This window comes from Numenius arquata, chromosome 8, assembly GCF_964106895.1.
Source record: "Numenius arquata chromosome 8, bNumArq3.hap1.1, whole genome shotgun sequence".
NCBI lineage: Eukaryota > Metazoa > Chordata > Aves > Charadriiformes > Scolopacidae > Numenius > Numenius arquata.
This window is the reverse complement of record NC_133583.1, coordinates 26,831,130-27,115,140: the sequence shown is the minus strand read 5'-3', so window position 1 is coordinate 27,115,140 and position 284,011 is coordinate 26,831,130. Positions and strand designations below refer to the sequence as shown.

Below are 284,011 nucleotides of genomic sequence, written 5' to 3'. Positions count from 1 at the left end.
CAAGGGGCTCCAGGAAAGCTGGTGAGGGACTCTGGATGAGGGAGGGGAGCCATAGGAGGAGGGGGAAGGGTTTGACACTGAAAGAGGGGAGACTGAGATGAGATCTCAGGAGGAAACTCTTTGCTGTGAGGGTGGTGAGAGCCTGGCCCAGGTTGCCCAGAGAAGCTGTGGCTGCCCCATCCCTGGAGGGGTTCAAGGCCAGGTTGGATGGGGCTTGGAGCAACTTGGTCTGTTGGGAGGTGTCCCTGCCCAGGGCAGGCGGTGGCACTGGATGGTCTTTAAGGTCCCTTCCAACCCAAACCATTCTGGGATTCACAGCCTGAGCTGTCTTAGGGACTGGCTGCTGGGGATCATCTCCTGCAGAGCAGGGGCTGAGATGGGAGCTGCCACCCTCCATGCGGGCAGAGAATTGCTACCTCCAAAGATTGTCCAGCCTGTTCCCAAGCCCATACGATGAGACGCCCAACCATGCACCTGCATCATAGCATCCGCACATGCCAGACCTCTGGAAACCCGGAGCAACTCTCCCAAACGGTGTAAAGCCCCCTGGTGCTTTCCCAGCCACCCTGAGGTAATTCAGACTAACGCTGTGCTCTGACTAATGTATGGATCCCCGTACGCTACCGGAAAACAGATATGCAAGAACACATAAATTTAAATGTGGAAAGGGGTTGTGAATCTTTTAGTTTAAACAAAGAATTGAATCATGTGCAATAATTACAGCCTTTGCTGCAGTCGAGTTGATACTCCTTTAATTAAAAGGGCTATATCTCCTTCCACCTTAAACATCCTCATCTAAATAATGAACTTCCAATACACACGGCCCAATAAATACTGCCTCCGGATTGCATATTTTAGCATCTTCAACAAATAAGGCTGTAATTTCATAACTACTAACTAGTTATGAATAGCAGTTTCAAACAACAAAGCAGCCATTCAAATGCAAAGTTAAAACAGCGTTTTAAGTTCAAAAAATCGTTTGAAATTGTTCCTAACGGGAGCCATTCTGCTCCAGTCATCAGCCTGTTGTCACGGAGCTGGAGGCCCCAGAGGCTCCTACCTCTCGGTCGAGCTGAGCTCAGCTCGGCCCTTGGGTTCAAGCTAATTGGAGCCGGCGATGGACGGCCGGAGCACGACCTCCTCGGCTTTGTTTACAGAGGAAGCTCTTCTCATTAGATAGCTGGACGGCTCTGCGCATTGCTGGGAGAGACAAATATACCCACTTTCACTTGCAGGTCAGCAGTTCAGATCTGAGGGGGATGAGTAACGACAAGCTAATTGATCTCAGATGGCCGTTCGGTGGTCTCCGCGAAATGAATTTGGTGGTCTGGGTTCGTGTCTCGGGGGACCACCGTCCATGCTGTAGGACAAAAACCACCAGCCCTCTATTTTTTTTTTTATTCTCTATTTTTTTTATTATTCTCTTTTTTTTTATTTATTCTCTCTTTTTTAAATTATCTATTTTTTTTATTATTCTCTTTTTTTTTTTAATTTATTCTCTTTTTTTTAATTCTCTCTCTTTTTTTTTTTTTTTTTAATTCTTGGAGGGGGTCCCTTCGCGGCAGGGCTGGAGCCCGCTGACAGCCGGAGCTGAAGAGCCGGCTCTTGCCGAGAAGCTTCCCGACGGCTCTGGAGAGATGGGCTGCGTGTCCTCAGCCCGCCGCCGGCAGAGGAGACGAAGGTTTGCTAACAGCCCCTTTGCGTGCTGGGGAACTTGATGCCCAGGCCTAATTGGAGAAGCGCTGACGATTGTTCTCTTCTAATCAGAAACTACTGTTTGCGTTACGGCTCTCTAATAATATATCCCCTGTCCTTCCAGCGTATGAGGGAAAACATGACCCTTTGCAACTCATCTGCTGGCTGAAATTAGTGATTTTTAGTGGTAATGCTTTTCTTAAATTATGTCCAGCGGGGCAGAAAGAGCCTCAAAAACTCCTTCTCTCAGGAGGGTCATTTATTCCGACAGAAATGCTAAAGCATATATCTTTCTGTCACGGCTCTGGCCCTCAGAAGAATTTCTAGATACAGCATTGCTGCTTTTTTTTTTTTTATTTCTTTCGTTTAAACATTATTAATTGCCTCCCCAGCCCTCGCCGCTGAAAACAATTGTCTGGGGTCAGGCTGGAGGGCTGTTGTTTCCATTCCTGCTATGCACAAAGGACCACTTCATTACAGAGCCCTTCTGGAGGAGCTGCAGATGGACTGATCCTGCTCTCCCGCGGCTTAATCCTCACCTTGCTGCTTTAATCCCAAAGTTGCTCGGCAGGTTTGCTCCTGATTTGCAGGGACAGGCAAACCTCAGCCTCTCCAACAGGATCGACCTAAAGCCAGAGGTACCCAAGCTGAGGTGCGCCTCCCAAAAGGGAGTAAAGATGGGGTCGGCATCCTCAGAGGCACCAGCTCCACCAGGTAAATGAGGAGGACACCTCCTCCTCAGCGCCCACGGGTGTTTCTGCTTGGCTTGTCCCCATGGGAAGCCACCTTGGAAAAAAAAAAAAAAAAAAGGAATATAAAATGGTAAATACTCCAAGGAGGAAGTCTGCTTGGGTCGGCGCTTCACTCTGGCTTTGTTCTCTGTCCCAGACATAGCTCCTGGCCTTGGGCGAGCCCCGGGGTGCCCCGACGGCAGGCGTGGGGATGGAGACACCCAGCACCGCTGGCACGGGGTGGCACCACCTGCCCTTCTCCCCACCGACCCCTCTGCAGCCCGAAATCTGCGGAATAACGACCGGTTCGTCAGGGGTGGGAAAATAGATGGGGGCGCTCCCAGGGAAAGCGCTGGAGAGCCAGAAAGTGCTGTATTTGCATGTATAATGGCCACCTTGGCTGCTCGCTCCCCTGCTCCTCCTCACCTTCCCCTCCCTGCCTCTGCTGCCATGGATTAGGGAGCAGGCAGGAGGTGCGCCCGTGCCCATCTGCTGGTAATTTGGTTGCGGCAGGGTGTAGCCGCCGCATGCAAATACTCTCCCCTGCTTCCTCCTTCTGCCTTCCCTCCCAGCTCGGCCGGCAGCAGGGAACTCCATGCCCAGCGCCGGACCCCGCGTCCCGGCCACCGCCGTCCCTCCTGGCAGAGCCCCAGCCACGGCGACGCTGGCCAAGGGTGTGCGCTCCGGCGGCGTGGAGCCAACGTCCCAGCTCCTGGCTTGGGAGTGCACCGGGGCTTCCCAACAGCTCCTGGCAGGTTTTCACGTAATTTTGGCTTGCTTGAAATTAGGAGGAAGGGGACAGCACGGGAGCGCTGAGGCCGTTCCTCCCGGCACTTCCCAAACCTGCTTTGGGGGCACACAGGGACGAAGGGGAAGGCAGCCCTCCACTCGAGTCACGAGCTGTCCAGCTCTCAGCCCACTTCCCCCAGGTGCTGACGGCCACCACGCTTCCTCTGTGCACGCCTGGTTCCAGCTCTGGGCAGGATTTACACTGGAAACAGCTTATTGCAAGTGAGAAAACCTCATGCTTTCTAGGAGGGTGCCAGCACGGCTCTTGGCGGGTGGAGGACTAACCAAGCCCGGCGTCAGCACCTAGCCATGCAGATCTCATCACACTGGCCGGGCCTGGATGGGACCGGGACCCTTTTTGGGGGTGCGGTGGTCTGGAAGGAGCAGGCAGAGGAGCCTGGAGACCCCGATGGGCCGCAGGCACGAGGAACGGCCATCGCTCTCCAGATCTACTACCACACCTCCTCGCCTTCCTGCTGCTGCGGTTGTTGTTGTATTCAAATCAAGGCCTGACGTCAAAAATAACCACGGCTGATGGCACTCGCTCCTCCTCAGCCCTTCTGGGGGATTTCTTTCAGCCGGCAGCGACCGCGTCCCCCCCGGCTGCCCGTGGGCTGGGGTCCAAGTGAGGACCCTCCTCCTGGCTCACATCAGCCTTGTGCAGCCGGCGCCTTTCCAGCGCGCAAGGGGCCGGTTGGACTAACTCCCCAGCAGCCTGGCAAGGAAATATTCAATTTGTTTGCCACCAGCCACCCCAAACAAGCCCTCCTGTAGCCGTGGCTGCTCAACACCGCCTTCCCAAAGCAGCCAGGAGGCCACCTGCAAGGTCTGGGATGTTTAGCAGGCGAGAGCGTAGAGGTGTGTGTGTGCTCTTTACCCTCCCACCTGGCTGTAAAACCCACAGCCTTCCTGCGAGGCCACCCTCCCTCCTCTCGGCGCTGCCGGCAAGCTTGCGGCACGGCGGCACACGTGGCTCACCACATGAAGAGGAAGAAGCGCGCCCGGTCCTCCTCCATGGCGGGGAGGGGGGAGTTTGAAGAGGTGCTTGATAACCCACAGGGTTTTGCCACTCTCAAAACCCCCACAAGTCCCAGCTGAGAGTCTGCCGGCGCATTTGCTCTGGTGTTGGGTTCAGGAGCCAAAGAGTTTCCCTCGTCCCTTTCATGCAGCATCCTGTACTCTTTCCACCAAAGCTTCTCTTGCAGAGCCCCTGGTTCAAACCCAGTTTACACCAGTCTGGGAAGAGCCGCCCTCTGGTTTCAAAAGCTCTCTATACACACACACACGCATGCACTCCTGCATTTGTGCTCCCAGGCCCTGGTCACCCCCTGCAATCAAACTCCACAGGGCAAAGGTACGTTTAATTCATAGAATCATAGAATCATTCAGGTTGGAAAAGACCCTTGGGATCATCGAGTCCAACCATCAACCCTACTCTACAAAGTTCTTCCCTACACCATATCCCCCAACACCACATCTAAGAGACTCTTAAACTCATCCAAGGATGCTGACTCAACCACCTCCCTGGGCAGCCTGTTCCAGTGTCTGAATTCCTAGCAAAAAAAAATTCCTAGCAAAGTCTCCACACACAGGGGTTCCTTAGACTGCCCTGTTGCTACTTCCAGGCTTCTGGACTAGAAAGAAAATCCCTCCTCCAAGATCCATAAATGACTCCTGAAGTTGCTGAGAGCCCCAACTTTTTTTTTTATTTTTCCAGGGGTGACTCCTGTTTTAACACCCAGCCCCACAGCATTGACCCACAGAACAGAAGACCCCCCAAGAAGCAGCACCGCCCCACTGCTCCACATTGCTGTTTTGAAGCATTGCTTCCTTTTCTCCAGGGAGCAGAGGCTCAAGCAGCTCCTCAGCCTGAAATCAGGCGCACAAGCCCTTTCCCTTCACAGGAGCATCCCCAGTGCCTCTATAGGCACTCACCCAGCCTGGCTGCAGCCTTTTATAGCCCTGGGGGGCAACTGCCTGGTGTTCCTCAGGTGTAGGGCTCCCTGGGTGCCTGGGACCAGCCCTTCCCACACCTCCCCTTCTGACACCAGCCCCATGGACTGCCCTCCTGCTGCCCGCATCCCTGCTCCCAAGGGGACCCTGTGCCCAAGCCCACTGTGCTGCTGGCCGGGAGGGAAGAGCCCCCGAGGGGGCTGAGAGGATTCAAGGGTTGATTTCCCCCCCCAGTAAGGGAAGATCCAGGTTTGGTATAAGAGGAGGTGCCTGAATGAGCAGGGTTAGCTTCCTGCTTGAAAGGAAGCCATTGTCTGGAACAATAAGCAGGTTTAATATTTTTTATACTGTACGTTTTTCATATAATAAGTCCAGGGCTACGTTTTCCATGCCTTGCAGAACGGCAGATTTTGAGAGCTGATGTTTGGAGACATCGCAAACTTCTCAAGGGTAAGAGGGAGTTTCTGTAGCACAAGAGCTCAAGCCCATGGCAGGGTGAGGGAGGGGGCTCACAAGGTCCCCTCCACACTTAGAATCACAGAATGGTTTGGGTTGGAAGGGACCTTCAAGACCTTCCAGTCCCACCCCCTGCCATGGGCAGGGACACCTCCCACCAGACCAGGTTGCTCCAAGCCCCCTCCAACCTGGCCTTGAACCCCTCCAGGGATGGGGCAGCCACAGCTTCTCTGGGCAACCTGGGCCAGGCTCTCACCACCCTCACAGCAAAGAAGTTCTTCCCCACATCTCATCTCCATCTCCCCTCTTTCAGTGTCAAACCCTTCCCCATCCTCCTATGGCTCCCCTCCCTCATCCAGAGTCCCTCCCCAGCTTTCCTGGAGCCCCTTGAGGGACTGGAAGGGGCTCTAAGGTCTCCCCGGAGCCTTCTCTTCTCCAGGCTGAACCCCCCCAACTCTCTCAGCCTGTCCTCACAGCAGAGGGGCTCCAGCCTGCTTCCCAGCAGGTTTGGAGCTGGTGCCCGCTGGAGATAACTGGGCAGCTCATGATGCTTTTGGGCCACCAGTGCCAGATCTCTGAAGGCTCACGGGCTGGATCTGGGCTCTCTGACATTACGGAGGAGCCCACATTATCCGAGTGCCCTGTTTCCCCCAGGGGACATGGGGTGCGGGACAGGAGGGAACAGGCTCTGCGGGTCACTCCTGCCTGCGATGTTTCCCCACCGCTTTTCCTGCTTGGCCAAACGAAGAGAGCTCCTTTCTAAATGATAACATGTGGCAAACGATCCCGACAACAGATGAGAAGAGCCCAGCACGATTTTCCGCGGGACGCCAGCTTTCTCCGGGTGTTTCCCAGTGATGGAAATATCACCTTCAGATCAAAAAACCAACCTCGCAGCAGAAGGCAACCCAACGGCTGATTTATATTGTGGAGAAGCCAGGGGTGCTCGTCGAAAAAAAAAAAAAACCAAAAACCAAACTTAAAAAATAACATTGTGGTTGATGTTCCCTCTCAGTTCATAAATACACCCACTCGCTCCACAATTTAGAAGGGGGGCATTTTTTTGGAGGGGAGGGGGAAAAAAAATGCAGCAGACCGGGACTGTGAGCTCTTTTTTTTTGCATTGAATGCAAGGGGGTGGGAAAAAAAAAAACCAACCCTAATAATCTAACTCTGCATACGGCGCTGCCTGGGCTTAGCTGCTGCGGAGAAAACAGCTCTGCCCTTTGCTCCGGGTTCCTCACGTGCTTCTGCAGGCTCAGCAGCAAGCCCCGGAGCCCATCCGTCCTGCCTTTCTCACCTGAGCACCCCAGAGCAGGCAAATAAATGGTGCTGGCTCTGCCCACAGCGTGCCCTGGTTTCTGGCTGGGTTTTAGTCCCGTCCCCCCACCCCCCCACCCCGGGATAAAGATGGATTGTTATTTTTTATATCAGAAATCCCCTGGGCAGCAGCTCGCCGCCTTCCCACGGGCCAAATGAATCACACCTTCGCCTTCCCCGCACGGGGATGGGGGCATTTGCACGGTGGAGACTAAGGCAGAGGAGAAGACATTTGCCAACCCGACACAAGCAGCCACGGTGGCTCCTAAACCGCTGGGCGCTTTGGCTGCCGATGCCCAGCAGTACCGTGACCTCCCCGGGCGGCCGATGGCAAGGGCTTAAATGCTTTAAATAAGAAGAGCGACCGCCTTGCTCCATCATGCTGGAGGGGAAAGAAATAAGGGAAGAAGTCCTGCTTATCGGGTGGTTATGATAGGTGGCTCCCAGACATAAGGGTCCGGGGCTGGGGGGGAGTCTGGGGGTGCACGTGGAGCAGCTTTGTCAGCCTGGTAGAGGATCTCAGAAGAAAGATTAAAATACGCGTGTGTGACTTGGAAGAAGAGACCCGGTTGCATCACAGCCCAGACCAGCTATGTCTTGTGAAACCGAGCCGTGATTAAAACAACAGACGTGTTTTGGTTTGTCGTTTTTTTTTTTTCTTTTTTTTTTTTTTTTTCAAAGTGCTTTAGATCTCTCATTGAGGAAAGCTGGGAGATGACTCACCCTCGGCTTGCAGACCCAGGGGGAAAAAAAAAAAAAAAGAAAAAAAGAAAAAAAAAAACAACACAAAACCCCCGAACCCATTTTCTAACCAAATGTTTCAATGCGTTTGTTTTCGGCGTGCCCGTGGGCAGGCTGCGAGACCAGCCCTGCGAAGCCTGCCCGCCCGCCCGCCCGCCGCCGCACGCAGCCTGACTCGAATTTTGAGTAATCCCCAGGGGCTGTTTGATGTGGTTGAGCCTGGCAAGAGCCGGGGTCGATACAGGTGAGCGGCTGCGCTCTCTCTTTCTTCCCCGGCTACACGCACACACGCTTGCCACCATCTGATGGGCAAGACCCGGGCATCCCGCTGCCACGGACCAGGGTAACGTGGCCATCCCTGCCACGAGCCTCGGGGAGGTCAGGATCAGCTCCACGAGGTCTCTGTAGAGGAGAGATGGATCCCGGTGCTGTTTACTGGGAGCTCCGGGAGGCACCTTTGGCGAATACATGAGTAAACATGTCTAGCTGTTGGTTGCAAAGTCCCCCGAGCACCATTTAGGCTTAGACGGCGTGGACCCCAGGCTCCACCTCTGCATGGGCACATTGGGCACATCCCCCCCATCTCCCCCGTGCACTGGGGGGCCGGGGGGACACAGGGTACCCCCTGAAAAGAGCGGCCGTGGGTGGACTGCGTGAGAGTTAACGTTGGAAAGGAGAGCAGAAAAAAAGCTCAGACATTTCAAAAGCCTCTGGAAGGCTTCTGAGCATCTCATACCAGTAATCTAATAGAAAATTATAGGAATTACCTCCAGTAATGGGTTGATCTTGGCTTTGACATTGCTTTTAGCCCCAAGCTCCGTGTTAAGTAGGCCAAAGCCCACAGCAGCGCTCTTAATAGATTATTGCTTAATAAAGCAACCCAATGTATTTTCTCTGTAGATTTCGGTGTCCTCGGCTTCAGCCCATCTTCCTGGGTTGTGTGGGGGGCTGTGAGCCCTTCCGCGGGCGGCCGGGGAGCCCAGTTCTGCTCAAACACCCCCCTTCCCGCAGTGGAAGTTGGGGTTGTTTTTGGGTGGGTAGTACAAGGTGGGGGAAGGGGAGGGTTGGAGGGAAACCAAAGCTCTGGGAGGGATGGGAGTGGACTCCGCGTCTCGCACCGGGAGCGGTGTTTGATCCGCCACCCTTCATTAGAAAGCCACTTTGGAGGAGAAAGGCGAGGGCGATGCTCAAGGGTTGCTGAGGGCTTGAGGAGGGGAGGGGGAAAAATCATCTTACAAACCCCTCAACACCCCCCCATGGGTTTTGCGGAAGGAGGAGGTGCCGTGCAGGGCCAGAAATGGGGGATGAGCAGGAACCCCAGCAAGCCGGCGCATGGCGGGAGCTACCAGCAAGCGAGTGGGACGCTTCGTGAGCCAAAACCATCTTTCTTTTCCAGACACAAAAAAACCACCAACACCAACACCAACAAAAAAAAAAAAAACCAAACCAAAAAAAACCCCAACAAAACCCACCTCAGAAGCTCTACCCTGCTCCTGAGCCCAGTGCCTTTGTGTGCTGGATCTATATCAGAAAAATATAGCATTCACCCAGGGGTTTTTATTTAGCGTCCCTGCCTTTGTGCCAGCAGACCTTGCATGGCAGGTTCAGTGACTTTCCACAGGGCCTTAAGAATTCAATTTTGCTTTCAAATTTGCTGCCTCGAGGCAAGATGTAGCAAGTTTTTATGCGCATGGTGCCTCTTTGTCTGTGTAGTGGGTCTCATGCATAACAAGGAGGAGAAAAACAAAACAAAACCAAAATCTATCTATATAAAAGATGCTATTGTGTGAACTTATTGAGTTCACAGGGGAGCTGTGATTTGCCCACACCCAGGGGCTGCCAGTGAGTGGGGCTGACCGGAGCGGAGCTGGGGTGGGCTGCACCGGGAGATTTCATCCCCCTTTTCCAGCAACATCGCTTGCCAGGCCCAGCTTTTACGAGAGTTTATTTTCAGAGCTGCTCCCTCCGAGCAGAGAGGAGCGGGAACGCTCCGGCCCCGCATCCCGCTCCCGGCACCATCCACCTTCCCCGCGGGGAGGTTTTGGCATGAGCTACCCGACTCGTTTCTCTCTTTACTGCTGCCAGAGACTCAGCCAGCGATAAACAGCAGCGGGTGCCTTTTAATTAACATCCTCGTTCAAGGCAACATATTATTTTCATTAAAATCAATAAATAGTTGTCTGCTTGGACTTTTTCGTATGCCTTATATTTAAAGCAAACCAAACCCTGCTCCTGGCATCTGGGTCCCATACTTCCTCGGCAGGATGCTCCGCTGCCAAGGCTGCACCTGAACGGGCTCCGCTTGCGGGACAAGGATTTTCTGGTAGGAAAGGTCTGATGCCTTTGGGGATGCTTCTCCCTGGGTGAGGAAGTTGTTATTTCAGATAGAACAGAAGGCAGAGCCGGTGAGTGACGGAGCGCAGCATCTCTGGCAGCATCCCGCCCTGGATTGCATCTCTTCCTGCCCCATGTGGACTTTCCTGCCCAGGGTGGGCAGACTGGGGCAGCTCCGGGCTCATATGGAACCCACCCTTTCCTTCTAAAAATGGGTGCTGTTAAGGTCCTGCACGTGAGTCAGGGCAATCCAAAGCACAACTACAGGCTGGGTGGAGAACAGATGGAGAGCAGCCCTGAGGAGGACTTGGGGGTGTTGGTGGGTGAGAAGCTCAACAGGAGCCTGCAACGTGTGCTGGCGTCCCAGAAAGCCAACTGCATCCAGGGTTGCATCCCCAGCAGCGTGGCCAGCAGGGCGAGGGGGGGGATTCTGCCCCTCTGCTCCACTCTGGGGACACCCCCCCTCAGTGCTGCCTCCAGCTCTGGGGCCACCAACAGCAGAAGGACATGGACCTGTTGGAGCGGGGCCAGAGGAGGCCACGGAGACGCTGGGAGGGCTGGAGCCCCTCTGCTGTGAGGACAGGCTGAGAGAGTTGGGGGGGTTCAGCCTGGAGAAGAGAAGGCTCCAGGGAGACCTTAGAGCCCCTTCCAGTCCCTCAAGGGGCTCCAGGAAAGCTGGGGAGGGACTCTGGATCAGGGAGGGGAGCCATAGGAGGAGGGGGAAGGGTTTGACACTGAAAGAGGGGAGACTGAGATGAGATGTGGGGAAGAACTTCTTTGCTGTGAGGGTGGTGAGAGCCTGGCCCAGGTTGCCCAGAGAAGCTGTGGCTGCCCCATCCCTGGAGGGGTTCAAGGCCAGGTTGGATGGGGCTTGGAGCAACGTGGTCTGTTGGGAGGTGTCCCTGCCCAGGGCAGGGGGTGGGACTGGAAGGTCTTTAAGGTCCCTTCCAACCCAAACTATTCCATGATTCTATGACATTAGGTGGGCTGAGCCAAGCCAGGTGAGGCCGGACCTGGATCTGCACTGGTTTGGGATCTGGGCTGAATAAGTGGTTTAAGAAGAAAATCACCCCGCAGATAGTGGGCCCGGGGTCACTGTGCTGGTGAGAGGTGGATGCCGGCGTGCTGGGCTGGGTGCAGGGGTGTCCGTGGGCGCAGGGGTGGGTGCACGGCGGGGAACTCCTCTTTGCAAAGCAGGAGCGGCGCTGAGCAGGGTTTTCTCCCACAACAAACCAGCCAGAACAACTCCTCTCTCCCCAACGCGCTTGCAATATGTTCCCAGCTTTACGTCCACAGTGCCTGGGCACAAAGTGGCTTCAGTCCCCTCTCTCTTTCCCACCAGCAATTCTTTGTCCCCTTATCTCCCCGTGCCAAAGTTGGCTTTTCCGGACAAAGCCTCGGTTTGTCCTCGAAACTCCCCGGGTGCAGAAACGCTGCTGTCCTTTCCTACAGGCACGGGGCCAAAGCACCACGCTGAGACGTTTCCCTGCCCCCCGTCCCCACCTTGAGATTTGCAACGCGCCAAGAGGTTTCCCACGGCCGAGCAGCAAAACCCACAGCCCCACTGAGCCCCATCCCTCCCATCCCACCACCCACGGCCCCCGGGCTCATCCTTGCCCGCTCCCGCGTGCCGGAGAGAGATGCCTTTGTTGCAGTGGCTTTGGCAACAGCTTTTATCCTGACGGCTTTTCCAGGAGAGCTGCTGAATGGGATGCTTGTCTCCCGGTTCCTCACAGTTTATCCAGCCAGATTTATTCTCAGGGAGTGGCCGGGGTTGGTGCTGCCCCGGACCAGGAGCCAGCTTGAAGGGATCCAGTTCCTGGGGACAAAATAAATCCATTAGTTGGACATGATCCGTGTGCAACGCGGCACCCTTGGACTCTACCCAGCACAGAATTTTCCTCCAGTTTGGGGCTTTATTGGAAATCTGTGACAAAGCTGGGATTTGCTGGACAATCAGTTTTGACTCCGGTATCAAAAAAACACCCGAACACAGAACCCACCCCTGAGAGGATCTACCGGGCGGTCTGGAAGCCCTGCCACACCGGGGCAGATGTTGATTTAATGATGGGGCCGCAGTGGTTTGGCACGAGTTGCTCGGACATCTTCTGGAAGGGGGATAAATAAATGCAGGGCACCCGCCAGCTGTCCCCAGGTGACCACTGCAGGACCTCCGGGTGAAGGCATCCTTCCAGACCTTCCCAAAGTCCCTGGAGCTGCTCTGTTTAATGGCTGGTAAATGGGAAAAGCCTCCATCCCTTGTCCCTTGGTGCTGGTGGGGACACATCCTCCTGCACCTTTTGGCCGGCACAGTCCCAGGAGCGCTGATGGCCTTAGTTGCCCTCAACAGGTCTGATGTCTTAGAAACAGAAGGTTTCCCAGAGCCTGCCTTGGGTTGCAACCCAAACTTGAGCACGTGGGAGCTCATCCTGCCTTTGGTTTCGTATTTTGACCAAACCAAAGCTTCAGAAACTTCCAGACCCCGGTAGTTGTAGATGGCAGCTCACCACGATGCTCCAAAACCCAACTGGCCACCAAGCCCAGCAAGCTGCTGCAGGGTCTTGTCCTCCCACAGCCACTCCTGTGCCCACACCCTGGGCTGCTGTCAGTGATGGGGAGCAGAAAAATCCAGGTTTTTGTCACTGAGCAGCCTAAAAAAACCCAGGTTTTTATGAAGCGCGTCCACTCCGTTGACAGCGTCGGTCAGCAGCGAGATGATGTGCTGCGACAGATGCGTTTGCTAGCTCGGATTTAAAACAAATTACTACCTGCACGTAGGAAAAACAATGATCCCGGGACGATCTGGCGTCCCTTAAAAAACTCCCAGCTAAAATCAGAAGCTGGCAGAAGCGACCCGAGGGGTGGCCACTGCTGCCGGAGGCTGAGTGCTGACCCCGCGGCTGTAAAACACGCCTCGCTGTCGGCTACTTGGCCAGGCTCCTCGGCAAGTAGCCCTTGGAGCAAGGAGTGCTCAAAGTGGGATTTCTCACCGTGCTATCATCCCCTGAAAGCTTTAAGTCTGGGGATGCCGCTCGCCTGGGCGGGTAGCCCTTGTGTCCCGTCCCCCCCCCGGGCCCTGCCCCTGCTACAACCAGGGATCTCCAAGCCCTGCCAGCTCCATCCCTTCCTGCCGACACGCTCCCCGCTCGGGGCTGGGGAGAGGGACGTCTCCGGGAGCCGCCAACTGAAACGTATCTGATGTTCAAAACAAAGTCTGGAGCTCGTTAGGAGCGGCAATCCGCAGATTGGGAAGCGGGCACTTCTGAGGGATCACACAAAGGCGCTTCACGGGGGTGTCAGCTCGCCCCGGCGCGTTTTTCTTCGCGGCCCAAGTTATTAGAGGATCCAGATGTGCTCAAAGGCGCGTGGGGAGCCCCAGGGCGGGCTGGGCGCCCGCAGAGGCTGCCGGCCCCGTTTGTAACCCCGCTGATGCAATTCACGCCTGCTGCGGCATCTGAGCCTGCGTCCGAGGGACGAGCGGCAGGACCCGGGGACGCCGCACCTCGGGAGAAAATGCTTTTTTTTTTTTGAGGGGAGGTGGTCTTCAACTCCGGCTTAAAGTTAAGCCGGTGCTTGAATGCGTTGCGGCCACGTACCGGCCCTTGGCTGGCGGCGGAAGGGGCTGATTCGTTGCCCGGCTGCGCCCCGTCGCAGGGCTTAATTGAATTATGGCAATTAAGGGACATTAGTGCTGCTGCTCCCCGAAGTCCCAAACTCAATCCTTGGGCTGGGCGATGGAAAAGCCAGTTCCTCCCCAGAAAAAAAAAAAAATCCCAATTTATGGGCAAGATGGTTTGCAGAAGCAAAGCTGGGCAGCCCTGGAGTTCCCTCCGAAAGAAAGGGGGACCTTCCCCTCCAAAGCAGGGCTCTGCTTCTCCTCCCACCCCCAGCAAAAATCCCTGGCCACCCCATCTGCTTGCAGGGCTGCAGGGTCTTTGTGTGCCTAATGATGCTTGTCTAACGAGGGCCGAACACGTCCCGTCCTTGTCAGCAGGTTAAGCCCTGAGAAATTTAGTGATGTTGGAAAAGAGCTGCTGGTGAGCGGAGCCCCGTTGGATTAGTCCAAACAAAACACATGTGATGGATTAAAAATAAAAATGCTATTAAATTCTTTCAGGATGTGAAATTTAACAAAAGGCCTGTTGTGCGTGGAACCGGAGGGGAAACGCCGGAGTCAGGACCGGGAACTCACTTAGCCAGGCAGTTTTGGAAGGACCACCTCGGATTTATTTTATCCTCACTATTTTTTTAGGCCTTTGCGCGCGGGTTTCGTTCGCGGGGTGATCTGTTAATGCCTCCGCTCATCTTTTCTGCCCCACGGCGGGTGATCCGGGGCAGCCAGGCTCCCAAATGACAGGGCAGGCCGGGAGCGAAGGGCTGTGTCGGAAAGCAGAGCTCTCCCTCCCTCCCTCCCTCCCTGCCTGGGAAGCCGTGACCTTTCCCAGCAAGCAGAAACAAAACCCGACAAATTCCAGAAAGTTTCAAAATCACGACGGCAAAACCCCAGAGCATCGCCTGGGAGCGGAAAAGCCCTTTTCAGATCGGCGCTGGGAGCTTTTCGGCTTTGATTCCCGAATGCTTGGGTCCAAAAAATCACTTTATTTTTCCTTTTTTGTTTTTTTTTTCCGTCCCCCCCCCCCCCCACCACTACCACCACCAAGAGGAAAATTTTGAACTCTGCCGAAGCCGCGTGTTGCACAAGGGTTTCGTCAACCGTCACGGCTTAGAAAGCAGGATGGAGATAAGCCATTGCTGCTCGGTGATGGTGTTTCTCGCCCACCCCCCCCACCCCCCACCAACACCACCTCTGGGGCTGCTTTTTGCCCTTTGCTGCTCTGTGCCCGGCTCAAATAATCCTTATTTCTTCTGCCGGCCGGCCGAGAGGAGCCTGCCAAGCTGGAGGAGGGCCCGGAGCCCTGGCCCACCGCAGCTAATGCAATATTTACTGCTGCAGAGCGGGGCTGGAAGCTGCCGAGAATGAGCTGCTTTGTGCGGGGGCGGCTGCAGGAGCGATGCGGGGGGCACGGGGGGACACGGAGATCCCCCCCCCCCTTCCCCCCTCCCAAACCTCCCTGCCTGCTCGTGGCGTCTGGGGTGAAACCAAAGCTTCCCTGGGCACGGCGGAGTTCAGACGTGAGCTGGGCACGGTCTGAAGGTCGGGCAGGGTGGATGTGCACATTGGCGTGTCCCAAGGACACCACCACCCCCCCACCCCCCCCGCCTTGCCGTCATGCGGGGCCGTTTGGGGACACAGGGACAGTCCTCGCCACTGTGGGGCAGTCGGGGTACTGCTCCTGCCAAGATGGCTGGTCAAACCCTTTCTTTTTGGAAAAACAGTAATAAAAAGTAGAAAAGTGACCCGAGTGTGCAGGACCTTCCAGAGAAGCTGTGGCTGCCCCATCCCTGGAGGGGTTCAAGGCCAGGTTGGAGGGGGCTTGGAGCAACCTGGTCTGGTGGGAGGTGTCTCTCAGGGTGGAACCGAATGGTCGTTAAGGTCCCTTCCAACCCAAACCATTCTGTGATTCTATGATTCTATGGCCTGGCTCTGCAGGAAGGAGCAGCCATGGAGCGTGCCCTGCTGCAGGTGGGGCTGGCAGGGAGCCCCAACGTGAGGGCCGGTTTAATGAATGAAGTTCAGGTTCTCTGCAACCTCCTGCTTTTTCATCAAGCAACCTCCACACTTTCCAGGTAGATTTATTTTATTAATCCGTTTTACTGAGGATTTACCCACAGGACCAAATGTGACCTCCATGGGAGAGCCACTGAGGATGTCTTTGGCCCCAAGAGCAAAAGCATGGCATTTTTCACTGAGGACTCAGCTGCCAATGAGGCTTTGAGCCGGGAAAGTTGCCGGGCTGAGCTCCCAGGAAAAACCAGGCTGGCGGAACCAAGGTACCTTGGAAAAACCTGGCTGGGATATGGAATTAGAATCATAGAATTGTCTGGGTTGGGGATCATCGAGTCCAACCATCAACCTAACACTGCCCAAACCACCACTAACCCATGTCCCTCAGCACCACGTCTACCCATCTTTTACGTATCTCCAGGGATGGTGACTCCACCACTTCCCTGGGCAGCCTGTTCCAATAACCCTTTTGGTGAAGAAATTTTTTCTTATGTCCAGTCTAAACCTCTTCTGGCACAACTTGTGAGGCCGTTTCCTCTTGTCCTATCGCCTGTTACTTGAGAGAAGAGACTGACCCCCATATGCACTGCTCTTTGCAAACTTGGCATGGTGCTCCTCTGAAAATCTCGCTCCACGTGTCCCAGATCAGCCAGGAATTATGGAATAGGAAAGGCCACCCCTCCACAGCATCTCTGAGGTGGGAGGTGTGTGGGGCAGGAGATGCTCGTGTGAGAACTTCAGAGGCAGCAGGACCACCTGCATCCTGGCTGTGGGATGGCTGCACTGGTTGGGCTTCCCATACCCAGTGCTTAACCAGCTGGTTAGTGCCAAACGGTTAAACCTAGGTGAGAAATAAAGGTGGGTGGTACGGGCAGCCAAGCCTCCATCCACATTCTTCTGCGGTCAATGGCTATTATTCCTCATACAATAGCCGCCCCGCTCTGCCCGGAGTAAGAGGGCAGTTAAGCGCAGGCAGGGTATTCATTTGCAAAATGATAAACAGTGTGTTAATAATTTAATTCTGCCTCCGAGTCCCCGATTCTCAGCCGGGTTGGCCAGCGGGGCAGGTTGGCTGCTTTAGCCTGTCCTGTTACTGCTGCCAGGGGCGGAGGGGAACAACTTCTCCAGCGCGAGTCCATTTGGTGTTAAAAACGGGAAATCAGTTTTCTATCGATTGGCGTTTCTCTTAACGTATTCTCGCAAGTGCTCATTAAATTTTCATTCAATTATCCCGGGCCACGTTGTATTTTTTTGCTCCCCCTCCCCCGCCCCGATCCTTTTCAGAGGGAACAGGCGATAATGGACGCATCCATCCCTCCCGCGGAAGCCAGGCGTTCAGCGTGCGGCTAATTTAATCGAGGAGAGGCAAATCTTAATAAAGGAGGAGGGAAGAGCAGTGCTCGTAGCGGGATGGCTGATGGTATAATGACCCGGCTTCTGAAGAAGCAGAGCAGCCGAAGCTCTCCCGGTGCCATTAACGTTCGATATGTCAGAGCTGAAGGTACCAGTGAGAGGAAAACAACATCATTAAGCAGGACACTCTCACTCTGGAAGGGGAGGCGCATTTATATTCTGACAGGGGATTATCTAGGCAGCAGTAATAATAGCAAGAGTAATAATAATAATAATAAATCATTACCACTTGGCATTGCTGGCTGTAGTGGGACCCAAGGGTGTGAAATGGCTCTGGTAGAGTTAAAAGGGTGAGCTGTAGACATAAGCATCAGCAGGAGAAGATGGGTTTGCAGGGTCCCTGCCTGCTCCTGCCTCAGTTTCCCCATCTGCAAGGCCGGGCAGTGATACCTGGTTCTGCAGAGAGCGCTGCAGCTGCTCAACTGTGTACCCCTATTTAATCTTAACGAATTGCCATCTGTTCTTCTCTACCAAGGCTAAAATGGTACATTGTCCACCCAACATCATCATAGTTTTGGGGTGGAGAGATGCAGCCTGAGCTCACCTCTTGCTGTCGTGACCATCCCCAAGTCCCCCTACCTCCCCCATCTCCCAACAGGGGATATTAATCATAGCATCACGTAGGTTGGAAAAGACCTTTTAGATCATTGAATCCAACCATTAACCTAACGCTGCCAAGTCCACTATTAAACCACGTCCCTTAGTGCCACCTCTATACGTCTTTTAAATACCTCCAGGGATGGGGACTAAGTCTGGATTTGCCTCTGCTCTGCCTGGAAGAGCTTTTCCCCAGGGGAGTATCCTGCTTGGTGCAGAGCCCCCAAGGACAGCCTGCCTCTCGCTCAGCCCTTTACAGGGGAACAGGAGGGATGAGGCCAAATCCTCATCCAAGCTTGAAGTCAGGCTGCTTCTGGATCCTTTTCAGACTTTCACATTCAGGCTCACGTGAGCATTGGCCATAAGGCTTGTGACAACAGTTCATCCGTCTGCAACGCTGACAAGCCCAGCCACTAGCCAAAATACATTCCAGATTTCGGCTCCAAATCCTGTGTGCTTGTCCCGTCCCTGAGGACCACACGTCTCAGATAGACGCGTTGTTCCTAGGTGCAGGGATAACATCTGCGTGGCACGGCCGCGCGCGTCCTTCGCTAGCGCGTGAGCAAGCGTGCAGTCTTGGGGAGACACTCGCTGCTATCACTACCTGAGGTGGGCAAGGCTCTTGGCAGAGCTGGGCAAGCAGAGGAGAGCTGGGCTAATCTCCCCAGCCTGTCTGAGCGGTTACGTGCAAGGCAGAGAGCCTCGCTGCATGCGCCACCCTTTATCTGGGTTTCAAGACAGCCTTTGATAAAGAACCACAAGGCAGACGGCGGCGGCAGCTGAAAGGGATCAGGGATCAAGGTAGTGAAGAAAGACCTGGCTCTGAATCAAAAAGATCTCGTCGGGGGCGGGGGGCGGAGGGGTGCAGCTCCTGCTCAGGGTGGGATGGGGATGCTCCATCCTCTTCAGCGGAGGGGAATGGGAGAGGGGGACCGAGGCAGTCATATTGCTGTGCACCCTTCCTGCTGCGCTTATTCCCTTCCCTCTGCCTCCTGAGAAGACCTGGTTTTGTCCCCAGCCTTGCGGTGGTTTGTACTGCCTGGAATTTAAACCCCATGCCGCGCATCCTGCCGGGTGTGGGATGGCCGCGTGTCCCACGCCCGTGCAGCAACACCCGTTGCCCCACGCCATACAAACGTGGGCCTCGGAAAGGAGGGGCAGAGATTCAGGAACTGGGGACGCGCTCGAGGCAAATAAGCGTACGAGCTGAAGGGACGAGAGCTCTTTTCCCGAGTGCTTGCGGCGAGCTCCATTACCGCCGCGCACCGGGGCTGGGTGCCGTCGGCGCTCCGCAGTTAGGGAGAAGCGCTCCTTAATGCCCGATCAGAGCTCTCTTTCCGTAATGCAATTATTCCGCAATAATCTTGAAATGGAATATAATTAGGAAAGGAAGGGGCGGGGGGAGCGGGAAGAGCGTGTGGTCGTGGTCGGGAGCTGTAATGCGCGGGTCCTGCCGGCGCTGCGGGGAGGCTGGATGCAGCCCCTGGCCAGGACCATGGGCTGTGGGCATCCTCTCCCCAGGGAGCCGGCTGAAGCCTTTACCCTCAAAATAAGGCGTAAAGAGGAGGGTTTGGGTTTGGTTGGGTTTTTTTTCCCCTTTATCTTGAAAAATAATTAGGCTGAAAAGTGTTTCGGAAGAGGCTCGCCAGCTTTAAATCAAGCTTCTGAAGAGCTTCTGAAGAGTCTCCATCTGCGGAACCCCCCCCCTTGGGTGACGGGGCTGTCCTGTCGTCCCCAAATAACCCTCCCCCAGCCCAGGGGATGTGGGTCCAGGACACAGGGATGGAGAGGGATGCTCATGGCAGACAGCCCACACGCAGCTGGAAGTATCCTAATACCCAAAGGAGAATTTCCTTCCCGGCACCAACTCTGAAGCCCCTGATGGTCCCTGGGGTCCCTCTCTCACACCCCTGCGGGCAAAAGGTTTATTTAAACCAATGGTTAAATGCAACTGGTGTCGAGGGCTGAAGGATGAAGGGGTGTCTGTGGGGCTTGGGGCGGGCTCCAGATCCCTGGGGATGGGTGCAGGGAATACGCCCAGACACCCTCTGCCTTTATAGCTTTAGGGCTTTTCCTGGCTGGGGGGGGCCATGGAGCCCCTGGGCCATGGCTGGCGCTGCTTCACTCGTCCCTGGACAGACAGACACCCCCCAGACAGATGGTTCACCCGTTTCTGGGAACTCTTAGCCATGGGAAAAAAAAAAATCCCAGCCTTCCGAGTGACTCACGGGGGAGATAATTGGCTACACCACTTATTTTTCTTCCTCCTCCTGCCTAAAGAAACCATCATCTCCAGTGCCCGGCACTGGGACACCACGACTTTCGCCATTCCGCTTTGTTTTGTCTGAGTTATTCACTCCTGGGGGCTGTTTCTCCTGCTGCCAAAGCCCCCAACAGCAGAGCAGGGCCGGGGTTGTGCCTGGTTCCTGGAGGAGCCACCCCCCCCTTGGGGATTCTCTGGTGGCTAGAAAGGGTTGTGCTCACTGCGAAAGTCTCTCCCTTCACCCCAACCAGCTGCAGGGGCACAGTCACCCCTGGGGCCTGATCCTGAACCCCACTGGGCTGATACCTCGTGCAGAACTTGGGGTGAGACCCAGAAACGCTGCATACATCCCCCCCCATGAAGACATTGGCCTCATTTCCTGCAGAAAAAGAAAAATAAAGCTTTTACGAGCAGCCACACGCCAACCTCTCCTATTTACCAGCTTGCCACGGAGAGCCTGGCCCGGCCAGGGGCTGTCGCACCCCGGCAGGTCCCACGGCCCCGGCTCCACCGCACACCCCACCCCATTATAAACGCTTTGCTGAATCAGATCTAAACCAGGCCTGGAAATTCCTTTGGCATGAGCTGAGCCGGGGATTTCAAACCACATATAGCTTTTTCATTACAACGCCTGTGCTTTTTTATTTTATATATATATATATATATTTATATATTTTGATTTTCGGAGGGCGGGGGTTTTGCTGCTTTCCCAGCCTGTGGGTTTGGTCTGGTCCCTGTCCCTGCCTGGCATCCCGGGGCCACCCTGCTCCCACGCTAAAAGCTTTTGCCTTCCGGCTGCCGGCTCATTAATACAGCTCAATTAATGCTTACTCCCCTGTTGTCCGAAGGTATTGGATTTCCAGTTCCTTCTCTCCAGGCTTGAGCTGCCAGAGCCCTGCTCTGCTGCATGCACAGTCCTACCCAGATAGTCACCACTCTTTGGGGTTAAATGTGATTTTATGGGGATTTTCCCCTTTCAGCCCTGGGGAAGGGGGGTTTCTTGTGGGTCACTGGAGCAACACTGCTGCAGAAGGACGGGACGGGGAAATAGAGACAGAAAACCTTCATCTGGGCTTTATCTCATTACCTATGGAGTGCATTTAAACATATATCCTGGTTAAGTGAATGACGCAGGATGGGTCACCCCGCAACCACCACCCCATTTTGCAGAGTGAGACCCTCCCCGTGCTCCCCCCGGGGCACGAACCCACTCTGAAACCACGAGAGATGGAAACTGGGTGGGCGGCAGAGTTTTTCCAGGGTGGGATGAAGATAAACCGATTTTCATCCCAGCCCCTGCCTACCGCAGCTGAGCAGGGCTCCCGTCCCGCAACCCCCCCTGTCCCCCCCTTCCCCTCCCCACCTCCCTGGAAAACACCTTCACGGGGAGATGCTGGGAGCTTTTAACAGAAAATCAGAAGTTTAAATTGGCACAGCAGCAGCTGAAGCGGTGCTTGGAGCCTCGCTGTGCTGAGTTTATTTAACAAAAAAAATAAAATAATAATAATGATATTAGAGACGCACAACGGAGCGAGGGGGAAGGGGACTGTTCTAGAGATGTTTTGCTTCTCTGTTTGGGGACACTAAGGAAACGTTGCCCCTGGGCTTGGTGTAAGCAGCACATTCAATGCTTAAATTGCATTTCTTTGTTGTTTGGCTGGCAGAGGTGATTTGGTTTTGGGGACTGGGCATTGCTGGCTGAGCTGGGGGCCTGGAGAAAACCCAGTGAGAGACCCCAAACCCGGGGGGCTCCTCCTGGGATGCTCTGCCATGGCTCCCCGGGGTCATTATTTGAGATATTTCCCTTCCTCCCTGGGGGAAGGCAGCAGGGAGCCCCCAGCAGCCTCACACGGGCAGGATTTATCCCCTTCCCTCGTTTCCCAGACTGCCCAGGCAGATTTCTGATAGCAGAGAGTTTCTTCCAAACAATTTCTCATGGCAACAACAGCAAAAAAGCAGCGAGGGGGAAAGAAAGGGGATGAACCCCATCATTTGCTTCGCCAGCATCCGTTCTTCCTGGTCGGGGCAGGTTGGAGGCTGGAGAGGTGACAGGGATGGGGTTGGGTAACCCCTTCTCCGTGGCGATGCTGGGGACTTTCCTCTGGGAGCCAGGGAGGTCCCGGGGGGGGGCCGAGCAGGGCAGCAAGCGGCTGTGCTCCCCGTGCAGGGAAAAGAGCCTTCAAAGGGATTTCTTTCAGAAAGGGGGCTATAATTACCTGTTTATGGTTATAATTATTTCCTACCGTCCCTTGCAGCCCTGCCTCAGCTCAGCACTAAAGAAAGTATCCCCTCTCCACCAGGCATGGGCTACAAAGTGCCTGGAGGTCTCCATCCCAAATATTTAACATCCAGCCTAAGACCGCTTTCCTGGTAGCGAATTCCTTTCCAAATCTCCCCTGCAATTTGCGGCGGGCAAACCTTGTTTGAGTTTGAGGATTTAGCACATTTTTGCCGCCCCGTTTTTCACAGGGAGGGCTCGGGGGGGGCCGTCCAGGCTGCGTTTTGTGTGGTCTGGCCACCCCCGAGCATGGGCATCCCGCGTCCCGCCTCGCCGGAGGCACCCCCGGCACCCATCCTCCTGCCCGGCACCCAGCAGCGGGAGGGCACCAGACTCCCCCCACTAAGGGACAGTCCCCACATCCCTGTCCCCTCCACCCGCTGCCCCTGCACATCTGGGGCCGCTGCTGAGGCTCAAGGTCGTCGGGCTTTTTTGTTGTTCTTTCTTTTTCCATTTTATGTGGTTTGTGGGCACATAATGGAAGGTGGATTCTGGAGGGTTTTGTTCTGTTGCCAGCCTGAATTATTAATCCAGCCGGGCTTCTTTCTTTCTGTTTTGCCTTTTTTTTTTTTTTTTTCACCTCTGGATTTTATTTTAGGCAATGGCAAAGTCACTGGCTGGCATCGCCAGCCCTCACACCAGCCGCCCACGGCACCTCTCACCAAAGCGCAGCCAGGATCTGGCCCATGGCAGCGATGAGCTGCTGGCTCTGGGGTCTCCCCATACCCTGGGGCTTATCCACTGGTGCTCGCCGGGTGGGCACGGCCAGCGGGGAGGACCCACAGTTGCCCACGTACGGGCGTGCAGCACCCTGCGCCTCTGCCCTGGTGTAATCTGTAGGGTTCTGCTGGACGATGGGGTTGAAGGAACACGCCAGTCGTACCCTCTCACCCTCAACATCTGCACAGCGGGGGCTGTGGGCGAGCTGAAGCCTCCTCCTGCGAGGGGAGACACTGCCTGTGCTGAAGGAGATGGGCACGCAGGGCTGGGCTACCATCCTCACCGAACGGGACGGTGCTGGGGTGGTAAGAAATTAAGAGCCCCAGCCGTGGCGGTGCGGGACCAGAGCTGGTCCAGCTCCCTGCAGCCTCCATCGGCATCCTCAGCCACCCACCCGCTCCCCCAGGCAGGTCCCTAAGGGGCTGCAGACCCCCAGCATTGCAGCCCTGCTCCCCGGGGCACCGGCAGCCTTGGCACCTGTTTGCCAATGGCTTTGGGTGGCCCTGGCACACCCAGCTGCACCCGGGGCTGCCGCCCACCCGCCAGACACCCACGCTCCGCTTTAATTAGCTGGGTGGTTTAATGAGCGGCAGCTCGGCTGTGACCGCGCAGCCTTCCTGGCAGAGCGGCCGCGGTTTGTAATGGCCACGCGCCGCTTGTCCCCCTTTGCACCCCGTCTGCCTCCTCCTCTTCCTCACAGGGAGCCGGGCACTGGGGAGGGGGCTGCAGCAGGGACCCAAACCCTATCGTACACCAGAGAATCCACACCAGAGAGCAGGTGGGAACACCCTGGCACGCGGGAGCAACGCAAGGGTGCTGGGGATGCCTGGCTTTGCCAGCTCTGCTTTGGAGGCTGCCTGGGTTGCAGCTGCCCCCAAAAGATGCTGCTGGCACCAGCCCAAGGGTGGTGGAGGCTGCTTTGCCCCATCCACGGGCGGACAACGAGCCATCAAGCTGCTGGCTCTGGGCTGGGTATATTTATTTACACTGGGAAGACTGGGACAATGTTGTTAAGTCAAGCATCACCACACGGCTGCTGCGGAGGGCACGATGCCCCCAGCCATCACCGGGGCCGATATTGCTATTCCCATCACACAGTGCTGGGCGAGCAGCCTTTGGAGGGGGGGGGAAATGTGCTTTACCATGCTCACGGCGCTAACGAAGCCCCCAGGAGCCGGGCCAGCGGGCGTGCAAGCGTGTGAGCCACCGGCAAAGGGACAAAAGCACTTGTTGTTTGTTGGTTGAAAGAGCCTGGCCAGGTGGGAGCATCCCTGGGCACCTCATCGTCGCATCACGGCACGGCAGCGGGGCGCTCGGCCCCACGGCACCTCGCCACCTAATTGGTGACCCCCGGCCGGCAGCAGCAATTAGAGTCCCAGCCCTCCCCTCCACCAGGGAGGCTCATTAACCACCTCCGGCATCGCCCCGCGGGGAGTCGGGGCGCGGGAGGCTGGGGGTGCGGGTGAGCCTGCTGCCCGCCCGGCACGCTCCGATTCAGCTGCCCACCCTCGCGGCGGGGGGGGAGGAACGGGATGACAATTTATATCCGCGCTAATTGGCCTCGAGGCTGCAGAGCGGGGAGCCAGGAGGTCAGTGGATATGGGGTCATCACCATCCTCCTCCTCCTCTTCCTCCCTCAGAGTGGGCTCCCTGCTCAGAGCAGGGGGTACCCGTCCCCAGGGGCTTCTCCCTCGCTTTTAATTCCCTTCCCCAAAGCAGGTTTTGAGGCCAGATACTCACGTTTTTGTTTAAACTGAAGGCTATTTTGCCCCCTCCCCCCGTCTGGCTTAAGGTTATTTTCCATACCTTACAGCTAAGCAGAATGGGGATGCATCAAAATCACCTCCAACCCTGCCGTTTCGTGAGACCTGAAAAAGGGGAAAATCAGTAAAAACCACAGGTGTGGAGACAGTCTCTGTGCATCAGGTTGGGCAGCTGGAAACAGCCTCATCCGCTGCCGGGAGAGAGCTGTGGCTTTGCTGAAAACCAGGGATTTTGGGGTGGAAACGTGGGTCTGTGCAGGTGACCAGCAAGGGCCCGGTCCCCAAATTCCGGCACTGGAAAGCACGGTGAAACGCAGCGTCCGTCTGTCCCCTGCCTCCAGACACGGAGTGGCTCCTCTCACCCAGAGGAGATGCCCAGCTCACTGTGGGGAGCCAGCGGCTGCCAAAGATGCGTCCTGGCGGCAAATTCAGCATCTTTGATCTCTCGGTGGCCGGCGCTGGCGAGGCTGCCCCGCGGGGTCAGCTGCGAACACGGCGCAGCAGGCTCCCCGCTCCCAGCCTCAAATATCTGTCTGCTCCGCTCCGGCCACAAACCCTCCCCCGGACTAGAAAGAAGGGGAAAATTACATGCTCGGATTTGCAGATTTGGCAGAGATAAATCCCCCACCACCACCACTGCCACCCTGCCGGAAGGCATGGCTGGAGATGCCGGGGCCGATAGCGCCAGGTTGTGGGAGCTGCTCCGGCACCAGGGCTGCCCCGCTCCCAGGGAGAAGCTGGGAAACTCCCTCCCACCCTGCTCGGGGTGGCAAAGGGCCAGGCTGATCCCAAAAAAACCCACAGGGTGGATCACTCCACGAGCAAAATCACCTCGGATTAAGAGAGGGATGGAAAAGTGGAGCGTTGATGCACGTGGGGTGGCCACTCATGTAGTGAGAGGGTTTGGCCTCAGCTGCTGGGGAGGGCAGTCAGGCTCAGTGGCATCCCTTCACTCTGGAAGGGGCAGAGGGGACTTAAGGGACAGCCAGCTCCCAGGAGACCATCAGTGGGGAGCGACGTGGTGGGTACCAGCCCCTCCAGGATGATGTTGGGAGGGATGCTGAATGGAAAGGCTGAAAGCTGAGAGAAGCCCAGAAAGAGGGGAAAAAAAAAAACCCAAACCCCTGACGTGTGCCATATTTCATAACATGAGATGTGAGACTTTAATGGGCTCTGAGATATCAGAGAGGACAGGAAGCCCAAACCTGTCCGCGGCACGTCAAACCCGACAGCAACACGCGATACCATCACCACGCTCCTCCGCCTGCGGCCCCCGAGGACAGACCCCGCTCACCCGCAGAGCCCTTCTCGCCCGGCTCAAAGACATATTGCCGCAAGGGACCCTGACCTGGAGCACAGGGATAAGGCGGTAAACAAGGTTTTAAATAAAAAGCGGTGCTGCCCGCATCCTGGAGGAGAGGCGAGCTGGGAAAGCATCCCGGTGGCGCGGGGCCGGCAGGTACATCCCTGTGAGTTGTGGCCAGCGCTGTATTTCTCCGTTGCGAAGCTGAGCGGTAAATCTCAGCCTGGGGATCTCTCGGAGGCACCGAGGGACAGACGCGGCCAAAATTTATGGCTCGGAGGCGAGGGAGCCGTGCCATAAATAGAAGAGGTGCGCAGGAAAGCTGGCTGGTCCCTGCGCGTCCCCGATGGGAAGCTCGTCCCCTTGCCCGTCCTCTCCCCCAGCCCAGTTTTCTCTCATTTTGGTTTCACAGCCAGCGCTGTTCATTGCTGTTAAAACATCCCCGTCTCCAGAAGGAGCTGGTACATGTCCGTGACAGTGCTGGGGGTGGATCTCATGGATAACAACCGCCCAGACCCACACCAGCAGCACTGGGAATAAGAGGGAGATGAGATTTGGGGTGGTCATGCCTGCAAACCCTCTGCTCTGCAGCCCCAACCTCTCCCCATCACCACCATCCCGGCTTTGCTGATGGTGGCTGGCCTCTCCTGGGGTTTAACTTCCCGCCCCAGCTGCATCCACACTTATTCCAACTAATAAATCCGTGGCAGTCACAACTTCTCAACCAAGTGACGCTGATGGTGGCTGGCCGGGCTGCGCTAGAGGTTAATGAGGGTTAATGAGTGTGCCAGCCCAGGATGGGTGGCACTGGGATGCGGGCTGGTGGGCTGCGAGCACGCTGGGGTTTCATGGCGGGTTGGGGAAAGTAAGCATCTGTACTTCGGAACAGCAGCTGAGGAATTGGAAAAACATTATCAATGGGCTGGAGAAGGGAAGGGAAAGGCCTCCCGGGAGGATTAACCTGGCATAGGATCCCAGGGTGATGATTATACCCCAGGTGTGCTGAGTCTGCCAGCACAGGAGGAGAGCCTGAAAACAGATTCAAGGCAGCAAATCCCATCAGAAATGTGAAAGAATAGAAGCAACCAAGGGGGCAGCTAATAAAAATGTATACAGGAATTAAAAATAATAATAATGAAATAAACTGAGGCTCTCCTGTTGACTTCACTCTGGGATTTCCCCCCGATGGGGGAATTATAAGCCACGTATCCTTCTCATTTGGAGAAGGATTTGTGAACCTGTACCCTTACCCATCACATAGGGCAGCGTGGGTGGGTACCAGGCACCTGGTTTTCCTGGGCACGGCTGATGCTTCTGCCCAGGAGCGAAATCTGTGCCCAGGAAGAGAGGTGATCCCACCTGGTGGGGACAGCCACCGCAATGCGATGGGGCGGCTACAGCCCCGACCTCAAGCCGACAGCACGTTGACCGGGAGAGCAGTATTTCAGGCAGGACGGCACTCCTCCAACCCGGCCGAGGACAACAGGCAGCTGAGCCCTATTAAGCTCATCACAGCAAACCCATTTCTGCCCAAAGGCGGAGGTTCCTTTTAAAGGTCTGCACGTTAGGAAGTCCTGGCAAGGAAGTCAATAAAGAGATGGAAGAGTTTCAAAGACAGACTGCAAGGCAGGGCTGCCTGCTTTTACTGCTGGGACCTGGAGAAATGCTCTTTGGGCATTCCCAGGCGGTTGTTTACCTCCAGATTATACTCTGCTGGAGGTGGAAGAGCAGCAGAACTCAAGTTTCCAAAAATCACAAGTATCAGCGCTTGTCTGGCAATGTGTGCAAGACACACTGGAGGGAAGGGATGCCATCCGGAGGGATCTGAATAGGCAGGAGAGCTGGTGCCATGCCAACCTCATGAAGTTCAACAAGGCCAAGTGCGAGGTCCTGCAGGTGGGTCAGGGCAATCCCCTGCAAAAATCCAGGCTGGGTGGGAAATGGATGGAGGGCAGCCCTGAGGAGAAGGACTTGGTGTTGGTCGATGAGAAGCTCAACATGTGCCAGCAACGTGCGCTGGCAGCCCAGAAACCCCCTGCATCCTGGGCTGCATAAAAAAAAGCATGGTGAGCAGGGCGGGGGGGGGGATTCTGCCCCTCTGATCTGCTCTGGGGAGACCCCCCCCCCAGGGCTGCCTCCAGCTCTGGGGCCACCAACAGCAGAAGCACATGGACCTGTTGGAGCGGGGCCAGAGGAGGCCATGGAGATGCTGGGAGGGCTGGAGCCCCTCTGCTGGGAGGACGGGCTGAGAGAGTTGCGGGGGTTCAGCCTGGAGAAGAGAAGGCTCCGGGGAGACCTTAGAGCCCCTTCCAGTCCCTCAAGGGGCTCCAGGAAAGCTGGGGAGGGACTCTGGATGAGGGAGGGGAGCCATAGGAGGAGGGGGAAGGGTTTGACACTGGAAGAGGGGAGATGGAGATGAGATGTGGGGAAGAACTTCTTTGCTGTGAGGGTGGTGAGAGCCTGGCCCAGGTTGCCCAGAGAAGCTGTGGCTGCCCCATCCCTGGAGGGGTTCAAGGCCAGGTTGGATGGGGCTTGGAGCAACGTGGTCTGTTGGGAGGTGTCCCTGCCCAGGGCAGGGGGTGGCACTGGGTGGTCTTGAAGGTCCCTTCCAACCCAAACCACTCTATGGGTCTGTGACTCTATGATCCCCCAGGGGGCCAGAGCCCCATGGCGCCCCCACTGTGCCCGAGGCCGCCGGGCACCGTACAGCCTTCTGGTGGGTCCGGGGGGCGATTAATTAGACAAACAAAACCAAATACAGACGCAATTACGAACCCTCTACCCGCCCCCCCCCCCCGGCAGGCCTCACGGACAGGCGCGGCGTGGGCTGCACCACGGCGCCCCCTGGCGGCCGCACCGGGCGGTACCGGACGGGGCTTGGGTGGGGGGGCGCGCTGCGTTCCCCCCCCGCCCGGGGCTAGGGGGAAAGCCAAGCTAGTGGTCCAAGGGGGCTCGTACAGCATCGGACCCCGAGGATGCCGGGGACATCCGCGGCACCCCGACCTCGGGGGAAAGGGAGGGGGGTTTGCAGGCTGACAGCCACCCCGGGAACAGCGCCTGAAATAATGGGGGAAAAATGCTGGCTCAGTGTCCTGGTTTGGGTGACACGGATTAATTTCTCTTCTAACGCCTGGGAAAACTGCACTTTTAGACGGCTCCAGTGTGTGAACTGGTGACAACATTCCCATTACAGCCAGCTCCGGGGTGCGGGTTTCAAGGTCTCAGTGATTTCGAGCTCCCCAGGAGCGGGGACGAGGAGGAGCGAGACCCGGGCACTTGCCCCAAGCTGCCAACAGGGTTATTTCATACCATGGACGGCACATTCAGTATAAATTAGAAACTTTGCTGAGGAGTCCTCTCTCTCTCTCTCCCTTGATGGCTGGGATCCTGAGAACTCCTTGCCCCGGTGCCGGAGCCCTGAGCCCTTCCCTTCCTCCCGAAGCCGCAGCGCTCGCAGTGTCCCACATTGGCTGTCCCTGCGGGGAGGGCACGGCTCCCTGGGATGGGATGGGATGGGGACAGTCATAGAATCATAGAATGGTTTCAGTTGGAAGGGACCTTAAAGATCATCGAGTTCCAACCCCCCTGCCATGGGCAGGGACACCTCCCACCAGACCAGGTTGCTCCAAGCCCCATCCAGCCTGGCCTTGAACCCCTCCAGGGATGGGGCAGCCACAGCTTCTCTGGGCAACCTGTTCCAGTGCCTCACCACCCTCACAGTAAAGAATTTCTTCCTAATATCTAATCTAAGTCTCCCCTCTTCCAATTTAAAACCATTACCCCTTGTCCTGTCACTACATCTCCTGACAAAGAGTCCCTCTCCGGCTCTCCTGTAGGCTCCCTTCAGATATTGGAAGGCTGCTATGAGGTCTTCCCGGAGCCTTCTCTTCTCCAGGCTGAACAACCCCAGCTCCCTCAGCCTGTCTCCATAGGGGAGGTGCTCCATCCCTCTGATCATCTTCGTGTCCACAGTCCTCGTGTGTTTTATATTGGTATTGGGATCAATACCGGATCTTCATTGTTACTAATGTTAATTATCTAGTCTTATTCTATTAAATCTATTTCTATTTCAGCCCTCGGGTTTCCTTGTTTTTTCCCAGATCCACTTCCCATGTGGGGAATAATTGTCTAAACGACAACAAATCGTGAGTGCTTCAACCCGTAACACCCAGCTATAACCCTGTGCTGCAGGAGGCGATGTCCCACATCCCCCAGCAAGGTGTCCTCTCCAAATGGCTGTCAGCAGCAGCTTCGCTCCCTGCAGCCTGGAGCCTTCGAACCAGCGGTTCCAAATCCTACTGGGCTTTTAGAAGGTGCCATTTTTTTTCTGTTAAATCCCACAGCATTTAGAAGCTATTTAATGTCTGGGCTACTCCCCGCTGAGCTGTAAATAATTTTTTCCAGCACTGAAAATTGTTTACTAACATTTTATTGAGGCCTTATTTTCCGAGGAGGGGATGCGGCTTGGAACCGAACGGCGAATCGCTCGGTCGGGGCTGTGGGCTGGGCGCAATGGGCCTGATCAAAACACTCTTTGACGCTTATTTGCAAAATTCAGAGTGAAACCTTATGCAGCTCGGAAACAAAACGCTCTCTCCCCTCTATCTCAATGTGTTATTCACCCTTTTTCCTGTATTCTATCCTAATTCCATGTACCTATCTCTAATCTGACCGGGGTTTTGAACCTGGATTTAATGCACACACTGCAATGGCTCAATGTTGGCAGTATTACACATCAGCATGTCTGCTGGGATGTCTCCAGCCACCTCAGGAGAGCGGTAACAGCAGAGGGCTTGGCTGGCTGATCCTGGTTGGAAACTGGTGACTTATGTAAGCTTCCTCAGCCAGCCCCCTCCAGAGAAGGACCCGGCGCCAGGCTCAGGTTCTCCAGCCCAAACCTCTTCCTCCCACGGGTGATTTCTGCACGGGGCCTGGGCTCTGCTATTGAAACCATCCTGCTGGTGCCGACCCTGGGGCCAGGAATGGCAAATTCCACTCTTGGTTCCCTCTTTTCTGTGCCTTTTCTGTCTGACCACAAGTGGTGCCTGGGTGTTGGATGCCTTTGCAGCACCAAGTGGCTCCGGCAACACCGACGGATGCTCTTTTGCGTGGAAAGCAAAGGTGGACAGGGCAGGTGCTGCCGTGGGGTGGAGTTGGAGCAGCTAGAGAGAGGCATCGCCCTGGGGTAGGGGGTAGACCCCACTTCACCACCTCTAAATCCCTGCCCTCACTCTTTGAAAGCATCGCTGGGGTGGCTCGGTGCGTGGGGCAGGTAACAGGGCAGCCAGGGGGTCGATGATGCTCGTGGTCCACCAAAGGACCAGCCTATCCAGGACACCAGGATGAGGGGATTGAGTGCACCCTCAGTAAGTTCGCAGATGACACCAAGTTGGGTGGGAGTGTTGACCTGCTGGAGGGCAGAAAGGCTTTGCGGAGGGATCTGGACAAGCTGGATCAATGGGCTGAGACCAACGGGATGAGGTTCAACAGGGCCAAGTGCTGGGTCCTGCATGTGGGTCACACCAGCCCCAGGCAACACTACAGGCTTGGGGCAGAGTGGCTGGAGCTGCCTGGTGGAAAAGGACCTGGGGGTGTTGGTCGACTGTGGGCTGAACATGAGCCAGCAGTGTGCCCAGGTGGCCAAGAAGGCCAACAGCATCCTGGCCTGTATCAGGAACAGCATGGTGAGTAGGACTTGGGAGGTGATCGTCCCCCTGTACTGGGCACTGGTAAGGCCCCACCTCGAGTGCTGTGTCCAGTTTTGGGCCCCTCCCCACAAAAAAGACGTTGAGGGGCTGGAGCGAGTCCAGAGAAGGGCAACGGAGCTGGTGAGGGGTCTGGAGCACCAGTCTTGTGAGGAGAGGCTGAGGGAACTGGGGGTGTTCAGCCTGGAGAAAAGGAGGCTGAGGGGAGACCTTATTGCTCTCTACAACTCCCTGAAAGGAGGGTGTAGCCAGGGGGGGTCAGTCTCTTCTCCCAAGTCACAGGCGATGGGACAAGAGGAAATGGCCTCAAGTTGCGCCAGGGGAGGTTCAGGTTGGATATCAGGAAAATTTTTTACACTGAAAGTGTTATTAAGCCTTGGAATGGGCTGCCCAGGGAAGTGGTTGAGGCACCATCCTGGGAGGTATTCAAAAGACGAGTTGACATGGTGCTGGGGGACATGGTTTAGTGATGGGTGTTTTTTTATCAGAGGTAGGTTGATGGTTGGACTAGATGATCTTGAAGGTCCCTTCCAACCTAGAAGATTCTATGAAAAGCCTGGAGATACTGCTTTCCAGGAGAGGGTGACCTGAACACACACCAGTAAATCATAGAATCATCTAGGTTGGAAAAGACCCTTGGGATCATCGAGTCCAACCATCAACCCTACTCTACAAAGTTCTTCCCTACACCATATCCCCCAACACCACATCTAAGAGACTCTTAAACACATTCAGGGATGGTGACTCAACCACCTCCCTGGGCAGCCTGTTCCAGTGTCTGATCACTCTTCCTGTGAAGAATTTCTTCCTAATGTCCAGTCTAAACCTACCCTGTTGCAGCTTGAAGCCATTCCCTCTCGTTCTATCGCTATTTGCTTGTGAGAAAAGACTGATTTGGTCTGAGTGCGTTGCACAACATACGTATAAAATTATCACCTGATGAAAAAGCCCGTGCTAGAGGCAGGGCAGAAGCTGGTGGACACCATTGCATACATTGCAAATGCACAGCGTGGTGGAGACAAGGGAGATGGGGCTTGGGGATGGACCCCACTGGGTGGCTGCTGCGTGACAGAACCTACACTTGTGTCCCACCGAGGTGTGACAACCAAGGGACGAGCAGAGCCCGCAGCCGAGCCGGGGCTTGGGGGGGCACTGGGTGCAGCGCAGTCCCTAAAGCAGACCCTTCGACGAGCAAGCCCTGACGCATGCAGCAGCCGCACGGTCTCCTGGAATCCAGAAAACCCCCCAGGAGGGAAATTGGGTATTTTTCCCCTGTGGGAAGCGGAGCCCCGATGCTCAGAGACACAGATCCCAGCTGCCGGGGCGGTGCTGGAGAAGCAGCAGGGCTGCAACGTGACGCTGGGAAATGATACAGTCAACGGACCTGCGCTAATGGGAACACGAACCAGCCGTCATATGGTGTTGATTTAGTGCTCGAATATGAAGAATAGGGGAAAGGGAGGGAAATAACACCAAACAAACCTCAAACCCCCACAAGTTTATAAAGGAGTTTTGTGCGAGCGCTCCGCTTTTACCCCAAGAAGCGAGCAGCTCCGCCGGCTGCCCCTTCGCCCCTGCAATTAATCTCGTTTTGGCAAACCAGAAACAAAGTCCCCGACTCCATTAAGAGTCTGGTGGAGTCTTAAAAGTCTGAGCAACTTGGCGCTGCTTTGTAAAATACTGGCAAAGACCAAGAAGATTAAGACATCGTTCAGGATGACACTATTGAGCTTTTTCCCACAGAAGTTTTAATAATGTTTTTTAATCATTTGAGGCACCTGATCAGCCTCCAGAAGTGTGGGACAGCATCACCGTCAGAAACTTTTGAAGCCTTCCTGCTGCTCCCTAAAAAGTTGTGTGTTTGGGATGCTATGAGAGGTGCTTGTGCTGGGGGAATGCTACAGGCTGCGACCGCCTTTCATGTCCTGCGGCTACAAAAACGAAACACCCCTTGTAAGCAGTCGCAGGGCTGTTGTCTAAAGAAAAAAAAATGAAGCCTATATTTGGCTTTCTTTTAGAGACCTTAATGCCAGCTGTTGGCAAAGCAAGCACACCACACAGCCAAGCTCTGGGCTCTTAAACCAAAGTAGGTTTCCTGAGGGATGCAGACCCAAATCTTCCTTGCATCAGGGTGGCTCCGTGCTCCCCGGGGCCACGGCTACAAGGAGCTGTGCAGGGCTCTGGATTTTAATCCCATACCCAAGACTGGACGGATTTATTGTTTGCAAAACACCCTATTAAATATTTGACACAAATATAAGTCTCCCTTGAAATGCTCTGTGACTAAGGGTGTCTCCTGCTGCCCGGTCATCCTGCCTGGGGGAAACACGGGAATTCATCTAAAACCATCCATTAAAACAAAGCCAATTTAGAAATCTGAGCCACCGGTAGTGCGTGGAATTTAAATCCCCCACACTGAGTCCCCTTGGCAAAGGCACAGGCAGACCTGTGTTTGGGGAAGACGTAATTAGAAGAGATCCCAGACCATTAACTTCATTAGTGCAGCCGTGATTAATAGCAGCAGCGGCGACAGCAGCATGGAGCATCACCAGGGAGGATGGATGCGGGATCCCAGCCTGTCGGCGATTTCCCACCTCCAGGAGCTGCTCTCAGGGGCTGAAAAGGGAATTGAAATTAATCTCCAGCCACTACCTGCTGGAAAGCAGGTATCTCCAAAGCAGGTACCTCCAAAAGCAGATAGTTCAAGCCTGCACTGGGAAAAGGAGCCGCAGAGCCCCCTGGCTTGGTCCCAGGGTTGTAGAGTCAATGGAGTGATGCTGGGGGTACGGCAGCTTCGGGTCTGGGGATGGTGGGTGTACAGATGCTGCATGTCTGCACCCACCACCACCTGTGCTCTCCTACTACAAACGCCACCTGATTTACTCCAGAGGTGGACATTAGCCCAGAGAGGTGGTGGATGCCCCAACCCTGGAAACATTCCAGGCCAGGCTGGATGGGGCTCTGAGCAACCTGGTCTAGTTGAAGATGTCCCTGCTCATCACAGAGGGGTTGGACTAGGTGGCCTTTAAAGGTCCCTTCCAACCCAAACCGTTCTATGATTCTATGATTACGATTCATAGATTCATAGGTTGGTCCAGGCCGGAAGGGACCTCCAAAGGTCATCTAGTCCGACCTCCCCACAGTCAGCAGGGACACCCCCAACCAGACAAGGTTGCCCAGGGCCTCGTCGAGCTTCACCTTGAATATCTCAAGGGAAGGGGCCTCAACCACCTCCCTGGGCAACCTGGTCCAGTGTTCCACCACCCTCAGAGTAAAGAACTTGTTCCTAATATCCAATCTAAATCTCCCCTTCTCCAACGTAAAACCATTGCCCCTCGTCCTGTCACTGCAGGCCTTTGTAAACAGACCCTCCCCAGCCTTCCTGTAGCCCCCCTCAGGTGCTGGAAGGCCGCTATGAGGTCTCCCCGGAGCCTCCTCTTCTCCAGGCTGAACAACCCCAGCTCCCTCAGCCTGTCCTCGTAGCAGAGGTGCTCCAGCCCCCTGATCATTTTGGTGGCCCTCCTTTGGACCCGCTCCATCAGGTCCATGTCCTTCCTATATTGAGGGCTCCAGACCTGCACACAGTGCTCCAGGTGAGGTCTCACCAGAGCAGAGCAAAGTGGCAGAATCCCCTCTCTGGATCTGCTGGCAACACTTCTTTTGATGCAGCCCAGGATGGGATTGGCCTTCTGGGCTGCGAGTGCACATTGCCTGCTCATGTCCAGCTTCTCGTCCATCAGCACCCCCAAGTCCCTTTCCTCAGGGCTGCTTTCTAATACCTCATCCCCCAGTCTGTTTTGATAACGAGGATTGTTCCGGCCCAGGTGCAGAATCCTGCACTTGCTTTTGTTGAACCTCATGAGGTTCATCTGGGCCCACCTCTCCAGCCTGTCCAGGTCCCTCTGAATGACATCCCGTCCCTCTGGTGTATCGACAGCACCACACAGCTTGGTGTCATCTGCAAACTTGCTGATGGTGCTCTCAATCCCTCTATGTCATTGATAAAAATGTTAAACAAACAGTACCGGTCCCAGCATGGACCCTTGAGGGACATCACTTGTCACTGTTCTCCATCTAGACTTCAAGCCATTGAGTACCACCATGATGCTTGGTTAGTGTATGAAATGCTCCATCTAATATATAATATTCCAGCAGTGTCACATTAACCTGCTGGGGATTTTTTTTTTTTTTTAGCTGGTTACACAGCTGTGCTGTGTTTGTCACCCCCCCCAGCTCTCAGCTGGGCCACCGGCGAGTGGCCGCCATCACAGAGCTCCTGCTAGCCCTGCTCCCCCTCCCCTGGCTGAGTGGACATCCTGATGGGATTTCGTCTTTAATAACTGAATTAACGTGCCAGTGGCTAATGCTACGGAGTAACGGGTGGAAGAAGCCGGAGAGCGGGTTCCTGCAGCTGGAGGAGACAGGCTCTACAGGCAGAGCTGGCTCCTCCTGCGCGATGCTGAAGATGGCAGCATGTACCGACAAAAGCAAACTGGCCGGCAGCAAACCTCCCTGCAAAAAAAAAAAAAAAAAAAAAAAAAAAATCATGAGTTTATAAGCTTGTCTTGCCATAGGCCAGGAGCAAAAAATAAATAAACCCCAAAGCTCGCGAACTCTGGTCTTAATCAGCCCTGAGAAAAGCCGTGCACGTGCATGTACACACGCTGGTGCCATCAGGGGGGCAATTAGGCACATAACGAGTGGCATTTGTGTCACACCTGTGAGGCCAGCGCGGGAAATGGCTGTGCTGCAAAAATTTATGGAGAATAATGTTTGGTCTTCGAATTGGCTTTTTTTCTTTTCTTTTTTTTTTTTTCTTTTTTTTTTTCTTTTCACCGCTTTAAGTTCAGAGCCGGGAGATTTGCTTTGTCAGATGGGAAATGCTTCATTTTGGAAGGAATTGGTTTCAATTCTGAGCTGTTTAAAGCCATGTTTGGAGTTTTAAAAGGGGGGGGCGGGGGAAGGGGGGAATAGAAATGAAGGCATCTTGGAGAGCAGAAACGAAGAAAACAACAACAACAAAAAAGTCACTTCAGAGGCTTATTTCTAAATGAATAATGCACCAGAGCTGACACGTTCCTTTTTCTTTCTGTTGTTCCCAGAACAAAGTGCTCTCCCTGTTGATAAAGTCCTCCAGGACACGGGAATAGGAACCACCCCGCACCCCAATGGAAGCAGCAGCAAAGCTGTGTAGAAGCATGGAGAGCTTGGAGAAAATCAAACGGGCATCGCTCCGAAGGTGCAAGGGAGGCAGCGTGTCGCACTGGAAGGCGGGCGGGCACCTTCCCAAATCCCAGCTCTTCCCAGTGCTGCAAAATCCCCCAGTGTCCCAACCACGGCAGCCTTGGGGCTCCCAGGACTCAGAAGACCTTGCGCCCACCACGTATGGAGGATGCTCATGGAGTTTGAGCTCCGAGAGATTAAACCCCAGCCAAAAAACCTCCCCCTAAAATCTAGGTGTAATCCAGAGAGGAAGGGTTCAGGAGAAGGAATCAAACTGGTGCAAAAGCTGTCTCTAACCAGCGAAACCATAGTTTCAACGTGATCCCAAATGGATCACTTCATGAGGTCATTAAAGATGTTCAGCCTGGCTTTTTCCAGGACCCCGGATGGGGCAGCCAGCAAAGCTGTCCCCTGCCACCCACAGCAAGTGCCAGAGGCCAACACGCAGGGCAGGCTCAGTCCTTAGCAGTGATTTGGTGGCAGTGGGACACAGGGCTGCTGCAGAGGGTTGGGGATTTTCCCTAAGGAAATTGCCTGTTCGGCAAATCATGCCGCTAATTTTCTTGCCAGTCGTCGCAGGTGAGGATGCTTCCTCCTGCCTGAGGATGCAAAACCGGGCTTCTGTAAAACCAGGGCTCTGCGGTAGGGAGAGCCATCGCCTAACGAGAGCTGAGGGACAAAACGGCTCTTAATTACCAAAAAATTCCATTAGAGGTGATGACCACCTTCACCCCCTACCTGGGGGCTGGTGCGCAGGGGATGGCCACGGCCCAGGCTGGGGAAGGTGTGTCCCATCTGTGCCTCTGCATTTGACTTAGCAGAACTAGAGATAGTTTTACTATTTTTTTTTTGTTTATCCATCTGCTTGTAACTTTGCCAGGGCTGGGGCGGGGGGGAAGTTTTACCTGGGAAGGCACAGCTCTTCCATGGGGTGCGCAGCCCCCAGTGTGGTCCTGCAGCCCACCCCCTGCTGCAGAAGTCCCCAGGACTTTGCCAGAGGAGGGGGACACACAACAGAAAACAGAACCACACTCACCCCAAAATCTTCTGGTTCATGTGGAAAATGACATTGGAGCTGTCACTTCCCAGCCTGGCCCTTCATCAAGAAATGTTCCTTTTTACTACTTCCAGGGCAGGTATCGGTGCCCTGGATACCTGGTAGGGTAGGGTGCTGCACCTGGGGAGAAATAACCCCCTGCACCAGGACAGGTTGGGGGCTGACCTGCTGGAGGGCACCTCTCAGGAGAAAGACCTAGGAGTCCTGGTGGACAATAGGATGACCATGAGCCAGCAATGGGCCCTTGTGGCCAAGAAGGCCAATGGCATCCTGGGGGGCATCAGGAAGAGTGTGACCAGCAGGTCGAGAGAGGTCATCCTGCCCCTCTGCTCTGCCCTGGTGAGGCCCCATCTGGAGCACTGTGTCCAGTTCTGGGCTCCCCAGTTCAGGAAGGACAGGGAACTGCTGGAGAGGGTGTAGCAGAGGGCTACAAAGATGATGAGGGGCCTGGAGCATCTCTCTGATGAGGAGAGGCTGAGGGACTTGGGTCTTTTTAGTCTGGAGAAGAAAAGGCTGAGGGGGGAGCTGATCAATGCCTATAAATACTTAAAGGGTGGGTGTCAAGAGGATGGGGCCAGTCTTTTTTCAGTGGTGCCCAGGGACAGGACAAGAGGAAATGGGCACAAACTTGAATATAAGAAGTTCCACCTAAACATGTAGAGGATCTTCTTTCCTGTGAGGGTGTCAGAGCCCTGGAAGAGGCTGCCCAGGGAGGTGGTGGAGTCTCCTTCTCTGGAGACATTCCAAACCCTCCTGGACACGTTCCTGTGGGACCTGCTCTGGGTGGACCTGCTTTGGCAGGGGGGTTGGACTAGATGATCTCCAGAGGTCCCTTCCAACCCCATATCATTCTGTGATTCTGTGATTTATTTGGAGCTATAAAAGCCCTCGGTGGTGTTGTGGCACGTGGGGATGGAGAAAGCGGGGAGGCTGGGCTAAATAAACTGGAAGCAGACCAGTGGTTTCCTGCTGGGAGGGAGGGAGAAGGATGGCCTGAGGGTATGACAGGGACACCCTGGAGCATCCCCCCACAGCCCTGGGCTCTTCAGCCCCTGCCAGCTCATGACAAACTAGGAAAACAGGAGAAAAAAATGAAACGCAGCCGCTAATTTCCCTGACATTGAGTGGTGGAGGATGAAGGCGTCCTCCTAATTAATTGCGATTGGTTTTTCTTGACAAAGCAGGAGGGAGGAGAGCTGCTTCTGCCCACTGAAGCGGGAAGGAAAAGGCTCTGGATGGAGATGTGGGTGCTGAAGGAGCTGCAGCTGCGGCTGGGGCTCAGGTGCCGCCAGACCCTGGGGTAGGGGCCGGAGACGAGGGGTATGAGATGGGAAGGAACCATCTGGGCACCTCTCACCCCGGCCGGACACGGGGGTGGCCGGGGAATGCCCCTCACATTGTTCCCCAGATCCGGCCGGGGCCGCAGGATATCCTGGAGGAGCTGCCAGACCTGGGAGTGATGTGGGGGGGGGAGTGGGGAGGGTCTGGACTGGGCCCTCCACCAACAGGACGCTTGCTTTTATTTCACCTTGTCCCCGAGAGAAGTCGTGCGTAGAGGATGCCGGGGTGGCGAGGACATCCTAGCAATTTGGAGTGAGGCAGGAAAACAGGCTTAATTTGATCTCACCTGTTGAAAAGTTAAACCCGAGGGGTTATGGTGACCTATTATCACGGAATCACAGAATCTTCATGGTTGGAAGGGACCTTTGAGATCATCGAGTCCAACCATACACACAGAAAAAAACCCAACCCCAAAACAACAACAAAAAAAAACCAAAAACCCCCAAAAAAACCAACCCCAAAACACACAAACACAAAACAAAACACCCAAGCCAGCAATCTCGGGCACTAGAGCATGCCCTGAAGTGCCACGTCTACACGTTTCTTAAACACCTGCAGGGATGGTGACTCCACATTATGCTGTGACACGTTATGTTATGCGGGTGCTGGGTGAAGGGGATGGGCAGAAGAACCGCAGCCAGCCAGCAGCCGGCTGGAGGGAGGGGAAGATCCCCAAGGTCTGATAAGCCCCAGGGACGCTGGCGGTCCCGCTCTATCTGCCCCACCGATAAACAGGGGCCAGCCGGCGCCTGCTGCACCCCGGCAAGGTCACCCGCCCCCACCAGCACCCAGGGGGGTCTTCTGCAGCACCCATGGGTGCCCGGCAACCCTCGGGCTGGAGACGGACCCAGCCTCGTGGCAAAGAGAAGGCGAAGAGTACCCGAGCATTCACGGCTTTGCTTCACCTTCACCCTTCATTTGGGCAGATGGGGCTGACGTGGCCACGCTCTCGTCCCAAGGGGCCCTGGGAGCTGGGGGGGTTGGGGAAAGTGCCCTTCCTCAGCTGCCCCCCAGTTAGGGCTAGAAAAGCTCCCCCGAGGTGCCAGCCCCAGTTTGGTTTCCTCCCATCTGCTTTCCCGGCAATGGGAGACTGCTCAGAGGGATGGCGCTGATCCTGCCACCGACTCCCCCCATGGCCTTGGTCACATCCCTGCTGCTCCCCCGCAAGCCAGGAGACGCATGGGCAGGTGGGGAGCCCTGTGAGCTCTGCCGCCGCTGCCTGCATGGGTTCCTTTGGGGCTTTTTTTGTGGGGTTTTTTGGCTTTTTATCAGGGCTCGGGGAAGGGGACGGCGACCCCACACTCGCACCTTCATATGAGCTCCCCACCAGCTCCTGCTCCAGGAGGTGTCCCAGCTCTGCTGAAATGCCGAGATGGTATTCCTCGGGTTTTCCTCTGTAACTGGCTGATTGGTGCTGCTGAGAGGTCTCGAATATTCAAAAAGTCCCAGCGAGCACCAGAAATAGGTATTTTTGTCCTATTTGGGTGAGAGAGATGATGAGGGGCCTGGAGCATCTCTGCTATGAGGAGAGGCTGAGGGACTTGGGTCTTTTTAGTCTGGAGAAGAGAAGGCTGAGGGGGGAGCTGATCAATGCCTATAAATACTTAAGGGGAGGGTGTCAGGAGGATGGGGCCGGTCTTTTTTCAGTGGTGCCCAGGGACAGGACAAGAGGAAATGGGCACAAACTTGAATATAAGAAGTTCCACCTAAACATGGGGAGGAACTTCTTTCCTGTGAGGGTGGCAGAGCCCTGGAACAGGCTGCCCAGGGAGGTGGTGGAGTCTCCTTCTCTGGAGACATTCCAAACCCACCTGGACACGTTCCTGTGGGACCTGCTCTGGGCGGACCTGCTTTGGCAGGGGGGTTGGACGAGATGATCTCCAGAGGTCTCTTCCAACCCCATATCATTCTGTGGTTACTCGCTTGCTCACGTATTATATTTGCACCCCAAATATATGCACGGTGGAATAGCAACCGGAACAGGTTTCTCCAGATCACAAGCCAAGAAAAACATGTGGGAAAGAGTTTCTTTTTGGGGGGAAATGGAAATATAAAAAGTTCAGTTGGGATTGGTACGAGAAAAGGACAACTGAATCAGGTGAAATGTTTCATTTTGCAGCCTGAATTACTTCTTTAAATTGATTCGGGGTACATTTGGTGAGGAAATGTCAGTACAGAAAAAGTGTAAAATCCTTCTGAGACAACTGGTGTGAAAGAGTTGGGGGAAAAAAAAAAGGATTTTTTTTTTTTTTCCCTTCCTAAAAAAAGCGACGAACAAAACAGGAATCCATGAAACGTCCAACTTGACGTGACTCTGCCTATTTCTGTGCGAGAAAAAAAAAAAAAAAAAAAAAGAAAAAGAAAAACCCACGATGCTGTGACTCAAAAACGCTTGCCTGGTGCCAGCAGCAGCTCCCAGTGCGCCCAGCATCGCCAGCGGCCGTCAGTCAGGCCGGGATGTCTGTCCTGCCGCTGGTCCGGCTCAGCATCACTCGGCGACGTGGCATCAGCCCCCGGTTCCCGCCGGCCGTAATGGGGATAATACCCAGCTTTTAAGGGATGAAGCGCGTTGGGCAGAGGAGCCGGTCCCGGCTGCCGGAGCGATTCCTCGTCAGCATCTGTCAGGGAAGATTAATGCCTAAGTAGGCTGCGGGCTGGCCGCCAGCAGCGTTTTTAATAATCAGATGCCGTGCGCTGTTCGAGCAACCCGCAGAAATGAAGTTGCCTCGTTACAACACCAGAAAAAAAAGGAAAAAAAAAAAAAAAAAAAGTGAATATGTTGAGATGAAGCAGCTCATTTGCTGGGGGTGTTAAAGCTGGTGACAACCCCCGATTCACGCTCCGTGGGGGCTGACACCCCTCAAACTCTCTGCCGGGCTGCAGCAGCACCCAGGCCCGTCCTGGGGACCACGGCTGGGCCAGCCGGCTGAGGAGGGCTGTGCAACCAGCACAGCTTCTGGAAAAATGTAAATAATGCCCCGAGCTGGCACTGCCAAGGTCTTGCAGATAAAAAAAAAAAAGGGCAAATTCCTGCCTTGCAGGGAAAGGGCCAGGCTGGGGTTGGGTTTCAGGGCCGGGAGCCCACGCGCCAGGGTCGCATCATGGGGCATGGTCATGGCTGCGGTGGCATCCCTGGCGGAAGCATCACCCTGCGCCTCATCAGCGATGTCACCGAACCCCAACATTTGGGATTAGATGGAAAACAGCTCTTTTCCACCTGCTGGCACTCAGCACCTGATGCTGCCACAAAATCCAGGTCGCTTTGGAGTTCGCACTTCATTGTCCTCTACCTGCCGGGAAAAGTAGCTGCTTTAGGAAGACATTACAGGTATATTAAGGTGCAGTCCTCTTGCACCAGATCTTCAATCCGAATCCCACGGGATGCTGTACCGCTGGCGGTGAGACCCAGAGGGAGCAGAGGGCAGGACCTCATGCACCCAGCCTGCGGGGACCACAGGGGCTCGGACACCTCCTGAAGCTTCATCGGGGCTGGTGAACCCTGACCAGCCACCTAACCATCCTCATCCTCATCTTCATTTTCATCCTCCCGGAGGCTCGCTTGGCGCCAGCCCAGCATTAAACGGGAGCTTAACTGCCCGGAGAGGCTGGGAAGGATCGTGACATTATTAATAGAGCCGAGGCGGAGCATGCTGCTTACGGGTCCCAAAATAGGCTGTTGAGGCAAGAGGATGCTCGAACGGGGGCTGCCCTTGCGAGAGAGCTCCCCGAAAGGGCAGCATGGGCAGGAGCCGGGGTGCACCGGAGCTGCCATGAGCACAGGGAATGTCAGTCCCTGTCCTGTCCCCGTCCCGGGGCAGCGGCAGCCGGCAAGCACTGGAGTTTCACCACCGCAGTGAAAACACGTTTCTCCTCCCTGGCATTACACAAAGGCTCCTACGGGTGACCCAGGCTGACCCCTGTAAGAGGATTACTGGGCTATTAGCAGATTGGGACCATGGGGAGGATGTTTGGAGAAATTTGCTCTCCCATCCCTCGGGAAGGGATGCTGACGGTCCCCAGCGGGAGCCAAGGGCGATGCTGGGGCTGCGCTCCCCATCCCTGTCCCCATCCCTGTCCCCATCCCTCTCAGCCAAAGGCCACCGGCAGAGATGAGGACAACCGCAGGGTGAGGACACCCGGCCAGGGTTCAGCCGGCAGTCAGAATCCTGGAGAGGCTCAGGGAGATGATTCGCTGGGGTCAGGATTTGCACCGGGCAACCCCGAGCTCACACACGCCTGCGACATGGTCAGCACCGGCCACCAACCCACGGGACACGGCCGGCTCAGCAGGGCAAGCTCCTTCCCCCGGAGCTGGAGGGATCCCAAAGACTTAACATTTATTTAACCTGAAAACGTAGCAGGGTGGAAAGAAATCCGGGAAAACGGTATCGACAGCGAAATCCCATTATTGGCCATGAAATATGCATATGCACTGTAACCGGGTGGGAAGGGCACGGCTGCCTCCCCAGTGGCCGCCGACCCCCGGCCGAGCATCTTCCCCCCCAACACTGCGGGCAGGGAGAGAGGGGGGCAGCCCAGCAGGTCCCCATTTTACGTGAGAGGGAGCAGAACAAGTCCCTCTTCCCGCTCCCGGGCAGCAGCCCCACGCCAACACGCCGTGCTGCAGCGCTTATCAGGCTGGCAGAAGCCGTGTGCCTAAATATACTTCCGAGTATTTATAATTCAGGGAACAAGCTGGAGCTGCTCTGCCTCTGCGCTTGCCGTGTGCAATGCCCTTTGCATTTTTTTTTTTCCCCTCCTGCTGCTCCCACCCAGCCCCTTAAATCCCCGTGTTGGCTTGATATTTGGGTCGTTTGGGGATATTTTCCTGTCAGCTCCAGGGGGAAAATTCCAGGTTAATTAATTTTCACTTGCTGCTGCTCCTGCCACCCGTTCCCATCGCGTTCCGCTCCTCTCAGGAGGGCAAAATCGGAGCCGCAAAGCTGCAAAACCTGGTGAAAATTGCCCGCTGGTGGAAAGCCCTTGGGAAGGGCAGGGATGCCCCAGAGTGGGCCTTAATTGTGGCTCCAATTAATTGTTGGTGGCTGCTGGGGCCGGTGAGGGCTCCGCGGGAGTGAGACCCCGGCTGTGAGGCTGCAGAAATGGGGTTACCCCCGTGGCCCAGCCGGCTCCTGCCCCGAACGCGGGGTGCTGCGGGGGCTCCTGCCCCAAAAAGCGGGGTGCTGCGGGGTTTGTGGCTGGGCTTCTTGCCAGGAGATGGTGCTGCCTGTTCTGCAGGCGGAGCTGCCTGCAGGAGAAGCAGGGGTCTGGGGAGCATCCTGCCACACTGCTGCTCAGCGCCAGCTCCGGAGCATCCCGCCCGCCCCAGCGAAGCCGAGCCTGTATCATTTATCATGCCATTTCTCACCAAGCTGCGCCCTGGCACCAGGCTCAGGCACGTCTCCCCCCCTCTTTTCCAGCCCCTCTGGCGAGACTCTGCGCTGCCACAACACCCTTTGGGGTACAACAGCCCCAATCCAAGCCCAAAGAGGGGAGGTTTCACCCCAAAAAGCCTCTCTGTCAGCTCAGCGCATCCCAGGAGCTACTCCACACTCACAGTCACATTTTAAATCAGCACCCAGCTAATTACCTCCAGCAATAAGGAAACCCCGTGTTTGTAGTGAGTGCCTGCTTTAAAATGATGTTTTACACAACATAAAAGGATTATTTTATAAATAGCTGTCTTCTAAACCCTGGCCTATTGAAATTATGATATTAAGCCATACACCGTTCTCTGCTTTTTAAATATCATCTGGAAGTTGATTAGTTTTGCATTACTAAAGAGCAACCCATTGAAATATTTAATCATCGTGAGATCTTTTTTCATATAAATGTTAAGATTTAATTTTTTTTAATTATTTTTTTTTCCCCCGGTAATTACTCTAGCTTTGCTTGCATCAAAAAAAAAAAAAAAAATCATCGAAGCAATTTTCCCACAAGGAAGGGATCAAAATAGTCCTGTGATTAACACCTGGAGCATCCTTCGGTGTTCGCTGCCTGGCACAGCTCCAGGCGGGGGTTAGTGCTGCTGCTGCAAGCCCAGCCAGCACCCTTAGGACCAGAATAAACGCCCTGCGACGCCCCAGAGGGGAATTTTCCATTCCCAAGGGGTTTGATCCTGGCTCCGGGAGGAGGAGTAGGTGGGAACACGTGGGTGAGACCGGGCTCAGGGGTTGTATGGTTTTATGCAGGGTGAGGAGAGGTTTTAGGACAGACAGGGAAAAGAACTGGGAACTGTGACACTGGGATGCTCAGAGCCCAAGGCAGGGACCCGTAAGCTGCTGAGCATCACCTGGGGACACCAAAACAGCCTGGGGATGTGGGGCCATGCAGGCAGAGACGCCCCCGCTCACAAAAAGGGATGATGAGAGCTCCTGGTATGCTAAATCTAAAAGGAGAAGCTTTTGCGGGGGGCTTATTGCCTTTAAAACCACGTAGAAAAGCACGTGGGCATCTAGGGCTGAACCTGGACTTGGGGACAGGCCAAACTGTGCCGGGGATGGGCGTAGGGGATGAAGGACCAGACGTCCTCATCCCTTCTGCTATCAAATCCAAAGCAAAGGAGCAGATCCAGAGCCAGGAGTCGCTGGGAGAAGCAGGATCCGTCCCACGGCTGGGCTCTGCCCCGGGCACGAGGAGCAGCCGGCTCCGCTCAGCTTTCCCGGCCAGGGAATAAACCATCTGCTTTTAGAGACACTTGAAATTCAGCTCCTGCTCTACGCCAGTCATCGGAAATGATGCGTTTGTTGTGAAATGAAGCCAAGAGAGTAGTATAGAGGGCTTTTTTTTTTTTTCTCCAAGATGCCTTAAATAGCCAGAACGTTTATTCTATAGGCAGTGAAATTCTTACACGTTTCGGTCAAATAATGAGGATAATGTTTCCTGGCTTAAGGAAAGCACTCCTAAAATCAGCAAAGGGGAAATGCACATTTAAATTTATAATTTTAAGTTACAAATTTGCATGCAAGTGTATATTTAGAAATTTGAAAGAGCTAAATCATACATCTTTTTTGGCAGGCTTTCACTTGCAAAAGAAATTTCCAGCATGGATATGGCATTGTATTAAATGTTGCTTAGAAAAGAAAAAAAAAAAAAGAATAAAAGCTATAGAAAAGCGAAGAAGTTCTGCAAAACACAGCCAGGCTTTTCCCTGCAGCCTGGGCCATCACGCAGCTCCGCTGGTGGCACCTGGGAGCCTTCGGTCCCTGCCAGAAAAATGGTCCCAAATTGACATTTATGGATTGGTTTTAGCAGCCTGTGCCTGATGCATTTGCCCCCGACTTTGGGGTTTATTTTACCTTTCAGACAGCTTAGCGACAGAGTGGAACTGGGGGATGCAGTGGGGTCGGGGACCCCCAAAACCTCTTGGCAGAAAGTGGGCAGAGGTGGGTCCATCTCTCCCTGCCCGGCAAGTGGGGCGCGCCCCTGGGGTTTTGGGTGGAAAAGTCCTGAAATATTTGTTTTTCCTGCAATTTTCCCCTTCTAAACAATATTGGGAGAGTTTTCCTAATGTTTCACCTAAGGGACCCCAAAACCATTTGTCCTCATCTGCACTTTATTTATTTTCCCCATGGAAAGCATTCACCCGGCATGACCCAAGCCCACAAAGCCTGAAACCACCATTTCCAGCAAAGAGCCTCCCCAACCAGTAACAACACATATTTTTTTCACCACCCCTGTGAGGAAAGCTCTCCTCTGAGTGGTGGCATGCTTTTAAACAACTTTAAATATGCCTTTAAAATTCTTCGCCTCCTTGTTTAACTACGTAATTGTTTTTCACTTGTGGTAGTCTCTGAGATGCTCATGGCTGACTTATTGAATAAATCCTCCTGTGCCCATCAAAAAATCACCCGTTAATTGTGGAGAGCTCTGTTAAGCATCATCATTTTGCCTACGTTTTGACTCGACACCGTCACCCAGCACCTGTAGGACTGGGAGGGCACCGGCATCTGTTTCCCTGGGGTTACACACTCTCACAAGTGTCATTTGCTTTGAAAAACATGCATTTTGGGTGGCAAAAGGAGGGCTGTGTGTCGCAGTACCTATCGCACTGATATTTGTCTCTGAGCCTGGCCGTGCCATGGACGCACCGGCTGCTCGCCCGGGTTTGCTGTCGCTCTGGGTACAGTGCGTTTCTGTGGCTCACAGCACAACACGTGAAGGATCCCCCCAAAAGAAAAAAAGTAATCAGGAATTAGAAACAGCAGTGTTGCTAGGGAACCAGAAATGAGCACTCAGCTCCTTTTCCCCTAAAGGACTCCAAGAGAAATCCCTGAATTTCAGGTCATGTGCAAAGAGGCACTTGGCTGGTGGCTCCTGAGCCTCCACACGGCTCCTCCGGGATGTTGGCATTTGGCAGAACCAAGGGCTTCTCCTGTGGCCAGGGTGCAACGATGCTGCCATCCCCTACAGCCGCCAAGCACATGGACAGGGCAGCAATGGAGGATGGAGAGGGCAATGATGGAGGATGGAGAAGGCAGCGATGGAAGGTGGAGAAGGAGATGATGGAGGATGGAGAGGGCAGCAATGGAAGATGGAGAGGGCAGCAATGGAAGATAGAGAAGGAGACGATGGAGGATGGAGGGGAGAACAATAGAGGATGGGGAGGGCAACAATGGAAGATGGGGAGGGCAACAATGAAAGGTGGAGAAGGAGATGATGGAGGATGGGAAGGATGATGATGGAGGATGGAGAAGGCAGCGATGGAAGGTGGAGAAGGAGGTGATGGAGGATGGGAAGGACAGTGATGGAAGATAGAGGGCAACTCACTGGAGAGGGTGGAGTTGAGTCAGGAATGACTGAGGTCTGCGGTTATGGCCACTTGCTTGACTCAGAAGAAAGTTGAGTTTTAATGCAGTCTCGCACCAGCAGATGTTATTTATGAGCCTCCAGCATTCCTGTATCACTCGGCTTGAAAAAGGTATAAAATATGAATGATGCTAATGAGAAACACAGGGCTAAGGGCCCTCCAGGCCACCAGAGAGAAGTGCACTTCTTTGCCTAGGCTGGTGATTACCCACGTTTTGCCTGCCTGTCTCAGGGTTGCTGCCGGGGCCAGGAGCACCACATGTCCCCACCGCGGCCACCCCTGCCCCAAACTCAGTCGATCTGCAAAGCAGGGATCCCCTGTCCCTGCAGGGTGCTCTTCCATGTGCCCTTCCTTGCGGAGCTTGAACCCAAATCCTGGTGAGTGGCCACGTGCGATTTTGGAGCACTGAAAATGACTCTTACCCATGTTGTCTTCCAGCTCGGGAGCCGACTGTCTTCTGTAACTAAACAGAACTCTAGCTTTCCTATTTTTTTTTTTCATTTAAATATTCCAAATATTTTCCAAAGCAAAGCCCCAGAGGGTGCTATTTTCATCTCCCCAGTGGGCTGAGGACCTAGCTTGTTTTCCACCCACCAAAATAGCCACGATTTTACATGGATTCATCACTCCTTTTTAGGTTGCTTCCCATCGGAATCCCCAAGCCACCAGGGAAAGGAGACTCCCTGGTGGTGCCCTGTGCCTGGGTTAACACATCTCAGACCTTACGGAGTTGCCAGGGCACTGGTTTTTTTTTTGTTCTTTCCTGCAAAGATTTTGATTTTCTAAAACTTCCTATTTCTTTAACACCGACAGTTCCCGAGCTGCCGATCTCATCTCTTTGAGGGATATTGCACTGAAGGGGGTTTAAAACACGCAGCCGGGATAACGGGATTGTTGCTGGCGCTGCAAAATGCCACCTGGATCTCTCTCCGTGCAAAGTCAGCCGTGGGATTGCAGTATTTCCTAGATTAAGCCATTTTAAAGAATTTGACAGTGTGGGGGGTGGGGAGGGAGGCTGGCAACAGGCAGCACTGAGATTCAGCTCGCTGTCACCTGGGGTTGCCCGCAACGGCTGAAATTTTGGGTGCTCTGGTTTAATTCAGAGCAAAGACATTTATTGACGGTCCCCATGGGGTTATTGACTCCGGAGAAGGCACGGAAGGCATCAGTTCCAGGCGACGGGCAGAGAAAGGGGATGGCCATGCAAGCGGGAGGCTGAGTGGGTTGATTTTGGAAGAAGAGCCCTGCTAAAGCAGGGCCGACCTCCCCCCTGCTCCACGACTCTGCCCTTGCAGCGTTGGGGAGATGAAGGATGCTCTTTGCTATGAAACCGGAGCGACAGCGCGCCGAGCCCAGCTCCCAGCTGCTGCATTAAACATGAGCGGAGAAATCCCCAGGAGTAGCCCAGCAGCTGCTGCTCATCCTTCAGCAACTTTTAACAATTTAGGGGCCAAATTCCAACCCTTCAGACTGGAGGATTTAATGGGTGGACTGGAATAGGCTGCTGATAACTGGGAGCTGAATCCCTCTGCTCTGAGAGCTCTCAGGCAGAGTCATGGGCTACACGGAGCCACTGTCTTTTATATTTCTATGGCATTCAGGGCTTGACTTTGTTTGCCTTTTTTTTTTTTTTTTTTTTTTTTTTTTGAGAGGTGCCTTATTGCAGCTGAGCCCCATCGGGTGGATGCTCAGAGGGGAATCTGACATCTGGCTAAGACCCAAGGACTTTAAAGAAGATTTTCATCTAAAACTCTACATAATCCTACGATAACATAACCTGAACTTGTTCTCTGAGTCACCCTTTTGCTACCAAACCAACCCAAACTTCAGTAATGACCTGTAAGCCCCCTAGACCAGCTGAGTGCTGGGAAAAACAAGGGGATGTTTGTACATACCCAGAGCTGCAATTTAATCCCGCTTGGCTGGGGGAGAGTGCAAGGGACTGGCTTTTCCTGGAAAAATATAAACAAGCTCCTTCTTCCTTCAGAATCCCTTTTCTAAACTTCCCTGGAAGTGCTCAAGGCCGGGTTGGAGGGGGCTTGGAGCAACCTGGTCTGGTGGGAGGTGTCCCTGCCCAGGGCAGGGGGTGGGACTGGATGGGCTTTAAGGTCCTTTCCAACCCAAACCATTCTGTGATTCTATGAAGTTCAGCGTTTGGGGAGGATGATGCTGGGGAGTACCTCGTGGCCAGGTCCCAGCCAGAGACCTGCTACCCTTAGCATCCTCTAGCCCTCTCCACCTGCCTTCAGCTCACCATGGTCTTCCTCTGAACCAGACCTGAGCTGTCCCACATCACAGCCTCTGCCCCAAAATTCGTGCTCCGTGGCTAGCCTTTGGCCTTGGCGGGGTGAGGGACTCAGATCCCTCTTAGTTACCCTAACTCTTCCTCTCCTTCTCCTGCAACAGCCACCTCGTTTAATGTCTCCAGCCCTTCTCCAGCCCCAGTGCCCCTCTGGACCCTGCCTCCCTCCCCGTGCCAGGCACCTGCCCGCTCAGAGGATGGCTTAGCCCTGCTGAGGGATTAGGATTACACACACTGTCAGGCCTGGGGAAGAAAGCACTTAGTGTTGTATTATTTTTTTTCCTAAGTAGGTAAATATCCCTGTTGAGTGAAATATGAATATCCATCTTCAGGGTCAGGATGGGATTTGGTGCTGTAAATCTCTCTCCGGGCCAGTTCGCTCCATGAGGTTTAACCTGGGGTGACCCAGGCTGGAGCATGAGATCCGTGTCTCAGGTGTCGGCGAGGCCATCCCATCTATCCCATCCATCCCAAAAAGCAAAGGGACTGAAGGGAAGGGAAAAACCTTCTGTGAAGCCCGGCTGCTGAACACCAACAAGGTACCGGGCTGGCAGCTGCGCCGGGAATGGGCTGGGCTATTGCAGAGAGTAATTAGTGGAAATGTTTCCTATCAGCTCAACAGGAAGGTCAGTAGCCACTTCAAATGCCACTTTGTTCAAGGGTATTTAAATATGCTGATTTTTCAGCATCCCAAAGGGAAATTCAACAAAGCAGCGATGTAGAATAAATAATACAATAAAACAATAGATGTGCCAATGTAGGCAAAGAGCAGAGAACAGCAAGGATGGGGTTCCGGACCTTGCAGTGGCCACGGGGCCGTCGCAGATGCTACCAACCTTTCTCTGTCCCAGGCTTACCAGGCACAAAAAGCAACCGAGCACGCAAATAATGACCCATGCAATGTGCTGGGGTGCTTAAACATCGCACTAGCATTTTCCCCAAGTGGAAATGCTTAATTCTCAGGCAGGGGAAGGTGTGAAAGTCACCCCAAGGCTCACAGAGCACAGAGGATGGAGCCCGCAGGGGGGGGCACAGCACTTTTTAAGGTCCCAAGCGGTGGGATTAGTGCTGGGCACACCAATGTTGCTGCCAGAGCTGGCGGAGAGGGGCAGGACCCGAGCAACGATGCTGCCGGCAGCAGCCCGGGCAAGGACCAGGGGATGATGGAGCCAGAGGTGCTGCTCCACGCTGCTCACGTTCACAAGGTGGTTTGGGGCAGGGAGACGCAACACATCACTAGACAAAAATCTCTTGCGAGTCTCTTCCTTCGTTTCATTTCTGGGGCTGTGCATCGGCATCTCAGCTTTAACACTCGTTAACTTTTCCGTTTGCTTGCTGATCTTAATGGTATTTCTTCTTTGATTTTTAGTTTCTGTCCTTTTAAGCTTGACTGCCAAATGACAAAAGTTAAAAACATTCAGAAAAGAAGATGATGATCTTACAAATCACCGGACTCCGGGAGCAAAGGCTTAAGGGAAAAACAACACCAACCACAACCTCATGAGGATCTCAGCTCCCACCACCAAGAGACTGGCACCTGTGGGGACCCGGCCACAGGCTCTCTACAGGCTGGGAGACCCCAGCACATCAGCCCAGCCAGGTCTGTAGGTCCAACTACCCTCCAGCACCATGCTCTGGTCTTCCCTAGTCCCAGCAAAAAGAAATAGTCACCTAAATCCCAGCAGAGGTGGCGACGGGGAGATGCATTGTCATGTCATAAAAGTGCTCTTCAAATAATTGCTTTTCTTCTTTTGCTGACATTTAATGATGGGAAGCCAGAATAAAAATTCATTTCAGGGTGAGCTAATGTGACACTGGGTTTTCAGTTTTCCACTGAAGTAAATAAAAAATAAAAAAAAAAACCCATAGGTGGAGCAAAACAATTAATTCCACACTCAGGACTTCTTGTTTGTTTTTAATATTTAATTGAGGCGAGGTAATTTTGTGACCAAAGGCCAGTTCAAGGCCAACATTTGCAGTGTTTCACTTAGAAAACAGTGAAACGAAAGGCTTTGACATTTTGGGCAGGCACGTTGTTGGTTCTCCTGCTGCTCTGTGCTAAAGCATCGGGGCAAGAGCCCCACCGTGCCGGGGTCTGCCTCCTCCCGCTCTTCCCGATTGCAGGAATGGCCGAGGCAGCTCCCAGTGGAGGTTCCAGCCTCGCCTAGAACCGGCTGGCACATTAGCCCTCCCACAGAAGTGATTCTATCCCAAATTAAGCCCCCCTAAAAAATACAGCTTTGATCCCCAGAGCCCAGTCGGGGGCATCTGAGCCTTGCAGCAACATCCATCGCTCCAAGCCACAGGAAAAAAAGATCTCGAGCCTTATTTTCAGTGTATCCCACCCAAATATCTTCCTCGGTGACTCCTGTATTTAAGTTTCACAGGCTGATGATGTGATGGACATCTCCACTTACACTGTGGTGGCTATTCCCAGCAGCATCCTGCCATCCAGCCTCTGCCCCTTGTCCCGGGATGGATCGTGCCCCTTCCCCAGTTCAGAACAGACCACGATGCTGCATGGCACTTTTTTTGGACCTATGCTTGTTTAAACCTAAGGGTTTCCAAGCTTGCTGGGGGGTTCCATCTGAGCTAAGCTCTCAAACTTGGTGTGCCCAGCGAGGGACCAGTCCCAAGCCCAGGTGGGAAGGGGCTTGTGCAGGACCCTCAGCAGTACTGTTTTATGGAAAGCTCAGAATAAAGCCTGCTTATTCTTCAAGAGAGGAGGGAGCCACACTGTGCACCCTCTTTTTCACTTTAATCACAGAATTGTTGGAGTTGGAAGGGACCTTCTAGAGATCATCTAGTCCAACTCCCCTGGCAAAGCAGGACTGCCCAGAGCACATCACTCAGGACTGCATCCAGGCGGGTCTTGAAGATCTCCAGAGAAGGGGACTCCACACCCTCCCTGGGCAGCCTCTTCCAGGGCTCTGGCACCCTCACTGGAAAGAAGTTTCTCCTCATATTTAAGTGGAACTTCCCATGTTCCAGCTTGTGCCCGTTGCCCCTTGTCCTGTCACTGGGAACCACTGAAAAGAGTCCAGCTCCATCCTCCTTCAACCCACCCTCTAGGTACTTGTAAGCATTAATAAGGTCTCCCCTCAGCCTTCTCTTCTCCAGGCTAAAGAGTCGCAGCTCTTTAGCCTTTCCTCATCGGGGAGATGCTCCAATCCCTCAATCACCTTTGTTGCCCTGCACCGGACTCTCTCCAGTAGTTCCCTGTCTCTCTTGAACTGGGGAGCCCAGAACTGGACGCAGTATTCCAGTTGTGGCCTCACCAGTGCAGAGCAGAGGGGGAGAATGACTTCCCTCGACCTACTGGCCACACTCTTCCCCATGCAGCCCAGGATCCCATTGGCCCTCTTGGCCACAAGGGCACATTGCTGGCTCATGGATAGTTTACTATCCACCAGGACCCCCAGATCCTTCTCCTCAGAAGTGCAGGATACCATGGCGATGAGAGCGAGCAGGAGAAGCAGCGTACTCCCAAAGAAATCAGAACCCAGGTATACATCGAGTCACAGCCCCCTGTAAAAAAGAAACCAGCCGGGTATTTGTGCCGGAGACGGGGTCCTCACAACCACAGCAGAGGGCAGTGTCTGCGGGCAGTGTCCCCGTGGGGCACAGGGTCGGTGACAAGCACGTCTAAGTGCCATCGGGATGCTCCGGCGATGGGCTGGCCCCCAGCCACCCGCGGCCCCCAGCCCTTCGGTGGTGTCCGGCCGCCTCTCGCTGTGTCCGTCCTCCCACCGCCTGACACAGTCTCCTTCCCACCGTGTATCCAGTTGCCTGAAGTACCCGCTCACCGGAAAAAGGACTACGTTTTAGAGGCAATTAATATCCAGGGAATATATATCTCTGCTTCCGATGCTTGTACATTTGTAACCCGAGTCTCTCCGCTCGCTCCTTCCCCTCCTCTGCAATGCCCTCTGGGGACAGCTGAGGCTGCGGGGGGATGCAGGGGGTGCCCGTTCCACTACCCAGCACCACGGCTCGGACCCCACGGGCCCCACTGGGTCCATGGTGGGGAAGGGCCCACCCCAAAACCTGCCAAAGGCCATGGGCAAGCATCCCGGGGAGAGCTGCCTTTCTCCTCCCCACGGCTCGGCCTTACCTGGGGAGCTGTGCCCTTGCCTTAAATCTGAAAGGCATTACGAGGGCTGAATCGGGATTAAGCTGAGAAACCCAAAAAAGGTCAGGAGATTATGTTTCCATTTAATTAGCCACACGGCTCTGCTTTACCTCCAAAGACAAAACCTGCAAGTGATGCCGAGGAGACACCCGGGCACCACGTGTCACTCACGCTCATCTGAACTAAGTGCGTCTCCCACAGCCCATCTCATTACTCCTCGCCTGCTCGAGCAGGGTGATTAATGAGTGTGGGGGTCTCATTGGAGGTCGCCAGTGTTGCACCCTGGGCTGTACACAGCCTTGAGTGATTTTCCATCCTGAATTCAAAGAAACCCACCAGAAGCAAGGACAAGCAGAGCCAGCCATCGCCTGCATTCACCTATCTCAATGCTATTTTCCTCAAAACCCTCCCTTGTCCAGCTGTCACCCTATCCTACCAACCCCTGTCCTATCAGCCTGTGATCACAGCTGATGGAAACCTGGGCACTGAAACTAATGCCCACAAGCAGCAGTGTTCTGGGAGTTATGCCAGTGAAAGCTGAGAGATGGCTGAAACCCCCACAGCATCCTCAGGTGGAGAGCAGGAGGAATGAAGAAGTTCTGCTGAAGCTGGGAAAAAGATCCCGTCCCACCCAGAAATTGCTTAGAAAAACATTTCCGTAGAATATGACAGCAACATTGTGGTCATTTTTTGCAGAACAAGGAAAGCCCTTTCCAGCCAGTAACAGCCTTGCAACTAGGGCACTCAGCTGGGGGAGAGAGAAAGGGCGTTGAGGAGCTTCTGAGGGCCCACAACAGAGCTGGAGAGGGACTTTTTACAAGGGCATGTGGTGATAGGACGAGGGGTAATGGCTTCAAACTGAAAGAGGGGAGATGGAGATGAGATCTGGGGAAGAACTTCTTTGCTGTGAGGGTGGTGAGAGCCTGGCCCAGGTTGCCCAGAGAAGCTGTGGCTACCCCATCCCTGGAGGGGTTCAAGGCCAGGTTGGATGGGGCTTAGAGCAACGTGGTCTGTTGGGAGGTGTCCCTGCCCAGGGCAGGGGGTGGGACTGGGTGGCCTTGAAGGTCCCTTCCAACTCAAACCATTCTATGATTCTATGATTCTATGATTCTATGATTCTATGATTCTATGAATCATGGAGCAGAGGGCGAAGATGAGCCCCATCCTGCAGCCGAGGCTCTCGGTGGTGGAATGCATTGCCAAGCTGGTTCTGGTTCCTGGAACTGGCACAGGACTGGAGGAGACCCTGGGAAAGGCAGCACCACTGACCCAAGAGCGCAGGCATGGCTTCTCCGTCCCCACACCCCAGCTGGCCCCATGGTGTGTGACACCAGTGCTCCCAGCCCTCACCCGCTGGAAGTGCTGCCTCTGCACCAACACGTAATTTAAGACAGGCACAGAGCATCTACTGTGTATTACGACCTTGAAGAGCATCCTCGTCAGGCGGTCTCCTTCCTCATGGACACTGGCGGGTGTCAGAGCGGGTACTGCTCCCTGCAGACAGGTTTTCCACTGGGAACCAGCAATCCTGGGGAAAGGGAGGATCAAGCCCAGGAAAACAGAGAGAGGGGGGCCAGGAGGAGCCTGGATTTGTAAGGAAGGGTGGGGAAGCAGCGAGGTCCCTGGGCTGGGTGTCACAACACCTGGGTTCTCCTCCTGGCAGTTCGCTTTCTGGTTTTAGGACATTATGCACCCATTTGCAGTCCGAGTGGGTGCTGCGCTCCGGCCATGCAGGATGGTCATAGGCTCAGCTTGGCTAACTCTCAGTGCCTAAAAGTCCGATTTCTACCCCCAAACCTCATGGTGCCTTGTAAAGCACGTAGCTAGAAGAGAACCCCAGGCAGCCACTCTAACACACCTCTGCACTCAGATGCTGTGCTTCACGCCGCCTTCCTCCTGGGACAGAAAAATAACCCTGGAGTGACTGATGCCAGCCGTGTCCATCCATGTCCGTGGGGGAACATGGTCACTGTGGGCCGAATCCTGCCTCTCTCCCTCCTCCACCAACACAAGCTGCCCCCTACCAGAGCAGTTCAGCCACAATTTTCCACGACTTTCTGCCTTGCAGCAGAAATGAGGCAGGAGAAATCCCCTCCACCCTTTTTTTTTAGTACATGTCCTGGACCATGAGGAGTTCCTCCTAGAACATGAGGAGGAACTTCTTTCCTGTGAGGGTGGCAGAGCCCTGGAACAGGCTGCCCAGGGAGGTGGTGGAGTCTCCTTCTCTGGAGACATTCAAAACCCACCCGGACACGTTCCTGTGCAACCTGCTCTGGCAGGGGGTTGGACTAGATGATCTCCAGATGTCCCTTCCAACCCCATAGCATTCTGTGATTCTGTGACCACGCTGTCACAGGCGGCTCAAAGCCATCAGGCTCAGGGTGTTGCATCTCCAAGAGGTGGATGTCTCACCTGTATCGGGGCTAATGGAGACATCCAGCATGTGGCTCTCACTACCAGCCTCCAGACTGGATGAATTGCCACCTGCAGATGCTGTGCTCTCTCTGTTGGCCACGGAGAAAAAACTGAAATGCAATTTAATGACACATTAAAATCTGAGCAGCCCTTAGAGGAAGGAAGAACAGAGACACACCAAAAACCTCAAGAAGCAGCCTGGCTTCTCCTTCTTAATAGCCCAGGGAGCCTGTCTGGGGCCCTCTCCAATCTCAGCCAGGGCCTGAGCATCCCAGGGATGTGTCAGGGCTTCCCTCTGCATCCCTAGGGTGCCCCCTCTGAAACCCCATGGGACACCCCTGCAATTCCCCAGGTGGGGGGGGTAAATCACAGCAACACCCCCCTCCCTCCAGGGTTACCCCCCTAAAGGCAGCATGGCACACATGCTCCGGGGTGGCTCATCCCAAAGGTGGCTCCACGTCCTCCCCATGCCGCTGAAGTGAGGACTAGAGGCCACCCTGTGGTCCACTGCCAGCGGCTCCTCTGTGGAAGCACATCTTTTGCTGGGTTTCCATGGAAACCAGCATCCTACACGTGCCAGCCAGGCCAGGCAGCTCCCACCCCTGGGAGATGCCCCACATCAAAACCCGCATCTCCGTGGGCACCTCTCCCTCCCGCCCCAGCTCTCGCATTGCCCCGAGCCCGTGGCTCCTCGTGGTATTTTCTGGCCGGTGGCAGTGGTGAAGAGTGGTGGGGCAGGGAGCAAACCCATCTGCCTGGTAATTCAGAGGGTCCTGTGGGCACATACCCATTGGCATGTCTTGCTCTCTGCATGATGCACTTGCAGGTGGCACATGGAAATGCCCGGCTCCAGGCTAGGGGTGATGCAGAGCAATGCAAGAGATGCGTTCCCAACAGAAGAATAAGGTTTAGGTGAGGAAAGATCCACACACGAGGCTTTTTCTTATTATAACTTGCTGCCCCCGGGTCTCAAACAGATTTCTGGCAAAGAATCCCAGCCCTGCTATCCTCGCCCCCGACCCTTCTCTCTCCTACCGACATTTCCCTGCAGCTCAGCTCCCTGCTTCTCCCAGGCTGTCATTTAACAGCATCACGCCGGCGTCTTGGCTGCGTGAGGAGGGATGCACGCTCCGAGCAGCTCGGGGGAGATGCTGCAGCGGCGCTCCTCTGAGAAGGGATTGAATTGCTCTGTGGACCCAGGCTGGTGAAGGAGCCAGAGCTGGTTCCCCACTGTGCCGAGCTCTTCTCGCTGCTGTCCAACTTCTCTCCTCCGGGATCTGCAAGTCCTGTAGTTCCTCTACGCTATTAAACCCTTTATGAAACAGGAATTCTGACAATCATCCAGTTTATCAAACTAATTGCTCTCCCTCACGTCTCAGGACATATCGCTCTGGTCCCTTTTCTCCGCCTCTTCTCCACTATTAAATCACAAATACTCCTGCAAATGCAGGCGAAGCATCCACGACATTCCCTGGGTTACGACACCTGCCAGAAAAAAAAGGAAAAAAAAATTACCACTGAAAAGCAAATTCTTGCCCTTTGCCCCTCACTGGCAGCGATGCAAACCCTCCTCGCAGGTAGCAGGAGATGCTTATCCGGTTCCCACCACGGGAGCGAGAAGACAAGCGCTCTGCCGGGAAATGGAGCCTCAGGAAAAGGAAAAAAAGAGAACAACAGCCCGTAGCCCAGCCGCCACGCGGAGCGGCAGCGAACCCCGGCAGTGGTGTGGGGCAGCCTTAGCAGCCCCATCAACGCCGATAAGGAGGATTTTAAAACCCTCTTACAAATCCTGTGGGTATCCCCTGGGTAAGCATTATCTCTAAGGAAAAGAAATTCAAGAAAAGGCGTGAAAAAAAAAAAGGCCCTAAAACTTTCCAAAAGTTTTTGTTTCCAGCTGTGTGTAGCTGTGGGACTGGTTCCATCCTGAACTGAAATCATGAAGTTATGGGGGGGGGGGTGGGGACGGTGCAGAAAAGTGATGCTCTTAGCTGAAGTACAAACACATTTACTCGTTATATATAAAAGGCTGGTTGTTTTTATCTGGTTTGCCAGTTTCTTGGCTGGTGAAGGAATTGGGAGCCAATCTCTGCTCCTGACACCCAACATCAGAGAACAAGTCACATGAGGAGAGGCTGAGGGAACTGGGCATGTTTAGTTTGGAGAAGAGGAGGCTGAGGGGAGACCTCATTGCCCTCTACAACTACCTGAAAGGAGGGTGTAGAGAGGTGGGTGTTGGCCTCTTCTCCCAAGGGAATAATGACAGCACCAGAGGAAATGGTCTGAAGTTGGGGCAGGGGAGGTTTAGATTAGATATTAGGAAGAATTGCTTTACTGAGACGGTGGTCAGGCACTGGAACAGCCTGCCCAGGGAGGTGGTGGAGTCGCCATCCCTGGAGGTACTTAAGAAATGTGTAGATGTGGCACTTCAGGGCATGCTCTAGTGCCCGAGATTGTTGGTTTGCGTCTGTTTGTGGGTGGGTGTGGGGTGTGGTTGTGGGTGTTTGTTTTGCATGGGTTTTGTTTTTTGTTCTGGTTTTGGTGGGTTTTTTTTTTTTCTTTTTTTTTGTGGTTGGACTTGATGATCTCAAAGGTCCCTTCCAACCAAGAAGATTCTGTGATTCTGTGATTCGGTTTCGTAGCCCTGTGTGTTCCCACATCCCGTCCTGACCGATGGCCAGCGTCACCCGAAACTAGCCCTGTTTGGGTACGGCTGCTCCGCAAATCCCCAGCACCCCATGATTTAAGCAGGTACTTATCCCGAGACATGTGGCTAATACTATTGACTGGAACAAAACTCAGGCAAGTCTCCTTGCTAAGCACGCAGCCAAGCGCTCACTTCCTCCGACAGGATCTCGAAAACACTCTGTTTACTAAGGCAAAAAGTAGATTTTAATATTTTTAATGCTGCCTTGAACTTGCAAGCTCCTGAAACCCGGCCTCTCCGTGCTGCTTCACTGCTGTCTTTGCTTTCTGGTTGCATACTCTGCAGTAAGGATGCCACGTCCTTGTCCCCACAAGCACTGAACCTTGTATTTATCTCCCGAAAATTGCTATGCGATGCAAATTATTCCATTTCCAAGAGTGCCGGCCGACCGGAGCACATTTTCAATGCCCAGGGCAGAGGATTAGGAACAGCCTCCATCATTTGCAACTGCTCTGCGCCAAGCGGGAATAAAAGTTTCAGACCGAATTAGAAACACGGCTCCCACTCCTGCGTGCAGATTTGTGTTCTGTGAATACAGCCAGAAAGAATGAAAAAAAAAAAAAAAAAAAAAAAAAGGAAAGAAAATTGGCATGCACTCATTTGCTTTGAATGAATTTGCTTTGACCGACCGCAGGAGGTTTCCACATTTGCAGCCTCACCAAAAAAATGCTCCGTGCTGGGTCAGCAAGGAGAAGTCCTGGGGGGCAGCGGGGAAGCCACAGTCCCACGGGGGGAGACTCAGCCCCCGGAGAAAAAATGGGTGCCCTGATATTCCGGGATGTGCACAATGCCTGGGGATGCTCAGCTGGCCGGGGCGCTGGGGGTGGTGCCACACACCTCTGTTTTCTGGTGTTCCCCACTTCTCCATCACGAGTCCAGCTGTATCCGTCGGCTCTCCTGGCTTACACAGGGACTGCCGGCTCCGTTTCTGAAGGAGTGGGATGCTAATCTATAATCAATGCTCCCGAAACCCAATGCTCCGGGATCTTATCTTAATGCACTGATTGCAATATACTCCTGAGTGATTCCTCTATTTGAACAGCACTAGTCAAAACACTTCACGTCTTGAATTTCATCTGGTGGATATCGCTAATGAACTTACTCCTGCATTTTCCGTAGTTCACAAATTGTGTGCTGAAGGGTGAGGGGAATCATAACGTCTTCCCTGCAACCTGCAGAGGGAGGAAAGGGAAGAGCTCTGTCAAATAAATGATTCATTACACAAGCCTTCTCCCCGGCTCGGTGCTCCTGTTAGCATCTTAAGAAGCCGTCTCCACACGTGGCTTCTCTAATGGCACGGCGAGAGCGGTCAGTGATGCCCTGCCAGGGCGAGCGATGCTGGTGGAGAAGGCAAGGTGTCCCCTGCTGCTGGGGTCACCCTCAGTGCCACCGGCTTTGAGGTGAGAAGCACCTCTCCTGAACCTTAAGTAAAAAGCCCTGTTTCTACAAGACACCCTGAAAGCCAGACACCCCCAAACTCACGCCAAGTTAAAGGGATGGGAAAGAGAAACGAATAAACATTATATCTCTTCACAGGGCAAATATACGTATTATTGACACCAGCAAGATGCCAAAGTCTACTGATGGGCTGCTGTACCCGTGTTCCTGAAAGAGTAATTATCCCATCGAGTTTCCAGCTCTTGATGACGCAGAGGATAAACAGAAGTTTCCTGTTCAGGGCTTCATAAACACCCTGAGCAGATAAACGCTCATAAGCAAGGGGCTTGGGACGGGGAGGCAACGGGCAGCAATCCTCTTTTATGAGAAATGAGATTGGAAAAATGGTAATCTCCTAAATGGGCATGGCTGGTGGGCTGATAAACAGAGCTCCTGGTTATTACGGTGATGAGCTCAATAGAGAAAGTGTAATCCCAGCCCAACTGTTCGGGACATCGCTGCCCGGCCTCTTCCTCCCTCTCCCAAATCATCACATTAGGCTGATGGGAGAAAATAAATGAGATCTCTTTGCGCCAGGTTGTGTAACGTCATTGAACAGAAGCATCGGGCTTTGCACTTTTATCTGGGGACATCCGTGGTTTCCCACCCAGGATCAGGGCAAAGAGTCTCAATCTCCCTGCGGGCTACTGGGGGACCTCTGGTCCCCTCCTTTCACGGAGCATCTCTGATGGGTCTGGATCCATCTTCTCCACCGAGCAGCAGTGACCACGGCTCTCTTTCCTGGACCTGTTTTTTTCCTAGATGATCTTAAAGGTCCCTTCCAACCTAGATGATTCTATGATTCTGTGACCTGTTTTCTGGGGTCCTTTTCCACCCCAGGGCTGAGCACCAGGGCTGCCTGGCCACCCAGGGCAGGCTGGTGGCCACCAGTACCTTCCTGCCTGCCAGCAAGCCTGGCCGAGAGAACCAACACCTACACGTACTGCTACGTGCAGAGGGAGAGGTGTCAGGGAAAGTCCGAAACACAGCTCAAGGATGTCAATCCACAGGTTTTGGGGTGGGTTTTTTTCACAGCTCCCTCGGTAGGACCGCAGAAGGCTTTGCATCCCAGTGCATACAGAAAGCCTCTCCCGAGTGCCGAAACTGCAGGCTGGGGCCAAATTAAAGACAACAGACAAAATGCCATTTGATGTATTTTTGTTTAGTCTTAAAATACATAAAAAGCTGTGGGCGGCATGACAATTAGCGACTGGATAATGACTAGCCAGCAGCACCGAAAAGCCGTACGAACATCGCAGACCCCCAGCAGCAGCCACATCAAAGAAACCTAAACAGCCTAGCAAGTTAAATCAGCAAGTTCAGAGCAAAAGGGACAAGCTCCCCGTTTCTGGGAAGGCACCCTCAGCCGTTCCTCCAAGCCTTTGCAAACAGTTTTCTGCAGTTTGCTTGGAAGGGTCGTAAGGTTTGCGCTAATGCAAGTGGAGTCAGAGGGACGGGAAGCGAAGGACAAACACAGGCAGTTTTGAAGGCAACAGTCTTTAAGGAATAGCTTTGAACCCAGAGAATAACAAACAGACCTCAAGCATTCGTGGCATTATTTTTTTTTTTGATGTATTTTGCATGAAATGGGAAACTAAAACAACAAGCGTATAACAATAAACAGCGCGAGAATACAACAAAAAAAGAGGATTAGAATTTCAAATCGGTGTGCCCTGCACCCACAGCGCTTCAAGTGCTGGGGAGCAGATCTGCCCTTATTTCTGCTGCCTGCAAGGCCGGGTATAAAAGATGTCAAACTGCAGATAAAACTGAGTGTGCCGGGAAAACGATAAGGTAAAAAGATGAAAAGGAGGTTTCGTATGGCTAAACCTGTGATTCATACTCAAGCGTTAGGCTCTATAAATAATTCCAAAAATCGTGTCTGAAAAAAAATGTTGCTTTTCCCCCCTCCCCCCCCCCTGCTTTTCCCCACCTGAACAACTCCCCACTCCGGAGTTGGCTGTGGGATGGACGTGGGTATTTAAGTTCATGATTTAGAGCCAAGCAGCAGAAAGACGGGATGGTTTTGAGTTCCCCAATGCCAGGACTGGGTCTGGCTGAGCTGGGGCTACCAGCTGGGAGAGACTGTGCGATGCAGGGCCAGCATCTGCTCAGGAGGTAGCCAAAGACTGGGGAAAGGGGAAGGAGTGGCCATGTTTCACTCTGGACTGCAGAGAAGCTTTTGATGCCTCAGCACATGAAAGCTTTGCTTTGGAAACCAGCAGGCAGAATGGCAATAAAATCAGCTGCGCGGATTTGTAACTACAGGAAAACCTCATCAGGGCTCTGAGCCCTGAACTGCAGGGTCTGAGGGCTTTAAGGACCTTGAAGCCACGCAAAAAGCCTCCTCAGCACACGTTTTTTTCCCCTCTCCTGCTTCCCCTGGGAATATCCATCCCTCCTGGCAGAGTTCCCAAGGGGGAGTGCGAGGTGTCCCTTGCTGGGGGTCAGGGAGGGATCCCCATGGAGCCTTATTCCCCAAAGGAGTGCAAGACGTCTTATTAAGAAAGATCAAGAAATTTCCACCCACCAGGTTGATATAACTCAAATTTTTGGGATGTTTTTTGGGGGGGTGGGAGAGGAGTGGGTTTAGAGAAAAAAAAATATCTCATTCTCCATGCATTTAATTGGTTGAGAAAAAGGAAAATTTCGCATTTTCCCCACTAGAAGTCAGACCCTTTTCTGCAAACATTTTCAGCCCACCGCAAGCTCAACGCAACACCCAACACCGATGACCACTGCCAGAGCTGGGAAGAGCAGCCACAGCTCCTAAAATAAACCCCCTGCATCCCGCCCCTCCCCGAGGCTTGGAAAAGGTCCCGAGGGCTCTGGTTTGCTCTCTCCCACCCCTGCTCCTCCTGGCTCTGGGTCCATCTGAGGCAGCAGGGAGGCGATGCTCCTGGTTGCTCCAAGAGCCAGCCAAGGCTTCTCCCCCAGGCTTGGGATGCTCTGCCGCTCCGCACCGCTCCCCTCCTGCTCCCACAAAGCTTTTACAAAGCATCTACTCTGGGAAATGGTGTATTTCAAGGACACTTCGTGCAAAAAAAACCACCCCAAGAAAACCCTTGAAAGCCTGCTCAGTACATGGGGTTGCGCTGGAAGCTTTTACACAGATGCTGAATCCTTTTCTCCTTATTTTTTGTGGGGATGAAATGCTGCAAGGACAGCCGAGGAGCCCGAGATGGGTCTGTGTGCCTGCACCCTGCCGGCACACAGGGTGGTCTTATCACTGTTCTGCCAAACGAGACGTGGGAATCATTCCCTCTTCCACTGAAATGCAACCTGTTCTGGGGAAAAAAAAACCCCACATTAATTTTTAAATATTCTGATTTGGGGCTGATTCTGGATTAAGCCCTGGCTGTGCTCAGTCCTGTTCAAAAATTTAAGTAAGAAGGTGAGTTTTCTTTTTGCAATTGAAATACAAGACAGGAGCCGGGGGGTGGTGGTGGGGGATGAAGATGAAGACAGGGGCAGCATGGGGCCAAATATCCTAATTGAGGACAAGAAACATAGTTTTTGCTCCAGCTGGAATGAGGCAGATGGCAAGCCAGGGCTCACATCCCCTCATAACCCCCTCTTGTCGTGCAGGACCTCGCAGTGTTGAGGGCTGTACAAACCCCAGAGCAAGCACCAGTCCTTCCTCCGCAGGGTGTACCAACAGTGATACCCAGTGCTTCCTTCCCGAGGGAGCTGGGAAGCTTCATTAATCGAGAATTTCAAGGATCTTTGAAATCAGCAGCTGAAAGATGCTCCAGAAATACAGAGCAGTTTTATTTTTAGAATGGATGTGCAGTAAAATCTCTCCCCTTATTTTTTGAAAAGGGCTTTCTCCCAGTCTGGAAAGTCCAGCTGGGCTATCTGAGCAGGGCGAGGAGAGGGAAGGGAAAAAGAGAAAGCACAGAAATATAACCCCAAGGCAAGATGGACATAGGTGGTTTTTTTCTTCTTTTTATTAGGAAGGATGATACTAAAATGCTGAAAAATGCTGCCAGGGTACCCTAAACCAGAAGGCCATTAGAAAACCTGGATTACGGGATCATTTTCTGCCAGGAGAGCACCAGCAGCACCTCCCCGAGCATCCCTGTGCCATGGTCCCCGTGCACGGGCATCGCTGCGGCGGGTACAGCCACGGTGAGCCACGGCCAAGCAATTTGCCAGCCCTGGGGGGAGCCCGGGCGCTGGCTGGGAACAGCCGAATTAGGAGGGTTTTGCTGGAGACAGGCCTTGAAATGAGACAGGCAACCTGGTCAGACCAGGCATCTTCTGGGGATAAGACCAGGCATCTTCCGGGGATAAGACCAGGCTCCAAGCACACCCGGAGCAGGAGGGAGGGAGCTCTGGATGGGTTTATCCCAAGCCTTGCCATCCATCCATCCATCCATCCATCCAGTCAGCCAGCCAGCCATCGCCCCATCCTCCACGAGGCCGTGCGTTTCCCACCTGTTACATCCAAAAGCCTCTGGAAATGAATATTTACCCCAATAATCTACTTCTGCTCATCATTTCCATTGACCTACTGCCTTCTCTTTCCGGGTTGTAATTTAGCTCTGGTTCAGCTCAGAGGGCTGAAAGGAAGCGGCACAAAAAAGAAAGACAAAATGGGCTGAACAGAGCACCAATGAGATCCATTTGGCCTCAAGGAAGGTACAATTCCTGTTACAGATGGGACTGAGTCATGGTTTAGACATATTGGAAAGGGACTAACACTATTTTCTGTAAACCTGAAGTTAAGCAAAGCTTAGGTGCCAAATGACGAGTCAGACTGAGTCCTGGATAAAACCTCTACCAGTTGGACACAGACGGGTTTCATCCATCATTCATTCAGCACTTTTCAACCAGTTTGTGTTTATCTCTCATTTTTCCGTGAGACACAACAGCCTTTGAAGAACACCTTCTCCAAAACACCCATTTCTACATAACCAGAGCGTAAAATTAGGGAGCGATCAAAGTGAGACGCTTTGGTCAGGGCATCCAAGCCCGCTTTGCCCCGAGGTTGCCACAACTTAGCTCGTCACCTGGGGATTAGATCAGAAGGCAGTGGTGGATTTTGGTTGCCCAATGGATCTAAGGGCAGGTAGAGGAGTGAGCAGGATGGAGCATCTCTCCCCTTCTCTGCAGCCTTCCCGCTCCATGGAAACGGCCGTGTCATGGTTTTGACCAGATTGACCAAGCAGAACGACAGATGGTCCCTCCCTCCCCCCTCGAAGGAAAAGAGAGGAGAGGAAGAGATAAAAGAGATTTATGAGTTTAGAAGAAACTAAACTACTTTAATGAAAATATTAATAAACAATGAAATAATAAATAATAAGAAGGGAAAAAAAAAAAAAAGGAAAAAAAGTATATAGTATATACAAAACCGTATCAAGCTCCCAGGATGATGTTCACATCACCAGCAGGCACAGGGGAAAGTCCCAGGCTGGACTCAGTGATGGACAGGAGCTGGATTCCGGATCTGGAGTCAGGAACACACGGATCGGGATCAAAGGCAGACGAACAGACAGGGTCCTCCTCGGACGTCGGCCATTGAGGGAAGAGAGTTGACCCTTTGATCCCTCAGCTTTTATACTGAGCATGATGCAGATGGGATGGAATACCCTGTTGGTCAGGTTTGGGTCACCTCTCCTGTCCCCTCCTCCCCACAGGTGGGACCCCTCTACGCTTTTCCACTTCTGACCCTCCAACGGGGCAAATAACAAATTTACCTGCCCTTGGTTGTTACAGCAGTAAGTATAAGCAAGAGCCTCTCTGCTCACCATTCCTTGCTATAATCAGGTCTTATCACTGTGAGAGTGAACAGTTTCTGAACAATACGCCGTTAATTTCAGAGTTTAGTTAGTTAGAAGAGGCCCAGCTAAAAAAGTAAAATTACTGAACAGAAAATTAGTTCTGTTTGACCTCAAACCAGGACAGGCCGCCACGGCAGGATGGAGAGAGGGGTGTGTCGAAAACGGGGCAAAGCATCACCTGGGAGCTGAACCCTCCATGCCACAGCCGCCGGATCCCACCGGCGCAGGACCGGGGTGGAAGGAAGCGTGGCCGAACAATGAGCTGCAGGAAGCGGTGGTGGCCGCCCCCGACCAACAGCGAGGACCTGACTCAGCAAACACCAACTGGAGACGAAGGTCCCACCTCGGGGAGCTGCAGCCCCTGATTCCCCCCCTCTGGTGATGCCCAGGGCTGAACTGGGGGCTGGGGGGGGGAGGGTAGGACTCGGCCATGATGCACCCGGGCCATCTTCCTCGTGGGAGATGTGCCCGCACACCCAGCATGTGAGCAAAACAGTGCCCCCCCCTCAGCCATGGAGCAAGTGAACACGATGGCCCAGATGCTGGGCTTTTAGCTCTGAGACAGAGGGGGAGAGAGGTCTGTCCCGCACGACATCCTGGTCTCAAAATTGGAAAGTCATGGGTTCAATGGATGGGCCACTGACAGGACAAGGGGTAATGGTTTTAAATTGGAAGAGGGGAGATTTAGACTAGATATTAGGAGGAAATTCTTTACTGTGAGGGTGGTGAAGCGCTGGAACAGGTTGCCCAGGGAAGCTGTGGATGCCCCATCCCTGGAAGTGTTCAAGGCCAGGCTGGATGGGGCTTTGAGCAACCTGCTCTAGTGGGAGGTGTCCCTGCCCATGGCAGGGGAGTTGGAACTCAATGATCCTTAAGGTCCCTTCCAACTCTAACCATTCCATGATTCTATGATTCTACAATGGCTTTTTAAAACACCTGAAGGCTGAGGTGGGTGGTGCAGAAATAGGTGCCTTGTCGGCCCTCACCCGGGGGGTGTTTTCCTCCCATCCTGGTTTTTCCAGCTTTCCGTGGCTCATTGGGCTGCACAAACGCCATCTCCCCTATGGGGAACTTTGGGAAAGTTCTCTTTTGTTCACTTGCCGTGAAAATTTGGTTTCTGGCTCCCAGAGCGTGCAGGAGAGCCCTGCCTTGGGGCACACAGCCGGCAACTGGCCCTCAGCCAAACACAACATGCAGTCCCCACACTGACCCACGCACTGACACAGGAACCAACCGGAATTATACATAAATAATAAGTTATTACAAAATTATTACTAAAGAATGCCTTTTTCCTCTCTTCTTGTGCTTGCTCCATGCTCAATTGCTAAGAGACCTGGTGGTCCTCAGATCATAGGTGGCCTCATGTAACAACCTGGCGATCATCCAGGTTTTTATTGACTATCTAAAATGTTATTCCATCGTGCCAGTCACCTGCAGTGTCCCTGGGGTTACAGCGCCCCCTCCTCAGGAGCTGCAGGGTGGCCGGAGCACCCCTGGGTGCTGCTGGAGTGGGAGTCGGGGGATGATGGAGGGGGCTTGGGGGGGTTGGAGGAGGAGAGGAGATGGTGGGAAAGCTCAGCTGCTGCCGTGGAGCTGCCGACAGCTTGCCTGGGAGGGGAAAAAAGCCGAGCTCGCGTGCTGCCACCCTCTCTCCTCTCTAAGGCAGCTTACAAAGCCATTTGCTATATTAATGCTGATAACCCTGCTGTACTAATGCTGATGACAGGAAAGATGGGGACAGACTTTTTAGCAGCACCTGTTGCCATAGGACAAGGGGTAATGGCTCTAAACTAAAAGAGGGAAGATTTAGACTAGATACACGGAAGAAATTTTTTACAATGAGGGTGGTGAGACGCTGGCCCAGTTGCCCAGAGAGGTGGTGGATGCCCCATCCCTGGAAACATTCCAGGTCAGGTTGGACAGGGCTCTGAGCAGCCTGATCTGGTTGAAGATGTCCCTGCTCACTGCAGGGGGTTGGACTAGATGGCCTTTAAAGGTCCTTTCCAATCCAAACTATTCTATGATTCTATGAACCCTGTCTCCCCACCCACGCACCTTTTCCACTCCTCTGCCCCAAAATGAGATTAAAGCTCCTTCAGGGAGCTCCACCTCCCCGGCTGGACCCAGCACCCAGGGCTGCAGTTTACAGGGCAGAGCCCATCCTGCTAAGCCCCTTCAGACACCCACCGCTGGGCCCCTGAAATGTTTAGCCCCAAAAGGCAAAACCAGCATTTTTCTATTCTGTGCATTTTTTCCATTCTGTGCATTTTTCCCAGCAGATTCATCTAACCGATTACTTCTCTTTCCCAGCCCGATACCAGGATTTCCAGGAGGAAGGAAGTCTCATTCCCAGCGAGAGTAATTAAGCATCTCACCCGCAAAGGCGGGCAGCGGCCGTTCACACACCCAGAGCATCGCGCCAGCTCCACGTGAGCAGAGGAGCCCCCCCCCCTGCTCCCTCCGGCCACGCACCCATCACCCCACCTTCAGGGCTTGGGCACAACCCATCAGGCCCTCACGCAGACACAACAGCCCTGATTTTACAGGGATTTACTGCAAAGCCAGGAAGGACCGTGCCTGTTCCCGCGCTGATAGGCGAAGCCGCAGGCTGGCCTGTATCTTGAGAACTCATCCCGAGTTTTTGGGGAAACACGGACAGAAAAGCAGCATGTGAAAAGCAGCCAGGGGATTAACTCAGGACCAGGAAGGGCAGGAATTTGCATTTCAGTCACTAATGCCAAAACCATCCTGTGCCCAATGCCAGGTTTCTGTTCGGGGCAGGACAGTGTCTCAAGCCAATGCCTTCCCCACAGAGAACTTAATTCTCCACCTTCCAACATGAAATCTGTCCCCAGCGAGCCCCCAGTACTGGCAGATCCATGGCTCAAGTACAGCGTCGATTAAAGTGGTGGGTGACAAGGTGGGTGACAAAGCTGCTTCTTTACAGTGGATCTGAAAGAGTCAGCGGCAGAAGAGGCTGGAGGAGGACAGCGCTAAGGAGATGTGGATTCAGGTGATCTGCAAGCAAAATCCAGCTGCAGCTTAGAGGCTGCAACAGAAAATGTAGGGCAATAAATTTACAGAGTGAAAAGAACTTGAACATTGATCAAAAGTACAGAGAAAGCATCAGGGAGATGGGGAAATAACTGAAACTTTAGTTCAGGATCCTACCTGGCAGTGCAATAAATATTGATGGAATAAGCTGGAGAAAAGGGGAGGCTTCCTTGGAAAAGCAATAGCAAAAACACTGAGATTGATTTCCCATCAAACAATATTTGACAAAGTAAAGCAGTTAAGGGCTGAGAAACAAAACCTAATTCTAGGGGGGTGATAGGCAGGATAAATGGGTTCCCAAAGAACCAGTAATCAAGGCTTTTGAGTTCACTTCAGGCCCACATTAAAGTGCCCAGCACTTCACCTTTGAGCACCCTCTGTCCAGAGCGACTCTTCTGCCCTTCAAGAACCAGCAAAACATGTTTCTAACCTCAAAGCTCTCTTGTCCCATAAAACTCCTACCCATCCAAGAGGCAACTTGCAGTCCATATAATGAGCCACGTCCGCACATTGAGCACCTCCATCAAGATCCCGTCCCACAGCCACAAGCTCCAGAGCCAAAAGCAGTGAGGAAATAAAATTGCCCTCTTCTTTTTGCCCTCATGGGCCACTGGAAACTATTCCTGTCCCCACCAGTTCCTCTGGCAGGAGAGGTACCTATGAATCTTGCTTCTTAGCCTGGGCATATATCCATCCACATACTCCCAAGAAAATAATTGCCCCCATCATATAAGCCTGAGGACAGCTGCTCTTCCAGTTACCTTGGCCAGTTTTTGTCCAATTTACACTAGGAGATATGCACAATTTGGTCTGAAGGCACCATTGAAAACGGCCCTGGATCTTTCTCTTTCAGAGAAGCTCATTGTTGCCTGTGAAAAATCTCCTCCTGTTGATTCCCAGTGAGCCCATCTGAGTGGGGAAACCGGGAGGTCTCTGCCAAGTTGGACGATTGATGATGCATCCCGTGAGGGTCTCCCTGGGACTCCCACTGGCATCAATAACGTTGCAAGTAATGGAGTTCATGCAGAGCCCCAGGCCATCTTTTCACTCCGACAGAAAACAGCTATTGCTTGTTATCTTCAGTTTCCCAAGCGCGGGTAGATCACCAGCGTACAAATTTGTGGGGGGTCTTCCACCGCTGGGGTGAGGCCCCTCCTCTCCCCACCCTTGATGGTCCCTCAATGAGCCAGAAAGCACAGCTCCTGCATCAATTCACCACCCACCCCCTCCAAACCTTGCTGAGCAGGCTCCGCTGCGCCACGCAATGCAAGAGGAGCTCATCAAAGCAGCCTTTTAATTGCTAGAGTAACGACTTAGATGCTCAAAAATTCCAGCGAAATTCGCATGACTAATTAAATAATTAAACACAGCCTGACAACTGAGGAACACGATCGCGCATCCGAAAATCAAAAACACCTCCTAAGCATCAGCAGCAAGAAATAGGAAGGGATTCACCACCACCCCGTGTCCCCTCAGCGAGACTTGCTGATGGGCAGTGTCATTCTGATTAGAGACCAAGCGTAAGCAACAGCACCACCGTTCTCTGATGAAGCCTTTGATCTCTACCCCAAATTGTTGCTGAATCATCAGCTCTAGCAAGGAACCGCACTGGAAGAGCAGGGATAAATCTGGCCGCGCTGCTGATGCTGGTGGAGCAAGGAACTGGATATGGCATGCAGCTCCATGAAGACCTCTGTGTGGGGTCTGCTAACCCGGCCTTCAATGGAAGACATTCAAGACTGCAAATTACCAAGCTGGTCAGCCTTGGTGTGCTGACCCACCACCCCACTGTGAACCTGCTATGGGGAAGCTCAGTCTTGGGTCTCATCTTCTGCCCCTCTGCTCCGCTCTGGGGAGACCCCCTGCAGTGCTGCCTCCAGCTCTGGGGCCACCAACAGCAGAAGGACATGGACTGGGTGGTGTGGGGCCAGAAGAGGCCACGGAGATGCTGGGAGGGCTGGAGCCCCTCTGCTGGGAGGACAGGCTGAGAGAGTTGGGAGGGTTCAGCCTGGAGAAGAGAAGGCTCCGGGGAGACCTTAGAGCCCCTTCCAGTCCCTCAAGGGGCTCCAGGAAAGCTGGGGAGGGACTCTGGATGAGGGAGGGGAGCCATAGGAGGAGGGGGAAGGGTTTGACACTGAAAGAGGGGAGATGGAGATGAGATGTGGGGAAGAACTTCTTTGCTGTGAGGGTGGTGAGAGCCTGGCCCAGGTTGCCCAGAGAAGCTGTGGCTGCCCCATCCCTGGAGGGGTTCAAGGCCAGGTTGGAGGGGGCTTGGAGCAACCTGGTCTGGTGGGAGGTGTCCCTGCCCAGGGCAGGGGGTGGCACTGGATGGGCTTTAAGGTCCCTTCCAACCCAAACCATTCTATGATTCTATGATCTCCCAGAGGCCTCCAAAATTGAACCTCAGTCTTTAGCACAAAGCAAACCCCACCCCCTCCAGCCACGTGTACGGGATCCAAAGGGTTAAACAGTGCAATTTTCCAGCAAGGAGAAGATGATCTATCCCACCTCCTTCAGCCTTGCTTTTTCAAGCAAGCTTATAAAACCCACTTAAATATTAATATGGAGATGGTCAGAACCGTGCGGGCTAAAGGGGAATTTGAAAAGATTAATTCTCCATTACAATCCGAGCCTTGATTTCATAACCTTAGAAAGCAAATTCCCTGAGACTCTCTTGGGCTGCGGCACAGCATCTCACCAGGTTTGACAACAGCAAGACCTGACAGAAGCCAGAATCTGACATACTTTTAATTCCTAAAAAAAAAAAGGAGCAGCAACAACACGGGCTTGAGGAAGGAGGGAGAGGAGACGGGAAACCCAGCCCTAACGGAAAGGCCTGGGACACTGCCAATATTTTACATTCTCCGTGACACACTTTGCTGCTGGCTCCAGTGTCTGATGTGATTAATCCCAGAAAAGAATTGGCCGGAGCCTTCCCAGGCCAGTGCTGTCAAGGTGGCTCTTGCCTTTCGCTCTGCCTACAGCCAGAATTCCTGCCACCACCAGGAGCCCTGCAAGTTCCCCCAGTACCCATGGGGGAAGTTCATTATTTCTTTCCTCTGCCTTTGGTGAAATTATCTGGAAGAGCACCAGCCCACTTTCAATCCAGATCTTACCAACACACAGACACAGAGGGGAAAAAAGTCTCCCTAGAGGAGCAGAGAAAGTCTACCATGCATTTTAGCTCCAGAACAGCTCTGCTAGATGGTTGCCCCTCGCAGCACTGGACAAGAGAAGAGCAAAGTTCTTCCTCCCCATTGCCAGCTTCTCACAAACCTGGCACCGGGTTAATAGAAACTCTTTTCTGAGTCCACATGGCTAAACTAGTGCAAAACCTCTCGATGCCCAACCTTGCATATGTTTCCACCATGCTTATATAAAGTGATTAGTGATAAACCGATAAAAATCCGGTGTGTGGATGCAGAGAAATAGCTGGATGAACCCATCACAGGGCTCCCGTGGAGCAGCTGCATCGCGCACGCCAAATGGAGAGCAGCTCCTTCCCGCTGAAAGCTGAGAATCAAACCAGAGAAACCCACTGATTTCCCTTTGGATCCAGTACACGTGGCTGGAGGGAGTGGGGTTTGCTTTGTGCTAAAGACTGAGGTTCAATTTTGGAGGCCTCTGGGAGATCATAGAATCATAGAATGGTTTGGGTTGGAAGGGACCTTAAAGCCCATCCAGTGCCACCCCCTGCCCTGGGCAGGGACACCTCCCACCAGACCAGGTTGCTCCAAGCCCCCTCCAACCTGGCCTTGAACCCCTCCAGGGATGGGACAGCCACAGCTTCTCTGGGCAACCTGGGCCAGGCTCTCACCACCCTCACAGCAAAGAAGTTCTTCCCCACATCTCATCTCCATCTCCCCTCTTTCAGTGTCAAACCCTTCCCCCTCCTCCTATGGCTCCCCTCCCTCATCCAGAGTCCCTCCCCAGCTTTCCTGGAGCCCCTTGAGGGACTGGAAGGGGCTCTAAGGTCTCCCCGGAGCCTTCTCTTCTCCAGGCTGAACCCTCCCAACTCTCTCAGCCTGTCCTCCCAGCAGAGGGGCTCCAGCCCTCCCAGCATCTCCGTGGCCTCCTCTGGCCCCGCTCCAAGAGGTCCGTGTCCTTCTGATGCTGGGGGCTCCAGAGCTGGAGACACTACTCCAGCTGGGTAGCTGCATTTATTTCTACCTGTATTTACAAATCCGGGTAAGAGACTATTTAGAAAAGCAGATCCATTTAGCCTCTTTAGCAGAAGTGTATTGGGGACTCAGAGCATGAGTGGGGGCCCAGAAGAACCACTCTACCTCCCAAGTTTGCCATAATTCAGAGCTTCCCCAGGTGTCCAAGCCACATGTCTGGAAATGTAAAAAAGCATCCAAAATCAGGCCCAGAGAAACAGGTTTCCTTCATCTGCAGTATCCTGTTTGCTGAATACTTGTATAAAACACTGCTCATTTTTCACGTCTCTGAGCAATTTCATACCTTTGACGCCAGGAGATGGTATTGGAAAAACCGGGACCCTTTGAACCAAGCAGAAACCTGGGCTCAGTTTTTCTGCTGAAAGCTCAAGGGATGCCCTGGCTCCAGCCTCTGTTTCCTCAGCACCTCGGCTTGTTGATGTGTAAAGCGGGTAAATACTGACCCGCCTCCAGGCTCCTGCGTGGCTTCACCATTTGTCACATCAGCGCCGTCTGGGATGGGCTAAAGGTACAAGAGAGACCGGTAGAGGAGAGTTACAGCCGCAAAGGCGACGATTACCATGTTAATAATTAGCATCTGTGGCCATCAGAGCCTGTAAGGCAGATCCAAGCAGGGATGGGAATGCTGTGCGCTGAGCCAGCATCTCCAGTGGGTTTGTGTCCGGCCACCGAGACTCTCCAGCTTCCCAGCGCCCGCAGGGACTGGTGGAGCCTCTTTGGAGACAGTGACAATGGCGTGTTTAAAGCAGTGCCGGTACGTCTGGCAACAGGAGCTGATCCTCCCTCTTGTCAAATGAAGCCCAGGGACTTTGTTTAGTTCGTTTTGGAAAAGAGAGAAAAAGACCACCCGGCAATGAAACCTCACGCTCCTGGCACCGAAACGCACGCACTTTGTTCCCAAAGCACAGAGCCAGACACAGCCTTCACCGGCTCCCGAGGGAGCCCGAACGAAGGAGTCACCGGGCGAGGGTTTCCTGGTTTCCAGGACTGATTTCTCTTCTAATACTTGGGAAAACTGCACTTTTAGAAGGCTCCAGTGTGTGAACTGGTGACAACATTCCCATTACAGCCAGCTCCGGGGTGCGGGTTTCAAGGTCTCAGTGATTTCGAACTCCTCAGGAGCGGGGACGAGGAGGAGCGAGACCCGGGCACTTGCCCCAAGCTGCCAACAGGGTTATTTCATACCATGAACGCCACATTCAGTATAAATTAGAAACTTTGCTGAGGAGTCCTCTCTCTCTCTCTCCCTTGATGGCTGGGATCCTGAGCCCTTCCCTTCCTCCCAAAGCCACAGCGCTCGCAGTGTCCCACACTGGCTGTCCCTGCGGGGAGGGCATGGCTCCCTGGGATGGGACGGGCTGGGGACAGTCCTCGTGTGGTTTATATTGGTATTGGGATCAATGCTGGATCTTCAGTGTTATTAATGTTAATTATTTAGTGTTATTCTATTAAACCTATTTATATTTCAACCCTCGGGTTTCCTTATTTTCCCTCATTCCCCTTCCCGGGTGGGGAGGCACCATCAGGTGAGAAAATAATTGTCTGAACGACAATAAATTGTTGTGGGTTCCTCAAACTATAACCGATGGGCACAGGTGCTGCCCGAGGGATTTCCAGCCCTGGAAGATGCTCGCACCTGCCTGAGCAACGGGCTCCGGGACGTGGTTACACTCTTGCTGCTTCAGGGGCTGCTGTTTTCCGCCCGTGCCTTGAAAAGTCATCACCCTGCCATCACTTCTCCCAGCTCAGGAGCTGAGCTGGGCAGAGGCTTTCGTGGGGGCCCCAGCAAACGCCTTCTAAATCACCCTGATGACTGCCTCCAGAGTGCAGAAGAAGGACAGCAAAACTCCCGTTCTGGTCCTCTTACCGTTTAACAAACACGTCACATGGCGGTGAACCTCAGAAAACATGCTCTGGAGTCACCATAGCTCCCAGGAACCTTTTTCCCATCTCAGTGCCCCTGTCTGTCCCCCCGGTTCCTCCCTCCCCCCCACCCCCCACCCCCAGCAGCCCATCCAGCCCTGCAGATCCAGCCGCAGAGGTGCCCCCCCCACAGGCAGTCCCTTCCCCACCGCCCCGTCCCCCCGGCAGACGGAGCAGCGCCGGGCGGGAGGTTTGCAGAGAAACCAGGAGTTCCCAAGCGTAATCCCGAACAGATGGCAGCTCGAGCCGTGCAGCCTCAGAAGGGCACTTTTAAAAGTAAATAGCAACAAATGTTTTGGTGTGTAATGCGTTGAAATCTTGATCTCACACAGAGCTTATTTTCTTTTTTCTTTTCTTTTTTTTTTTTTTTTTTTTCCCTTTCTCCCAGCAGTGGCAAATGGCTGAGGACAAATGCTGCCAAAAAGAGAGAAGGAGGAAAAAAAACTCAATCAATTAAATGTTTTAGAAACAATTGTGTTTCAAAATCAACAAGAAGAATTCATGAAAATCAATCCTAATTCAAGAGGGCTGTACTGATTTGTTCGTCTTTCCCTTTCCCTGCCTAAGCAACCAAAGCAATAAAAATGATAGCTCCATCTCAGGCAAGGAAGCAATTGAAACTTCAAAAACGTTCAACATCAGCTGATGAAGCTTGATGCAGTCTCCATGGCCTGAAAGCTAAATATTCTGCAAGAGAAGCAATGTACCAGGCGGATGAGTGGGAGTTTCAGATAACTCCTACCCCTTCAGCTTCCTCCTCTCAACGCAGCCGAGCGAACCAAGGTAAGATTGTCCTGCCACAGGGGAAAAGCAAAACTGTTTGTATCAGCAAAGGCACGGCGCGGACGGGAGCTGCCTCCCTTGCTCCTGGCTGGAAGGAAATGGCCGCTTGGCTCTTGCACCCTGCCCGCCCAGGGCCACCACCACAGGGACAGCAACAGGGCAAATCTCCTGGCAAGGAAGCCTAGGACGCAGATCATGATGCACCTTGCTGAAACGCCATGGTCATAGGTTAGTGTGACACAAACCAGCACAGAATCACAGAATCACATGGGGTTGGAAGGGACCTCTGGAGATCATCTAGTCCAACCCCCCTGCCAAAGCAGGTCCACCCAGAGCAGGTTGCACAGGAACGTGTCCAGGAGGGTTTTGAATGTCTCCAGAGAAGGAGACTCCACCACCTCTGACACCCTCAAAGTAAAGAAGTTCCTCCTCATGTTTAGGTGGAACTTCTTATATTCAAGTTTGTGCCCATTTCCTCTTGTCCTATCAGCACCTCTTCAGTCATCCCAGAGGACAGGCTTCTCGGGAAACCCAAAGCAAGGGGGTTTGAGAACCTGCTGCTCCCCAGACCTGGTCCCAACTCAGCACCACACAAGGAGAAAGGCACTTTACAGGCTGTCGTGTTCGTGGGGGAACATGACCGGGTGTCTTGATGTTGCCCCAGAATAAACGACGTTTCCACCAGAATTCCCCCCTCGCACAGGGAGGGCGGGGGGACACGTCCCCTCTGCTGGGGTTTGGCCCTGCTCTCAGCTGATCTGCAGCCGTGTGCGTGCCATTCCCACAGCGCCCAGCCTTGTGCAAATAAAACCTGTCTAACCATCGCCAGACGGCTTCCCGGCAGCCAGCAGGACTGGCGCGGGGACCCGCAGACTCATGTCATCTCACCTTGGCACCCCTGCCAACACCACCCCACCACCCCCCCACCCTCCCCCAAGTTGTGTCTCGAGGCAAGCAAACGCCGACTCCAGTGTGGGTTTGGAGGTTTGGAGGTTTTGGGGAGATAAAAGCTTCCTAGACGGCAAGGACGCGCTCCAAGAGGAGGGTTTGTGTTTCACAGGACGACCACAGCACCCCGTGTCACGGCGTGGCGAGAGCTGAAATAGTCACTCGCAGCGGAGATATTCCTTATCGGTGGGTCGTGGACATCTCCCCAGCTATCCCCAATGCTCTCTGACAGGGATCGGGAACTGGAGCCAGAAAACAAACCTGGGAATAACAGCATGGAATGAAATGAGGAAAGGTTAAGAGTTAAGAGAGAAGGAGAAAAGAAACCTGGAGACAAAACACAGCAGGAAGAAAAGAGGAAGTGTGAAACACGGTCTGGAGAAGGATCTCAGGCACCTGAGATTTGCACAGGTTGAGATTTTCTTCAGACACGGCTCTTCCACTTCTCTCTATAAAGTAATGAATTTCGTTAGGCTTCCATCCCAATCACAACAGTTATTCGGAGACACTCCATCCTTCTCCCTGTGTGTCCAGTGGAACCAGAGGGATTTTAGGAGGGGGCCAGCAGGGATGTACATGTCCTGCTACGGTTGGGACCCAAGGGATTTGGATACCTCTTGATAAGTCTGTATATATTTAAGGATTCCGTGCCCCGTTCTGCTGTTTCCTGCAATGTATTCCTATTACTGTGTCCTGAGCAAATGCCTGGGGACTTGGTATGTATTTCTCCACAGCACTGCAACAGAAATTATAAAGAATATTTTTAGAGAACAGAGCCCCCCCTTTCAAGATGGCACCCAGGATTTGGGGTTCTCTTCGTGACCCCTCCTGTACAGCCGAATTTCCTTCTTGTTTTGTATTCCACGGGAAAAACCACTGCAGTTTCAGCGTGAGGCTCAGCCCCAGGCCAGGATCTGACAATTGGACGTGGGGCTGAAGTTCTCTCCAGGAAAGAGAAAAACAGGCAGGGATTCACGCCCTGCCAGCCCCGCCGGGGCCAGCCCAGCGACGCGGGCATGTGTTTGTACTGCCCTTTGGCGCTGGCATCACCCAGCAACCGGCGATGCCCTGCGCTTGCCGGAGAAGGTAGGAGGTGATGACCGACCGCCCCCGGGCAGGACGGTGTCCCGGGGCTGTTCCTGGCGACGTACCATGGGGTGACTGCCACGGTCAGGTCCGGACAGACGGACACGGTCCTGTCTGTCTGACTGAGCCTTGTCCTGGCTCAGAGGGGGAGCGGAGCAACCCCTTTGCCCAGCAGCAAAGCCACGCTTACAAGCAGGTTTTTTCTTTTCTCAAATATATCCATTATCTCTGCTCATGTAGCTGGGATTCACTGGGAATGATTTGCTGTAGGCTCTGGTAAGAGATTAAAACTGTGTTTATTCCTGAGCCAGCCAGTCATATGACCGATTTTCTACAATGGCTAGAGGAATTACATGACCTCACTATTTTTTGCGTGTCAAAACTGCACAGAATATATCCTCGGTTGTTTGTTGGGCTTTGGCTTTATTATTTAGTACTCAGATGCTAAGGTACGCACGGCTGATGTGAGGGCAAGGCACGCTTTATTTGCCTGGCACCACTTCTGGAGCTGAGCAGGCGGAGATCCCCCTGTGCCACCATCCTCTTGCTGGGAGTACAGGTGACAATTGCGACCTGGCTCCTGAGATATACGTGCCCCGGGGGGTAAATTCATGCAGGTCAAGGCTGCCCTGGGACGGAGATCTATGGTTGCCACATTAATCTCCAAACCCTCCACAGTCACAGATTATTATCAAGAAGAATAAATGGCTGCTAAGACCCTTAGTCTCTGCCTTAGAGAAAGCACATTTTAATTCTATCTTGGCATCAGCCTGGTGAAGGCAGGGAACATACATCCAGCCTGACTTTTCTCTCAGCACCTTCATCCAAACAACTCCCAGCTTTGCACCCGGAGGTTAAATCCTACCACATTTATGGTCGGTACTTAAAAAACCCTCTCACTGACCTATTTTGTTCTTCATAACAAGCAAAGCAAAGGAGAGAGGGTAGAAAGAAACACTGCTCTTGTGTATACGCTGAGGGATCCATCGACCTTTTTCCAAAGGTGGCCTACTCAAAAAATCAAGAAGTTATTAATATCTTACATTTACACAATGCTGTTCATCCCAAATATGAACACCAAGCTATTGGACTATCTATGTCTCATGTCACCTCCTGCTGAAAGGTGGAATAGGGCAGGTGTTTAATAACTCAGTCTAATTGTCCCAAACAGTGTAGGAGGTGAAGAAATTAATATGATCTCCCACAAAGAATTCACAGAGAGAGAGAGCAAGAGGCAGCCAGCTTAATACTCATGTGAAATATTGATGCATGTTGCCAGCGATCCCACCCCAGCTCCTGGACACAACTCTGTTGGGAGATCAGGGAATTCATGCAGTACACTTGAAAAACACTTCTTCAGCCACGGAATAAGCATTTTCAGCCAAACCTAGGATCTTCTGGTCCGGGCAGCAGTCAAATATCTCTCAGATAAACTGGGCTACTACAGAAGTCTGGATTCTTCATGCTGTGATGATGCACTTTCATAAAATCAGAGAATGGTTTGGGTTGGAAGGGACCTTCAAGACCATCCAGTCCCACCCCCTGCCCTGGGCAGGGACACCTCCCACCAGACCACGTTGCTCCAAGCCCCATCCAACCTGGCCTTGAACCCCTCCAGGGATGGGGCAGCCACAGCTTCTCTGGGCAACCTGGGCCAGGCTCTCACCACCCTCACAGCAAAGAAGTTCTTCCCCACATCTCATCTCCATCTCCCCTCTTTCAGTGTAAAACCTTTCTCCCTTGTCCTATGGCTCCCCTCCCTGATCAAGAGTCCCCCCCCCAAGCTTTTCCGTAGGCCCCCTTTAAGTACTGGAAGGCTGATATATTTTTCAACATCTTAATCATTAACGCAGAACTCTCTTGAGCTGGTCAGATGCTAAGTTTCTGACACCACTGAAATCAAGGTGGGTTTCGCTGCTGCCTGGTGAAGCCATGAGGAACAGCCACCAGCAGCCCTCTGGGGAAATGTGCTGTTCTTGCTAAGATCTACAACGTTTCCTGGCCATGGTTGAACTCGGATGGTAGGGATGGTGACACCAGGCTGGACCGTGGGGCTGCCCAGCAGTAGGAGGGTAGATATATGAACAAGGCACATGTACAACAGCCCTCTCCTCTGGCACTCGCAGCTCCTCACACAGCCTGTCACCTGGGGACATCGTCAAACAGAGGCAGTCATTTTGTGTATTTAATAACCTTTGAGGCATCTTCTCTCCATGACTTTTTTCTTCCTGCTTTTTAAACCTGGATCGGGTTTAGCATCCTGCCAATATTTGGATATGAACAGAGTGCACTGATACTCCACATACAGAGTCTGCTTCAGGTACTGTTTCATCCTTGGTTGGAATGTCTTTTCTCCCAGTATGACCTTCTCAGAATAACACCGCCCGCTTCACATGTGCAGAATTTGTTCTCCCCCATCCCTTCCCAGCGAAAGCGAGTCCTTGGCTTAGAGCACCGTAAGGGATGCTCGCGAAGGTGAACTTGAGCCAAGGACAGCCAGTCTCTGTAGGCTCCCTTCAAAATCAAAGGTGAGAGATGATTCCCATTATTCACCCTGTGTTGGAGGAGTGTCTCTTTTCCTACCTTGATTATAGCCTCTGTCAGCTAAAGCTTAGCCTTCGTGAATCACATCGGTACTTATAATCAGGAAGCGCTGCATGACACTGAAATAACACTTTCTAAAGCTGAGGTTTATTTTAAATATTGTAACACGTATTTCTAATGGCAGAACAATGTGATAATTCCGTACGAAAAAAACACCAAAAGGTTTTTGCAGAGAAGATGGGCAGGAGTTGTATGTAACTAACGGTGTATTTGAGTTGGCTTCTGAGAGCTGTGAAGTAAGTACACGCTCATATTTTCAGGGGCTGAATTAGCATTCCTCAGCAAGATCACTCATCAGGACTACTTGTGTGAATGAGAGCTGCAAGGTTGCTGGATAGCATTTATATAAAAACAGGAATGTTCCTGAAGTGCTGTAAATGGAGCCGCTCAAATTGTCTATCCAAATCTTGCATCCGATGACAGCGACTGAATGAAATGACACTCGTGTGCAATCAGTGGCATGTTTGAGCCTGAATGCTTAATGCAGAAGGTTAAGCCTGGTTTGATCAAGACCACAACTGATTTTCCTGCACAGAGGAATCAAGACCGTGTCTCTAACCAGCGCTCCTGGATCACGGCAGGAATTATTTCATTCCTACTAAAATCATCAGCCTTGGTATTGCGGAAATAGGAACGGTAAAGGGCTGGTGGGGTCCTTGTCCTCCTCAAGCCCCAAGCCAAGGTCACCCACCCGGTCTCATTTTTGGCACTATCTCCCCCTTGTCTGAAGGACGACGTTGTACAGCTTCAGTTCCACGGCTTTTCAAGGTTACTAGTGCACCTGCTGAATCATTCACGCTATTATATGTTTCTTACTGCAGAAAGCGGATAGAAGTAAGCCTCTTCCCCACTCCTCGTTCCATTCCATTTAGGTTCTCACATCACCACCGAAGTATGGATATCCGCAGTGCCGTACAAGCAGAAATTGGATCGGATAAAGGGACAGAAAATGACGCATCTTTATGTAAACCTGTCCCTGACAATGAAAATACTCACGAGGGAATCTGTACTGATTTCCTCTCAACGATCAGCAGCAAAATAGTTAATCATTTAGCTTCTGATTTTAATTTTTTTTTTTTTAGGCCTACAAACCTTTCTCTTTATCTGCCATGTGTCCCTGAACCACTAGAAAATGGAAAACATTGACACTGAAAAGTCTCCTTAAGCTGGACAGAATGCAGAATGCATTTTCAATGCAGAAAAGGGAGAGGAGTTCATACCTCGTTAAGGGTTATTGATGAGTTCTTTCTCACTTTGAGAAACCATAACTTGGGGCCCTCTGCAGACTGAGGTGGTGTCCTCTTTCAGACCACACGATAAATTTATTTTCACAAAAAGTAGTAGAAACGTTTAATTTCATATAAGAAAAACCCTTTATTGTGCAGAAACTGCTGTGGATCCTTGGGATATCGTTGGTGTGAGCCACAGCACTGAGCAATGCTTTCATTCAGCTGCATCTTCTGGGGCTGGCAGACAGACCAGCTCCAGGAGCTCCTCCAGCCCTGGTACATGCAGTTCTCCTCTGCTTCCCCGGCAGATCTTCTATCTGGAATTTGTTACTTTCCCCTGAATACCTCCCAGTCTCTCTCTGTTCTCCTCTCCCCGGCACAAGAGATTTGAACACAAAACTTTCCAAGGTTAGTTCTAAGTACTTTGAAGACAAGCTGTTGTGTCTCTCTGTCACACAAATGTGTTAACTGCTGCCACTCCAGACCGCAAACATTTCTAGCCCCATAAGCCCTAGCCCCAAAATTTCACCTAATTCCAAGAGAGCAGCTGTCAGTGACTTCCAGGCCCCGTAGTTATCATCATCCAGCAAGATAGGCATGAAAAACTAACAACAAAAGTAGGATTTTCAGCATTGCTCTAAACTTGGTCAGGCTGTCCAACATTCTTGATGCCGTTGCAGGTCATATTCTTTCCCACAGGTTATTTTTTTGTTGTTTTTTTTTTTTTTTTGAAAAACATCTCCTTTTTGTTTTGAAGTCAGTTTTCCATACAATAAACCCACCCCAACACCCTGTATTCCCATAATACTGGTTTCTACTTCTCCAAGTCACTAGTCAAATTCTAAGGTGCTTCCTCATTTGATTTGCTGGAGTAGAACATATTTGTGGGGTACGGGGTGACTAAGAGTGAAGTAAGGATATTTGCAATTTGACCTAGTATCTGTGCATTTCATTAAACCTTCCGCCATCAACCACTTAACCTTTATGGGCGTTCTTATTGCCTCTCATTGTATTGATTTCTGTCCATTTCTCCAATTTAGTGAGATCATTCAGTATTTTAAACCTGTCTTCCACTGCATAACTAGGTTTAGCTGGGGGGTAATTGACATCAATTTAAAGAATGAAAAATTAGGCTGAATATCCGGGGAAAACTTCCTAATGGCGAGATCTGCTAGAATGCATCGCTGCCTCTCCGTGGGGTTGGTGGCCCTTCCATTAGCATGTGCATTAAAGCCGTGCTGAAGGAATATGAGATTATAGGTTGGGTGGAACAATCCTGGAGTAGGAGGGGAAAGACAAGCTGTAAAGCACTGCAGTTTGCCTCCTGTGGTTGTCTCACCCTGGTCGCTCTTCATACCACCGGCCGGGACACGGGGGGTACGCTGAACCAGTAACATCAACTAATTACGGGGAGGGGATCTGACTTGCTGCTCCTTCTGCTATTACTGAGGTTTTGGTGGGGGCGGTGGGAGTGTTGTGGTACCTGTGGGACTTTAAAGCAAAGATGCTTCTTTCCTGGGGCCCACTGCATAGTTTCCCCCCCGCATCGTTTTGCCACGTCCTGGCAAGCTGGGAGGCACGCACTGGTGGCATCCAAGGACACATGCGATGGCAGGGGTTGGGCCATGTCTGGACCGTGAGACCCAGAAAGGCTCCCTAAGTCCTGGGTCCAGATGTGCTCCCTGGCTAACACCTCATCACACCACCTCCTCCGTTTCCATGGGAGAGAAAACAAGATGCCTGGGCTGGAAGAAAGGCAGAGCACCCTACAAAGCCCTGACCTAGGGAGAGTTGAGGTGTGCTGGAGGGAACATCTCTGCCCGGTCTGGAAGCAGCCAGGAGAATCAGTGGAGACACTCGTCACCTGCAGGAAGACAACACACCTGAGATCACCAAGATCTGTCCCACAACAGCACTTTGGCCAAAACCATGACACATGGTCTTCCAAAGGCATCTGCTGGGTCTGTTCCCATCCTTCACCTCTTAACCAAAAGACTCTCAGATTAATTTTTCTAGCAGAATGGTTGAAAACTGATTGCAGAAAGAAGCCTGTTTGTGTCAAGGCCCAGATACAGCAGAACAAGGACTTTGGTTTAAAATACACCGCTGACTCTTAGGTTTGTAAAGGTAACAGTCCAAGCAGAAAGAAGAGTGTTCTTTATGCACCTGGAGTGAAATCGTTTCATTAGAGGAATAGCCAGAGAAAAGGTTCTCCTCCCCACCTTTTATGGAGAGGTTCTGTCATATTTAAGAGAAAAAAAAAGAATCCTATTTTCATCTGAAGTTGTTACTGCCAGCAACCACTTTTTATTAAGAGAGGACTTCTGTCAGCTCCTGAAAAAATGGAAACATCATTTTCAGCAATAAACCTAACATATTTATCTCAAAAGCCAAGTAGGCTGGGACGTATTTTGATTGTTTGGTGGGGGAGGCAGGCTTTTTTCTTTCAAGTTGTTGAAGTTTGTCTGCCATGAATAAGCAGATTTTTCAAAAAATGAAATTTCCCTCGAAGAAAATTTCAAAGGAAACATTTCTATCATCCCCGCTCAATTAGCAACAGCATAAAAATGGCTCAATTTCACAGCTGCTCCCCTGAATCTCTCCGAGAGCTGAGAGAGCAAGGAGAAGACTTGCCCGTTTCTGATTTTCCCTTAAGAAAGAAATTAGCAGATATTCATGCAGTGACGGGGATGTGCGTGGGACAAAGAGCTGAGTGCAGACTCCGCACTGGTCAAGCAGAAGACCATTTTCTGCCATTTTCTCCATGGCAGGAGGTGCAGGCTACAAATTTGTCAGATAACGAGTAGCCAGAGGCTGACACAAAAGACTAATTCTCTAAGTAAAACCCTTGGAGAGTATCCCAATACGACTCCAAGGCTGGCAAGCTGCTGGAGAAGATGGGAAGTAAGTGCAGCCATCTCATGAGGACACTGCCTCTGGATTTCTTGATTGTGCTTTTCCTATACGGCACTTTCCATAATGCCCTCTGGCTGGAACCATTGAAATGAAACGTATTGATTGAAATTCTGATCCTATTGATTTTACACAAGAGATTTGCGCGAATATGAAAGAGCAGGAACTGCTCTGTAACCGCTCCCATCTCCACTCATTCCCTGCTGAACACATGCGGTAGGCTTGCTTGTCCATCTCGCTCCCCCGGGCTTCCAGAAATAAATTACCCAAAATTCAAATATACGGTACCTATTAGCTCACAAATGTGCAGTAAATATTACTGTTCCCTGAATACACTAACATTATTTATGAGTTCCCTTTTGCTTTCTTTTGTTTGCTTCTGTCTCACGTCCCCTCTTTACCTTGCTAATCACATGCCATGTTTCTCCTTTTCATTTCAGAGGTGTGGAGGGAAAATGGGAAGAACGTGTTCTTGGAGGAAGGCAGGATGGGAAACGACGCTGCGAGGAGGTGATGTTTGCCTGGAAGGAAAGCACCAGGCAAGTCGTGCTTAAAATAGTGTAAGTGCAATTAGAAATCATATTTCTACCCCTAATGGAAAGGTCCTGAATATGGGAACTGCAAAACTCGGGACTGAAGGGCAGAAGGTCCCAGAGGAGGCAGCGCACAGAGGTCCAAAGCGACGAACACAGTGTGAGCCTATGTTCCCCCACACCATGCACTAGCCCACTGCCTTCCCCGAGCCCTGCGAGGCAGCCCTGACCCCGCATTTCCTTCCCACAACACAGAGATGCTCCTGCCCCGCCTCCTGTAGCCATTTTCTCTTTGGCGGGGAGGTGGAGTGGGCTTTAGAGGCCAAATCGGCTGCCTCACCGTTCACATTTGCCTCCCACCAACCAAACCCCCCCCTTTGCAGGCTTCTTCTTTATTGAAGTGGTGGGTGTCCTCTCCATATACCAGTCCTTGATTTTGCTCATTTTAGTTTGATGCATTTTAGCTTGCTGCGCTCAACGCTTCACTCTTTCCTCTCTAGATCTTTTTATAGTCAGACTGTCACATATCAATCAATGTTACGGATTAAAGTTGAATATATTGTGACCTGCCTGGGCCAGTAGGAAAGCGTTTTAAACAAAGTCCAATTTATTTTATTTTCCCCGTTGACATTCGTTTTCTCCCCTATTTCCAATCTTGTGAAAAGGCAAAATGTGCCAGGAAAATTGTAGGACATTCACTCGCTAGAATTCCTAAATAATTGTTAGATGTCGTGGAATGGTTATGACAAGACGGCAGGCCATCTGGTGAGAAGAGATCTGTGATTGCACTGCAACATGAAAAAAAAAAAAAAAAAGAAAAAAACCCTGTTAATTACAGTGATGGAAAACATAATCCAAAATGGTGGTGAAACTTGATGCCTTACATCCAGCATGTAAACGATTCGCATTGCAAGCGCTGATCAAAATGATTTAACTGCGAGGAGCTGGAGAAGGGCTCCTTGCAGGCTACACACGCCGCACTGCGGGGCGGATGCAGGTGCAGAGGGTGGGCATGGGAGCCACGCAGGACGTGCACAGTGTGAGGGGATCCTGGGCCTCCGTGCTGGGGTACAGCAGACCCTGGTCTATGGGGAGCTCGGGCTTCTGGGGACCCCAAGCCTCCGTGCTGGGGTACGGCAGCCCCTGGTCTTTGGGGAGCTTGGGCTTCTGGGGACCCCAAGCCTCCGTGCTGGGGTACGGCAGCCCCTGGTTTTTGGGGAGCCCTAGGCCTTTGGAGAACCTGGGCCTCCACACTGAGGTATGGCAGCCCCCGGCTTTTGGGGTGCGTGGGCCTCTGGGGAGCCCAGGTCTCTGAGCTGGAGTATGGCAGCACCAGGCTTTTGGGGAGCTCATGACTCCATGCTGGGGTAGGGCAGCCCCTGGCCTTTGGGAAGCCCGGGCCTTTGGGGAGCCCAGGCCTCCATGGCAGGGTACAGCAGGCTTGGGCCTTTGGGGAGCCCAGGCCTCTAAGCCGGGGTACAGCAACCCTGGTTCTTTGGGGAGCCTGGGCCACACAGCTGGGGTACGGCAGCCCCGGGCCTTTGGGGTGCTGGGGTACATCAGCCCCCAGCCTTAGGGGTGCCTGGGCCTCCACACTGAGGTATGGCAGCCCCAGGCCTTCGGAGAGCCCCGGCCTTCAGGGAGCCCAGGCTTCCATGCCAGGGTACAGCAGGCCTGGGCCTTTGGGGAGCCTGGGCCTCCACACTGAGGTAGGGCGGCCCCCGGCTTTTGGGGTGCATGGGCCTTGGGGAACCCAGGTCTCTGAGCTGGAGTATGGCAGCACCAGGCTTTTGGGGAGCTCATGACTCCGTGCTGGGGTAGGGCAGCCCCTGGTCCTTGGGAAGCCTGGGCCTTTGGGGAGCCCGGGCCTCCATGGCAGGGTACAGCAGGCTTGGGCCTTTGGGGAGCCCGGGCCTCCGCACTGGGGTACAGCAGCCCAGGGTCTTTGGGGAGCTCGGGCTTCTAGGGACCCCAAGCCTCCGTGCTGGGGTACAGCTGCCCCTGGCCTTTGGGGAGCCCTAGGCCTTTGGAGAACCGGGGCCTCCACACTGATGTATGGCAGCCCCGGGCCTTTGGGGTACCTGGGCCTTTGGGGAGCCCAGACCTCTAAGCCGGGGTACGGCAACCCTGGTTCTTTGGGGAGCCTGGGCCACACAGCTGGGGTACGGCAGCCCTGAGCCTTTGGGGTGCCTGGGCCTTTGGGGAGCCCAGGCCTCTAACCCGGGGTACAGCAGCCCCGGGCCTTTGGGGTGCCTGGGCCTCCACATTGGCGTACAGCAGCCCCCTGCCTTTGTGGAGGCCAAGGCGCACGTGAACCCCCCGCCCCCGCCTCACGCCCCACCCCGTCCCCCAGCACTGGGCGGCTCGGCCCTGCGCTGCTGCGCCGAGGCAGACCCCAGCCCCGGGCCACCGGGAAGCGGGAGGAAGCATCCCGCCTGACGGCTTCCCTCCGAACCGGGGCGAGGCGGGGGGGGGGGTGTGGTGTGGTGTGGGGTGGGGTGGTGGTGGTGGAACTGGGGTGCACCCGTGCCGCCACCCTTCTCCGGGGCCTGGCGCGCCCGAGGCGAGCGGCGGCGGCGGGGCAGGGAGCGGAGCGGGGCCGGGCCCCGCCGGAGCATGCGCGGGCCGCGCGCGTCACGGGAGCGGGCGAGGCCGGCGGGAGCGCGGAGCCCCGGTGCCCCCCCTCCCCTACCCCCCTCCAACCCGGTCCCTCCTTCCCTCCCTCTCGCCGCCGTCTCCCGCGCCTCCATTCGGCCCCGCCGCCCGTTGACAGACCCGCCGCGGAGGGGAGAGCCGGGAGCACGGGAGAGGGAAGGACCCTCCCCTCGGCGCCAACCCTCCTCCTCCTCCTCCTTCTTCTCCTCCTCCTCCTCCTCCGCCTCCCGGCCGGGAAGAGCTCGCCCTGCCCGCAGCAGCCCCGCTGGATGCACTGAGCGCTCGGCCGCGGGGAGAGGGGCAGGAGCCGGCAGCCCCGCCGCGGAGGCGCTGAGCTGCCCGGAGCCCCCAGGGCCAGCTGCTTTAATTCTTTTGATTTCACCCAAATTTTCCTTTTCCCCCCCCCCCCCTTCCCCTTCCCCTCCCCGCCCGCCGGTGGCTGGCTTTGCCCCCCCCCGTCCCCTGCCTCCTCCTCTCAGCCCAGGCGGCGGCGGCGGCGGGGGCTGCTCGCTTTTTTTTTTTTTTTTTTTTTTGATTTTTTAAATTTTTTTTTTTTTAAATTTTTCATCGCCGCCATGGGATGTACCCTGAGCGCCGAGGAAAGAGCCGCCCTGGAGCGGAGCAAGGCCATCGAGAAGAACCTGAAGGAGGACGGGATCAGCGCCGCCAAAGACGTGAAACTCCTCCTGCTCGGTGAGCAGCCGGGGGGGGGTGGTGGTGGTGGGGGGGGGTGTCGTGTGTCCCCCCGTGTCCCCCTCCCGAACCCCCTTCTCTTCCTCTGAGCTGACACACACATCCCAACCCCCCACCCCTCCTTTTCGTTTCTTCTTCCAACAGGGGCCGGAGAGTCGGGGAAAAGCACCATCGTGAAGCAAATGAAGTAAGTCCCCGCCGCGGGGAAAAGGGGGAGAGGCCGGGGGTGGGGGGGTTCGCTGAGGTGAGTGAGGGCCGCGGGCGCCATGTTTACCTGAGGGGACCGGGGGGGGGAGGACACCCCCCCGCCGCCGCCGCCGTTCCCGTTGCTGTTCGGTGCCGGTGTGGTGCTGAAGCGTCTCCCGGTGGCCTCGCCCCGCGGCTGGGGGGGGGGGGTGGTGGTGGAGAAGGTGGGCTGCGAGCGGCCATGGCCGCTCGCAGCCCACCTTCTCCACCACCCCCCCCCCCCCAGCCGCGGGGCGAGGCCGCGTTTAATGTCGGGGTGTTATCAGCCGGCTCTGCGGATTGAAAATCAAGCCTCCCCCCCCCCCCTTTTTTTATTTTTTGTTTACCCTCTCCTCCTTTTAATTAACGAAAGGCCGCCCATCGCCGATTAAATTCTGCGGGTTGCAGAGGGGGGGGGGGATACATGGCAGCACCCCCCATCCCCTCCCTCCTTGGGGACCTCCTGGGGTTGCTCGGCGAGGTGGAGAAGTGGGTGTGGATGAGGAGGGGGGCGGGGGGGGGTGATGTCCGGGCTGCTCCCCGCAATCCCAGGAGTCGGGGGTGTTTTTGCGGGGGGGTGTCGAGGGGACCGGGCCGGGCCGAGGTTGCGGCTTTTCAGGCGGTTGGCGTGGTGGACAGCGCCCAGCGGGGACTCGAACCGCCGGCAGCGCTGTTCGGTCGGGCTCGGCTCCTCCCGGTTCCGCGTTCGGGTGCCTTCGGGGAAGGCTCGGGAGAGAAGCCGAACGGGCTCGGAAATAGCCGAAGGGGCTCGTCGCCGCTCGGCGAGCTGTTGCCCTGCTCTCCCGTTGCGAGTGTGAGTGTGCCCCGGGGGTGAGCGTGAGTCTCTGTGCGCCACGGGGCCAGATCCGGGCCTTCATCCCGGCTCCTCTCCATCCAGAGTGGCTTAGCGGGTGACCCGGATATTTCTCTCGTCAACTCTTGTGGCCGCTGTGCCCAGCCCTCGGGGGTTGGCAGGGGACTTCAGCCATCATCCCCGCCCGAGGCGGTGCTATTCCCGAGGCACTGCGGGGCTGGGAGGAGGTCTGGCTGCGAGGAGGCTGGCCTCCAGCGCACGGCGGCCTCCGCGGCTTTTTCCCACCGACATTTGTGTACCCGACTTCTTTGTAAAGGCTCCGAGCTTCCCCCTTTGACGCGTTGAAAAGGGAGCCTTTCCACCCCGGGCAGTTTGATTCGGGGCTGGGGCGGGGTGGGTTTGGTTTGCACTTGTTTGCGTGCGGAAAGGTGGATCAGGGGAGATGCTACTGCAGATGAAGACCAATAAATTATTTAATCTCTGGGAACCGCTTCTGCAGAAGCATGCTGGAATGGCGGGCGATGGGTTTCGGTGGAAGGGAGAGGTTGTAGGTACCACAATAGCGGTGCAGCAGCGCAGACACCCGGAGCCCATGGGCGGGAGGGCGGGCAGGCGGTGACCACGCCGGCTGACACAATTAGTGTACAGTCACTCTTGTTTCCCAGAGAGCAGAGCTCTTGTTTTCCTGAAGCAAATTGCATCAACATAATAACCTGTTTGCTGGACTCGATGGGGATATTCGAGGACTGAAATATATGCCATTTTATATATATACATATAGAAATTTTATATATATACAGATATAATTTTTTTTAATATATATACATATATATATATATTTTCCACCTAACAGTCTTAAAGTAACGCTTGCTAGGCTTGCAGCGTTGTGCCTGACTTGAAGATGCCGAGAAGGCTGCTGCTCTGGTGAAAGGGCTGGTGGTGCCGGCAACTGGGAGGCGTCTGTCAGTATGGAAACTCCAGCGAACTGTGCGGAGGCCGGGGTGGGGACGGCGGTGTTGCTATGAGCACGGCAGCAGGCATCTGGAGAGAGCCGCGCAGCCGCGGGCACCGGGCAGAGCCACGGGCAGGGAACAACTCGGGGAAATGAGGATTTCTGAAAATTAATTTAAACATAATGTAGGCATTAGCATTTCACCTGGGCAAGCTCCGTTAGACAGGCTTGCTGAGAACCTAATGAATTCTTAATAAAGATTAAATCGCATGTTCATTAGATTTTGATGAAAGAGGCTGCTGTTTTATTTTTTTAATACTGTGTTATTGGTGTGCTTTTAGATAATAAATCTCATCCTCATGAATAGCTAAAAGAGCTTCACACTTGGGTACTGCCTTGAAAAGAAGCGCAGGAATCTGTAGACAGATGAGAAAAAGCTAAGACAAAGGAACAGAGAGCAGACATTGTTACAGAGGTCTAAGAAGAGGTTACACACTGTCCAGTTAATCCTTGAAATATTAGGTAGCGGGAGAAGAAACGACAGGTAGGAATTACAATAATTTGAGAGTTTTCAGGCCAGGATGGGGATTAGGATTTGTAAAATTAGTTAAGGACGTTCTAGTGAAATATTTGGAGATACCTTTCGGCTGGTGAGCGGGGGGATATCCAGCAAAGAAGGAGGTACTGGTGGATGGCAGAGGGGTGGAACTGGAGGCTCTCCTCAAACAGGGGCAACTCAGGGGCTAGGAATGGCATTTTTCTTGGCAACCAAGGTCCTTTTTTGACACCCTTAACCCTCGCGTTTTGACTACACCCATTGTGGCTGATCAGTTTTGCTTTGTTATTTTTTCACTACCAGTCATGCAGTCCGGATGCTCTCACCCATGCCCCAAAATGCAGGGTCAGGGCCAAGCTGGTCAGTGCCCGAAAGGCACGGTTGTGCCAGCCAAGCCAGCGAGACTCCAGTGTGTGCCACGGTGTTCAGAACCAGGCCGTAACCAGGTTCTGGTTTTGCTCAGCTTAAATTAAAAACCAGCTTTAAGCAAGCGAATCTGGGGCCTCCTTTGAAGATCCAAGCCAGAGGGTGAGAGTTACCGCACAAGAGAAATTCATCTTCCACTCCCACCGCCCCATCTCAGAAAATTCACTTTGATGTAGGACTGCAATGGATGTCAACATTTTTTAGATCTTACATCTTGAAATAAATGTTAAGCATGTGCAGAACTTGGAATACATGATCTTCTTTTCTGGAATACCTGGACTGTAGCATGGAATCGAGACTGCTGTTATTCTAGGATATTTTTGTGGGGACGTATAACTGTACTCAATGTGTTTGTTCATCAAAAGCCCCAGCCTGGGAAAACACCAAGCATATCTCCGCCTGCTACTGCTCAGCAGAATACTTAAATATGTGCTACGGTCCAGTGGTGAGCAGGGGTGGACTACTCGGATGGGGACACCATCCGCTGCCATCAGCGTGAAGCTTCTAGGGAATTCAGTGTTTAATTGCGCAAACGCAGAAAGGCTGAGTTAGCTGGCGTGGCTTCAAAAGCAAGGTCCTGCCACCTTCTCAGCAGCAGCCGTTCTGGATGGTGAGCCGGGGCAATACTTCACTTTCTACCAAACCAGGGGTTAGTGATGGCTGTGGCGTTCGGGAGACGTGGCTTCACCTGCCCACAGGAAAAAATCTTGGTTTTGGGCGTTTGCTTTTGGATTTTGCCTCTGCAGAAGCAGCGGTTTCGGTCCCCTGCTGAGCTGGGAGCAGAGAGCTGGATCTGGCTCCCTTTCACAAGATGCCGGAGCTTCCAGCCCTGCGTGTCCTCCAGCACAGCCGTGTCTCACTTCGCCAGCAATGCTGGCAGCACCTCCGTTGGTAGGCTTCTTTGCTGTGCCTTTTTTTTATTTATTTATTATTTTTTTTTTGGCAAAGTGGTTTTATGTTGTGTGTGAGAACATGCAATCAGAATATGCAATCAGGAGAAAAACACGCTAGAGTACAATGCTTATCTTTAAATATCTACTATCTTCTCCCCAACAGCCATCGGCCCCAATAGCTGTCTGATATATTGTTTTGACCTTTTTCAAAAAGCCCCTCAAAGCAGCCCTGGGCTCCACTTGCTCCCTGTGTAACTGAATTACTTATAATCTAATGAACTTGTTCGGAAAGAGGAGCAGCCCCCGCCCACCGGTTTTACAGCCCATCTCAGCAATTTGATGGTAAATGCCATTGAAACGAAATGACGATGTTGTGAACACCCACTCGAGCGCTCTTTGCCACCTGTCCCTGTCTCCGAGCCGTTAGTGAATTCACACTTGCAGCCCCTTCCCCCCCCCGGGAATAGCTCACCCCACAGGGGCTTGTAGCGTGGGGCTGCTTCGCCTCTGCCGTGGGGAGAGGGCTTCAAACTGCGTCTTCGGGGTCTGTCCCACTCCCCAGCGCGTCAGGTCAGGCAGAGCCCTCTTTTTTCCTTCTCTCCTGCTCTGTTTCCCAGGATTTCTGTGACTAACGGCCCAAAGTAGGGCAGCCACGGGCAGTATTTGGGCTGGGTTTCGATGAGCACAGGAAGGAGCTGTAGCCATTCTGATGGAGTTGTGTCGTTCTCCCAAGAGCTGCTGCGGTGCTGCTGCGGGATTTGGCACAGGACCTACGGCACGCTGTTGCTCTTCAGACCCCCGTGGAGAGGTGGCTCTGGTGGGGCTGTTTTGGCAGCGAAACCTGTATCTGGTAGTAGACCGCCTGCTGTGGCAGTTGTGCGGTGTAGGGGTGGCAACGAATCAATCATTGCCTGCCTGGAAGAAGGCAGAGTCTCCGGCCGGGGCAGGAGGGATCGTCCCACCTCCATCCCAGATGCTTTGGCGCATCCCTGGATGCGGTGGGTGCCGTGTTCCATGTCCTGCGATGGCACCGCGCAGGGACATGGCCTCTCAACCAAGGCAGGAACATGAGCCGGGAACGGAGGAAAGCGAGGCTGTTCATTTTGGCTTGTAGTTACAAAGGGAAATCGTGTTTTCAGCACTTATTTCCTTCCTTTTGGATTATTAATTGTGCTTATAAGCCAAAACATTAACAACCATAGCTCATTCTTTTATACTCAAGGTTCTTGTTATTAGACTGTGAGAAATTTCAGAGAAAAGCAGTAACAATATCAGCAGGCAAGACGGAATTGCATTTTGGGTTTGGGTTTTTTCTTTTTCCTTGGCAGTTCTTAATTTGCTTCTTGTTTTAGGGACTCATACAAGTAAAAATATCTTTCAGTGACAACAGTGAACTGCATGGCTTCTCCTCTTTCAGCCTAGTTTTAAAACCTTAAAAGAAATTTGCCTGTCATCTTCTGACATGACACATCTAGTCCTGTTGGAAATGTTTTAGCAATCTAATGAGATGAAAGCAGCTCTTTTAATGAGTTCTGAAGAAAGAGACAAATCTGCCGCACAAATGTAACCAGGGATCTGTTTTGTTTTATGTTTGGCTTGGCTAACCCAGAAGTTGTAAGAGACGTTAGACTGAGTCATGACAATTGAAAAAAAGGTTGTGGTTTTCCTCTTCTGTCTGTCCTTTCCCATCCGTCCGGGGTACAACTTGGTATCTGGCGTGAGTTCTCCAGTGTGCTTACCTGGGGAATACGGGGAAGATAGTCAAAATGGGGGAGCAATGAAAAAGAATATGTCTTGTATGTCCATAATGTCTTACAGACTCATAATTAACTACCTGTGGTAGAGCTGGTTTTCTTCAGCTGCTTTGCAGGGTTACAGGCTGCTCCTCTAAGTATCCAGCTCCCCGCGATTCTCCCCAGGCTTGCAGGATACGAAATCCCAAATGAGGGTTGAAGCTGGTGGATTTGCAGCCAGAAAGCCTGATGCCACTGCAGGGTCTAAGAACTCCATTTTGCAAACTTCTGAGTTCGTTCACCTCCCGCTCAAGCCGCGAGGAAGGTAAAGAGCTTTTCTTATGAGCCAGTAGCAGTTCAGAGCGCACAGAAGGACCTGTCCTCTATCCAAGTCTGTGGTTAAACCCTGAGTGCAGAAGACAGGATTTGGTCCTTTATTCATTGCGACAGGGTGAAAGGAAGAGAAGCTCTGGCAGAAGGGAACCGGCAAAACCTTCTCAGATTCAGGTGGCCAGGGTATTTAAGAGTCTTGTCACTCTTCCTGGTGCAATTGCAGATCTTAAGAGATGTGCGGTTTTCTGTAGAGCCTGAAATTGCTTCTGTGGAGCCTGGACTCACATGGTGACTGGGCGACCTCCCTTTCCAGGGGTTCTTTGCTTAGTTCTCTGGTTTGCTTTTGAAGGGAAACTTCCAGCCCTCCTCACTTTAGAGAAAAGTTATAAAGTAAATGTCCTTATTTGAGCTTAAGAATTGGGAGCAAAATAAACAACAGCCCAAACAAGGACATGGAAACCATCTCAATTGCTTGGTTATTTTCGAAGCCTGATTCCTGTATTTTATTTTACATTAGCAAGATTGAAACCACCAACCTCACTTATTTTGAGTCAATTTGAATGTTACTGAGCCCCGGTCCTCTCTTTGACCTCACTGGACTTTGGACCACATTCTTCCTACGCTGAAGATGATGTCTGTTCAGTCTGCAATTTTTATGAGATCCGATTAATTTCAAATGTTTGCGTGGCATTTGCTGGGATACTGGAAATGGCTAAATTTCATTCACAAAAACAAACCCAGGAAACAAAGAGGTCTGGAAATCACATTTCAAAAAGCATGGGCACATTAAACCTAAGGCCATTTTTCTTGCCTCAAAATTCCTTTATTTCATTCTTAGAAGGAAATACTAATGATTTTTGCCACGATTTTCCTAATGCTGAAGAAATGCTCAGCCTAATATAAACCCCCTCCCTAAACTGTTAATTGAATCATTCTCTTTTTATATTTAAGGCCATTCATGCAAGTGGCAGATGTGGGGAGGTTGGAGGATTACAGTCTTGATTATAAGATGCTGTTAGGATTCTGCCTAAAATCAGAAAATGCAAAAGCCTGAAAAATGCTACTGGGTAAAGCAAAGCAAAGGAACCGATGGTTTTCTAGTGCTGAGCAAAATGGGAGGAAAAAAGCCCTTTAATCCGAAGCTCAGTCATTATTGTGATAATAAAATAAAACTCTTGACGGAGGCATTTCTTAGCTTACCAATAAAAATGCTTACCCTCCCCAGCTTTCAAGTTAATTGAGGAAAAGCTGAGGAGCGTGCTCTCAGAAGGGAGCCCAGGGAACTGGAGTAAGCTGACATCACGCCCGTTTTCAAATTGCTAATCAATAACATTTTTTGACATTGAAAGAGAAGGGTTAGGGGACCTGAAGTTGCTTTGTTTTTCTTTATTCTTGGGCATGTCCTGCTCTGCTTGGTCACCAAAAATTCTATCGGTTCATCAGCAGACCTTTCATCCGAGTATAAAACCTATAAGGTTAAAACAGAGGAGCTGAAGTCAACCAGCTTGAGAGAGAAAAAAAAATGGTGTGGGTAACACGGGGTCCTCCCACGACTTAACGAGTTCGGGCCATGGCTATTAGTAAACTCCTTCTCCCCCATCAGGACATCCTGTGAGATTTTCGTGTCCTCAGGAGCCAAAGACAGCTTATCGTATGTTCTATTTGATACGGGGTAACTTGTGCAATCTCTCCACGGAGGTTCTGCGTGGTTAACGTTGCAGGAGTTGCTTTTGGGGGAAGGTTGAGGGATGCCGTTGGGGGTGCTAGTGGCCATTCTCTGGGAAAACCTAAGGGTCTTGGCTGACTCAAGGATTGCGGTGTCCAGGAAAAACTGGGAATGGGTTTCCGCAGAAGCAGGATCCAATGCTGGTGGGAAATAACAGGGTTTAATAACGAGGAAAGGGATTTTCTTCTCTGAGCAGCGAGGGCTCAGCAGGCTTTCCCTGGTCCAGAAGAACACCCTACTCCAGAAATATCCTATTTGGAGAATTCATCGCCCCAGTGTTAGCACTGGAGTGTTGGGAATGGAGGTTTCACCTCTGTTTGTGTCCCTCCTCTAAAATATCACACCCCCCCCAGTGTTTAAAGCAGCCTGAGGGTCAGAGCAGTGACTCAAGATGCTTTGAGGTTCTCTAGCAACTTCAGACTTGTGTTAAATGCTCCTGTCTACAAGAACATCATCAACAGCAACTTGGACGCACCGGAACGGTCTGGGACAAGACTGGGAGCATTTCTGCATCAGCTGGGAATCGTTACAGAAGGGGATGAGATAAGAACGGGCCTGTATTGAGGAAAATACCACTTCAGTGATAAAAATGTATACTACCTCCTAGCAGAATTTGGTGTTTTATCTTCTCCCCGTAGTTAGTATCTCTGACTTTAAAGCATTAAGCAAAAGCGCATAGGAAAGGTCGAGCGCACAAAATGGATGTTAGGCAGAATAATCCAGGTAACAAATGAGAGGATTTATGGCTAGATTTCTGGAGCTGTGGTATGTGGTAGCTTGCAGTGATGTTTCCTCACTGCCAGTGCAGTGCTCCTTATTCATTACAGCCCTGTTCTTAGCGCAGAATGGAGTCGTTGATTCAGTATATTTTGGGAATCTGTTCTTATTTACCCCCAGCCTCTTTACATCTATAAGGGGTGCAGAAGGGTGTTACAGGAGGGGGTGGGTTATAGCTTGCTGCAGCTGAAAGAGCTCTTTCCACTGGCCATTTCAGTCTGTGCGGCCCTTGTGATTAGGAGGAATTCATCACTTGGTGGCAGGTTGGTGAGGTGCACTCGTGCCCATGGGGTAGATGCTCCTTTCCAGGGTTAGGTGGGGGCCCCGTCTCATCACCTACAAATTCTGAAATGGGCAGATATTCATCACCCTCATGTGCATCCCCCCACTCCAGGCATTGCAGAGCCTTTATTATCACACTTCATTGGTAACACAAGCACAATTCACTGAGATGAGAGAAAATTGCCGTGATGAACACACACCTCAGAACGTCATCATACTGTTCATTAATCACCAGTCACCCTTTGGTGATTAATTATTTAGCCAAATTGGACAAATTTTTCCACATGAATGAGAAGGTGTCTACTTAATAAAGCAGAAAGCTCCTAGTAGCATGCCCTTGTTTTCCTCAATTTAGCTGTACGATAAATTTACATCCTCCTGATTAACAGCTCAGCAAAAAAACCCACTGCGCACTATCAACTGGTTACTTTCAAGGTGGTTGCTGCCCAGCCAATTCTTCAGCAGGAGCCCGATGCTGCTCAATGTGTGCATTTAAGATGTTTAAATTGGACGGTAGGTCCATGAGCTGGTGGTCCTTGGTTTGTTATCCCCGTCTCTCTGCCTGCGCTGAGCCCTCGTGAAACCCTGGTGAGGAGGAAGAGGAGAGTGCTTTGCCAAATCCCGGCTCGAGGGTCGGCGTTGATCCAGCTGATGCCATCAGGGATGCGTTAGAAAAGAGGAAAGGTCCCCAAGACCCCCTTGCCCTGCCAGCAGCCTCGTGCTCGATAGGAATTCCCCTGCAAGCATGTTGCTGCGTTGCTGGGACCAGCCAGGTCACCATCATCATCCCACCTCACCTCTGCAGCAGAAATACCAAGAGAGAGCCCATAAATTATAAAGAATTAGAAATTACTAATTTTCACGTGCTTCGGTAAATAATACAGAATTTAGGCTTCATGTATCTACTTTTTTATTTATCTACTACTTCTGTTTACCAGTCCTTTCAAGAAATAAGTTTATTTTTAATTCATACTTGGCTAAACAAATTGTAAAGTTTTCCCTACATGACAGGGCATGAAAATTGCATTATTGCTCTGGTACTTCTAGTTCTGATCGGCAAGATCAAATTGTACAATTTTTTCCCATTGGTGATCAAACAAATAGATGAGGCCTTCTGGCATAAATAAGATACTCAGGATTGCATTTACATTCTGATTTTTTTAAAAATCAGTCCTATCCTCCCGCATAGGACTTTGAAATAACTTTTTGGAGTTTCCAGTGAAAAGTAGAAAAATAATCTAATAGGACAAAGTGTCCATAGCAGGAATACAAACCCAGCCAAAGTGGTGTATTTAAATTCCATGGTAACTGGATATACTGAGATACTGAGATTTTTAAAATAACCGGGATCATAACGTTTTTATTGGCTCCCTCGGACAGGGGCAGCGCAGAGCCTGTCCGAAGCTCTCTTGACACCTCCTGCTCCTTCTGTTCTCCAGGAGAATCCTCCACCTTCAGCAGAACCGTTGTCTTCATCCTCCCGGAGACTTTCTGGGTGCTCAGCCCTCGGCTGTGGGTTTCCAGCAGCACGGAGGCCCCACAGCTGGCTGATTTCAGGACGGTAACGACAGCTCAGCGCTGCTGGCAGCGAGGCCACGGGGCTCGCGGTGCTGCCAAATTAGAGACGCGACTAATCTGTATGTAGTGAAGTCCCAGCGTCAGGCACAGCTCATGTTTCATTCACGCTCAGGTCCCAAACCCCAGAACAATCGAGTTTTCTAATAATGTGCACATCAGCATCAATGGGCTTGAACAGAACTGGGTTATTGCACACAAATAGGCTTGCAGGCACCTAAGCTTTGTGGAAGACCACGGCATCTCTGCTTCTGCTGGTTGCCACCCACTTCTAGGCTCACTTGGTGTGTCCAACCTTTGCCCAAATCCTCATTCTGTTTCTTATGCCTCTTGCAAAACAGAGATCAGGAAATAAAAGATTATTTTGTCGCGACCTTTTTCATGCCACCCTCGTTTCCTTTTTGCCTCGGGTGCTCTCAGGTACCAGCTCTCAAATTTATTTCATTTGCAGTTCTTTGCCATGTTCCTTGTATCAGGAGAGGAAAAAGTACTGCCTGGTTTTAGGAAGCGCAGGTTTAACTGTAGCATTTTATACATTTATTTAATGACTGCCAAGAAATGAGGTTGTGTGAAATAATTTGGGACTAAATCTTGCCTGTTCCCCCCCGAATCTGAAATGCGGTGTTCAGGTTTGGATCTCCTAAAACAAGGGGTAAACCAGTGGTAAACTGGGGCCACCGAGGTGCTTGGAGCTGGTGCACAGGTTGAGCGCAGGGAAGCTGAGGGAGATCTCACTGCTCTCTCCCACCACCCAAAGAGGGCTAGAGAGAAGGTAGAGCCAGGCTCTTCTTAGAGATGATACCCAGTGAAAGGATGAGAGGCGAGAGACACATTTCATGGAAATTAAGGTGGAATATAAGGAGAAAATGCTTCACGGGGAGGTTGATGCAAAAGTGGAACTGGGGCCAGGGAAGGGGAGAACCATCCTCCCTGGGGCTTTGAAAACTCAACAGGACAAGGACCTGTGCAGCCTGACCTACCTGAGACAGTAGCTCTGCTCTGGGCAGTGACCTCTAGCCCAAGTTACTCAATGATTCCCCGACAAGAAAATTCAAATTACTCTCTTTATTCATTGTTCCTAACTTCTGTTTTAACTAAAGAACTACCGCTCCAGTTGGAAACCAGTTGAGGGACAATGTTGTACGGCCTTACCAGAGTTTTCCCTTAGGGTGCATAAAAAGCCAGGCTTAGCTGGGAACATTTGGTTACTGTTTTTAATTCCCCTTCACACCACTTTGCTTTGTTCCTTTGCTTCTGGGTGGTGTTTTCTTGCATTTATCCCGTGCAGCGTTTTGCAGGCGGCCTTCTGAAAGCCGAAGCTGGGCTTTGATTAACATCTCCTTGGTGGTGGTGTGGGTTTAAGTCACCTCTGTCTGTCCCTGCTCGGCTCTGGCAGTATGGCGATGCCTGTGTGGTGATGTACAGCGACGCAGTGAACCAGGCTCTGGCACTGATCTGGGTTAAAATAACTAAAAAAAATATATATATATATCATAAAAGCAGAAAGAAATGTCCATCAACTGCTCCCGTAAGGTTGAGATGTGAGCTTGTTTTGAAAGATTCAGTCACTCCTGCCTAGTTTTGTGTGTTCAGGCTTAATTTTTGAGGGTAAATCAGTCACATTCAAAGACTTTGAAAAGTGGTTTTCAAAAGTCTTCCTGGACCTTTAGGCATTTTTTTTCCAAACCAGCCTTATTTTCTCCTATTAGTTCCTGTAAAAGAAATGCAAATCTTTCACAGGCTTGAAATTGCTGCTTTGTTTTAAATAAAGTTCCTGTGATCCATAACGCAGTGAAAAAGGGAAGTGCAGCCGTTTGTTGCTGTTTCAGTGTATTTAGAGCATCTTTTATGCTTGTGGAGGTCAAATCCATTTAATCTGGTTATGCTACTTCAATCACATTTACATTTTTAATGCAAAGCTCAGGTTTGCTTCACACTAGAATGATTTCTCTGGTTTTGTAACAAGCTTTAGTTGTCCTGGGCTTTGGAGGCTTCTCTTTTATTTCCCCTCAGCCTTAGACACAGTCTTGTGTCTTGTTCGACTCCCCTTGCCTCACGAGGGCTCACCAGTTCACAGCTTCAGTAACACACCTTTTGTGCCCTTTTTGTGTAAGTAAACCAGGCTGGAAAGTCCTTCTTGTGAAAGGTATTTCTCACATTAGTAGGCTCACAAAACCTCTAGAAGGACCCTGCCCTGTCTCTCTTTCCTCCATAGAATCACAGAATCACATGAGGTTGGAAGGGACCTCTGGAGATCATCCAGTCCAACCCCCCTGCCAAAGCAGGTCCACCCAGAGCAGGTTGCACAGGAACGTGTCCAGGTGGGTTTTGAATGTCTCCAGAGAAGGAGACTCCACCACCGCCCTCAGCAGCCTCTTCCAGGGCTCTGCCACCCTCACAGGAAAGAAGATCCTCCTTGTGTTGAGGTGGAACTTCTTATATTCAAGTTTAGGCCCATTTCCTCTTGTCCTGTCCCTGGGCACCACTGAAAAAAGACTGGCCCCATCCTCTTGACACCCTCCCTTTAAGTATTTATAGGCGTTGATCAGATCGCCCCTCAGCCTTTTCTTCTCCAGACTAAAAAGACCCAAGTCCCTCAGCCTCTCCTCATAAGGGAGATGCTCCAGGCCCCGCATCATCTTTGTAGCCCTCTGCTGTCCCCTCTCCAGCAGTTGCCTGTCCTTCTTGAACTGGGGAGCCCAGAACTGGTCCCATTGCTCCAGATGGGACCTCCCCAGGGCAGAGTAGAGGGGGAGGATGACCTCTCTCGACCTTCTGGTCACACTCTTCCTGATGCCCCCCAGGATGCCATTGGCCTTCTTGGCCACAAGGGCACATTGTTGGCTCATGGTCATCCTATTGTCCACCAGCACTCCTAGGTCTTTCTCCTGAGAGCTGCTCTCCATCAGGTCAGCCCCCAACCTGTACTGGTGCGTGGTACAAGACATGTCTTGTGTTTCCTCTTTTCCTTAAAAGAAGCTTTCACACAATAAGCTTTTTTCCCAAAAAGAAGATGCTATGTGTTAGGTAACTTAGGGAAATAAGAAGAAAACGCACCAGACAGTGTAGTGTTTTCCGAAGCCCCGCTTGCTTCTGAATTTGAGCCACCACTGTTGCTTTTTGCACCGGTGACCTTCAGGCTTCAACTGAGTTCCTGCCTTGTCCCCTGGGGGGATGGCCATCAAGGCCCCAAATACTTATTTTGTTGACTTGTAACATCACTTACTAACGAGCAGGAAGAGAACTGGCCAGCCTGGCAGAGGTTTGGCACCACCAGCCCGGACAAGAACTGCGTGCAGTCGGGGAAATGCGGATGAGAGGCAGGAAGAGGCAGGGCTTGGTCTTTAAAAGCAGGAGTCAGATGAGGAATGATGCTGGAGCTCAGGCCGTGGGTAACAAACCGAGGTTATTTCCTAAGCAGCTATCCAGGAGGCTGGCAGCAGCGTGATACAGCAGCGCACGGGCTGGACACTGATACCTTTGTGCGAACCTTGCCCGAAGCGAGTGCCAGGAAGCAGTGGATCAGAGCTGTCAGGGCTGTTAAGAAGGGCAAGGGCTGGCAGGAGAAACGGCAACCCCCCTTCCGCAGTGCTAGATGCGCCTGGTGGGATGTGACAATAAGAGGATGCCAGCAACAAGAGAGAGCCTAGCAAGCCCCCTTTTCATGGTCAGCCTTGAAGACTAAATGAGGTTGCAGAGGCAGGACCCAAACCTCTTCAGGCTAGAAGACAAAATGATACCATGTGCTTTTCTCTTCTTAAAATATATTCTTCCATAACCAGTACAGCAGCAGAGGGCTACAAAGATGATGAGGTGCCTGGAGCATCTCCCTTACAAGGAGAGGCTGAGGGACTTGGGTCTTTTTAGTCTGGAGAAGAAAAGGCTGAGGGGGGATCTGATCAATGCCTATAAATACTTAAAGGGAGGGTGTCAGGAGGATGGGGCCAGTCTTTTTTCAGTGGTGCCCAGGGATAGGACAAGAGGAAATGGGCCCAAACTTGAATATAAGAAGTTCCACCTCAACACAAGGAGGATCTTCTTTCCTGTGAGGGTGGCAGAGCCCTGGAAGAGGCTGCTGAGGGCGGTGGTGGAGTCTCCTTCTCTGGAGACATTCAAAACCCTCCTGGACACGTTCCTGTGCAACCTGCTCTGGGTGGACCTGCTTTGGCAGGGGGGTTGGACTGGATGATCTCCAGAGGTCCCTTCCAACCCCATGTGATTCTGTGATACTAAGGCACGGGGGAAAGGGAAAGAAACGGTTTCAATTCAGCTTCAGTTGCAAGCGAGCCTTCTGTAATCTGATTTATTCTCTCCTAGGAGACCTCTTTAATGTGAGTTATCATGAGCAGTGGTCCTGACTGCAAGTGGAGAGACACTGGACCCTGTGCCCCCAGCTCATGCAGTATATATCCTACAGCAGTGTGATGAGTGTAAAAATAAATGCAAACGTACGTAGAAACAGAAGCAGATCTTATATCCAATAGCAAAGTCATGCTTAATTATTAATGACTGAAGTGCTGTAGTCTTTCACTCGGCAGCAAAACATACCCTGAGCGTCTCTCAGGTTATGTCAGATTGACAGAGCATCACTGTCAAAGACAACATCAACTTTTCAGTGATGGATCAAGTGCTGTGTATAAGAGCAAGAAAGGTGAATGTTCAAATGCGAATCTTGGTTTCCGCTGAATGCTATTTGGATTAAAGAGCCAGGAATTCCAGGTTCAAGAACTGATTGATGGAAGTTGCCCTTGTCATGGATAAAACATAAACAACTTCAGAATAATGAATTACAAGCAGAAATTGTGCTAGTCAGTGATGCAGCAGATCATGGAAAGGTCATTCTGTCCTAACGCAGAACTCTTCTTGATCACATATTCCTCAGCGAGTTGTGTGATTTACTTGTAAATGACCTAAAGACAGCAAGATTTTCACAATTGTACATCACTCCTAACTGCAGATTGATTTCGCATTAAAGAGCTTTCTCCAATAGCCTGAGATTTTTGTCTGAAATTTCCTGTCGCTTCTCCTAATCGCTTCTCAGCACAGAACAGCTCTTCACGACATCAGCTGTGGGAGCAGAAATACGAGCTGCTCAATCTCTGGTCTTTTTTACCAAAGTTTGGATGGAGAAGTTGGTGGGGCTTTTCTTTTCCCGTACTGAAGATTTCCAGTACGAGGGAGGCTGTCCTCAACCACCCACAGGAACTGCTCCGTCCCCGCAATGGAAGGAAGTGGTTGGAGGAAGCGATACCAGTTGAAGGTTTCGGTGGTTACATCTCAGATCCCTCTTAGGGAATTTGTAATAGGCTGCGTCAAAGAAAGCAAACTCAAAGCTGAAAGAAAGATTTCGCTGATGGCAAACGAATTGTAAGTAGAGTGCATTTTGAGTGCTGGCCTGCCAGGAGCTCCAGGCAGCTTTTGGGGAACGTGGAGGGGAAATCTAGAAGTGGTTCTTTTTAATGCGGTCTCAAAGTCCTGGCTGGCTGGGCTGACCCAGCACAACAGCGGCTGTAAACCCACACATGGCGTTTCGTATCGACGAAGGCGTAGTTCTGCAGTCCTCCACCTCTCGGACGTGTTCCAGAGAGAGCAGCAGAGTTAATGAAGAGACTGGTCTCTCTGAAAAGCAGGCTTCAAGCTTCACAGAACAAGCACGGGTGTTATTTGCCCTCTTGGTGGTTTTCTAAAAGTAGAAGATGCCCAAGAACTCGCTGTGTCTGCAGCTGGTGCTTGCCAGAAACGCTTGTGTGATCTATATGGATGAGTGAAGAAAAGGGGGGCAGGAGGGGGAAAGGACTCGGAGGGGAAACAGCTGAGGAGATGCAAATGAAAATTCAATTAAACAGAAGACAAGGGAAATTCAAACTAGCACTGACGCCCTGCTCAAGGCTGCTGACGAGTCTTGATTTCATCTCTAAATCTAGTGAACGAAGAAGGCAACAGTGAAGAAAATAAATGACCTCCCTGGAAGGAGCTAAATTAGATGACCGGGAAGATAAAAACATTAAAATAAGGATCTTCTTTTATGATATGCCTAGGGCTTGTAACAAATTCAACCAGAACAATGGATCTTGGCTTGTAACCATTCCAAAGCTTGTGCAATTCAGGAGAATTTTTTTTTTCCTAAAGGACTGAGTTTATTTGTCAATTGGAAGACTTGAAATGGATGATGAACGTCATCCCCTGCTGCTTTCCACCCTGTGTAGCCATCAGAATGATACTAAGTGGATATATTAAAATCAGAATGGTGGCGTTTTGTACTCATTTTGTGATGTGCCCTCAGTTGCACTGGTATGGGATATAGAAAGTGATCTGGTGTGGTTGTTCTGGTTGCTACTGGCTTGCTGTTTTGTGGGAGAGGTGAGTAAATGTGTGGAGTCATAAGCAGAGAAGCCGAATGGGCTTTTCTCTCTTAAGATAAACTGTCATTTCTCCAGAAAGTGGTTGCCATCAATTTATTGCAGCCTTATTTTGCTCTTCGCTAGCTGTGTGAGGAGCATGTTCAATATAACCGGTCATTCCCATAGCTTAATTTCTTCCCATAAGTATTTTGCTTCTTTTGGGGTGTCACCACAATCCCATTTAAAAGCCTGCTAATAGTAATTGGAAGCCATTTTAAGCTTGCACATAGTATCAGGGTTTGAGCTGTGTTTTATTTATGTAAAACAGAAATAATAGCTAGCTATGACAGATACTAGGAATCTACACAACAGCCAGGGCTACCACGCTTTTGGAAACCTACAGTATATAGGCTTGATCCAGAACCCAGAGGAATTAATGTGAATCTTCCCAAGGACATCGGGTTCTGAATACCAAGTGTGATCCGCAGTGGCCAGAAACAGGTTGGACATGGAATAGTCAGGAGCTTTGCCTTTGCAGAGGGGGTCTTCAGCCTGTGTTTAAGTGGGATGTGGTTGGTCCTTTCTACAGAAAGCAAAGGGGAACAGAAGTGAAAGGTGATGGCTGGGTTGGACCATCTTGTGTTTAGACCAAGTGGTCTTTTAGACCACCAGCTTTGTTGGGAAAGAGAAGTGGGCTGATGCTATCTGCTCAGTTCCTTGTTCTTAATAATTTTAGGTGATATCGTCTATATGTCAATCCAATCCCAATGAACGGCATTTGAAACATTCAGACCAAAGTCATCACATTATCACGTTCAGGCCAGGCTTTAAGCAAAAGAGATTTGGCTTGTTCTTTACGCTGCTTGGCCCCCGTCCCGAATGTACTACCGTTATAAGGGAGGATTATCTGCGCTGGAGGTTTTCTTCATTTCCATTAGGAAAAGAAATTCCATTCAGCGCAGGGAGGGCAGCCGGAGATGGCAGGAGGAGATGGGCTGTACGCAGACGCCTTTGTTATCTGCCGGGCAGAGCCTGACACCCCCTGACACTGCCGGGGGCTTGGCGAGGGGCCGTTATTTATTTCAGCGTGTGGAACACATTGTTTTCCCAAAGGGAGGAGAATCGGCCCTTTATGGAAGAGGAGTCACTGGGCAGTGCAGTCACCGAGCCCTGGTAGCTGGGGCTTGTTGATATAGGTGGCTTTTCAGCAAGCGCCTTTGTTGGGCTTATCTTTTCTTTGAGCCTGCATCTCTTTGGTGGTGTTTAAGGTGGATCCTTGTCTTTTCCCAACCCCTCTGCCTTTTCTAACTTAAAAACCAGAGGGATTCCTATTTGTCGAGCTCAGGGATCTCCATAAGGCCCCTTCCCTGAGACACACAACAAACTTTGCATCTAGAGACACCATCTGTCCTGCCGGGGGGTGCCTTAGTTCAGTGGGTTTCTCCAGTCAACGCAAATGGCCCGTGCTGGTTTCACGATTGCACTACACCCACGCAAAGAAGGCTGCTGCTTGCTGGTTGACACCAAAGCTGCGGCAACGCGCCGTGGCCTCTTCTCCATCACCTCACCCCTTGTGACAAGCCCCGTGACAACATTCGCGTCGAAGGGGAAGCCACCCGGTGTCGTAGCCTCACGTCTTCCTGGAGCCTCAACACATGGTTTCCCCCCACCTCCACCCCCGAGAGACACCATATGAGCACAGGACAAACTACGGGAACGCTTTGGAGCCAAGATCGGTCTACACTGAATTCACCTAAATGTTGAGAAAAATCAGGATTTTGGTTTTGCCCTTAAGCGCTGAACCAGCGGCAGCATGGCTGTGGAAGGCAGGAGGAGTTTCTCTCTCCGTTGTCAGGGAAGCATTAACCTGGCCTCTGTGTGACAGATTCATCGCACAATCGTCCCAGTGTGGCCCAAGGGAAGCATTTTTCAGGGGCTTCATCGCCCCAGAAAAGTCTTCAGTTTGGAAATACAAACATGGAGGTGAATGAAGAGACACCAGTCTCAGACTCTGCTCTGGACCAGTGACTTACAGGGCCCTTCCTCCACGACACAAACCCAAAAAGGGAAGAACAACTGTTTTTCTCTGCCAAATAAATGCAAACCTGGCTACCAGAGCCCCCCAGCGACCCTACGCTCGCAGCCGCCCGCCCTTCCTTCCCCGCGCTTGCTCGTCTCATTGCCGCAGTGCAGACAGCCAGCCCATCAGCCCTGGGGACCCAGTGTGCTCCGCAAGCCTCCGCCACGCTTCAGGGTAGGGTTCGGCACGTGCGTTCTTCACGCTCAAGACGAAATTCAGGTCGCTGTCTTGTGAGGATGGCTGCTAAGGTAAAGATCCAGAGGGCCAGGTGACTCACCAGCCCGTTCACCAAGCGTTCCGAGTCCTTCAGCGAAGAGGTTCTGCTATAAATAAATTTCTGCATGGAGGGGAGAAAACATAAGCATGCCCATTGCATTTACTTTTTTTTTTTTTTTTTTTTTTAATCCTAGAAACATGCCAGCAGTAAAGCAGAAGGGGCAGAGGATTTTGTCGTGTGGCTATAAGGAATGGCAGTAAAATGCTGTTTGCTGACCAGGATGGAAGTGTGACATCAAACCCAAAATGAGAGAACTTAGGGTCTGTAGATTTGTGCTGAGATAACGGATTCAGTGCTTGAAGTCTCAGGGAGTTAGTAGATAAATACGCTGTCTCATGGATACCCAAACCGATTTCATCTGATATTGAATTTTCCATTTCCAGTTGATTTCTTGCTTTATGAATCTTTTAAGTAAATCTACCTGTGGGTACTGCAAAACATGGGAAAACGGGGCTCTTATCACAGCTGAGGGAGGAGAATAATCAGTTTTTTCAATGCCTGCACGGAACAGACTGAAAGCATCCTTGGCCTCTCCAGCCTAGCTGAGGTGTGGAGGGCTCCTTTGGTCACCCCAGAGATGGGAAGGGGAGCCTGTCCCAAGGACCAGAAGTCCTGCACGCAGGAGTCGGCTCCAGATGGGGAGATGTGGTCAGGCTCCGGGATTCCCAGGTATCCCACACGCCCGGAAAGCCAGGTTGGGGTCCAGGAACTCAGCAAATCCATGAAGAATCAAGGGGAAGATTTTATCCAGAGGTGCTGTCGGATCATTTGTTGGCGTTGCTCTGATCAAATTTGCTTTGCTGCCGTAATAGTAAACATGGTACTTGTGGAACTCGGGGCCATGAGCCAGTATAAAGGGATAAGATAATGGATGTTGCTTGAGCCTTTTACTGTCTTTGTAGTTAGAGCAGTTATTGGGAGGCACTAATCCCTCTCTGCTGATTATCGACTTCTGAATGAATCCTCATGCACTCTCCGGCAGCAAAACCTGTGGGTTTTCAGGCTCAGTAAAGCTCAATAGAACCAAGACCTTGTCATTTATTTTCACTGTTACTATTATTTTTCTATTTCAAAGCCGAGTTTTCTGCTGCGAATTCCCCGCTGTTTGATCACAAAAGCAAGCCAGGGAAATTGTTATTTTTCATCTTGAACCTTTTGTCCTTTTTATTTTGATAATCCACGTGAGGCGACTTTGCTGGTCATTAGCCGAGTTAGTAAAGCGAGCTTTCTTTGTTGGGCAATAGCAGGGAAACATCAAATGTCTGGTTCCATGGTAGCAATTTGCTCTTGAAATAAAGCAAGCGTTGATAAGTTGCTACCCTCAGCTATATTTGTCCTAGTAAATAAACATCATCAGGGTTTGAGCACAAATACACGCTGTTTCGCCCTGTTTAGCTATGCTGAGATTGTGTCAGGCTAACAAAATTTCCACCGCCCCGGACAGACACACAATCTCAGCAAGATAAAGCAACCTCAGACGAGGTGTGTTTCCGCACACCTAGGAAATTAATTTATTTACACCTGCATCAATGTATTTATTTATTTTTTTTGTTTTAAGGCATCCATCAGCACGGCAAACCCCCCCGGAAACGCATCCCATTAATGCAGGGCGGCGCGTGCTTGTGGTAGGTTTGCTTTTACGAGGGCCAAGGTTTCCGTCGGTGGGAGGATTTGCCTCTGCCGTGCCCTTGGGACGGCGGATTTGCTTAGAGGGGAGCGATGGTTTGCCAGCCTGGGGCACGCTGCGGGGACATCACACCCTCGGTGCCCGCGCTGCCTCGCCAAGTTAAGGACAGGAATTGATACGTGCTGGCTTGAGCAGGCCAGAAAAAGCCCTGGAGATCTGTCTTGGAGAGAAAGATCCAGTTTTCCAGTAAAAAAAAAAAAAAAAAAAAAAAGATGGTCATTATCCGTTTGGCGATGGGCCGTTCAAGCTTAAAAAGCGAAATCCCTCGTTTGAACCTCATGAAATCAGGATGGTGCTTCTTCCCTGGACCCAAAATAAAACCAAGGGGCAGCAGGAGGCCACGCGAAACGCGGCGGTGACCTTTGTTCCGTGAATTTGGGCTGGAGGATGGGAGCACAGGGCAAGGGGGTGGTTTGATGGCTTCAGTAGCCGAACACATCGGGTCAGCCCCGAGCTGCAGGTGCCGCGTGCTTTGCAGGGAGGCAAATCGCGGCAGGCACAGGCAAATTCCGCCCCTTGTCCATCACTAAATTTCCCGTGGCCCTTCCTGGAAAATTCAAAGGGATTGCCCAGCTTCCAGGCTGAGTCCTAGTGTTTAATGGGGGGTTCGGCTGTTTTGCCACGCTGCGGGATTTGCAGTGCGCATCCCTCTCCCCGCTTGCTTAAACACCTGAGACCCAGAGAAAATGCTTTTCTTCACACTTCCGATGAGCAGTAATTAGATCAGGGATGGTCACAGTGACGGAGGAAGCCTCTCCTCCGTGGAGGACCATCCTGTGGAAGTTGGTTAAGGGAGCAGGACAGCTCTATTACTGTGATTAACTCGGGGGTTTTGCCGGAGGTTTTTACGTGGAGGTTTTGACATTTTACAGAATCACAGAATCACCTAGGTTGGAAGGGGCCTTTAAGATCATCTAGTCCAACCTTGAAAAAAAAAAAAAAAACAGACCCAAAACAAAACAAAAAACCCAAAAAAACCCACCAACACTAAACCATATTCCCTGAGAAAAATCCCATTGTGCTTGGAACTGTGCGTCCAGCTGGGGAAGGTGGTCCCTGCTGCAGAGAGGCTGATGCTCCCCTCTCCTTTTAAACCTCAATCGGATTAATCAAATCACACCCCGAGCAGTGGAAACGGGGAGTTCTAGCTTCAGGGAGTTTTGTCTCAAGAGTGAGCACCGCTCCGCTTCCTCGGGGGTACCAACCTGTCCTGGAGTGAGGGAACAGGGAAAGTTTCTCTCCCCTACTGGGCTTTGAATTTTCATGGCACTTCTAAGAGCTCAGCACCTTCACCAGATTTGGCAAAATTTGGCCAAGAAACTGAAATATTTCCAGAAGAGGGGCAGGCGGATCCCGCGGGAGCGCAGGGGCGGACCCGCAGCAGTGATGCTCTAACCCGGGGACCAGACTGAGAGATGCGTCGGGGGAACCTGTCGCCCGGGTTTCCGAAACCGCTGGACAAATATGAAACCTAATGACTTGCAGGCAAGTCGGCATACTTCAAGCCACCTCTGAAAACGTTCTCCACCGAAACAGGTTTTTTGACAAGGAAAGACTAATTCTGGGCTTATTAACCAGCTTTAGTAAATAGAATCACACTGATGAACAGGCACTGCTTAATTGCCTTCTATACCATCACCGAGGAAGTAGAAAACAGGAGCTGAAACTCCAGGCTCGCAGCCCCCTCCTTAGCGCCTCCCCCCTCCGTTTTCCCTGAAAAACAAGAAAAAAAAGCTCAGATCCACCTTCTGGCAGAGACCAATTACGTACTGCTTTTGAGCAGAGTTTCAGTACGTTATTCTCCAATTCAGGCCAGATTCCGAAGTGGATGTGAAGATGGTTAAGATGCGTGTCAGAAGGAAATTGGTCAGAAAATGGATTTCGGGTGGGCGTGAGTAGCACGGCGCAGGGTACCTCACAAGGCTTCGGCACTCGGTGGGAGAGCAAAATGGGTTTAAGTGAGAATAACTTACAGGGATTTGGGGCGGGGGTGGATGTAGAAGTACAAATTCTGAAAGCGGCCTTTTTTCTGGGAGGAGAAGAAAGGAGAGGCCGGGGAAGGGACGTGTTTGTGGCAAGAAGCCGGGTACCAGCCCCCAGCCACAAAGGGTCCTGTTGGCAGGATGTGCCCTGAGGAGATCTGCGGATCCCTTCCAACCTCCCAGAGCTCCCCCTCCTTCTCCTCCGCGTCCTGGGAGCCGCCAGCCCCGCAACCCAGAGCGGAGGGCGGAAGGATTCATTTAGGCTTCGTTAATTAAAGCAAAGCCGCGGCAGAGCGCTGCCAAAGCTGGAGGTGACGGGCAGCTCCCAGCCCATGCGGCTTCGGCTCGGAGTTTCCTGAGAAAGGGAATAATGCTGGGCGCTGGGTTCCTTGGGGGTACCGAAAAAAAAAAAAACCAAAAGAAAACCAAAAAGCAGTGCTGCAGGAACAGCAAAACGCGGAGCTCAGATTTTGCGTAGACGGCTCATTAGGTCAGAGCGGGAACAGGCTTTGATTTGTATTCCTGGTGATTGCGCACGGGCACTAATTGGCCAAAGGAGCAAAGGATCTTTGTTGCTTTTGCAGTTTAATGAGGAAAATATTGTGTAGCGCGAGGATTATTTTCTAATCAAAAAGCAGAGGGACGGAATGGGAAAGCAAACCTGAGTGAATAAAGACTGTGATTTTAATTAATATTTCTGTGCGCCAGTCAGTTTCTCTGTTCTGTAGCCAGTTGTTAGCCCTAAATAGGCCCTAATGTTATATAAATATTGTATAAATTAATATTTAATATATTGTGCCTGATACTATAGCAACGTTTCCCTTAATATGCCCAGCATTTTGGCTGTACACACTTCTGCTCGCGTGTACGGGCTCATTTAAGCCAAAGGGGCCGCTCGGGGACAAGAACGAGGCATTTGTGTTTGCGGGACCGGGGGGGTTCGTGTCCTGCGCTTGAATACGGGCCAATCATGGCTTATCTCTGTACATTGTAAAAGCAATATATAGCCTCTCTGTGGGAGAGCCCTGAGTTCTGGACAGCGAGACAGACGTTCGCTACAGCAATTTGGAGCCGGATTCTGTCCTCGCTTATGTCCAGCGGTGCAATTCCCCACGATCCAGTGGGATTACCCCACTACCCAGAGGGAGGATATTGAGTTTAACGAGGGGATTTGCTTTGATGCGGCAAGACTAGGTGGGTAGATGGGAATATAATACCTGTCCAGAGGATTTTTATTAGCGCATCTCAAAGCACTTCACAAGGTGAGGCCAGTATCATTGCTCCATTTTACAGGTGGGGAAGCTGAGGTGGGAAGAGGTTGAGGGTCTGTCCTGTGCATCTGGCAGCCTGTTGGCCAAGCCTGGGGTTGAACCCAGGGGGTCTCCCATCCCTTTCCTCCTCCGCAGCCCAACCACTGGTCCTCACGTCCCAAAACGTGTCCCCTTTCAGCAGGCTCCAGTCTTCACACTCAGTGCCTCTCGGAAAGGGCCTTCGTGGATCTCAGCAACTGGCCTTTTTGTCCCATGGAAAAGCAGGGCTGTTTGGAAAGCTGACCTAAGGAAGGCAGAGAGCAGGATGCCCGACACCCCACTGGGTTAGAAACAGAGGAGTGTGAAGGATCAGAAGCAATAAAATGCCTGTGATCCCTGCAGCGTTTGGAAGAACAGGTTGGTGTCTCACTGGGCTGGGGGGACTGTTTGTCATGGCCACTTATGTTCTCAGGAAATATTCAGTGTGACTCTTTGCTACCTTTGAGCCTTGGAGGAAATGAGTCTGATTCAGGGAGCTTTCACATTACATACCACTGTGGAGCTGTGGCTCTACTGCATTCCGTGAGACCCCCCTGCAGGGCTGCGTCCAGCTCTGGGGCCACCAACAGCAGAAGGACATGGACCTGTTGGAGCGGGGCCAGAGGAGGCCACGGAGATGCTGGGAGGGCTGGAGCCCCTCTGCTGTGAGGACAGGCTGAGAGAGTTGCGGGGGTTCAGCCTGGAGAAGAGAAGGCTCCGGGGAGACCTTAGAGCCCCTTCCAGTCCCTCAAGGGGCTCCAGGAAAGCTGGGGAGGGACTCTGGATGAGGGAGGGGAGCCATAGGAGGAGGGGGAAGGGTTTGACACTGAAAGAGGGGAGATGGAGATGAGATGTGGGGAAGAACTTCTTTGCTGTGAGGGTGGTGAGAGCCTGGCCCAGGTTGCCCAGAGAAGCTGTGGCTGCCCCATCCCTAGAGGGGTTCAAGGCCAGGTTGGAGGGGGCTTGGAGCAAGCTGGTCTGTTGGGAGGTGTCCCTGCCCAGGGCAGGGGGTGGGACTGGATGGTCTTGAAGGTCCCTTCCAACCCAAACCATTCTATGATTCTATGAAAGTGCATCATCACAGCATGAAGAATCCAGACTTCTGTAGTAGCCCAGTTTATCTGAGAGATATTTGACTGCTGCTTGGACCAGAAGATTATTTGAAATGAGGAAGAGGCAGGGTTGGTTATCTTTAAAACAGGCATAAGGGATTATGCAGTTTGAGAGACAAAATTTTAGAGCAGGTCAGTGAACATAACTGGACCTTCACTTCAGTAAAGTAATTGTGTCTAATAATCAATTTGATCTTGATGGTTTGTTTCTTTGAAAATAAATTTGTAATGTTAAGATTGTGTGTCTCTACTCTCATAATTCCCATGCTCACTATGCTCAGAAGCCACTGCAATGTTCCCTCTCCTGCTCTTGCAAGCGTTGTGATACCTCCAGGATTTTCCTTAAAACCCCCTGAAGTCACGTGAATTTGAGAGACCTCAGTTCCAGGGCTTTTTAGGGCAAAAAAATACCTTATCCTCTGTAGCAGCATAGAAGTTGATGGTGGACCCGTAAACCTTAAAAATCCAAATATAACTAGAAAGACGTATGTGTGTACATTATACTTTAAAATAGGAGATTCGAAAAATGCAGGTCTTATATGCTTTGGAGTAGCAGTTTCTTCTCAATCGTCTCTTTAAACACTTGAATATCTGCAAAACATCTAATAATTAAGTCTTTTTTCCCAACCTGTGTACAAACCATTGCCAGTGGCCATGGCTGCGTGGTCGTTATGGTCTTCATCCCTCCCTGAAAGCCTCGTGCCTTTAACCCTCAAGGAATGTCCTGCGGAAAGGGGCTCTGGTAATCCTACTCGAGATCCCTCTTTCTGGCTCTTTGCTCTCTTGGTCTTGAAGTAGCAAAATTTATTTTTTGGCCCAAAAAATCAGGAGAGCAGAGCCTGCATACCCCCCAGAGCGGAGCCGGTGCTTGGACGTGCACCATTTGCCGACAGACCTTTTTTTGAAATTGCTCTTTCAGAGTATGATTTTTTCCCTGTCGCCCTTAAATCGCCGAAGCGGGAGCGGTGCCTGCCAAAAAAAAAAAAAACCAACCCTGTTTTAAAAAAGAATGGAGGGGAAGGAAAAGGAACATCATCCCCTTTGGTGGCGTTTCATAGAGGGATGCCCCCCGAAGAGGCAGAGCCAGGGCCAACACTGCGGGAATGGGGAGCGCTGCCCCCCCGCGTTCTGCGCAACAACGCAGTGTTTTCCTTAGAAAATTGCAGAAGTGTTAATTAATCCAGATTCGGTCACAGCAACAGCTCTTTACCGAGGCTTGCTGCCTTCCCGCATGAGCGGGGGTCTGGATCCCCAGTGATGAGCATCCTCAGTTCATTTTGGGGGGGGGGGGGTGACAATGACAGCGCGCTGCGGGGCTTTCGGGGCACCCGACAAGGGTCTCTTCACAGCCCCGAGCTCGGCTGTAGCCTGGGGCACTCCCTGACAATAATAAATAATAATAAATAAATCAATAATAATAAAAGTAAATAAGAAATAAGTTTATTTCTTTCTCCCTACTTCCCGTAGAAGGTGACTTGTACAAACTTTTCTGGCTGGTGACTGTCAGGAGAAGGAGCGGGAGCGCTGCCCAAACCCGTGCCTCCATCCAGCTGTGGTGAAAGCTGCTCTGTTTCCCTGCGCTCGAGCTGCCGGTTACAGGCAGAGGGGGAAATACAGAGGGGGGATGCAAAGTTTTATACCCCTTGTTTCAGCCTCTACTTTCTTCCTCCTTCACTACATCATTTATTTTACCGACCGGCTGCACACACGCCGGTAGAGCATACTTTGAGCCCCATGCATATTCCTACCAACCGGGCTCCGGTTCCACTTCGCACAGGCTATTCTCAAAGCAATTTCTGCTGTTGTCGTTGTCGTCGTCGCGAAACATTTTAATTAATCAGGAATTTTAATTAATTGTAACCCTGCTGAAAACTCCAAGGCAGAAGGACAAACAGAAGGGAGATGGTTGCTCAGGTCAGAGCAGCCCATCTCCAGCTGGATGTGCTCACCCTGGGATCCTACGGTGTCGTTACGGATGTGGGCACAGGGAAAACACAGGATTCTGAGGGGCGTTTTAGTGTTGGGGAGAAAGATGGTGGTGCTTTTATCCAGTCGGGAGGTCTGTTTTGAAGCTCTGCTGGTGGTGCTGGGTTGGCGTACTGCTAACTGGAACGCCGCATCCCAAAAGGATTACAGTGACGTTTGTTCTTGCTCTTCCAGCTGCTTCAAACAATCAGTTTCGACAAAGAACTTAAAATGTCGTGTGTTTTTATGAAGCTGGAAATCGGGTCGTTTCTAGACCGATTCCCTTTTCAGTGACTGAATTGCCCTGGCTGCGTTTTTCCACTTTTGCCCGAGCCACTTCCCAGGGACACGTTGGACACCTTGGGACGTTAATGGCTGGCAGAGATCCCCTTCTTGATCGCATCTCGTTCCGGCCGTGTTACTTGCCGTGTGGCCACCATGCCCAGCAAACCGGGGCTCTTCTGCCAGTGACATACCTGAGGTTCCTCTGTCCAGTGGTGGGGACGCCTGGACGGACTCTCAGCTCTCCAACTTACTCAACTTTCTAAGCCTGAATTTCCTACCCTCTTAGAGTGGTTCCGTGCCTTTGTGCACGGTCTGGACAACCCCCAGCACATCATGAATAATAGATTCCGAAACCCTGTAAAAGCTTTATTTATTTAAACACCTAAATATTTAGAGTTTGTTGGTATCATTGACATGTTTACCCCACTTTCCCTGCAGTGAGAGGTCTCCGAAGGGTTTCCACCTTGTCAACCTGCTGCGAGCAGTATTTACAGTCTGATGGCTGATGGGTGTTCAAGGTCCACAAGTGAAGCAGAAGGGGTTTCGCCCTGGGTGAGGGTGCAGCCCTGCCCCTTCGCTTTCCGGAGAGCGAGTTGGATGGGTTGCATTTCCCAACAGAGAAACTCTTCCTTAGAAAAGTAATGAGAAAGCCACGAGGGTTTTCAGGGTCTTTGCTCACAAAAGTGTGTTTTTGTTTTTGTTTTGTTTTGTTTTGTTTTTTCCCTGGTTTTCTTCCAAATGCTGCCGTGGGGCTCGTCTGAACGGGTGCGGAGCCTGGAGACCTGGGCTCAGCTCACACCTTTTCCACTAACGCTCTGCTGCCTCTCACCATTTCCCCTCCCACCACGGCCCGTGCTGTGTCCCATTGGCGAGCGAGCTCCTCTGCGCAGGGAGAGCCCCTCACCGTGTCCTTGGGTCCTGCTCTCTTGGTGGTGGCTGTCTTTGCCAGACTCGGCTTGGATCTAGCAATAAGCAATTTGGAGGCTTAGCGAAGAGCAGGGTCAAGATTCCAGTGACTTGCTGAAGAGCAGAGGGGACGGGTGGGAGGAGAGAAGCTGTGCCCCATCTCAGGGCTTTCTTCTCCTCCACCATAGCTGCTGTTTTCTTCCGAGCTGTGCTGCTTCTTGCTCCCGGGGACAGGTTGGCCCCATCCTTGGCTACATCTGCAGGCTTGGAGGTGAACTTCAGCAGCAGCAGGACCAGAACTGGTTTTGGGCACTATTTCTTCTCTCGCTGTTCCTAATCTAATGTAAATCCACAAGAGCTCCAACGACCTCAGCAGGGCTGCTTTGGAGGGTGAAAGCGAGGATAGGAGGATAGCCACGCGCCGTAGCCCGGGGCTGGTGGTTTACTCAAATTGATGAGCTCCTTGCGAAGACAGCTCTAAGTGACTCAGCTCTCAATCTGGTTAGACCAGCTTTCACGGACTGAGGTGGAAATTGAGCCCGAGTAGAGTTACTCCTCACCCCCCGGGTCATGCCTGGAAAGCGACACATTTCACATCACAAGTGGTACCTTAATGGCAAAGCCCCCTTGCCCAGAGGCGCTCAGTTGCCATGGTCTGAAGGGGCTTTCCTGTGCTCACCGGGTCATTCTGCAGACCACGGTTACTGCTTGGCATGCCTGTCTGAGCCCGTTCCCCCCGACACAGCCTGTGGGAGAGGACAGACACAGAATCACATGGGGTTGGAAGGGACCTCTGGAGATCATCTAGTCCAACCGCCCTGCCAGAGCAGGTCCACCCAGAGCAGGTTGCACAGGAACGTGTCCAGGACGGTTTTGAATGTCTCCAGAGAAGGAGACTTCACCACCAGTGGAGAAGCAGATCCCTTTGGCAGAGACGGTGGCCGGAGCTGAGCTCACTTCACCTTCTCCTCCACCCAGCACCATGGATTCCAGCAGAGAGGGAGGGTGTCAGCGATGGGATCCCTGGGAGAAGGTGTCTTAACTGTAGGATTAGTCACGACAGAAACTGCCGCTCTAAGCACTGGGTATCACTTGGCCCTGCAGGTCTTTAAGGCGATGGGGGAGATGCAGGGGAGAGGCTGTGAGCGGGGACAAGCCAGCAGGCCATTTGCCCTGGGCAACGGGTGCAGGGAACAAGCCCTGCCAGGTCCCCGCTCCCCTTTCCAGAAGGTACAGTGAAATACAGTCATGTTTAACGTGCCTGTATGGAGCACTTCTCCTGTATGGGGGAAAGGCAGAGGATGTCTGGAAAAGGGATGGTGAACGCTACAAGCTTAGTCCTGAAGAGCTGAGCAGAGGAGACAAGATGCTCTTGGTACAGAATCCTCTGGAGGTGCAGAGGAGGGAGAGAAAAGGCTGGTTGAGGTGGTGCAGAGGTTCCTGTGCTGGCAGGAGGAGATAAGGAGAAGCATTAGCAGGAAAGCAATTTCCTTGTGGCCAGGCCTTCTACAGGCAGAGGAGGAAGCTGGGTTGGAGAGCAGGCTGCACAGGCTCGAGGTGCCCACCCTGTATTCCCAGGGTCCCTAAGGGCACCGAGCTCTTTTTTTCTAAGGAAATGGCTTTACATGCAGAGACACTGCTGGCTTTGAGGGGGTCCCCTGTTCTTTAGGTATGGCAAATAGGAGCTAATCCCCGGAACGGCCACAGAGGTGATGCTGGTGTCTGGCTGGAGGGCGGTCAGGCCCACCTCGTGCCCCTGCAGTGCCAGCCCATGTCCTGTGCCTTCACGCTGTGACCAGGAACACAGCTCTTCCACTGCACCGGGGAGAGCCCATCGTTGTATTTTCCTGTGGTCACTTTCTCCTCTCCCTCTTCCCACGTGTAATCTCCACTCATTTCCTCTTCTTGTACTACTTTCTCAATCTTCATGTTTTCACAGAGTCTTCATGGTTGGAAGGGACCTTTGAGATCATCGAGTCCAACCATACACACATGAAAAAAACCAAACAATCTCGGGCACTAGAGCATGCCCTGAAGTGCCACGTCTACACCTTTCTTAAATACCTCCAGGGATGGCGACTCCACCACCTCCCTGGGCAGGCTGTTCCAGTGCCTGACCACCCTCTCAGTAAAGTAATTCTTCCTAATATCTAATCTAAACCTCCCCTGCCCCAACTTCGGACCATTTCCTCTGCTCCTGTCATTATTCCCTTGGGAGAAGAGGCCAACACCCACCTCTCTACACCCTCCTTTCAGGGAGTTGTAGAGGGCAATGAGGTCTCCCCTCAGCCTCCTCTTCTCCAAACTAAACATGCCCAGTTCCCTCAGCCTCTCCTCGTATGACTTGTTCTCCAGACCCCTCACCAGCTTGGTGGCTCTCCTCTGGACACGCTCCAGCACTTTTAACACTTTTCTGTAAACGATTGGTTTTGTTTGGTTTTCCCAAGTTATACTTGACTTTTTTCTTCCTCTAAAACCTACCTTTCATTTTTCCAGACGTTTTGAGGTTCCTAATATTTTTCCTCCTTAACGTTTTGGGAGTTTTTTTGTCCCTTCTTTCCCCCTTCCTGTTTTCTTTAGGCAGAGGTTCTTGCAGCTCTTCCAGCTCTGTTATCCTCTCCCAGCCTTCCCGGGAGGGGGCTGGAGCACACATCCCACTTACCTTCCAAATGTTGACAAGGCTGTTTTGGAGGATGAGTGACTGACAGACAAACGCCAGCCTCAAATACTCCGAATGCTCTGTTTTTCTAATGGCTTTATTCTTGTCAACACAGTAAGCAAAATAACCCTTGGAAGGGGTAGGCCGTATTTTTAGCCAACCTTAAACTCAGCTTCTGAAAAATAGCTTTATGCTCAGCTGTTTGTCTTGCTCCCTGGATTCACGTCCCCCGAGGAGATATTTAGAGGACTGTTTTTCCCTTTGGCCTGGCCGGGATGTGGAATTAGACTCTTGGAAGCGTGTTTTGTTCACCCACCTCACAATGCTGCCTTGGTGGGGGGCTCTGAAGCTGCCCCCCAGCTTGTAGCCCAGTTGGAAGTAGGGGACGGGAGATGCTCGTCTGGGGCTGTGCTGCATCTTTGGTCCCACGACGTGGACCTGCACAAAGGGACCAAACGGAGCGAAATGCGAACCCCGCCAGAACTAATTAATTGATCACGGAGTGCCAGGTTTTCCCCACCGGTCACAGCCACCACCAAATTCAGATCTTGATTATTTCAGTGTACGTGGAAGCAGTTAAAGTGTAGAACAGCTTAGGGAAGATAAATAAGGATGTTTCTGTGCTGGCCTCGGATGTGCGTGACCTTCCCTTCCTCCTCTCCTATTGGTTTTAGGACAAGCCAGATTAAGGGGTGATCTCTTCCAAACAGTCCTCAGTTTGTTAAGCTTGTAAACAACAGCAAGGGTGGAAACCATTGCAAGATGGATAAAGCTTAGAGATGCCAGCCGGGATTTCCCCATGACGTGCCTGGCCTGTAAGGAACGTGCACAAGTTAACGGGGCTAATTAGTTGTGCGGCGCTTGTCTCCATGCGGTTCCTCTCCCAGCCTGGTCTCTCAGGTCCTCCGTTGCTCGCCAAGGCCACCACAGCCTTCGAGAAAAGCAGGTTCCCCGTGGGTTGTTGGTGGGGACAAGCTCCAAGCAGCACTTCTGACAGCCAGCCAAGGCGACAGCGTTTCGCCTTCTGACAGCCCTTGGTGTCGACACGTCCTTCGCTGGAGCCGAGCAGGACCGGAGGCAGCGGCTCAGCGAGGGTCCTGCGCTCCCCGCTCTTTTAGGCTGGAAAGGAGCCAGGCTGGGAAGATCATCAAGGTTGGGGGGTGGGGGGGGGGAGGTACGGTGTGTTGCTGGTCTGATGGGTTTTTTTTTCCCTCTACTCCCTCGCTGGGGGCTCAAAGGGGAAAAGACTTTATTTTTTTTTTGCGGTGGCAGCGTCAGAAGCTGCTGTGTGTGAAGTGCTCTCCTTCATCCCTAAGGGATGACCTGTTTACGGCAAACCAGCTCCCTAGCAATTATGAGGATGCAAACGGAGAGGGGGCACCTTTTCTTTGTTGTTTTTTTTTCATGGGTTACCCCTGAAGCTCTCAGTACGGGGTGGGGAAAAGCAAGACCACTCGCTTTGGCAAACAAAGAGGGATTCCAGGAGTGAGTGTTGCTGTACCTGAACGTAGCAATGAGGGATGCCACCCAAAACGAACAAGCGGCTGTAGAGACAGCACCATGTAAGACACGGCGTTGAGCACGGAGTTGGCGTGTGGTGGGCTGCTGAGTGCCCACCTTGTTGTTACTGGCTTTCAAACCGAGGGGGTGATTTTCCTAACATGCCCTGGTCCCGCTCCCAGTGCTGCTGGCTGTTCCCATTCACGCTTGGGGCGGTGGTGTTGGAAGGGCACAGCTCAGAAGAAGAGATGGGTCACAGATACTGGTGAGGAGCTGCAAGGGCTGAGGAAGGCAGGAGCAGTGCTGCTGAAACGGCCCAGAAAACACAGTGAGGGAAAACTCAGTAACAAATATAGAGGCGCTGCATTTAAGTGGGAGAAACTAGAATGTCTCGGAGCTGAGATCTTTAAGATGCCACAACTGCACCTCCACTCGGGAGGAGGATGGAAAACGTGTCTACTGGTTATAGATGGACGGCTGGGAAGGGCTCTTCTCTCCCAACTAGGAGGCATCTTTTCCGCTAGCAGGGCTTTTTCTGTTCTTTTGGCAGTTCCAGCTTGATATGGAAAATCACAGAATCACAGAATTTTCATGGTTGGAAGGGACCTTTGAGATCATCGAGTTCAACCATACACACACGAAAAACCCCCCCAACAATCTCGGGCACTAGAGCATGCCCTGAAGTGCCATGTCTACACCTTTCTTAAATACCTCCAGGGATGGCGACTCCACCACCTCCCTGGGCAGGCTGTTCCAGTGCCTGACCACCCTCTCAGTAAAGTAATTCTTCCTAATATCTAATCTAAACCTCCCCTGCCCCAACTTCAGACCATTCCCTCTGGTCCTGTCATTATTCCCTTGGGAGAAGAGGCCAACACCCACCTCTCCACCCCCTCCTTTCAGGTAGTTGTAGAGGGCAATGAGGTCTCCCCTCAGCCTCCTCTTCTCCAAACTAAATCCAAACTAAATCCAAACTAAATCCAGCCCAGCTGCAGGCTTTAAGACATTGTTTTAGGACGAGACCTGTCAGGAGGAATGAGGCATTTTGGTGGCGAGTGGCTTATGCTGTGACTGTCACGTGTGCTCAGGAGGCGATGTTTGCCTTTGTGCCTGCTGTCCTTGCTGTATCTGGAAAAAGCAAGAGCCAGGGCAGTGTTTTCCTTTGGCCATTCAGCATTGAACCTACCAATAATAGCACAGTCACACAGTCAGAGTTGAGGGGAAGGGACTGTGTCTTCTTCACGAGGGATGAGGCCCAAGCACGCTGGGGACAATGCTGCTACTCACATAACGAACAGAACGTCATGGTCCTCAGCAAGTTAGGACAAGAGGAAACAGCCTCAAGTTGCACCAGGGGAGGTTTAGGATGGATATTAGGAAAAATTCTTACACTGAAAGGGTTATCAAGCATTGGAACAGGCTGCCCAGGGCAGTGGTGAAGTCACCATCCCTGGAGGTATTTAAAAGCCGGGCAGACGTGGTGCTGAAGGACATGGGTCAGTGGTGGGTTTTTCAGTGTTGGGTCGATGGTTGGACTCGATGATCTGAAAGGTCCCTTCCAACCCGGGCAATTCTATGATTCTAAGTTTCTCCAGTTGCCTTTGCTCTTGGCGTAAAGCTTTGATGCCCTTGGTACCTGTGATGTGGGAATGTAAATGTGAAAGGCAGGTCAGAATCCATATGCAAAAGCCTCCTCTAGTTTAAGAGGAAAGGTCAGAACAAGTTTCTTCAACCTTCAAGAGAGTGGTGGGGTGAGGGACAGCCAGCTCTAGCCCATGGTAATAGGCAAGAGGGTCTGGTTGGAAGCCAGCTCTGCAGAATTAAGACACCATCCCTCCCCCAAATCAAGGAGAGGTTGAAGAGCAGCTTTTGGAGGCCAGGGTGAGATGCATTTGGATTTCACGGGTCAGATCGGTTCACGATGTGATGTAATTGACTGCATTGCAGGGAGGGCCTTGGGAAGCCCCATTGCTCTTGAATCTTGTGGTGACCAAAACCCCAAACCCCACAGCTAGCCACAAAAATCCACATTTTCCCGTCTCACAGGACTCCTGTTCTGTTCGTAGCGCGTGCATGAGGACAGGATGCATTGCCCAGACCATTAAAGAAAAGGAAGTTATACAGAGGGATGGTAGAATCATAGAATCATTCAGGTTGGAAAAGACCCTTGGGATCATTGAGTCCAACCATCAACCCCACTCTACAAAGTTCTCCCCTACACCATATCCCCCAACACCACATCTAAGAGACTCTTAAACTCCTCCAGGGATGGTGACTCAACCACCTCCCTGGGTAGCCTGTTCCAGTGTCTGATCACTCTTCCTGTGAAGAGTTTTTTCCTAATGTCCAGTCTAAACCTACCCTGTTGCAGCTTGAAGCCATAATGGTAGGGCCAAGTTCTCTGCTTAAACGTGAGCCCCATCCGTGCTGCAGACCTCCAACCAAATTCTCTGCTGAAGGACCGCCAGGTTCAGCAAATACATGGAACCAGGTCTGGATGCAGGGATGAGTGAGCATAAGTGCTCTGAAGCCACATGATGGATGTTCGTGTTTACCCAGTTGGAGATTTCTGCCACCAGATTTCTTCAGTGGGTTTTTTTTTTTCAGGGTTTTGGTTTGGTTTGGGTTTTTTCCCATTTCTCTGACCACTCTCTGGTTTTCAGCCCCGCTTTTTGTATCTATTCCCCATCTGTTCCCTCCCCCTCTTGTTTTCCCCAGCGTTTTCTAAGCCTGCTGCAAATCCCAGCAGCCCTCAAGTTCTCGTTGAACTTCCGAACCCACCCTCTTCAAGTGGGTGCTAAATCAGGCAGGACAAGTCAAGCCAACTCTGGTGCCGATGGCAGCAATTGCGCGCTCAGAAAATAATTGACAAAACATTCTGCATTTAGACAAAGCCCGTCCAAAGGGAGAGCGAGCGCTTACATTCTGCAACTCGGGTCTGCAGAGCGCCAGTGTTCAAGTAGGACATTTTAATAACATCCTTCATGGACAAGTGTTTTGCTTGGAACCCTTTTTTCCTCCCTCCACTCAGACAATTGTCAGCGAAGGGACTCGGAGGGAACAAAACGGAATTAAATCTATTCAGAAAATTAGAACAATCTGCATTTCTTTCTTTTCTGTGCTGGGTTCATTACTAGCGGGGCTATAATCTGCATTTTTTTTTTTTAATTTTTTTTTTTTTTCCCCTGAAGCACACTCCCACTCCTACCTCTTCACAGCCATGCTGCTGTTCTCACAGATAAACAGGTCCTCCCTGGATGGATTAGAGCTCTCAGCCACAGGCAGCCCCCGTGACAAGGGAAAAACAAACAAGTGCATTCCCAGGGCCCGATCCAGCTCTTCAGGAAGAAAACAGAAGCCCTCACAGGTTTCAGTAGAGCTTCTATCCGACCCTCAACAGTCCCTTTGCTGATGGATAATTGCACAGGACCAAGGAAATCTGGAGTTTAAGGGCTCGTTGTGAGTACGTCGCGTCCCCCAGCACCCACCAGGCGGTTGAGGGGGCTGGAGCCCTGTAGGACCCTGTCCTCATGGTCCCCCCACCCAGAGCCAAACGACCCACCGGATTCGGTTGGATTCGGACACATTTGCTTTCCGTGTGCCGTGATTCCATCCGCAGGTTTGCAGGGTTTGTGTCAGACTGAGGGAAGGAAGGACCAAAGGCGGTGGCCGGAGGGAACAGGTCAGTGAGGGGTGACACTAACCTCGACTGACATTAATATTCATGTCCCAAGAAAGGAAGAGTGAGTAAAATAATGAAATGAGGGGCAACTGAAAGAAAAATAATCCGGAAATATGTACGTTGAGGTAGGAAGCTACTAGTGAGGGGAGAAGGGAGACCTGAACGGAATGATTGGGAAATCATCTTGGGTTTGAGGTGGAAATAACCCCCTGAGCCCCAGCAGGAGGGTCTGCTCAGGCACCCATCCATCTGTGCCGCTTCTGCCACTACTGGAACATCTTTCCATCCTGGCTATGTAAACAGTAATTTATTTTTTTTTTTTCATTTCTTTTCATTTCTCTCACTCGATTCCTGCCTGCTCCTACCCCCGGGGCCCAGCGCTTTGGGTGGCAATAGGCCCACTATTGCTCTGAATGAGGAGGACTTTTATCAGCCCACTGTTCCCATAATTTACAGTGGTTTGGAGTGATAATGAGGATTTGAGTATGTAAAGAAACCCTGAAGCACACAGGGAAATCAACAGAAGGGAGTGCAGCTCCGAGCCTTGGGTGAGGTGAATGGGTGAGCGGGTGCTTAGCGCAGGGAACCAAAACAAGGAGACAAAAGCCACACATAATCTTCCTGGGCTGGCAAATGCTGTTTATCTTATTTGTTTAAATGAGGGGAGAACAGAAAGCTTTTTCTTTCCTTTTGTTGCTCCCTTAGCTGTGTCACAGCTCAGCCTTAGCTGTGCAGAGGCTTGGCAAGGAAGCCGACTGGACTGGCACCAGTATGAGGACTGGGAGGTGGTCTGGACCAGTATAGGGACTGGGAGGTGGTCTGAACCAGTATGGGGACTGAGAGGTGGTCTGGACCAGTATGGGGACTGGGAGGTGGTCTGAACCAGTATGGGGACTGAGAGGTGGTCTGAACCAGTATGGGGACTGAGAGGGGTCTGGACCAGTATGATGACTGGGAGGTGGTCTGAACCAGTATGGGGACTGGGAGGTGGTCTGAACCAGTATGGGGACTGAGAGGTGGTCTGAACCAGTATGGGGACTGAGAGGGGTCTGGACCAGTATGATGACTGGGAGGTGGTCTGAACCAGTATGGGGACTGAGAGGTGGTCTGGACCAGTATGGGGACTGGGAGGTGGTCTGGAGAGTCCAGGAGCCGTGGGCAGGAGGCCATTGCCCCACCACAGAAACCAAAAGAATCAGAGGACTCCTTACCATGCCTGAAGAACCACAAATAAAAAAAAAAACAAGGGGAGAGGGAAGTTCTTTAAAACTAATGTTCTTTTTTGGGTAAAAAAAAATGTGAAGTGCCTTCTTGCCAGAGGTGGTTTCCAGCAACAACCATCGACTGTGGTCAGAGATAATGGTGGCAGTGGGAAAGCAAAATGGCACGTGCGAGTGGGGTGGAAGCGCCTTGGTCTGCTACCAGATCCCACAGCAGTGCCAATCATTTGTAGCATTCTTGGCACCCAATTAGTGCTCCCATCTATAATTTCGGAAGCCTTGTTCTAAGGAGAGGTGGGGGGAGCGGAAATACATCAGCCCTATTATTTCCACTGGCAATGCTGGTACTAAAAATAACTGCACGGATGACATTATGGAAGCTGTATTTGAGTCCATCAATAGATTAATTTTGACTGGACAGCAGGAAATATTTCTTATGATGAAATGTGTTACACTGTGGATTATTATTCCTGGCAAAGAAGTGAAAGCCTCATTGCCTGGGGGCTTGTAATGGGAGGATTTAGGAATGGAGAGGAGGGAACAATCTTAGAATCATAGGATCATGGAATGGTTTGGGATGGAAGGGACCTTCAAGACCACCCAGTCCCACCCCCTGCCCTGGGCAGGGACACCTCCCAACAGACCAGGTTGCTCCAAGCCCCCTCCAACCTGGCCTTGAACCCCTCCAGGGATGGGGCAGCCACAGCTTCTCTGGGCAACCTGGGCCAGGCTCTCACCACCCTCACAGCAAAGAAGTTCTTCCCCACATCTCATCTCCCATCTCCCCTCTTCCAGTGTCAAACCCTTCCCCCTCCTCCTATGGCTCCCCTCCCTCACCCAGAGTCCCTCCCCAGCTTTCCTGGAGCCCCTTGAGGGACTGGAAGGGGCTCTAAGGTCTCCCCGGAGCCTTCTCTTCTCCAGGCTGAACCCCCCCAACTCTCTCAGCCTGTCCTCCCAGCAGAGGGGCTCCAGCCCTCCCAGCATCTCCAGGGCCTCCTCTGCACCCACTTGCATCATACCCTGATGATATTCTAGAGTGTTTGGGAGTCCCTGGGAGGTATTAGTGAAGACCAGCCATGGATATCTCAGCTCCATCAGCTGGAGAAGGCAGCCCCATGGCCGCGTCTGGTTCCTGGGGTTGGCAGTGTCGGAGTGGGGCTCCAGAGGGACAAATCCTGACATCTCTCCGGGTGGCTGCCAGTAGCTGGGCCAGCACCTCGGCAGGGCTGTGGTGGTGTCATTGAGCTGCTGCAGGGACCGACAGACAACTCATCCTGCCAGCCAGAGATGCTCCTGGCTGGCCTGGAGGGATCCGGGCAGAGGTGTCTGCCCTCCACCCCTCTCCTGGTTTGAGTGGCACAGGATTAATTTTATCTTCCAGGAATTTTATGTTTCAGCAAGGCCTCGTTTAGTGCTCGGGAAAAATGCACTTTTAGAAGACTGCAGTGTCTGAATTGGTGAAAATACTTACTTTACAGCCAGCTCTGGGGTGCAGGTTTCGAGGTCTCCCTGCTGGGAGTGCACAGCTTCCTGCTGATGGAATGGGCTGAGTATAATCCTTGTGTATTTTATATTGGTATCGGGATCAATACTGGTTCTTTAGTGTTATTAATGTTTCTTATCTGGTCTTATTCTATTAAAACTGCTTATATTTCAACCCTTGGGTTTCCCTGTTTTTTCCCAATTCCCCTTCCCAGGTGGGGAGGACTCATCGGGTGAGAGAATAATTGCCTGAACGACAATAAATTGTTGTGGGTTCCTCAAACTGTAACAGCCCCCCCCCCGGAAAGAAGGGTGTGAGGTGTGGGATGGGGACCCCCCCGAGACATCACAGCCTGCACCTTGGAGGCTTCCCTCGCGCTGGGGTTTGGTCCCTGGAGGGCAAGCTGGAACAGTTTCAGGACGTGCCTCCTTGTCCCCAAGAGGAAGGACACCCAGGGAGGAGAGCGGCTGTCCCCCACAGCCGTACCCTGTCCTTGGAGGTGCTCGCACACCCTGCTGGGCTCGTTCCCATCTTCCCCATTCCCTTGCCCCTTTCTCCGGCTCTTGCCTTGGCATGAGCTGGGATAAAGGTGATTTCCACCTCTCGGCTGTGACAGTCTTGCCCTAGCGGGGACGGACTCGTCCACCCGGCCCTGCCCGCACCCTGCCAGAGCAGCATTTAGCGGGAGTTGTGCCATTTAACTTTATCAATTGATTGGTTAATGAGCCTCTTGTTTGCCTTGGGTTACTCAGCACTATTGCCTCTGCTTATAGATTAGGTGCTGCTTTTTATCGCACACTTCCCCATATCCCGTCGGTTGTAAATCTATTATATAGATATTAGTAAGCCTCAAGCATCACTGTTTAAAGGGGACGCCAAGCAGTGCAATTAAATGCTAAATCAGCATGTTTCCCAAGTTCGGAGCGTCTTTGGATCTATTTTCTTTTCTTCCCGGCAGCATCCCCCAAAGGTTTTGTTCCCGGGACAGCAGGGGCCAGAGAGGAAAGGGAAGGTCTGCACTGGTGGAAAAACTCAAAAGCTGTGAGAAACTAATGAGGCGTCCAAACTTTCCTAGATGCTTTCTGGAAAAAAAAAAACACAAAAACTGGGCCCATCAAAAGGGTGGGTGCCTCATCCAAATGCCAGCAGTGCACCCGCTCCGTGGGCGGGAGGAGAGAGCCAAAGCAGCCTATGCTAATTAAACCTCAGCCTCTGAGAATCCAATCAGAGCTCTCCAGAAGGCAGGAGCGTTTTACACCAGGGAGAGGTAAATAATACTAGAGGGAAACTTCCAACTCTGTCGACAGGTGGTGAGGTAAATTCATTAGGAGGCAGGAGTGTCCTGGGTTGAGAGACACAGGACTAACTTTTCTTCTAATGCTGGGGAAAACTGCACTTTTAGAAGACTCTAGTGTCTGAATTTGTGAAAATATTTACTTTATAGCCAGCCAGGCTCTGTGGGATTCAAGGTTAGTGTTTTCAAGCCTTGCCGGGTGCAGGGACGAGGAGGAGCAAGGCCTGGGCATTTGACCCAGGCTGGCCAACAGGGTTATTTCAGACCATGAACCTCACATCCAATATAAATTAGAAAAGTTTGCTGCGTAGCCCTCTCTCCCTTGATGGCGGCGGGTCCAGAGAACTCCTTGCCCCAGTGCCGGACCCCTGAGTCCTTCCTTTCTTCCCAAAGCCGTTGTGCTCGCAGTGTCCCACACTCGTCGTCCACCGCTGGGAGTGCACAGCTTCTGCTGATAGAATTGGCTGCGTATAATTCCTGCATATCTTATATCAGTATGGGGATTAATACTGGTTCTTTAGTATTATTGTTAATTATTTAGTCTTAGTCTATTAAATCTATTTATATTTCAACCCTCGTGTTTCTTTGTGTTCCCCGATCCCCCTTTCTGGGTGGGGAGGGGTCATCGGGTGATAGAATAATTGTCTAATGACAATAGATTGTTATGGGTTCTCTCAAACCGTAACAAGGAGGAACCAAATCTGGTTGGGTGCTTTGCGACGCGGTTCGGGCGGTCGCTTCGCACTGCGGTGCGCCCCCTTCTCAGCTGCTCCCGGGAAAGGCTTATAGGCATTTGCAAATTAAATCAATAAGGAATTTCTCAATTGAAGATGAGGACATGGGGGGATGACAAAGACTGATGAAAGCTGTAGGAGGAACATACTCGTTCTCCGAAATGGTTGTCACAGCGGTCGCTTCCCGGCGTAATGGGCACATGCATTTAGATGTATTAAATACAATTCTGGCTCTCCCTCGTGCCTGCCTAGAAAGCGGCTTGCCACACCAGGGCTGGTCCACAGACCGGTGACAGCCCCTTCCACCGTGGCACCTGGGCCACCAGCCCGTGCCGCAGGAGAGGATGGCTGGCGAGGAGGCACCCTTCCCAGATGTTGTCCCCACAGCCTCCCTTCCCAGCCCTCTCCGCCTTCTCTCTTGGTAGCGCAGGACTCTGGGGCTCCCATTAAGAGAACCTGGGCCTGGCAAGGAGAGCTTAATTGCCAGCCTGGCCCCAAGCCAGGCTTTTGAGGGCAGGAGAGCGTCTGGCCAGGGTACCCCACACTCACCGTTCCCCATAGCTCCCCTCTGCGCTGGCAGGAGCTGCCCTGCCAAAAGCTGTCACCGAGCTCTAGGAGAGCACGGGGACCTGTCCCTCGGCCAGCCAGGGTGGGAGAAGCTGCCCCTCACCTTCGCTGTGCCTGGGGGGGGGGGACAAGCAGATCCAGAGAGGTGATTCTGCCACTTTGCTCTGGTGAGACCTCACCTGGAGTACTGTGTGCAGGTCTGGAGCCCTCAATGTAGAAAGGACATGGACCTGATGGAGCGGGTCCAGAGGAGGGACACAAAATGATCAGGGGGTTGGAGCACCTCTGCTACGAGGACAGGCTGAGGGAGCTGGGGTTGTTCAGCCTGGAGAAGAGGAGGCTCCGGGGAGACCTCATAGCGGCCTTCCAGTACCTGAGGGGGGGCTACAGGAAGGCTGGGGAGGGTCTGTTTACAAAGGCCTGCAGTGACAGGACGAGGGGCAATGGTTTTAAGTTGGAGAAGGGGAGATTTAGATTGGATATTAGGAACAAGTTCTTTACTCTGAGGGCGGTGGAACACTGGAACAGGTTGCCCAGGGAGGTGGTTGAGGCCCCTTCCCTTGAGATATTCAAGGTGAAGCTCGACGAGGCCCTGGGCAACCTCGTCTGGTTGGGGGTGTCCCAGCTGACTGCGGGGAGGTCGGACTAGATGACCTTTGGAGGTCCCTTCCAGCCCGGACCATTCTATGAATCTATGAATCTAAGGGCGCCCCACGGATGCCACCGGGCTGGCTGAGTCACCCAGGGGAGCTCCTCGGCATTCCCCAGCGGCCAGCCCGTGCCCCACTGGTTTGTCGGTTAGAGCTGCCCCCCGCTGCCACCGAGGGGTGACGGGACAGTGCCCGCATCCCATTACAAAGCCCCAGCCCTCTCTGCAGGGCGAGGACAACTAATTATTTGTGTTCTTTCGGCAGCGGGTGCCTTCGTTGGTGGGTTTGCATCCTCCCACTGCTCCGTGCCGGCATGGGAATACCTGGCAGTGCTGCCTCCCAGTCCCACCCAGTGCCCCCAGCAGCCTCACGGGGAGGCACTGGCCGGCTGTCCCAGCTCAGAGGGACGGGGGCACGGAGCGGACACAGCGGGACCCTGGAGCAGAGCCCTTGGTGTCCTCCCTGCCAGGGGATGCCACCAGGTGCTGAGGATCCCCTAGGGCTTCAAATCCTTTTCCAAGCAGTGTTTGTTTTGGAGCAGCGTGGCTGAAAAGCTTGGGGAGACACTGGTGGGGCAAAACTGGTTCCTTCTTCTTTCTCGGGGCAGTTGTAGGTAGGAGACATGGGGCTGAGGCAGAGCCTTCCCCGTTCCCACGGGGCACTCGAGGTCTTGTCCCCTCCGCTGGTATTTTCTAAACATCAAGCTGGATTTGAGAATCCCTGAAGGGTTAATGTTGTTCGACGGAATCCTTGTGGCAGGTGTCAGGGAAAAGCTGTGCTTTTCTCTTCCCTTCAGATAACCTGTTCTCTGAGTACAAGTGTGGAAGTTATGATTTAAATATATCCAAATGCATGTAATTAATCACAAGTGCAACGTACCTCCTCCCTGCTGCGAAACCTTATTAACAGCGTGGGCGGCATCCTAAAATACCAGATCTGCCACGTTTCAGCTCAGACTCTTCAGCTTGGAAAGCCTGGACGCCGCCGGCAGACCTGAGCAGCCAGAACCGAAACACCCTTCCTCCCTCTGCCCAGGACTTCCATCACCTCTACAGCAGGCAATCCTCGTTTCGGTTGCGGAATTAAGGAACCATCGCAGTCTTCGAGGGTTTATTCCTGGGAGCGTGGTCGGCGGTGTGTGCCGGTTGGTGATATCCTCTGACCGAAAGGCAGCACGTTGCGGAGCTGGGAACACCGTGACTCGAAAGATCTCCGAGCTGGGATTAGTGGAGGCTAATGTTGGCTTGGCAGCGCACCCCGGGGCTCGTGGCAAGCGCCAGGGTCAGGGATGGAGCCCCCGAGCTGGAATTGTGCCGGGGAAGATGGACAGGACACGAGGAACAGCATAATCGCTCTTTCCAGAACAGATTCCTGCTCAGCTTAACATGTTAAAACATCAGAAGTACTGAAAAGAAAAAAAACCACCCCAGCTGCTACCAGAGCTAATCAAATGCATCAATTATTGCTTCAGAAAGACAGTTGCTGCTAGATTTGATATCCCAAAAAAGCAAGGCTGCTTTAAAGCGTCTCTTTATTTTAGCTGAGTGTTTTCATGACAGCACATGATTGCTGAGGAGCGCTGGTACAGCTAGGACACACAGAAAAATATGTCTGCTGTGCAAAAAACAGCTCTAGACACGGGGGAAGTTGAATCCCAGTGGATTCCAGTAGAATGGGGGACTTCTGAAGCTGGGTTTGTCGAGGGAGGGCTTGGAACCGGCTGCATCCTCCCAAAGCCTTGCTTTGTGACGCTGAGAAGATCGTGCGCTGGCCCTTAATATCTGGGAAAAACACACAGAGTTGCTCTGTTCTTATTCATAGGATCACAGAATGGTCGGGGTTGGAAGGGACCTTAGAGATCATCCAGTTCCACCCCCTGCCCTGGACAGGGACACCTCCCACCAAACCAGGTTGCTGGTGGGATTTGGTGGTGGCACTTGATGGTGAGGATGAAATACAGGGGCCGCTGCAGAAGGCTGGGTATGTCCCTTTGTTCCCTCTCTTGTCCACAGAATGCCTGGTTGTGGAGAGCATCATCTGAAAAGGTTTTGAAAGGCAAAGTCACCTTCCAGCTATCAAAACACTTCAGATGAGGCAGATGGGAAACCAAAAATATTATTTAGGTTTGGGCAGTAAAACTGACATTGAACCCATTTGCCTCATTTTTCAGGCTTTGATGATAGTTAATGACAGCTTACAGAAGTTGTAAGTGATCTAAAAAAGCCATAAAAAGCTGCTTTGTGTCCTTGTCCAGGGGATGAATTTAACAAAACCATTACGGGGCTTTAAAACACTGTTTTGACTTTCTAGAACCAGCTGTGGGATGATCCAGCTGCAGTTGGATCCCCCTTGCATCTAAGAGAACATTTAAGAGGATTAATCCAAATAATTTTAATTCAACAAAATGACCTTATGTAACATTACCGAGGAATTAATGAGAATTCTCTCATGTGGGTCATCACCGGCCCAGTGGATTGTTGGGTTTTTTGTTTTGTTTTTTTTCCCCTCTCATCGGTCTCAGGCCGAGCGTGGAGAAAGTAGATGGACCGTGTCGCACATCGCATGGGATCGGAAGATAAGTCACTGGGAGCAGGAACCCTTTTTTTTTTTTTTTCCCCTTGCCTGGAATATTATTTGGGAGCACACAAAGAAAGAGGAGCGCAGCTGTCAGCCTCCGCTGGTGCTGTTTGAAACCCTTTTGGCTCCCAGGCTTTTTCCACAGGAAAATGCAATCTCATCTAATGCAAATGCTGCTGCAGGAATCTGTGGAGTCCAGCTGCCCTTTTTTTTTTTTTTAATCGGAAAAAAAATCCCCATCTAATTGTTTTTGACTGTGTTTCTTTGCTGTTCTGACTGAGCCAAGCAGGATGCATATTAGAGCTAATTAGGTGCATGTAGGGTATTCAATATTTCATCTTAATATTAAAGGCCCCAGGAGAGGGCACGTTATCAAAGTTACACAACTGCAAATTTTAGTAGAACCAAACCGTGCCAGTGGCCTGACATTGCATAAAACACAAATCTGCGCCGCTCCCTGCTCTTCTGGAGACGTGGGGCTCTGGGGCAGCCTCCGCCTGCATCCCTGCTTCTGCCTTTGCCTTCCCAGCTGGGCCAGGCTGGGCTTTGGGGAGAATAAGAAGCTGATTTGGGGCAACAAGAGAGAGGGCCTATTGCCCTGTATCGGCAGGAGTGATGGATTTCCACACACACACACCCCCTCCCAACCACCCCCCACCTGCATCCCTGTGCCAGCATCCCCTGTCTCCGTGCTTTAGGGGAAAGTTGGGAGCCTGACCTGGGGAAAGTTGGGAGCCTGTTGGGAACCAGCAGCTGCCTAGAAATCACAGAATCACAGAATGATATGGGGTTGGAAGGGACCTCTGGAGATCATCTAGTCCAACCCCCTGCCAGAGCAGGTCCACCCAGAGCAGGTTGCACAGGAACTTGTCCAGGCGGGGTTGGAATGTCTCCAGAGAAGGAGACTCCACCACCTGCCCGGGCAGCCTGTTCCAGGGCTCTGCCACCCTCACAGGAAAGAAGATCCTCCACATGTTTAGGTGGAACTTCTTATATTCAAGTTTGTGCCCATTTCCTCTTGTCCTGTCCCTGGGCACCACTGAAAAAAGACCGGCCCCATCCTCCTGACACCCTCCCTTTAACTATTTATAAGCATTGATCAGATCCCCCTTCAGTCCGCTCTTCTCCAGACTAAAAAGACCCAAGTCCCTCAGCCTCTCCTCGTAAGAGAGATGCTCCAGGCCCCGCATCACCTTTGTAGCCCTCTGCTGTACCCTCTCCAGCAGTTCCCTGTCCTTCTTGAACTGGGGAGCCCAGAACTGGACTCAGTGCTCCAGATGGGACCTCCCCAGGGCAGAGTAGAGGGGGAGGATGACCTCTCTCGACCTTCTGGTCACACTCTTCCTGATGCCCCGCAGGATGCCATTGGCCTTCTTGGCCACAAGGGCTCATTGTCGGCTCATGGTCATCCTATTGTCCACCAGCACTCCTAGGTCTTTCTCCTGAGAGCTGCTCTCCATCAGGTCAGCCCCCAACCTGTCCTGGTGCGTGAGGTTATTTCTCCCCAGGTGCAGCACCCTACACTTGCCTTTGTTGAAGTTCATCAGGTTAATGAGGAGCTCATTTAGATTTTCATTAACACTTGGGGGCAGGGTAATGCATCTGGCTACCGGGACTCCTCTGGGGACCGGTGGCCAGTGGTCTCTGCAGGGAAAAAGCCATCATTAGGGTGACCGGGTGGGTAGAACCAGTGGCGTGGTTGGCTCTGCGCTCCATTGGGCTCAGCGTGGGTAATACCAATGGTTTGGCCACGAGATGCTTAATTTTCCTGACTTTATGGTGTTAAATTCCAAAGGATGAGTACGTCCCTGCCTTTTGAAGTATCAGTACTGGCATCTTTCATTTATCAGCAGTAATTAATTACTTTCAGGATGCAGTAGGCTGTTGATGCTCTTAAACTTGCTTTATACACACACTTAAAAACAGTCTTTCACTCCATTGCTTCCCGTTAGAAAATATAAATGCCAAAACAGTCTTCAGAGGGCAAAAATGGGAGGGGTCCCTGGTACATCCCAAACGCAGGGCACCAAACCCAACCCAGACCCCCCAGCCTGATGGAGGGAACCGATCCTACAGCCCAGGAAACCCATCTCTCCTCTCAGCCCCCGTGTGGAAACGAAGCGAGCACCACCCCTCCAAACAGCCCGAAGCCAAAATGAAGTATGGCTGTAGAACTCAATTAAAATAATAATAATAATAATAATTATTTAAAAAAAAGACTTAAGAGCCGCTTCCAAAAAGCCACAGGACTGCAGTGACACGGCACCGCTTTGGGAGTTCTCTTCAGTGCACTTGTTTCTGGGTTTGGTCCATATTAAACTGGAAATGAAGAGAATCCTGCATATATTTTATAAACGAGCTGAAATCAAAGGTTTTGGGGAAGATGCAGTATCTGTCCCCTACATGTCTAGAAGCTCATCATCGTTAGCTCAATGGCTGCTCATCCACAGGTGAAAAATAAGGTGGGAGCAACATCCATTCAGAGCACACACAAGAGAGTTGCTTATAACATGATTTTCAAGCTTTTTGGCCAGCAGTTGAGGCGCGGGAGCACATGCCCAGCTTTAACGAATGAAGGCATCAGTGACTTACTTACGGGCGTTGATAGGAGGCGCAAATTGAGCTGCCTGAGAAGAGCACGAATTATTTCTGCCCCGTACAGGTCCATGGAACTTCTGCGATTGATTTGAATAAGCTCAACCATTTCCAGGGCCGGGAGTCTTGGCAGCATTTCAGTCGCCTGATGGATTTGCTTAGTTGTTTGTTTTTTTTTTAACACGAACCGGCTGGCCGGTTAGAATAACGTCTTTGCGTGCAAGAAGTACTTTGGGGGTAAGAATTCGTTTTTGAGTCACCCAGAGGTATTTCCCGCAAAACGGAGATTTCCCCCCAGCTGGGAGTCTATCACAGGGCTCCATCAGCATTTCTTGGACTGCTGGTAAAAATCCAGGTTGAAAAAATGATCCTTTTTAAAACAAGCACCGTTTGCAGTTTCTAGACGACCCTAGCTGAGGGAGCTGGCTTTGCTTTTCAAAAAAGCGGGCATGTAGGCAAAGAGGTGTCTTAATCTCCATCTCGGGGAATTTCTTGTGGGAATGGGATGTACAAGGTGTCATTCAGGCACAGCCAGAGGGGAAAAAGAAGGAGAGGTTTGAGAGATTTGCACCATGTCACAGAGGTCTGAACTGTGCCTTTGCAGTCTTTGAAACACAAGGTCATGGGCATCTGTGTTGATTTAGTTTAACATAATCCAGGAGTTTTTAATCGCATTTCAGGCTATTAAATGAGTGAGAAGAGAATCACTGGAATTTAGCTTCATAACTCCCCTGTAAACAAACTTTTTAACCTCATATCAAGCTAAAAATAAATTTTAAAGTAGCTGATTACCTCCAGCGGCAGATTTTCCATCAAAATTTGATCAACCCCTTCCCTTCCTACATATTAAAGTCAGATTTTTGCATTATTATTTTTCCCCATTTGCAAACAAATCCTACAGGGTTTTCTTCAAAATTAGATTTTTTTTCTTTTGACTCAAGCTCTGTCCAACCTCACAAGATTCACAGAGTGATGGGGTTTGGAAGGAACCTCTGAGATCGTCCAGTCCAACCCCCCTGCCACAGCAGGGTCACCCAGAACAGGTTGCACGGGACGCGTCCTGGCGGGGTTTGAATATCTCCAGAGAAGGAGACTCCACACCCTCTCCATGCAGCCTGTTCCAGGGCTCTGCCACCCTCACAGGAAAGAAGTTTTTCCTGATGGAATTTCCTGTGTTCCAGTTTGTGCCTATTACCCCTTGTTCTGTCCCCGGGCACCACTGAGAAGAGTCTGGCCCCATCCTCTTGCCCCCTGCCCTTTAGATATTGCTCAGCATCGATGAGATCCCCTCTCGGTCTGCTCTTCTCCAGGCTTAACAGCCCTTGGTCCCTCAGCCTTTCCTCAGCAGAGAGATGCTCCAGTCCCTCATCATCTTTGTAGCCTCCGCTGGACTCTTTCCAGCAGTTCCCTGGCCTTCTGGAACTGGGGAGCCCAGAACTGGACCCAGTGCTCCGGATGTGGCCTCACCAGGTCATGACCTGTTTGATTCTAGCATGGAACAGAAAAGATAATTTTTGAAAGAAAAAGAGAGGAAGAAGGGAGGAAAAAAAAAATCAGAAAAGTTTGCCGAGCAAAAATAGATTTGTATGTGTGTTCTTTCCAAGATTCTTCACATAAAATCTACCAGGGATCAGTCTGTATACTTTAAACCTATATATATGAATGGGGCTCTCAACAGCCCGAGTGTTGGTGGCCAAATGCTCGGTTGTCGCTTTCATGCCACCTCCCTTCTGCCGTGGCCCAAGAGACCTCCTGCAGCTGCAAGCAGCACTTCACACCCTGTAGCATCTCACGCTCTTTGTGTCGCTGGGAGGTTTTCCCGACCCACGCCGTCCATGTGAACTTCAGGAGCTCCCATATGGAGCTCTGGGGAGACCTGAGCTTTCCTCCTGCAGAGGAGCACCCAACCATCCAGGCTGGAGTGGGGCTGCGGGTCCTGCACAGGGTGCCACTGCCACCAGGTCCACATCCTAGAGGTGAAACTCATCGCTGTGGCACAAGGCTCTGTAGAAAAGCTGTGCAATGACCTTGAAAAGTGCTTTAATTTGCCCAGGTAAAGGTGAGGAGCAAGGACTGCTCTTACAGGAACTGGACCGTTCATTTGCCAAGGTATCTCCTCACTGTATGCTTGGAGTGTAATAATCTCCTCGTGATTTCTTGCCTGGTTTTATTCAAGCAAATCGCTGTAATTTTAGGGATGTGCATTGATACGGGAAAACTTCATTCAGCTGGAAACATGCTGCTGATTGAAAGTGAATCACCTCAGGTGAAACAGAAACAGTATGGGATTTATTTTCTCTGGTAAGCTACTGGAAGTCTCTACATATGTCTCTTATAGTGACGCAGACAGCTTGAAACAGAATTACAGAATCACAAGGGGTTGGAAGGGACCTCTGGAGATCATCTAGTCCAACCCCCTGCCAGAGCACGTCCACCCAGAGCAGGTTGCACAGGAACGTGTCCAGGAGGGTTTTGAATGTCTCCAGTCTCCAGAGAAGGAGACTCCACCACCTCCCTGGGCAGCCTGTTCCAGGGCTCTGCCACCCTCACAGGGAAGAAGTTCCTCCTCATGTTTAGGTGGAACTTCTTACATTCAAGTTTGTGCCCATTTCCTCTTGTCCTGTCCCTGGGCACCACTGAAAAAAGACCGGCCCCATCCTCCTGACACCCTCCCTTTAACTATTTATAAGCATTGATCAGATCCCCCCTCAGCCTTCTCTTCTCCAGACTAAAAAGACCCAAGTCCCTCAGCCTCTCCTCGTAAGAGAGATGCTCCAGGCCCCTCATCATCTTTGTAGCCCTCTGCTGTACCCTCTCCAGCAGTTGCCTGTCCTTCTTGAACTGGGGAGCCCAGAACTGGTCCCATTGCTCCAGATGTGGCCTCACCAGGGCAGGGCGGAGGGGGAGGATGACCTCCTTCCACCTGCTGGTCACACTCTTTCTGATGCCCCGCAGGATGCCATTGGCCTTCTTGGCCACAAAGGCACATTGTCGGCTCATGGTCATCCTATTGTCCACCAGGACTCCTAGGTCCTAACCACACAAAGCTGCCTGAGTTTAGCAGGAAACGTTTCAGAGGCATTGGCTGGAGGTTCTGGAGCGATGACAAAGTGGAGGAGATGAGGCAGGGTTGTCGGTCAGGAAAGGAGAACCTGGATGCAGAGCTGTGGAAGGGGTGGAGGGTACCGGGCACTGGAAAGGGAGCAGGAGTGTCTGCCACAGGCTCCACCGCTGAGCGCTGCCATCTCTCTCCCTCTGGCACAAGAAGGGCACGCTTTGTAAGATTAAATGCCTTCAGGCCGGCCGAGTTTAAGGAACTTGGTACTACATTCTTACAGGCTCTGCTGGCGCCATCTCAGAAATACAAACACTTCTCCTTGAGAGCTCTTGGAGGGCAGGTGAGGTACCAGAAGACAAGGGAAAAAAAATGTAAACAGGGTGTCTATCTCTAAATATAGAGGGAGAAAAGGAGTAAGAATTATAGACCAGTCAACTTCTAGAAGCTTTGAAGAGAATTGAACTATCAATCAAACAATTTGCAAGCACCTAGGAGATAAAAAGGGAGATGAGTGACATCCAGCATGGATTATACAAAAATGAGGCACGTTAAACTAATCTCATTTGATTTCTCAGCAGAAGTAGGAGAGGAATAGTTGGTGCCATATCTAGATTTTGGGAAGGGTTTGACATGGTCCCATTTGACTTTCATAAAGTGACCTGGAAAAACAGATAGAACTACTTCAGATCTCAGAAAGAAATGGATGAGTAGCACAACTCATCCCCAAAGAATACAGTTAGTGGTGGCTCATGGTCAGAGCAGAGGACCCTGTCAACCAGGACCCTGCAGGGGTTTTGATTCCCCTCAAAATTTTCGTCAGTGAAAAATGGATGAAAATACACGATGAAATCTGGCAGCGATGTGGAGCTGGGAGAGGTACTTCAGCACATCAGAGGAGATGAGCTTTACAGCTTAAAATGATCTTGTCAGGTCAGAGAAGTGAGGACTGGGTCTAGTCCGGGGTGCTGTGCCTCAAGAAGGAGGAGGACCTGGTGGGAGAAGGTGTAGGGAAGAGTCATGGCACGTTCTAGGTTGGAAGGGCTGGAAGGAATAGCTTGTCTGGGGGGGGGGCGTGAGTCTGTAGCCTTTTCTCCAGGAGTTTTTCAGGATAGATGGACAAGAATTCCCACCAGTAGTGACCTGGGCGAAGTGGCTCCTTGCCTGGACCCAGCGCTACTGCTGGAGCTGTCATCTGCGTTCTTCAGAGCTGCCCTTTCACAGCCGCGTGTCAGCGGGGACGCAGGGCAGCCTTATCTTTGGCTTTGCCTTTTTAATACATTCGTGTGGTAGCGAGAGGCTGAAGGCATCTAAGTGCTTTGTTGAACAGAAGCCAAAGCGAGCTGCTACGCAGAATGCACCCCCTGTTTCCAAGTATTTCATTTATTTTGTAATTAAGCAATAATCGCCGAGGCACTGGGCACTTCTTCAGGCTTAATGACTTGCTGGGGGATGGCAGAAGACCTGATCTGCAGTGGAACCATTTTCCCCAGCAAATACCTGCCTGTTAATGCCATCCTGAAATGAGTACGACAGCAGAAGATGCAAACGTAGGGGTTTTGCTGCCAGCAGCCGAGGGACAGGGAGCAGGCAGTGATAGGTGCATCAGACCATCAGGTTCCTTCAGTTGTCTCTCACCAATCCATTCAGAGCAGGGTGTTTCATTAGTCACTGGGTGAATGAAATAATTGCTTTTTAATTGCTCAGAGTCGCTTTTAAAAATTACAGCGTTGTCTTCCCCCCTTCCAACCCCAGCCCCTGGGGATCCTCTTGAATCCCTTTTCTTCCTTTGCCCTGGAGAGAACCGGCTCTGCGGTGGCAGAGAGGAACCTGCCCGCAGCAGTTTCCTTTGTGCTTCAGATGCGGGGAAAAATACAAGCCATTCAGAAAACAGGGGGATTCACATTTTTAGCGCTGAAAACTCTCCCCCCGTTAATTTGCGGTGTTGCTCGAGGACTAACCCACCCCTGCCTGAGCCTCTAAAGGCTTCCCAGCCTTGACACGCTGCTCACTTCTATCAGTTCCTACACTCTGTGTGGTTTTACTGGTCGTGACTCGCTCCAGTACCCAAACCCCACTGGTTCCTTGCGTCCTGGGGCACACCAGCTGGGCTCAAGCCATCTCCCATAAAAATATACCTCCCGAGCGTCTCGTCGGAGCTTCAGATGTCCTCTAGGCAGTAGAGCACAAGGGCAGGTGAGAAGAAACGTCTATCCCAAACGGGTGAGCGGCGGCGTGAACGTTTCCAAAGGACTATGGAAAAAGCTGCTGCGGGAGCTCAGCCATCGGATCGCCAAGGCGAGGAAGAGGAGAAACGCTTGCTAAAAGCATATAGGACAATAAACCAGTTCATGGTGTCCTAGCAGGCCTTGGAACAGCGCTAGTCAGGGGGGATTTGCTCGCTCAGATATTAGGTAATGTGCTAACTGCTGTGATTGATTAATCCGTGGGTACTTCCTACGGCAGAACTCCAGCCCTGGCATCCGCGGCGCTGCTTTCAGTGGCCGTGGCTGCATTCCCAGAGAGATTTCACAGCAGAACAATCGGGGTGGGGTTGTTTTTTTTTTCTTTTCTCTCCACGCTCTTTTCTGCCCCCTTTTAGAAGTGACGCTTTTATGTCCGCGCTTTGAAGGATGTCAGTACGTTCACTGAGGGAGAATGGCTCACCAAAGCCATTCTCCGTTGCTTAATTCTGCCCCGTCGAGGCAAGGAGCCCTATTACTTGATGGGGGAGCTTGCTGGCCCTGAGTATTCAGAAACGCGGAGTATTTAGGAGTGAAAATGTCAGGTAGCAACATCGTGGTGCGAGGCCAGAGGCAGTTTAAACTCTGAAGACGACCAAAGCTCACCTCTTTCCCTCTCCAGCTGCTCAGCCCTCTTTTTCAACCGTATCGAGTCCCAGCTGGTGCTTCCTGGTGGAAGGGGGAAAGGAAGCCAGCCCGGGGTGCCAGCACCGCTCCCGTCCCTGCCAGCATGGCCAACGGCTGGGCCAGACAAATTTCAGCTGCATCCTCCTGCCCCCTCACACTGCTCCTCGTGCCCATCCTCTTCTTGCCCCTTTTTTGTCTCCCTCTTACGTTCCCTTCTCTTAGTTGCCCCAGAACCAACATTTAGTCCCTTCTGCCCCAAAACCCAACCCTGAGCCAACCAAGTCGAAAGAATGAACTCTTTCAGGTGATGCTTTTGCTGCCTCCTTCCCACAGGGCCCCCGCTCTGCCATTCCCAGAGCCGGGAGGAACCGGCGCTGCACAGTCACTCTTGAATTCAGAGGGGATGGATGCAGATCCTTGTGCTTTGTGCCAGCCATAGCTCTTCAGGTTTGACTGCAACAAAGAACACATTTCCCAGAAGTTCAGCAACTTATCTGAGTAACGGTAAATGATCCACGAGATCCGGTGCCAGCGCACAGCTCTGCTGGCCCTCCTCCTTCCCCGTCACTCGAATGCTGCTGCTCCAAACCTCGGTGCAAGCGCTGGATTCACTCAGAACAAAAGCTACAGAGTAGAATCATAGAATCATAGAATCATAGAATCGTCTAGGTTGGAAGAGACCCTTGGGATCATCGAGTCCAACCATCTACCCTACTCTACAAAGTTCTTCCCTGTATCATATCCCCCAACACCACATCTAAACGTCTCTTAAACACATCCAGGGATGGTGACTCAACCACCTCCCTGGGCAGCCTATTCCAACGCCCAACCACTCTTTCTGTGAAAAATTCTTTCCTAATGTTCAGTCTAAACCTACCCTGCTGGAGCTTGAAGCCATTCCCTCTCGTTCTGTCATTAATTACCTGTGCGAAGAGACCAGCACCAACCTCTCTACAGTGTCCTTTCAAGTAGTTGTAGAGAGTGATGAGGTCTCCCCTCAGCCTCCTCTTCCTCAAACTAAACAGTCCCAGCTCCTTCAGCCGCTCTTCATATGATTTGTTTTCCAGGCCCTTCACCAGCTTCATTGCCCTCCTCTGCACTCGCTCCAGCACCTCGATATCTCTCTTGGATTGAGGTGCCCAAAACTGGACACAATACTCCAGGTGTGGCCTCACCAGTGCTGAGTACAGGGGCACAATCACCTCCCTACTTCTGCTGGTCACGCTATTTCTAATACAAGCCAGGATGCCGTTGGCTTTCTTGGCCACCTGGGCACACTGCCGGCTCATATTCAGCCGCTTGTCAATTAGAACCCCCAGGTCTCTTTCTTCCAGGCAGCTTTCCAGCCACACTTCCCCAAGCCTGTAGCGCTGCTCGGGGTTATTGTGGCCCAAGTGCAGAACCTGGCACTTGCCCTTGTTGAAACTCATACCATTGATGTTCACCCAATGATCCAATCTATCTAGGTCTCTCTGTAGAGCTTCCCTATCCTCCTGGGAATCAACACTCCTGCTTAACTTGGTGTCATCTGCGAACTTGCTGATGATACACCCTATGTCCTTGTCGAGATCATCAATAAAGACGTTAAACAGAAATGGTCCTAACACTGAGCCCTGAGGCACACCACTCGTGACCGTCCGCCAGCTGGATTTGAATGTCTGTTGTCGCCCATAACTCTTCATTAAAATCAAAACTAGCTACAGAAAATTATTTGAGAAATTGGCAAGCATCAAAAGGAGCGTGGCCAGCAGGGCGAGGGAGGGAGGTGATTCTGCCCCTCTGCTCCACTCTGGGGAGACCCCACCTGGAGTACCGTGTCCAGCTCTGGAGTCCCATGTCCAGCTCTGGAGTCCCCAGCACAGGAAGGACATGGACCTGTCAGAGCAGGGCTAGAGGAGGCCACAGAGATGCTGGGAGGGCTGGAGCCCCTCTGCTGGGAGGACAGGCTGAGAGAGTTGGGGGGGGTCAGCCTGGAGAAGAGAAGGCTCCGGGGAGACCTTAGAGCCCCTTCCAGTCCCTCAAGGGGCTCCAGGAAAGCTGGGGGGGGACTCTGGATGAGGGAGGGGAGCCATAGGAGGAGGGGGAAGGGTTTGACACTGGAAGAGGGGAGATGGAGATGAGATGTGGGGAAGAACTTCTTTGCTGTGAGGGTGGTGAGAGCCTGGCCCAGGTTGCCCAGAGAAGCTGTGGCTGCCCCATCCCTGGAGGGGTTCAAGGCCAGGTTGGATGGGTCTTGGAGCAACGTGGTCTGTTGGGAGGTGTCCCTGCCCAGGGACAGGGGGTGGCACTGGGTGGTCTTGAAGATTCCTTCCAACCCAAACCATTCCGTGATTCTAAATCCGGATTTACTAAGTCAGAAGGGTTTTCATCCACCCCTACTCTTCTCAGCCCAGACGAGAGAAACCAGCAGCCCCTCCTGCTGTTTCCATTCCCCCTTCCTAGAGCTGGGGTACCTGAGCAGGAGGCTCTGCCCACTTCCTCAGGTCAGTAGCTTAAAAATTTCCCGGACACCAGTTAATTTGAGCTACTGCCCGTCGTGGTCTGCCTCTGCTCCTAGTCGTATTTTTCCAGGAGTCGGAGGATGCCGGAGGAGCTCCTCCCAGGAGTTCAGTGTTGGGTGATGGGGGGGCGAAGGCTGTGGTGGGGAGAGCAGAGAGCCGGCCGCCTGTGTTAGAAAACCCTTTCCTGAGCTTCACATTGCGGGGGGGGGAAGTAGATCTGTGTCTCTGTCGGCGTGTTTCTGTCGTCAGCCCTGCTCTCCGTGTAGTCGTCCGTGAATAACGTGGGGCTGGCATCCTGCCCCCCTTCTCCACCGCCACCCCAGCACTGCATCTACTGCCGGCTGGCCATGATCCCCGCTCGCGCTCCCTCTCCCCGGGGGCCGGGGGGGGGGGATGCCAGGGCTGATCAGGACCTTGCTTTGCGTGATTTAGCCAAAAAAAAAAAAAAAAGAGGAATCAAAAATCCTGCTCCGGGCAGGATGCTAGTTTTTATCAGCGACCAGATCTGTTACCGAGGGACTCGCTGTTGTCCAGGGAGGTGGGAGGATGAGCAAGCAAGGACTTCATTTCAGCTAAGCAGATCATCCTCTCTGCCAATATTTAAGAGACAGGATCATAACTTATGTCTTCACTGGGGAGAATCATTGTCAAACACAATTAGCTCTGCAAATCCTAGATTATTAAGATATATTGATATCTAATATCTAGATATCTTGAACTAATAAGTATATTTGGCATCTTGAATCACCAAAACTAATTCCACTCTTGTGTCGTGTCGTGGGTTGTGGACAAATTTAAGCACAGTTTGTGTAATTTTGTTGGAACACATTTCATCCTTCTAATTTGCATACTTCCAGTTTTAAGTGGCTCTGTCAAACAGGGTTGGTAGGAAAGTTCGCAGCCCTACTGAGAGACTGTTTTCAGTCCTCCCATCAAGATATCAAGATATTAGTTCAAGAAAACTAGGCGCACGCGGGCTTAGTTCTTGAGCGAATCGGAGATAAAGAAATCACAGGGGTCGATCTTCTGACTTGAGCGAGGGGCTGCAAGAACTCGCTCCTTTTGAGGATTTCAATAGAGACTAAAGCACAGAGCATCCAGCGCGCAGGGCTGATGGGACTGTGGGTCTCATTCCCATGTGGCTTCGGGAAGGGATAACGTGACGTGCCCCTAGGCAGAAAAACTGCTTTTAAAGGAGGGGGAAGGAGGGAAGGGGTTGTAAGGGTTGCAATGAAGGGTTGTAAATACTTTAATGCTACACAACGAAGTCATCCATCCCCATGTGTACAGGCGCATTTTGCCTCTGGTTTCTTTTGTAATGCGCCCCAGGAGTTACTGTGGAAAGGACTGGGCAAGGACTAGGGTTTCCTACCACTTGTTTCAGTGGTTAAGATTGGAGCTGGTGGTCATTGGAAGCACTGACCATAATTCCATAGACCTGGACAGTAAAGATAATGTAGGACCTGGAAACCTCTCCCCTGTGAAGTGGTGACGAGGGGCTCCCGGCTGCGTTGTTCACGGTTGGGTTGGGAGGGTGGTACCGAATGCGCCCACCCTGCACCAAACCTCCTTGAGAGAGAGAGGAAGAGGGATGCTGATCCCAGGCACTGGGCCCAGGCACACTCCTGGTGAACAACCAGAAAGGTTTAAAAAAGAAATGCTGACTAAAATTCAGGGAGTTGAGCTCACAGATGCGCTCTTCAAAAGAGCCCAGCTCTCTTTTAAACACTCTCCCCCATTGAAATGCCATTCTCAAGAGGTTTTTGTCCTCTGCGTTTTCTTCAGGATCATCCACGAGGATGGCTTCTCTGGAGAAGACGTGAAGCAGTACAAGCCAGTGGTCTACAGCAACACTATACAGTCGCTGGCAGCTATCGTACGTGCCATGGACACCCTGGGCATCGAGTACGGCGACAAGGAACGGCGGGTAAGTGAAAACCACCACTGCTCGGGTACAGAGAGCTGGAGAGCCTGGAGACTCCGGAGTGTGACCAGGAGGCGTTTGCACAACCTGACACCTTGGGGGGGGGGGGGGTAAAAGGAGGGAGGAGGGAAGCTTTACACCACCGTTGTGTACGCCCAGGGCTCATGCAGTTTGTGCAACAGCAGCCAGAGGCACAGGCACGATTGTAGGTGATGTGCCATTTGTACACCTACGCTGGGAAGTGTGGCCCCGGGGACCTCTGTGTCACAACAGCCCAAGTCTCTCGTGTCCTGGCGCTAGCCAGGCCAGTACAAAAAGAATTCGGTCATCGAGGGCCAGCCTGGACGGCGGTACTGACAGGCGTGGGGAAGCAGCGAGAATGTGTGTCCTGTCTGTGCCTGCGCTGGGAATGCAGGCTGCGAGGAGAAATGTCACGGGGAGAAGTCTCGCTGCCCTTCCAACCCCTTCCCGCCTGCTGGTGTAGGAGAGCTTTTAGGATTAACTTGACTTTTGCGGGAGCTTTGACCGGCTTTTACTCGTGCATCCCCCATCCGGGTACCCGCACAGGGATCCCGCTTGCGAAGGGGAGGAGGTGTCGCTCCAGTGAGGTTCCTCCGGGCAGGGTCCCGGGCAGCAGCGTTACCGCGTGGGTTATCAGAATAACGATGTGATGTCTGGCAGCCTTTTCGTGCCACACACCTAAGCCAGCCTGTCCTTTTACAGTTGCTATTCTGCTATTGCTTCAACCAGCTCCCTATTTTTAAACAGCGGCTCCTCTGTGAGGTGCCCCTGCCAGCCCTCTGCCTTTCCTTCTTGCGTTTCTGCCTCGGACCAAGCCTGCACAGAGAAACTTGGAGCCCTAGAGAAGCCAAGACCACCCTTTTTGCACGCTGCCATCCCAGAGGATGGCAAAATTACTTAGTTTCACTGGAAATGAAATAATTTTAGATTAAAGACCTGGTAAAGGCGAAGTCCTACATGCCACTGAGTTTGTCGTGACTATTTTTAGGTAGCTCTCGAATGACAGATGTACGACATACCCCAAACTCCTTATCTGAGGGTTGATAATAAAAGCATTCACTGGAAAGGATGCCAAAACCCCGCTGGCGTGTTACTGTGTGAAGGGGTACCTTATTTCTCCCAATCGCAAAGGAGTATTTTGATTTCTTTGCATCTGGGGATTTTTCCCACAGGAACTCTAAAATCCTGGAGACATTTCCATCCCAAACGGAGAGACGATACCATAATGGAGTTCTTGTGAGCTTGCCGAGAACTAATGCTGATGGCTTTCGAGCTGAATACATTAATCTGTTGATTACTCGGTGACTCAGCTCTCAGCAAGGCAACGTATCTTGTCTCAGCTAAAAACCTATGCCCAGGAAAACAGAAACAAATCATTCCCCGTGTCTGATAAACAGTCTGTGGCAGACGGTTTTAAAATGTGAAATTTCTTTCTCTCTCTTCTTTTTTTTTTTTTTAATGCCTGAAGTCCCGATTTGGGGAGGGAAACTCGGCGGTGCTCTAGTGCCAGGGCTGGCAGATGCGGGGTGTAGAGGGGGAGAGCCGTTATCGGGACTGCCAGGAATGAGAGCTGGAGGACGGGGCTGCACAAAATGTCGCGGCCCTTCGTACGCCTGCGGAAAAGATGCCAAATGTTGCTGGGATCATACGATAACTCTGGCTGGAAAGGAGCTCAGGAGGTGTCTAGCCCCAGCAAGGTCAGTTCTGAGGTCAAACCAGGTTGCTCAGGGCTTTATCCGGTCTGAAATCCTCCGAGGATGCCTTATGTCTAGCATGAACCACTCTGGTTCCAATTTGTGTAAAAACTGAAGTAAAAAGCAAGTTAGATTAAGTTCTCCCCCAGCCTAGTTTCCCCTCAAGTCCTAGAGAAATTACTCCTGTGTGACAGTGGTGTGATGCTGACCGTGTACACACAACCCTGCAACAAACCACTATAAACCAGCCAACGGTCTGGGAGGGCAGATTCTGAGCATCTTCTCCCTTCGTAGGTGGGAGGGATATTCCTTCATCCAGCAGTAGGCAAAGGGGAAAGAAACGAAGTCTCTCAGGCCGTGGTCTTCCGCTTGCTCCTTCCTCTCACTCGACCTCCACAGAAAGTTCCTGGTATTAGTAGGAAATAGTATTTATTTTAATCTTACAAAGAAGCACACGGCTTCTGCTACCCCGCTTTTGTTATTAATGCACAGCTGCTATAAAGAGAGGCCATTAAACAGGCGATTTGTTGAGTATTATGCTACGTGGTTCATCCCTTTTCAAGCAAAGCTCTTCTATTTTAAAGTCGTTCCTCAGCCAAGGGTTCCCAATTCAAACCTTTTAGTCGGGGATTTTCCCCTACTCATCACTTAAGCCCCAAGGAGAAGGGAGCTGGGGAAGGGGAGCCGAGGCTGCGGCTGCTCCGGGCCCGATTCAGCAGCAGGGAAGGAGGGGGCACGGACCCAAGACAGGTTTTCCCCAGGAATTCCTTGGCTTTTACATCTTCCCCCTCCCTGACTTCATGGGAGATGCATCTGCCCCTGTATCCTTTTCAAATGGCACCCTGACAGCGGTCAGAGAAAAAAAAAAAACCCTCTCCCCTACTTAATAAATGCGAATGAGATGATTCTGTGCTTCTGTTATTGAGGTAAAATAATCAAATCCTCTCTCACTGTTCTCATTTTTCTCCTGCCCATAATTATACTGCGAGTATTTAGTCTAATAGATGTGAAAGACTGGGGGAAGAGTCCAGACTAAATCCTTTAGCTTTTGTCAGCCAAAGTGAGATCGATGTAGGAAACGCGAGCTGAAAAGACAAAATAAATCACGAAAAGCAGATACCCTGGGTCTTGCTGACCCTCTCTGCTGATACGGACCTGTCCCCAGGTTAAGAACAAAACAGTCTGCGTGTGGGATTTCACTTTATCTCTGCTCCTTGTTGAGGGGAGCGGGTTTTCTTACAGCCGTGCCTGACTCACAGAAGGTTCATGGCCTGGGGGCAGCACCTAGGTCCTTGTTTGGTGTCCTTCAGCACGTCCTGCCAGCTCGTGGTGTGTTATCACCACACACAGCCCAGGAGGTCGGTCTGAAACTGCAGAAAAGCTGTGCAAGCGCAAAGTCACAAATCATAGAATCATAGAATGGTTTGGGTTGGAAAGGACCTTAAAGACCACCCACTCCCACCCCCTGCCCTGGGCAGGGACACCTCCCACCAGACCAGGTTGCTCCAAGCCCCCTCCAACCTGGCCTTGAACCCCTCCAGGGATGGGGCAGCCACAGCTTCTCTGGGCAACCTGGGCCAGGCTCTCACCACCCTCACAGCAAAGAAGTTCTTCCCCACATCTCATCTCCATCTCCCCTCTTCCAGTGTCAAACCCTTCCCCCTCCTCCTATGGCTCCCTTCCCTGATCCAGAGTCCCTCCCCAGCTTTCCTGGAGCCCCTTGAGGGACTGGAAGGGGCTCTAAGGTCTCCCCGGAGCTTTCTCTTCTCCAGGCTGAACCCCCCCAACTCTCTCATCTTGTGAGAGAGAAAATCCTTTACACGTTGCAAGAGGGCAGGCAAAAAAGGAGCAGTCAGCGAGGAGACAGGAGCCGGGCTGTATCCGTGGGCGTCCATCATCTCCAGGGCCACCACTGCCCTTGGTGTGGAGCCCCAAATAGCCAAGAGAAAAGGGTTACACGAAGGAAGAGGAGCAGAGCCTTCCTCTCGTCTGGCTACTCGAGACCCTCCAGCTGGCCAGTAGGGCATTACTCAGTCCTTACCTTTATAATCAGATTAAGAGGCAGGAAAGAGTCAGGCCATACCGTGTAGCCTCTGGATTAAACGGTTCTCTAAAGTGCAAATGTATTAATAAAGCAAGCTCCTCACTGATTCCCTTCCAGCGAACCCAGGCGGAGCCAACGGGAAATGGGGATTTAAAGCCAGGATCGTAGAAGTCAGTTGGGGTGGTTTGATCGGATGGAGCAGGAAGGGCAGGGAAGGGGTGGATTTTCATCTCCCCGTTTGAAGAGCCACTTCCAAAGTCTGGCTTGAGAAATCCCAACCAGAAGAAGTGTAAAGCCTCTTCCTCGGCGCGTCAGTAAGATGCCTGCAGGCAGACAGGGACCTGGGGATATCCGCAGCTTGGGGTGGTCTTGGGCTACAAGGAGATTGCCCGGGCAAGCCTGCCGACCCTGCAGGCTGGTATGAAAGAGCTGTAGAGCGTGTTCATAGGAAGGTAAGCCAGGCAGAAACAGGCTGAAACCGCTCAGAAATTACCCAACAGAGAATGCCCTCGTCAGTAGCGTGGCTTGGATACCGGTGTCGGAGGCGGCAGGGACATAGGTCCAGCGCTCAGGGTCCGGAGGTGGCAGGTGGTGGCCTTCCAATTGAACTTCTGTCCCAGTGGGAGTCCAGAAATCTCTGCTTCGACTCTGGAAGGGAAGAGTAAAAAGCAGCTCGAGTGTTAAAAAATTTTGATAGGGGATTTTTTTTACCTTTCAGGCTTCGTAGCACGATGTGTTTGTGGTGACCTTATGCTGTATGTAATGTGTAGCGCCCGAACTCTCAGCTAAACCAAACGATACCTGCGACGGGCTGGGGATAGTACTTGTGCGTTTTATATTGGTACCGGCATCAATACTGGTTCTTTAGTGTTATTAATGCTAATTAGCTAGTCTTATTCTATCATACCTGTTCATTTTTCAACCCTCGGGTTTCCTTGTTTTCCCTCATTGCCCTTACCTGATGGGAAGGGCTCATCGGCTGAGAGAATAATTAATTGTCTGAACGACAATAAATTGTTGTGGGTCCCTCAAACCGTAGCACCGAGGCAGCGGCAGGACGGGGGACGCAGCCGCCGTCACCTCCTTATTCCCAGGCGTTGGAAGGGAGCAGTGCGTGGGACGAGCTCTCTTTCATAAGACTTGCTCCTGTGTAACTGGCTTTTTCTGCTTGTCAGCTCAAGATATTTGTGGGGTGTACTTCATTTCAGGCGGGTGTCCGCGTAGACCAGCTGGCTCCCTAACCCAAGCTCTCTGAGAAATGCAGAAAAGCTGCTAGTAACTTTGGGGAGGGCAGGCGAGGTTAATCGGGCACCGCCGTGCTGGTAGGAAGCCTCCCTTTGCTGACTGGTAGCTACTGGTTGACCTGGGGATGGACGAAGGAGCCCCGAGGTTCTGGGGCTGCAGTGGGGATACGGCCACCCCTTGCTGGTTGGCTGGTGTAAGCGATGGGAACTTCACCACTGTGAAGCGTAATTCAGGATGCTTTGAAGAGGAGCAGGGTGGAGCGGGAGAAAAGGGGAAACGGAATAAGGGGGGCATTGGCCACCCCATTTTTGCCTGGTGTCAGCATTTGCCTGGATGTCTGCTGAAGTCTGCTGGCTTGCTGCATGCAGTACCCACAGCATGCGTGTCATAGAATCATAGAATGGTTTTGGTTGGAAGGGACCTTAAAGCCCCCCAGACTCCCACCCCCTGCCCTGGGCAGGGACACCTCCCACCAGACCAGGTTGCTCCAAGCCCCCTCCAACCTGGCCTTGAACCCCTCCAGGGATGGGGCAGCCACAGCTTCTCTGGGCAACCTGGGCCAGGCTCTCACCACCCTCACAGCAAAGAAGTTCTTCCCCACATCTCATCTCCATCTCCCCTCTTTCAGTGTCAAACCCTTCCCCCTCCTCCTATGGCTCCCCTCCCTGATCCAGAGTCCCTCCCCAGCTTTCCTGGAGCCCCTTGAGGGACTGGAAGGGGCTCTAAGGTCTCCCCGGAGCCTTCTCTTCTCCAGGCTGAACCCCCCCAGCTCTCTCAGCCTGTCCTCCCAGCAAAGGGGCTCCAGCCCTCCCAGCATCTCCGTGGCCTCCTCTGGAATACACATATATATATGTACATATAACCATTCCCACTGTACTGGGTCTGCTGGGTTCATCACTCTAAACAAGTATTTCAGCCTGCCCTTCACTAAGGTGTAAAGATCTGCCACTCTTTTTCTGGTAAGACCAAAGCCACCTTTCTTGCTCACCTCCCTCTTCGTCCCTCCACGAAGTGCATTTCGTTGGCCATCATTCATGTTTTTGAGCGGTGGAGGCTACTAAAAGGCAGGGCACTTCTCGAGAGGTAGGAAACATAAAACAGAGAGGAAAGCACTTGTTATTTTCACAGCCTGCCTTGTTGCCAGGGAGATGGGTGGCTCATTCAAGAAAGGCTTGTTGCTGCTGGCTGAGGTGGCCAACGTATTGGGAATCATTGCTGCAAAATGAGGCTGGAGGAGAAGGAGGGGGACAGTGAAGGGCAAGGGAAATCCCAGAGTAAGGTCTCTCTGCATGGTACATGGTGCGTGACCCATCTTCCAGTCCCTTGACCCCCTGAAAATTCAGAATCTTTCCCTAATAAATGCTCTCAGTAAAGTAACAGTAGAGCGTGAAGACAGTTTATGATAGCCCTTGGTGTCAACTAAAAGATCCTGAACCAGTCTACTTCTGTGACTTTTCTCTACCTCCTCGGGAGAGTCAAACCCAAAGAGATACCAGCCAACTTGGCCAAGACCTGAGGCTGGACCCGGGAGACCTTGCTTTGCACGGCTTGGCTCTGTCCTCCTGCAAAGCTGAAGTCATGCTCATCAAGCCAATGACACACGATGATCTTCATCTCGCAAAAAAGATCATCCCAGAACCGGTGTCTGGTTTGCTGTAGTCACGCTACTAATAAAGATAGCATTTAGAAGGGAGACAAAATAAGCTTGTGTCATGGCTATAAACACATGATGCCTTGGCTCTGGCAGACAGAATTTCACACAGAATCACACAGAATCTTCTTGGTTGGAAGGGACCTTTGAGATCATCAAGTCCAACCACAAAAAAAACCCACAAAAACAAAAAAACCACACAAAACAAACACCCACAACCACACCCCACACCCACCCACAAACAGACACAACCCAACAATCTCGGGCACTAGAGCATGCCCTGAAGTGCCATGTCTACACCTTTCTTAAATACCTCCAGGGATGGCGACTCCACCACCTCCCTGGGCAGGCTGTTCCAGTGCCTGACCACCCTCTCAGTAAAGTAATTCTTCCTAATATCTAATCTAAACCTCCCCTGCCCCAACTTCAGACCATTTCCTCTGGTCCTGTCATTATTCCCTTGGGAGAAGAGGCCAACACCCACCTTTCTACACCCTCCTTTCAGGTAGTTGTAGAGGGCAATGAGGTCCCCCCTCAGCCTCCTCTTCTCCAAACTAAACATGCCCAGTTCCCTCAGCCTCTCCTCGTATGACTTGTTCCCCAGACCCCTCACCATCTTGGTGGCTCTCCTCTGGACACGCTCCAGCAGCTCAATGTCCAATTTGGCTTAGAAGAGCCATACAATTGCATAAGGTCATAGGGTTGAGGGCTGCCAAGTCTTTATGTAGAGTTTGACTTCAGCTAAGTTTGTCAATCTGTCCTCCTTTCCAACCTGGGTAATTACAAATAGAAAACTGGCAATTCACTTAGGGCTAAAATGCCATCTTAGCTCTGGCACCGAAGGGATTGCAGCTATTTATAGGGCAGCAGTAGTGGTGATGGACAAACAGTCAGAATCCCAGTCTTCCGCAGATGTGTAACGGTGCTTGTGGGCAGGAAGAAATCCCGAGTTTGCGAAGGAGGGAGGTGATACCCGCCCTGAGGAGAAGGGGAGGAACGGGGACTCGAATAGAAATAGCCTAGAAAATGCACTAGCAGTGGAAACAGCTAGGGGCTGCAGGCAAGCGACTGAATGTCACAGGCACCGCTGCACCCAGGGGCGATATCAGCTACCCTTTCTGCCAGCAGAAAACTATCAACCACTGACAGCTCTAAAACTCGAAACTTCCCCCGGGGTGGCCCAAGGTACCCATTTTTAGTTAAAATTCCGAAAGAATGAAAAAAGGCCGCGTGAAATGGAGCCGAAAGGAGGCAGGGGAGAGGGGGCGGCAGTCGCGTAGCAAGTTGGAACCGCCTGTCGTGTGGAAGGCTGCTCTCTGGAAGGTGCCATCTTACCGAGCGGTTGACGTGCCAGCATGATGTTTTTCACGTTGGTCCTGCTTCGGGATGATATCTATGGTGTTGGCATGGCAACGCTTTAATCCTCACTCAAAAGTAAACACTGGGTCTGCTTTTTTGGGTTCTCCCAGACGCCGTGGGCTGGTGGTGAATGGGCAGCACTCAGGGGATGGGGTGGGATAGAAGTTCACCTGGTCTTCCAGTCCCTCTGAGCAGTCAGAAATCTGTTCCTAAGAAACACATTTTTAGGGGAAAAAAAAAAAGTATTTTGATGCACTTCAGCTTCATATCTAAGTGAGCCAGATGACAATCACACCTCAAAATGCCACTCAGATCTATTTCTCTGGTGAGCACGTGGCATCGGCCAAGCGCTGTAGGTGGGTGACACTTGCCATCTGTGCCACCTTCCCAATTCCGAGGTTGGCTTTATAGCTAACTGTCCCATAAAACCACTGACCAGAACAGATGCCATCAATTAAAATCAGCCTTTTAATTTTCTTTTGAAGAAAAAAAGAGGAGGGAAAGAGGTGTCTCAGGGGATCTAGCCAACTCCAAGCTCCAGATTGAATCTAATCACATCGTTCTCCACCTAAAGAGGGATTTAAAGAAGATGGTACCTGAGTCTCCCCAGAGTGACACGGTGAGAGGACAAGGCAGTGGTCACTAGTGGCAGGAAAGGGAATTCGGCTGGACATGGGCTCAGGCTGATAGCACTTTCGCTCTTCTCTCTGTGCCATCATGAGAGATCAGGACTACTCACTCTTGAAGGGCCATACAGGCCTTTGGGCTTTAGAAACATGGAGGGCTGAGAGGCCTGAGGACATTTGTATATAGGAGGCTCAAATACCTAAAAGGAGATTTTTAAATTATGAGAATTGCCTTCCTCTTCAGCTAACCACCAGGAGAAAAGCTTGTCAGATGAATCTGGAGTGGGTCCATAGGAGGCCACGGAGATGCTGGGAGGGCTGGAGCCCCTCTGCTGGGAGGACAGGCTGAGAGAGTTGGGGGGGTTCAGCCTGGAGAAGAGAAGGCTCCGGGGAGACCTTAGAGCCCCTTCCAGTCCCTCAAGGGGCTCCAGGAAAGCTGGGGAGGGACTCTGGATGAGGGAGGGGAGCCATAGGAGGAGGGGGAAGGGTTTGACACTGGAAGAGGGGAGATGGAGATGAGATGTGGGGAAGAACTTCTTTGCTGTGAGGGTGGTGAGAGCCTGGCCCAGGTTGCCCAGAGAAGCTGTGGCTGCCCCATCCCTGGAGGGGTTCAAGGCCAGGTTGGAGGGGGCTTGGAGCAACCTGGTCTGGTGGGAGGTGTCCCTGCCCAGGGCAGGGGGTGGGACTGGATGGTCTTGAAGGTCCCTTCCATCCCAAACCATTCCATGATTCTATGAATTCTCCTGGCATTGTTTGCTCGCTGGCTGGTGGAAAGCACAACCTCTTCAGGTGCAAATCCATCTTTAGAGCTGCTTTTTTTTTTTTTTTTTTTTTTTTTTTCCTGGTGCCTCTGCTTTCAGCTGCCATTTCAGGCCTGATTTCTGAGTGATGGACACCACAAAGGATCCTTGAAAATGATCCCCACCTCCCCCAAAACTGCCCAACATCCCTGTTGACCTGTGACCACTCAGACCCTGCGCTGTGGGGGGGTTGGTCCTTCCTTGCACGCTCCCTCTTTTCACTGAGAAAGGGATGATGTATTTTTCCTCCACAAGTTTTATGTGCTTGATTCTGTTTCTTTGGGTGATGCAGGGAGTATTTTTAGTTTGAAAAGAAGAAAGAAAAAAAAAAACCCAACAAAACAACCAAGCCTGTTCCCTTGAAGGAAGGGCTGCCTGCCTACCCCTTTGAGATTTGTTATTCAAAGGCAGCCACAGCTGGGGCTGCCAGGGAGGTGGTGTGACCGGGGAGCACTGGGCACACCGGGGAGACCCGAGCAGCCACAGGACTGTGACATCAGCGGGGAATTCTCTCTGGAGCATCTCCCATATGAAGAGAGGCTGAGGGACTTGGGTCTTTTTAGTCTGGAGAAGAGAAGGCTGAGGGGGGATCTGATCAATGCCTATAAATACTTAAAGGGAGGGTGTCAGGAGGATGGGGCCGGTCTTTTTTCAGTGGTGCCCAGGGGCAGGACAAGAGGAAATGGGCACAAACTTGAATATAAGAAGTTCCATCTAAACATGTGGAGGATCTTCTTTCCTGTGAGGGTGGCAGAGCCCTGGAAGAGGCTGCCCAGGGAGGTGGTGGAGTCTCCTTCTCTGGAGACATTCCAAACCCTCCTGGACACGTTCCTGTGCAACCTACTCTGGGTGGACCTGCTTTGGCAGGGCGGTTGGACTGGATGATCTCCAGGGGTCCCTTCCAACCCCATATCATTCTGTGATTCTGTGAATTAATGAGAGGTGGGGTGCTGCTTCCCATTCCTAGGAGATACGCCTGGATGGTGGCTTCTGTGGGAGCCCCTGGAAAGCGCCAGAGTGGGACAACACCAAAGACGAGGCATGCAAAAAGAGTAGAGCCCTGGGAAGGTGGAAACCTCCCTGTTGCCCTCACAACGGGCTTCCTGGCAGCTCCTGGATCCAGGTTGGGATGCAGGTGAGGAGAGGGACGGCTCCCCAGCACCATTCACTCTTTCCCAGAGGGCAGCGCAGCCTGGCCTGGGCAGGTTTCAGCGGTGGCCTTGCCCTGGGTACCATCTGCTGTCGGTGAACACGGTCAGATCCTGTTCGTCCTTCTCCAGAGCCTTTCTGTCCATAAAGGGATTGAAAGACCCGCGAGCCAGAACAAAAAAAAAAAAAAAACACGCCTAGTTACTTGGTGTACTGTGTTAACCGAGGCACTGAGGTTAAACCCACACCACGGCAGAGGCTTCAAAGATGCTCGGACGCCTTTCTGACTGGGTGGGTGGTCGGGGACTCACTAAAATCCTTCCAGAGGGTCACCACCACCGTGGTGGAGAGGGAAGCTCGGGCTCTGATGCGGGCAGGGTGCTGTCTTCAGGTACGACTGCAAATCGTCTCTCCCAGCAGCGACTGCAGACAACTACCAGCTACTCAGCGCATTGCAAATCCATGTCAGTTATTAAGTGGATTTATTTCCATCTCTTCTGGGAAGCGTTGGGAAGCGCTGCTGAGTCACACTGCTTACTCACTGGTTTTAGGAGTGCCATTTAAAATATTTGTTTTCCAAATGCCTTCTATGATGTTCCTATTATTTGAATGTCTCCAGACGTAAAACGAAAACATTTATACAGGGCATCCCTGGCCTTAAACAGATCTCTGGTGTGTAACTCATGAAAAGGCAGCAAAAACAAATGTCTTGGGAAGGGACCCTTCCTTTGGCGCTGTCAACTGGTGTTTATTCAGGGATCATGGCGAGGGCTAGCACAGTCTGGGACTGCACCCAGACATAGAGTCACAGAGCCATAGAATGTTTTGGGTTGGAAGGGACCTTAAAGCCCATCCAGTGCCACCCCCTGCCCTGGGCAGGGACACCTCCCACCAGACCACGTTGCTCCAAGCCCCCTCCAACCTGACCTTGAACCCCTCCAGGGATGGGGCAGCCACAGCTTCTCTGGGCAACCTGGGCCAGGCTCTCACCACCCTCACAGCAAAGAAGTTCTTCCCCAGATCTCATCTCCATCTCCCCTCTTTCAGTGTCAAACCCTTCCCCCTCGTCCCCTCTCAGTCTGCTCTTCTCCAGGCTGAACAGCCCCAGGTCTCTCAGCCTTTCCTCAGCAGAGAGATGCTCCAGTCCCTGAGCATCTTCGTAGCCTCCGCTGGACTCTCTCCAACAGTTCCCCATCCTTCTGGAACTGGGGAGCCCAGAACTGGACACAGATGCTCCATGGAGCCGGGCAGTGGGACCACCTCAGCTGGGTGGGACCTTCTCCTGCAGCTCCCTTAACAGGGACGGCTGCCCAGTTATTAAAAAACACAGCGTTCAGGGGGGAGCCTGCCCCTGCAAAGCCAGCAGCTGCTCCTGGTAGCCCAGGTAGGCCAGCTGGGGAGGGACCTCTTGCAGCCACCATGGGGACGGCTGCTTTTCCCGCTGGCAGAGGCACAGCGGGAAGGTGGTACCTCCAACGTGCCCCTTGTACCGCATCCATCGTGGGGATTGCAGAAGAGGATGCCACACGTGAGGAGTTCATTGCTGGAATATAGGTTGTACTGAGGCTGTTAATCAGGATCGTGTACGTTGGTAATGACCGATTAAAGGCACGCGTGGGACTCACTTAGCAGCCACAATTATGGCTTTGACCTCCAGCCTCACCTCCGGAGTGGGGACCAGCCTCACCCAAGGCAGCCGGATCCCAAAGATGCCATTTCCCCAGGACAGGGCGGCCGTGGCAGGAAGCCAGGCAGGAATTCCCAGCGTTTCATTCAAAGGAAGGAAAGAATCAACCTCCGGATGGAGATTAAAAACAATGAAGCCTCAAGAGGTGCTGTACGACGGTATCATTTTGCACCCTGGTGATGTTTAGCCTTGTGGTCAAAGACAGAGAGAGAAAATGGGCAGGAAGAAAGTGCAAGGACACGCAAATCAGCCTGTGTCTGGTTTAGGGGTTTTGATAGATAGTCGCTGGGGGCCCCAGGACGCCTCATCCTTCCCCGTCAGAGATCCGCATCCACGGCACATCTCCCTGGAATGGCTCCAGGCAGCGCAGCGCATCCCTCCCAAGTGTCAAAACCCGCTCAGGAGCCAAAGAAAATCTCACCCACGAGCTTTGAGCAAATTTCCTCCTTTCTGCTGTGCTCTTCGTTTTCCAGGGCTGTGGGAGTTTCTGGTTTGCAGCATATTTTATCTGTGTTGATGGTGTGACTCCTGCTAGATACTTTTCCCTTGGTAAGAAATAATTCCCCTGGGTCAGCTAGTTGTAATTAACTCTTCATTTTCCTATAGGTCGGTTTAAGACTAGATTAACTCCATTGATTAGGGGGGAATTGCTCTTGATTTAGGCCGAGATAGTGGGAATGGAGAATCAAGTAACACAGAGTAACACAGAAAATCAATCCCACAGTAACACACCCGGTTCGCTATATGGCTGTCACCCGCTTGAGATCCCCCTTTTCTGCATTTTGAAATTATCCCTGAGCAGATGCTCGCCCCTTTGTGGGAAGGGGCTTTGCTGATCCGATCTTACCTGCTGGATATACAGTACAGATATTCGGTCCGGTACCTAGGCTGTTGGGTCATGTATCGAATACAACCGGTTACCTGAGGTTTTATTTACAATTATGAGAGCTTTTAGTTCTGGTAGATCATATTCCAGCCAACAAAGGAGAATTTTTCGGAGAAGAAAGAGGTCCCAGCAGTGACCACCCAGCGTGTTTGAGTCAGCTGTGTAAAGCTGTGGATTGGTTTCTTCCAAGTGAGAACCAGGTCTCATCTCCATTCCTCCCTTCTACATGTCATCGCGCTTGTGTACATTTTTTTTCTCTTATGCAGGGCAGGTTTTGGCACCACAACCTATCTGGAGGCGCAGGGTGGCATTTCTGTGGATGCCAAAGACAGGGGAATTTCAGGCGAGTTTTTCCTCACCATCTCACCAGCACCTTAGCCAAAGGTCTTGAAGCTATTTTTCTTCCAGCTTTTATTCTCCTTAATTACTGTTATTGGTACTATAAGCTTAGGAGAGCTCTTCTCTTGCCAAGTTCCCCTGCTGTCCTTGCTCGAGTACCATAGTTTTAAACAGGCTTTTGTTTTACTAGAGCTTTCCTGGGTGTGCACTGCAGGCAGCCCCCTCCCAAGGCGCCCGCTTTTTGCCGGCGAGGTCAGGTCCTGCTTCTCTGCTGTGGCACACAGGGGTTCTTCCTGTGCTCACCTCCTCCGGTGGGATCCTCCACCCGGGAAACGGTTTCCACGGGCTGAAATCAGCTGCCTGCTGCTACCGCAGGCTCCTCTCTTTAATTTAATCCAGAGGCAAAAAGACGTACCGAGGCTGAAAAGACCGTATTCAGCATCACAGTGGATCATGAGCCAAGTTCAGGCCGGTCTTGTGATGAGTGAGTAGGCAAAAAATCCTGATTTCCTCAACTTTCTCTCCAAGAGCAGAAGCTCGGGGAAGGCTATAGGACGATGTGCAGCAGCACGCCAGGCTCTGCAGGGATGAGCTGTTGGCCCAGCTGCTCCTTATGTTGTTGCGAACTGAGAGATGAGCACCTACTATTTCTTGTGGGTGATCCAAGCAAAAAATGTACGTGCACAAAACAATCCCAGCCCTAAAGCCCTGAACTGTGTACTAGGAGGAGGAAGCCTGTCCCCCAGTATGAGGACTCTGAGCAATGTCAGGATCAAGGCTCTTGGGCCATGAGGTTTCAGAAACCAAGAGGAGCCGGACCCAAATGATACCTCTGCTTATTTTGCAGTTACGGGCTCTAGCACAGACATTGTACCATACTGAGGCACCTTAAAAGCCATCTCTTGGTTGGACACCCCCTTTTTTGGCTCCCCTCTTCCCATTCCTGAAGGAGCCATAGGGTGCAAAGCCTGGCCCTGCTCAGGCAGTTGCCACGCTCATCCCCAGCAGCCGGCAGCCACAAGCCATCCATGGGACTGCACCCAGACATAGAATCTTAGAGTCACAGAATGGTTTGGGTTGGAAGGGACCTTAAAGCCCATCCAGTGCCACCGCCTGCCCTGGGCAGGGACACCTCCCACCAGACCAGGTTGCTCCAAGCCCCCTCCAACCTGGCCTTGAACCCCTCCAGGGATGGGGCAGCCACAGCTTCTCTGGGCAACCTGGGCCAGGCTCTCACCACCCTCACAGCAAAGAAGTTCTTCCCCACATCTCATCTCCATCTCCCCTCTTTCAGTGTCAAACCCTTCCCCCTCCTCCTATGGCTCCCCTCCCTCATCCAGAGTCCCTCCCCAGCTTTCCTGGAGCCCCTTGAGGGACTGGAAGGGGCTCTAAGGTCTCCCCGGAGCCTTCTCTTCTCCAGGCTGAACCCCCCCAACTCTCTCAGCCTGTCCTCCCAGCAGAGGGGCTCCAGCCCTCCCAGCATCTCCGTGGCCTCCTCTGGCCCCACTCCAACAGGTCCATGTCCTTCTGCTGTTGGGTGGCCCCAGAGCCGGAGGCAGCCCTGCAGGGGGGTGTCCCCAGAGTGGATCAGAGGGACAGAATCCCCCCCCTCGCCCTGCTGGCCACGCTGCTGGGGATGCAGTGCACACTTCCAATGGTCTTTCCCTGGGCACTGCTGCACGGTAAGGCCAAGGAGCCATGCCCAGCACATTTCAACCCAGAAAGCAGCTGATAAATGTATTTGGAAAAAGAAGCAAGCTGATGAGGGTAGAGCTGCTAATAGTAATCCACACTGGTAGCAGCTCTCAGCTGCCTTTCCACCACTAATCACCCGTCCCCTACAATCCTGGGCGGGCCAGACCCCAGTTCTGGGGTCACGCTGCGTGTCGGCACGCATTTTCAGCTTCGTTTCTCTGTGCCGATCCAAGAGCACAAAGGATGGAGGGAGTGGACAGGCTATTGCGCCATGTCCCTTTCTCCTTTGCCATCAGCTCTGCAGAGGAGGTGTGGGCAGCAAATAAACAGCGGGGGCTGGTGGGGAGGGGAAGCCTATCGCTCCACACTGTTATTATCTGACTTGCCTTGAAATCCTCCAAAGAGGTGGCCAGGAATTAGTTCCAGTGCTCGTGAGGCTTCAGTGACCCTTTAGGAAGAGAACTGAGCTCTGGAGCCAAGTCTATGGCAAAGCACCAGCTTTTTGCAAGCTAAACTCCAGATGTAAACAGATGTTCTCCCCGGCAGGCCATACAAACCCTATTACACGCACCAGGCGGCACCGTGCAGTTATAAGCCCTTTTCCATAAGAAGCTGCAGGGTGTCGCCTGGCATCAGGAGGTTCCCCGAGCCAGAAAAATCCGGTTTCCCGTCATACTGATCATGCAGTTCCTGGTTCAGAGCAGGAGTTGCTGCTCAGATTGCTCCTCTCGGCACCACAAAGGAGGTTTAGTCATTTCCAGTGGACCGTTTGTCCCAATCCCACTCACCAGCAGCGAGCTGGGTTCTTCTCTCGGCTGTTGCGGCAGAGGGGTGATCATCCATGGGCTGAAGAGCAGGGTCTTCTCAGGTGGGCAGGGGCGATGCTGGCTTTGCTCTGTTTCTTCCTCGCTGAACCAGGTAGCAGGAGCTTGGTATGGTGCTTCCTCCCAAGGCGAGTGTCGGGATCTGAGTGAGCTTCACGGCAGCCCGAATCCAGGCGCGCCATAGGGAGACACCCACTTCATTTCTCTTTCCTCTCCGTTAGCCTGGAAGGGGAGGCTGCTGATGAAAAGTGGTGAAGGTGTTAGCTCTGGGAGATTAAATTCTTCCAAAGCCACAGTGACCCAGCCCTTGGCCTCTATTGTGCGTTACCGTAAGGGAGAGCTGGGTTTGAACTGGAGATCAGAACAGTCTGTGGCACAATGACCCCAACTGCCAGCACCCCGGTGTGTATACACAAAATTACAGCTATAAATCCATGTGAAGCAGTGCCTGGCACCTAAAGGAGCGAGCCAGCCTCCTAGGAGCAGTCAGAAATAAAGCAGTTGATGTGCAGAAGGAAAGGAGATCCAATTTCACGTGCAGGACCACCAGCAAAGCTTCTCAGATGGTTGTTTTCAGCTCTAACGCGAAGGAAAGGGGCAGTAGGTTCTAGTCGAATGCTAAATAGGATACCAAGTAGTTGAGTGATAAAAGTAGCATCTCCGTAACTGTAAAAGGTTGTTCTAAAGGTCAGATCTGCATGTACTCTCCTAGCTCTGTGAATAGCTATTCCTTTCATCCCCAAGTTGAGCTTTTGACTAGGACAGGCTGAAATAAACAGAGCTAAAGCTGTCCCATCCGTTATCGCCAGGAATGGCTTGTTTCCAGGAGCAGGCTCTGCCTCTGCAGATAGGACACACAACGTGGCAGAGAGCAGCCCGAGCGGGCAGATGGCTCACGTGGACCATCCTCACCACCAAGCCTTCATCCCCAGCCTTCAAAATACCTCAGTGCCCCTCCGCGGAGAGGCAGCGGTGCCGTCCTGCTCACTGCCGGCGCACCCGGAGCGCACACCTCCCGCTCAACACCCCTTGGAGAGCGTGGGCAGAAGCCAGAAGCCTTTCTTTCTGCTGCCCAAGGCTGTTTATCTGGAGTTAGCCTTCCTTTTCCACCCCCGAAGGTGGGATGTCAGGAGGGAAACCCTGGCAGCACTGCCTGTGTGGTTCCTCTCTCTCATACCAAGTCAACGCAGAAGGTCCGTCCCGCAGCCCTGGTGGCACGGACGGACAGACTGACAGAGGGGGCAGACGAGATGCTTTTGCCACCCGAGCTCCTGGGGGTAACACAGCCCTCCTCTCCCCATGCTTTTATTGATGTCCTTCCGTTGCTGCGGCAACAAGGCGCTTTAATTGGCAAGTGAGGAGCAGAACTAAAAGCAAAGCAGTTTATTAAATGTCAAAACAAGTCGGTGCCTCTGACAGAAATTCCCCCAGGGCACCAAGGCGGGAGCGCGGTGACACTCAGGGCGTTCGGTCGGGAGCAGGACTCCTCCAGCAAGCAGGCAGCAGTGCCAGAGGGGAACAGTTCCTCCGGGTCATTCCCGTGTCCGTGTGTTGGTGGAAGAAGGCAGATGTCTTCACAGGCTAGAGTCTTTGTGCTGAGTCCTCAGCACAGGAAGGACACAGACCTGTTGGAGCGAGGCCAGAGGAGGCCACGGAGATGCTGGGAGGGCTGGAGCCCCTCTGCTGGGAGGACAGGCTGAGAGAGTTGGGGGGGTTCAGCCTGGAGAAGAGAAGGCTCCGGGGAGACCTTAGAGCCCCTTCCAGTCCCTCAAGGGGCTCCAGGAAAGCTGGGGAGGGACTCTGGATGAGGGAGGGGAGCCATAGGAGGAGGGGGAAGGGTTTGACACTGGAAGAGGGGAGATGGAGATGAGATGTGGGGAAGAACTTCTTTGCTGTGAGGGTGGTGAGAGCCTGGCCCAGGTTGCCCAGAGAAGCTGTGGCTGCCCCATCCCTGGAGGGGTTCAAGGCCAGGTTGGAGGGGGCTTGGAGCAACCTGGTCTGGTGGGAGGTGTCCCTGCCCAGGGCAGGCGGTGGCACTGGATGGGCTTTAAGGTCCCTTCCAACCCAAACCCTTCTATGATTTTATGATTCTATACTAAACCTCTGCAGTCTACACAATGAGGTCCTGCTGCTACCTCCATCTCCATGTGGCCCAGAGGGAAGGTCCTCAAGCGGGCGGTGGAGCCATGCCGGTTATGAGCAGAGCATCTGGTCCAGGAACCCTCTGTATCATCCACCCCGTCTGCTAAGCTGATATCCGTGAAGTAGGTTGGCAGATGATCTCTGAGTGAAGGCAGCTCATCTTCAGCCAAAAACTTTAAAAATGTTGTCTGTGACCCCTTAGTCTGTGACCACAGGAAAACATAAGCTGAAAGACTTATTTCTTGCTTGCGGAACTGGAGAAACTTCTCTTCGCTATCCTGGGAAACAGCCATCCAGGGATTGAGGCAGGAAGACCTCAAGGCGCCCTGGTTTCTGGCGAAAGAGCCGATCCTGTAATACTCTTTTGCATCACCAGATTTCAAGAAGCAACTTTTTTGTTGGTCTGTCCAGCTGTCCTATTTATAACCAGCTTATATATTATAAAAAGTGTGTAAATCAGAGTGCTTTCTAATTAGATGGCGTAGCTACAATCCTATTTCACGCCATTCTAATTTGCTCCATCACAGTGCTGTAAGTTCTGTATTAACTGTATCACGCAAGGCAAACTCTTCCAGGCTTTGCAGCCAGCAATTTACGCGCCGCTTTGGTTTGCACACAAAGCTGATGTGAGTTTGCATCCTGTCAGGACATCCGAAAACCAAGGATTAAAAGGCAACTGTTAAAGCTGTGTCCAAAGTCGGGGGTCGCTTAGTCCGAAGCGTGGCAACCCGGAGCCAGCTTGCCAGGCTAGGAAAGATTTTGCAATCCCGGTCACTTCTGACCTTTCCAAAAGGACTGAATTTTCTAGAGTCCATATTTGGTAGATCTCCAGAGCAATCTGCATCTTAACTTTGCGGCGGACATTCAAATCTCTAAAAATGGAAATGGGCCTTCGCCACTTGAACTTGAAGATTATTCGTTATAAGAGGGAAAGAGCTTGGGAGTAACTGGGCTAATGTGGTGAAGCAAACATGACTGGGTTAGCAAAGGGGCAGGAGTAGGCAATTGCCCATTAGCCCACCGGCACGAGCGTTTGCAGAAGAGGTGTGGGCTGATTCTTTACGTTGTTGTAAGCGAGCACACGGCTGCCCACCTTGTGTGTGCCGCTCAGGTATCCTCTGCTTCGTCTCATTAGGAGACTCCTTAGTAGGTGTGAATACCAAAGGTTTGCTGAAGGCACTGCCAAAATCAGCCGTAGAAAGTTTCGCCATGCATGTTTCCACCTCGGACCTCTGGTATGCTTTTTGCAAGTGTTTATTAAAATAAATAAATAAATTAAAAAAAAAAAAAAAAAAAGAACCAAACACGTTTCCCTGGTATTCCCAGAGTGAAGACATGCAGTAAGACTGTGGAGCCCCTGTGATATTTTCAGGGGGCTGTTCTCAGCTATCTGTTTAGCTCAAGAGCTCCAATGTGGGGAAAAAACACAGTTTCTGAAAGTGCTCTATATCCACCTTTGCCTCCACCTCTGTCCTAAAGACAGAAACCTCTGAAGTCCTGCAGATGTGCCTTACCACAGCAGAATTAGCCTCGCCGAGCTTCTGCATGGAAGGCAGCGGCAGCCCCGGGTTAGGACCTGCCTTAGCCAGGCTGGTGGAAGAAAACAGCGAGAAGAAGCTGCCAGGGGATCTTCGCTCCCTCTGCCCCAGCCCCGCCGGGCACAAGCATCCCCCAGTGGAGGGCAGAGCCTCTGCCCATCCAGCCCCATGGAAGTCAGTCTGGCCCCAAGGCTTGTTTTGCTATTTTCCAACGGAACAAATCGAGCAACATTTCGTAATGTCCTAATGAGGCACGCTGAAGAATGCCCAGGAGACAGAGACAATATCAGTGTTCCTTGGCACGGAGAGAAAATCAAAGGCATTTGTTTGTTATCTGAAATGTCGATCTCTGTTCCTTTCGGTGGTGGGCAGACATTTTTATAGTGTGGGTTCCTGGAAATGCTCAGATGTCACTGTTAGCGCGTTCCAAGAGCACTATTTATTTTCGGATGTACCTATAAAAACTGAGACTGAAGCCAGGAAATATTCAAAGCCATTATGGGGTTATTAAGCTTTAAGTAGTGCGTTGCACTCTGTATGGCCCCAAAAGACCTAACACTTTTCTGGGCCCATTCTTCGTCCCGTTGAATGGGAATTACATCATTGACTTGAGAAGGCCCTGCTAAGAGAGGAGTCCTTGCCCACCTTCGCCCAGGGTGGAACCCAGCAGCTCCTCAGCACAGAGATGGAATTGAAAAGTCTCCAATGACATCTGAGGGCGTTAAAGGAGCCCCGTCTATCCTGTAAGAGGCAGCTGATCTCAGTCTCCGCTCGAGGTGTCGGAATTAAAACCAGTGCCGAGGCACAGCTGCAGCCCTGCACATCCCACCGCGTTACGGTACAGCACAGCTCGGCTCACGACAGGGGATCTGCCGGTGCCAGCCCCTTCTCGGGTGCCGGCAGGGTCCGCGTCCGACAGCCAAGGGCTGTAAATCACCCTCTCGAGAGCCTGCGGGAAAGGCAGTGGAACCTCTGCCTCGTGGCAGCTGCTGAAGTCTCCCCTATGGTCCTGAGGGTGCCTTTAGAGAACGCGCTGTTCATTCAGAAAGCTTGCAGATGACACCAAACTGGGTGGGAGTGTTGATCTGCTTGAGGGTCGGCAGGCTCTACAGAGGGACCTGGACAGGTTGGATCGATGGGCCAAGGCCAACGGGATGAGGTTTAATAAGGCCAAGTGCCAGGTCCTGCATTTCGGCCACAACAACCCCAGGCAACGCTACAGGCTTGGGGAAGAGTGGCTGGAAAGCTGCCCAGCAGAAAAGGACCTGGGGGTGTTGGTGGACAGCCGGCTTAACATGAGCCAGCAGTGTGCCCAGGTGGCCAAGAAGGCCAACGGCATCCTGGCCTGTGTCAGGAACAGCGTGGCCAGCAGGAGCAGGGCAGTGATGGTGCCTCTGTACTGGGCACTGGTGAGGCCTCACCTCGAGTGCTGTGTTCAGCTCTGGGCCCCTCACTACAGGAAGGACATTGAGCTGCTGGAGCGTGTCCAGAGGAGAGCCACCAAGCTGGTGAGGGGTCTGGAGAACAAGTCATACGAGGAGAGGCTGAGGGAACTGGGCATGTTTAGTTTGGAGAAGAGGAGGCTGAGGGGAGACCTCATTGCCCTCTACAACTACCTGAAAGGAGGGTGTAGAGAGGTGGGTGTTGGCCTCTTCTCCCAAGGGAATAATGACAGGACCAGAGGAAATGGTCTGAAGTTGGGGCAGGGGAGGTTTAGATTAGATATCAGGAAGAATTACTTTACTGAGAGGGTGGTCAGGCACTGGAACAGCCTGCCCAGGGAGGTGGTGGAGTCGCCATCCCTGGAGGTATTTAAGAAAGGTGTAGACATGGCACTTCAGGGCATGCTCTAGTGCCCGAGATTGTTGGGTTGTGTCTGTTTGTGGGTGGGTGTGGGGTGTGGTTGGCTGTTTTGTGTGGGGTTTTTTTTGGTTTTGTTTTGGTTTTGGTGTTTGCTCCTTTTTTTTTTTCCTTGTGGTTGGACTCAATGATCTCGAAGGTCCCTTCCAACCAAGAAGATTCTGTGATTTTGGCCAGCTTGCTGTTTTTCTTAAAGTTTTGACACTCATGAAACATCTCCCGCTTCTCTCGCCGTGGTAACCAGAAGACAGATCCCAAAGGCCAAAATGCCAATATCAAAATACATTTGGAGCCTGGCTCAGGCTCGTACTGGGACAGGGACCAGGGCTGGTACTGGAAGGAGGTGACAGCGGGTGACCTCAGATGAATCGCTTCAGGTTTGGGCTGAGAAGAGTCTTCAGATCTGCCCCTCGAGACAGCAGCAGAGACAGAGCCGGCTCCATCTCCTTGCCCAGGCTGGCAAAGGGATGTTTGCCAGCAGTTACAGGGGATAACGGGAGAGTTTGCCTCCCTGCGGGTCCCAAAGGAGATGTGCTGCAGGATGTCCACATCCCGGTAGGCTGATGAGAGGGAAGAGTCCCAGGGAAGGTGAGCTGAGATGACCTATTCTTCAGAACAACGGAAAACATCCTCTTTAAACCCCTGAACAGTAAAGGCTGCTGTATTATTAAGAAGCCAGGCAACTGGAAGGTATTATCCCATTAAAGGCAGCGCGTCTCCTGCAAAAAGTGTTTCCTTAAGGAAGCAGAGCTGCGCTGCTGAGGTTGACCTTGACAGAGATTTCTCCATTCTCAGTTGGACCTGGGAAGCAAGTATGTTAATAAACTCACTGCTGAGCAATTTAATCTTATTCTGTACACTCTACTCACTCTGGAAGCCCAATTAAGCATGAGAATGATGAATTTTTTGCTTATTTAATAACCTCTTTTTTTTTTTCCTGAATGTCACTGTTTAAAAAAACCCAGCAAATGAAATCACCCCCCACCCCTCACCCCCCACACCAAAGCCCAAATTATCTCAAGTAGGTCAGATATGTTCATTGCGGTTTCTGCAGTTAAAAAGCTATCATCCGTCAGGATTGTAATCCTCCATCCATCCGTCCGTCCGTCCGTCCATCCATCCATCCACCCACCCACCCACCTATCCGACAGGATCAGCCATCCAGCTTGTAAAAACGAACGCTCTTCTGTTATTTTTGAGGACACACAGGCTGTTCCACAAGATCAGCTCGTGCCCACTGTTTCAGAATGCCTCTGCAAGAGGTTGAAAAAAGGAGGAGAGTGGTTAAAAAAAGCAATTCAGACATTAACAGTGTCATGGCAACAGCAAATTAGAGCCTCAAAAGCAGAGCTCAGCTCACTAAAGGTTTAGGGAGTCGCTGCACTGCAGGACTGAATGAAATATTCAGCACATAAAAGAGGTCCCCAAATGTTTTTTGTATTTGTGATAATGACGCCAAGCCGACTGCTATTTATGCATATTTTTGCCTAACCATGGATTTCTTTTTTTCTTCCCCTGCAAAAGATTTTGAACTAGTGTACTTGTCAGGTAAACGTGGGTCTATTTTGGTTCTTGGGGAACTTTGCCATTCGCGAGCGTAATCACGACCATCGGCTCTCGCTCACGCGGAAAGCGACTGTTGTAGCAAAAAATTGATAGAAGGAGAAATTGAGCGGTTTGGGAAAAGCTACCTGGCGAGAGATTTTGTACGTTGAGTGGGATGATGTAACGGGAGGTGACAGCCTGACCTGTAACCAGTAGTGAGGTATGCAGTCTCAGATCCTGTGGTCTCACCCGATGCTGTGCACGTGCACGAGCAGAGAGCAACCCTCCTGGGCTGTTTCTTTCCCCTTGCCACCCTGTAGCATCTTCTCTGGGTTTCTCAGCCTTTTTCCTCCCAATGAGGTCCATCATGTCAAGCTGCCCAAGTAGCCAGTGGCTGTTCCCACCTCCCCAGAAGTTTTGCTTGCCTGATCTTTACTTCAAGCTTCATTCTAGGGCTTAAGCTCTCGATTATATTAGCTACCCACAGCTGGTACCAGTAATGGGATGGGATCAGGGGAAGAAGAAAACAAACTGTATTGCAAAAAATATCATCTCGTTTTAATTTGGGCATATGCCAGGCTGGCAGGGAGAGAAAAACTCCTGCAGAGTACATTCCTTACACTAAAGAGGACTCGGAAGGGAGAGAGTACTCGGCTCTGATTTGTCTTGGGGTTGTGTCCTTCTTTCTGCCCTTTGTCCTCCGCACCTCGCAGCTTCTGCCCTTCCCCTCTTGTCTTTGCTGCGCTAGCTCGGGAACACAAAGCGAGGTTTGAAAGGCCTTGGGACTTTCTGTCCGTGTAAGTGGTCTCTGCTGGAGCACTCCGTGCTGGTGGTCTAGAGGGTCACTGCCAACGTGTTCAGACTCCTCTGCCTGGTACTGGATGGGAAAATCTCTGAGCGTCTGAGGCTGTTGCAATATTTGCCCATTCAGTTGCCACATCCTGAGATTCTCCTGCCTTTGAAGGTGCCGGGTGTCTTTGAGCCAAGTCCCTGCTTCCCTTCACTCCTCTAAACTCTTTCAAGTCATTTCCTCCCAATGCTGGAATCTTCTGGTTTTGAACTTGACCGTAAAGTGAAATTTTATATAGTGCTTTCAGACACAATCCCCCTGAGCCATGGGGTCAGGGCAGTTTTGGAGCTGTGAACTTTCCCAGTATGTTTTGACCAAGTTCTGCCTCCCAGTGACTCAGTACCCACAACTCTTCAGGTCTCACGCTGTTGATACGCAGGCATTAAAAAGAGAGGGACCTAGCAGACTTCTAAAAGTTACAGGCTTTCAGGATTTCCCAGCTGGGAACTCCGGATACCCGAATCCAAACCCACCGTCCTCGGTACGGAGGGGCTGGGAAGCGCTTAGGGTTTGAATCCATCGGTGCCACTGGGCGAGGGTGGAAGCTCTGAGTGTTTTGGGCAGTTAAGTGAGATAAAGAGAGCGTTCAGTCTGTAACAAGGCCTTAAGTCAGGGCACGGTAGAGTTGGAAGTTTCCGCTGGTGGAGGGCTTTTTTGGCTGGATCTGGCCAGCAGGTTTCTGAAGAGCCTTAGGGAGGCCAGACAGCTTCGCCTTTCCAGGAGCTGAGCAGGGAAATGGCACATTACACAAAGCAAGATCTGAATAGTGTAACCAAGAGCAAAAAACTAGCTGAAAAGTGAAAGAAAATGTCTTCAGAAGTCAAAGTCTGGGGAGTCAGGATGCAGGCAGAATTGACAGGGGCGGATAGCTTGGGTGACCCTCACAAAAAGGGCATGTTTTCCTCTCCAGATTGAGAAAGGTGACTAGTTTGGAGGCTCGATTGTGTGCAGATGGAGTCTAAAAGGGTTAGAGGGGTGATGGTGAAGGGAAAGAGAGAAGACATCAGCTGTATCCCTCCAACTTTTAGCTTGGTTGCCTATGAACAGCTCCGCCTTAAAGAAACTAACTGCTGTCGGGAGCTCCAGAGCTCCTCCGTCCTCTGCTAATCTATTATTGCTTGTCAGAAGCCCCTTAAAGCAGAGTATGGATTTTCTAACAGAAGTCTTAATTGTTACATTTGAACATGACTTATCCTCTGGAGTACGCGGAGCCCTTGATTTATCTGAGAGAGATGTGTTCCCTGAGCTTTCCCCTCCATCTGCCCGGCTCTCCAGCATCCTCCACTCCTCAGTCCCCCAGAGCAAAAGCCATTCCGGTGCTCAGGTCTCCCCGTTTATGTGCCTTTGCTAATCATCATTAGCAGATGAGTAGCACTGGCTGTGTAATCACCTGAAGAAGAGTTCCCTGGTAAAGCTTGGCCCAGAATATTGGAAGGAGCATCTTTAAGGGGGAGACTAGCACAGGGGCTGCTCCCTGTGCCTGAACCTCGCTTCTCCTGCTGACTTCTCTGAGCTGGTAGGTGCATTCAGAGAACTGAACTGGCAATTGTAGAATTGTCTGGGTTGGAAGGGACCTTTCAGATCATCGAGTCCAACCATCAACCTAACACTGCCCAAACCACCACCAATCCATGTCCCTCAGCGTCACATCTGCCCGGCTTTTAAATACCTCCAGGGATGGTGACTCCACCACTTCCCTGGGCAGCCTGTTCCAATGCTTGATAACCCTTTCAGTGTAGAAAGTTTTCCTAATATCCATCCTAAACCTGCCCTGGCACAACTTGAGGCCGTTTCTTCTTGTCCTGTCGCCTGTTCCTTGGGAGAAGAGACTGAATTGTTCGCCCACAGATGCGACTCCTAAACCTCCCACCTCTCTGTCCAACTTGCTCGCGCTGGTGCAAGAAATATCTGTCGGTTTTGTTTTAGACCCTTGTTCATCTGCTTTTCCCGTTGCTGCTGCTCCTCCCGATAAACCTGCAGGGTGCTGGAAAGCGGGGTGGGTGCTTTGTCTTTATACGAGGTGTGTATTTGCATGGGGCTTGGGCAGCCTTTGTTCCTAGTTGTGTTCCCTATGGAGATGTGCCCACTCCTGCTCCCCCGGGCATGCGGTACCCAGTACCTTAGGAGAGTTTATCTCTGTCAGGCTCCGCAGGGACGGATGAGGAATGAATGCCACTTAGGCCATCACAGCAGTATGTTCCCCTGACATTTTCTTGGAGAAGCAAGGTTGCTGTGCGAGCTGCATGGGGGAAGAGCTGGCTCTGGGTACAGACACATCCCTGGCGCTGCCCAGGGTGTGATGTTACACATAGCACTCTGGAAAGCAATGTGCTGTTGGGAGCACCCTTTTCCTCCACCACTTCATCATCCTCTCCAAACCACCTACTTCTCCCTAGCTTTTGCCTCCCTTTTGACACTTCATCTCAGGCTAGATTTCCATCAGCACTTTTAAGAAGAAGGGGCTGCCAAGCTCACTGTCACCCCACGCATGTCTCCGAGCTACACAACCACCCCTTCCCTCCCACAACACCTGGTACCAACGGTGACCTGGGGACCTGAGCAGCCCAAGAGCTCTCCTGGCCCTCCACCTTGCCCTTTGAGAATGCTGTGTACTCTTAAAACATAGAATCATAGAATCACAGAATGGTTTGGGTTGGAAGGGACCTTAAAGACCATCCAGTCCCACCCCCTGCCCTGGGCAGGGACACCTCCCAACAGACCACGTTGCTCCAAGCCCCCTCCAACCTGGCCTTGAACCCCTCCAGGGATGGGGCAGCCACAGCTTCTCTGGGCAACCTGGGCCAGGCTCTCACCACCCTCACAGCAAAGAAGTTCTTCCCCACATCTCATCTCCATCTCCCCTCTTTCAGTGTCAAACCCTTCCCCCTTGTCCTGTGGCTCCCCTCCCTGATCCAGAGTCCCCCCCCAGCTTTCCTGGAGCCCCTTGAGGGACTGGAAGGGGCTCTAAGGTCTCCCTGGAGCCTTCTCTTCTCCAGGCTGAACCCCCCCCAACTCTCTCAGCCTGTCCTCATAGGAGACCACTGTCCTCATAGAAACCACTATAGAGCCTTTCCATTTTGCCCATCCCGTGCCTGAAATGCAGTAGATGATGGAGAAAGCATAAGGAAAGGGGGACGTGCTTTCTTTACAGTGAGGTGCCAGGTGGCATCACCATTGTGATGCTGAAGGATGAAGGCAGGGATTGCTTCCTGTCCCCACAGCAAAACCAGCCAGGTGTGTCCCTTGGTTCTTCACCGTGGGGGTGAGAGTGCCCGAGATACTTGTCGCTACTTAAATTCATGGTTAAATTCATGCTATCAGCAAACGCTGCCTGGTTGATCAATTAGCACAGAATTTCTGGTCTTCTTAGCGGAAGGAGCTATTAATAAACACTAGCCTACAGATTTATGGGTCTGCAGATGAACGCGTCCACAATCTCTGTAAACCCTTTAACCTTGACGTTGTGCATGGGGTGGGGATGACCACCAAGCCCAGAGGTGGCGAGCGGCGCTCGCAGCTGGCGGTAGCTGGTTTCATGGTCTTCTGTCACCGTTCAAGGATAAACTTTCCTCCTTGCTGTCTGACACGAGCACGCTCTGAGTGATGGACAGGAAACTGGTATTTTTGGACATTTTAATCATCAAAACAAATCAGAGCCATTTTTTTTCTCCTCCACATCCAAGTGAATGAATTTAAAAACAACTCCCCTTCCCCTCGATGGAAGGAGCTGAGCTAATGCCAGCGCATGCACTCTATCCAATTTTATTTATTTCCCTGGAAGTAATTTTCTGTCTGAAAATGCCCCTTTCTCAGAATCCCACCATTTTCAGGGAAATCGGTTCTGCTGGAATTTTCGACAGTGAAAAGCTGAACAGAACCATTTGAATATCTTCATTTTTGCTACGGAGCAATAGCAACACTTAGCTGATAAGTGGAGGTGAGAGGAAAATCAAAACAAAAGGGAAAAATTAAAGGAGGATATTTTGTCATAACTCTAATGTAAACCTTTGATACCGCTTAAAGTGAGAGAACTTAATGGTATCGGAACGTGTCACGGAGAGAACCACCTGCCAAAAATCTGTTGGCACATCAGTTTTGCAAAAACCAGTGTAACTTCTTGCCGTGGCACAGAGGAGGAACCCCAGCATCCAGCTGGCTCCGACGGACACGGGATTGGCAAAGCCGAGCAGACATCTAGTGTCGAAGAAGGAAAAAAAGAAGCCCGAATTAGCACGAACGTCATCTCTCCTTCTGCACCTAAATTCATGAGAGCGATGAGTGATCACCTTCTTTGCAAGTGTTGCCTCCGGTTCCTTGAAGTTCTGGTGGCACCAGGGTAGGCAGTGTGAAAACAGCCTCTGCAGGGGGTGGTGCTGGATGCAGGATGTGGTTGGCGCTCCTTGTTTCTCCCGGGAAAGCAGCTCCTTCCTCTGGCACCGGAGCCTCTCAGAGCAGGCTGCGGGCGTCCTTCCTACCAGGCATCTGTCTCCTGGTCTCCTGCGGATGGGCAGGCTCCAACCTTCAGCTCACACGCTCCCGTTGCCTTTGCTGGGTGGAAGAAGGTGTCACAGGGGCGAGGGAGGAGCAGGGTCACGGTCTCTGAGTCTCCTCTCTTGGATGGTAGCACAAACAGGAGCCATTTCACCAAAGCCAGCGGAGTTCCAGACCGCGTGAGAGGGGAAACGGGACCCCTCCATCCATACACTTTTCAGGGTTGGAGATGTTCCCCTTCAGTTAGAGAGATGGGGAAAGTGGGAAACATCAGTGAAGAGACAAGAAACATACTTGGGAGGAAAGAGAGGAAAATAATGCCTGAAAGCAGGCATTTATTGTACTGCTGGAAATGCTTCTGAGCTTGAAAGCATCTGAAGTACGGGAAAAACTGAGTGTCGCTCTCATGGTCCCAGGAGAGAGGGGCACAGTTCTTGAAGTATGTGAACTTCAGAGAAACGCAGTCATCTCTTATGGCTGTGAGGCCTCTATTTTATTTTATTTTTAATTAAAAGGATGTTTTGAATTTTTCCCACTAGCTGTCTCGTTTTATTCTCTGATGTAGTCAGAAATCATCTTCTAAGAAGGACTGGACCTGGAGAATAATAACTCGATGGGAGAACACTAATGAAGCTCTGAAATAAAGCTCTCCCCGTCGGAGACATGGGGACGCGTAGAGCGCACGGGGACTTCAGCGTGGTGGAGAGGCGCCCGGTGGGGCACGAGGCATCTCTGCGACGGGCAAGTCACTCCCCGCTCTCTACTCGGGTACTTGGAAGATGCCCTGAGAGTGTCTTCCAGGAGGGAAAAGCCGGGCGTTTCTCTTCGTCATGAAGTGCCGTCTGGTCGGTGGGGCCCGCCGGGAGACGTCAGTAGGTTTCCACTTCAGCTCCACGAACATGATGCCTGTGCAGAGCTGTCTGAGAGCATCTTTACTCTCCGAAGATCTCTGTGATTTCAGCCGCTTCCTTTGACGATATAAATAATACAGTCTATTCTTAGCTCTACAGCAGTATATTCAAATCTTTATCTAAATTCTGCAGAATTTTCCATTTCAGATGTTTGGGCTTCCAGAGGCAGACTGCTGCTCATCCGTTGCATGGCGTTATTCCTTTAATACATGATCCGAAAATTCAATTATCAGGCCAATTACTGATTTTTCTGAGATTTACAAGGAAAACATTAAAGTTTGATTAAGTGAGAATTCCCACTGGACTGATCAGCAACGAGACCAAAATTAAATTGTGTTCTTAATAGCTTTGCCGTGTTGCCATGAGGAGTATCTGAATGTGAAAGCCCGTTGCCGAAATGTCGAAACTCTGGACACTGAAGGGTGAAAGACGCCTTTCACTCATCGTGAAAATGAATACCCGCTGCTCCGGTGCCAGAGCGGGGCCAGGCCAGGTGGTGTCAAAGGTGCCTTTCCAATGGCAGCACTGGGAGTGAGGGCTCCACGTCAGTTATACATGGAGCTGAACTTAAGCACAAACGAGGTGGGGTCCTAACCCTTTGGTGCTACGAGGTGCTGAACAGCATCACGTGGAGGAGCAAAGCAACAGGAAAATATCCGTTTCTTATTGGGAGCTGCTTCAACAGCAAAATCATAGGATCACAGAATGGTTCGGGTTGGAAGGGACCTTCAAGACCACCTAGTGCCACCCCCTGCCCCGGGCAGGGACACCTCCCAACAGACCAGGTTCGGGTTGGAAGGGACCTTCAAGACCACCCAGTGCCACCCCCTGCCCCGGGCAGGGACACCTCCCAACAGATCAGGTTGCTCCAAGCCCCCGTCCAACCTGGCCTTGAACCCCTCCAGGGATGGGGCAGCCACAGCTTCTCTGGGCTTCTCTGGTTTATCCCTTATAGTTAACTGGAGTCTGAACCCCGCTCGTTATGGGCGGGTAAACATCTGCCTAACTGTGCCCTCCCAAAGATGAGACCGACATCTTAAAGTACAGCACTGGCGCAGGCAGCTCATTTGCTTCTGCAATTTGCAGATGTGAAAAAAAAAAAAAAAGAAAAATAAATTAATTTTAAACATTTGCTGGAGGAACAGATGAATCAGTAAAGAGCAAAAGACAGAGATGTGGATCTATACGATTGCATCATCAGTTAAAAGGCTGAAAACAGTTTAGGAACTCGGAGCTGTGTCAGCTGCTGGTTTAGAAGCTTGCTAAGAAGGTGCAGTGCCTGAGCAAGGTCTCTTGTTGGACCCGGTGCCCGCTCTGAGTCCTCACAGTACCCAGAACTTTGCTTCTTAACAGTGTTGGAGATGAGCGTTTGGGTGCTTTCGTGCACTGATGACACAAAACTGTTTAGAGAAAGCGGGGAATTTACTAAAAGGGGGGGGCTGCAATGTTTGAATTTGGTGAGAGACGTTAACCCCAGGGGAGCACACATCCTTCAGCCACCGTGAAGCTGTGGCAGTCAGTGTCTGGGCACAGGAGTCATCATTCCCCCGAGTTTCCCCGTCCCCACAACATCCCTCCGTCCTCCAGCGCAACGCCGAGGAGTAAGGAAAAGCACAGCAATGCCTTTTCACCCTCAGCCCCCACCAGATGAGAATTTCTCCTGCATAACACGTAGGCACTCAGTGCACTGCCCTCCTCTTCCTCGCGCAGAGGGGTTAAGGAATGAAACGGATTGGGTGGTGGTTGGGGGAACAGATTCCTTTGGAAAGCTCCTCTCCCCTTCCAGAGCCTCTGGATTCGTCGTCCTTAAATAAACACACTTCAGAAATCTTCTGGAGTGTAAATAAGTCAGGGCAGCGGCAGAAAGCAATTGCTGGTGACTGATGCGCGGAGCTGCTTGCAGCTGGCCCGTCTTCCCCAGGGCCAGACCTGCTGCTTGGCAGTGCCCAGTTTATACCTTGTTGGTCTCGGCCCATGAGCTCCTTCGTTTTAAGAGCTTTCCATGATCCCCACTCATTTTTTCCCCTCCGTCCTCCCCCCCCACCCCTCTCTTTTCAGCTGTAATAGCCAAGACACCGTCGCCTGCGAGCGCTTCAAACAATAACCTTCCGAATGATTTAGCAGCGCGGCTCCTTCGGTAACAGGTTCCTCCCGGATGAAATACATTCATATTTATGTAGGACAGAGGTTTGGGAATGCTTTTAAATTTACATGGCGAGCTGGCAGAACAGCCATCTTCATCCGATACGGAGAGGGGGAAAAACAGCCTCTTCGCAGCAGCGGCAGCAGGGAAATATTTACGGATGCAGAAAAATCCTGCCAGGGCTCATTACCCCGGCTGGGGGATGAGGACAATTAGCATGAAAATGGAAAAGCTTATTAAATTACGAGTCCGTCAGGCTGGCCTGCTGTGGTGGGATGGAGAGTTTGGTGGTGAAGGTTATGCACGGGGGGTGGTTTTTTTCAGCTGGTTGGTTGACAAGCCCCTAAGGCTGGAGGGGATTTTGAGCGGCTCCTGGCAGAAATGAGGAAGGAAGAAGAGGAAGAAGAAAACCTGTTGAGGTGCAGGGCGGGTGGGTGGAGACACCACATCACACGAACTCCGGCCTGAGGACAGATGGGCAGGTGAAAGGAGCAGGAGTGAGGGTGAGGAGAGGGGAATTAACGCTCCCAGGGAGGAAGGAAAGCTCAGTCCGGCGCGTGGAGGTCGAGCAGAGGAGGGACCTTCTGGCACCAAAGGCCAGAAGGATGCTCACTGCGGAATGCGGTGCCTTATCCCTAACCCAGCAACCGGCAAAGCTCGTGGATGAATTTTGAAGGGAAGACTCACCAGACCCATGACAATAAAGAGAAATGGGGTTGAGACAACATTGCCTGCTGTAGACCATGACCCCTTTGGCTGAGGCTAGAGGAAGGAGAACAGCCTCCTCTCTCGTGGCTTCAGCAGAGCGTTAGCTACAGGTGCAGCCAGACGATCCTTAGATCTCTCATCCCAGAAAGAAGAAGAGCTTTGCGTGGAGCTAAAGAATGAGCCAAAACACAGGCGGTGTGGGGCCCCTGCTGCAGGGCTGTGATGGAGGGGAGCGTGGGCACGTCCCCGCTGTACCTCCCACGCTGGGGCTGGGAGCAGAGCTGCTGCCACCTCCACATCATGGTGGGACATGATTGTTGGAGACACGGCACCTCAGGGCTGCAGAGGAGATGGATATTGGGTAATGTTATGGTTTGAGGAACCCACAACAATTTTTTGTCGTTCAGACAATTATTCTCTCACCTGTTGACCCCTCCCCACCCGGGAAGGGGAATCAGGGAAAACAAGAAAACCTGACGGCTGAAATATAAATAGATTTAATAGAATAAGACTAGATAATTAACATTAATAACACTGAAGATCCAGCATTGATCCCAATACCAATATAAACCACACGAGGACTGTCCCCAGCCCGTCCCATCCCAGGGAGCCGTGCCCTCCCCGCAGGGACAGCCAATGTGGGACACTGCGAGCGCTGCGGCTTCAGGAGGAAGGGAAGGTGTCAGTGCTCCGGCACCGGGGAAAGGAGTTCTCAGGATCCCAGCCATCAAGGTGGGGAGAGGGAGAGAGAGAGGAGGACTCAGCAAAGTTTCTAATTTATACTGAATGTGGCGTTCATGGTATGAAATAACCCTGTTGGCAGCTTGGGGCAAGTGCCGGGGTCTCGCTCCTCCTCGTCCCCGCTCCTGGGGAGCTCGAAATCACTGAGACCTTGAAACCCGCACCCTGGAGCTGGCTGTAAAGGGAATGTTGTCACCAATTCAGACACAGGAGCCTTCTAAAAGTGCATTTTTCCCAGGCATTAGAAGAGAAATCAGTCCTGTGTCTCTCAAACCAAGACAGGTAACCCTGAGAGCAGGTTCAGGTTGAGCAGTCAAAGGTCCATCGGGAGCAGCTGTGCTGATCCCTCGGGATGCAGCACCATCGCAGCCGCTGGCGAGGACCAGCCCCAAGTGTGTTTGTGGTGTCCGGGGCCGAGGAGCACGGGGATGCCCTCCAGCTCAGCCATGCTCTCCCCACCATGGCACCATTCCCTGACCCCCTCCACCAGCTGCCCCACCAGCCTGGTGTCCTTCGAAACCGGGCTGCCCTCTCCTCCAGCGACACCAGGATTGGCGTGTGCAAGGACAGATCTCTCGGGCAGGCTTGCCAGTGAGGAAGCAGAGCCTTGGAGGAGGGATGCAGGGATGCTGAGCACACAGCATCCTTCTCCCCACTGCGGGGCTGGCCCACTTTTCCCGTCAGCGAGAGGGTTGAGTGTTGGCAGGGGAGATGCCACCCCCAGCAGCTGAGCGCCCGCGACCTTTGCTGGCCCCGAGAGCGTTGACAGCGGCGCCGTGGCCGACCTCCAAAGCGCGTGCGGATTACTTTTTGCCTCCTTAAATATTCTTCGCGGCGTCCGTGAGCTCGAGAGATGCCAAAAGCGCTGGAGCCGCTCCAGCTGAAACTGATAACTCGGGTGCTATGCCTTTGGCAAAGCCGCGGTTCCACCTCCCTTCCCAAACGGCTGCGCGTGGAAACCGGGCTGCTCAGTGTTCAACCTCGCCGGCGGCTGCCTCCCGGCACCCGGCAGGGTGCTGGCTCCCCGGTAAATCCGCAGCTCTGCCCAAAGTTAGAAGGGCTACGGCAACGTACGCCCTCCGGATTACACTCACCGGGCTGTAGGTGGCAAAAAACTTCAGCGAATTCCCCCCGATGGCCTCAAAACGTAGCGGCTGCGGAGAGGCAGATTAGTCATTTTATGCTCCAAATACTTCATGCCAGCGCTAAAAATGAAGAGGTGGAAGAACGGCCTGGAGAAGCGGATCGGGATGCAGCTGTGGGACAAACCCCATCCTCATCTGGTGTAAATCGCGGTGGGGCAGTGGCAGGGCCAGCGGCCAGCCGGGGACACGGGCATCGCTGCGGGATAGTGACCCGTGGGGTGCTCAGGGCATTTACAACCCAAAACCGGCAGCCTCCTCTCGTTTCTGACCAAGCAGAGTTTGAAACGGTGGCCAAAAGTAAAGATGACTTCAAACGGGACTGAGGGACATGAAAGGCTCAGCGGGAGGCTTTTCTCCGCGGTGTGGGAAATAAGGAAGGGAGAGGTAGGGAGCTGGCATTGCGGAAAGGAATTTAAAAATAATAATAATAATAATAATAAAGGTCTAAGGAGTACGGGCCGTGGCGTGCCTTGAGAGGGACCAATGCGGCGATTTTCCAACGTGGGCTAACTGAGGCAGCAGGAACGGGGACGGGGAACAGCAGAGCCTGCATCTCTCAGCCTGGGATGGGCAGAGCAGGAGCCCCTCGGGTCCAGCTGGTGGGTTTTCACAGAATCACAGAATGATATGGGGTTGGAAGGGACCCCTGGAGATCATCCAGTCCAACCCCCCTGTCAAAGCAGGTCCACCCAGAGCAGATTGCACAGGAACATGTCCAGGTGGGTTTTGAATGTCTCCAGAGAAGGAGACTCCACCACCTCCCTGGGCAGCCTCTTCCAGGGCTCTGCCACCCTCACAGGAAAGAAGTTCCTCCTCATGTTTAGGTGGAACTTCTTATATTCAAGTTTGTGCCCATTTCCTCTTGTCCTGTCCCTGGGCACCACTGAAAAAAGACCGGCCCCATCCTCCTGACACCCTCCCTTTAAGTATTTATAAGCGTTGATCAGATCCCCCCTCAGCCTTCTCTTCTCCAGACTAAAAAGACCCAAGTCCCTCAGCCTCTCCTCATAGCAGAGATGCTCCAGGCCCCTCATCATCTTTGTAGCCCTCTGCTGTACCCTCTCCAGCAGTTCCCTGTCCTTCTTGAACTGGAGAGCCCAGAACTGGTCCCATTGCTCCACATATGGCCTCCCCAGGGCAGAGCAGAGGGGGAGGATGACCTCTCTCGACCTGCTGGTCACATTCTTCCTGACGCACCCCAGGATGCCATTGGCCTTCTTGGCCACAAGGGCACATTGTTGGGTTTTGCATCCGCGGCCTTGGAGCTGGGAAGGGAGCCCGGCACCGGGGCTTTTTCACTGGTTTGATTAGCTCCTTTTCCTTTGGCAGCTGAAAGGCTCCTTGGCAGCACCGGGGCTTCACGTCTTGTCAAGCTGAATAGGAGGGAGCGGGGTTTTGGCAGGGACGAGAGAACGTACCACTGCCCCATCAATGGCCTCGGTACCCAGCGCTGGGGCTCGCGAGGAGCAGCGCAGAGCTTTCTTCTGGTAGGCAAGCAGGGAATGGAAATGCATTTCCAGCTTGACCTGTTGCTCTGAAGATACTGGCTCAAAGGGAAGTTGAAGGCTTGGCAGTTTTGGTCCGGGGAGGAGATGTGAGCACGTGTTGTCTGTCCCCGAGCGGTGGGTCTGGAAACCAGCCTCTGTGTGTGTGTGTGTGTGTGTGTATTCTGTCGCGAGCGGAGCCATCGGAAGCAGAAGGGCGGCACAGAAGATGAAGGGGCAGGCAGGTTGTCAAGAAAGGGTCGGGGCAGCCCGGGCTGCTCGATGGGTGCTCAGCACCTGGCTGCATTGGGACCGAGGGTCTTTTTAGTCTAGAGAAGAGAAGACTGGGTCTTTTCAGTCTAAATAGGGTCTTTTTTAGTCTAGAGGGTCTTTTTAGTCTGGAGAAGAGAAGGCTGAGGGGGGATCTGATCAATGCCTATAAATACTTAAAGGGAGGGTGTCAGGAGGATGGGGCCAGTCTTTTTTCAGTGGTGCCCAGGGACAGGACAAGAGGAAATGGGCACAAACTTGAATATAAGAAGTTCCACCTAAACATGAGGAGGAACTTCTTTCCTGTGAGGGTGGCAGAGCCCTGGAAGAGGCTGCCCAGGGAGGTGGTGGAGTCTCCTTCTCTGGAGACATTCAAAACCTGCCTGGACACGTTCCTGTGGGACCTGCTCTGGGTGGACCTGCTTTGGCAGGGGGTTGGACTGGATGATCTCCAGAGGTCCCTTCCAACCCCATGTGATTCTGTGATTCTGTGAGGGCAACAGCCACATTGTCTTATGTTCACAGCCCTTAAAAAGCTAAAACAACACAAGAAACCAGCCAGCAAATACTCTGCAGAGGTAGCCGGTCACCTGGCTGGCTATACTTTAGCTCTAATTTATTCTATAAATTTATTACATTACGAATCAATAGTATTTATTCATTCAGACATAATGACAAGTCTGTCCATGCAGATGCCGTTAATGACCTGCGCAGCTGCATTTTTAAAGACATCTAGGTGAGAATTTTTAACAAGCCAATAATAATGTATCCTGCAAAGTCTATTTTCTGTGTTGTTAAGTCCAAGTGATGGGATTTTCAGGAACGTTCCTTGTTCCCTGTTGATAACAATCTACAGGCGAGCTCGATGTGCAACAGAGTAGGTCAATACCCAGTGCTTTGGAAAATCCCAACCCCTGTATTAATACTACGGACTATTTTGAGAGCCAGTTTTACAAGAGGTGGCACAAAACACACGATATATGGGTGGTGAGAGCCTGGCCCAGGTTGCCCAGAGAAGCTGTGGCTGCCCCATCCCTGGAGGGGTTCAAGGCCAGGTTGGAGGGGGCTTGGAGCAACCTGGTCTGTTGGGAGGTGTCCCTGCCCAGGGCAGGGGATGGCACTGGATGGTCTTGAAGGTCCCTTCCAACCCAAACCATCTTATGATTCTATGTTGAAGTGGAGCGGAGCACTTTTAAAGTGTATTTTCAAACGAAAACTTGATGTGGTCTGTGAGGATCATTTCACGTAGAAGTGAAGTTCAGCCACGTAAGGATGAAAGCTATGGCTGTGGAAGGTGATCCAGGAACACCGCAAACGAGTTCAGGGCAGAAAATTATCCAGGTTGCGATACACATGGTGGGTACTTGTAAGAAGGAAGAACCGGGGGCAAGAGGGTAAAATGGCTGTACAGGTTTTGATGCAAACATCCAAGTCCCATGCTTTCCCGACTCTTAAACTCACGTCTCATCCCTACCGGTCCATTCCCAAGCCCCAGGATCTCCCGGTCGTCATGGCTTGCCCAAGCCGACTATGCTTTGGGAAGAGGGGGAGCAGAGTGACACGTGAGGTGATGGGGGGGGGCAAATTGCAGCCTTGCTCTGCTGGGACAATTTCAGAGGAATTCCCTGGAGTTCAGCTAAATGAAAACCATTTCAAGGAGCGGGATTGGGGAGAGGCGGGGGGGAAGAAAAGCAAACCTCATCCTCTTAAAACCTGCTCGCATAGAGCTCTGCTTGGCGTGCCCAGATGAATAATAGATAGCGGTCGTTCATCCGTGTGGATGGATTTGCTCTGCTCGCAGCACAGGGTGCGAAAAAAGGGGAGCGTTTCCCAGCAGCTCTCCCTCTGCAAACCCCTGGCTCGCGTGGCATCGATCCAAAGGAGGTACAATGGAAAGACATCAGTTAAATAAAACGTTTTAACATCAGGCAGGACATCTAATGGCCGAGTTGTTCATCGTCCCAAAGAGTCTCTGAGGAAAAGGAGAGTGGGATCACGAGCCTCAGGGCTGGCTCCAGCCCAGGGCAGAGACCGGCACAGCGATGTCCCCCGTCCCTCCTGGCCACCCCAGGGAAACACCCGGGCTGTGTCGGGAGCCTGGTCGTGGCATGACGGAGCTCCGTGTTGGTCATGCTGCTGAGGAGCCAGCTCCAGAGGAGCTCCTGACCCTCTGGAACGCCTGTCACGTTCCCAGGGCATCCATGCTGCCTCCTGGGGCACGGAGGAAAAGCTCCAGCAGCTCACGATCCAAAGCTTTCAGGCATTCCCATGGGACGGGAGGGAGAGGAAAGAGGCAAGAGCAGGACAAGCATCTTGGCTGGTGCTGGGGAGGCTCTCGCCTCCCAAGCCGGTATCAATCCCATAGATGATCTCGGGAGCGTTTTACTGCGTCAGTCACTTTGGTAAGGGCCACCTGCACGTCAAATAGCACCACGGTGGAGCCACGGACCTGCTCGCCTGCCCTCAGGCAGGGGCCAGGGGCGTCACTGGTGGGACCTGGAAGGCAGAGGGGTCTTTGATTTCCTGAAGCCCCAAGTCTGCCATCTGAGCAGCGACCTCGAAAGGTCGTAATACCAAAACCATCCTTCCCAGCCGTAGCGAAAAATCCTGATTCCGCAGCGTGGCTTGCAGACAGATACTCACATACTGCACAGCTCTGGAAATCTTAAAAAAAAAAAAAAAAAAAAGAGTGAAAACTTGTTTCTTTCATAATGGGAAGGGCCGGAGGGATGCTCCCGAGCTCTGGCACCTCCTGCCCTGCGGGGTGGAGGGATGGAGGCAGCTCCGGCAGTGGGAACCTGGGGGGGGGTTCCAGTCAATAGCGCTACAGCCCTGGCTGAAAAGCTTCTGGGACCCAGGAAGGCTCTGCCTTGGACAATGGATTATTTTTAACTGGCTCGGATCTTCAAACACTCTAGCTTAAAAAAAAAAAAAATAAAAAGGGGGAAAAGAAAAGAATAGCCGATTTGTGCAAGCTCCCCTGCTCCCATTAAGTGGTTGGAAGTGGTGCTATGCATTTCAATGGGGGCAGGACCCTGCTTCTCATGAGATAAATTGCCCCCCCTGTCCCTTTGCATGCTCGGTGCAGCTAGCCCTGGCTTGCTCAGCTCCTGCTCTTTCCTGCCCCCCCCCCAACGACACCCCCTCCCTCCCCGATACGCTCCCCAGCAGATTTTTTTGTTGTTGTTGTTGTCATTGAGCTATTCATTTTCCATAGGCTGCCTTCATTCCCGTGGCCTTTTGCAGCTAGGAGACAAGATGTTGCCTTGGAAACAAAGCCCCTTAGATGTTTGGAGTCTCTGGGATTGCTCTGTCTGCTCCCGAGTACTTTTTGGGTTATTTTTATTAACCGCACAAAGATGCAGCAGGCTCGTAGCCAAAGCAGAAAGTAGCCCTGGGAGGTGGAGGGCAGGCGAGCGTCTTCCTGGCATCGCTCGCTCCGCCGGGGATATATTTTTATTTTTTTTTTTTTTTTTTTTTTTTTATTGCAATGCACCACGGGCTGCGAGAGAAATGGCATCTCCGGAGAGAGCTGCGCAGGCAGGGCTGTGCCGGGGGCAGAGCCGCAGCAGCAACGGGGAGAGGGAGAAGCGCCGGGAGAGGAAAAACCCAAGGAGAAGGGAAAAGAGAGGAGGAACTCGGGATGGCAGGCCTTTGGGTTCGGGGGGGTTGGCTGGCTTTCTGGCGGTGCCACGGAGGGACTGCTGCCGAGATGTACGTGGGTGGCTATTGGCCCGGTCTGCTTGTTTTAGAGGAAACCAGGTTGCCAGACCCAGGTTGCCAGACCCATCAGAGGACTGTGAAAGTCTTCACTCCAAGGTTTTAATGGCAATTTGCTGCAGGGCGAGTGAGGGGTGGCATCAACAGACACCCCCCCCCACCTCCCAGGCTGAGGTTTGCCCCCAGCTGGAGCCCTCCAGCTCCTCCTGCCCCCAGTCTGCCTGAGCCCTTCTGCAAGGGGGCTCGGCGGGAGGGAGGCAAGGGGCTGCCCTGTTCCCCTTCTCCCTTTCCCAGAGGCCAAGTCCTGATTCCTCCAGGGAGAACATTTCGGAGTAGGCTTTTACTCCTTCTTCTGCAAAGACGTTTAAAAAAAAAAAAAAGAAAAAAAAAAAGAAACAAAACAAAAGCTGATTAAAAGAAGCTCCCTAATCCCCTGCTGGCACTTGAAATATTTCCAAGCCAGCAAAAGCATTCCAGAAAAAAAAGGGAATATATGTTATTTTCCAAAAAAAATAATCAGTACAGTGTGAAGCCTGTGCCTTATTGCTCATGTCAACGTGGTCCTCTGCTCCGTACAGCCACGAGGGAGGGTTTCCAGCCGCGGCAGCCGGGGCTCGCAGAGCCGGGGAGGCTGGCACAAGGAGAGGGGAAGGATGGAAAGGGCTGGAATAGGATGGGCCTGGGAGACTGGCAGCGTCACACCCGCAGGGTCGCAGCCACGGAGAGGTTCGACCACGATGCTTGAGATTTCACAGCTATTTCCATCCTCGGCTACGGGCTGCTGCCACCCCCGCCGGTTTGTGTGGCTCTGCAACGGCAGCAAAATGTTTTTGGGGAGGGGATCCACCCTATATTCCCCATATGTCTCACGGAGGATCGCACGCAAGGGAGCAATTTCACTGTTTTGTGGTATTTTCCACCAGAGCCGAGGCTCACAGATGCCCAGGCTAGCAAGATGCTCGCAGATTTTCTTCTCCCTTCTGGTGCATCCTCACCGAAGCGAGGAAGGCTGCCTCACCCTCGCGAGTGTCACACATACACGCCGGGCGCTCTTTTTTTCCCATTGTTGCCGATTTTCCTTGTCAATACTATGTGATGCCATGGTTACAGAGATGTAGGACTAATCCAGCTACAGCAGTTTACGGGCTTTTTTGTTTTCCACGTTCTTTGATGCTATATTTGTGCCAGAAGAATAAATAATAAATACACACAATGGCATCAAACATTTCTTCCGGGCCTCCAGCCTATTTCTGCCTATCCTTGTAAAGCCATTATAAAGACATTTCTCTGCCAGCCTCTTATTTTGCAGACTATCCTGTCATCTAATGCTGCACCTGGGGTCCCGTTTATCCGCTCTCTCTGAAAAGAGCAGTTAATAAAAGAAAGTTCCCGTGGGTAGCCCCGAGAGCAGCTTCCCCGGCCACGGCGATGCTCACACCCAGCCCACCAGATTCCCCCCTCTCTCCTCTTCCTCCTCTCCTTCTTCCTCCCATCTTCACATCACCAAAGGCTTGGGCAACTTCCTTGGCCCTGTCGTAAGGAAAACGTGGGACAGTTTTTCCCTGCAGCAACCCGAAACAACACATCAGCAAATCTGTTAGTGTGTGAAGCACCTCAGCTCCGGTATGGAGGAACTTGCCGGGGTTAGTCTCTATAATCCCTGCTGATCAAAGGAAGAGCTCCTCCGAGCCCGTTACAAGCACCCAGTTTTTGATTTTGCTGGAAATACAGCAGCTCGGGAGAGATTTAAGGACAAATTTGTCTTTTTATCTGCTCTGAACTCCAGGGCTCCTTCTAGGCAGCCACGGACACCTCGAGCAGCCACTTCTCACCCTCTGCCCCGTCGGAGGCAGCTCCCACTCCCAGCAGGACCTTGGCCAAACGCTCCTCCACCTCTTCGAAATCCTCCTCCTCCCCGCAGAGGGAGGGTTCGCTGGAAATTAAAAGGGGGGGGGGGGGGGGGAAGCTAAACGAAGGTTGCAGTAATAAGTAGTCACGGGCAAAACTTTGCTAGCCAGCCACGCAGTGAATCACGTCTCCTTCCAGCCCATCCCCTTCACGGCGTTGATAGGACGCCTCCTGAGACCTGTTAGTTAATATTTAGGAGAGCTCTTAAACCCCGGTGCCAGCATGGGCTGTGTCCAGGTTTGGGCCCCTCGCCCCAGGAGAGGCATTGAGGTGTAGGGCTCAAGGCAAGCGCTTTGGCTGGATGTGAAATGAATTTTTTTTAGGGGTGGGGGGTGGGGGGTGGATTTTGGGTTCACAGAAGAATGCAGGGGAACGTGTTCGATGCAAGCTGATTTTTCACACCACCTAATTTTGCCGTTCTGCCGCCAAGTGGAAAATGCGGTGTTACTTGGCTGCTGTGATACCCGCTCTCCCATCAGCGGTGCAGGAAATAACGTGGAGACACCCTGCCAGGGAGAAGCCCTGGGTATGGACACCAAACCCGCCGTCTGCTGTAGCTGTTTCAGTGGAGAGCAGGAAGAAATCCCTTCCCGGATACCCCAATTATGGGTTGCAGAGCAGAGAAGAGGCAACAGGGAGCTGAAATTTAGCAAGTTTGGGGTGGGTTTTTTTTTTTTCCTTTCCCCTTTGTCCTCTAAATATATATCTTCAGCACAGATCACCGTGTAAAACAGTACCATAAAACAAAACAGGGCTCTTTTCTGATAGAAACAGCGCCGCTTTCTTCAGGGACAGATGACTGTAACCCACAGCCTTAGTCCTTCCTCGTACGAGGCACTGATAAATCTGCGAGATTAATTGTTGAGGGGAGATTAGCACCCACCGTTCAGCATCAAGCTCTGAGCATTAAACTAATTACTAGGTTCCAGCGCTGCACGGCTTCCCAGCAGGAAGGCACTGCCCTATAAATCATCATACACGAGCGGCATTTAGCCAGAGAGGTTAAAAAAACTCCGGCTTTGTGCTGGGAATGCTCCCACCATTGGGGCTGGTTTCCTTTTCTGTTCCAAGGACAAAGCCCGTTTTACCCCCTTGCGGTGGGAAAGCTTGGAAGGAAACCCTGTCCCCTCTGCCCCGCCACCCTTAGGGCAGCCACCCGGAGGGATTCTGGTGTGGAAAATCTTCAAGACGTTTGAAGCGGGGAAGGTGTGCAGGCTGAAGCCCCTGAAAATTCCCAAGCCTGGAGGGGGATCCCAGAGACTCACCGTCACTCCAGCTCAGCTCGTCTGCTTTGCAATGGCCGTAAAATAGCCATTTCTTTTACAAACGCCCGGAGCCGCCGCAGCTTCCCCGCCGCTGTGGGGTATCGGGCACATCCTGGCTGCCCACCGCCACCCAAAGGCTCCAGAGCCACGGGCATTTCGTGGGCTTTTACCCAGCAGAGAGGGTTTTACAGAGAGGAGAAGGGCAGGGGGCTGCAAGGATTTTGTTCTCTCGCCTTTACGTGCTTCCAGCCTCCTCCCCGGCACCGCGGCAGAGCGCTTCCCCTGCAGAGCATGGAGCCGTGCGGCTGATGTCCCCCTTCTGTGACTCCCTCTGGTCCCCTCCCCGGCAGGCAGCGTTGCCTGTGCCTTGCATGGCCTGGGAGCCCCCAGCGAGGGGGTCCCGCACCCAGCCCTCTGGCTCGATGCTGGCAGGACACAGGACCCCTCCAAGCATCCTGCCCTTGGAGGGATGCTGCTGGAGGCTCTCCGTCTCTCAGGGATGCCATCTTCTTGAATTAGAAGTGACTGGGACAGACAGAGTGCCGTTTTCTCACCTTCTATTGCAGCTGGAATAGGTCAGGACTTATTTTGAGACCATTTAACACATGCTTTTTGGCTTTCCCGTCCTTGCTTGGAAGAATCAGGCCAGCTACCCACCATGTTTGTCTTGCTCAGCTCAGGAGCCCTTCAGAGCTCCCCAAGAACAGCTTTGCTAGAACAAAGCAAATTTGGGAAATGCCTTGCCCGTCAGTGTCGTCCCTCTTGCAGGCTGAGTTCTGTGTTGTCGGGTGGTGGGTTTTTCCCACCTCTATGGTGAGGGAAGCGCTATTTCCTCCAGGAACGTAGGGCTGTAGGAACTCTTACCACGGTGGTAGCCCAAGGTCTTAGTCTGTGCATTATCCAGTCCCTGGATTGCCAGATAGTCAGTAGCCCAAGCAAACAGGGATTATTATTGTATGTGCGTTGCAGGAGGGGAAAAGAAGTTTGTACCCACGTGAGGGCTAGCAGGTTTTATTTGCTCAGCTGCAGCATCTTACAGAACGGGTAGGAATAAAAGCGGTACCAAACAGAAACCAATTGGCCTGCTTTAGAGCCGTAATAATCTCTAATATCGGTCCTGCTCAATGTCTCCCCAGATAGGAAGCAGCAGACAGAAAGCACAGCAGTAACGAGGTTTCAGGACAGAGACCTGAGACCGAGTACCAGCTGCACAGTAGTTGTTTGGCCAAGACAGTCAGAGGTGGTGGGACCGTCTTGGCTCCAGAAGGGTATGAGAACCAGGGCTTTGCTAATTGCCAGGCAGCCAGCACAACCTCGGGAGCAGGGATCTGGCCGTCGGGTTATGTTTTCCGCAGAAAACAGTCTCTCTGCCCGCAGACAGACAGCCAGCAGCCCTTCGGCGCTGTACTCGAGTCAACCAGCCTTTCTGCGGGCTCTTTTGCACGAGCAGGGGCAGAAGGCGGCCAGCGTGATGCTGTGGAGAGCCAACCATCTCTGACTTAATTTGCTAGGCTTAGCTTTGCTGCGTGATGCCGGTCGCTGGAGAGCACTACGCTGAGCTTTGCATTGGCGTAAATCCCTCTTTCCCAGACCGCTGGGATCTGTGTCAGGAGCTTTCCAGACCCACCGTTGACTAAGGAGGGCAGACAAAAGGGATGGAGTTCGGGTGCCCACCTCGTGGCGTTCTCCAAAGGATAGATTTGGATAAAATACGCTCTCACTAGAGAGTTATTGGACTAGCTCAGAGCCTTCCAGGGTCTCTCAGATGGCATGCCCAGCAAGCCAAATGCCAAGCAGGGGCGGGAGGCCTCGGTTAGATGTTCTGAAGGTGGATGGAAGAGTGGAGGAGGAAGGGAGAAGGTTGTCTCTGCTGCTACGCACAGCAGCTGCTCCATGCCAGACAGATTTCCACGTATTCGGAGGTCAGCTCTGAAACACAGATGTGTGAGAAGGAGAGGGCGAGCGAGGGGGAGAGTCATACGAGTAGCTATTTATTCAGCGTCTACAAAAACTCCCGTGGACTTGGAGCTGGGCCCTGGATGTCTCTGGAAGAGGCGTATTCACCAGCTCTGCTTTGTTCCCAGAACCCATTCAGGCTGCAAAAGCTGTGAAAATAACTGGCTTTTGCTGTGATGCAGCCACGCTTCAGCTGTGAAGCAGGGTGCAGGTTCCCGAGATGCTCAAGGAGGAGGAGGAGGTTTTCAGCTTATGAGCCGTGTTCTGCCCCCAAGTTACGGGACCCGGTGTCTCGCTGAAGTAGCAGAGGCACGTACCTGAGGTCAGGATCTGGGTCCTCCAAGAAGGTCCGCCTCCACAGGGACGTCCTTTGTGGATGCTGGATGCTTTCAAGACATCATTTTCCCCCCAGGTTCCTGGCTGGTAATGGCCCCTACCCTTTTCAGCTGTGGAGTAGGTTACACGAGGTTGGCTTGCTGGTACCTAGTGCTGTGCCTCTGGTTTGCCCCGTGCCGCCAGCAAAATGCAGTGCTTGACTTTCCCCCCACCCCGTGGATGTTCTGAGATGCTCTGAGATGCAGCTTTGGGTACAACCAGCCACCAAAGGGAATTGTCCCAGTGTTAACCTTCGAGATAGGCTGAGTGACAAGTATATGATTAATCGGAGCAAATAACCAGCAAAAAAATGATATTTACTGGGATTCAGTCCACCAAAAGGGAAGCACGGTGCAGTTTGACACGCTGGGTCAGCTCTCCTGTGGGTGTCAGTCAGTGCAGCTCTATAGCAGATTTGTACCACATAGTTCATATGAGGCTTTGCCTTTCCCTTAAACTCTCTCCTTCCAGAAAACTAATCCTTTCTGAAGAAAAAAAAGAAAAAAAAACGAACAAAAAAAGTCCCTTAACATCCAGGCAACTTCAAAGGATCAGAGCCAGGATTTACCCTGGTACCTTCATGGGCACAGATCGTGGCTGGTGGTGAGGAACGAACCGTTAGGGGTGATCTGTGTCTGCATGATGAAGAATAACTAGCTTGCAGAGACGGAGATGACCGGCAGTGGTGTCAGGCTGCTAGGAAGAGCCCCTCTCCCTACCAGGGAGGTAACAGATTAATTGGGCTGCCTGGCTGTTGCAAGCAAAGTCACAAGTTTGCTTGCTGAGCGCCGCCTGCGTGCTTGGTGACAGTGACATATGGGAGACAATTAAATAGCCGCGGTTGTGTCCAGGGTAAGTGAGAGAACAGATCCCCTTGTGAGCTGGATTTACACCGCGTGGCTGGTGCGAAGGTAGACACACGGCCCAGGGTTGGGAAGGAGACTCGCTGACGTCCTGCCTGGTCTACAACCTTCTCCTTCATATCTCCCTCTGGATGTCATTTTGCTGTAAAATCCCACCCTGCGCCAGCCCTGCAGAGCCCTCTCCGTTCCCCGGCTGGTGCGGGGCTTTGTTCTTTAATAAAGGGTTATTTGGTCCTTATAGCTTGGAGGCTAAAGCCTGAATCTTTAGTTGAAGCACCCCGGGGTTTCTGAGCCCAGCTGTTACCCCAAGCCCAGCTCCAGTTCTCCTGCTGTAGGTGGACATGTTCAGGGGTGACACAGAGCTGAACAAATCCCCCTCTCGATACCCAACAACCCAAAGGCAAGCTGTGGGGCTAGGGTTTGACCCGCTACGGAAAATTCTGGCCATTGGGAAGCGGCAGCGGGATGCAGGGGAAAGCTGCGGGGATGGGGTGGGATGCTCCTGCTGGGTGAGAACCAACCTGAAGGAGACCGGTCCAACCCCTTGCCCCCCTCCCAGCCAACTTGTGCCGAGGGGACGGGAGACAGAGAAGCTGGCAGCAGCAAGAGAAGAATCCCTGCACCATTCTGTGGCTCCTTCCAGCAATCCCAGGGGCAGAGCGCTGCTTATTTTTAGCTCCCGAGGCAGCTGAAATACCACCGTGATATTCATTAACGAAAACCCCGTCGGATGGGAACTGCAAGGTGGGGGGAGGTGGGGTAAGGGGCGGGAGGGGGGGGCTGGTTGGTCTGTTTTGTTTTGCTTTATTTAATTGCTGGCTTGGGTAGAAAGGCAGAGCATGGCAGGAGGCTCGGCTCCTCTCACCTCGGGGGAAAATCGGGAGCGCCAGACCCGGGGGAGGCGGGAAGGGAAAAAGTCAATCAGGCAGTATTTAAAAACCTACCTGCTGGGCCCAGGGGGGGCTGGAGATTTTAATGTCATTCCCAGCTTGAGATGCAGCCTGGAGAGTGAGAAAAGAAAGGGGTATCTGCTCTTCTTGGAGCCTTAATTGCTCGTTAAATTATCTAACAAATGCCTGAACTCCTGGATGGCCCCATGCTCCTTGACAGAGGGCCTTCATCCTTGGCAGGGGGAGGAGTATTTTTAAAAATACTCGCTTCACCTACTTTTTCTGGGTCTATAAAGATGAGGGTTCAGTGGTTCACTCTGCAAAATAAAACTAAGTCTGGGATATTTTTATGACCGTTCACCGGGAGCAGTAAACTTTCCTACAAGCCCCTCGAGCCTCTGTCACCTCTGGGCTGCCCTGCCCTGCGGGAGGACAACCTCTCCCGTCCCCAAAAGGGACCCCCGGTGACTGCAGAGGAGCATCTTCCTGCAGAGGAAGAGGAGGCTGAGGGGAGACCTCATCACTCTCTACAACTACTTGAAAGGACACTGTAGAGAGGTTGGTGCTGGTCTCTTCGCACAGGTAACTAATGACAGAACGAGAGGGAATGGCTTCAAGCTCCAACAGGGTAGGTTTAGACTGAACATTAGGAAAGAATTTTTCACAGAAAGAGTGGTCGGGCGTTGGAACAGGCTGCCCAGGGAGGTGGTTGAGTCACCATCCCTGGATGTGTTTAAGAGATGTTTAGATGTGGTGTTGGGGGATATGGTGTAGGGGAGAACTTTGTAGTGTAGGGTAGATGGTTGGACTCGATCATCCCAAGGGTCTCTTCCAACCTGGACGATTCTATGATTCTATCTACCACAGCAATCCCCTGCCCTACGAGCTCAGTCCCGCTTCTGGCCCAAGCAGACCCGATAACCACGGCCAGAGATGCCTGTCCCTGGTCACTCCCATTCTGCCCCATCATCGCTCTTCGTCTGTGTCTTCTGCTCAAAGCCTCCCGCCTTGGGGCTTAAATCCCATAAATCCCTGGAGGGCTTCAAATGTGCTTCGCCATCACAGATGGGCAGATCTGTGACTTACTCCTATTGTCATCCCCCACCCAGTAGTCAGGATAACGTAGGGAAGACCTCCCTCCTACCTGACTAAAAGCATGGGAAGCTTTTTCTGCACCACGCATGCACAGATAATGGGCCCACACCGGACCTCAGCCCCGAGCGGGCTGGCCGTTAGCAGGTTTTGTGTCATTTAGAGTCCGTGAAAAGAGGGGAATTACAGCTCCAGTAGGGCAGGCAAACCATACTGATGATTTATGAATATTCACTGAGCTCACGAAGCTCTCCGGGGCAGAAAACAAGCTTTTGAAATTAACTGAACTCTTCAAGGTTCTTCGTTTGTCTTGGTTTTGAGATGTGAGTCACCAATACTATTTCTCAGAAATGAGCAGAGGCTGCACAGAGGGCTGGGGGGACTCCTGGGCACTAAAATATGAAGTATTCTGTAAGAAAGACTTTATGTTCATAAAGTCTTCAAAGCATAGAAACTCCACCCCATTAAGTTTTATGGGATGGTGTCTCCATACGGCAGTGAGATTTCTGCAGTTTGTAAAGATGGGATGTTCAGGGCACTTGAGGCTTCCTCTGAGCCTTGAAATCTGCAGCAGCTTCAGTCTCCAGTGCCAGCAGTTTGGTGTCCTGCAACTTTTCAAGAATTTCAGTGTTCAAAAAAATGCCATGATCCCCTCTGCTCCGCTCTGGGGAGACCCCCCTGCAGTGCTGCCTCCAGCTCTGGGGCCACCCAACAGCAGAAGGACATGGACCTGTTGGAGCAGGGCCAGAGGAGGCCACGGAGATGCTGGGAGGGCTGGAGCCCCTCTGCTGTGAGGACAGGCTGAGAGAGTTGGGGGGGTTCAGCCTGGAGAAGAGAAGGCTCCGGGGAGACCTTAGAGCCCCTTCCAGTCCCTCAAGGGGCTCCAGGAAAGCTGGGGAGGGACTCTGGATGAGGGAGGGGAGCCATAGGAGGAGGGGGAAGGGTTTGACACTGAAAGAGGGGAGATGGAGATGAGATGTGGGGAAGAACTTCTTTGCTGTGAGGGTGGTGAGAGCCTGGCCCAGGTTGCCCAGAGAAGCTGTGGCTGCCCCATCCCTGGAGGGGTTCAAGGCCAGGTTGGATGGGGGGGCTTGGAGCAACGTGGTCTGTTGGGAGGTGTCCCTGTCCAGGGCAGGGGGTGGCACTGGATGGACTTTAAGTTCTCTTCCATCCCAAACCATTCCATGGTTCTATGAATTCTCCTGGCATTGTTTGCTCGCTGGCTGGTGGAAAGCACAACCTCTTCAGGTTCCTGATTCACAAATGAGTGAGGCACTGGCCACTGTGGGCTATTCCAAGGCTGTCTAGATGTTCCCATCCTAAATCTGAGACATCCTCCGGACCTGAGTTGTGTCCGAACGCTATCCTCCGGGAAAAGCTGCAGTTCCAGAGAATCACATTTTTCTCACCAAGAAAGAATAAAAAAAAGGTTCCGTGGGAAAAGGGCCAGCTGGCCCTGCCCTCGCTGCCATCCTCCTGAACCGCAGGAGATTCCTCTCCCTCCGAGTCACAAAGCGCGACAGCCGGCCAAGGTGGGCTGTGTTAGCAGGAATTAACCCCTGTGGCAGGGGCTCGGAGCAAAGAACAAGAATTCAGGAAAAGCAATAAACCATCATCTGAAAAAAAATAGTTAAAAAAAAATTGTTTCTGGAACCTTTCTGCAGTGCTTTCTGATACAAACCGCCCTGGCTTCAGCCAGGTTACGCTCTCAGTTAAAACGGGTACCGTTGCAGGATAGGCATCACTTTGCTAACGATTTAAAACGTATTTGTACGTGTATGGATGTTCCCAAGAAGCTCCACATACGGGCAGTGCTGCCTGGTTTGTGTGCCGAGCAGAAATATGTGTTGACGTGAGGCAAATTGCACAAATAAATAACCTCTCCCCGTGCGGCTTCCTTGCTCCATCCTCCTTTTTGCCCTTTCTGCTGGATCGTCCGCTGCGGATCCTAAAGCCCCGTTCCCAAGAAACGCAGCCTCTTGGCTCCTGACGGTTTGGTGAGCTGTTTCCGAAAGCTCTGGCTCCCGATTCTGCCATGAGCGTCTGTGTGACCTCTTGTTTCTCTGCTCCGCAGGCTGATGCCAAGATGGTCTGCGATGTCGTAAGTCGGATGGAGGACACAGAGCCCTTCTCTCCAGAGCTGCTGTCAGCTATGATGAGACTCTGGGCAGACTCCGGGATCCAAGAATGCTTCAACCGTTCCCGGGAATATCAACTTAACGACTCGGCCCAATAGTGAGTATCCCCGTCCCATCGTCTTTTGTGTTAAGAAGTTGCATTTGGGCTTGTTAAAGTTCTATCTAAAGTTACTGACCTCATAGCAGTGGATCTGAACATGGTTCTGCTTAAAGGCTGGGGTGCACCTTGTCTCACAGGCTGCTGCCAGGCAGAAAGGATCAGGCAGGACATTTGTGTCCCCTCTGGGGAGAGTGGGGGGTCAGGTCCGTCACCTCGGGGCCAGGTTCCCAAACTGCTCCCAACAGTAGGTTTCTACAAAGAGGGATCTAGTGAGCAGAGGCAGCCCAACCCCTGGAGGTGGCTGGTGGCTTCCTCGTTGGTCTGATAGATGACAGAAGGGTGTGAGGAACCGGCTCGTAGAGCTCTTGGGTTGGCGTTTCTGACAGTCCTGCGCTGTACTGACAAGCGGCTGGATTGCAGCCAAGGGTAAAGGGCCGCTTTGCTTCTACAGCAGAGTTGTGTTATTCTCATAATACGGTCGGTGGCATCTCTGCCATTAGGGACCACATCCAGGGGTTGGTTTTTTTTGGTGGTGGTTGTCTGAATCCACGGCTTTGGTTCATCCCGTCATAAGGACAGGACATTTACCCGTCAACAGCTGCTCTGGCTCTGAAGAAACATCGAGTCCTTCCCCAGTTTCGGTTTAGACCCATTCCTAATCCCTCCATTTAATTGGATAATCCACCCAATCTGTTTCCCTCCACCTAGGTAAGGAGGCTAAAGCTTTTCATCCCATAGTTTCTATGCTATTGCAGTCAGGCAGAATGTCCCCTTGGACAGCAGTGAGTGCCCCCTTGGGCAGTAGTGACTAAAACATGGTTGAGTAGGAGCCTAAGGAACAAGCAAGCACAGAGTGTTCCTTTTCCCAGTTTATACCCTTGGACCTTCCCGTAGTCGGGGAAGTAGAGGCTTCCCCAGATGGTGACAGGGGATGCTACGTCCATGCTTTTGGCTTTCACGATATCCCGAGTCAACAAGTTCTCCAGCTGACTCACGCACTTCTGGAGCTGTTATTGCCTGTTTGGGTTGTCTGGCATCTCTGCTTGGAGTTTTCCTGGATATCTATCAAAACACAGACCCGAGCCACCGGCGTGGCTGGTGGTTTTGTTCCGTGTGGTGGGCCTGCTCATCCCCAGCCCGCTCCAGCTCCTCCATCCAAGCTGGCAGGGCAGGTTGGGGACCGCGGGATTATTTCTGCTCTTGCGGTGCCGCAGCAGAAGGCGAGTGATGACACATCACTTGGCACGGACTGAAAACCGAACGGGAAGCCTGCAGATGTGCGGTTGGTGTCACAGCGTCCTACCCAACCATTTCTCACCACGAGCGACTACAGCTCAGTGATGATCCTGACATTATGCTGCCTTTTAATCACTACTAGGAGGACATCCGCGTCTCATCTATATTTGTTTGCCTGTAATACCAAAATCAGCCTTCTCTTGCCAGCGATTTCTTTTTTTCTTTTCTTTTTTCTTTTCTTTTCTTTTTTTTTTTCTTTTAACAAAAGAAGGGTCTGATGGCAAAAGCGTACCTTTAGAGAGATATAAATTATATGAAACGCAGTCCTAATTGCATTACATCCTTGTGGAAAAATTCTTCAATTGTTTTAGAGCCAATTACCTTGAGGAAAGTATTTTGATTTTCCTTCCATGCAAGATAGCAGTTGAAAATAATAAGCGTAGCCCCCTCAATGCGACCGGCTGCTGGGCGATTCATCAGCCAGAGCTCTGAAACCATGAGCGGTTTCTAGGCGTCAGCTGAAGAGGCTCTGTGCCCTGGTATTCACAGCAATATCAACGTGTGGTTGCAGCCCGGAAAAAAAAATGAATTTCGGTGGCTTTGACAAAATCTCTTGCATCCGGAGGAGGATGCGAGATGCTGCTCGGGCTGTGGGATGGGCTGTGCTGCCTCTCTCCTTGGCCATGCTGTGAGTCGTGCTGGGGCTGGACACTTGGTTCCTCTGGGCTAGGTCAGATGGCCAAAATGAAGATGACAAAGTCCTTGGCGTTTAGGGACCTGCTGCCGTTTGGGAGCCTCTGGTGGCTCCGTCGCCAGGAGCAGAGATGCTGTCACAGGGGAGGGCACTGTAGCACGTCCTGCTGCACCTCAAGGCCCTGGTGCCATCGCACCAGATGGTGATGCAAGTGAGAGCTCAGTTGGCACTTATTCACACCCAGTGGACACCCAGTGAAAAGAGGCATATTTTTCATTTAATCCTTCAATGCTTTGGGGTTGTTTTCTTCTGCATGAGCGAAAGATTTGAGGCAGTTTTCTATTTTTTCCCTCCTCTGGGAAAGGACTTATCTTTATTGACACTGATATTGGATTTAAAACACTAGCAACTACAAAATGTGTTTTTGTTAGGGTGGAGAAAAATAAATTCCAGACAAGAACTGAATCTGAAGTTCCCCAAAGTTTGAAATTCAGACAGTGATGGGCAGTGAACTGTGCTACCATCTCTCCTATTTCAGGCTTCTCTTGCTGTTAAGCCGTAGGGACTGGTGCTCTGCTGGCAGGAGGGAGCTTCTCTGCAGGAGTCAGAGACTGCAATCCATGGCACGTGTCGCAAAGCCCCAAGGCACCGTGCGACCAGGTCCTTATGTGGCCAGCAGAGGTGGGACCTTCAGGAGTGCTTCTGGGGCACTTCCCCTAGCCCGGAGAAGCCACCCCTGAATGGTTTTTCAGAAGCCCCCCTCCGCTGCCTGGCTATTTCTAAGGAACCACCACCACTTGGGCTTCTCCCAGTCAGTGCTGCCGTTGTCCTGCGTGGCTCTTCCAGTGCTTTGCCTTCAGCTTTTTTGAATGGCTCAAACAAGAGGCCTTCTGTTAGGGCCCCTGGGAGACCAAGTCCCAGGCTAATCAACAGCCTGCGAGAGCTAGCAGCATGGCTCTTATTAATCTATTGTTAATCCCACCGAAAATAGATTTAATATTTTCTATTAGCCTAAACAAGAAGCGCGTAACAGCTCTTCTCTCCCACCAGAGATGGGCAGGAGCGCATCGCTTTCTCCTCTCCCATGCGTGCCTGCCTGATGGTGTGGGCTTCCCTGCACAGCTTTGCTTCTTTTGGCTCTGAAGTCAGCCTGTCCTTAGCAAGGATTTCATAGCTACCGCAAAGGAACAGTAGAAAACAGCACTTTTCCCAAGGAAAAAAACATGACCGAGGAAGAGGGGAGGTACTTTAAGGGGCCTCCTGTGTTTTGGACAGCAAAAAGGAAAACAGTAAGGACAGCAAGAAAAGGGAGGAGAGTAAGATGGAGCAGTTGGTTTCATCTGTTTTCATTACTCCATTTTTCCATCGTTCCTTAAGGCAAATTTACGGGTGGATTGAGTTCCACATTCCTAATCTCCTGATTATGTTTTTATTCCTACTTTGTCTCCTCTTCCTTTCTTGTCTCCGTGCCTAGGAGCTAAATCTACCTCTGATCATCAAAGAGTCTGGGCACTGCTGATGTCTTTTTCTTCTCCAGCCGGTTTCTGTCTGTGGAAGCACATCTGTGACCCACATTTTGCTTTCAAAATCAGCAGAATAGAGGTTTCCAGCTGGTTTCCTTAATCTCCTACTTTTGTTGAGATTTTAAAAGTGTCTCGTGTTTCCTAGCCTCGAGTTCCTGACTAGCCTGGTCAGTGGAGTCCAGCGCACAGGGCAAGTTTGATCTTAACCTCCCGGGGATGGATGGGGAAGTGCTTTGAACGGCCCCCAAATTTCACCGGGGGAAGGGGGGGAATGGAGCAGACGGAGCATCCGCACGAGCACCGCGTGTCTATCCAAACAGGCACAGGCCCTGCAAGATGTGTAGGCAGAGGCAGCTTGCAAGTACACAGAGACAAAAAAGCCAGAATCCTTTCTCAAGTTATTCTCCTCCTGCTTCCAAGTACACTGAAAGATCATTTGATAACGCCAGGGCTGTGAAACGACCGAGAAAATGTAAAATATTTTAGGCCTGCATTCAACCCATCCATCTTCACACGTATCAGAGGTGTCGGGGGTAGGAAGCTTGTTGCCTTTGGCTTTCTCCATAGGGAGCGAAGGGAGGGAGAGGTGCCTCCGGAGAGGGATTCAGACCTCACTGCGCAGTGGAGAAACAGAGATGCAATTGTGTCTGCTGCTCTGCCACAGCTGACATCTCAGAGGTCTGTGCCAAATACCCAGCCCAAGCTGGACCACGCTTTGGTCGCTCCGTCGTCAAGAACTCCTCTGGCAGGGACTTATAGAAAAGCAGCACCAAACTCAGAGTAAAATACCGCGGTGCCTTCCTTCTCACCCTGTCTCACGGGGGACTGGTTTCTGATCTCTTTTCCTTGCAAAGGAATTGTCTTTGCATGATGGTTTCACCTTCCCTGCTGATACTCACTGCGTCCCGACTGCCAACACACACTTTGCATCGAGAGAACAGTCAGGAAAGTAGAGCCAGATGTTGTTGTGATGTGGTGAACGGCTTCCAGACCGAGCCCTGACAAGGCAGCATTGGAACGGGCTGCACAGAGGGGCTGTGAAATCTCCGTCCTTGGCAATACTCAGCACTGAGGCACCTGAGCTGACTTTCAAATGGAATTTGACTTTGAAGTTGGCCCTGCTTTGAACAAGGGGATGGTCCCAATGAACTCCAGAGGTTTAATCCAAACCGGGACTTAGGGGTTTGCCATTCGGTTTTTTTCCCCCCTCGCTCTTTCTCTCGTGACGCTGGGTTTAAAAGGCAGAAGGGGTCTTTAGGGTTGGCTGCAGGCTCCCGTTCCAAGCCAAGCAGGAGCATGCAGCGCTAGGGTGATGCCAACATCCCACAAGCCCCATCATCTCAACAGCAAAGCCAGCAAGGCAAATGTTTAGATGATGGTTCTTGCGGGACGTGGGCATTATGCATGGCTGTCAGGACATGGTCTGTTTTAATGAGCTGCAATTGTTGCTGGCTCTCTCCAACTGAAGAAAGAAAAATTATAGGTCAAGGTTTCGCATTAATATTCCCATCAGGTGTGTAGGTTCCATTTTCTCACCACAGCTTTTGCATTAGAATATGGTTTTCTGCGCGCCCATCTAACTCGTGCCTGTCACTTGCACTCCCTTGCATTTAATTGGATGGAGGAGCAGCATAAATGGAACAATCCAATTAATTGGGGTGACCTGCGTTGTGCTGTTTATTGAACAACCCACCTTTGTGTCTTGGAGCCCAAGCACCAATAGAGCAGAAAGGGAAAAATACATCACAAGCGGAGACGTAGCTACATTTGTCTGAATTTATGGTTTAATTTGCCCCTGTAAGTAAATATGCCCACCAGCTTTGAATAATTAAGTTCCCCCTGCGATAAGCGAAACAAAGCAGCTCATAAAGGCCAGACTGGGTGACTGGAATCGCCAGCCTTGCTCTCTTCCCACAAATGAGATGCAAATAGGTTTTCCGGGAGGAGCAGCTCTGCCACGTCTGCTGGTACCGGGTCTGGATGGGGCTGTGTCTGGTCAGTGTGAGGTGGGGGGGACGGGGACGGGCTGAGCATCAGCCTGCTGGAGCCTGGCAGGGCTTGGCAGAGCTCTCAGGCTTCGTTGTTACCCTCATAAATTAAGGAATCGCTCTCGTTCTATGGCTACAGCGAGGGCTGTGTGCGAGCTGGAGGAAGGGGACAACAGGAAAGACGTTGTCTTTGTAATCAGCATCTCATCCCCAGTCTTCACCCACCTGGAGACCTGGTGCAATCTCTCCAGGGCCTGCCTCTGTTGGCCCAAAGCAGGGCGCAGACCATGTCGCGGCACCGTGAAGGTGGGTGTTAAGCAATGCCCACCTTCCTGTTCCACCAAACGCTGCCGGGAGAGCGTGAGGACTGAGCTTCCTCACCAGAAAACTCACTCACAAGCAGGGGGAGCCAAGGTCTGCAGCCCCATCATAAGACATTGCCACTTCTTGTCATGCCCACCCCTCTTGTGTCCTCTCAGACACCAGGGCAGAGGAGAGCTCCGCCAGACCCCTCTCTCCTCGGGGACAGCCTGGAACCCGGGCTTAATCCCAGAAGTCCCCTTAGCCCAGAAGCTTAGTCCCAGAGCCAGGCTCTTCCTTTCACCCTTTCCAAGCCACACATGCAAGTCATCAGGGAAAGGGGGAACTGTCTCAAAAAGGCATTTCCTGGCTGGAGCTTGTGCGAGCTCTAAATGAAATGAAGAAGGAAAAGCAGGAGGTCCTGTACCTTGTGAACACCTGGTTTCTGAAGGACTATATCCCCTCTTAGTCTGTGTGAAGGTATCTGGGATGCCATCACCCCCCCCCACGTAAGTTCTTCCCTGAAGAGGAGAAGCTACAGAGCTGGGCTTTAAAGCGGAGCTTGTGGCAGCCCCCAGCGACGTGGGGACATCCAGGAAGGCATCCACCAGGTGAACCAGAGCTCCGACGCTTTGATCGCTGCCTTTCCATCTGAAACGGCAAACTCTGCAGCCAGCTCCTCTGAAAGCTCAGCATCTCTCGAGATATGGCTCTTGCAGGCAAAAACTGGTGGGATGGTGTTGTCACTTCCCCCCTCCTAATCCTCCTTTACCCTCCCGAAAAATCTCTCTAAGGTCTATCTGAAGAGACCCAGGAGATGACACTGCAAGGAGGAGCAGAGAAGTTACATCGTTAATTCATTCTTTGGGGACAAAGTACCCACTACCTCCCTGCCATTTGTCATTGCCGTGTCCCGTCTTTGGCCTGGGGGATTAGTAAAATCTTGACGTCTCGACTAAATAAACTGCTATTTAATGGCCCAGGATACCAATCAGGGCTGTCTCACTTTTTGGCAAAGCTCCCACCTGAGAGGGTAGGAGCCGGGCAGCAGGTCACCCTGCCTGGAGGAGGGGACACTGCCAGAATTTGGGAACAACTTCCTCTTTTAATACGATGAGGAGCAGCCAGCACCACCGATAAACACAGCAGAGGGCACTCACCCCCAGGGAAACCTGCTGAACCTCAGTCTTGAACCCCGGGTAATGTGTTCTCCTCACCGGCTGACGGTCCCAACAGGCATTTCTTTCTGCCTTGTGAAGGGCTGGGGGTGACAGAGTCGGTGCAGAAAGACCTGAGTATTTTTCGGCTGAGTATTTGTGTATTTTTAGGCTGAAACCTCCTTATGAAACCAGCTTGGAGCTGGCAGGTTGCCACCAAGGCTTGGGGTTGGGGTTTGGGGATGGGGTTTTTTTGGGGGGGATGTGTGTGTGTCTGTGTGCCGTTGAATTTGTTCCTTTCACTGCTCCCCCCAATCTCCCGCCAGCTCTGCCTTTCGGCAGGCAGCGCTCGCTCCCTGCACAGCTCGCCCGTCACCGTGGTCTCCTGCCTTTCGCCCCAACCTCCTTCCCACACCAGGGGACATATGCGGCTCCTCCTGTCTCCTGCCGAGATGGATAATTCCTGCTTCCTGCCAGCTAGCCAGCATCCCGCTCGTGGGTCACCAGGGGCTGGTAGCCCCCGTCCCCCCGCAGCCCACGTGGCCGGGTTGGGGACCTCCGTTTGCTCTCAGCCCCGCGGGTCTGCAGCCCGTCTGCAGGCAGAGCTGTCAGGGACCACCCTGCCGCGCTCTTCCTCACCCCGCCGCCTTCAGGTCTGGCACCGTCTGCGACTCCAGGAAGCGATACGTCTTTTCCTGACGTATTTGCCACCCATTTGAAATCCTTAAATGGCAAAGAATGGCAGGAACGTGGGAATTTCTTGGTAGCCAGGCTGCGGCACGGAGCAAGCCGTCTCCCACGTGGGTGGGCAGACAGCGGTGGCATCGGCGTGATGGGGAGCTGCTCCCCTCCAGGGTCCTGTCCCAGAAAGCAGATTATCTCCATGCTCTCAGGATGCTGTTACCTCTCTTTCCCCCTCCATCACGTTTTCACGACTACCAGCCTTTTAGGTTTTCCCATCGTGATGCTCCCTCCCCTCCCCGGACCACAGAGGGGAGCAATTCCTCCATCGGTCACCCCATCCTTGGTCCTGCCCCTGCTCAGGGGGTGCCTGTGGCGAGGCGGAGCGACTCAACAGGCCCCACGGCACAAGAGAGCTTGAAAATCATTGGAGTGGCCACTCGAGCTGTGGGGCCGCTGCCATTCCATTCCCCCCACCCTCTCCCGGGGTCCAGCCCGTGCACACACACCCCCTTCTAGAAGAGGGGGAGCAGCGCAGCATCCCCACGCTCAGGTGTTTAAGGTTAGGAGTTAAATCCCAAACCAATCATGAGCTTAGCTAAAAAGCCCCCGTTTTTCAATATATATTAAGACAGCCATTGGAAAATTGCTTTTATCTGCTGCTTCCTAAGCCCTCTGGCTTATACTTTAAAGCCTTTTGTCTGTGAACAGGAGAGCTGGAAAGTCCTTTCTTATTTCCTTAAGCAAATAGTCCATCTCATATCCAGCCTTGAGGGGGTGAGGCTTTAAGAGAGAACAAAAGTGAAGGAAAGAAAAAGGAATGCAGCAAACACTGTCACACTTGCCATAAAATCACAGGGCTGGGCAATGATGGGGATAAAGCACCCAGAGCTGTGGCCGTGAAGGGAGGGTGGCACGGCCCCCAGTAGGAAGGCAGAGCTCCCCGGGGACCCCTGAGAGCCCCTGGTGCCCATCAGTCAAGGGGTGGGAGCTCCTTGTCACGGTTTCCTGATGGGGACAATAAACACGCTCCGGTTGATGAGAGGCCAGTGCCCACAGTGGCAAGAGCACCTGGAGAGCAGCTCTGAGGAGAAAGACCTGGGAGTCCTGGTGGACAATAGGATGACCATGAGCCAACAATGTGCCCTTGTGGCCAAGAAGGCCAATGGCATCCTGGGGTGCACCAGGAAGAGTGTGGCCAGCAGGTCGAGAGAGGTCATCCTGCCCCTCTGCTCTGCAACTGCTGGAGAGGGTACAGCAGAGGGCTACAAGATGATGAGGGGCCTGGAGCATCTCCCATACGAGGAGAGGCTGAGGGACTTGGGTCTTTTTAGTCTGGAGAAGAGAAGGCTGAGGGGCGATCTGATCAATGCCTATAAATACTTAAAGGGAGGGTGTCAAGAGGATGGGGCCAGTCTTTTTTCAGTGGTGCCCAGGGACAGGACAAGAGGAAATGGGCACAAACTTGAATATAAGAAGTTCCACCTAAACATGAGGAGGAACTTCTTTCCTGTGAGGGTGGCAGAGCCGTGGAAGAGGCTGCCCAGGGAGGTGGTGGAGTCTCCTTCTCTGGAGACATTCCAAACCCGCCTGGACACGTTCCTGTGGGACCTGCTCTGGGTGGACCTGCTTTGGCAGGGGGTTGGACTGGATGATCTCCAGAGGTCCCTTCCAACCCCATATCATTCTGTGATTCCGTGAGAGTGGTGAAGGCGGGTGGGCAGAGCACGGCCGGAGGGTGCCCGGGTGACCCCACGGGAGCAGAGTCCTAGCACTCGGCTGAGACAGTTCCGCCGAAATTGGGATTCTCCCGGTGGAGCCCCGGGCACTGATCATTTCACAGACTAATTGATATAATAGCTCTAATTAGCCCTGTAGCAAACACCACTCGGTTTCTTGCTTATCCAGGCCAAGCGCTGAGCCAATATTCAACCCCCAGCCATTGATTTCCTACCGCTTTTTAGGTGGGAAAGCGGGAAACACAGGGTTTCTTTCTCCGTGTAGAAGACGGGGCCGGGGCTTGGCATCACGGGTTTGGGCACGGCCGGTGCCCGGTGTACGTGGGGCATCTCGGAGGAGAGGTGGCACCGGGGGGTGTTTGGCGGCAGGGAGCACGGTGGGGAGGGCTGTGAATAATTGGGGGTTCGTTAGCAGAAGAGGTAGGCTTAGGCAGGCTGGAGAAGGGGCTGGTACCCCCCCCGGGAAGGGGCTGGTACCTGGCTTTTTCCCAGTGCACACGCTGATGGGACGCTCGTTGGTTTGGGCAGGGAAGGGAAGGCAGCCGAAGGTAACGCTGCCGCTTTGCTGCCTGGATGCCGCTCTCCGGGCGTGATGCCAGCCAGCACGGTGAGCCAGGTACCCTTTAGGCAGATTCTTGACATTTTCCTATTATTATCTTTTTTTCTTTTCTTTTTTTTTTCCTCCCCCCCCCCGAAACAGAACTAGCACTGGGCCTGTATCAGTTCATTCACCCGTACCTTTTACACTGCCTGTTAGATAGAGTAAAAGCAACACTGAGACTGTATAGAAGCTATTATTCCACCTTCTCCAGATCTGTTCCTCGCCTTCAGACTGCTGGCATGACATACACACCCACAACTACTATTTTGCTGGCCCCCCCATGAGAAAACCCTCCCATTTCCGCTGGATTTCAGCGGAGTGAACACCCCCCTCCTTGTGCCAAAATTCTCAGGCTTACACCTTCCCCGCCTCCTGTGCATCTAAAGCATCCAAGCGCTTGAGTACCTGGAGAAGGCACCTCCTCCAAGGTTCCCGGGGATCTCTTCTGGGGCTGAATTTATTGGGTGGGGGGAAGAGGGGGAAAGAGGAGAAATGGTGCTTAGCCTGGATTTTTGGCAGCGCCTTCTCCGTGCTGGTGGGAGGGGAGGAAAGAGGTAGAGGGGAGAGAGAGAAACCAGGCACAAGCCGCACCGTGGAGCCACGCCAAGGAAGTGTCAGCTCGGGTTTTGGCGGTGGGTCCAAGCCTTGCTGGGGATTTATGAAGCTCTTTCCCTTCCTGTAACTCCGTCCCTGCTGGGTCACATTGAGCAGACGGTTTGCTGGGAAGCACCGGCATGGAAAAGACATTCAGTGCTCCAAAATGTAATGCCCTGAGAGCAGTCACTGCAGCTCTGGGGCTCTGACAGCACTTTTAACCGCATAAATCAGCATCTCCCAATCCCTCAGAATTGCTCTTGGTGCGTAAGGTTTGACGATAGCATAAGAACCATTTCCAAATCCACGTTCGGGAAAATACCAGCCAGTGCATCCTACCGAGCAGCCTTAATGTCAGTTTAAGCATTTTCAGTTAAAAAGGCTCCACGGTCTTGCAATCCCCAATGTGAGAAATACTGCACCAGGGAGCATGCTGAACAGTGAGGCCAAATCTGCGACAGGCAGGAATGGGAGAAAGAAGGAGAAAGAGGAGGCTGAGACAAGCTGCTGAGAGCTGGGAATTGGTCACGGAGTCCAGGCAAAAACCTTTACTCAAATTAAACCGATGTTGGAAGCAGGAACTTTGCATTAAAGAAATCCCCAGAGGAGTATCTCATTGAACAATAATATGTAAACAAAGAAATGATGGAAATAGAGAAGCTACAAATAAAGTCAGGAAAAAAAAAGGCTACACGTTTCTACCCAGGGGCTCAACAACCTGTGTCCTGCCCAGGGAGGAGGCAAGAGCCTCTTACCCACCCACCATGAGGAGCTGCATCTCGTGATCCAGAATCTCAACCGGGTCCCACCTGCACGCAGCAGTGGCAGTGCCAGTCCTGAAGGTGACAAGAGAGCAGCTTTCAGCCCAGGATGCCTTGGCCGTACCTCTGGGCAACCTCTTCCCACCCACGGCTGCTCTCTGGGCAGGGCTGGGTGCGTTCCCCACTTCCCTGTGCTTCCCACCACCAGTGGAGCTTCCTCTGAAGTGGAGCACACAGGGCAGGGCAGCGGGGCTTGGTCCTGCTGGGCTCGTTCAGACACCTGCGACCACTATGGGAGACTTCAGATCATCTGCTTAAAGTAGTTGGTAGGAAATGGAAAAACGTGCTAAATGAGCAGAGGTCACCCCCACGACCTGTTTGTCTCACCAGGGGTTTCTCTGGCTTGGGTGCAGGCACCCATCCGAGTGTCTGAAAGGGTTGCCTGGTCCGGTCCATTTATCCCAATCTCTGTCTTCCCTGGCCCCAGCACAGAAGTACCACGGGAGGGTGGTAGGTTCTGCTTGGACCCTGCTAGCTCTGCCTGATGCGTCTGCTTTTCACCAGCCTGAGGAGAAATCTGGGTGTAGGGTTAGCACCGGTGCCCTGTCTGAAGTCCCAGCGAAGACCGTCGCAGAGTGGGACTCCCTGGCTCGTCAGGGCATCTCGTGGCGACCGTGGGGAGCAAGCACCGTCGCTCCATGGGAGGGGAGGGCTCCTATATGGCCATATAGCCCCCATCAACAGCGAAAACCTGAAGAGAAATTGGACAAAACCCAGTAATCTGCCTTTAAACGTGCCACCTTGCGTCCCCTGCCACGCGTTCCCGTACCTCGGTGGTTTTTACACAGTCCCCCGGCTGCTCCCTTTGGTGGCACGTCACGCTGGTTCCTTCCTCGTCACGCCGAGCCCGGACACCCTGCGGCACACGGGAGATGATCCTAGGGAACACTGGCTGCCCACTCCCTCCACACTGCTCATCCTCCTTCTTTTTCCTCACTACTGCCTTAAATCTCATCAGTCCAATCCTCAGCCCTGGGGAGAAGTGGGTCATGCAGCGAGCGTGCGAAGAAGACCCAAGGTGGACAGCATATATGGGGGCACAAAGGCAAGGCTTAGCGTGGGCAACGGTGCAGCTATCACCCAGACCCATCCTGCAGCCTTCCTCGCAGGGACATCTCGGCACAGGAAGGACATGGACCTGTTGGAGTGGGGCCAGAGAAGGCCACAGAGATGCTGGGCGGGCTGGAGCCCCTCTGCTGTGAGGACAGGCTGAGAGAGTTGGGGGGGTTCAGCCTGGAGAAGAGAAGGCTCCGGGGAGACCTTAGAGCCCCTTCCAGTCCCTCAAGGGGCTCCAGGAAAGCTGGGGAGGGACTCTGGATCAGGGAGGGGAGCCACAGGAGGAGGGGGAAGGGTTTGACACTGAAAGAGGGGAGATGGAGATGAGATGTGGGGAAGAAATTCTTTGCTGTGAGGGTGGTGAGAGCCTGGCCCAGGTTGCCCAGAGAAGCTGTGGCTGCCCCATCCCTGGAGGGGTTCAAGGCCAGGTTGGATGGGTCTTGGAGCAACGTGGTCTGTTGGGAGGTGTCCCTGCCCAGGGCAGGGGGTGGGACTGGATGGTCTTTAAGGTCCCTTCCAACCCAAACCATTCCACGATTCTATGACATAAGGGACCACTCCTGGGATTTAAGGGGTTATTTTTATTTTCACTTCACAGTGGGAGCCAAAAAGCTCTTTATTTTGAGAAGCTTCAAACATTGATTGGATACGGCTGATCCTTCCATCAGCTGGTGCAGTGCCACCAGATGAATAAGTCTTGCATGCATCTGTAATTACTGCTTAGCTTGTGTTTAAATGCAGTGTCATTGACCTGCAAAACTCATCAGAATCCATATAGGAATGCATGAAATTATATTGGATGGAGCAGAAAAGTACGTGACAACATCCATTTTCAGCCTTCTTTGTTCACCCCCCCCAAAAAAAAAAAAAAAGGCATTTATTTACCTCTATTCAAATTATTGGGTTAACTTAGGATTTAATCATCAATTGTAACGCCGCTGTAGAGGCTGCTCTTTGTGTAGGGAATCTATTTCTTTCTTAGGCCAGCAAATTTCTACCAGCCTTACAGAATCTGCCCCTACATGGGCAAAATCCCTATGGAAGGATATTGCTTAAGGGTTATAAAACTCAGTATGGAAAGGCCTTGTGGTTAAAGCTCCTGACTTCGATTTAGGGACCACAAAACTGACTTCCATCCCCCTAATACTTACATTCCTCCTAAAGCAAGTGTGATTAATACCGTTTCCCTGCTCCAGTGGGAGGTTGGGCGGACACATCAATCACGCTGGTGCTCCAGCAGCAGAGAGCGCGGGAACGCGGGCTGGGCAGGGGCGATGCTCGTGCTAACCAGCCATCTGCTCGAGATGCTCTCCTCCTCTTCGGCGGCCAAGGGGAAGCTCAGCAAAAAGCATTTATTGGCAATAAAGCCCGCCCTGTCTGGTAGAACTCCTGATGTTTTCCAGACCTAACGCTGCTCTGGGCCGGCTCCATCCTCCCACTGGAAATGAAGAGCTCCTGGGTGGGTTCAAACCTCTCCCACCAAGCAGGCTGGGATTCCTGGTCCGCCCCCCTGGCTTACTGCAGCACCTTGGCCCGCGGCTCGCTCCCAAGAGACATGGTCACTGGCAGGTCCACAGGCAGACAGCAGAGGCTGTCTTTCTCGTTATAAAGCCGGTTTCTGGCAGGGGCATGTCCCCAGGGCAGAGGGGAAAGTCTCTGCACAACCTCAAGTGCAGAGACAGTAGCTGTTCCCAGCCCTCGTGGAGGAACACACCTTGGTGGTGGTGGTGGTGTCCTCAGCTCATCTCCCACACCAGCTCTGCAGCCGGGCGGTCCCCTATGGAGTATCCCAAGCTGATTTTATCACGCACACTTCCCTGATGCATCTTCAGCTGAACAGAGGGCTCAACCCACCCCTGCTGAGTCCTGGGAGCCGTTTGGTGGGCTGCAGGAGCCTAACCTTCCAGGCGTGGTTGTCTGGAGACACTGCGGCTACAGACCTCTCTGAGGATGCTCATCCCCGCAAGAGAGGGAGAACGGAAAAGTAGGTGGTCGGCAGGATACCTCACCAGCCCAGCCTGGGCCAGGTGACAGCCTTCCCTGCTGGGAACGATCAAGCTATTTTGATACACAGCAAACAAACTTCCTCCTAATGACAATTTGGCTGAACGTTTTCTAAAGGGATGAGAAACTCCGTGAATTTTCCCTTACGTGTCTCTGCTTCTGGATCCGGCCTGGACTGAAACCAAACTGCTGCAATACCACAAGCAAAGCTGTTCTCGGAGGAGCCGCAGCCTGACAGCCGCTGAGAAGGACCAGAAAGTCCATTTGGATAGCACAGATGTTACAGCCCGAGAGATCCACCTTTTTCTGGGATAACCAAGACATTTTCAGTATGCAGCCAAGGGTAAAATTTCCAGGTTTTGCTTTTGCTAGCTGTGGGCCACAGAATCACAGAATGGTTTGGGTTGGAAGGGACCTTAAAGACCATCCAGTCCCACCAGACCATGTTGCTCCAAGCCCCCTCCAACCTGGCCTTGAACCCCTCCAGGGATGGGGCAGCCACAGCTTCTCTGGGCAACCTGGGCCAGGCTCTCACCACCCTCACAGCAAAGATGTCGTATTTGTCCACGGCAGAGCGTTGGCTGTTTTTGGTACCCACGGATTCTGGCAGGGATGCTTAAATGGGATTTAAATGCAGAAATCCCCATACTTTGCTAATAGGTCAGCAAAATGGACAGATGAGAAGATCCAGAAACATGATTCCCACTCCATCGCCAGCAGCTCATCTTCCTCAGTATGGTGAGGGGATAAATGAGGCCTCTGATTGAAGTCAACTCCCGACAGACCCACCCCACTCCTCATAATTGTGCCATCATCCAGCTATGGGCATCCTCTGTCTACTTGATAGGAGAGCGCAGATCTCGTTAACCAATGCTTTAGATCTAAACCCCTCACCAGTGCTACCCCTGCCGCAGACAGGCACCTACCACTACAGAAACACTGCTGCCATATCTCATTTTTTCCTTCCAGCTTAGAAATGGAGACGTTCATGCTACTTCCCCTACTGTGTAAATAGATGTCCTGGCCCTTGCTGCACACCCTGATGGACCTCCCTGGGGACCACCCTCCTCCTGGCTGGTGGCTGACCAAAAGGCTCAAGTCCGTGGGGCTGGTTTCATCTGCGGTCACAGCCATTTGCTTCCCAGGCTTGGAGTAATCCTGAGTAATTAGCTCGTGGGATTGCCGTGGGGCCAAAGGGAATCGGCCGCCGGGTGATGTGGAGGAGGGCTGGGGCGAGCGGGCCGTGGTGCCTCTGTCGGCGTGCGGGCCGGGGGGGACACGGTGGGCTGGCTTTGCTGGTCTCTGTCCCCGTTTGGGCTGGAGCAGCCGAGTGCCGGGCAGAGGAACCAGCCGGGAGCCCCGCTGCAGCACGGTGGGGCGGCGTCCTCTGATCAGGGCTCCTTCCCAGAACAAACCCTTCATTATCCCAAACTCCCCGCGGCTTATTTTTAGCCCCTTCTTTTCTTTCCTTTCTTTCTTTCTTCTTTTTTTTTTTTTTTTTTTACAGTATAGAAAGCCATCAGCTCTGCTGTCAGCAGGTTTATAAGAGCATTCCTGGAGGAAAAAAAAAAAAAAAAAAAAGCATCAAACCCACTTATTCTGTTGCATAAAGGTTTAGGCATAGATCCTGCTCGCTTCCAGGGCGCTGAGTCCCACCACACCTCATCCCTGCTCCAGCTGCTGTCCTTCAGAGCTGGTCGTGAGGGAAGCGGAGGTTTACGTAAGGCGAGAGCTGGACTGGAGCCGTTGAGCCACCTTCTGCTTCGACGAAGAGCCTGTGTCTTCCCTGCCGTGCAGAGGACACCTGGGTGCAGGGCCACCGGCGGAGAAGACCTTGCACAGCCAGAGCCGCGCGTCACCCCAGAGGGTTTACGTGGCGAGCCAGCCCCCGTAAAAATCCTGTGCTTATGAAAACGAAGGCCAGGCTGCCCTGTGGTCAGCGGCTCGGCACTAAACAACAGTCTAAATCACAGAGGCTTTGTATAAACAGCGGATGAGGATGCTTCTAAAAGGGTTTGCAGCACCGGGAGCAAACCACGTCCCACCAGATCTGCCCGTGCAGTGGCTCCGAGGGGGCTGGCATTAATCTGCCTCCTTCTGCGTGTAGCATCCTGTTAAGTGACCGTAAAGCAGAGGGGTTACATATAGAACAAGGCAGTTCTGGCTCCCTCTTTTCCCCTTCTCGGATAGGATCCAGGAGATGAGGATCCATCGCCCCTTCCCGGTGTGATGAAAGGCTCCAAAGAGCTTCCGTGTGGGAATGTTTCAGGAGCAGAGATGCTTCCCAGGGGATGTACGGAGGTCTGCGGAGAAGTCTAGAGAGAAACAAGTGGGGGATAGGGAGGAGAGAAAGGACAGCTCTTCCCATACGATGATTAACAAAGTTAAACTCTGACATGACAGTTTAAAAAACAGAAAGAATCAGGTTTTCACAGACAGGGTAGATGAGCTGGGAAATTCCTTGCTGCAGCTGCGGCTGTTAGAAGTTTACATTGCTTCAAAAAGCACCTAGACACATCTCTGGAAGAAAAATCATGGAGGGGTAATAAATAAAAAGATCTCACCCTTCTCTTTGAAACTCCGCTATCCACATGAAGTGCTGGGGGCTGGGAAGACTGCCTGAGTGCTGCGTGCTTGCCCTGTATTCATGTTCTTCTCTCGACATCTGCTCTTGGACACTAGTTGAGCTTGGTGGGTCATTGGTCTGATCCAGACACATTGGTTTTCTCTTTTGAAAGGCTCCCATATGTAAAAAAAAAAATCTTCATCGTCCCCTCTTACTCGGTGTCCAGTTTTCAAAATTTCATTGCAGAAAGATGAGCCCGCTTCTGCTCTCCCAGGACCACTCCAAACCAGTTTCTGAGTGGGTTGTTAGCCTTGCCTTTTCCTCCACAGCCCACCTCTCCCCCGGCCAGATCTCTCTGATCACAAACTCAAACTCTCCCGCAGCATCCTTTTATTGCTGCAGTAACGAGGCCATGACATATTGCTGGCCAAACAACCAGCAAAGCCAGCCAGCAGCTCCTGGAGACCCTTATGTCCTGAAGTACCTTTGCTGTGCAGTTGCTTTTTAGTGACTCTGCTCATCCACATGCGCCGCTAAAAATTATTCTGGATCCAGTCATGCCTCGAAAAACTGCAAGTCTAACTAGGACAGCTAAACCCCAGCCCGCTTTTGTTCATTCCTCCTGCCTATCATTGGTATTAATATCAACTTGTCGAGTTGATCTTGATGTGCAAGCCCTGTACAGCCTGCTGCACGACGCCTGTTCCTTTTCCACGGGTGCATCCCTCGCATGCACTCAGCCAGGTCTGAGCAAACAGGTCAGGGTCCTGCTTCAGAACCGGGCAAAAAAACAGGCATCGTAGTGTAGCATCCTTCTTGTCAAGGTCTGCCACCGTCCTTTAACGGCAGGGACCATCCTCCTCATTTCCCAGGGGAGAGTAAAGAAAACACAGGGCATCCAGCGAGGAGAGGCTGAGGGACTTGGGTCTTTTTAGTCTGGAGAAGAGAAGGCTGAGGGGGGATCTGATCAATGCCTATAAATACTTAAAGGGAGGGCGTCAAGAGGATGGGGCCGGTCTTTTTTCAGTGGTGCCCAGGGACAGGACAAGAGGAAATGGGCACAAACTTGAATATAAGAAGTTCCATCTAAACATGGGGAGGAACTTCTTCCCTTTGAGGGTGTCAGAGCCCTGGAAGAGGCTGCCCAGGGAGGTGGTGGAGTCTCCTTCTCTGGAGACATTCAAACCCCGCCTGGACACATTCCTGTGCAACCTGCTCTGGGTGGACCTGCTTTGGCAGAGGGGTTGGACTAGATGCTCTCCAGAGGTCCCTTCCAACTCCATGTGATTCTGTGAAAATAACCCCAGTGATCCCCGGGCCCGGTGACCGTCACTCCGGCTGTTAGCAGCTGGCAAGAAGCAGGCACCAGAGGTGGTCTGTGGCTGGCTGGGTCCGGGGGAGGGAAGCTGGGGGGTGTCTCATCTGGTTGGGTGTGAGATGAGGTTTATTATCAGGAGCCGCAGCAGGACAGCAGAGCCTGCGGTGTAATCCATGTGATTCCCATCGAGGCCGGACCGGCTGAGCAGGGAACACAGCCAGAAACAAAAAAAGGCATTGCCTAAAGTCCGGGAGTGAATTCCCAAGACCTCCCTTCTTTGGGGCTGGGCTCAGAAAATGCCAGGCGATGCTCCCTGCCCTCTCGGCTGAATTACCTATCACCTAAGGTCTCCTCCTCCCGCCTGCCATGACCCACCTGGAAGCGCCCGAGGAGCAACAGGTATCGCCTTCTGGCTTTCGTCAGGAGGACCGGCAGGCTCTGACACACGTGTGCACATCGAGGTCCCTGCCCTACGGTGGGATTGATTGCTGAAGGGACACGGTGACACTGCGTGGCTTCATTTCAAGTCTTTCGTTAACTGATGGTTATTTAAGACACGTGTTGCATCGCCGCCGTGTGTGCTGGATGAGTGCTGGGCTCTGAGAGTGGGCTGGGGTGGGGTTTTTTTCCCCCCCTTTCCCTAAAATAATGCAGCAAATATGGCTGGGCATGGCTTCTGCAGGGAAAAAACACTGCGGAGCCACAGCCTCCAGGTGCTTGCCCGCTGCCGGCTGCCTCGGGTGGCCATACCGAGCCGTATCACACCTTTGGGAAGCAGCATCCACACATTTTCTCTTCTGGTGGAAGGCACTACAAGAGTTTACTATGCTGTTGTAGAGACGCTACTGATAAGCCCGGTGCTTCTCCTCTGAATCCTTGCTCTACAGTCACTACGTATTAAACAGGTTTAATGCTAAATATATGTTGGGCTATTGGTCAGTCAGTGAAAGGAAGGAAGAAGTTAAGGTAAAGCTAAGGTCAGGCACAGATAACAGATGTTAGAAATGCCCATTTCCATCCATGAATGAGGAAGGACCACCTGGGTGGAGACATCTTCACCTGAGCACCTAGAGGTAGATGAGGTGGATCCTGCTCGTTGACAACCTTGATTAAAAACTCGGCATTTGCCAGCAGAGACGACGTTGGAGCTGACCCTCAAGCGCCTCTGTGCACGGAGTAGAAAATAGCCCGGCAGTGACTCAGCTGCGTCTGTTGACAAATGGGGCTCTGCTTTCTCAATCAAACACAACATGAGCCAACAGGAGGAGGCCGGGGTGTCCCACACTTGGCCTTGCCTTCACGGAGGAGACGTGGACAGAGGCCAGGACCGGCAGGACGGAGGAGATGTTGGTGTCCCCAGGCTTGCTCTCCTGCCAGCAAGCCCACCCCGTACCCAGCCCAGGCTGTAGCTGCTGCTTCACCAAGGCTTCTGGAGCGTTGAGGGCGTGAGGACATGAGCTCGGATCCAGAGGGATGCTGCCTGCAAAAGGACCGCCAAAGTGTCACCTTTGAGGCAAGAAAAACCCAAGGGACGTTTAACCATTTTATTGCCCGTAACCTCAAGAGAGGTGAATGTCCGTCTGTCTAAGCCTTCCCACGGGTATCCAGCTCTGACCGCAGCCACCCACCTCGGCGACTCCTCTTCACCCAAAAAGCAGCCGGCGGAGCCTTTGGCAAAGGGTGTGCAGCCCTGGGAGAAGGTTCCCGCGGTGGCAGAGTGCCTGGGGAGGGGGTCCCCATCCAGGTGCTGCAGGTAGGCTGCTGCCACCGCTCTGTTCCTGTGGGATAACGCCAACAGCAACCCTTCCTGCACATCTCCGGCACCAACGGTGCCGCAAATGAAGGCAGAAGAACCTGTCTTTACTCCCTATTTTCAATATTACTCTGGGGAGGTATTTAATATCGGCTCGTCCCTGTAGAGCGTCTGCCTTTTGTAGCCGCCGTTCGATGAACTCCTCTCCCCGCATTTGGGAAATGCCATTTCTTGTGCGTTTTGCTTTTAGCGGCGTAATATAGTCGGGCTTTGACTCCCCGAGCCCGATAAACTGAGTGACTCAGAAACCTGCAATCTGCTTCGAAACAAAGCGTTTAAGATAAAAGATATAAGCGGTAATGGAGCCGCTCGGCTCAGAAGTATAAATGCTAGCGGGTTGCTCAAAAATACTCTGTATTCAAAAACCTCCTAACCTTTCCTCAGCTTTTTCTTAACCCCTGCGAGCCCTGGGCAAGGCAGGCTGCGAAGAGGAGCTGATGTGCCATTTCAGATAGGCTTCCACTCCGGTGTGCAAACCCTGGAGCTGGGAAGTGGAAGGAGCTCGGATGCCAGCACGAAGATGATATGGAAGGGGGGAGAGCCAAGCGCTCCCTCCACGGCCTCCAAAGCACTCCTATTTCTGCTGGTTAAACGGTTGCCAGCTTCTGAGGGGATTATGTGTCATCAAGCCTGTTGGCTGCAACAACTGATTATCTCCAGCAACGGTTTGGCCTTTGGATTTGCCTCTCAGAGGGCACACCAGGAGTGCTGTCACCCATGTGTGGCGACTTGTCACCACTTGGGTTTCCCTGTTCCCAAAGAGGTGGCATCCCCAGCACATCCTGTCCTCCACCAGCTCAGGCTTGCACCCAGCAAGTCCTTCCAAGCAGCCTCGGAGATACCTCCAAGCAGGAACTGAGGAGGAGAAGAAGAAGCAGCAGCTAAAAATCAGCTCAGCATCCAAAGCTTCCCGTTCCCAAGAAGCAGCAGCTAAAAATCAGCTCAGCATCCATCTTGAGCTTCCCATTCCCGCAGCTGGATGCTGGCCTGGCAGCCATGCCGCGGAGGGAGCTTGGATGCAAGGAAGATGACGTGGAAGAGGGGAGAGAGGAGCCCAGCTGCGGCCAAGTCCAGTGGAAAAATAATATCCGCTGCAGCCTGAGATGGGAGAAATTCCAGGGGAGAGCAGCCAGAGGAGTAAACAGTTTTGGAATGCAGCCTCAAAACCAGCACTGACGCTGTTGTATACCTTTGTGTAAACTGATGGCTGACCCTCATCGAGGCTACCAGGAACAGACGAAGAGCAGACCCAGGCAGCTGAAAGAATTTGAGTCAATGAGAAACACGTGCAGAACGGTGGAAAAGGCTAGAGGTGAGGAAAGAGGTGAAGAGGGGAGTTAATAGAAAAAGCAAAGGGTGCGATGGGGCAAGCAGGTATCGGAGCTGGGGTGCCCGGTAGCCAGGCTGGATGCTTTCACATGGGAGTGATGCCGAGGCACGGGATGCACAGAGCTCAGCTCTCCTGAAGCCGGGTCAGGCTGAGTATTGGAGATACTGGGTATTCCTCTGTCACAGCACCAGTTAAGCACGGGGAATCATAGAATCACAGAGTGGTCGGGGTTGGAAGGGACCTCTGGAGACCATCTGGTCCTGCCCCCTGCCACAGGAGGGTCACCGAGAGCAGGTTGCACAGGAACGTGTCCAGGCGGGTTTGGAATATCTCCAGAGAAGGAGACTCCACCACCTCCCTGGGCAGCCTCTTCCGGGGCTCTGCCACCCTCAAAGGAAAGAAATTCCTCCTCATGTTGAGATGGAATTTTCTGTGTTCCAGTTTGTGCCCGTTGCCCCTTGTCCTGTCACCGGACACCACTGAGAAGAGCCTGACCCCATCCTCTTGCCCCCTGCCCTTTAGCTATTGCTCAGCATCGATGAGGTCCCCTCTCAGTCTTCTGGTTGTGTGCAGGATCCAATCAAATCTGGAGCTAATTCGCTGTTGGGAAGCCAAGGGGAATGCCATGTGGAAGAGGCGAAGGCTGTGCGCACCGGTAGCGAGAGTGAGAACCCCCTGAAGACCCAGCATGCAGCCTGGGCCTTAAAGGATGCTGCTGTTCGCAAGCAAGTCATCGCACGTTGAAGGCAGTAATTACAGTAACGAACTTCTCTGACACTGTGCTGCTGGCATGCCGAGTCCTTTGGCCAGTTTGCAGCGGGTTTCTTCACTTGCTGCACTCCCAGCATTAAAGGAGGATCTCAAAGGCAAGAATAATTAATAGGGAACGATAAATTGAAGAGAGCTGAATCATGGGAAAATACGGAAAATGAAGATGGAGGAAGTGATAAAAGTGTTCGGGGTACTGCCAAGAGCTGCAGGAGGGAGAGAAAATCCTCCCCTCTCTCACACCTCCACTTCTTATCATCACCTTGAAGAATTTTTCGTTCCTGAAGACAGAGGAGAGGCTGAGTCTCTGAACAACAGCTCTGCAGAGCCGCCTGGGTCTGCGGGGACATGTGAAGAAATGCGGCTGTCTCTTAAATAACGGGAGTTGACACCAGTTGTGAATAGATGAGTGATCGTGGCTTCAGCCGTCGCAGCAGAGGATCTGATTTCAAATGAAGCCCCATTCATCCATCCATCCAGGGCCCATCATAAGGCTATTAAGGGAGCATCTGTCACAAAAACCACAATGGCTTTAAATGCTTGAAAAAGGGCACAACAAAAAATAAGCCTGCTTAGCTTATATACTTTATTCTGGGTGACGTGATTCTTGCAGCTCTTTAGCAAAGAAACGAATGATAAATATGATGGGTAGCCAAAATGTGTGATGTGAGCGGGGTGAGGGTTGTTTTTCACCGTAGTGTGGAGTTTGGTTGGCTTTTGTTTTTCCGGGCTAGCCGGGTAGGCATGAGAGACGGTGGCAGTGAGTTTTCTCGGGTGTGATTCTGTCCCGCTCCGGAGCCCTGGCTCAGAGCACTCCCTCCAGGACACACAGGGGAAGCTTCTCCAGCAGCAGGACCAGGGCAGCACGTTCCAGCCAAGTGGGATGTGCTTTGGCAAAGCACAGGGGGAAATATGCTCCGAGCAAGCCGGTGTGACTAGGTCACTCTACATTTAAAAAAAAAATAAATAAATCGCATTTAGCTAAACTGAAAGAGAAAGTCAAGCTTAGGCATCACCGCTGTCTTATGTGAGTGGTTCCAGCCCACACCTTCTTGCACTCACTGGTAAATTCATGGAATGATCATAGAATGATAGAATGGTTTGGGTTGGAAGGGACCTTAAAGACCATCCAGTTCCAACCCCCTGCCATGGGCAGGGACACCTCCCACCAGACCAGGTTGCTCCAAGCCCTGCCCAGCCTGGTGGTCTTGATCTTCCTCTTTTCTTTGTAAATTACATTGAGTTGGGCTGAGTTGTTTCGAAAACTTGTTTCACGTGTGGATGAAAAAATGGGTGGTGGTCATACACGCGCAGCTGTAGGGTTCCTCTACAAAAACATTTCACGCTGAAAGACGGGACTTCCTACCCAAAGTTTCAGCCCAGGGAGGCATTGCTTATCTTCACAGATTTTAAGCCTAGAGCAGAATAAAGGTAAAAGTTTTAAAACTATCCAAGTGTTTTAGAAAGCTAAATCTCGCCTCTACCGCCCCCCCCAAAAAACAGTTTATACTCCCAGGTTATCACCATCTAAGTGGGCCCTGGATTTTGCCCGGGCACCGCGTCTCCCGCAGTCCCAGCCCTGTGCTGGATTCCAAACTGAAGCGATGACTCGCTCGGGGGGGATTCATCTCCCTTCCTTTGGGCTGACCAGAGGCGAGGCACCTCGTCAGAACAACTGCCCCCATCTCCCTCCTTTCCCAGCGGAGACAGAGGCATCTCCCGAAGGCGGCTCGACCTGTCTGTTCTGGGAGCAAGACCCATATGCTCCCACTTCTTATCTGAATAAACCCTCACAGCACAGCCTGCGTGTGTACCGCATCCAGCACAATGGACCCATGGGGACTTTCATCCCCTGGGGAATAAAAATAGCAAGTCATATTAAGACTGTGTATTTTCACAGATTGCAATCAGGGCTCAGAACACACGCACACTTAATTTCCTGCTTTCAGTTCACTGTCAGATTTTATGCTTAGGTTAGTGGGGTTTGTTCAGGTTTCTTTTTCCCCAGAATAGGATTTATTTTTTTTTTTCCTTTAACTACAATACCTTCAGCCACGAAAACTGAGATTGAAAAAGATTAATAGGAAGCTGAAGGATTCATCTGAGATTGGCGAAGATTAGTGCGTGTCTTATTCTTATCTGTTTTCTTTTTCTTTTCCCTTCTTCTCGCAGCTACCTAGACAGCTTAGATCGAATCGGAGCTGCAGACTACCAGCCCACGGAGCAGGATATCCTCCGGACCAGGGTCAAAACAACTGGCATCGTAGAAACCCACTTCACATTCAAAAACCTCCACTTCAGGTTAGTCTAAAACTGCACGTACTGGGTGAAGTTTCGAGGCATCTATTCCTCTCAGGGTTTCCCCGTAGCTCCCAAAGGAGAAATTGTTAAATTGCTGGTTAATGCACAGGTGGCTCCCACTGCAGAGGACACGGCGTTTGGGGGGGGGGGGTCGACAACGTGAAATGTTGGGCAATCTTGTCTTGAAAATCACTGCCTTTTAGATAGGAGCTCACGGTACCTTCTTCTAACCCAAACGACACCGCATTGATGGGAGGAATACTATGAGATCGGCCCCGAGTCCGATTAAGCCTCATAAATGTAAAAATATTTGGCCAAATCTTATCTCTAAAGTGGGTCTATCACTTGTGGTTAATGCTACATATTGACCCTCGTGATGCCAGCCAGTAGAGAGAAGAGGTCATGAAGACAGAAAGCCGCACACACGGTATTTAGAGCATTTAAAACTCAAGAGTGCGTGGTCTCCACCTCCGCCGGCCCCTTGGGACCCAGCAGGCTGCTGAGGCTCTCCCACAGGTCCCCACATCCCTAAGCTGCAACTGCTTGTGGAGGGCCTGGAGAACAAATCTTATGAAGAACGATTGAAGGAGCTGGGACTGTTTAGTTTGAGGAAGAGGAGTGATGAGGGGAGACCTCATGACTCTCTACAACTACTTGAAAGGACATTGTAGAGAGGTCCTTCTCACAGGTAATTAGCGATAGAATGAGAGGGAATGGCTTCAAGCTGCAACAGGGTAGGTTTAGACTGAACATTAGGAAAAAATTCTTCACAGAAAGAGTGGTCAGACACTGGAAGAGGCTGCCCAGGGAGGTGGTTGAGTCACCATCCCTGAACGTGTTTAAGAGTCGTTTAGATGTGGTATTGAGGGATACGGTGTAGGGGAGAACTTTGTAGAGTGGGGTTGATGGTTGGACCTGATGATCCCAAGGGTCTTTTCCAACCTGAATGATTCTATGATTCTATGCTCTTCCTGGTCCTCCTTGGCTCCAGGCTCTGGAGAAGACCCAGCCAGTGGTTAAAGACCTGTTGCTGTGTGTTTGGAGCCTTCCAGGGACCACGTGGTCAGAAAATGCCGAAAACTGCTAGAAGTTTCCTCGTAATTAAGAAAGAGCGGGGCGCTGACGGTCTTCTCCTGTGCCGTAGGCTCTTTGATGTCGGGGGCCAGCGGTCAGAACGCAAGAAGTGGATTCACTGCTTTGAGGACGTCACAGCGATCATTTTCTGCGTGGCGCTGAGTGGCTACGACCAGGTGCTCCATGAAGACGAAACCACGGTGAGTCTAAACCGGGTCCCGGAGGCCCCGACGCTTCTTTACGGGAGAACCGCTCGGAGATCGCCGAACGCTCACTGGGGGGGCCACAGTAACGTGCTTTTGTCGGTCGTTCCCCCCTTGGCTTTGAAATCCTGGGGGGATTTTGTTCCTCCTCCGCACTCTTCGAAATCAAGTCCTGCACGCCCAGGTAACGCTTTCTTGCACGGGTAAAGTCGCGGTGGTTTATTTCTCCTTTCTAGCTGAGCTGTGTGTTTTTTTCAAATTGTGCTAAGGGGACCCTGCATCCAAAAGGAGGAGGCAGAGCTCGGTGGGCTTTTAAAACAAGCGTGGGGTGGTGGTCGCGCCGTGGTGGAGAAGCGCAGGGCAGCCCTGCACCCCCGAGGCAGGCGCAGGCTGGGAGCATAAGCTATTCCTTCAGGCTACAGAAATCCATCCCTTTTCCTAAAGTGAGACTGGAACTGTTTGATTCCTTCAGGTAATTTGCTCTAGGAGAGCTTTTATGACTTCCCACTGTGACATTAGGCTCAAAATACCATCTGGAAATAAAGCTAGCGAGGAGCTGTGCGCGCCCCGGCATTAGAGTGCAATTAATACAAGTGAATTAAATACACAGAAAGGATGCAAGAAGCCTCATTACTGGCTTCTGGCCGTTCATTCAGTGTGTTGGGGGTGCAGGCTTTTGGGACTAATGACGACTGCAGCAAGCACACGGTGACATCTGTCTAACGAGAAGGAGTTGGAGGCCATACTGGTAATGGTTTCGTCCGTGCCCAGTCTCTGTCTCTCTGAGGGTCTTTATTCTCCTGCTGGTAAAGAGGTCAGGCTTGCGGAGTGCTGGTGATGAGGAAGGAGTTGAGGGAGAGAGTGCTGTTAGGGAGCTGTTGTCTCTTCCCCAAAAAGAGGGGAGCGGGAGGGGGCTGTGGTTTCTGGCCCCTTTGAGCCGGGTTTATGAGCTTTGGGGAACTGTTTGATGAACTCGCCTGGTGGTTTGGGTCGTTTGACCATGAGCCAGCAATGTGCCCTTGTGGCCAAGAAGGCCAATGGCATCCTGGGGGGCATCAGGAAGAGTGTGACCAGCAGGTCAAGAGAGGTCATCCTCCCCCTCTGCCCTGCCCTGGTGAGGCCCCATCTGGAGCAATGGGACCAGTTCTGGGCTCCCCAGTTCAAGAAGGACAGGCAACTGCTGGAGAGGGGACAGCAGAGGGCTACAAAGATGATGAGGGGCCTGGAGCATCTCCCATACGAGGAGAGGCTGAGGGACTTGGGTCTTTTTAGTCTGGAGAAGAGAAGGCTGAGGGGGGATCTGATCAATGCCTATAAATACTTAAAGGGAGGGTGTCAAGAGGATGGGGCCGGTCTTTTTTCAGTGGTGCCCAGGGACAGGACAAGAGGAAATGGGCACAAACTTGAATATAAGAAGTTCCACCTAAACATGAGGAGGAACTTCTTTCCTGTGAGGGTGGCAGAGCCCTGGAAGAGGCTGCCCAGGGAGGTGGTGGAGCGTCCTTCTCTGGAGACATTCCACACCCGCCTGGACATGTTCCTGTGGGACCTGCTCTGGGTGGACCCGCTTTGGCAGGGGATTGGACTGAATGATCTCCAGAGGACCCTTCCAACCCCATATCATTCTGTGATTCTCTATTGATGCCAGAATTCAGGGTGATGTTAACGTCACGGCTTGTCCCTCCAGACTGAGACACCTCTCATGCCCACTTATTTATAATCCTCAGTTGTCACCTCCCTCTGACCTCATAAGCTCAAGGACGCTCAGCCCAATTGGGTTTACTGGGAAGGAACTGAAATCTCCCGACATGAGGTGGAAAACCCCAGCCATCAGCTCAAGGCCATCGATCTCTGCAGCTGGGCAGGGAAAAAGGCACCCGGGAGGTGATAAAGAAGGATACTCCAGGAGAGGGCAGACCCACGGGAAGCCACCATTTGAGCAGAGAGCAAGGAGCTCTGTGGGTGTCACAAAGGATTTCTGGGGATGCTGAGCAACAGGAGGGCAGAGGCAGCTGCCGTTGCATTTACACAAGGGGGAAAGGATTCAGCATCACCACCCCTGCCTAATCCCAAGCAAACAACCCTGAGCGAGGCCAAGGAAAACAGGGAAAAAATGACGGTGTCAGATCTTGTCCGCCCTATTTTACGGCCCCAAGCGCGAACGGACTCTGGTCCTCTCCCAGCTCGACCCCCAAGCCTCGGGTCTCCTCCCTGCTAACGTGGTGCCTCTCCAAAAACCCAGCAGTAAAAGCAGCATCTCTTCAGTCAGCTGATTTGCCCGTCTGTCTGCATCCGTCACATCTGCTGGCTTTAATGACGTAAATCAGCTTTTATTGCTTCTCACTTAGAAAACACAAAGAGGAGGCAGCTGAGAGAGAGGGAGCTGGAGGCTGCTCCTCCATCTTCATTTTCTATACAGATGCTTACTACGGCCCGGGCACTTCCAGCTGCATTAAGCCACCAAAGGTTTGGGGGCTGTACAGATGTCCCTGTGAGTATGAAAGGACTTGTAGAGCTCTCATTGCTGGCGCGGAGCTGTGAGAGGGAAAGAGCACCTCAGGGGCCCAAAAAAACTGCTTGCAAAGCTGGGTGCACAGGGAGGACAGCTTTCCCTCCTGCGATCGGCACCCTGTTGGCAATAATCACTGGAGCCCCCAACCGCAGAAGGACATGGACCTGTTGGAGCAGGGCCAGAGGAGGCCACGGAGATGCTGGGAGGGCTGGAGCCCCTCTGCTGGGAGGACAGGCTGAGAGAGTTGGGGGGGTTCAGCCTGGAGAAGAGAAGGCTCCGGGGAGACCTTAGAGCCCCTTCCAGTCCCTCAAGGGGCTCCAGGAAAGCTGGGGAGGGACTCTGGATCAGGGAGGGGAGCCATAGGAGGAGGGGGAAGGGTTTGACACTGAAAGAGGGGAGATGGAGATGAGATGTGGGGAAGAACTTCTTTGCTGTGAGGGTGGTGAGAGCCTGGCCCGGGTTGCCCAGAGAAGCTGTGGCTGCCCCATCCCTGGAGGGGTTCAAGGCCAGGTTGGATGGGGCTTGGAGGAAGCTGGTCTGGTGGGAGGTGTCCCTGCCCAGGGCAGGGGGTGGGACTGGATGGTCTTGAAGGTCCCTTCCAACCCAAACCATTCTGTGATTTCACAGGAGCTTTTTGCACGTCTCTAAGTTAAACCAAACTTCAGGCAGGTGCAACTGCAGCTCAGATAAACTCAGCCTTTAACATGGAGCTGGGGCTCACCTTGTTAAGCTCAGTGAGCGTGAGGGTGCTGGGACCAGTGCAGTTGTAGGGTCAGCTTGTCTCAAAAAAAAGCTCAGGAACAACAGGTTTACTGTGAATCCTTCCAAAAGAGGCTCAGCAAAGAGCTGGTTAAACCAGGCTGGGTGAAACACCCCCTGACCTGTCCCTGTCCTTAAAATTAAAACACAGCTCTACACCTGTAAAGTTCTTTTGTGGTTTATTGTGCTCTTTGTTTGAAAAGACCGAGCACTCGTCCTCCTGCGGCAGCTAAAAGGGGGCTGTTGTGTGCAGAGCCATGGCTCCCTAAGAGCAGGTAGTCTTTTATAAGGGATGTATTTACTTTCCAATTCCCTGCCACAAAGAGCAACACTGCAGGAGCCAAGGCAGGCAAGTAATTCTCTATATCCAGATCAGAAAGACATAAATAATATAAAGAAAACTTTCTGCATCTGTGATTTCTAGGCCCGTAGACCCCTAAAGACCCTGGTGCTGTTGAATCCAGCCTCTCCCATTGCCCCACAGCCCTTTTTTACACCGCTGTTGGCGGATCTAAACTGCTTCCACCCCAAGGAGGTGCCGTATTTGTACACGGTGGGAATTTTGCTTTACCTGACTGAACAGCTGCGTGGATTATGGTTTTGCATGACGAGGCTATTTCGTCTCGTTTGTGACTTATCTTTATGTCTCATAAGCTGAGGTTACAGGAGGAAAAGCCTGAGGTCTATAATCTGGGAGAAGAGAGGGGCAGCAGTCATATTAATCAGTAAAACTGGAGGAGATTATTAACGAAGGCAGATTTGCGTTGTTCCTTCTAAATGGAATTCCTAATGGCATTGACAGACAGCAACAGTATGGGACCTGTAGTTGGACTAGATGATCTTGAAGGCTGGACTAGATGATCTTGAAGGTCGGACTAGATGATCTTGAAGGTCCCTTCCAACCTAGATGATTCTATGATTCTATCACAGGAACCGAGACTATCCTCTTTGGTTTTTTCCCTTGCAAGTTCTAAGGCATCGTGGGCAAGAGAGGGAGATGCTCCTGGTGCAGATTGCTGCCTCTGAAACGGAGATGTTTAGGTCATACCTATCCAGCCAAGACGTGCAAGTATCGTCCGCGTCCCCATTGCTGAGCACGGGGTGGGTTGAAGGCACTGTGCTGGTGACCCTTGGTCTGCATTAGTGTTGCCCTGTTGGTTCCTATTTTGTTGCATGACCTGGTTAGCATGCTCTCTCTGCTGCCACTGGGCAAGGAAAATTGAGTTGCGGCGCTCAGAAATTGCCTTAGGAGTGACAAAGCAAGTGGAAGTGGCTCGGGCATCGTAGGAAATAGAACTGGGGGGGGGGGGTGTTGGGGGGGAGTGGGGGGAATAGGGAGTTTGTGTGCTTAGGATAACCACCGGTGTCCTTGCAGTTCGCATGACAGCACTTTATCACCAAGGGAAGCAAAAAAGATTGAATCGACTGTATGTTGCAGGAATGACCAGGTCTTCTCTCAGGCTCTGGTGAAAAAAAACAAAAAAGATGGGTTTTATGAGTGTTTCTGCCTGGGCAGGGTCTTGACCTCAGCATCCTTTCTCCCTCACGCTCGGCAGAAAGCTGGCTGCCCCTCACACCAGCGATGGGAACACGGCTGTGCGATGACACCTGAACTCACCTACAGGCCACTCTGTCTCTTGTCCTGCTCAGGAGCAGTTCACTGGAGTTTTAATGTGTGTGGGCGAGTGGTTATTCCTCCGTGACACGGCTGGTGTGGCTGCTTCCCTCCTTGGGCTAGAAAGTATTTGCAGGCATAAGGGTTTAAAATGAGGATTTTGCAATAGGAAGTGACGTTAAGAAGCCCTTCCCTTAACGCTAGACCCAACACGAAGTAGGAGAAAGCAGCACGATGGGTCCAAAAGCAGGTGAAGTGATTCATATCACCTCATATAAAAGTATGAGATGTGTAATCTTTAATGCCTCCTAGCAGAGCGGGCACGTCTGCCCCATCACCGCAGCACGGGTGCTCCTCAGTGGCGGGGGGCCTGGGGAAGCTTTAAGGGACGAAAAGGGTCTTCCACTGTGGATTTACTGGTAGGAGGGGGATTATTTGGGTGCTTCAACTCCCCCTTTCGCAGCAGCCTGTCCTTTTACACGTGGTACCCGGAGACAGGCTCCCCATCCTCAGCCAAGACCTGCCCCAGCTGCTGAAGGTCTCCTGCAAACACCTATTAAGCTACTAACAGTTGGGAAGGGAAGGGGGGCAGCCAGGCGTTCCCGTTGTTAGCCGGCGCCGAGACAGCTTGTGTCCATGCCTGGGCTCCCGGGAGCCCTCCTGGGATGCGACAACATTTCCCACACGGCACCCAGGAACGGCACCAGGAGCATCCCTCCCTGCTCAGCGGGATATTGCCGCCCTGCGCCTTCGCCACGGCAGGGAGAGGGGCTCCTCGCTGTTGAATAATGCCACCTCCTCTTCAGTGATGGGGGAGGAAAAGGTGGATTTTTAGGACCGGAATCTTTCCCAGGAGAATAAGGAGGAGTGGGCAGAGCGGTGGTTGTATTTGCTCAGCTAACTGGGGGAAAAAAAAAAATCAACGTGTAGAGGTCAGAAAGCCGGGCCAGGCGGCTTTAGGAAGCGTCGCAACTTGTTTCTGCAATTTGAGGGGAAGAGAGGATTTTTATTGTAACTCTCATTTTCTACGGGGATGTACTGGCTTGTGCTGTGTGTATTATATTCTGGTTATGACTGGACGCTAAGAGTCACTGTTTCTTGGGAAAACACTCTCATTTCCTAACAGGTATTAACGCAAATTAATCGCAGCATATAAGGGCAGCAGAAGGATTTCTGTAGGATCCTTACGTAGTCTGGCTGCCGTAGGAAACTCAGCTTCACCCGGCCGCGAAGCCCAGCTCGGGAGAAGTCCTCAGCTTCTATTTCTTAACCAAAGCCCATGCCAGCCGTGTGCTGCCCGTGCCACGAGGGGCGGTCGCCCACCGTGGGGCTGGCGAGGTGCTGGGTGGTAAGTACAGTCCCCTCCAGGCTGGCGGCGGCGGCTGCAGAGCAGAGGTACTGCTTTTAACCCATGAGCAGCAGCCACGTGTTTCCCCGTGTTTTTATTTCAAATCAGCAAGGGTGATAAAAAATGTCGTTCCGAATGTTCTGCGAGGGAACCTGCTTGAAAAACGGTTAATTGTATTATTTGCTTTCTGTTCCCCCCCACCTTGACCGCCCTCCGCTTTCTTCTCTCCTCCCAAAGGCTCTGGGTAGCCCAGGATCTCCTGGACAAAACCTTTGCAGGTCTCTACACGGTTACGGTTTTGACACCACGAGTAGCAGGAGAGGAGCTTTGCTCTTGGGCTCCCGCACCAGCCGGTGCAAACCAGGGTAGCAAAAACCCGCACACACACACAGAGACACAGGACGGTCCAGACGAGGGGACGTCTTGCCACCGAGAGCCAATAAGTCGATGTATTTATTATTTTTTCTTTAACATTTGTACCTCTTCGCCTCGGCCCCCTGGCGTGGGTCCCATGCGCGGTGGGGAGATGCTGGGTCGTTTGGAGGCTGGCAGCCAAGCCTTATGGTATACGGTACGGCAAATCGTGCCCGTTTTGTTTCACTCTGGGTCGGATCGGATGTTTCCTTCATCCACGGAGCCGCTTTTATCTAAATGAAACGTCTCAGGAGCAGCTAAAGCGCATCAATGAGAAGGAAAGCGTTAATCGATAAGGCGCTGGGCTGAGTGATGCTGCCGGCGTGGAACGGAGCGGGAGAGGGCTGAAAGCGCCCGGCTGCCTCCTCCACCTCTCCCAGTTTCCAAATCTGGTGGGGGGAGAGGGGGGGACACACACGGCGGCCACCCCCAAAAGCCCAGCCGGCAGCGGCGAGCCCAGTTCTCCCTGGTGTAACCTCTCCGGTGTGTGCACTAGCGGGTTTGGGGAGCGCTGTCCCGAGGAGATGCCACCGGGAAAAGCCGAGGAGCCGGCCCGTTTCTGTTCCATGCTCTTTGCCTTTGATAACGTCCTCCCCCGGCTCCGGGGGTCCGGCTCCCCGGGTTGTGCTTCGTCCTCTCCGCGCCTGCCCTCTGCGCTGCCCGGCTCCCGGCGGAGAGACGGCCACGGCCTCGGCCCCGCGCCCCAAACGTCGCCCGCCTCGGCGCCTCCACAAGCTTTTCCTCGCCCGGCTGGCCTTACCTAGCCAAACAAAGGCCAAAAAATGAGCATTTGAGAGACCAACCAAATTCGGCAGGTATGAAGCTTCTCTTGAACCGAGAAAAAAAAAAAAAAAACAAAAAAAAAAAAAACCCAAAGAAAAAGCCAAGTTGAGAGTTGAAAGCAGCAGGGAACATGACACTTGGTTGACTTTGCCGTGAGCTCTTTCCACCACCATAAAACCATGTGGAGGACTTTGTGACTCTCTAACTGGTTTGAGTGTTCGTTGGTTTTTTTTTTTCCCACTCCTCTTATCTCTCTCCTTTTCCTGTCTCCTTTTTTTTTGCTGTTTTTTTTTTTTGTTTGTTTTTGCATGGCCTATAACCTAACTTCTCGCTGTGCGTGCGTTTGAACGTATGGCTCTTCTGCTGGCGAGGAGCTAATGTTCTTCTAGAGGCACGAGCTAACGTCGGTGGGAGCTGCCTGACTTCTAGTCTGGTTGTTCTTAGATGCCCTTCCTTACTTTTTTTTCCTTTTTATACTGTTTCCTCTTCCATTTTCACCGTTTTTTCCTCTCTGCCAGACGCTTTCGGTTGAGCCATCTTCCAAGAGGACTAAAAAAAATTTAAAAAATTTAAAAAATTAAAAGCCCGACAACGGACGACACCACTAAACAAAATAACAAAACCCAGGCAAAGGTCACGGCAAGGTCATTTCCAAAATTATGTCACCTTGATGTCTGCTTCCAACTCTAGATTAATTCAAGGATCTACCAGTCCTTGGTTAATGTATCCAACCAGTCGTGTGCCGCACACACTTGAGAAAGTAAAGAAAAAAAATTAAATTAAAAGAATTAATGAAAACCTTTCAGAAAATCTGCATGAGCTACACCGACATGTAAATCTGATCAAAGGGCAAAAGTAACTCCCCATCCATGCATGGTGCATGATGATTTCTGTGAGCTGGGATCCTGTAAATTACATGCTATGCAAAACCAAAGCAGCTCTGCATAGTTAAATGCCCTGAGGTCACTAACTGTATGTCAAGTGTTATAGGGACTGCATCTGTGTATGTATACGTTCAGCTGTATGTATACATAAATTTATTATGTATATCGTAGCTTTTCATTTTTTTTGTGTTTTCCTCCTTAATTTAGTTGTTTTAGATTTCCCTACATGTTGAACGTCCCCGAGTCGCTGCCTTTGGCCTGATGCCATCTCTCCTTTCTGTTGCAGAACCGCATGCACGAGTCACTGAAGCTTTTTGACAGCATCTGCAACAACAAGTGGTTCACAGACACGTCTATCATCCTCTTTCTAAACAAGAAGGACATATTTGAGGAGAAAATTAAGAAATCCCCCCTGACTATCTGCTTTCCTGAGTATACAGGTAATGAGAAGGCAGGGATGTGTAGCAAAGGGATCACGGAGCGATGCTGGGGTGTGTCGCAGGCAGTGGGGCTAAAGATGCATAGCTAGAGCTCCCATCCCAGCAAGTTTCGTATCAGTAAGTGCCCCTAGGATCACCCCCACCATGTCTAGTGGTCCACGTAAAGCCTGAGGATGACTTCAACCCAAGTTCTTCGCAGGCACGGGGCCATCAGCACTGAGCAGGGTGTTTGATCCAAGCCAACACCCGTAGGAGCGGGGCTGGCAGCACGCTCCCAAACCCGTGTCCTGGTTCCCGGTGTGGCTGAGGAACACCACCCCTCCTGCAGGTCTCTCAGGAAGACGCAGTGAGCTTAACCATCACAAACGGGTAATTGGTCTCCGGGAGACCAACGCACGGGGTTTGTCAGGCTGTCCTCAGCTGGATGCCAGCTTTGCTGTTTCATAACCCATCACGTTCCTCGTGTGGGTCCTGGTTGACCACAACAAGGATCCCTCTGCGGTTCCCAGGCCACTATTCCCTGCCAGGCACCGAGGGGCAGCAGGATCAAGCCCTCCAGCATGCAGACAGCAGGTCCCACAGCTCAGGCTGGGAATTTTTATCACCTTAGTTTAGAAGGTCCCTAGTTTTCGCTCTCAGGTTGGCTAACACCAAGCCACGTGGAAACGCTTCCAGTTAAATGCAGATAGAAAACAAGGTGCTTTATCTTCTCGTGCACTGGCCACCCACACCTCGTAACCCACAGCGCAGACAGAGGAGAGCCACAGCAAGAAGAGCACAGCATGGGAGAAGCCCTCCCTTCTGCTGGCTGCCTGTCATCTGACCTGCTAATGATGAGAATCCATCACCCATGCAAAGGCTGCAGCTGCATCTCGCCAGCTTCCACAAACCCTCATTACCATTCCGAGACAGCATAAAAATAAACTTTTATCGTCATGAATTATTTAAGCTCACCGGAGACATCCAGATGAATCAAGCCGACAGGCAGAGAAGCAGATCTCTTTGTCAGGAAACATAGTTGTGAACCGGGAGTACCAAGAGTGTCACATTTCTGGGCAGGCCAACAAATTATTAACCAGAGCTTCCTATCTCCGAGCACTTGATTTTTCACTGTGAATAGGCAAAGGCGATCCATCATCGCTGCTTTGGGCTGAATGGTCTGTGACCATGGAGCTGAGCGACTCCATCTGAATTCAGAAGAACATCTGCAGGCTTCCTCTCCGGGCAAGGGTTGGGTGTTTGTCACTACCAACACATTTCAGCTGTCGACTCAACTGTTTGGTCCAGGCAGAACCAACATGTTCCTGACAATGTTTGTCTAAAAAAGGTCTAATCACGGAAATTTCACCGTCTGTACAGTTGAAAGCTCACAATAGTGCCAACCCCAAATTTCGATGGTGGCAAATTAGATTGCTGTTTGCCGTCTCTTGGATGGCGTGTAGAGCAGCTCATCACCATCCTCTTTATAGCAGCGCCTCTATATGCTGGAAGATTTTCATCATGCCATCTTTCTTTTTCCCTTTTCTCCGTGAAGCAAACCTGCACCTTTCACTCCTTCCTCGTGGCGTTTTGCAGACCTGGTTTTGTGGATCTTCAGTGAGGTCTCCCAGTAACCCGACTCTGAAATAACATCCTTACGTATCCCTGATGGCAGAGAGATGCCGGTTTAGATATAACTTTTCCTTCCCAAACTGTCCCAGCCCAAGAGAGGAGTTCAGTGGGGGAGTCCGACCCTTGTACAGACGTAGCTGAGCTCTCAGCTGACCACGCAGAGGAAAGCAAACATAGCTTGTTTCTGGAGCACTCCAGCCCCAGATGAACCAAACCAGTCCTCCCCATACCTCAGAAGACCCCAACGATGCTCTAAATTCCTTCAAGGTGCTTTTCTGGAAGCTGGGAGCTATCACAATGGCAGGGACCCTCCCCACAGGGCTTTCTTCTCTCTCGTGCCATCGGAGAGGGCTGGAAGTCCTTCCACTGACCTGACAGTCATCAGAAGTGAAGAACACCTCACCCCAAGGCATTCAGCGCTGCCATTAAAAGTTGGCAGTTAGCTTGTGCTAGCGTTAAGCTGGACTTTAGAGCCAAGCAGACACTTAAGGTTGCTCGCCCCTGCTTTACTGGCCACGGCTCAGGGGATGAAGCCCTCGTGGCCTTGTGAAAAAAAGCAGCGTTATTAGGAAGTTGCCCTAAAGTTAAAAAGAATGATTTGATGAAAGCCTATAAATCAATCCAGCGGACTTTCAACGTCACCAGCCCATTCCACAAAATGCTTTTAATAAAATGAAGCTTCTGATGGCCATTAGTTCTGCTGACAGAGAATTGTTAGAAGAACTGCATCCACAAATTTGCTTGCCGTATGCTGGAGCACTGACTGTTTCCATCCCCTTAATTCACTCATGCTTTTAGCTAATCCACAATACTTAGCGAGGCAGCAGCGGAGTCCAGGGCGTGTTTTAAACCAAGCTGGTGTTAGTGATTCCCCGCTCTCCCATAAAGAATCCAGCATCTAAATCCTCATGCCTTGAAACCATCAAGTTCCCTTTCATAAAATACCCTCCTGGTGGTACACAGCACTTGGATCTCTTCCCAGACTCTTTACAGAGGTCTTCATTCAAGAAACTGCACCCAGAAAACAATTTCCTTGTCTTACTTCAACCATAGTCTCAAGTCTGATGGTCTTCATGGGTTTGTGGCTTCCACTAGTGATGCACATACACATGTGAGTGCAAGTCATTTCCCAGATCAGCTGCCTTCAACCACGGCAAATCTCAAGCCCCAGTGAGCTTCTCTCCAGCAGATGACAGCATTTCCCACCAGGAAAGCATCGTGGAGATCCAAGAGAGCTCTACCAACGTAGAGCCCTCCAGGGCTCAGGGAAACCCAGCACTGCTGGAGGGCTGCACCCCAGGCCGGCCAGAAACCGGGGTTCTCAGACCTGGGCAGGAGCTGTGTGTGTGAGCGATGCCAAGGCTGCCCACCTGAGAAAGGGTCTGCTCTTCTGCGCGGCTGCTCCTGAGGCTTTTCTTAACTCAAAACCTGATGGTTAATAATGTTTGGCACAGACATCTCTGTACGTCCAAACAAGAACCTCCTCGTGGTGCAATTTTAGCCACAGCTCTAGCAGCAGGTACCATGATCCTAATCCCTTAAAAAGAGGCCCATTTTTTATTAGCTTTTTTATATTTTGTTTGAGAAACCCCCACTCTGCTCTGTAACGGAGGCTGGATCTTTTCGTCTCCTTTTCTCTTAGTGAGTCAGGGAAAGGAGGGCACGGTTACCAATACTGCCCTCAATTCATGAACATTTTAGCTCCTCTTTTCCATCAAAAGCTGAAAATTTAATCAAAAAAACCTAAAAAAGGAAAAAAAAGCTGAGCCTTTGCACCAGGTCAAGCACTTGCTGCATTCCTGGCAGGTTTTTTCTCTTTTTTTTTTTTTGGTCAGCATGATGTGGAATTTCTTTCTGGCTTTCCCATCATAGCCTGCTTAGCACTCGGTTCCCTCACCCGTTTCATCTCTGTAGACTGTAAACAGCGACTCAGAAGGAAAATACAGCTGAGCTGATGGTCGGAGAGCATCTCCTCCCTTGGGGCAGTCCTGGCTGGTAGTAGTGCCCATCCCTGGGATGGAGATGGGGCGACTGGGCTGCGGCAGCCCCGCTATGAGCTCCCCATGTCCCTACAAGGGATTCAGAGTTACGGGAGGGATGGCTTTAACCCACTCTTTTTTCCTGTCGTCTCGGCTCTCTTATAGGCCCCAACTCTTTCACGGAGGCGGTGGCTTACATCCAGGCTCAGTACGAGAGCAAGAACAAGTCCCCCAACAAGGAGATCTACACGCACATCACCTGCGCCACCGACACCAACAACATCCAGTTCGTCTTCGACGCCGTCACAGATGTCATCATCGCCAACAACCTGCGGGGATGCGGACTCTACTAAAGCCCTCTCCTCCCCTCCTCATCCTCCGGTCCCACGGACAGGTCCTCTCTCTCTCTCTCTCTTTTCTATTTCCTCCTCAGAAGACGATGAGGAAGAAATACGTAAATCCCTCCTCCTGGCCCAGAAAACTTTGCAGCAAGTTCTGCTTTCCCCAGCCCCGTTTTGTTTTAATTTTGGTTTATTTTTGGTTCATTCCCTTGCTGCCTGGTTCTACTCCTCCCTTCCAATTCGCAGCGCTGTAGAGGGAGCTAACGCCTTTCCCACAAAGTGCATTTCAGCTGCCAAAAGACAAAAATACTTCAGTTTTAAAAAAAAGAAAAAAATCAAAGCCTTAAAATACTGGTCAGCACAGTGTAGTTTGGAACCAAAACTTTTTTTTTTTTTTTCCTTGAAACTAAGGGATATTTTTAATTCTCCTGGTTATTTATCTTTTTTTTTTTTTTTTTTAAACACTATTCCTTTGGGAAGTGCTAGATACAACACGATCATTTTGAGGCTCCAGTTCCTACCCCAAAGCCGGAGGGGCCGGTGTTGAACGCAGGTGCCACAGCTTGGATTTGTATATTCTCCTTTTTTTCTAGACAGCTATTTGAACAAGTGAAACAGCCATATCGAGTTCTGCTGGTGTCTGAGTAAGAGGGACGCAGTAACAAAACCTACTAAGCCTTGGTCTAAAAACATTCGTTACCAGTAACAGTTTTACCTCAAGTTTTTCAAAATTAATGTTAAAAGATATCTAGTGGTTTCAGTAATGCGTTTCTGATGCTGGATGCCATGGAGCTGCTGGGCTTGGACCCTTGGACCGTAGGCAGCATGCCCCAGGGATGGTGTCCCAATGGGGACCCTGCACTCGGGGACATCCTGGTGAGGATGCCATCCTTCCCAAAGCACCTCCCAGCCTCCCGATTTCAGCACAACCGATGCTCCTGCAGCATCTCTTTCCAAACTTTGGCCCTTAAACGCTGGGGTGCACCCCAAAATCTTTAGCCCTGGTTTCTTGTAGGCAGGGTTTGACCTTCCAAGTACCTGGAGTGCAGAGAGGTGCTTTGGGGAACACCACCGTGCTTGAGTGACAGCAGGGTGTGCAGGAGCCTTGCAGCTCTTCATCGCACCTCGGGCTTCTAAGTACCCTTGAGAAGCCCGACCTTGCACTCTGAGCCTCCTTGGCCGATCAGAAGCAGGTAGCTTGCCTGTGTCATCTCCTGGTGGGCGTCCAGGAGAGACAGCTCCAGGTTTGGTGTCTCCAGCCAGGGCATCTCTTTACCAGTACCTAAAGTGAGAAGGGATGGTTTATACTGGCCGTGTAGTGGCAAGGGAGGGCTCAGGGAGCTAATTTGAGTCGAATGATGGATAGAAAAGTGCAAGGAAGAGAGGGGAGGAAGAGGTGTGGAAAGGGCAAGGTAGCACCCAGCACAGCAGAACATGGCGGCAGAGAGGGGAGGACAAAATGCAGCTGGGCTGGGGCACATGAGGCCATCTCCATCTGCCCTCCCCCAGAGCTCTAGGTGCTGTTGGGGTGAAGGCAGAGGGGAGTGCGAGAGGTGGGGTGTCACCTCTGGGAGTGGAGGGACCCTCAGAAGTCCACCCTGAAAGCTTGTTTGGTGCCTGCGTGAGACAGCCACCTCTGAGGTCCCACCGGCACGGCATCTGGGAACGGGTAGGCAACGCTGATCCCTGCCTCTCCAAGAAGTCCATGATCCTGGAAAACACGAGTCTTTCCAGGCAAGCTACAAGTTGTCCTCTCTTGGGAGCCCAGGTGTCTTTCAGGTCTTAGGAGGCCTGAGTTTTGTCCAGTGCCATGCCTGAGAGGGACAATATCTCTTTCCTCACTGTGCCCATCTGAGAGAGATGGCGTGAGAGCAGCCCAAAGGCAAGGCGAGGCAGGGAAAGGAGCAGGTAGGGTGGCATGGGATGGAGAGGACAGGCAGGAGGAGGTTTGGGACAGAAGTTTCAGAAGGGAGATGAGGCAGGTTGAGGCAGTGAGGAGGACAGGAAGAGAAGAGTCCCCATCGGAGGTTGTGCTCTGCTGGGACAGTGTTTGTGGGACATCCATGACAAAACCCCAGCCGGGGATGCGAGTGGGAGCACCGTGGGGCAAACAGGAGGAGAACAAGGTGGCTCTCGCCCATCTAACCATCTCTCAGCCCAGCTTGGTTGCCAGCTGTGTCAGTAACCCTTAGATAGCGTTAAGTTACAAACCCGTAATTAGTACTGTGCAGTGCCCACTGCTGCTCTGCTGGACACTAACAGCAATAACGCCGGGTCTCTGCCTCTCCTGCTCGGGCCCAAGGGACCACCCTCCTTCCCCTTCACCATCTCAGCCTTACAATACCTCCGGCAGCATCCCAGGAGGAGCTGCCCGGCCAGCAAAGCCAGGAGCCCCTCTCTGCTCCTCACACCACGTCCCACCCGCACCTCTTGTTTTCCCAGGTTCCAGCCCCTCTCCCAGCTCCATTTATTGCCGGCGCACTCCGCTCTACCAAAGCAACACTGACCACAGGACCTGGGCATTTAATTGTAGTTTGGTTTAGCTTAGGATTTTCCGAGTCATCGGGAAGGATTTTCGGAGCAAAGATCTCCAGCGGGAAGCACCTGCCCAGTTCCCTGGTTCCTGGGAAGGGACCAGCCGCACGCCCCGGCCCTGAAAAGGTTTATGTGTGTGTTGGAGCTCTAGTCCCTGGAGGCTAAAGCCAAGGGAATGACAGCAAGATGCAAACAACCTGGTTGGTTTTGCAGGAAGGAGGAGTTCAGTGCGTAAAGAGGTGATGAGAAAAAGAAATACGCAGGGCTCGGATCCGCCCCCGTGAAACGTCCCCTCGACCCCAGGCCAAGCTTTCTGCTCGCATACCCTCTGCTGATCTCAGGGGACATTTTACTCCAGGTGAAAGCTGGGCTGGGGTCTGAGGTCACTGAATTAGTCCAGTCCCTTGCTCTGCTTTCCAAGATGGTTCTTGATAGTAGTGGGATGGTGCTCCTGCTGCGGGAGGGGACGGGGAATTAGCTGGTGGGATGCAGAGGGACAGGGATGCTCAGGGGACGGGGAATTAGCTGGTGGGATGCAGAGGGACAGGGATGCTCAGGGGACGGGGAATTAGCTGGTGGGATGCAGAGGGACAGGGATGCTCAGGGGACAGGGAATTAGCTGGTGGGATGCAGAGGGACAGGGATGCTCCTAGAGCTTGTCCCGTGCAGGTGACCAGGTCCCACCAGTATCACCTAGTGTTCAAATGTGCGTTGAGTGTCAAAGTAAGGGCTGAAAAGCTGAATTTTGGTTACATTTGGCACGTAAAGTGCATGTAACGACTGGACCCAAGGTGAAGCACCAGAGCTGTGCGTGGGCAGTGAGGCAGGTCTCGGTTAAGCTGTTTCAGAAGGTTTTGGTCAGCAGCACTAGAAGTTTGGAGGTTTTCTGTTCCCGCCCCCCCCGGCCCTTTGCCGTGGGTGACATTTTATCCGAGCGAATAAGTAGGAGAAGCTGTTCCCAGTGAAGGCAGCACCAAGCCAAGGCTTCAGGGGTTCCCAGCGTAAAGCGCATGGGAATATTTTGGTAAAAACAATTCAAATTAGCTCAGCCCCAAACTCTACCGTATGCAGCCGAGTCTCCGGTGCTGGCTGGGCATGTTTGTGCCACATTCCGGGCTGGATTCAGGCAACCTGTGCCCAGCCATGCTGGCAAACCCCCTCCTGCCTTCCCCGGCACGTTGGGGATAACCAACGGCTGGTGCTCCGCGGGGAGAAAAAGGAGAAAAAGAGAGGGAAGTGCTGATACACGGAGCCTTTTCTTTCATTTTCTTTGGCGTGTTGTACGTCTACGGCTTCACTTCAGCTGCTGCTGGTGACATTCCCTCCCTCCTACAAGTGCCGTGAGGATTCGCTGACAAAGGCTGGGCACGGCGTGTGGAAGATGAAATGCTTCCAGTGTTAAACACTACTGTTTCTCCCGCCTGATGGCCGGGTACAGACTTTTGTCCCCAGCACGCCTGCCAAAGCATTACTCACCCATGGCTTTCCGCACCCTCCCCAGCCGTTTCTGAGGGATGAGCCTTCCGCAGGCAATCTTTTGCCCCCCTGCTTTTTTCTAAACACCAGCAATCCTTGCAGCCGTCGCCTGGAAAGGAAGCCTTGAAATGCATCGCCAGCTTCCAAAAGCCCTTTTCTTAGTAGCCCCCCTTGTGCTTTGCCGTTGCGACGCTCCGAATCCCGGCCGGCAGAGGCCCCGAGCTGGGTTGAATGTGCAAGGAGGGGGGGTTGCAACGGGTAGAGATGGAGCAGAAATCTTCCTGGGGCCGGGGGGACAGGTTTTAAAAGCACAACGATTCACCGAATCGAAACAGCTGTATTTGTGTCCACCCTGCTGCCCTGCAAAGCTAAGTAAGGTGGGAATTTGCAAACGACGCCCTTTTTGGGGATGCGGGAGGTTTTTAACGACTCAGGTCACTCGTCCAGCAGCAGCAGCAGCATCCGAGGGGCTTCGTGTCTAAAGCAGCATTAGCAACTCATGATGAGCTTCAGACAGCGGCAAAAGGAAAATAAGGAAGCCTCCCCCTGGCCCCGACTTGCTCCATCAGCAATGAGAGGGCCGGGCGTGTGGAGCCGTGAGACCAAAAAAATGCAAAATAGCTCCTTTATTTCAATGCAACAGAGAAACCCATAGAAGGAAAGCCTTTGCCATGAAGCTGTAGGTGTGAGGCTGCAGGGTTGCGCTGCCGAGCACCGTGCTCCTTGGGAGGATGCAGTAGCTGGGCTCGTTAGGAGAACTAGCAATAAACATGCTCTGGGAAAGCATTGAAATACCTTGAAATACAGCCACAGACTTCAAAGGCCGTTGGTTTTGGTTTTGTTTTTTTTTTTTCTTTAGCAAATAGAGTTGACACTCTGGTTTGTACATACGGCCGGAGGAGCCCAGCCGAGCGGCCGCGAGGCCATCTGCTCCCTCCGTCTGCTGCCACCAGAGCGTCCCCGCTGCCCCCGCCGGGTCCAGCGAGGGGCCAGTCGGCTCCCCACCACCGCCCGCCCAGAAATTCTTCCAACCGCATCTCTCTCAGGAGCTTTTGTAGGAGAATTCGCTTCTTGCCTTCAGCCAGCTTTCCTGGCTGGCAGGCCAGCCTGGCCCTCCGCGGAGGGGAGAGCATCCTTCAGGAGGAGGCTGCCGTGCCTCCCCGGTAGATGGGATTTTGTTTTACAGGGCACTAAAAGTATTAACGAGAGGAATCTATACCGTAACGTACATTAAAATGTATCTGGTGGTTTTAATCTACTGTGGCACGAGCCCAGTGCTTGGCTGCAAGGGAACAGGCTTTGTTCTCGGGCCAGGAACGCGATCTCCAAGAGGTCAGGATGGGACATGGATGATGTTCTTTCTCCAGAACATCCCGGTGTGCCCAGTCGCTGCTGTGTAGGGTGACGGGGCGCGGGGTTGGGCTGGGGGTGGCAGACATCAGCCCCCGTGGGACTGTGCAGTCGATGCTGTAAAAGGGACCAGCGCCCTGCACCGCCAGCCTGTGCCATGTGTCCGAGTATTTTGTGGCCAAAAAAAATACCTCCTTGGAGCCAGGGAGAGTTGTTGAGTTCCTGGGAACACGGCCGGCCGTTTGTCAAGTCCATTATAGAGAAGCTTTAGTACTAGTGTGTTTGTGTCTTTGTCACGGGCCAGGTTTGTCTTCAGGCTTACGACCAAAAAAGCTCCGCAGCCATTTCCGAGGAGACTCGAACCACTCGTTTTAACGATCTGACGCCGGACGCGTCGAGGTCGGTAGAGATGGTGCCACAGAGCATCATCCCGAGCCACCCCCAGGGCAGGCGCGGGAGGGGAAGCAGAGACGTGGTCCTGGTGGCAGGAAGGAGGGGACCAGGGTCTTGCCTCTGCCTCCCCGGGGGGGAAGAGCAGACAGAAACGCTCTCCCCGAGCGCCCCGAGACTTGAGTGTGCGTTGTCGTTTCTGAGCCTCGGCGATGACGCGAGATAATTGATGCTGACAGATATAGGGACCTGACCTATATAGGATGTAACGCTGAGATCGTGGTGATGGAAAGAGACTTCTCACAGGACCCCTCGTGTCCAAACCAGCAGCCTGAGAGCTCTTTATTCGTGCCGCAAAGGCCGGCTAGCAAACACGAGCGTAACGCCACCCTTAAACGCTGATGTGTTAATAAGAGCAGGAGGACCGAAGCCTCCCGGCTGGAAGGAGAGGGGAGGGAGCCAGGTTGGGGACAGGGCGAGACCATCTCCATCTCCCAAGAGAGGGCATCTCGGTTCTCCACGGGCGCCGGGTGCAGCAGGGATGTGAAGGGGAGACGCGGGGAGGAGGTTGGAGGGCTGGGAGCCAGCCCGAGTCTCGCTGCCCCAGCCCCTCGCCCACCCGGTGCCTTGGAAATTCATGTCGAGGCCAAATCCTGACTGTTCCGTAGCACAGGCAAGCGTCTCCAGGTCTAAACCCCCACCCCGCTCCAGGTGGGGAGAGGAGATATAACCAGTAACACCGCCATTTTCAGCATTGCCTGAGTCTCACCAGCTTTTCCAGTGCTGGAGCAACCCGACGGCACTGGGTGAGCAAATACAGTTGTTTAAAGACCAGCCATTAAATAGCCCACTCCCTAATTTAACATCCTCAGTCCTATGCCTTCCCCTCTCCCCCTCCTCCCCCCCCCCTTCCCTTTTCCCCCTTCAGCTCAACAAGGGAACGGTGACCATCACCCCGCCTCTGGGCTCCCCGCTCCCCACCGCATTTCTTCCCGAAGGATCGCCGGAGGCCGCCACGATTTTCCTTTTCTCGCTGAATCGTTTCTCCTGCATGTTTGATGGCCCAAACTGTATTAACTGTAATTTTGTACGAAGAGTGACTGTCCGTTGGTTTAATAGAGCATTAGTTATTGTAATAATTTATTGGCTGTCCGTAATGTATTTATTAGTTACAAAATGTTAATAAAGTGCCAGCTCTTTTCTAGCGTGAGAGGGTTTTTATTGTGTCTCCCTTGAGGGTTTTTATTGTGTCTCCCAGCTTCTCGAGCCCGTTATTCACCCTACGTCTGCTCCGTGCACACGCGTGTATAACACACACCCACGATGTCGGGCGCCTGACACAGCCTCATTCGCCTGGAAATAAGGAATTTGAAAAGGATATAACTCAAAGGTATCCGATTTTATGTAAGTATTTGGTGGGAGTTTTTTTTTTCCTTTTGTTTTTTGAGTACAACATCTTTACTGTGGTTTCTTCGTATTCCTTGACTTCTTGAAATTACTTTTCCCCCCCACTCCTGAAGTCCCTCACGCCCATGTATCCATGTCCGACCATCCATGCTTTTCCTCCGGTGCTGGTGTCCGTCTGTCTGTCCGTCCGCATCCAGCTGCCCTTTGGGCACTGGCCAGTCCCTCCTGCCCCATCGCTTCCTCCAATATCTATTATTACAAATAGGGAGCTTTGAATTTCTTTGCCACCCTCTCTTCACCCCAGCCCTGGGAGCACAGAGGCAAAAAGGATCATTTCTGGTTTAATTCAGTAAATGGCGCTTTCTTCCCCCCCTCCCCTTCTCAGTAACACGGAACCTGCAGCACCTCTCCCTCCCTTTAAAGCAACCTTTGGGCCAGTCTGCTCTTCTGACGTTTGAACCAAAGATCTTCCGTTATTTGGGACGTGGAATAGAAGCAAAGAACTGGAAGAAACCAAGAGGAATTTCTCCATAAACCTCAGCAAAGGAAAACTGTCCATTATTCCCCTTGACTTCACCAGTTTCCAGGGATGTAACTACAGCTGGACCCATCCTCGGACACGTATCCCGACACAGCCCATCCTGCAGATCAGACAGAATTATGGGCCAGCTCTGAGAAGAACTAATGGCTGAGAGGGAAAGGATTTTTCTTCGTATACTTTTATTGGGGATTTTTAAAAATGTCCTCCGGGGTGCCTGCGGCTCGGAAGTCACCAGGGTTATTTTTCTTGTGCTTGGGATTTATCATTCCCCCAGGCAGGTGCTTTGTTTCAGCTGCTCCACCACCGTCAGTGCTTTATTTAAATATAATGCATATATGGGACAACAAAGGGGGGGGGGGGAACACCCACCCAGCTACTTCCCATGGAAATCTGAAGACCCAGCACTTCTGCAGCAGCCACAACTCAAGAAGAGCCACATCCTTTTGTGGTGGTTTCTGTTCTCCCCATGAATAAGATGGGGTTGCTGGGTTTTTTTGTGGGGTTTTTGTTTTGTTTTTTTTTTAAAGATAAGGATCAAATGATGCCGAAGCTTTGGAAAGCGACTGCCTGGCATCCCTAGCTGCTCTTTGTCAAGGAAGCGCCACTGCAAGCTGAAAGCCTTTCAAGATGGAATCAGACATCTGCTAAATTTTGCATGCAAGGCTACAGCTGAAGTGTAGCTAATAAAATGACTCACTAATAAAACATTCATGGATAACTCCAAAATGTGTAATTGGGTCATCATTCCATGAGGAGGCACGTGTGTTCTCACGAATCTTCGGCGAGTCCAAAGCCCCCCCTTCGCTGCACCTCCAAAACAACAAAAAAAAAAAAAAAAAGGGGGGGGGTTCTGGGGGACTGTTTGCTGCAGGGGGGGGTTGCCACCGGCTGCCCAACACCTTTGCTGCCCCAAGCATGTCTCTGCTGCTCCCAACATCACGCACGGCTTCTCCAAACAGCCTGGTGTCCCCGTGTGAGGGGCAGCCAGGACTTGGGGAGGGGCTCAGCCCCAAGAGGGGGTCGCAGAGATGGGTGGGCAGCAGCTTTGGACTCCACCAAGTCCCTTGCACCAGAAGCTTTGCCAGTTGGAGTAGTCAACTAGGTGGGTACCAGCAATGGAGGAGGTCCACGGGCTGCCTCAAAAGCTGGCAGCAGGGAACGGCTTTTGGCTTATTCTAAGAGCAAGTTAATGATGGAGAGAAGTTCTTGAGAGCTCCTTGAGAGCCATACGGGTCCTGTCCAGCTTCACACTAACGGCGAGTGCATGTGCCTGCCCGCATGGACACCCCGCAGCTGCTGGGGTGAAGCGCTAAAACCCTCTGCTTGATGGTGCCCTGCCATGGCTGATCCAGCACAGGACAGCCTCACCTCCTCCTCCTGTCCTTCTGTCCGCTCTCCATTCCCTTCTGCTAACAGCTTGCATAGCATGGGGGGAAAACGGCTTTAGGTGGCTTTTGTCCACATGTAAAAGGGCAGTTAACTTTTAAAAAAAAAAAAATTTACAGTTTTTTTTGAGATGTGCATCTGTTTATGCTCCTACTAAAGCTCTTCCATGGGAAAGCTTCCCTGGAGCAGCCCCAAGCCGGGAACGCTCAGGAGAGCTGCGAGAGGCACCTGCATTGGTTTCCTCCACGCAGAAGTGCTGGGATGTCTTAGCGGCCACCCGGCCACCCCTGTGGGCTTTTCAAAGCCGGGCTGAAGATTTTCCCAGGGGCAGAAGGTCCCGGCTGGGACAGGACCTGTCCCGGCCTCTGGCACCAGTCTTGCCACAACGGTGCCGCTCAGCACAAATACCCTTCTAGATGGGTCCGTAGGACCACCCCGAGATGGCCAGAACCTCCTCCATCCCAGCCCCTATGCCCAGTGCCTCCCGGCTGTTGGCTGGGGCTGCCTGTCCATCCCTTATTTAGGCTCTGCAAGTGATGCTTCAGGGGTGCCCAGCCCCTGAGGAGATGCAGGCGAGGCCAGATAGCTGCAGCCCCCTTTCCCAGCTCCTCAGCTTCTGCAGGCGAGGAGAAAATGAGGGTTTATTTTTTCTGCTCTTGGTTGAGGCTTCAGGCGTCCAGCCCTGCTCCAGAGGCTCTGCAGAGAGACAGTGGGGGGGGATCAGCTGTATCCTCCAGCCTGGGATGAGAGCAACACCCTGTTTCCTCCACCTTCGTAACCATCTCACATTTACCACTGTCTTACTTTAGAGATTTATTTATTTTTTTTTTTCCTCCTCTAAGCATTTCAATTCAGAAAAATGTTCTCCTCTCCTCTAACTCTCTCTTTCTCTTTGCCTTTCTCTCTCCCCTCTCCTCCCTCCATGCTCCCTGTTGCAGAACCGCATGCACGAATCTCTCATGCTCTTCGACTCCATCTGTAACAACAAATTCTTCATCGATACCTCCATCATTCTCTTCCTCAACAAGAAAGACCTATTTGCTGAGAAGATTAAGAAATCACCTCTGACCATCTGCTTCCCTGAATACACAGGTACGTGCCAGGGCGCTGCCCGGCGTGACCCCCACCCACCGGGGCTGGGGGGCTGCGTCTCACCCCAGAGGTGGGCAGGGGGATGGAGGGGACAGGGTGACTTAATTTGGGGGGGGGGGGGGGCAGCAAGAGCTCTGCCCACCTTCCAGAGCTGCGGTGCAGCCCCATCACCCTGCTCTTGGGATGGGGTCGCGTCCTGCGCACCGTCAGTTCTCACGGCAAAGGTGCACCACAGGCTGGTGGGACAGAGAGATGGTCGAGAAAGACGGTCAAGATGAACGGAGATGAGCTTTAGTGGATCCGGCCACAGGGAGCCGTGGCAAGAAGCCTCGGTGCGAGCCGACTGCCCGCCACTCGAGCCGTCCCCTTTGCTGATGGCTCCTGAGAAGGTCCTGCCGGAGGAGCCGAGACACAGGGTCCTCCAAGCTGCATCTCCCGCTTGCGTCCTCCCAGGAGAGCCTTTGTGCAGGGCACGGCTGGGGAAGGAAAGAGCCCCTTCGCAGCAGAAATCTGTGAAGCCACAAGGAAATTGCACATTTTTAAGTGAAACCAACGTGTCTTGGGGAAAAGAACAAAACCCAAGGAAATGGGGTAAGACTAGATATCCCTGCGGAATTCTCCAAGGAAAAGAAAAAAACAGTTCTGACTCAGAGGCTCCAGCGTCCCCACAAATACTTGAATGTCTCTGAACTACTTCACCCAGAGCACACCCACCCTGGACACCAGACCCTGGGGACGAGGGCGTCCCCCACCAAGACGGCCCCCATTCCCCTACGGCATAAGGGCACCGGCATTTCCACCGGAGGTTTTTAGGCTTCTCCACCATGAAAGCAGCAGGACTTTTCTCCCAGCCACCTGGTGGGACATCCCAACCTATCTCGCATGGAGTTGTACGGCACGTCCTGGCTACTCCAGGGAGGGGGACAGCCCGGTGGCACCGGGCCACCTCCCCTCTCCTTTGGGCACCCACCGCATCGGGAAGGAGGGGAACCGGCGAGCTGGAAAAGGAAAATAAATCTCCAGATAACAGCAGCTCTTCCAAAGGCGATTTCAGGGGCGTAATTCAGGCTTTGTGGCTTCCCGTGAGGAACCAGGCGCAGCCGCTCGCTGCCGTAAGCGGCTTAATGCCATAATGCACATTTTTTCAGCTCAAAACATCTGGCCCCTCTCTAGCCCGCCTGACAAAAGCAAAGCTCCCCTGGCCCACTGGGCAAGCGGGCCACGACGCATCTCCAAGGGGCTCCTGCCCCACCACTGCCCCTCACCCACCCCAGAGCCCCAGGGTGAGACACCCCCCCCCCCATCCATTACCCTGACAGCACACAGAGGGGCTCAGCCCTGCTCAGGGGACACAGCCAGCACCCACGGGTGACGCTGGAGTGGCCACCAACCCCCCAACCATCCCTCCCCCGGCCTACCTAGCCGGGGGGCCTGCTGGCCCCCCGGCCTTTCTCCCCCCACCGTGGTCCCTTGGGACTCACCGGTGACGTCCTGGCAGCAGTGACACCAGGAGGAGCATCCCTCAGACACAGCCCCATAGGGGGCTGCTGGGTGCTGCTGCCCTTCTCCGGGGCTGGGAAAAAGGGGAGCGGGCGGAGAGGGCAAAGCGGGAACACCTGGGGAGGGAGGAGTCTCCAATGGAGCCCAGGTGCTCTGCGATTTGAGGGAAAAGAGGGGGAAATGGGGTGGAAGAGGGTTGGTGGGGGGCAAAGGAGGAGGAGGAGGAGGAGGAGGAGAGGAGAGGAGGGAAGGGAAGGGAAGGGAAGGGAAGGGAAGGGAAGGGAAGGGAAGGGAAGGGAAGGGAAGAGGGGTAAATGGACCTTGCTGAGGGGTGAATTGGGGGAAAAAATGGAAAATAAATAGGTTTTTGCCTGGTTTTTTTTGAGAAATAAAGTCGTTTGCAAGGGGCAAGGGGCCGGGTGGGAGGGTGGTGAGTGGTGGCCCTGACGCCCCCCACTTTGTGTCCCCCCCCGCCTCTGCCCGCAGGTCCCAACACCTACGAGGACGCGGCCGCCTATATCCAAGCACAATTCGAGAGCAAAAACCGCTCCCCCAACAAGGAGATTTACTGCCACATGACCTGCGCCACGGACACGAACAACATCCAGGTGGTGTTCGACGCCGTCACCGACATCATCATCGCCAACAACCTGCGGGGCTGCGGCTTGTACTGACACCCCCTCGTACCCCCCCCACCCCTACACACACACACACACACACACACACACACACTCCCCCCCACCCCACCCCAGCCGGCGCAAAGCGACTTCTTTGGTGGCGGTCCCGGCGCCAGGAGAGAAAAGAAACAAAGAAAAAATAATAAAAAAATATATTAAAAAAAACAAAAACAAAAACAAAAACAAAAACACAACAAAAAAACCCAAACAAAACAACCAAGCCCCAACGCAACCACACACAGACACACAGACACACACACACGCGCGCACACGCACACACACGGGGGAAAAAAACTGAAAAGTGAAATGAAATGAAATGAATGAAATGATGAAATAAATAATGAAACGAAACGAAACGAAATGAAAAAAAAAAACCAAACTGATTGAAGGAGAGAAAAAAAAAAAAATCATAATCATAATCATGCAAGTTGGTAAATAAAAAGGCATAAGGAAAAATTATATATATACGTATATATATATATAAAAACAAAAATAAAATCCACACCCACCTTTTTAGTTAGTCTGCGGGGGCTGTGGGCAGACCCCGCTGCCCCGGTGGCTCCAGTCGTGTCCCCCCCCCACCTTGCACCGTCCCGGTGTCCCAGCAGCATCCCCGGTACCCACCGGGGCGGGGGGACATGGGGCGGGGGGCAGCTCCCAGCATCGCCCCACGGCGCAAGTGGGGCCAGATCCTGCCTGTGCCCCCACTGTGGCCGTGCCAGGGCTCTTGTGCGGAGCGGGATGAGGGGGGGGGCTTCTCCTGCCAGGAGTTATTTGACTGTGGGGGTTTATTTTTTTATTATTATTATAATATTTAATTATTGTGGGTTGTTTTGGTTTTTTTTCTTTAAGTTTTTAAATTATTATGATGATTATTTTTATTTCCAGCAGGGAAAAGGCAGGGCTGCTCACGCCTGCCCAGCCCAGGCGAGCCGCTGCCTCCAGAAACTAAAAGATCTATTTAAAAAAATATATATAAAAAACAACAAAAAGGAGGGGAAAAAAATATGAAAATTCCACACACACACACACCCCCGGCCATGTGCCGTAGGTAAAAAGGGAAACAAGAAGCAGAAGAAGAAAGTCTTTTCCCATTTCCCATCCCGGCTGGCTGGGGAGGAAGGCTGCGGCGGGAGCATCCTCCCTCCGCTCCCTCTCCCGGGTTTTTGGGGTTAGATTTTTTTCGGAATTCTCACCCTGCTCGAGGCCCAAGCCCTCGCAAACTGGGAGCCAGAGGGTTTTTTTTTTTTTTCACCACCACCCCCCCCCCCCCCCCCCCAGTTTTCTCTCCCTCCTGGTTTTCCAGCTCCCTGCTCACTCCAAAAGCACAGCTCGGGCCCCCCCCCCCACGGCCAGGCTTCCAGCCCTCACCCCTGCGAGCGGGAGGGTTATACAGACAGAGAGATTTGATTGGATTTGATTGGATTTGATTTTGCTTAGGGTATTATTTATTTTTCTTTTTTGGGGTTTTTGTTCGGGTTTTATTAATTTTTTCACCCTTTCCAGTGAATGCTTTCTTTGTGCTGCTTTTTTCTCCACACACACACACACCCCCGCCCCCCCCTCCCGTCCCCGTCCCCCTCCCCCCCCCAAAATCCTCTCTCCCGTTTAGTGAATGGTGTTTTTTCTCTCTCATGTGGGGATGTTTGTGCTGAAAAACAAAAAAAAAAACAAAAAACAAAAAAACCACAAAAAACAAAACCACAAAAAAAAATTTAAAAAAAGGAAAAAAAAGAAAAAAAAACTTCAAAACCAAACTTTAAAAAAAAAAAAGCAAGAACGGAAATAATTTAAAAATTTTAAAAAAACACACACAAAACCACAAAAAATAATTTAAAAAAAAAGCCAACAAAGATCGAATGTAGTGTTTACATTGAAGCCACCGTTTTCATGACCAATCCTTTGTCATTTCTACTTTGATTAGTAACCAGACGTCTTCACGGTTTCACTTTTACGAGTTACCTTTGCTGAAGAAGAGCAGCCACACCTGTTTAAAAGAAAACGGATAAATAAAGAGGAAACTAAAAAAAAAAAAAAATAAAAATAAAAATAAAAAATAAAATAAAATATTATATATATATATATATAAAGCGCCAGGTCTTTCTAAGCCTTTCTATTACCAATCAGTGAGGTTTCTGTGATATATTACACACTGCCAATCTCTTTCTCTGACTAATGGAAAAATTCATGTGTAGCTCAATAAAGAGAATGTTTGTCTGTACCCCGGGCTCTCCCCCCCAGCGCCTCCGCCTGCTTCTTTTCCCCCCCCCACCTCCCTGCGCCTGCCTCCTTCCAAAGGGAGGAAATAAAAAAAAACAAAAAAAACACTAAAAAAAAAAAAAAATCACATTTTTGGGGTGGGGGGGGGGGGGGGGGGGGGCGTTGCTGATGGTAGCACAGGCAAGAGGGGGCCGAGCTAAGAGTTGGGTGAAGATCTTGGGAAGCCCTTGCAGATGTTGCGTCACTGGGAGCAAAGATCCCGCCAAAAAAAAAAAAACAACCTCCCCAACCAAGAAATAATGTTTTTAGTTCTTTTGGGAATGTGAAGATGGTCGTTAGGGTGAGTCCTTCATCTTGTAGTAACATCAGGAACCCCAAACCGTGCGAGTTTCCCCCCCCCCCTCCTCCCCGAGGTACAGAGGAAGGTTCTCCAAGAGAGGTGAGGTTTTCTCCTTGCTGTGGGAGCGGTTTGGGGCTCGATTAGCGTAGGTGTTTTTTTCACAATTTGGGTTTTTTTGCAGTTTGGGGTTTTTTTTCTCACTCTCCCCTGTCCCGGGTCCCCCAGATCCGCACACGCAGGCATCAGGCAGCGTGATGGCAGGTGGGACACTTAAGAGCCTGTTGCCCCTTGGTGCAGCCTGGGACCAGGCTGGTTTCTGGGCAGCATGCTCGCCGTCTCCTCCCAAGCCACAGGAACATCTCCAAACCCCACAGGACCATGCGGGCCACCAGAAAAGCTGGGGAAGGAGCCGTGAGAAGGTTACCCAACCAGCCAGGAACCCCCACCTCAGCTTTATGCCGGGCCACCCATTGCGCAAAGTTGGTTAGAAAAGCTGCTCCATCAGGCAGCAGCACCTTCTGATCTCCTGCCCAACGCAGTCTCTTAGCTGGCTTAAACACTGGCTGAGTGGCCAGGCCCAAAGAGTTGTGGTCAATGGAGTTCAATCCAGTTGGAGAAAAGGAGGCTGAGGGGAGACCTTCTCGCTCTCTATGACTCCCTGAAAGGAGGGTGTAGCCAGGGGGGCTCAGTCTCTTCTCCCAAGGAACAGGCAATGGGACAAGAGGAAATGGCCTCAAGTTGCTCCAGGGGAGGTTCAGGATGGATATTGGGAAAATTTCTTCCCCGAAAGGGTTGTGAAGCCTTGGAACAGGCTGCCCAGGGCAGTAGTGGAGTCACCATCCCTGGAGGTATCTAAAAGCCGGGCAGACGTGGTACTGAGGGACACGGGTCAGTGGTGGGTTTGTCAGTGCTGGGTTGATGGTTGGACTCAATGATCTGAAAGGTCCCTTCCAACCCGGGCAATTCTATGATTCCATAATTCAAGTTCCTGCTGTTCACAGCAACCCAGAAGCAGCTCATTTTGGCACTGGGGAAGCCAGGGAGGCTTCTCCTCGGATGACCTCCCTTTCCAGGGAAGCGGAGCCAGCCAAGAGGCCACCACTGGTCCATTCCTCCACACAAACCAGCCTTTCACGGCTGAAGTAGGTCATTGTGCATCGGTGCCACAGGCAAGGATGCCATCCAGCGGCTGCCTGGGGCCTGCTCCCCAGGGACCAAAGGGAAGAGCTGCTGGGAAAGGGTCAGGAATCCAACAAGAAGAGGAGAGAACTCCAGAAAGAGTCTCTGGAACATCCCCACCCCTCCTTGGTTTAGTTCCAGGAGCCTCCCTGCACCCACCAAGCCCAGCAGGCCCCTTCACTCATCCCTGTTGCAGCCGGAGCCGTGGCAGGATGTTGGGCAGGAAGGGTTCCAGCAGGACAGGTCCACGGCATCTCCTCCTTCCCCATTATCTGCTGCTGGGCGAAGGCCTGGGCTCCACAGCACGGTCCCTCAGCAGGCAGAGAGAGGGCTGGTGGCCAAGAAGAGCTGCTCTACTAGCACCTTTCCAGGCCAGCATGAACCTAAGAAATCAGACTGACTTTTTTATTATTATTTCTCTTTCAGTGGTGAAATTTGGGGTGGCTGAGATGCCGCACAGCTCACGGAGCAGCAGAAGCAGGGGGAGGTGGTGGGTGCAGTGTTTAGCCCTGAGGAACTCCTCATCATCCTCTGTGCTTGAGGAGGGGGAAGGAAACCTCTCCAGGGCACAGCTCTCCCTCCCCGGGAGGGTGGACAGGCGGGAGAGGACATGCCAAGGCGGTGGAGATCCTGCAAGCCCAAATCCAGGTCAAGCCCAGAGGTCAAAAACATGTCCTGGCTGCAGGCTCAGAATCATAGAATTTTACAATGGTTTGGGATGGAAGGGACCTTAAAGCCCACCCAGTCCCACCCCCTGCCCTGGGCAGGGACACCTCCCACCAGACCAGGTTGCTCCAAGCCCCCTCCAACCTGGCCTTGAACCCCTCCAGGGATGGGGCAGCCACAGCTTCTCTGGGCAACCTGGGCCAGGCTCTCACCACCCTCGCAGCAAAGAAGTTCTTCCCCACATCTCATCTCCATCTCCCCTCTTTCAGTGTCAAACCCTTCCCCCTCCTCCTATGGCTCCCCTCCCTCATCCAGAGTCCCTCCCCAGCTTTCCTGGAGCCCCTTGAGGGACTGGAAGGGGCTCTAAGGTCTCCCTGGAGCCTTCTCTTCTCCAGGCTGAACCCCCCCAACTCTCTCAGCCTGTCCTCCCAGCAGAGGGGCTCCAGCCCTCCCAGCATCTCCGTGGCCTCCTCTGGCCCCGCTCCAACAGGTCCATGTCCTTCTGCTGTTGGTGGCCCCAGAGCCGGAGGCAGCACTGGGGGGGGGTGTCCCCAGAGCGGAGCAGAGGGGCAGAATCCCCCCCCTCTCCCTGCTGGGGATGCAGCCCAGGGTGCGGGGGGCTTTCTGGGCTGCCAGCGCATGTTGCCGGGGCGTGTGGAGCTTCTCCTCCACCAACACCCCCAAGTCCTTCTCCTGAGGGCTGCTCTCCGTCCATTCTCCACCCAGCCTGGATTTGTGCATCTCCTCTCCTGAGATGAAGCCGGGCTCTTTTTGCATCACGGTGTACAGAACACATCGCCACGTACCAAATCCCCCAGAAACGCAGCGGGGAAGAGGAACTCAAGAAAACCCGGATCCCCCTCCCTGAGGATTTCCTTGCCGTTTTCTCCCCTCCCGTCTGCACTCCGAGATCCATCGACTGGAATAAAGACCCCAACTCACGCACCACAGCTCTCCCCCCTCCCTCTGCTGCCAGACACTTCAAAACCCCGCTTTATTTTTACCATCCCTCGAGACGCCGTTTCTCTTCCATTTCCACGTTCCCCAATTCCCGCAGCACTTCCCGCTCCGCGAGCCGGGAAAACGGTCCCGAACCCAGCGCCGGGCGGCTGCGCTCCCTCCCAACAAAGAGGGGAAAAGGGAGGGGACCGAAGCGCGGGCGATGATACGTTTACAAACCAAACGCGCGCCAGGAACACAAGAAATCAGGCTACAGAAATTTCCAAACAGTTTCCAACACTGACCAAGTTTTTATTTCTGGTTTTTGTTTTTGTTTTTTTGTTGTGGTGGTTTTTGTTTGTTTGTTGGTTTTTTTTTTTTTTAAACAATAAAAACAAAACAGCTGTGCTCTGAGCAAAACCAAAGATCTCCAAAGAAAAAAAAAAAACCCAAAACTTTTAAGTTTACTAATAGCGTTGCAAGGTAAGGCTTCCCAAAGAGTTTTATTGAAATAAATTATTTCCACCTAAACATCGACGCGACTCCTCTCATTAAATTCACCTTCAAATGTCCTAAGAACCAACAGTAAAAAAAAAAAAAAAAAAGAAAGAAAAAAGTTACCAACAATTCTAGATAATACTGGGCTCCTTCTAAAGGACAGCGATACTAGAACTCACTCTTCAGAAGTTTAAATATTAGGTCACTGCCGTGTAAAATTCACCTACGTGAGTGGATTTTCGTCTCAAAAGTTCCTTAGAAAAATCAGAAATTCCAGGTCGGGCTGCAGCCAGCCGAAAGTCCGGCTGCCCCGGCTCCTCCAGTCCTTCCGAATAAACTCACGGTGAAGTTGTGGGGTTTAAAAAAAAAAAAAAAAAAAAGAAAGAAAGAAAGAAATGGCAAGATATCGGAGCTCTCTCCAGGAAGTCCCATCCGTGTTGCTCTGGAGCCCAGAACAGGCAGGTTTTTTCTACGGTACTTCCCTGGGTTGTGGTAACACTGACTCGAGGGGCTCTCACCTCGCCTTGCGGCCCCCTCTTCTTCTCTCCGTTCCCCCTCAGTCTCTCGCTTCTTTCTGGCCATAAAAGGCAAAGGAAAATAACACAGCCCAGAACAGAGCCAGAGCTCTGCCAGGGCAGAAGAGCCCAGCAACGGTAAACAGCCTATTTTATGCTGGAATCGCTGTGAATCGGCGCTTTGCTGCACAACTCATGAATTATTTTTTTTTCCTGCGTTACGGAGCTAAACAACTTCCATCCGGTCTAAGAACTGACTTTCCAGCGGTGCTACCCCAGCCCGCGAAAATGCCCTTTACTCTCCGTACGCAGAGACCAAAGAGCAGGGGCCCGATCCTCTAACGCCGGGTTTGCTGCAAATTTCTACGCTTTCTTCTCTCTCTCGGGGAATAAATCTCCCCGATCTCGAGCTGACCATGCCAGTGCCCTCCGCGACCTGCACCCACAGCCGCTCACTGGGAAGATGCTTTTCTCCGGCTTCCGCCGCGCAGCCGGCCTCACACCTCACCGCTAGCTGCAGAAATCACGCCCGTGGCTTAGAAAGTGCTTTTTTGTTCGTGGAGGGGGATCAACGTCACATAGAAAATATTACCCCATAAAAACAAACAAACAAAATAAAAAAAGGTTAATTTGTCAGCTGTCCAAACATCATTAGACCACATGCTTTATACAGCAGAGCGGCAGCCAACTCACTGGGCAGCACAGCCAGCTGAGCTCTGAAGAGACACTTTCCTGCTGGTATAGAAAGCGCAGGGTGTTGGGGGTGGTTTTTTTCTGTATTTAATTTATTTATTCGACACTGCTCACGGGGAGGAGGAAGGAGGGGCGGCGAGCGCTAAGAGTTTTGCTGCATCTGAAGTCTGCGTTCGGCGGCGGCGGCGAGTGTCCTGCGACGCAGGGTGACGGCATCAGCCGACGCTCCCTCGGGAGGGGGAGAGGGTTTCTCTGTGCTCAGCTCCTCGTCGGAGGTTTTGTTTAAGTAACGCCTGCAAGAGGAAAAAGGAAACATGGGTGAGAAGAGCCCAGCTCATTCTGGCTCTGCAAAATACTTCCCTGGTACATCCACAAGGTAAGGGAGGGTGCAAGGCACACTGAAAACGGGAAAATACCTTGATAAAAGCACAACATAAGCTACGTATTCAAATAAAAAAAAGCCTGTATAACATTGGACAGACTGTGCAGAGTCAGTGGAAGCAATTAGTGCTTGTGCAAGATCCTTGTGCCCGTGGGAGGGAGCCAGTTCTAAAGGATCTACTCTTAATTCAAAGCAATTCACCGAGAGTGCATCTCTCTGTCCCCGTTATTCCACCACTTGTAAGACGCTGGCAGTGTTCCCCGCAAGAAGTCACTCCTTGATGACAATAAATAAGCCTTGGACAGAAGGGGCATCAGGGCTGCCAAGCGTAAAGTCAGGTGAAAATACAAGGAAGCAGCTGCCAGAGTTAACACCCCGATGAATTTTTACATCTCGTGACAAAATACAGTAGTTTGCAATTCCACAGCTCTTTGGTGCAGGAAGGGAACCACTCAAGCAGAGAAGTCAGAAATACTTTGTCTCCCTAAATGACATTTTTCAAACACGAAGAAAAAACCAAAAAAATCGTTCTAGGAGCAAGCCTACTTATAGACTTAAAACTCTTAAAAGGTGTCATCCCCCCAGTTATTTATATGAATGCATTTCAGTGTGGAAAAAAAACCAAGAGCGTAGGTAGCCAAATAACACCAAAGGACACACAACTCGGTGTAGCTTTTGCAGACCCTTTCAGCAGCCTCCCTGCAACGCAAAGGAAGGGACAGCATTTGTTACGAACACTAAAAAGTTTTCTCTACATCACTAAAGTACTTTTGCTTCTCTTTTTATCAGCGACTGGACGCTAGTAAAGTTCGCCAACTGGAACGCATGAAAAAAAAGTTAAATTCTACCATCAAATGGTCATAATCCGTTTGAAACCCATCCTGGGGGACTAGAACCCAGTGGCCAGGCTGGAGTTTTAGGAAGGAACGTACTTTCGAGCTTGCTGTAACAAGTCCTCCTTCCGCTGAACCAACATACGCTGCCTTTCATCGGCTGACTTGGAAAAGCGACTCCCCCTGGCCTCGAAGTCTTCTGCTTCGCTGGGCTCTGCTTCCGCTTCGCTCAATTCCACCATTTCTTCCAGTCTGGAGTTGAGCTCAAGTGGCACTCGCTCAGTCTAAGAGAAAAGGAAAAAACAAAACCAGTCGTTAAGTCTTTGCAAAATTTACGAGCGGGGCTTCTTTGCACCAAATCAACAAGCTACAAAGAACCGCCATTTTTTGAGACACTGGAAAAAAACAGACTCTCACCTGCTGTACCCTATTCCCTTGGGCTGCTTTGAAAACCCTGGCCAAAACACAGAACAAAGCTATTTCAAAACACGTTCAAAGCGCCTGTACTCTATAACGCTGTATCTTTTATGCCACGTTTGAAAGCGATCTCAAAGACAAACATTAATTACTCCTAATTAACGCCCTGTGAAAACGGAGCGTTTGGAACAGTCCCATTCTGCGGCTGAGCTGACCAAGGCAGTGCAACCGTTAAGGAGTTGAAAAAGCAGAAATGCGTACACTAAGGAAAGAACAACAACCCTATCTGCAATGAGGACATGTGCTTGAGAAGGGAATTGATGAGGCTTCGCTTCACCGGGTCCTGGCAGCACCCAAATTTTGGTGTATTGGGGCTGCCGGAGCAAGGCTGGCAACTGGCCCGAGCCTGGCGTGTCAGTACAAGAAGCTGGCAGCCCCGCAGGCGGTACCTCGGCACCCTTGACAGCCGGCCGACAACGCTACGGGAAAGCTGAGCTGATGAACGATGACACCGGTGAGGTGGCACAGGTGACACAGCGTATCCTGATCACGTCCTGTCATACGCCATCACATCAGCTCCGCCATGGAAAAGCAAGGTGTTACTAAAGCGCGGCAGCGTCAAGAAACAAATCACCTCGATGAAAGGCTAAAGGCTTCAGGCATCCTTTGGTATCCCAGAGGATTACTCAAACGAGCGGGATTCATCCGAGATGTTATTAGCCAAGGCAGCTCCCGCTGCACAGTTTTGGTATTACCCGCCGCAAGGAGCCTCGATGGCCAGTGACACGGGCACCACAGAGGGACCACCAAGTGCCAACAGCCCGGGCTCAGCAGCACCACAACCTGCACCACGGAGGACTCAGCAGCTGATGTGCAAAACAAGCTGAGTCATCCCAAAGCCCTAGAGACCTCCTGGTAACGCCATCGCCCCGAGGCAACGCCTCCGGAGAGTGAAAACCAGGACAAATGTCACTTCCCATCAGCGAGGTGAACCCAGCAGGAATGTCAGGGCCCACACCAGAGCCATACGAGCACCGCAACCTCAAACATACTTCTTCAACCTGGGCTGCATCCCCAGACGCATGGCCAGCAGGGCGAGGGGGGGGATTCTGCCCCTCTGCTCCGCTCTGGGGAGAACCCCCCCAACTCCAGGTCCAACAACGTCAGGAAGACATGGACCTGTTGGAGCGGGGCCAGAGGAGGCCACGGAGATGCTGGGAGGGCTGGAGCCCCTCTGCTGGGAGGACAGGCTGAGAGAGTTAGGGGGGTTCAGCCTGGAGAAGAGAAGGCTCCGGGGAGACCTTAGAGCCCCTTCCAGTCCCTCAAGGGGCTCCAGGAAAGCTGGGGAGGGACTCTGGATGAGGGAGGGGAGCCATAGGAGGAGGGGGAAGGGTTTGACACTGAAAGAGGGGAGATGGAGATGAGATGTGGGGAAGAACTTCTTTGCTGTGAGGGTGGTGAGAGCCTGGCCCAGGTTGCCCAGAGAAGCTGTGGCTGCCCCATCCCTGGAGGGGTTCAAGGCCAGGTTGGAGGGGGCTTGGAGCAACGTGGTCTGGTGGGAGGTGTCCCCGCCCAGGGCAGGGGGTGGCACTGGATGGTCTTGAAGGTCCCTTCCAACCCAAACCGTTCCATGATTCTATTTCAGCAAAACCCATAAATGGCAGTGTGCAGGGAGGGGCTCCCTGTATCACAGACGTGAGTGCAAGGGGATGACACGATGGGGCACTGCTGGACCCCCTCAGAGCGAGGCCATAGCCCAGAGGACACAAGAGCTCTACAGAACGGTCTCTCGGATTTTACCCAGGGCCAAGATGCCCTGGGCAGACCCAGAGGAACAGGTATGGAGCATCCGGACTGCTGCTCCCCACACAGGTGGACAGGGAAAAGGGAAGCTCTGTTGGGAAAAGCAGCGAGGACGACACGCATTATCATAGAATCATAGAACCATGGAATGGTTAGAGTTGGAAAGGACCTTAAAGATCATCGAGTTCCAACCCCCCTGCCCTGGGCAGGGACACCTCCCACCAGACCAGGTTGCTCCAAGCCCCATCCAGCCTGGCCTTGAACACTTCCAGGGATGGGGCAGCCACAGCTTCTCTGGGCAACCTGTTCCAGTGTCTCACCACCCTCACAGCAAAGAATTTCCTCCTAATATCTAATCTAAATCTCCCCTCTTCCAATTTAAAACCATTACCCCTTGTCCTGTCACTACATCTCCTGTCAAAGAGTCCCTCTCTGGCTCTCCTGTAGGCTCCCTTCAGATATTGGAAGGCTGCTATGAGGTCTCCCTGGAGCCTTCTCTTCTCCAGGCTGAACAACCCCAGCTCTCTCAGCCTGTCTCCACAGGGGAGGTGCTCCATCCCTCTGATCATCTTCGTGGCCCTCTGCTGGGCCCGCTCCAACAGGTCCATGTCCTTCCTGTGTTGAGGACTCCAAAGCTGGACACAGTATTCCAGGTGGGGTCTCACAAGCGCATTATGGTTGATGTCACTGGGGTTTTTGCTGGTTTTTTTTTACCCCTGGTCCATTTCTATCCAAACATGCAAGCCAGCTCACCTAAGCTTTTATTTTCATAACGTTACAAAGATGCAAAAATCAATACCAGAGCCTGTTCTTCTATCTGAACACAAAAGCGGTTACCGAGGAGGTTTTAGAGACAAAAATATCAAAACTAATTGCAGTAAAGGTTACGACAAGCCTCGGTAGGAGAGCAAATCTCAGATGCAGAAACCTGTACGCTATGGAAACTACTCCTCCTTCAGGCTCCGAGAGAAAAAGCGTCAGTTTCATGAAAGCCATGGGATGCCTCAGAAGCGTCTCTAAATAGAGTCACCAAGTTCTTAAGCAATGACAATAAAGTGGATTCTCAAGCCGGGGCGGGGGGGGGCAACAAGAGCTGCAGCAGGAGAGCTCCAGCTTTGTAAGAGCGGCTGAGGAGTTAGGTCTGAGGAGTCCTACCTAATCTCCACCCAGGATCACAGGAACAGATAAACAAACACACACAAAAAAAAATTAAAGGATAATCTTCAAATACATTTAACCCATGAAAATACAAGCTTGCAGAAAGCAGGGATAGCTGCTCTGGGATCTGTTCTTACAGGGAGTAACAGCAGAGCCAGAAAAAGGGGGGCGGGGGGGAGCAAATACGACAGGGACGGGGAGTGAGCGCGTACAGCACACGCACAACGCTGGAAGCATCAGCATTTCAGTGCGCAACCGGAGAAAAGTATGCGCACAGCATGTTGCCGAGTGCTGTCAGAAGCAGTCAACGTTCAGAGTGTTATCTCACAACCCTTTAATACGATTTATTCCATGAATGAAGCTCAGAGATGTCTCGAAACTACCCTTACGTTATCTCAGCACTGACACCCCAAAACCATAAGCTACATTTGGAGGGCAGGAGGGGAGGGAAATAATCAGTCATTATCTCTATCTTAAGATCTTTGAATTCTAGACAGAACTAAGTTATAACATGACGTATGGCACAGAGGAAAACCTGTGCTATTCATGAAGAGACGCTTTTATTTGAGCACGTTAGCTCCCCTAAGAAACTTTATTTCCAACAAGCAGAACTCCAATGGCTTTGCCACTTGCCCTCAGAGATCTATAAAGATTCTCAGTGGGTATGCTGACTTAAAAAGAGAAAAGATGGAGAGCTTGTAAAACTTACTCTGAAGTACACAAGGCAACTAGAGCTGCCACAGTCTCTCTCAGGAACTGCGTCATAAGGTGTGAAGTTACTTCTGTCCACTATTTGAAAATACAAGTCTCACCCAGAGGAGACGATGATGGCTTCTTATCTCCCTTCCCACTTCAAAAAAGGTTCTTAAAAATCAAGCGCAAACTGCTGAAGCACTTGTTTGCTGCTAGACCTTTCCAGGCATACAAGAGTTGGACTGACCACAGCAACACATGCTTCTGGCAAGAAGAAAGAGAACATCTACAGCACACCAGGTACTCAAGTTAAAAACTGAAATCAAAGCCAAAGAGACACAAAAGTGACGGGTGTTTCCTAGAGGAAGGACAACCCTAGGCTCCCAAGGCTTCTCTCCACATCAGAAATACTATCAATAGCAAGGAAGCAAGCGAGCCTGACTCTTAGGTAGATGTCCATGGCTGGGTAAGAAGGGGGATCAGCTTGTTTGAAACCACCTTAAGTTAACACTAAATGCACAAAGGATTTACGAGACAGGAAGAGGGCAGCAGCACTGAAGCTTCCACGACGCTACCCAGCAGCAAGCTGTTCTCAGTGCCCATCAGTCTCAGCCTCTCACTCTGGCCTTTGCCTACGAATCCCACTTGGCACAGGAAATACCCACCCAGGAAAACCTGCACAGAGGCCACCAGTTCATCCCATGCACGGAGCCACCAGCAGCCCCGCTCAGCTGCGGGAAATTCGCAACTGTTCACGTTATCTCCAGGCTATGGCTGTGCTGCTCTACAAAACAAAACCATGTTCTCCATGCAAACCATTCGCTCCAACTGAAACACATCCTTTGAGCAAAGTGCTGAGCTGTAATTCAAAGCAGGAAGATGTCACTACTAGAGAGCACGTGCTCAATGACGTTGACGTATAAACACCACTCCCAGGTTTTTCAAGTTCTGTAGAAGGAAGGACAGAGACACAGGTAGCACTGGGCAGGGAGGAGGAAAGGTGAACAGCAACACAAATTCAAAGCGGGACTGGAAGCCAGTACCAAGCTAAGGAGTTTAAACTAGTTAAGATATCATTTGTAGAAAGCGAGGTTTTACTCAAAGAACAGGGAAAATGCCACCAAAACCTTCAAGTTAACCCAAAAAGTCACTAAAGAGTTGCTAGACCCAGGCGGAGATTTTCGTTCCTGCAGTTCTGCACCTCCTACCCCAGGCTCTTATCAAACACCGGCACCAATCCCCACCACCCCCTTCCTCAGTCTCAACGGCAGGATCAACCCAAATCAAAGTTTTTCCCTGTCTTGCAACCTGCTAACGAGGGAACTGCCCCAGTTCCATGTCAGGCGAGTAACAGGTTGGCTATTTAGGTTATTAAAGGTGGCAGAGGCAGAAAGTCACACACCTCACAAATTCTTTCTTTTTCTAAGCCAAGGGAAAGGGAGGTTTATAAAACAGAAATCCTCAGGATTTTGCTACTAGTGTCAGGGAAAACAAAAGAGGAATGCGCCCTTATTCACAGGCTAATTTTTTTTCTTCCTGCCACATTTTAGCTAGCACATGCTGCTTAATAAAGCCCGTAGCGAAGAACAGCAAAAGCCGTTATTGTGCTTTATATGTAAAAGGGCCGTTTTCTCTTGGTCATCTTAGTATCCTGCTCCATTCACAGCAAAGCTTCTCGTGTCTCCAAGTGCTTCCTCCAGAACACAAAAGAATTCTTACACCCAGAAAAGAAATACTGCTCATTTTAAGGGAAGTGTCTGGAGATGTACAGAATGGGAATGGGAAGAGGAAGGGGAAGAGCAAAGCATCCTGCTCTTCCTGTTCCACAGATGGGCACGGGCCTGACCAAACGTCAACAGAGGCGTGATCTTTGTCTGCTCTTTGTGCCACTTGAGACCACTTTCCTTCAAGGAGGAAAAAGAAAAGCACACAGATAATTCTCTACAGGACCACCAGGCTGAAGTCTCACTTCAGTTACCTGACAGTGTTAGTTTTGGTGTGAAACACAAGAATGGACTGCCACCAACCTGACCCAGGACGGAGCGAAATGCACTTATCTGTCCATGCAGCTTCTAGTTGTGAGTTTTTCGCCTATTTTCATGCCAAATTACCTGGGTGACAGTTTCAGTATCCTCCTGATCAGCACTGTGCCGTTCCACAGAACTGTTCAATGCAGGTCTAATGCTGTCTGCGCGCTGCAATGCAAACATGGTGGGTTTAATACAGTGTGTGAAATGGCAAAGCAAAAACAAGTTATTTGAACGCATTCAAACCCTGCCCTCTGCAACGTCATGTGCTATGTTCAATTTAGAAACAGATAAGTTAGCCATAAACAAAATGCAGTGTTGAAAGAGACTTCTCTCTGCTTCCCCACACGCAGACTCCAGGTAACAGTGCTATCTGATGTGCACAGAACCAGAATTCAATATTCTTATTAACAGAAACATTGTCCCCAGACTGCTTTACTGAAGTCTGCTATTGCTAATTAAGAACAAGGCATCATTTTGCCGGCTACTTTCTTTGCAGAAAACCCTCCTAAGTGGCACAATTCAATTATCTGTCAGCAGAGAAATCAACTGGAAATGTTCTAAAGGCTCTGTGCAAGAACGACCGAGAAGAGCTGCTTTAACTGAACAAATATTTATCTCCAGTCTAGCTAGGACATTTTCAATACAGTTTTGGCACACGACTGAATATACTGCATTGACAGAGACTTAAACAAAGGAAAAAACAAACCCCAAGTTTTTTGTACCAGAATTTGGCACTATGTAGCATGTTTTGAGACTGTATAAGTAAGCACTTCATGCATCCTGCAGTAAATCATATCAATCAGGGGCATGCCGTAGGGCATGGGTGATAGACACCGTAAGAAAGTAAGTTATTTTAGGTGCACGGTCTTATAACTTACCTGTGTGGGGAAAGGTACCTGGATGCGCCCTTCGAGGATGTTGTCAGTGGTGATCTCTACAGAACGAGTCAGCTGCAGATCCTGGAGGACTAAATGATAAGGAACCTGAGGGAACATCTCCTGAATCTGATGGGCCTGGAGAAAACAAGGTTTACAGAGTCAGCATCAGCAGTAAATAAAAGCGAGCTGGTAAGTATCTCAACAGATTTAAAAAAATGAACAGGTCAGAGATGCTGTTTATGGTAACCCGAAGGAAAACAAACAAGAGAAAGAAAACTCATGCTGGCATCGACTTACAGGGCAGTATTTTGACTCCACTGAAGCCAACAGCAAAACTGCCAGTCCTATAGAGGCACCACATGGTCCTGAAAATGTATGGTCCTGAACAGTGCTTGGAGATGCACTAAAGCTTCAAAAGCTTCCCAACCCTCTTTTTATGACAGCCTTTTTAATAAAGACCTGTACAAAATTCACACAAGTCACTGAAAGCTAGATCAACACCCCAAAAGAGAAATAATATCATTCTTCCTTGTCCCAGATAGGTTCCACAATGGTACTGGTAAGGACAAGCAGAATAAGTTTTAATAACCTACTCTCTCCAGCCACCCTGCCTACAAACCAGTTTAATAGGGTCTGAAAGCTTAAGTAAATTAAACTGAGTTGTCAGGGAACTGTTACTATTGAATTTCAAGTTACTTAAATAATATCCAAATTAAAGAGATAAAAGTAAGAGGGCAGACAAATAATATGCTTTCAGAGGCCAACAGCTAGACTTCATTAAATATTAAAATCTGTATTTTAACTAATGCTGAAAGTTACAGGGGGATGGGAGTGGGAAACGAGAACAACAACAGCAATAAGAAAAGCAGGATGGACAGAGTTTTGAGAGCAAAGCAAAAACCATGCACCAACTGACAATGAGTTCAAACACAAGCAACTACAGCAAACCTAACTCTCAGTTGTACTAACCTGGGACCAAAACAACTGATTTAGCATTTCAGCCTCTGACCTTTCCCTCAAAATACTTCCCTAGGTTTTTATTCAGTAACACAAGGAAGAATTTCACTTATTTTCTATTAAAACTGTGTAACGCACTAATAGTTTGCTAACCTGAGCCTTCCCATTAAAGTAGCCATTTTAACATAAGCTGCTACTGTACCTTTAACAATACACAATGTTAAAAAATCATTACTCATCCTTAATAAAAGCCCATTTGTGTCACTGCGTCCAGTAAAAGAAAAACTAAACTGACCTTAGACAGAGAGTTCCTTCATATTTAACTAATAAATCATCTGCAACACCTTACTGCTCCCTGCCTGCCCTGCCTCAAACCCCCCAAAATTGTGGCCTTCTCCTGATGAGACTTTAACAGTGGCGAAGGTGATGTGAGAGATCTCACATTCAGAAAATTCCATCACTTTCAAGAGATACCTCACCGGGTATTTATTAACATGCTACAGCACACGGTACTTTAAGAACTCAAAGGAAACAGCACTTCTCGAACTAAACGAACCAAGTGTGTTTCACAAGGCCACATCCTTCTCTCTTTGCACTACATCAGAGTGTTTATGTATGAAGTCAACCAACCTGGAATTTCATCCTCAACACTCCCATCATCATCATCATCAGTCAGCAAGCATTGACTGTGAGAGAGAGAGAGCCCCATCTCACACTGACAAGACACTCAAAGAGAAACAGCTATCTTGGAGCTTAGTGCTATTAAAAATAGATATTAAAAAAAAAAATATCAAAAGCTATAGAATGGATTTGATCAGTTACCACTTGACCAACAGCTGAATTTGTTGGTTACAGACTCACACCCTTTGCTACTGCAAGTTGTGAATGAAGATAAGTACCAAAAAAAAGCTAAAGAAGTTGCACTAAGCAAGCTGAGAAAAAGTCTACACAGAAAGTGCATGGAATTTTTCTCCCTCATTCACTTACTTCCAGACTTGTTCTTTTACATTTGCACATTTGAAGCAACATATGGCCCCCACTTCTCTAAAATAAAGCTTCTCTCACTCCAAAAATAGCTTTCACGTAGCATCTAAACATTGCTTTGACTTCCTTCCCCTTTATGTTCTCCATCTACGCATCCCTCTCCCCCCCTCAACACAAATAATAGGAAGGTGCAAACTATTAGACCAGTCTTACCATGGCATTAAGCTGGGAGTTGCTGGCTTGCGTGATACCGAGGATGTTTGTAGTATGCATCACTTCTACTGAAAAACTGGGCAGCCAGCTGGCAATTCGAGAGCCTAAGAGCAAGAAATCACCAGGGAAGTCAAGCAAGGATACGAGGTTCTCAGCAGGCGAACTATTCTACATGTATTTTAACATAAATCTTCCTGTTTCCACAAGGTACATATGGGGAGCTCTGCAGCGCAATCCATCCCCAAGGTCTCCCAAACACGGAGATGGCTGGAGTAAATCAGTAAGAGCCAATACCATCTTCAACCACACTGTGGTTTAACAACATTAGGGCCAGAAGAGGATCAAGAAAACAACACATCCTTGTTTTCTTGACGTTCCCATTAAAGGGAAAATTAAAATAATCCAGAGTCAAGTTCACTTCTAGAATACATGAGTAACTCCAGCAATTTTACTAAAACCAGGCCAGCTTCTAAACAGGCTGAATCTGGTCCCAAAATGGGTCAAGCTACACGTGGCTGGCATCGCTGAGAAAGTATTACTATAAAGGGACACAGAATAACCAAACAAAGCCATCGCTGCTGCAATTGTGTGTGTCGGCTCAGAGTAGGGCACATGGCTGGCTCCCTCTTCCTTCTGTGTCTCCACGTAAATAAACACAGGGTTTGCTCCACGCCACTTCTCCTTCTATCCCCATAGTAATTTTGTGGGTCTCCAAGCCACAAGAGAGCACTGGGGAGGACAGCTATCAAAAACCAGAGTGGCGTTCGAAACATAAATGTCCTTTGGAGACCTAAAGCACCCCAAAAGCGGGAGCCACACAAGAAGCTATCAGCCACTCTCAGTCTACCTAGAAAGGTCTGACCCTTCTCTGTCCGTTATTCTCCTCCCACAGCCTCCAAAGATTGCAAAACCAGCACAGACGAAGAATGGGTCACTACATAAGTTTGCAGCATCTCAGCTACATCAATGGGAGCCTCACAAGGGCAGAGCCCAAAGCTGAGCATCTGCACTAGTGAAACCGACTGAGAAGCAACAGCAACAAAATAAAAATCTTCAAAAACCTGGGCAACCGTGGAAGACAAGCACACACCGATACCAAGACTACAAAATTTTGGAAGATAAGCAACAGAAATGCCTGCACACACAGAACTCATCATGGTCTGAAATCACATCTGCTTTGTCAGTAGTTACAACACACCACTGAAGTCACTGGGACCAGTATGTAAAACCGTTCTGGTTACACAATTCCACCTAAGAATAAGCCTCTGCAGACTTCTGCTCCTGACCAAGCATTGCGAGTTTCTTGTAAATTCGTGGCAAATGGACTTTTGATCACCCCACGTTAGCTAGGGATAGCAGAAAGATCACCTTTCAGACTGCACTGCAGAGGTTTTTTTCCTCTTCAACTGTCACTGACTAACCAGCCACCTGGGAGCAAAACGTGACACATGAATTTCCCATTCTGTTGGACAACATCACACGCAACGAATAAATGCCAGCATTAAAGCTGCCCACCACAACAAATCAAGGAAAAGGAGGCACTTGTACAAAATCTTTCAAGAAATCTCTAGCTCTGGACAATCTCAGAGCCACTTATCTGAACTCTTGCAAAAGAACTGTAAGAAATACATGTTTCACAAACTCAAGTAGAGGCACAGTTTAAGTTTCATTTGAAACACGGACAGAATTCCGTTCTACAGGAGGCTGTTCCTTTCGTTTATGTGGGTCCCAGCATCAGCTCTCAAACCTGCTTCGCTCACCGTCAAAGTGGAAGAAGTGATTGTGCTGGTTCAAGCGTGGTCTGCCTTCTGCTACTGCCACGGGGACCAGGTTCTCGTCCAGATTTTCCCTTTGGTGATCCTCCCTCACGTGATGGCTGTCAGTGATATTCAGAGACATTCTGCAGGTGGGGCAAGATGTATCTTGTTCCAGCCAGGACCTCAGGCACGAGCTGACAGGAAAACAGTCACGTTATGGTGAGCTTGCAGCGTTTTTCCAAGACATCAGTATCACGAGTACATCAAGCAGCTGTAGCATATTCTGTACAGAACATCAACAAATGCACAGGGACTGCTCAGAGATAATTTGCGAGGTATGCCTGATGAGCTCCTGATGACTCTGGCACAGGGCTCTTATTTCTTTCAGCTGAAAATACCCAAGTGTTCACTTTTTATAAGCGAGCATGCAGTTTATCACAAACTTAAAACACTGTCCAAGTTTGCTGTCTCTCTAGCTCAGAACAAGCAAGTTTTGCCTGGAAGGGGAAACAAAGCATTTCTCTTCTTTCACCATCCCCGACTGAAAAAGGACAAAAAAACAACTGGACAAATATTTAATATATATTGATACATTTTCATAGCAGTTCTGCCACTGTGATGTGGCAATGGCACCTCCAAAGTTTTTCAAGTATCATTTCAAAAATATCAATACCCAAATCACCACCGAAGTGAGTACCACTCTGGAAACTCTCTAAACAGATTTATTAATACTAACAAGTGCTGTGCCATTACAACATTTACTTAATTCTGCACATTTGCTGTCATGCAGAAAGCGAGAACTGTTTGAAATACAGGTTTAGACACTCAGAGCTGTGCCTACTTTTTGGTTCAGACTGATATGTCCCAACTGAGGTATTTGTTTGGCACGTTAAACCTGATTTTCAATACGGAAGAACTGAATTTCACAGACCTGAACACATCTCAATATTGTAACACATACTTCACACTTGCAGGGTGGGTTTCTTTTCCAGCAGAAGCTCTCAGAACACTTGAGAAAGGTAAAGACATACAAAAAGGTCCTGTTTCCCAAATTGTGCATTTGCAAATGGAGCAAAGGCCCAGATGGCAGGTTTGGGTGACAGCAAGGAGAAAGCCCCAGCTGCGGGACCACAGCACAGTCAAGGACACAAGCCCCCTGCACAGTTCATGAAGTGAAAATCTACCATCTTCCTTCCAAAAGCAGGAAGTTTCAACAGAGCCTAAAGGATTCAGACACCTACTCCCATTAAAATTCCTTAATATCTAGGCACAGAGCTGATCTCAGCAATGTGAATCTTCCCTGCCATCTTCTCTTCTACTCCAAATAAATGGCTATGAAACTATTCCCGTGTGATTGAGAATGGACAGAATGTTCAGCCTGTTGGCAAAGTCACCAGGCTTTTATGAGGAGAGAAACCATTCTTAGGTTGTAAATAGGGTTATTAATTACAGCTGGTTTTATATGCAAATGTAAGTCATCCACTGTAACATGTTCCCTCCCCAAACGCACCAAGGAGGGAAGCGTAACTCAGCTTCAGAAAAAAATGCGAAAAGGATGCTTTTAGATACAGAGAAAACAACTTTGTGAAGAGGAGACCCTGGGCTTCTCGAGTGCTCAGTAGGTGATTAAATATTCATACGATTCAGTAGCACTGGCAGAGGAGTTTCTGCTATGGAGGCACATTATCTCATTAGAGACTTCTTGGAACACAGATAAATATTTATGGCAAGGTTTGTCATAAATGACAACAAATTAGCACACAGATTATAACCTCTGGTTTGACAGTTACCAGAAAAGTAAAAAGCTATTTGCAGAAAGTAACTCGCTCATATTACACCCCAGGGACAATTTAACTGACCACGCGTGTTAATCACATGGCGCTTCAGAAACGCCCAAGTCAATCCCCCTGATCTCCTTTCATTTTTAAGCACAAGCATGAAAATGCACACACTGCTATAAAATATCTAAGAAAAGGTGCTCAGCACAAGCCTCTTGCCTCCACATGCATCTGCTACTATTCACTACCGAGCGTCAGAAACAGTATAAAGAGTGATCCTCTGGTCAAGAGGCCCCTAGTTCCAACCTCCAGCTGCTTAGGGACCTCTTCAGCTAATTTGATTAACCTCTTTCATAGCCCTGATGGACTCACCCCCCCCCCATGAAATCATATAATCAGACACGGCCTCCACAACTGTCCTGGAGGACTCATCACCATGCAAGGATGCACTATATGAAAATATTCCCCATTTTTTCTTTAAAGCTGGTATCTGAGAGGTACTTAAGGATCTAACTCTAATTTTTCTTCCTCGCCTGAAAATCAACACACCCTCGTGGAAGAGGATAAAGCAAGAGGCAAAAGAGCATGTTTTACCCAGCAGTTACACAGCAAGGCAGGGTACAGACCTGCAGCTGAGATACCCTAACTCAACACTACCTACCCATTAGCTGACAAGATGCACGCTCTTAGTTTGGGGGTAAAAAGAACACAGGAGGTGAAACAACTCAAACACCAAAACGAGTGAAGCGAACATGACTTGTACTTTGTTATTACAGGCAGACCAAGATGACCCAGGCAGTAAGATATCACTTGTCATCCTGCTGTACTTTCAGACTTGCCTATATATATATATATATATATATATATATATCTCTCCTTTCCTTCTACAGTACAGTCAGGCGCACCCTCTCCAGCCCCAGGAACGTACTTGTGGAAGAGATGGCCACAGGGGAGTTTCCGTGCGGATTGCATGGAGTCCCAGCAAATGGCACAGTCGTCGTTATTGACTGCTAGCTCCTCCGGTGTTGCTACTGCAAACCTACAAGGAAGAAAAAGGAAGAGACAGAAGTTATGATTTGACTTAAGCTTTGACTAAGTATCTTCCAAGAAGTATGAGGTTGAGAACCTCAAATTATAACGTGTATAGGTTCGGCTTATGTCATTTTTCTAAATGAGTTTTAATAGCTGTACCCATTAAGATGTCTTCTTGGAATCATAAGCATTTATGGTCTGACTAATTCGGGCCTCAAATTTTGCCAACCCCCATTTGTCTTTGATATTATTTTTTTCTTTTTTTTTTTTAAGCTAGAACCATGCAAGCAGCTACTACACAAACACAGACGATACAGAGATGAGTGGTATAACAACATCTCACAGCGCTGCTGCTCTGGAATATACCCGAAAAACAACCACACAAAGGCAGAGAGCTCGCTGCCATTGGCAGCTTCAGGAGGAAGCAAGAACGTGGTTCTTCCAGAACAATCAGAATGACAAAACCACATCAAATCGCTCAGACAAGAAGCCTGAGACACTTGCAACTCAAAGAGCTTTGTGAGCAGCTTAAGGGGTTTAGCGGCTGCATCTCACTGGAAAGAAACAATGCATTGTGGATGAACTTTATTATGCAGCTCTTAACCTGGTATTACAGCCATTAAATGGCTTTTCACAAAGAAAACCTCAGGAATTTCTAGAGAAGTCAGTCTTCTCCATCTGGACTACAGCAGCAAGCATCAAAGCTAGTCAAACCCACTGAAGTCCGCAATGAAAACGGCACAGAGATGTACAGAAAGAGTAAGTCCCGGTTGCTCTTAAAATTATTTAGGACACAGCTGAGTTACAAAAACACTGGATCAGAGATGCAGCAGCATCTGGCACAACCCTAGGTTTTAGCAGGCGTCTCGATTGCTCTATATTGCCTCAGTACAGGGCATGGAATAAAATAATCCCAAGGTGCTCCTCAGCTCAACTACAAGTATAGAGTCTGTTTGAAGTTGGCTTCAGGTTTAATAAACACATACTTAAAGCTGAGCAGGTTTTAGTGAATATTTTGCTCTAATTTCAGGCAGTGAATGAATAGCATGGCCTAATGAAATTAAGGGCATTTACTTCTATCACAGCCAAAGCCATTATTTGACAACTGAAACAGGCAGAGCTTATGCACCCCACCACCTTGGGTAGTATACGAGGGAATACAGGAGAAGAAATACTGGTGAGGGGAGTTCACTTCTTGCCAGTAATATACTACCATTAATACTGTTGTTATAAAAGTCTATCCTACGTATTTGTTAAACCCAAAAGCGTGTCCCCCTGTAACAAATAAAATGGGTAAAACCATACCCTAAGTGTACAGACTTTAAAAGCCGGATTTGCGAGACTGCATCTCTCCAGCTTACACCATGCCATCGTGTGTCAAAGGAAAGTAAAAGAATCTCCACCTCTTCACCGGGATCCTCTCTCCAAGATCCACATTAAGATCCCAGAGTAAATAAGAGGCTCACCTTGCTTCCATGTTTCCAACCACACGCAGGTAGTTCTTGTGCCGCCGAATTCTTCGCTGAACCTCATGAAACAGGTAGCGCAGCTGCATAAAAATCACCAGGCTCGCCATTGACAACCAGATATTGCCAAATAGCTTCGGGAAAAAACAGAATGGTGATTAGAAACAAACACCATGGGAACCAAGAGGCAGGTCTTAAGAGAAAAAAAAATAAAAAATATCAAGAAGCCAGCACAGAAGAATTTTTGTTTTGTTGAGCCCACTCAGACTAACCACACGCGCTCACAGGTATTGCTACTCGTTACACCTTCAGCTTCTGTTCAGCTCAATGCCGCCTGCTGCCCATGAAAATAATTCAGTCTGATATTACTTAGTAACAAAGCTAATTAAACACCTATTAAACAGATAATTATACAGTAGTTAACACCCCGTAACAAAGTTATTTGTGAGGACTCCAATTACACAGGAGGAAAGAATGCCAGGAACACCCCCCCACACTGTATTTTCCTCTTTATTTAAAGAGCTTCTCTGCAATACTTGCTTCATAATACAAGCAAAGGAAAAAAAATAAGTAAAATACGTATACCCAGCACCCTTTATTTTAAGCTCAGTCTATTTGCTCAACATTAAGTCCAGTATTTCATACCAGCATATGAATATGATGCATCAAATCCAGTGAAAGCAAGGTTAGCTCCATGACAAAATCCGTGTAGTAGACGTAAGTGCCTTTGCCCTCCCACGTTCCTTCGTGGTTGAGATCCCAGAGATGAATTACGTATCTGCAAGAGCAGGGAAAAATTATTCTAGGTGAATTACGTATCTCCAAGAGCAGGGAAACATTATTTTATCTTTTTTGTTAAATAGCATCTCTAACATTCAAACTGTTTTATCTATTTTTCAAACAACTTCTGGATATGAATTCTTTGCCCTTCCTTAAGCTCAGTGCCCACACTCTGTGCTTTCCTGGGGGACTTGACTTTAATGTTACTGGTTTCAAACAGCAACACTTTAAAAAGGCAAAAGGCAGTCAATGCTTAGCCCACACTGGCATTACAGATACCACCAGCCGACGGAGAAGATGTAGCATTTGCTAAAAAGCCCTGCATGTACCAAATGCCAATCTTGGGATTATAGTAACTACAGACTCACGTTTTTCAGCACTGTGAGGCACTACGGCTTGGTGACAGACCTGAAATGCCATCAGTGACCTGGACAGAGAGGTTCTGTGCTACACATCACATCCTACATATGCATACATAGGTGCATTACAGCTACATGTGCATATTACTTTTTAAAAGCAAAAGTTCCAGAGGTTAAGATCTTAAAAGAAACCCAGCAGGATGACATTCAGTAGCACATATCAACCCTCATACGGCAGCACCAATCCATTTTAATCCGTGCCTCAAACTATTAGCACCCACTAAAGCTATCCATGGACTACAGAATTCCTGCTTAAAAAGAGTACAGGGTAAGGTTAACTACCTTTGCCCCTCTCCAAACATGCATTTGCAATTCAACAAGGTAACTACATACACCTCTTAAGTCAACACGCTGTACGCACTACCTTCTCGAACAACCATCCCGCAAAACAGAAGGTACTCACCGTAAAATCACATGAGCTGTTCTGACTGTCACAAGCAGAGACTGGGGAAGACAGGAGGAAAAAAAAAAAGGTACGTTAACAACATCCTGGCAGGGACAGTGGTGCTGAGGCAGGAGCTACAGGGCTATTAACACAAAATGCATTTACTGCAGCTTAAGGAGTTCCTGTGAACCAACAGTCACTGCAGATGAGCACGTGCACAATATACCTGTGACAAGCATGAAGCTTATTCATAAATATGGGAGAAATTGTTCTCAAGCACACGATGCTCTTGGAGCAGCCACTAGCATCACTGCGGTTAAGTCTCACGTTTTCCCGCACTACGTAGGGCATGTATCTTTTTCGATTCTTATCACTCGGTGAGTGTTGAGATCCCAATCCCACCAACTACCTTCAGGTGAAGGTAGCACACCTCTCCTCATCCCACTGCTCAAGAAAAATCTGAAGAACCAAATAGCAGCAGGAATCCAAGGAAGAACCATGGAAGCACTTTCAAATAGTTTTTCTCCTTTGCTGAGATGTGAACACTACAAAAGTAACTTCTCTCTTTAATCATACTTACCTCTCTAGGCTAAGTACAGAGTTAAAAAACGAGTATATCAGAAAGCATGAGCAGATCAGAAGCGTAAAGACAAGTTAGCAGGAGGTCTGTTTCCAGAACACCTAACCACATTGCCATGGGCTCTTGTCATCTAAGAAACGTGGCCCCATCACTTCTCTCTAACCTTTTCAGGCCCACAGAGCCCCATCCCATGCTGTATCCTCCCAGGGAAAGAAAACGGGAGAGGACCAACCCCCTTCAGAGGCTGCCCCGTAGCTACCAGGGGCCAACTGACACCAAGATGCAGGGGATTTACAACAAGCTACCGAAACCAGTTCTGTAAGACTGGTCTGACAGCATGCCTTCAGCATAAGCATTAAAAACTTATCAAAACCACTAACTTCCCAATATAGCAATAAAATAGTTGGTTTAAAGAATTTTTTCCATTTGTAAAAAGCATTCTTAACATACTTTGATGCATATTTAACTCTTAGTAATATCCAACGTATCTGCCAACTGTTTACTACTTGGCTTTAAAATAAGTGTTCCTGTGACTAAACACCAGTGCAATGTTTTATTCAAAAAAAAGGCTTCAGGATAAGACACAGACACATCATTCAAATAACAGAAAAAAAGCCAAGAAGGTAACATCAAGTGACGTTGCACAGTGTGCTATTCTCATCACTAACATCTTTCAGAAAAAAAAGTTAAATTAGCATCCCAGCTGCTCCTGCGAGGCACATTATGAGACCCTCTTCTGTCTCCCGTTCCCCAGCATGTGGGTACCAGAAAGAGACTACACCTTGTTCACACGAGCTTTTTGGCAACGGAGAAGCTTTGAGCAGACCACAGAGGAAAAGTAAACATTAAACATGTCCAAATTCTAACCAGGCAAGTGGTGAAGCAGAATGATTACCGGAGCTGCTGGATGGATATGCCATCGAGCACAAATTTGTGTCAAAACCAGTACAGGCAGCATCAAGTCTCTGATAAGGAAGACATCTGTCAGACAGAAATCTCAAGAGTCTAATGTTCACAACTTGTAAGAAGTTAATGTTGCCAAGACATGACTGTGGATGCCCCATCCCTGGAGGGGTTCAAGACCAGGTTGGATGGGGCTTTGAGCAACCTGGTCTGGTGGGAGGTGTCCCTGCGCAGGGCAGGGGGTGGGACTGGATGGGCTTTAAGGTCCCTTCCAGCCCAAACCATTCCATGATTCTATTTATACTGGTTAGTGCAGACAACAGAAGCATCAAAATTAAAAGGACGAGCTAGTGCGGATTGGGTCAAGGTGCCGGTTTCTGGTTCCTCCACTGTTTCCAGAAATGCATTTCAACGTTCTGACATCAGAAATACTTTGCAGAAAGTACAACGTTGCATCACAAGTTACACAACTCCGGAATCTGAGGTTCTAAATGCACAGCAGGACGTTTTCACCACCAACACCTCCAGAGCCCTCGCTCTGCTCCGCTCCACACACACTTCTCCCACAGGGACTGGCAGACACTAGTCACGTAGATGAGCACACGACTAGAAGGCACGCAAACCCTAAGATAATGGATGCGGTGTAAGAAGCTCTACAGGAAAATAAACCATTACCTGTAAGGAACAACTCTAAGATTTAAATATCACTATCACTATACAGCCTTAACTGCACTGTATGAAACAGGATCAGAGGACGGCTGCTATAGGAATGGAGCAATTCCCTCTTACAACAAAAAAGGTGCAAAGATAGACTAGACATTACTTGCTAAACCATAATTCTCAAATACCATATATTAGGGCAAAACAGGTTAATGTTTACTCAAAAAATACAGACTGTCCTTATTCAACCTTCTCTGAGCATTTGCGCATTTCACACCCATCCTTTGCAGGCAAGAAAACGCTGACAAAAAACACAGAACAAGGGAAAGCCTAACTAAAACCCGAGAAAAACATCTATATTGCTTTATTGAAAACCCTGAGGCATCAAGCTAAATCAATGTTTGCAGAGTCGGGAGAGAGAGAGATGAATAGCTTAATGTAACTTAATGTAATTAAATACACACTAATAGAAGACACTTGGCAGGGTCCCTCTCGAACAGCGTCACACAAGCCACCACCAGGAAAACATTTCAGTCTGCAAGATTGAACGCTTTTTGCGGAGAGCTTGAGAACTGCCACGAGGTGTCACTGCTAGTACCTCTACAGAAAGAAACCTAAACGTTTTGTTCCACCAGCGCTGGGTACTAAAATCAAGGAAACTACTCATGGTCACCCAACCCACATAGGGCGTATTTAAAAGGCTCAGGAAAGAGCAAGATGTTAGACAATCTCATATGAGGAAAGATTAAACAGCCTAAAAGTCTTTTGCTTGGAAGAAAAGTCAGCAGGAGAACATGAGAAAAGTCTATATAACAAGAAATGGTGTGAACAACAGTAAACAGGGAATGATTCTTTGTGGTTTTTCACCATAAATGTATTAGATGATAACCAGGGACGTTATCAGCCAGAAGATTCAGAACACTCAAAAGAGCTCTTTTTTGTACACAAAGCCAAGTTAAATGTGCCTTTGGATACTGCGGAGGCCAAAGTATAAATGAGTTCAATAAACAATCAGCCAACTTTCCAGAGTCCATCTGAGGCTATCGAGCCCAACAGGCTTGTGCAATGCTCCACTCAGGAACGTCCTCAAACGCCAGCTGCTGCAAGCCAGAGCAGAAGACCCCTTCCTATACATTGCCCACAAACCTCCCCTGCTGGCCAGCAGCGGCTGCGTGGACCTGTGGCTTGGCTGAGGACCACAGATTGAGCCACTCCTTTGTTAATAAGCAGACAGAACAGCTCCCACTGAAACGAAAAGCTGGGACCCAAAATACGTACACCACTACACGGCGCAGCGCTAACGAGGCAGCACTTCGTCACTGCAACGCTCCCTGATAAACCCACCCCGTGCTGGTACGAGGCTGATACATCCTTCTGCCAAGCCAAGATAAGAGACACAAGGCCAACGAGACCCCACCTATCAAGAGACACTGACAAATCTCCAGTACCCTTCCACATTGTAACTACAAATCTGGCCTTGCATATTCTTGTATTTAAGGAGAAGTAAACTGACATATTAAATAACTGAACTGTGGTGCGACCAGCATCGTGTCCTCCTGCTATCAGCTGACTGTTTTCTTTCCTCCTCACTAACTCCAAGTATGAATTCAAGACAGGAGAAGAAAAATAAACCATACGCGCTGCTTGTTATCTGAACTAAGGATGTGCTAACACGACTTGTTTGCAATCATACTGGTTACCACCCCTTTGTATAAGATTAGCACTTCCTCGGGCAGAGCGCAACAACCCGCCATAACATCAAAAACACGCTCCACGCACATATTGATGTTTACTCCACACCGCAATGGGTTCAGGAGCACACAAACAGGAGCTGCTCATCTCAGCTGAGATTCATCTCTTTGCACAAACGTCAGCAAATCCCAAGAGTATGCCTTAAGGAAAGGATGCAAGTCTCATTCTTTTTTGGCAGAAATAAAATATAAAACACAACCTCAAAGAAACAGGCTGAGGTGCACATTACACTTTCATGTACACTCTCTCCCCCTCTCTAGTGGCTGGTTCAACTAACTCTTCTTGTGATGCTCATGAAGCCCAACCATTATTTTTTCATAGGCTGCCATTTCATTTCAGCATCATCTTACGGATTTATCCTCTCGTTCTCTTCTCAGACCAAGATTTTTTGCAGGCTTAAACTCTAAAGAGAGAAAGCGTGCTGATCCAGCCACTTATCTAAAACAGAGGGCTTGTTTGCATCGTGGGAGCATCTTCCTCGTGGGACACTAAAAGAAAACCACGATCCCCCCGAGTGAGGGGTGAAAAGCAAAGCAGAAACCACGACATGTATGAGGGAAGTCTCACCTCCGCTGCCATGAAAGCCAAGGTGTGCATGCCATGGGTGTAGCCGATAACGCCACAGACGACTGCTAATCCACAGCAGGAGAGGAGCATGGCTATGAGCAGGGTCAGGACTCTGATGTGGCTGCTCATGGGCGTGGTGGGAGAAAAGGAAAGCTGCAACACAAACACAGAAACACGGTAACAGGTTTAAAGGAATAATTCAGCCACCCCGCCTGCCACAGGGAAGGCACCACCAAACCAGTCCTCAGTCAGGAAAATCTTTTGCTTTCTAGAATAAAACCAAGACCTCAACCACACAATGCGGTAATAAATGAGGCCAAATAAAGCTAAAACCACACAGCACCCCAAAGTCTCGTTCATCTCGCTGTCATTTACACTCACCAGGCTTTTAAAGCCAGAAGGGACCATGACCATTATTTGATCTAACATTTAGATCACCCGTGCAAGAAAACCACGGACACTTCCTCATACAGTAGTTTCTGCATCAAATCCACAGCATCATGCATTTTGGAAAGACACCTAACCTTAATACACAGGTTTTGAGCAATGAGAATAATTGTTCTGCCAATTTTTCACCTTACAGCTGACCTGAATTCATCTAGCTTTATCTTCCAGCCTCTGGTTCTTCCAATGCCATTTTCTTCTGGAAGAAAGAGACATCTCCCCCCTAAATTTAACTTGCAGCAAGAGAATGCTAGACAGAGTCTACCGAAAACTGTTGTCTCACCGAGCAGCATATATAGTGTATTAATTCTCTGAACTACCTAAACGGCAGGCTACACCTAGGCTGTCTAAACCAAAGATGACCCAAGGGACAAAGTATTTAGGTGGTCCGTCCCCTTATTTTCAGGGCAAAAATGGGAAGAACAGGACAAGGAAAAAAAGAAGTTGCCCAAAGCTTCACTCTGGTCTGACGGGTGAAGTTGGCTCCCACGTTTTGTTTTCAAATTGGTTCTTACTGGTTCAGTTCCCCATCCCCCTGAGTTTGCAAGGCAGATCACACAAATACCATTTGTCCAAGTAAAGAATTACGATACATGCTTTGAAGGCAGAAGGAATATAATTAGGATTTCTTCCCACGTGGGCTTTGTTCATTTACAGCTTCCTGAACAACACTAAAAATACCAGATGACTGCCTGGTCCACTTCTAGTTTCAAGCTTAGTGCTTAGTTATTTGTGAATTAACAGGCCTCACTGAATATTAATAAAAAAAAATATATAAATTACAAAGCACAGAGCCACCAAAAGGAAATTCATGGATTCAATTTCGTTCAAACTTTTATTCCAGGACAGAGGAGCTGAGGAAAATGCATGTCCGCAATAGATGTTTAAAGGGCAAGATTTATTGTTCAAATTCCAGTTCCTTCTTCCTTGCCCAGCCTTCAATTTCTGTGTCTGTACTGACTTTATTCCTGGTATTAACAGAACCTGTCATACAGCTTATGGAGAAAATGGCACTGTATATTGTAAAGACATTGGCAGTCAATATTTGGTAGATGTAAACGAGCTTGAGACCTGAGCACGGAATCTGCAGAAACAGGCTTTACGGACCCATACCGAAGGGCACCAATCTAAGGGATGTTCTGTTGTCAAGATTTCTTCACTAAGGAGAGCGATGAAGACATCTCACAAGAGTTATGTAACAGTAATTACAGGGCACGTATAAGGAGCAATTTATCAAAGAAAATAAGCATCTTCAGCTCCATTTGTCTGATGGGAAAACCGAAGGAGTAAGATTGACATTGCACTTTAAAGCAAGTATTCAAAGCTACTGGGAGGTGCACGTGTCCAGCACTGCAGGGCGGGGAAAAAGTCTAAATGATCTGTTTGTAACCTCTCATGAGCCAGTGCCCGAACCAGAAACAGAAGTTGCGTGTCCCCAAAGGCAGCCCTTAATCAAAACTTACATATTCAAAGCGATCTTTGCAGAGCTGAACCATAAGGTGAAGGAACACAAGCCCAGAGAACCAGAGGCACCACATCACCACTTCTTCCACTGTCTGAACATTCAGCACGCCAAAAATGAAGATGAACTTGTAGAAAATAAAATTCCAGAATTTATCCTTGAGATGCTGTAAAGAAAGACATTTGGTTACTGCAGTGAAAGCACTGACAATCCACATGCAGGGGAGAGGAGGAGGGAAAAAAGAAAGAAAAAAAAAAAGATATGAGTAGAAATGTGACAATAGGTTAGCAAAAAGCCTACTGCATACACATCTCAAATAGTATTTGTTACCCTTACTGAATTAAAAATATATTAGAAATATCAGTGGTCCTTAGCACCTATCTAGCCTTTTTTACCATCGCAGCATAATTGTGCACCACAGTGTACAACGTAGTTTCCTGCCACGCTCCTAAAGCTTCTTAGCACAAACCAAGTTTGATCTCAATTTGATTTTCCACACCCAAGCAACACTGCTATCGGGCTGCAAACACGAAGTCCTCTTTGCTGGAACTGCCACGGTTAGTTAGACAAGATGCCCAAATAAATAGCCTAGCACCTTGCTTCCAAAAACCTGTCAAAAAGTACCGATGATTAAGAAAAAGATGACAAAGTCTGCTCTTAAAAAGCACAATGCCTACAGTGGAGAAGGAGATGGGTAAGCAATGAAAAAAAAAATAAATAAAAAATTATTCCCACGCACATGCAGTATGAAAGAAACAATATGATGGTCTCAAGCAGGAGAGAGCAAGCCAGCTTGTTGGGGATAAAAAAAAAAAAGAAAGACATTGTTAAAGAACACGATGAAATCACCAGGAGTTTAGTTAAGACAGGCCCAGAATTCCTTCATGATGCTGCTGTTTTTGGCTCGCCAATATTAACAACCACCTTTCCTCTACACGAGAGCTGAAGCACACTCCCACTGCCCAAACGCACAGGGATCCACGCTGTTCCTGCTTTTCCCCTCAGGTTTTAAGAGGGTAGGGGACATCCTGGAAATTATCACTGGTTAAAACTCCACATCCTTAGAGCCAATACAGACTGGAAAGAAAACGTGGCCCAATGCAGTCTGAGAGTGCCTTGCTTTTAGTGCACTCCACTTGGAGGCTCTACAGGGTGTGAATCACAAATACAATAGGTGTTGAGAGACCCATGACTATTAACGAAGCTTTATGTGCCTCAGTTCTACGTGTCAAAAATTCTCATTTTTCCAAAAGAACTGCATTTACACCTTTTTAAAAAAAAAAAAAATATGAACACACTTCAAAGCACATTTACACAGAGCAACTTATGCATCTGCCTTTCTCCTCTTTAAAAAAATATACAGATATTATTCGAGCCACTGCTGCTGCTTTTATCCTCTCCAGGATCCTGTTTTTAAAAAGCCTGGGCTTTAATGGTTCCCTTGCTGAATTTTTAAAAACATTCTCACCTAGCCCAAGAGCTGGAATTTTCAGCCCTGCTTACCTCCCTCCTCTGGACATGTGCCTCCTCCCTCTTAAACCTGAGGGCAGATAAACCACCCGCTCCGTGTCGGAGGCTGGAAAGTGCTTCTCCAGCGTGCAAGGCACAAAACAAGGTACAAGAGGGAACTCAGCCTGCCGGTGCTTATAACTAACTACAAAACGCAGTGGAGAAATGCTGCCAAACGCAAACTGAATAGGGAAGAACACTTTATAAATATTCTTGAGTGAGGTGCCCTCGTAAGAAATCTGCACTTGTAAGAAACCTGACAGAGTTCATTAAGGAAGCGGGATTTTCAAGTTGACCGTGGGCTTATAAAATACAATAGCAGCAGTGAAAAAGAAAAGTTCCCTTCAGCAATAAGCTGGAAGCTCGTGGCTATGGGTAACCTAGCTAACCATGAAGGCAGATTGTTTTCTGTGTGGTTTTACTGGACTTCTTCAAGAGCAGGAAGCCCAAGTGGTAAGATTTAAGTTCTTCTAAAATTTACTTTTCTTGTGCACTTTCAGCAATCCCATACAAAGAAAACACACCAGTCGTACAGCAAGAAATGACGAACCAGCGCAGATATCCAAGGTGACAAAGGGATGCCTTACCTGCCTCTCGCTGACACGAAGGGGACCGAACACCATGCATTGGATTAGCTTAGCAACCAACATCAGAAAACAGCAGGCAGTATTCACCAGTACCTGCAAAGAAATACAGCAGTCAGCAACAAATACTTTTGCCCTATTTAGAAAAAGAAAGAGAGAGGAGGGGAAAGGAGTCTAACAAAACCTACCATTGTTCACAGAATAGTTTTAGTTGCCCTTTTTTTTTTTTTTTTTTTGGTGAAATTTAAGCTTGGCCTCTTCCAAGACATGTAGAGTAGCTGATAAAGTCACTTAACTTTTTTCTACAAACACTAACACGGTCAGCTGGATACACCAGTATATCCAACACACAAACCTACCTCTTCACCATAAATTGTTTTTATATAGAGTAACAAATCTTAGCACCAAGGAACATGAGGACAAAACTTAAAACAAGAAAACTCACAGCTTGAATCTGCTGTTACAGGAACAAGATTCAGACACTGTCTCAAAACATACTGCATAGCACAGACCCCTTCTGCAACAACACTGCTTAAATCCGTCTCGGGAAACTGCTTTAAAGCAAAGCAGCAAGAAGTGGAACACACAGGCCTGGGAAACCTGCTTCTAACACTGACAAGACACTTGTAATTAACTTTTGACCTATGCAGAACACTAATAAAGGGGAGGGGGGGGATGATGAAGCGGCCTCACCCTGTCATTTCTAAAGGATGTACAATCAACTTTTCCAGTGCTCTTAATTTAGGGTCCTGAGACTGAGCTTGAACAGGCTGATCGTGTTCGGTATATTCAAAAATCAGCACCCAAGTCAAAAGCGAGCACGTTGTGGAGCAGACGTCCAAACAATACCGCCTTGGACTGACAGACACATGAAAGCTCAACCAGGTTTCTGATGCCCCCTCGCTCAGCCTTTATTTCAGCTAGAGAAATTACTGAGCCAAGATGCAGATAACACTGCCAGGTTTGGGTTTCAAGAGCTACAATTTGTTGGGTTTTTTTCTTAAATGATGAGAACACTTTCTCTTACCTGCATGACTTTAAATGTTATTTTAAAAATAAAAGAAGGCAAAGTTTGGGCTGGGAATACCTGATGGTGAGCAGGACAGGCAGTGCTTGGAGAAGGGTGAATGCAGAATCCAATGGGCACAGCAGCAAAACACCCCCAGAGCTTTGCCCAAATCCACCCATGGCTCAGGGACAAGCCCAAGCCCCCAAAGTTGAGGCTTTCATAGAATTGTCTGGGTTGGAAGGGACCTTTCAGATCATCAAGTCCAACCATCAGCCAGCACTGACAAAAACCACTGCTGACCCGTGTCCCTCAGCACCATGTTTTCCTGGCTTTTAAATACCTCCAGGGGTGGTGACTCCACCTCGTCTCTGGACAGCCTGTTCCAATGCTTGATAAACCCTTCGGTGAAGAAATTTCTCCTAATATCCATCCTAAACCTCCCCTGGCACAACTTGAGACCGTTTCCTCTTGTCCCATCGCCTGTTCCTCGGGAGAAGAGACCGACCCCCCCCGGCTACACCCTCCTTTCAGGGAGTTGTAGGGAGCGAGAAGGTCTCCCCTCAGCCTCCTTTTCTCCAGGCTGAACACCCCCAGCTCCCTCAGCCTCTCCTCGCAAGACTTGTGCTCCAGACCCCTCACCAGCTCCGTTGTCCTTCCTTGGACCCGCTCCAGAGCGGCGAGTTCCCCGCAGCCCCATCACCCCGGCGGGCCCTGAAGGGAAGCGGTCCGGGGCCCGGCCGAGCCCCTTCTCCCCTCCTTTCTCTCCGGGACCCCCCCTCTTTATTTTCAGACACCAACAACCAAACACCCCCCAAGCACAAACCGCCCGCCTCCCCCCGCGCCCCGCGCTGAGGTGCCGGCAGAGGCCGCGCCGCCCGCCCCTCTCGCAGGCCGCAGCCGGGCCCGCAGGCCCCGCCGCCACCCGGGGCTTACCCAGACGCAGAGGCTGTCGGAGAGCAGGTAGTAGGCGACGTCCAGGGCCCGCGGCCCGCTCGGTTCGCTGCCCGCCGCCCCGCCGTCCTGAGGGGCCTGGCTGAGGGCTCGGTAAGCGCTGAGGCCGGTGGCCAGCAGGGCCAGGGCGCTGAGGGCCGTGTAGGTGCGGAGGCTGGGCCAGGGGAAGCGCTCCAGGAACAGCAGCGGCATGGCGGACACCTCGCCGCCCGCCCGCCCGGCCGCCGCCCGGGCCCCGGCTCGCTGCGGCCTAACGCCCGCCCCGCCGCCGCCGCCGCCCCTCCCCGGGGCCGGGCCAGGGAACGGGCCCAAACCACCCCCCCACCGCCCGCCACTAACCGCTTCCCGGAGCGCTGAGTCACGGCCCGGGCGGCGCTGCCAGCCGGGCCCGGGCGGGACGGGACAGGGAAGGCGCCGCTCCCCGCCCGGTCTCCGCCCTGACAGAGAGCTACGGGGAAGCGGAGGGTTCTGCTCCGGTAGCCCCGCAACGAGGAAAAGGGACGACAGAGAACCGACGCCGCATTCCAGGGCTGCAGGTTGTTGATCCTCCCTCAACATCAGAAGGACACGGACCTGTGGGAGTGGGGCCAG

At 51.5% G+C, this 284,011-nt stretch overlaps 2 protein-coding genes across 6 annotated transcripts; one reads left to right on the top strand and one right to left on the bottom strand.

The window, feature by feature from the left end:
- Positions 1-89,031: 89,031 nt before the first annotated feature.
- On the top strand, positions 89,032-235,949 carry GNAO1 (G protein subunit alpha o1). Of its 4 annotated transcripts, XM_074152094.1 has the most exons (11): positions 89,378-89,495; positions 89,640-89,682; positions 146,884-147,008; positions 157,961-157,989; positions 160,593-160,613; positions 164,546-164,573; positions 197,078-197,174; positions 221,539-221,667; positions 222,812-222,941; positions 231,546-231,699; positions 235,455-235,949. In XM_074152094.1, exons 1-11 carry the CDS (start codon positions 89,378-89,380, stop codon positions 235,640-235,642), a joined length of 1,062 nt encoding a protein of 353 aa, XP_074008195.1. In that variant the 3' UTR covers positions 235,643-235,949. The 4 variants fall into 4 exon arrangements, with proteins under 4 accessions (XP_074008193.1, XP_074008195.1, XP_074008192.1 ...); XM_074152091.1 differs by lacking the exons at positions 157,961-157,989; positions 160,593-160,613; positions 164,546-164,573 and adding exons at positions 170,757-170,790; positions 177,650-177,684 and having other exon boundaries at positions 146,884-147,025; positions 197,080-197,174; XM_074152093.1 differs by lacking the exons at positions 157,961-157,989; positions 160,593-160,613 and adding an exon at positions 157,093-157,121 and having other exon boundaries at positions 146,884-147,025; positions 164,542-164,573.
- A 17,762-nt stretch (positions 235,950-253,711) lies between these two features.
- AMFR (autocrine motility factor receptor) lies at positions 253,712-283,643 on the bottom strand. 2 transcript variants are annotated; one of them, XM_074151864.1, is made up of 16 exons: positions 283,403-283,612; positions 281,464-281,556; positions 279,369-279,533; positions 277,462-277,614; positions 273,018-273,058; positions 272,061-272,193; positions 271,416-271,549; positions 269,846-269,956; positions 267,130-267,333; positions 267,021-267,023; positions 266,245-266,265; positions 265,383-265,545; positions 263,229-263,363; positions 262,432-262,515; positions 256,349-256,533; positions 255,136-255,327 (listed from the first exon to the last, which is right to left on the bottom strand). In XM_074151864.1, the coding sequence occupies exons 1-16, from the start codon at positions 283,610-283,612 to the stop codon at positions 255,177-255,179; spliced, it is 1,986 nt and encodes a 661-aa protein (XP_074007965.1). In that variant the 3' UTR covers positions 255,136-255,176. The 2 variants fall into 2 exon arrangements, with proteins under 2 accessions (XP_074007966.1, XP_074007965.1); XM_074151865.1 differs by lacking the exons at positions 266,245-266,265; positions 267,021-267,023 and having other exon boundaries at positions 253,712-255,327; positions 265,383-265,486; positions 267,143-267,333; positions 283,403-283,643.
- Between the last annotated feature and the right edge of the window lie 368 nt (positions 283,644-284,011).

Excerpts from the sequence above, each read along its gene's own strand:
- AMFR (XM_074151864.1), bottom strand. The coding sequence starts at position 283,612 with ATGCCGCTGCTGTTCCTGGAGCGCTTCCCCTGGCCCAGCCTCCGCACC. Across the intron at positions 279,534-281,463 it reads TTCGTGTCAGCGAGAGGCAG|CATCTCAAGGATAAATTCTG; the intron begins GTAAGGCATCCC and ends CTTTCTTTACAG. Across the intron at positions 256,534-262,431 it reads ATACTGAAACTGTCACCCAG|ACTGAGCGAGTGCCACTTGA; the intron begins GTAATTTGGCAT and ends CTTTTCTCTTAG.
- GNAO1 (XM_074152091.1), top strand. The coding sequence starts at position 89,378 with ATGGGATGTACCCTGAGCGCCGAGGAAAGAGCCGCCCTGGAGCGGAGC. Across the intron at positions 197,175-221,538 it reads CTTAACGACTCGGCCCAATA|CTACCTAGACAGCTTAGATC; the intron begins GTGAGTATCCCC and ends TTCTTCTCGCAG. Across the intron at positions 221,668-222,811 it reads TTCAAAAACCTCCACTTCAG|GCTCTTTGATGTCGGGGGCC; the intron begins GTTAGTCTAAAA and ends CCTGTGCCGTAG.